The following is a 288,358-nucleotide window of genomic DNA, read 5'->3' as shown; positions in this document are numbered from 1 at the left end:
CTTGTACTCTCAGCCCGAGGCGCACGTAAGCCAGGCAGCGACAAATCCGCCATCCTTGCCACGGCCACTCATCTAGAGCGCTCGCAGAAAATGGAAAAGAGATTTGCAGTTTTAAACAATCAAGACAAGCGGCGGGTCGGCGTTCCCGCTGCCCACTCAATTCTGCCCTGACGCCGTCACGCTGGCCGTCGCGATTGAGTCCCGGCGGGGTATTGCTATCCGAGTCACGTGGTGCGCGGCGCGCCAGCTGGTGGCTCTTAGCGGCCCGAGTGACATTCGGCGGCCCTTCGTCGTCTCCCCGCGGAGGTTTAATCTCAGGAATGTGCGGCCCCGCAGACTTCTTCGCTTTGAACGTGCGGGAGGAATCGGTGGATGAGCCGGCATCAGCCCGCCAGCTGGGACTCCGATTACAGCCGCACACCTCGTGCACGCTGACGCGGAGACGTTGGAAAACTCGAGGCGTTTCGAAAAAGATCTGCAAAGTGCGTGATTTGGCAGCGCGGAGCTTTCCGAAAACGTTATACCTAATTCGCTTTGGGGTGCAGTGGTACCGATTGCCTGGTACAGGTGTGCTCGGAGTGAATAAAACGCGTTGCATTTTGGGGGTCTAGATAACATGAACCTAGATAACATGCTGGACTTTAAAACATGAAGGTTGTGGGTTCAGAGCCCACTACTGACCCTGTGTGACCCTGAGCAAGTAACTTCACCTGCTTGTGCTCACAGTGGCGAAAACTCGACTGTCCCAAAGTTTTTAGAACAAAGAATGAAATGAAATCTGTCATTCCAACAAATGGCACATCAAAGACATTTGTTGTAATAAAATACATTGCATTTGTCATTCCAACAGATGATGCATTACAAACATTTGTAGGAGTAAAAAGTATTACATTCAACATTCCAACTGATGGTGCTTCTCAAATATTAACACTGCTTTAATGAATCTCGTATAAAATGGCCTATAACCATTCCAACAGATGGCGCATCACAAACATTTGTAGTATTAAAAAGCACTACATTCAACATTCCAACTGATGGTGCATCTCAAATATTAATACTATCCATCCATCCATCCATCCATCCATCCATCCATCCATCCATTATCCAACCCGCTGAATCCAAACACAGGGTCACGGGGGTCTGCAATATTAATACTAATACAATTAAAATAATAATAACATTAATACAGAGACATTTGCAATGCATTTGCCATTTCAACAGATGGCACATCACAAACCTTTGTATTAATAAAATACATTGCATTTTTCATTTCAACAGATGGCACATCAGGAACATTTGTAGTAAGAAAATGCATTGCATATGTCACTCCCACAGATGGTGCATTACAAACATTAATTCTCCTTTGATGAGTACTGTATCAAATGGCATATAGCAGAGACATATGCATCGCATTTGTCGTTCTAACAAATTGTATATCTCAAACATTAACACCACATTTATAAGTCCTATATCAAATGACATATAATAGACATTTGCATTGCATTGCATTTGTCCCTCCAACAGATGGTGCATCACAAATATATGTAGTAATAAAATGCATTCCCACAGATGGTGCATCACAAATTTATGTAGTAATAAAATTGATTGCATGTGTCATTCCAACAGATTGTGTGTCGCAAACATTAATACTGCCTTCATGAGTCCTCTATCAAGTGGCACATAACATTAACATATGCATTGCATTTGTCACTCCAACAGATGGCTTATCACAAACATTAACACTGCTGTTACAAAGCTCATACCAAATGGCATATAACAGAAACTTATGCTTTACAAACCTGATGTTTGGTTTCCTCCTACAGTCCAAAGACATATAAAATTCAAATAATAATAACATGAATACAGAGACTTATGCAATGTATTTTTCATTTCAACAGATGGCACATCAGGAACATTTGTAGTAAGAAAATGCATTGCATATGTCACACCAACAGACGGTGCATTACAAACATTAATTCTCCTTTTATGAGTACTGTATCAAATGGCTTATAGCAGAGACATATGCATTGCATTTGTCATTCTAACAGATGGTGTGTCTCAAACATTAACACCACATTTATGAGTCCTATATCAAATGACATATAACAGAGACATTTGCATTGCATGTATCATTCCAACAGATGGTGCATCACAAATTTATGTAGTAATAAAATTGATTGGATGTGTCATTCCCACAGATGGTGCCTTGCAATTATTAATGCTGCCTTCACGAGTCCTCCATCAAATGACATATAACATAAACATATGCATTGCATCTGTCACTCCAGCAGATGGAGCATCACAAACATTTGTATTAATAAAATGCATTTGCATTTGCCATTTCAACAGATGGTTCATCACAAACCTTAACACTGCTTTTACAAAGCTCATACCAAGTGGCATATTACAGAGATTTATGCTTTACAAACTTGATGTTCTGGTTTCTTCCCACGGAACAAAGACATGCAGGTTAGATGGATTTGAGTTGTTACATTGTCCCTGATGTATGTGTTGTGGCCTGTAGGGGGCACCACTGAACCCCAAACCCTAGACACCATTGCACAGGCAAGTCCCAGGTTCCCAGTGAACGTCTTTCTTATTTAAGTACCTTTCCACAGGCTTCCTTTCCAACCGTCCAGAACAAACAATTCCTTTCCTTTTCCTTTTCTTTGTCCGTTTCCCTTTGCTCCTCCACTCCACCCAGGCGAGTGTTGTCCTGATCTGCTCCTGACTCCATCTCTCTGGGCCAAGTGGAAGCCTCTCTGTTAACTCCTTAATCTATTGCTCCTGGGAAGCACTTCCAGGTTAGGCAGGACCACCGCTCCTTGTACAGTCAGTATTTGACAGCTGCCCCCGGCAGCCCCCACAGAACCCAATCCGTGGGACCACATACCAGAGAGGATGCTGCCACCCAGTGTACGGGGGTTGGGGGGATGCTGTGCCCATAGTAGGCAGACACCCAAGCCCAGTGTGTCTCTGTGTGGCTGAGTGTAGATGCTTATGCAGCGTCCTTCCATGTCCACGTCTTGGCACTCCCTCACTTTATCACGGTGACCTGGCCTGACGAGAGAGCAGGGTCCATCTCGGCCTGGTCACCTGTTTGTCCCTCACAGTATGTGTGTGTGTGTGTGTGTGTGCTCACCCTGTGATGGACTGCCATCCTGTCCAGGTGCTCCTCCTACCTTGTGCCCTGCTTGCCTGGTGAGACTCAAGCTGCCCTGCGCCCCTGCACTGGATCAGCAGGTTAGGAAGATGGATGGATGGCTGGCATTTACATGATGGGCACCTTCTGTTATCCAAATCAGGTTAAAATATCCAACCTTATAGGCAGTCATGCTAATGACTTTTTTAATGATATTAAAGTTTAATGACCTTAACTGCATTTAAACGTCCCCTAGGAGACCCCATTGTGAACATCTAAAGACGGCGTTCTGTGCTCTGACGTGGACTCAAGATGGCATTGAGACTAAAATACAATCCTGCATCTTATCAGAGTCTCCATCACAAGCCAGCGTATCCCAAAATAATACATTAATAAAGACCCCTCGTATACACGTGTGCTCTGTATCCCCCCTTTTCTGCTTCTCATCCCAAATGCCACTTGTTCTACAAGGATGAAACTCTAATCTTGTGAAGCTCAGACGAGGACTCCTCAGAACTCCCCTGCTTAGTGGGAGCTTCGAATTTGTTCATAAAGACAGCAGGAGGGGCTCAGAACATCTGAAGAAGAGCATAAGAGGGATTACGAAGGAGACGAGGGTCCATCGGCCGCGCCTGGTTTAAGCTCAAGGAGCTCAACTGGCACACAGGATGGGGCGGGGCAAGCAGGCTGCCCTCAGATGACCTGTCAATCACAAAGTACTCTGACCTCCAGCCAATTACAGATGAGTGGGCGGGGCAATCACAGGTGCAGTTGGTTGCCCATCACTGGACACTTCATCGAGCTTTGGTGGTGTGGAGGACTTTCAATGTGTTTCTACATGAAGACAATGCAAAGGAAAAAGCAATGCCCCTTATTTTTTAAGAAGTCCCCCCACCCCATATTAGAATGCAGTGGCAACAGCTGAGACACCAAGTGCATGTTGGGCACCTGGACGGGAAGGTCTAAGTAGGCCAAAGGCAAGGGAAGACATCACCTACTCCTTAGCACCAGGCAGCACGGCAGCTGGGAGCGGGTGGGAGTGCGCTATGGGCAGGAAGACCACCTGGGCAGACATTTGGTAACACATCAGATTTAGGATCCAATCAATTAAAATCTCGTTGTGTGGGACATGAGTGGTGCAACGTCTTGTCCTCTTTGGAATTCCGGAACACATCCTCAGTAGAAGCCCACTATTGCAGATGGCACAATCAAATACTAAAGTTGGCACAACACCAAAAGCCATTGTCCAGGCAAGTTAGTAGTCACCTTCATCAGGGCAGATGGACATGTTAGGAGGCCCACCCACAGTGGCTCAAGGTTAATCTGGGGTAACAGCTCAAGATCTTTGACCCCCCCCAGTGTCACCATAGCTGAGGGTGGGCTTGGTCCTTCGGTCAGACGTTGTCATGATGGAGCTAAGAGCATCCTGGGAAGACAGGACCGAGGAACTGAGCCAGATGGTGGAAGAACGTCACAGGTCAGGAAGGATAGCTCAGTGTCACCACATCAAAGTCACGTACAGGGGACTCAATAGCCACTCGCTCTGCAAAACACGCACTCTGCCTGGCATCACAGGGGTGGCAAGGTGCAGAGCCATCAGAGCAGCCACTGAGGCCCTCGATGAGGAGGAACAACCCACGGGCTTGTTCTGCAGGGACGCAAATCAGGGGTCCGATCAGCCCTGGCTGGGTCACCTGTGCAATGATGTCTGACGTTGAAAGACCCAAAATACCTGGTGACCCCAGGTGACATCGCTGAAGGTGCCCCCTCCCGCACCTCCACCGACCTGGCACCCCTGATGGAGACGACCCTCACAGGTCAGCGTCCTGGGTATTCCAAGCAGAGTCCGGTGGGTACAGAGGGGAGGAGACAAAGAGAAAGAGGGCACCCCGACACGACTTAAGCAAACCGCGGCAGCCTCGTCCAGCAGTTGGCACTCCATTTGTTTTTAAATTGTAGGGTAGCCGCTGACTAGGCGGGGGGTCGGGCTGAATTGGAGGTCTCGCTCAAGTGCTTGATGACATGTTGGACAGAAGTGATTACTGCGGCTTGGCGCCTGGGGCTCCGGCTATATTGGAACTGCCGCTGAACATTTGTGTTTGCCAAAAATGAGCCGCACAAGAGCTCTCGAGGGCACACTTAGCAGGTGAGCTGGTGTCAGGAGGATGGCGGTGATTGAAAAGTAATCACCACTGGGTCCCCACAGCCCATCATCAGACGGTGACAGTGACGCACAGCCAGTTGGCCAGCCAGAGCCATTAACTTCTTGTTGTCCACTCCAAGTGGCAGGACATCAGGCTTCTAACAGTGAAGGCGGCTCGGTCAGACTAGGAACATTGGCACTCACATTGGTCAAAAGTCTTATTACAGCTCAATCAGAGCAGTTAGTGGGATTTATCACTGGCACGGGCATTGTGCCAACTAGTCAATTAAAAAACAAAATAAAATGGGGGACAACATGCCAGCCTGAGCAAGAAGTGCATTTTGGGTCAATGTGTGCCCTGCCAGTACAAGGGGTGTCATGGCAGTGGGCACAACTGGAACCGGTGGGTATCATGACGGTCTGGACACAAAATACGAGCAATCAGCAATGTCAAAGTCTTATTACTCTTTAATCAGAGCAATTAGCTGGATTGGTTACTTAAATGGGCATCATGCCAATCTGTAAATAAAAGAGTTAATATAGTGGGCAACATGCCAACATGGCAGTAGTCACAGCAAATGAAATCAGTGGGCATCACACGAAAATGAGAAAGATATCACAGCACAGGGAGGGGCATCAGTGGGCATCATGACAGTGAGGACATCAATGAGCTTCATGGCCACTTGAGCCAGCCAGTGAAAGCAGCGGGCATGTGAGCTTTATGTTTAGTGGGTATTGCATCCCTATGAAGCAACAGGGAAATCTTCTGGCATCACATTGTCAAAATCCCCTAACTAATAGACATCATGTCATTAACAGAAATAAAGACTATTGTACCAGTAAAAGAGAGATTAAGGTTGATGGGCATCTCGCCAACATAAGCAGCTGGTGAAACCAATGACTTTAAGAGAGCATATCAAAAAGATCAGTGAGCTCAGGAGCAGGAATCGTGCCAACATTTGCAGAAACCAAAGTCAGCAGGCATTACGATTAAAGGAAATGAAAATAAAAATCATTGGGCATCATGCCAACCTGATCATGGAGTGAAATCAGGGGGCACTGGCCAAGTAAACAAAAACGCTGTGAGTGACGGCAGAAAGTGCCCAGTTTAACAGAGTGACAGGTTTCTTGTGGTGGGTTAAGTGCCAGTCGGTGGAGTAGTCTTCAATCTCTCCTTGTGCCATCTGTTCCTTGCCCAACTCCTCCATTTTGTTTTTGCTGTGTGTCACTAACTGAGGACGAGCCTAAGCAGCCAATAAACTGGTGACTGAAAGCCACATATGTACACCATCGGCTCCTTGGCATCATGCATTAAGAGGGCATCACAGGCAGTCCGGAGTTGAGTCCATTGCCATTCAAGGTAACTGGTATACAGAGCAGAGTGAAGACAAGTGAAAGTGGCATCGGTGGAACTCAATCAATCTTTCACTGGCTGGCACTCTGTAGCTCTGTCTGCTAATTCTGTGTCACCACTGACTAACTTGGTGATATGTGCAACATAATGGAAATGGCCTGGCACCTACGCTGGCATTGCACACCTCACTGAATGTAAACCAAATCTCTGGACTGCAGTGAAGGAGATGGCAAGTAACTGAGACAGGGATGCCCTTCCTCTGGCACTGCCCTGGCACATATTAACTGATCCTCCTGGTCTGTGCCAGGCTCATGAGGATGGTGTCTTCTTAGTGCCCAGCACTCCCATTTACTAGTGAAGAGTGGCATTTTTTGGGCACACAGATCTTATTCCTTCCTAATTCCTGCCCTTCCAGTGCCCATCACCCCAGATCATCTGCCAAGTATAATTTTTTTAGCAGCATGGCATTCTCATTCTATCCTGGAGTGACCCTAGTAAGTCCTCAGTGGAGCATCGTCCAAAAAACTGGAGAGGGATTGCTGTGTAGTGGGGGTTATGACGCCTCCTATTGGCAGCTGCTGACGCTGACCTGATGGCTGTAGCACTGAAGTTCAAAGTCCGAACTGAAACTTCTGCCCAATTTATACCAGCCACTGACCCCTAGACCAGTAATGTCATGCAGGGGGCCACAGGAGGCCGCAACCCGCTTACCTACATGACTGCAGGACCCCGGAATGGGTGCCAGCTCAGCCATAGGCCACACTTTTTTACACTCATGAGGACACGGGGAGAACATGCAATCTCTGCAGACGTGGGATTTGACCGTGAGGGTGGGGGGAAAGTGAAGAAGGGGCTACAGGGTGGGAGAAAGCTATAGTGGATCGAGAAAGGCACTATATAAAGGGATCAGAGGGAGAAAGAGAGAGAGCTGGAGTGGCTGAGATGGGACTGTGAAAGGCACTATATGAAAGCTCATTCTCAACAAAGAGAGAGCTGCTGACGATTTGAACCAGTGGCCGGGGGTTACCTAACACATCAGCCCAATGCTGACTGTTGTACTTCATGAAAACCCAGCAGAGAGCTGGACGGGATCTGCGGTGCTCTCACTAGGGGGCGCTGTGCGTCATTGGGCCTTCAAACCCAGGAAGTTCCCCTCAGTGTGCTAACGCGGGTGCCATGTGTTGCCAGGGTCCTCGTTTGCTTTTCAATTTCATTTTATGAGGGGCACACACAGACACACAAATATTTGCCATTCGCCTTATCACATATTTACGTCTTCCTCATCGCCGCCCGGTGGCCACTGCAGGAAGTGCCATAAATGACTCACTTGATGGTTATCTCGCTTAATTGTCTATGGAGGAGGACATCGGCCAGTGAGAGGGCAACTTCTCCAGCCCGACTGCCCAGTTGTACAGACCACATGCAGCTCTTCCAGGAATGGCGTGACCTCAGGCCGCCCATCCATCAGACCCCGGATTAATGCCCACTGAGCACGTGGCCCTCACGTCAGCCTGTCTGCCACAATGAAGACAGAAGGGCTGATTAGCCGGGCAGCAGATGAGCAGCTGGCCTTTCGCTTGCTCTGCTATTGACGTTCTCATCTTCCAAATTAATGTCCATCGTGGTGATCTTTGAACCGTCACTTGCTGCCTGGCATGAGTCACGTGTAGGATGTTGGCAGGTCATGTGCCAGCCATCAGTCTGTTGAATAGCAGTCTAGTGCTGTCATATAGTGCCTCCCATAGTGATCATCACCCAATGCCAGGTCACTATGACACAGAAGGGCATTTGGGGGCGCTGTGGGTACCCTCACCAGCCCTACACAAAGTCTTCTTCTTCTGCTGCTGTTGCTCTGACCCAAGTAGTGGACACTTAGTGGTCACTCGCTGGAAAATAAATATGGGGTCACAAAGAGAGAAAGCGATAGAGAGGGAGATGTGACTGAGGAAGGCGCTATATACAAACTCATTCTAAACCCTCTTTGTTGGGTGAATGCCTCTTAGTGGTCTGGTGACTTGATTTGATTATAGTGCCTTTCACACTGCCTGTCATCCTTGACATTTAAATATTTAAATGATGCCTGGCACCCCTATGGGTCCTGTGACTCGCTTAGTGAAGGTGATGGCTGACAAGTCAACCTACTGCATTACAGTGCAGTTGCTTTGCCACTAGGGGGCCACACTGCTTCGGACAGCGCACCAAATTCCTGGTGGGGTCCATCACTGTGGCCACCTGGCCACAAAAGGGCTGATAAATTCTGAGCTGGGTGCCCACTGAATGTTTTCAGCCGAAGCCACTGAGATTACGTGCCACGCGATGACCTAGCAAGTCAGTGGGTGTAAATTGGATTCAAGGACAAGTCCATAGGAAGGCCTGAGGACGGACCCTCGATTTCACACTCTGGGGGAGAGCAGTGAGGGGTGCCCAGAATTGAAAGACATACAGCAATACATTGCATGGAACCTGGTGCTCACTGTGGATGGCACTGTAAAATATTAAGACTGGGTAATTGTGCCCACGGTTGGCTGCATAGGCTGCAACGTGGATGAAGGTGAAGGGCGTTGGGACCCTGCTGCCTCCACCCTGCACTGCAGCCCCTCTGGTGACATTCCACACAGGACCCTTTTAGAGGGGCCCCTGATACTCAGGACTGCTAGTTCTTCACCGTCTCTGATCCTTCTAAGCAGGTAACTGAGCCCCAGTTCTTCTCATTCATACCAACTGCCAGTGGGAATGTGGATATAGCGCCTTTCACAACGAATGTCAGTACAACACAAGCAGCTCCCATTCTGTTTCTGTAATAGCAGAAAGGCACATGCGGCATCACCCTCACCAGCACATCTGTGGCAGCAGACCTGGAAGTCACATTTGTGTGTGTCAGGTGACACGTCCTGACATCAATGAGCAGGCCTGTCCTAAAGCAGCAGGATCAGCGTTAGGAGAAATGGAAAACAAACCTGAACCTGAACCTGAACCTGAGCTCAGCTGAGAATAAGTGGCCTTCTAACAGCTGTTAATGATCTGAAGGGTGCAGAAAGAAAGAAAGAAAGAAAGAAAGAAAGAAAGAAAGAAAGAAAGAAAGAAAGAAAGAAAGAAAGAAAGAAAGAAAGAAAGAGAGCTGTGCCTGCCTGTGAGTGACCTCTGAGGGTCCACTACTTGAGCCAGAGCAACAGCAGAAGAAGAATTTAGATGCTGGTGAGAGCCAGAATGCCCCCAAATGGCCTTCTGTGCCATGACCACCTGGCATCGGGCATCAGCTTGTGAGAGCAGCCACAGCACCTCCAAATGGCCTCCAGCAGCATAGCTGCCTCGCCTCATTGTCCAAATTATTAAACGAGGATCACCTTCATGATTCCAATTTTAATTTTATTTATTTAACCGATGTGCTACCTGATGAGCCGCCTGACATCCTCATCCATTCTGGGGTCTTTGTGGCCCCTCGGCAGCATTGGCCACAGAATGGGGACCAGAAGTGGATGGGGCTAAGCAGTTCACTAATGCCGAGTGAGTCTGGGGCTCTTTGAGCCCACTGATCTCTAGGGTGGGCTTCATTGCCCCTTCTGTGTGAAATCTGAATGCTCTCCTTGTGTTGTGCATGAATGGTCAGTGCATTGACCTCATCACATATTTAATTTATGAGATTAACGTTAACGGTATGGCGGTCTGGCATTGGTTAGCCTTGCTGTCTCTCTGGACCTGGGTTCAATTCCAGCTCAGGTGATTGGGCAGCCCTAAATCGACGTTATATGAGTGAGTGTGCCCTGGGATGGGCTGACATCCTGGCCAGGGTTTGTGCCAGTGTTATCCCTCACATCTTATTATCTTTCCTAGACAGTGGACGATTGGACAGATGAATGACCACTTGAGTCTGGAATTTCGTGAATTGACAGAATTTCAACAGGCTGGAGTTGCCCATTTGTTGGCAGACTTGGCCTCAGTCCCTGTTTGGGGTGGCAGATGTATGGCAGACTTGCTGATCATCTTGTTTTTATTCCCCTCTGGTTTTGCATTCTGTATTGCGCCTTTCATAATTGGTAAGAACTCTACATTCCAGGGCTGTCTTGGGATTGTGTTTCTTTGATGGTCCACCTGACAGGGTGCTATAGGTGTGGTGGATTCAGCATTCCGGATTACACAGGAGGGCAGAGGTGGCACCAGGGCATAGGGCACAGCATCTTCATATATGGAAGAAGACTGTGAGGCGGCCAGGTTAAGAACAAAGGGGGGCGGTGGAGGTGCCATGGCAGCAGATAGCGTGGGCACACCAGGGCTATCAACCTGGACTTCAACAATGTAAGTCTGGACCTTTATAGCACCTTGTAGCAGCACATGGAGACCAGGGATGGCAGAATGAGTCGGAAATAGGGTGAGTTACTAAAAACTCATGCCTACTTTAAACTGGCATACATGATAAGTGCTGAAAGCTCCTTGTGCCCAGCTAGAATGTGAAGGCAGACACAATGGCTGGCAGTGCCACCCCCTTTCTTGTCTTTCCAGCACTAATAGCGCTTCATGTTTGGGTGTCTTTAACTTTAGCCTCAAGGGGGCGCTGCAGCCTTGCATTATATTACACTTGGATTCTTGAGGCCTCTTTGCGTCCCTCTAGCTCCTCCCATTTTCAACTGTAAAACCACAAGAACCAATAAGCACCGCCTACTGCTGGAGATGCTTGAGATTGGATTGGCTGAGCTCAAATGCTCCACCCCTTTCTTGTTTCCCCTTTACAATTTTTAATCAATTAGCAAGTTGTGGGTGCAGCTGAAGAAAATCCTCTAGAGGGCGCTGTCTAAAATTAGAGCTCAACGGTAGACACCACTGAAGCCCCTCCAGGGGAGCGGAGGGAAGGAGACCAAAGACGCAGGTAAGAAGAGGGGACACTGTTGTGTTCACTCGGGGCACAGGTGGTCTCCTTGGGCTCCTCCCTCCCTGTGCAATGTCCTGCTGAGGACGATGACTGTGATGTCTCTGAGGGTGCGCCCTCAGGTGGAGGCCTTTGCAAAGCGCCCATGATGCTGACAAAGAGGGGGAGCAGAAGTTACACCCTGTGCCGTCACCCTTTGATCATCCCTCCTGACCAGTAAATAAGCTGCTGACCGGCTGGTGGGCACCACTGTTATATATCACTGAGCTGAGGTGACGTTACTGCTTGTGGCTGGCAGAGTCTCGGGTGCCCCGCTACCCCATTCTTCCGTCTCCTGCCCCCTGCTTCTCCTGCACCGTCTGGCGGAGAGTGAAAATAGAAAGAAATCGATGAAGCCTTTGAGAATTAGCCAAGATCTTCCTGTGGCCTTGTGGGAAGTGCCCTCTCGTTGGTCTTTGATCGTCACCAAGCGGCGCTGGCTATTAGCTAATGAAGTCCTTCCGCCCTCATTTGCACATGAAAGGGGGATTAGGAGGATGCGGTGCTGCGCTCGCTCGTGGGGACCGTCGCCGTTCTCTGCCTTTGAGGCGCCGGGGATTCCCTCCACTTGTCACCCTCTGGGCCACCGTAGTGGCTTCCCTTTTGTCACACAGTAAGTTGACGGTGTAGCCAGATTTGAGATAGGACTGGGAAGGGAAAGGCGCTATAAAATGTGAAGATGCCAGCACAGGTAAGCGGTTCATATAGTGCCTTTCACGTGAGGCCACGTGGACACTGTCAGGGGCTTTAGTGGTGGGGGGGGGCAACCAAGAATGAAAACCGAACCACGGGGTCGCTGCTCTTCGGAGGGTGGTCAGTCGCGGGACTCGATTGCATCTTAATGGCAGAGGGAGATAAGTGCAGAGCCGGAGGACACCGTCGGACTTTCAAACAGCTCGTCCCGCCCCACCGATTACAGCACTTAGTCGGCTCTCTTAGCCCCCCGAAGATTGCGGACCGTCGGCTGCTGCCTGCCTCTCAATCATGGGGTCAAGAGAAAGGAAAAAGTACAAGCGGTAGCTTTGTGATTACAGAAAATAAGGTGGGCTGAGACGTGTGTGGGGGGGGGGGGTCAGGGGGTTAGGGGGGTGCATGCAAGGGGCCACTTCAGTTCACAGGCCGGGCTGCATGCTGATGAGGGTGCTGGTCAGGCCAGAGTCCCCACGGATCAGCAGAGCAGCGTGTCCCCCGTAGCAGCGACCCCCGATTCCTCACGGACCCCCGCAATGAGTCCCCGTTTTACAGGTTTTAGTCGTAAATGTGCAGGGTGGACTTTCACCTCCTCCCGTTCTGCAGAAATTCAGAATTCATTTTGAGGTGTCAGTAAGTTAGAGCCTGTATTAGTACCCACTGCGGCCAATCAGAGGGGTCCGTGACAGGACCACTCAGAGGCGGAGTGGACGCGAGGACGGCACAATCAAAAACGTCACTTATGATTTAACAGCAATCGGGCACAATGAGCTCAGTGAGCGCTGGCACCTATCTACCTGTTACATGACTGGCATGAGTCGGGATGAACATTCAGCAGGGGGCACATGAGGAGATCCTGAAAACTTTAGATGCCAACACACGTGCCAGGTGACAACCGTGTCCAGCTCTGCTAAAGTTAAATGATTTGTGTCTGATTGATGTCATTGTGCCCGGCAGTCGTATGGGGCACTGCTGTTAGAAGATGCCAGGCGGCTAGGGGGCTTATTTAAGGTTTTTGAAGATAACTCTGGCATCGGGTCCGTCAGGGTCACAGACGTTGTACCGGGGCAGTCCACCTTGGCATAAGGAAATAGTGTGTCCGATGCCACCCATCTAGCTCTTTCCAGGTGCCTTCAAGGGCACTCCACTCAACCTGTTTAATGCCATTTGTAGAAAGTGTCTAAAGGGGCAACTTTGGGGTTTTTGGATGAAAGTTGGCCCTGTAGTTGGCATCATCACCAGTGCCCTAAATGTGGTGCCAATCTCTGGGTTCAGATGAGGGGGGGGGTGGGGGTGGTACTTTAATGTTGAATATTTATGAGTTAATTATCATATTCATTAGTGTCACAAATGGGCCAGAGGCTGGCGCGGTGGCAAAGGGGGCTCCAAGGCCACTGCAGCGCCCCCTACTGGAGATGTTTCCTGTGACTGAGTGGTGGCCGCTGGTCTCTCTTTTTAAATGACCATCCCATCCTGGACATGCAGAAAGTGACCAACGGCCAGAAGTGCAGTCCATGCTGTCCTACAAAGCCACTTAAGTTCACCCTGCAGACAAATAGCCTTAAAACTTGAAAGACCCCAAGAAGGACCAGCAAAAGGTAACGTCAGCAACATTAGCCAGGAGACCACCGAGCATCAGCATGTCCTGGAGACTGGACACTCGCGGCTATCTGAGGTCCGAGTCCAGGTCTGAGTGGGCTTCTCTCCATGGCAGCCCGGCCTTCTTCTTCTGGTGGTTGGATTTCCTTCTTCATCCCTAAGATGGCAGTTATAATCTGATTGTGGATTTGAAAGTGACCAGGTCCAAGTGGGTGAGGGTGCCTGGCACTGGACTGGCACCTGCCTCATGGCCATTGGTGCTGAGAATAGAGATAGTGAACCCCCAGTGAGTCCATTTTGGAAAAGGTGGGCTTGGAACATAAAGAAGGAGCCGATGGATGAAAGAACAGATGAATGAATGAATGAATGAATGAATGAACAAATCAGCCTGTGAATGAATGAGTGAATGAATGAGCTAATGAATAAGTGAGAACATAAACAGATGAATGAATGAACTAATGAAAGAATGAGTGCATGGATGGATGGATGAGTGAAATGATGAATGACCGAAACTGTAAATGAACTAATGAATGAATGAACTGATTAATGAATGAACCAACCAATTAAAGAACGGATGAACTGAGAAATGAACAGATGCCTTTACTAATGAATGAATGAGTCTGTGAACTTATGAAAGAATGAATTAATGAATGAGGAAGAAACCATTGAATGAAAGAACTGAAAATGTAATTAGAATGAATGAATGAATTGATTGATTAACAGATCAACTGATGGATGAATGCATGAGCTAATGAATGAACAGGCCAATGATTTAATTAACAAATGAATGAGTGAATGAAGGAATAGAGGAACAAATCAAGTGATGAGCAGATGAACTAATAAAAGAACAAATGATCTCTAGTAGATGAATGAAATAATGAACGAATGAACAAACGATGAATACGTGAAGTAATGAGTGAACAAATGAGCCAAAGAGCTGATGAGTGAACTGATGAACCTTGCGGTGCCCGCCTGTGCCCTTGCACATCTCCATCACATCCCTTCGGTGGTCTTCCTCCTTGTCCTTTCCTTCTGTCACCCACTTTTCTCTCACGGCAGTGTCCTCTCTCTGTTGGCCCCACACCATCTGGACTTTTTCTCATGGCCTCTTCAGATCCTGCCGACTACACCTGTGCTCTTCCATAAGCAGCCTCGGAGTTGCCCGGTTTGCCATTCCTTCACACCTCAGCTTTCATCTCCACTCTGTTAAATTTGTCTGCCGACATCTTACCCACCGCCAGAAGACCTGGCTCAGTCCGCGCACCGTGGTGGTCCAACTCCAACAAATCTAAAGCCCTGCATGTCTCCTCGACTCCCACTCACAAACCACATGACCACACGCTCTACCCCCTTGTTCTGGAGGTCTCTGTGGATTTTTACTGCTATGGGTGGAGTGACGGCACTGTGCCCTGTAAGCCCGCTGTTGCCTCTGCCTCCCCAGATATTGTTTGGACCCTCTGAAGCTGCTGAGAAGCTCACAAGCCGTGGGGTCTCCTCCCTTCAGTGGACTCTATTGCTGTGTATTTTAAATCTGCTAACTTTGTGACACTACACACTATGCAAGGCACTATATCAGAGACTTGGCTGAGACCCCCGGGCTCTTTGACGTCTGCGTCGTTTGACTCAGCTTCTCAGCGGTGACATTCTCGACTCGTCACTGCCTTATTTTTACCCAGCAGAGGGCCCTTGATGTGTCAGCGCCTTCCTGATGCATCACCAGCAGCTCACTTCGAAGTCTCGACCCACCCAACATTTAAATGTTTTACAGCAGTTTAGAGAGGGGGGGGTTGGGGGGGGTTATGCATCACTATCTCACTGAAGCAGACCCCTGATTGTGAGTGATGCCAACCTTGCTGATTTCAGTGGCTGACTTCAGATGACAGGCCTGTCACTGGGACCGGGTGCTTATAGAAGAAAGTAATGGAACAGATCAAGTGACAATGATAATAACAATCATCATCATCATCATCATCATCATCTATACAGTGCTTATCTAACCTTCTTGACAGCGCCGTCCCAAGTGAATTGGAGAAAATGATGGGTCCCCCTAGTGGCACAGCGCTGTCAGCTCAAGGTGTGGCCCAGACAGGTCAGCACATCAGTTTGTGTTTCAATAAGAACAAGGACATCGTGGAAAATGAACTCTGGGCCAGCAGTGTTCACAGGAGAAAGGCACGATATCCTGAGTCAATATGTATATTATTATTATTATTATTATAATTATTATTATTATTATTATCAACATCGCATGGACATCAGGGACAGTGCCTCTGGATTGGCAGACCGGGGTGGTGGTCCCCCTCTTTAAGAAGGGGGACCGGAGGGTGTGTTCCAACTACAGAGGGATCACACTCCTCAGCCTCCCTGGAAAAGTCTATTCAGGGGTCCTGGAGAGGAGGGTCCATCGGATAGTCGAGCCTCGGATTCAGGAGGAACAGTGTGGTGTTCGTCCTGGTCGCAGAACAGTGGACCAGCTCTACACCCTTAGCAGGGTCCTGTGGGGGGTGCTCCGGGAGTATGGGGTACCGGCCCCCTTGATAAGAGCTGTTCGGTCCCTGTACGATCGGTGTCAGAGTTTGGTCCGCATTGCCGGCAGTAAGTCGAACCCGTTTCCAGTGAGAGTTGGACACCGCCAGGGCTGCCCTTTGTCACCGATTCTGTTCATAACTTTTATGGACAGAATTTCTAGGCGCAGCCAGGGCGTTGAGGGGGTCCGGTTTGGTGGACTCAGGATTGGGTCACTGCTTTTTGCAGATGATGTTGTCCTGTTTGCTTCATCAGGCCGTGATCTTCAGCTCTCTCTGGATCGGTTCGCAGCCGAGTGTGAAGGCTGGGATGAGAATCAGCACCTCCAAATCCGAGACCATGGTCCTCAGCTGGAAAAGGGTGGAGTGCCCTCTTAGGGTTGGGAGCGAGATCCTGCCCCAAGTGGAGGAGTTCAAGTATCTCAGGGTCTTGTTCACGAGTGAGGGAAGAATGGAGCGTGAGATCGACAGGCGGATCGGTGCGGCATCTACAGTAATGCGGGCTCTGCATCGGTCTGTTGTGGTGAAAAAGGAGCTGAGCCGCAAGGCGAAGCTCTCAATTTACCGGTCGATCTATGTTCCTACCCTCACCTATGGTCATGAGCTATGGGTAGTGACCGAAAGAACGAGATCGCGAATACAAGCGGCTGAAATGAGTTTCCTCCGCAGGGTGTCTGGGCTCTCCCTTAAAGATAGGGTGAGAAGCTCAGAGTAGAGCCGCTGCTCCTCTGCATCGAGAGGAGTCTGATGAGGTGGCTCGGGCATCTGATCAGGATGCCTCCTGGACGCCTCCCTGGTGAGGTGTTCCGGGCACGTCCAAACGGGAGGAGGCCCCGGGGAAGACCCAGGACACGTTGGAGGGACTATGTCTCTCGACTGGCCTGAGAACGCTTTGGGATTCTCCCGGAAGAGCTAGAAGAAGTGGCCGGGGAGAGGGAAGTCTGGGCATCTCTGCTCAAGCTGCTGCCCCCGCGACCCGACCTCGGATAAGCGGAAGAGGATGGATGGATGGCAGGATGGATGGTTTATTATTATTATTATTATTATTATTATTATTATTATTCTGAGGCCTTTATCCCGGGCCACTTAAACATTGAGATACGATTGATGGCATTAGATTTGCATTCTTGTCAACTGAAGTAGAGGCAGGTGAAGTGAGTCAGACAGGTGTCAGCAGTGGGATTTGAACACACAGCCATAGAGTCTGAAGTCTATTATATTCTATTATATAGTGCCTTTTTACATCTATCTATCTATCTATCTATCTATCTATCTATCTATCTATCTATCTATCTATCTATCTATTATATAGTGCCTTTCACATATCTATCTATCTATCTATCTATCTATCTATCTATCTATTATATAGTGCCTTTCCACTCTATCTATTGTGTAGTGCCTGTCATGTATGTCTATTATTTATATAGTGCCTTTCATATTTTATCTATTTATTATAAAGTGCCTTTCCTATTTATATACTTACAGCTTTTCAGATATAATTAGTTGCATTATGTTATTTTGTTTTTTTATTTTTTGCTCAGGGCCGCTCAGTGTCAGAAGCACAATGTGAGCCCGCAGCCCCACGCCACACTGCCTGGTTTAGGGGGCCACGACCAGCAGTGTCTACAGTTGTCCTGGCGCTGCCTCATAGAGTACCCCCCCGGGACCCCATAAGACCGGTGAGCCTGGCACAACATGCTGCCCAAGTACATTAACCTCTGGTGGTCTTCTGAATACTGGGGTGGGACAGCAGGGGGCCGACAGTTTTCTTTCTTTTTCTATTACGCTTGTGTGGGGTCTGCAGGGTCTCCGTGTCTGCTCTTCCGTTTGCTGTTCTGTGAGTCCCCTTAGTCCCCTGCCGGGATGGCGGCTGCTTTGAGCCCAGTACTAGCGGAGTTAGTAGTAATAAATTGGGTCGGGTAATGACGGGATGGATAAACGGGGCAGGAATTCACTGGTATCTGGTCGGGCTCCGTGCTCTCCTTCATTTGCCCCCACATAAGGTGCATTGAGCCAAGACGCCCTGTCCCGTCTCTGCCCCGATGTCACGGTCGGCTGTGACAAAGGCGCCATACAAACAAGCGCAACAGCGTGCCGGTTCAGGTGCATGCCGGGATACTTGCCAGTCCCCCCTAAACGTGGAAGAGGCGAACGGCAGGCAGCCTGTCCCGGCACTGTCACCTCCGTTTACGGATAATTTCCGAAGCTGAAAAGCAATTCTGTCCCCCTTACAGAACGCATAAGCGCTTGTGTCAATCACGGGGCCGCTGGAGTCCGCAGACGCGCCTCGCGTTACCGAGTGCCGTTCGCCGCCGCGTCTTCCCCTTCTTTCCATAATTCGCCACTTTATTGCTGGCAATTTGTGTAATGACACCGCGCGGCCCGCCGCCGCTCCTCTCGCGATCCCCCCGAAGTGTAAATGAGAGCTGCGGTCCCGCTTGTCATTAGCCCACTCAGTGGCAACTCGTCGCGCAACAGCCTCTAATTAAGACATCCCGCCTGTCAGGGCGTTCTGGGGGGCTGACGCACAAGCTCGCCGCTGGCGGGGGGTATCCGAAGGTTCTGTGTCGACTTGCGCTCCTTTACACCTGCTAGGAAAAGGTGCCGCTGGCAACGGCGAGAGAACACCCCGCGATCTGGCGACCCCCGTCGGGGTGGCAATGCCAGCGACTGAACTAGAAATGGAGGCGGTCGTGCCAGCCGTTCTCTTCCACTACTGGGGGGTGGGTGCGAGTGAGTGCCACCTCTGTAGATCAGAGGACCAAAATAGATTCTCAGATTTCCTTGAAAAACTGGAGGCACGCCTAATTAACGTCGGATCTGCTCCTTCCACTTCAGCTTTGATTAGAGCTTTGAGTGCGCGTCAAGCGAGCGCCATGTGAGCCGAGCGCTCAGCCACCGCCTCCGGGGATCAGTGGGGAAGAGGAGGATGAAGAACTTTGCACTTCGCTTGTATAGCGTCTTTACTCTGCTCAAAGAGAAATCATCATCATCATCATCATCATCATCATAATACATTTCATTGATAGAGCGCCTTTCCCATACTCAAAAAAGGATAATAATAATAATAATATATTGGATTTATATATCGCCTTCCCCATGCTCAAAGAGGAGTAATAATAATAATAACTGATTTTATTAATCTGCGGTGGGTTGGCACCCTGCCCGGGATTGGTTCCAGCCTTGTGCCCTGTGTTGGCTGGGATTGGCTCCAGCAGACCCCCGTGACCCTGTGTTCGGATTCAGCGGGTTGGACAATGGATGGATGGATTTTATTAATATAGAGCTTTACCCTCATGCTCAGTGAATATTAATAATAATTCATTTTATTTATATAGCGCCTTTCCCATACTCAAAAAAGAATAATAATAATAATAAAAATATATTTAATTTATATATCGCCTTCCCCATGCTCAAAGAGGAGTAATAATAATAATAACTGATTTTATTAATATAGGGCTTTACCATCATGCTCAGTGAATATTAATAATAATGCATTTTATTTATATAGCGCCTTTTCCATGCTCAGAGTTGATTAATAATAATAATTATACCTTTATTTATATAATGCTTTACCAATACTAAAAGATCATTACTAATACATTTTATTTACATAGCGCCCTTCCCATACTCAATTGATCGAAGGATTCGGAAACCGACGCCCTGGGTTATGTGGGAGTTGGGGTGCGCAGCGGGCGGCAACCCATTGAGACCCTAGCATTTAGCCCCTAACGGTCATGCCAGGATTGGGGTGATGTGCGGACCCCCCTGGAACAGCGTCGTGGCAAAAGGCGGCAAAAGGCTGGAAGGGCCAGCACTTCCTGTGAGCGCTCGAAACACCAAGTAACCCCAGCCCCCCCAATCCAATCCCCCCCACCCCTGCACTTCGCTATTATAATTTATGTTTATGAGCTCGATAAAGATATATGTTTCCCGTCAGCCCCACCCAGAAAAATAATGCTCGGACGCGCAGTTTCCAGTTAAGCCCAGGGTCGCAGAAATGTTCGAGCGCGTCCCTGTGTGCATGCGCGTGCTCGTGTACATGCGCGTCTCCGCTTCTTGACCACTGCCGAGTAAGGGTCTCGGGAACAAGAGGGACACAAAGCTAACCATTTATGGGACAGTAAGGGGGCTTCTCCGTTTCCTCTAAAGCAGGGGCTTTTGAAGGGTTTGCAGATATCAGGGTCCAACAACCCCCCAAAAAAATCAAAGAGCGGTGGTCGTCAATGAAATTTCGCGATCGTTTTACCAACGTATAAATCGAAGAACGGCGTCATATCAACGGTGGGATTGGGGATTAGGCGCAAAATGATCAGGGGCTTAAGCCTCTAAACATGCCCCCATGCCACTAATCTAAAACACTCGCAGCAGACCCAGGTGTGTTGCACCAGGCGGCATTTTGAGGGCACAGTGGACTGACTGGCATTAAGAACTTTTTTTTTTTTTTTTACTATTTTAATCAAAGACCTCCTTTTCATTTGTAACCCACACGACCACCCAAAGCCCAGCGAGACCCCATTAATGACTGGCACAGCGCAGCAGTGAAGGCTTTGGATTGTAACCCATAAAGTTTTGGGTTCAAACCCCAGTACGAATATTGCGTGATCAGTAGTGTTGGTGGGCTTTAGAGGCTCAAATCTCTGATCCATTGCCCCCCCCCCCCCAATATATATCGTTAATTCCAAGCCCCCTTCCATGCGCTATATGCCTACTATATCAACTGGCTGAAAGAAGAATATTCATAGCAGTAATCCATTTTTTGATTTAGCGCCCTTCCCGAACTCAAAGGACTCTGAAATAAGCAGACGGCGCACCCACTTTGTCTTTATAACTAGACGCTCATAAAGGGGGCTCAGGACCACTTGACCTACCTGTGCTCCAATTGGTAAAACAAAAGGAAATGCAACAGTTGAACCTCAAATGCTGAAAGTCGATTGTCTGCACTATACAAGGCGCTATATATTTTCCCCTCCCATCCATCCATTATCCAACCCGCTATATCCTAATGCAGGGTCACGGGGGTCTGCTGGAGCCAACCCAGCCAACACAGGACACAAGGCAGGAACAAATCCCGGGCAGGGCACCACACACACCGCAGATCTATCATATAGTGCCTTTCATCTATCTATCTATCTATCTATCTATCTATCTATCTATCTATCTATCTATCATATAGTGCCTTTCATCTATCTATCTATCTATCTATCTATCTATCTATAGTGCCTTTCATCTATCTATCTATCTATCTATCTATCTATCTATCTATCTATCTATAGTGCCTTTCATCTATCTATCTATCTATCTATCTATCTATCTATCTATCATATAGTGCCTTTCATCTATCTATCTATCTATCTATCTATCTATCTATAGTGCCTTTCATCTATCTATCTATCTATCTATAGTGCCTTTCATCTATCTATCTATCTATCTATCTATCTATCTATCTATTATATAGTGCCTTATCTATCTATCTATCTATTATATAGTGCCTTATCTATCTATCTATCTATCTATCTATCTATCTATCTATAGTGCCTTTCATCTATCTATCTATCTATCTATCCATCCATCCATCCATTTTCCAACCCGCTGAATCCGAACACAGGGTCACGGGGGTCTGCTGGAGCCAATCCCAGCCAACACAGGGCACAGGCAGGAACCAATCCTGGGCAGGGTGCCAAACCCACCGCAGGGACACACACACAAACACACACCAAGCACACACTAGGGCCAATTTAGAATCGCCAATCCACCTAACCTGCATGTCTTTGGACTGTGGGAGGAAACCGGAGGGCCGGAGGAAACCCACGCAGACACGGGGAGAACATGCAAACTCCACGCAGGGAGGACCCGGGAATCGAACCCAGGTCCCCAGGTGTCCCAACTGCGAGGCAGCAGCGCTACCCACTGCGCCACCGTGCCGCCCCTATCTATCTATCTATCTATCTATCATATAGTGCCTTTCCTTTCTATCTATCTATTATATAGTGCCTTATCTATCTATCTATCTATCTATCTATCTATCTATTATATAGTCAGTCAGTCAGTCATTGTCCAACCCACTATATCCTAACACAGGGTCACGGGGGGTCTGCTGGAGCCAACCCAGCCAACACAGGGCGCAAGGCAGGAAACAAACCCCTGGCAGGGCGCCAGCCCACCGCAGATATTTTTCCCTTCTCAAATGAAAATCTTAACTGGTATTAATGCATTGTAGACGTGTGGGCCCATTAATGTAAAGGGGGCTTCTGAAGTACTGGGGGGGGGGGGTAGCATGGTATGCTGTACATCCAGCGTGTCCACCCAGGGCTACAGGACAGGGTAGGACGGCGCCTTTCATCTTCACCTGTCAAGCGTATTCAGGCGTGTGGCGTTTGCGACCCCGACGTGCGACACACACAAGCAAATCCTGATAATCAAAAAGAAGAAATGAATCCGAAATCTAATTTAAAAGTCCAGCTGCTTTAGATATCATCTGTCGGCGGCAGAATAAAAGTACGAATCGATTAAAAAGAACATGAATGACGGCGCGTGTGTAATAACGTGGAGCCGCGTGCAGGTAAACGGCGCCTTCTGCTCCCCGCTGCCCTGACGAAGGTTGTGTCAAGGATTCGCAACTCGTGAACGTAACGCTGGCCGTGTGTGGGCCCCGCGGGTCGCCGGCCCCGCGGTGTTCTCCGCGGTCAGAGATCACGACCGGCCCCTCGCCCAAATCTTTTTGACAGACAAGCCCTTGACGGACGGCGCCGGCGGGGGTTTGCTTCGGGGAGGCCCGCCCTCGGCTGCGCCTCTTATTGGAGGAGAGGAGCGCCCAGCTGTCAGTCAAGACAGCAGCCCTACAAATAGGGCCAAGGGTGCGGGGGAGGGAACGGAGAGAAGAAGGGGGGCTGAACAGAGAACCGGCCACGCTGCGCTGCCAGCCTCTTTTATTGGAAGGCAGAATCCCGGAGCCGAGCGGAATCCCCGCACTCACAGGTGAGGGGCTTCAACCAGGAGACAAGCATTAGGGGGCTTGGGAGCTTCAGCGCTCCCACGCCAGGCAGGTAACCTTGGTATAGGTGAGCCTCTGTGGGTGGCACTACGGAATGCCGGGGCGAGGGCTGGCGATCTTCCTAGTGTAGTTTCCTATTGAGCTGCAAGAGTTAATTCGGATGTAGCGCATTGAACAGGAGACGATAAAGCGGGGCTTGACGACCCTGCACAAACGGGGTGCACTGGAAACCCACCAGTAAAGGGAAAAGAGGGGACATTTAGTGGGTAAGCGCCTTCTGGCATCGTCCAGGGCGCTGGATCAAAAACGGTTCAAATGAGTGACCAGTGCACCGGGCAATCTGACCAAAAAGCGGAGCCCGGCGCGCAAGTCTCCATCATCTCCAGCACCTGTTGAGCTTCGTGGTGGGCTGCAAGGAAGACCTCGCGGTGCCCCCTGAGTCAGCCGCTTCTTGGCTCTGCTAAACAGACAAATAAAACAATGCAACACACAAACACACACACACACACACGCACAGAGACACACACACACACACGCTGGGATTCAGACAGACGAGGACACAAAACTACACATCACCCGCACGCGCAACACATATGAGCACCTGCAAGCGCGCGAACGTCTCGACACGGGCTCGCGCGCGCGCGTTCACAAAGCCACCTGGAGACTCGGCGGAGACGAAGCGCGTCCGACTCGGAGGTGAAATGCCGTTTAAGAGCGCAGCTTAAGGAAACGCTCGCTTGGAGGCTTGGAGGAAGGAGTGGGGTGGGGTGGGGGGGTCCACCAATCAACTCTAGAGCGCCCCCAGAACTGAATGACTATATAAATAGGCTCCTGCTTTCTAATCATTTTGTGTTTTATGCGTATTATTACTGTCCTACCTTCAGCGGGTGTTCAAGGCAGGGGAGTAGAGCGCTGCCCCCCGCTATGCCCACTCTTAGTGTCTAAGGCGTTGGACCCTGAGCCTGTGGATTCATGTCTGTGTGACCCTGAGCAAGTCATTTCATCTGTCATTCCATTTTTAAAAACTAAAGAAACGGAATCAATTGTTTCTCAGACGTTGTAAGGCGTCAGATTGTTAGGAAAATTTGGAGAATGTGCCCGGCGGATCCACACCTTTTGTTTTTCTCTCTCCCCACAGTTGTGCCAAAGACAAGCGCCATGAAGGGCTGTACGGTCCTGGCGGTCCTGTCCTTTCTGATGCTGGTCAGGTCGTGTCACTCCAATTGTGAAGAAGTACAGGAGACCCCGAACAACGACATGCAGGTAAGAAGAGGGGCGCGAAAGGTGACCGTCCCGCTGTGGGTGTCGTGTCAGCGTCTTGTCTCAAAACACTCCATTTAAATAATAAAGTGAAACAAAATTAAAGAGACATTCCGGTTAAAATCGCACCAAATTCGCATTTTGATCCTCTTCTCGTGGAGTTTCTCAAATCATTCACACGTGTCTACGGGTTTGGTTTCTTTTCCAAAGAAGTGACAGGCGACACAAAGTTGAAGCGGATTGTCACCCGGCCACCGCTTCGCTTTGCACCGGCGCGTTTTTCATTCGCTTGTCTTTAATTAAAGCAAAAGGGTGAGTTTAAAGTAAACGAATCTCTTAGTATCGGCAAATCGAACTTGAGTTTGGACGACGGGTGGTCTTCACCGCCCTGCGATGTTCAAATCCAGTTAGAGAAAAGGCGCAGTCTCTTAGAAATGCACGACAACACCTCCACAACTACAATGGCTAAGGTCTAAAAACGATACGCATGGCTGCAGCTCCACACCGATTCACCCCACCAATGACATCACCGTTTGGGCTTGTGAAAGGCGCTATATGGAGCGGAGATGGCCTTGAGAATGTCCACGTAGTTTAACCGCGTTATGCAATTCAGTTCTGTTTATACAGCGCCTTTCACTGAGCGCCGCCTTATTAATGATGAGTTAACGGTGTGGCGAGCTGGTGAAGGAGCTGCGAGGCTGTGGGTTCAAATCTCATTACATGCGGGACCCTGAGCAAGCCGTTTCAAGTCGCCTTGGACAAAACCAAATAAGAAGAAGTAATACTAATAAATCTTACAATGTGACCAACGTGCGCCCACAGAAACAACGAAATGCGCAATCCACTGTCTAGAAAGCCCCTCATAGCAGAAGCGACACAGTCGGCTATCATCTGAGCGGTGCCATTTATGAAAGTTAAGGGGCGCGTGCCGGGGGACCCCTCAATCCTCTCGGTCTCCCAACTCTGATGATACTGAGTGGGCACCAATACGCGCTGGGAGCCGTTTATGAAAAGTAAAAGTGCGCATGCTCCGTACACCAAGGCGCGCGCGCTCCGTAAAGTCCGCGCTATTTGCAGCAATGGAGCGCGCGTGCTCCGGACACCGATGGCACGGATATCGAGGGGCGACGTGTAACCACCCCGCCTAGTGGCTCGCAGTGGGTTTGACTTTGCCTCACAGTGCCAGCCCTCTGAAATCAGACTTCATAATTTTAAATATGAAAGATGCGGAGCTGTGAAAGGCGCTATATAGAGAGGAGTCCAAGACCCCTTTGAAATGCCCAGGTGCGTCTGCCTCATCAGACTCCATTAAAGGCGCTTATCCATCAGGGTGGCGGTAAAACGACTTCGGACTTTAAATCCTGAGGCTACGGGTTGAAATCCCTCTGTGTGACCCTGAGCAGGTCCCTTCACCTGCCTGGCTCAAAATTGAAAAAGCACAAATGTAACCAATTGTATCTCAAATCGTGTAAGTCGCCTTGGATAAAGCCTAATAATAATAATAGTAATAATAATAATAACCTGCGGTGGGCTGGCGCCCTGCCCGGGGTTTGTTTCTTGCCTTGCGCCACGTGTTGGCTGGGATTGGCTCCAGCAGACACCCGTGACCCTGTAGTTAGGATATGCCGGGTTGGATAATGGATGGATGGATAATAATAATAATAATAATAATAATAATAATAATAGAGGGAGAGGGGTTAGAAGGTCATCTTCACCTGCCGGTGCTCCAATTGGATAAAAAAAATAAACTGAAATATTTGAAAGATAAAATTCACTCAGGTCGTCTCAGATAAAGTCAAATAATTAATAATAATAATAATAATAATAATAATAGAGGGAGAGGGGTTAGAAGCTATTGCTGATACAGCACATTGCCGCAACCACCACATGATAAACCAACAACAACAACAATAATAATAATAATAATAATAGTAATTAATAATAATACCCGGCAGACTTAGAAGTTGAGCAACGAAGACCCGCAGAAAAGACAAAATGCATGTCCGCTGAAAAAGAAGCAGCGCAAGTCGGGCACGCGCAAATTCTCCTGCTAGTTATTAAGACCCCGATGCGACTCAAACACCGACAATCCCTCGGCCCCTCCTACCCCCACAAACCCCCCACTGCCCTCAGTTGATCTGTGTCAGACTTCATTGCCATCAGGGTGGCATAATGGTTACGGATTTAGACTTCAGACCCTGAGGTGGTGGGTTCAGATCTGACGTCACTGTGTGACCCTGAGCAAGTCATTTCACCTGTTTGTACTCCAACTGGAAAAACTGAAGAAATGGAACATTTTAGAGATATAATTGGTTTCAGGTCGTCTTGAAAAAAACAAAATAGTAAGCAATAATAATAATAATAATAAAATATCCATCCATCATCCAACCCGCTATATCACTACAGGGTCTGCTGGAGCCAATCCCAGCTAGCACAGGGCACAAGGCAGGAAACAAACTCCGGGCAGGCCGCCAGCCCACCGCAGATTATTATTATTATTAGGCTTTATCCAAGGCGACTTACAAGATTTGAGATACAATTGGTTACATTACTTTGAGCCCAGGCAGGTGAAGAGACCTGCTCAGGGTCACACAGTGGGATTTCAACCCGTAGCCTCAGGATTTAAAGTCCAAACTCGTATACGCCACCCTGATGGATAAGCGCCTTTAATGGCGCGCACGCACACACACACAGTCTAGGGACAATTTAGGATCGCCGATGCACCTAACATGCATGTCTTTGGACTGTGGGAGGAAACCCACGCAGACACGGGGAGAACATGCAAACTCCACGCAGCGAGGACCCGGGACGCTAACGGGTCTCCTAACTGTGAGGCAGCAGCGCTACCCACTGCGCCACCCATAATAATATATCGATGGACCGAAATAGTCCCGTAGAAAAGACGACACGCACGCGCAAGATAAAAGAGGCAGCAGAAGTCGGGCACGCGCAAGCTCTCCTGCGAGCTATGAAGCCCCTCCGTGCGACCACCACCCGCTGTCAGCTGAGTGTCACACTTCAACATTATAAACATGAAAGATGGGGACCTGTGGGGGGCGCTGTGTGCCCCCCCCCCTTGAAATGCCTGGCGCTCATCCTTCAGTCTGGCGGACCGTGCGACCCCTCAGCAAGTTACCTCACCTGCCTGACTTCCATTTGGAAAAACAACACGAAATTAAAACAATTGAACCTCAGAAGTTACAAGACGCCTTCAGAGCGTCAGTCACATGATAATAATAATCCTCATAATGATCATCTTTTTTCATATTAATAGTAATAATAATAACAGCATTCAAAGGTCTATATGGAGTTCCAAGACGATCCTACCGTCCTCCCCACTGCCACCCCGCCCGGCTCATCTCTTGTATTCTCCTTTTCCCTGCAGGAAGCTTGAGGCTCAACGGCCTGCCCCGCTCCTTCTGAAGCGATACTACGACGGCCTCCTTCGATGGCTTCGTGGGCCTCATGGGAAGGAGAAACGCGGGTGGAGTACAGGAAACGTCAGCCCTAGTTTGGGGTCCATCGGAGGTCGAGCGGCTTACGCGTTGAGTGAAGAGGGCCGCGCTGTTCCAGGTCGCCGAGTTAAAACAACAACCACAGCTTTAGTTTCTGTAGCCGGCCGCCATGTAAGGATGTGCTTTGGCAGAAGACGAGTAATAAAAAAGTAAAAGGCGATTCAAGTCGAAGGAGGTCGGCCCGGCTAAGAGGCTCCCTACAGTCCCCTGTAATGACTGTGATGGCCCACCCAGCGTCACCCTCCAAAGTGACGGTGCCAACACGACCGCTCAGGGCAAAGTCCATCTAAAAAAGTCTTCTCGTTTAGATCTGCCACGGGCTTCCTCAGCAGATGATGACAGCTTGGTGCCATCCTAGTGGGCTCACAGCGCACGACCACTCGGGTCTCAGTTCGGGTTTTCTCGGTCTGTCATGTCCTGTCCGCTATACATTAACGATGTCTGTTTTGTCCACGTGTAAAGAAACCCCCCTGAAGTAAGCAGTAGAGCTCTGACGGCGAGGGGGGTCTTCAGACACCTGGAGCGCAGCGCTGCAGCGTGTCAAGGCAGTTTTACTTTGAACGTTTGTCGCCGTGTGTTTGTCAAGCAATGGACCCTCGGGGGACCCCCAGTCCAGTAAAGTGCCGTTTCACACCCCGCCTGATGTGTGTCTGCTTGGGTTCAGCACCACGGACAGCGCCGCCGAATGAAACGCACGCAGCGTCCGGGCGGCCATCGCGCCGCACATGCTGTACGGTACAGTAGGCTTGTGTTTAACACCCCGGTTTGACGATCGAGACCACCGAGAGATGAGTTTTAAATGAAAAAACACCGAGAAACGATTTTAAAATCAGGAGTACTGTATTTACACGATTACGGGATGGCTGACCGGTGAAGCCTAAATGAAGACGCCCCGCTGCGGTCCTTTGAATAGCAGACACTTTTTTTTTTACTTTGGAAAACAATTGCTTATTAATTTTAAAGACAAAAGAGAAAAACAGAGCAAGTAGACGAGACAGGTTTATTATCAAAAAGAGAATAAAGCCCCCATCCCACCAAACTATTCACTGGATGGAGAGCTGAACGTACAAATCGCACGCGCTGCTCGTCCCAAGTACGACCACATCCTCGGTTTTTAGTAAGCGCGCCTTCTTTTTCTGAAGAGGATGTTGTGGGTGAAGAAGACAAACGAAGAGGAGCTGCTCAAAGGTCTGAAAGACACGAGTGCTGACATGAAGTCCTCCATCACCGACATCATCAAGAGGACGAGGAGGTCACACCGCGCGGGCGCCCCGACCCGGTTCTCTTAGATGCGCCCACTCGGGCTCGGCTCGAGACCCCACCCCCTCCCCAGGCAGAGATCATGTCGAGCCCCTAAAACTCTCTCGGCTATACTGGTATGTGTTGCGTTTTTGAGACCCCCCCCCCCCAAAAAAAGTATTTCAGATGACCCCTTACCATTTTGGTCAGCGTAGAGCCGGAGGTGTACCCACTTTCTACCATGACCGAGGTCCTCGCCTTTAATTTAATAGTTTCAGTCCATAACCCCCCCCTAAACAGGTCGATCGGCAGGTCCGAGTCCTATTGTCGCCACCAGGACCTCCTCGAAATCCGCAGTTTCCCCCTCCAGACAAAGGAGATGATATAAAGAGGAAGGGCTCGGAGATGAAGAACACGACGGAACTCAATGTATTACTTTAAATCGGGGTACTGATAGGGGGCTTAGTCCCAGCCCTCTGAACCCCGAGGTAGGGCTCGTCTTTGAAGGTCCACTGCTGTCCGCGTCTGCAGGGTTGCCCCCCACTTGGTGTTTTCATGCTGTCAGTAGCCAAACAGTTAACGTGAGCAAACTGGGCTAATAGGAGATCGGGGCTACTGGCATACGTGTATTCATTTTTCTCAAAGATCAAAGGGTTTAAGTCTGGAATCGGGGCTGAAGCCCCAAACCCCTCTAAATGACGTCAATGGTGTAAACTAATAAATAATCAAATAAATAAATCCGTCTTCATTAAAAGTGTCTGTGTGTCCACCCTTTCCAACAGATGGTGCATCACAGCCATTTTTAGTAAATGCATTGCATTTGTCATTCCAACAGATGGCACATAACAAACATTATCCATCCATCCATTTTCCAACCCACTGAATCCAAATACAGGGTTACGGGGTCTGCTGGATACTTCTTTTATGAATCCAATATCAAATGGCACAAAACCGAGATATATGCATTGCCTTTGTCAGTCGAACAGGTGGCACATCTAAAATATTTGTAGTGATAAAATGTATTACATGTATCATTCCAACAGATGGTGCATCACAAATAGTAACACTTCTTTTATGAATCCAATATCAAATGGTAGAAATCTGAGATATATGCATTGTCTTTGTCATTCCAACAGGTGGCGCATCTCAAACATTTGTAGTAATAAAATGTATTACATGTGTCATTCCAACAGATGGCGCATCTCAAACATTTTAGTAATAAAACGCATTGCATTTGTCATTCCAACAGATGTCACATCACAAACATTAACACTTCTTTTATGAATCCAATATCAAATGGCACAAAACAGAGAGACTTGTCCTCCACTCCTAAAGGTGCCATTGCAGTTTTTCAGCTCGCTGCCCCCTAGTGCCCCCCCCCCCCCCTTAAGGTTCCATGGACCTTTTCATTTCTTTAGCTCAGCAGGTCCATCAGTAGCCGCTAGCAGATGTGTGACACGCCAGGGGTCCCCAGGCTCAGTTCAGGTCCCATGACCTACCGTGTCCTGCTCTGTCGCCTAGTAGCCATTTCAGATTTGTGTTTTGCCCACCGGACGTTGTCAGTGCCCGAATGCCCCATTGAAGATACAAAAGACGCTCACAGGCTGAGGTGGTTCTTAGCCAAGCAGTGGGTCTACGAGGTGCCGTCCTGCCCAGTGACGTGATGGGCAGCATGCCTGGCTCTGATCACTTTCACAAATCCTCTAGGGGGCGCCTGTCGCTGTCCTCGGATTCCACTTGATGTTAAAAGCCGTTAAGTGCCCGCCGTCCCAGTCGTGGGGGGAATTAGGTTTGGAGGCGAAATTCCAGTCCGAGTCGCAAGGCTCCGGTGGTCTTCCTTCAGACCCTTCTCAGATCGGCCGATCGGATTTTCCCGTCGCGCGTCAATCGCCTACCTTCGCGAGTGCAAGCGCGGCGACGCGTGGGGAAGAAAAACAATCAAAAGGGCTCAGGCGCGCCCACTGGTGGCACTCAGTATAAACAGCAGGCGCCTGTAGTTACTTTAAGGGAAAGGACAGCGAGCTGGCATCCCGACCAGGAAAGAAGCAGAGGGCAGCCTTTAGTCAGACTGTGCCCTGTGCCAGGCGACAAGACAGACAGCAAGTGACACAAAAAAATGAAGCACAGGGTGGGTAGTCGAGGGCCTGAGCCAACCCTCCAGTGGTGCAGTCTGGGGGGCACATGTGGAGGTCTGCCTACCACGACACTCTCGCGCTTGTCCCTGAGGCCGATTTGCCTCACCTTTCCAATGCCATATTGTGCCCTCCTGTCACCTCGGGCTGCGGTCTTAGCCACTCTGTACTTTTCAGGTGATTAGGTGACCCCCCCCCCCAGTGTCATAGATGGTGAGCGTTCGGGCCCCTGGGTGTAAAAACGAGGGGTTCTTAAAGCGGCCCACCCACCGGATGCCAGCCAAAGAGCGAGAGGATAGCGTGTGCCACCCTGTGACCCTCTCTTATGTTTCCATTTTAGGACTTGTGGAGCCGTCACTGCCACAACAAAAAAGAAGTACAAGTGTGTGACCAGTGGGGGGTCCGCGTCCTGTGGGCATCGGCCAGTGGCACCGCTCTTTAACCTCTTGTGGCTCTTCCAGGGGACATGCACGACTTCTTTGTGGGGCTGATGGGTCGCCGAAATTTTAGATACAGGTAAGCTGGCTCCGCTGGCAGCCCAGGCGCTAAATACCCACACCCTGACCTAACCCAAGCCCCCCCCCCCCTCTACTCTCCACAGCAGAGGATCCCACCCCGCTGAAGGAGGAGGCCGCCGCCTACCCGGACTTGATGGAAATCCTCTTTCCCCGCCTCTGCAAAGGCAGGTGAGGATGTTGGCACAGCTGGTGGTCAGCCATGCGGGGCACAGCGGCCCGTTTCCAGCACCCTAACCACCCCACCTTCTTGTTTTCAGGTTTCGTCGCAGTGTGTAGGACCACCAGCGGGCACCTCCAGCGTGGGCACCTCGCTGACCAGCAGAACGGACTGCCGCGCCCCCTTCGGTAAAACCAGAATCATCGTGTTGTGTGGAACGAGCCGTTGCTCGTCACGCGGGCCTGGCACGAGGGTCACCAGAAGAGACACGACCCCCCCGTCCCACTCGCTTGCTTTTCATTTGCTCCTTTCACTCTGTGGCTTCAGATGAACGAGAAGCAACAACAAAGTTTTTTTTTTATTTAAATAAAACTGGTGGTCCTGTGTGTCCTTTCCGGGGGATTTGGGGGGCACGATGGTCCACTAGAGTGGCCTGCTTCCTGTGCCCACTCAACGAACACACGGCAGGCAGAGACGAAAAAAAAGATCAGAGCAGTGGGCAGCACACCTTTGACACAAATTACTTTAATTTCGCGCATATCATCGGTAGAACCAGATGATGGCACCCTGCGGGCACAAGATAGGGCACAGCAAAGCATCTGCTGGTTCAAAAAAAACAAAACAATGCCCTGCAGTCCTCATCGGCTCCTCCTTTTACATTCATAGTGTGCCCCGAGTGGGCTGCTGCCAGCGGCCTCCTTCAACCCCAACACCCAGGTCTGGCACCACATTGGCACCCTCTTTGGTTTAGCTGGATGTGCCAGGCTGGGGGGGCCCCGGCTCCTTTGGTCCTGTGGCTCAAGTTCACATTAGTGGAGTTTGGTTGGCATGGTCTTCCACATGCCAGCCCCCATCAGTATTTTTAACAGAGTCCCCCTCGAATACCCTCACCCATCCTGCTGCCAAGTGGAGACACAAATCAGCCAAAGAGGTCCTGGCCAGCAGATTGGCAGCCAGTGGTGTCACACTGTCTTCTCCAGATGGGCATCCAGTGAGTTGTTCTTGCCAGACTCCTGCTCTGTGTCCTTGTGGGCTGGCAGCCTGGCATAGTTCTCGGGCAGTCCGGGGTTGTAGCGGTACTGGTAGCCGTATGCCCGCAGGTGGTAGGTGTAGTACTCCAGGATGTACATGAGCTCGGCGCTCACGTAATGGAAGGAGACGGCGAGGTCAGAGCAGCACTGGGGACCCTGAAGGGACAAAGAGAAGAAGATCAAATCAAACGGGTATTTAACATGGCACCCTCAGTCATCTGGCCAGAAATGACACATGGGGCCAAGAAAGGTGCCCAAGAGCCTGAAGTCAGGTGTAAGTATTGGGGACCAGTCACGGAAAGAGCCCAGAGATGACACCTGGCATATACTGGCAGACTGCTTACTGACAGGTGGTGCCCTCGGACCTCACAGCCTCCACAACTGCCCTGCCGCAAATTGAAAGGGGCATTCAGTTGTAGTGTGCAGCGCTCACTGGCAGGTGGCAGCCTCATCCTAACATATGGCAGGCCCAGGGCCACTCGACCATTAATCGGAAAGTATGTGCCACCATGGAGGGCACCACAAAGAGGAGCCAACAGCATGCCAGAGAATTGGGATACGAAGTCCTGTCTCGTCTGTGCCGATGCACAAACCTATGTGACTGGACATGGTGACAAGAGCAGGGGCAGAGGGACAAGTTCAGCGTGGGAAGCCTGCGGGTGAGGAGTCGGTAATCATGGCGAGGTGCGGAGTGCACGAAAGACGGACATCGGACTGTCCGGGGGTGGGGGGTGCGATGTGAAAGAAGCGATAAAAAAAAAAAAAGATACGGAGACGGGAAAGGCACAACACGACAGACAGACAGACAGGGCACAATGTGACAGTAAAAAAGACCCACAGCCACGAACGGGCCTCCATGACAGTCAGACGGTGCTCAATAACGTGTACAGACAGACTGCGGTCACCAGAGGGCGCTGCGGCTCCACAAACACAAGCGCTGAGCCCAATGAGCGTCTCGAACTCTTCCAGCGCAAGCGCAGTTTCAGCCCACGGCTCTCTACGGCTCTCCATCTTCATCGTCCTCAGTCAACACCCCCCCCTAAAACCCCAGCAGTTCTAGGTGATGCTGGAGCCCAAGCTAGAAGGGTTCACAAACAGTCCCTTTCAGAGCCACCTGGGACCCCAATGGGGCCAGAGTTGGCATGATGCCCTTTGGAATGGGGTTGTGGCTGCCATCTAGGGCCTTGTGCCAGTCTGGGTAAGCTTCCTGGGCAGTATCCGTCAAACAGATGGGACAGGAGGGGGCGCTATACTGGTGGGATTCATAAACAGACAAGGCACTAAATCACAGGATTGACTGGAAAGGCACTACATGACGGGCACAATACAACAGGGCGTCACCCGCCACAGCCACTTGGCTCCTCAAAGAGCACCGACAGACACTCTAACCCCCCCAGTGGGTGTCACAGACCTGACCCCGTCACCTATTTTACCCTAATGCATATGGCACTGCCCTGTGCCACCTCTCTTCCCCCACTGCCCCCCCTAGCTCTTACAGGGTGGTCCCAAACCCCGCCCCACTCACCTCCACAACAGGGTAGTAGCAGTAGTTCCAGTACCAGAAGGACTTGGTGAACTTGCCGGTGAGGTGACTTTCGGGGACAAAGGGGTGGAAGGTCTCCCGGTGCAGAGAGTCACGTGAGTCGCCCGCCAGCACGCCCATCTTCTCCATGCACTGCCCCAGCGCCAGGTCCTCCACGGAGCTGGTGTGGGAGCAGACGTTGGTGCGGAAGCCTTCCACGAAGCGGCGCAGGGCCTCCTTGCTGAGGACGTACCCGGCGCCGCCGCTCATGTAGCCCTGCTTGGCGAAGGGCCGGAAGCGCTTGCCGAAGTAGATGGGCTCGTCGGGGGTGTAGTTGGCGAGGACCAAACGCAAGTTGTCCACCACGATGAAGGTGTCGTCGTCCGCCTTGAGGAACCAGTCGGCCTCGTTGAAGTGGTGCTGCTCCAGGTAGTGGAAGGCGCGGATGGTCTTCCAGTAGAGCTGGTCGCGCCCCTCCTTGGTGTCCAGGCCTATGGTGGGGAAGTTGGGGTCGTCGGTGGAGCTCATGAAGATCACCATGTTGCAGTGGCGGCTCCAGGTGGCCTTCACGTGGCGGGCTTTCTTCTCCAGGTTGGCCGGACCCGTCATGACCCAGCACAGAATGCGCACCTTGTTGTAGATGTCATCGGCCACACGGCTGTCCTCACCTGCCAACAGGGAGACAGACAGAATGGGCACCGTTTGCAAACAGGGGGGTTAAGCCGGGCTGCCATCGCCAGCCAAGTCGTGCCTACCTTTCAGGTGAGGGTGCTCCAGGTTGATCAGGGCCGGCCCGTCGACCCTCCAGTTCAGGTTCTCGTTTTCCACCACGGCCTTGTTCTTGGAGGTGACTGGCAGGTTCATCTTGTGGAAGAAGTTCTTGTTAAGGGGCACCTGCGTCAGGAAGAAATACAAAGTGCAGGTGCCCACCATGAAGCCCAGGAAGAAAGAGCGCCTGGAGCTCATCATGGCCATCCTTCCTTCTCAGGTGCAGTTCACTTTCATACCTGCAGGGATAAAAATGGCAGAGGTGGGTCAAGAGGGGGCACCGCCGGAGAGTACAGATACCTGTGACCCCAAAAACGAATGCCTCACTTCTGTCACAATGTCCTCATGTCCCTTTTCTGACCTACCAATCCCACTTGAGTGGCTCAGAAACGTCTCAGGGGTCAAACATCTCGCCCCTTCTGCAGTCTCCACCACTTGAGCATGTGTGGGATCAGCTTTGGTGGGGTGCATCTGACTGCCCGATTTCCACTTGACCGTGCGTTTCCAAATGCCAGTCGCTTTGACCACCACAGAACAGTGAAATGCCAAGTATACGTGAGACACAATGGCTGACTGCAAAACCAATGTGGAAAGTCATTGGGCACAGCTGGCACTGCCCACCAGCAGACCAGAATTTCCAAAGATTTACAAGCTAGGACTCACTTGAGTGGTCCGAGCAGGGGGCACAACTTTGTGTTTATTTGCACTGTCAATGGCCGGCGCCCTCCTCCTCATCATCAAACCTGGCATCACTCCATTCAGGCACTCTTCGGATTTGGCACATTGGAAAACCTGAAGGACATGAGCCGGAGAGAAGCGTGGCACTCGCTGTGTGAGAGCAATGCAGGTGTAAGACCTCGTAACTGATATAGCGCCTTTACCCGCTACATGGCACCATTTATGTACAAATGGACGTGTGTATGACGACTTGGGGACACACAGCCCACTCACTATGCCACTCTGCCAGCTCACAGGACCACGATGAGTCAGCGCTGGCATACAGACAGCTTTACCCAATGTGCACGTTGGTACAGAGTAAACGTCAGGCGGGCATTAAGAGAGTTCATGAAAAGGTCAAAACTGCATAGTAAACCCCAGTTCTTATATAGCACCTTTACATAGGGGGGGCTCTCATGGACCGTGGTGGTCTTCATGCATGTTAGGACAGTCGGAGGAGCCCCTCATGGACACACTGGTTAGTGAAGCTGGGAACTGAGAAGGCAGGCTGTGTGTTTCTGGGGTCCACCTGCCCACCCACAATGCCACTCTGCCAATTCATACGATGACGAGCATTCAGTACTGTGGCTGCCATACGGTGTGTGTGCCAATGCAGATCAAACGTCACTCGGGCACTGAAGAGATTTCTGAAAAGAGGTAAAGAGCGGGTGGTGGTCTGCACTGGCACGAGCTCAACAGACAAAGAGGGCACACGGGGCGGGGTGAGAGCAGCACCGTTAGCGAGACCAACTGGGCTGTTTGACGAAGGGTTCTGTTAGTGCCGTGTGGTGGGCCACCTCCAGAAATTCACGCTGGCGTGGACGTCACAGCCACAGGATTTCTTCAGCCACCGTCATCGTCACTCGAGAACACACTGAGCTGAGGTGGCGTTTCAGGACATCGGGCTGCTCGACACAGCAAGCCAGTCTGTTTAACGCGCCCTCCAGAGTGGCGCTGTCACCCTTCGCTCATAAATTTCTGCCACTTAGAACACTTGAACTGTCACCTGGTGGAGCCGAAAGAAAACTTCACCAGCGATTAGCAATAAAACCAGAGGTCCGCTTTATAACGTTATGTTGAGGTGTTGGCACCGATCATCAAGGTGGAAATGAAAGTCATCAGGAGTAAGAGGGACAACAGCACTGGGAATAAAGGGACGTTCGACACGTGTGGGGTCCGAGTGTGTGTGCTGGGGGATCCTGAGGCTACAGCGGGTTTAACGGAGAGACTGGCACTGATCACGTTTGCACGCCAATGGTACACGACTGGTCCTAGTGTCCTTTACGACTCTCCATGGGTCAAAATTAAGACGCCGCTGGAACGGGAGAAGAAAAGGAACAAAAAAGGAAAGGAAGAGACGCAAGCAAAATCAAAAGAGCAGATATATTAGAAATAACAGGGACCCCCACACTGCCCCCCACTCTTGACGTCACCCAATTCTGATAAAACATTGCCCTCTTCTTTGTGTCTGATCCAATTCTTCACCCACGCCCTGCACTGCCACTTTTTTGTTTGATGCCCACCCCTCGGGTGGCACCTCATCAAATGCTCTCTGACAGTCCTGATCAAGATCATCATCTGCTCCCCTCTGGTCGTCTCCTTGGGTGTCCTCCTCATAGAATTCAAGCCGATTAGTAAAACACGAGCCCCTCGTCTGATCCCACGCCAACTGTCCTGTCCTTGCCAGGTGTTGCTCAATCTTCTCCTTAATTCCTTCCATTCATTCTCCTGCGATGTTTCATGTTAATCTTACTGTCCTCTAGTTGCTCTGATCTGCCCCGTCACCCTTGTCATATAACAGGATGATATTTGCTATTTCCCAGTCCCTTTGGGAGTCTCTCCAGTGCCCAGTGACTTCCTAATAATACACGTCAAGGGTTTCTATCTTGTGGGCACTAGAGGTCACTGTTGCCCCTTTAAACCCAACAGACAGACCATCAGGGCACCAGGTAAAATCTTCCTGTTCTTCTTTATCCTCTTCTTCTTCTTCATCATCTTCTTTATCCTCTTCATCTTCCTCTCTCCTTTATCTTCTTCATCTTCTTTATTCTCTTCATCTTCCTCTCTCCATCATCTTCCTCTTCATCTTTCTCTCTCCTTTATCTTCTTCAACTTCTTTATCCACTTGTTCTTCTTTATCCTTTTCGTCTCATCTTCATCTTCCTCTCTCCTTTATCCTCTTCTTCATCTTCCTCTCTCCTTTATCCTCTTCTTCATCTTCCTCTCTCCTTTATCCTCTTCATCTCTCCATCTTCTTTATCCTCTTCTTCTTCATCATCTTACTCTCTCCTTCTTTATCTTCCTCTCTCCAAGCACCACAGCCACAATTTAACAGACAAGTAAATCACAAGCGCAGTTCTCCTCTCTCTATCTCCGGCTCGCTGGCTGGAGTTCACAGCACTCCTGTTTTTATAGCGCCCGACCCCAAGAATGCTTCTGCTCTTCTGTCCATGCGACTGGCTCGGTGGAAAACTTGAGTTTTAATTTTACTTCATCCCGGATGTCCGTCCTCTTGACTCACAAGGATGTCTGGGCTACAAGGGAGGTACGACTCCCCAGGTCCATTCACAGCACCCCCTGGGGGGCACCCAACAGGGATTGAGATACCGAACTCCAAGTCCCAGGATGCCCCATGGGACACTACACTCCAGGGGAGCTGCCATCTAGCGACTTGGGGGAGGCGGTGTCCAAAAGTAGCTGCCTTCTCCCATCCTGCCAGCTCAGGGGGGTCCCGGCCGTCTGTTACAATCTGTACTCGCTAGCCTTGAGGGTAAATCTGATCAGGTCCTGCTGATGTGTTGGATGTCAGCCTCTTTAATCTGCGGAGCTCTTCTCTCTCTGCAGTTTCTCCCTCAGCAGCTCCTTAGTAGTCCCTGTTACTGCTCGGAGGTTCTCCACTTGTGACAAATGTGAGTTTAGAGGGTCCGCTATTTCACAGCCTGTGTCTTTTAATCCCCCTTTACTATTCCTGATGCTCTTCACCTCCTCCTCGACTGATGTTCTACTATTAAAGAATCTCTTAGGACATCAGGGAGGGTAAAGGAGATGAGTAGAAAGACGACCCTTCATAATGGCTGCCCTCCTGTTCTGCGCCCTACGATTCACTTTTCCGTTCTTAGTGTTTTACGACTCGTTTCTTTTGATCTCACTACTGGTTTTTAATGTCCCACTAATGCCAAATTCCGATACGTACCTCACACTGAAATGTCTGTCCATCTGTCCCACCGGCCCTCGACGCTCTCCTCACACTTCTGTTTTGTGTTTACTCCAATTGTCCGACGCCCACTGCATGCCCAACATCAAGGTGGGACGGGTACAGTATAGTGTGTGGATAGGGTGGGGTGCCACTCTCTGACTTGCCTTTTCACAGGATATCTTCCATGGGGGGGCCGCCGTTAAAGCCCACTCAGACATTTCTTGTGAATACGTCGTTGCTGTTGCTGTCTTTTCAATTTTTGTTAAATACATCAAATGCCACTCAGTTATTATTTGGTCAAAATCAGCTGTAGAGTTAATCGATGAAGCGCTTGATGGATTAATCGTTGATAAAATAAATGATCCGCAGCAACTCGAAGGTGACGCCAATATAGCTGTGCGCCAATTCACAGCCAACAGAGTTCAGTCGGCTGGTATTCTCTCTCAGCCGAGGGTCACGGGAAAACAAAAAGGGTAAGAATGTTCTAGAAACGGACAGGATCCACAGGGTCTCCTGACTCTCCGAGGGTCCTTTAGGGTTTGTTTGAATTCGAGTCCATCGCCCAACACCAGCACTTCTCAGCTTTAATGCCCCCCCCCCCCCCCACTCCACTTTTTAAATTCCCCGACGACCCACCAGCAGCAACTGCAAACGGCCCCCTTAAAACGCTGGCAAGCAAACACAAACCATGCAGCACGGGCAACCGCTTAGGCGACCCACCAAAGGTCCACTCACGAACTGACAAACGTGGCCCACAACCCATCAGTGGCACAGGTGACCCACTCACAAACTGACAATGGCAGCCTGGGTCATGACCCCAATACTGAGAGAGAGAGACTGGCACAGGCGACCCACCGTGACCACTCACGAATGAACGATGGCAGCAGGTGACATTTTCAATAACAAAAGCTGCTCGCTACTCACTGGGCCTACGTATCACTTATTAAATGAGACCTAAAACGATTTCTAAAAATCCTAATAATTCATAATATTTATATCGCGCTGGTCTCACTACTCAAAGCACTTTACAGAGTGAGTGGGCAGCCACTTCACCCACCACTAATGGGCAGGACCCATCTGGAGGAGGGGGCGGCAGCCATTTCTGCACCTGAACGCTCCGCACACACGAGCTGTTGAAGGGGTGAAGGAGAGGACAGGGGATGATTAGAGGACACCCCCTACTCATTATAAAGGATGCCCAGGGGTCTTTAGTGACCACAGAGAGGGGTCAGGACCTTGGGTTACATCTCACCATTTTTATAGGACAGTGTCCCGTCCGCATCCCCCCCAAGCTTGTTTCTACTTGGTCTCCCATCCAAGTCCTGGCCAGCTCTGGGTGACCAATCCTGAAGTCACCTGGTAAATGAAGACATCTGTCACAGCACAGTCACCCGGTGACCCTCGGGGTAACTGAAATCACGTGTGTGGAAACCCAAACGACATTCTCGACCCACATAGGACAAGTCAGGACAGAACAACTGTGAGGGGTGACGGTGGCCATCAGGTAAACCGTGGAAGAGGTGGGCAGCCCCGTCACCCGCGTGGCTTTGAAATGCCAGTGTAGTGGGCGAACTCGAGTTGGCACATCCTTTACGAGCCCGTCACACCTCTGGCATCGTGCTATTGCACTACAGCTCCTTCATGGTGGTGTGGCCTGTCACCTTCTTTTCCATTTTTCTCGTGGCGCGCTGTGCTGTGTAGATTAACGTGAGCGAGACCACTAACCCCAAGCTGCTGTGTGTAGGTGGGGTGCCTGGACATGACGTGGGCACCGGAGACCCACGTTTAATGTTGGGGTAAACTGAATCCACTTAAATGACTTACAGGCTCAAATGGGCTGTAAAGGGGGGGTCTTTAAGAACATAGCAGCAGGTCACATGTCACATATCGGCCAATACTGACCAAGTGGTCTACCCCTGCTGTGCCTCGAGGTTTAGCGATTTCATAATTATCCTGCTGTTTTATCATCAGCGCTTACAGTCCCCCATGGAGTTTTATTGGGGTCTCTCTAAATGAGAGCCTCTGTGCTATGCCAGCAGGCCCACTCACACAACCACGGACCCTCAGGACTGTGTCTGCAGTGCTAAAGTAGAAAAACACTGGCATAGAATCCTTTACCAGCACATTCTTGGAAAAGCCGAGGAGCATCCGGGCAGGTGGTCCTCACATGGACCTCATTCCACAACTCTTATGGACAGATGTTTCTGAGGTGCTGCCAAAAGGTTCAGGGGGTCCGGTCCTGGCAAGATCAGGATGGCATCGCGGCTTTCTTTGCAAGTGATTGTGGTCCTATTGGTGTCATCAGCTGGAGACCACTGGTGACAGTTCACAGCCGAGTGGGACGAGTCCAGGAGAGGGGGGTCAGCACCTCTAACTCGGATTGGGAATGTGGGGCTTTAAGTATCTCGGGGGAAGAGGGGAGTGGGAGATCGAGAAGCCGATCAGAGCAGCCATGGGGGGCACTCGGCAGGAGGACGTCATGAAGCCAAACTCTTGTTGTGCTGGTCAATCAACATCCGTACACTCACCGCAAGCTTTGGATACGAGGGTCCTTCACAGGGGGGTCTGACCTCAGCCTTAAGGCGGCTACAAACATCTGGCTGCAGATGGTGTATCTGTACATCGTTCTACAATTCAGCACATCTGTATGGCAGGGTGATGAGACAGAAGCCCTTTCTCCACTCACACCACAGAGTCGCTTGTTGTATGCCAATGCTCATGTAGACAAGCCACATTCATTTTGGGAACAAAGTGCTTTGGACTGATGAGACACAAATGGAGTTATTTGGTCAAAACAAAAAGCGCTTTGCATGGCAGAAGAACACCGCTGCATTCCAAGAAAAACACCTGCTACCTACTGTCACATTTGGTGGAGGTTCCATCAGGCTGTGGGGCTGTGTGGCCAGTTCAGGGACTGGGGCCCTTGTTAAAGTCGAGGGTCTGATGAATTCAGCCCAATATCAACCAATTCTTCAGGATAATGTTCAAGCATCAGTCACAAAGTTGAAGTTACGCAGGGGTTGGATATTCCAACAAGACAATGACCTAAAACACAGTTGGAAATCTACAAAGGCATTCATGCAGAGGGAGAAGTACAATGTTCTGGAATGGCCGTCACAGTCCCCTGACTTGAATATCATCGAAAATCTATGGGATGATTTGAAGCAGGCTGTCCATCAAATTGAAGTGAACTGGAGAGATTTGGTATGAAGAATGGTGAACAAGACCTCCATCCAGAATCAGACACTAATCAGAGGCTATAGGAGGACAGCGTCTAGAGGCCAAAAGGAGGCTCCACTAAGTATTGATGTCATATCTCTGTTGGGGGGCCCACATTTATGCACCTGCCTAATTTTGTTATGATGCATATTGCATATTTTCCATTAATCCAATAAACTTCATGTCACTGCTGAAATCCTACTGTGTCCATAAGGCATGTCAGACATTAAAAGGAAGTTCAGCCAACGAGAAACAAAAATCTAAAGAATTAAGAGGGGGTCCCAAACTGTTTCATATGACTGTATGTGTGAGACGACTTACAGCTGTTCACCATCATGTGGCACATAAACTGTATAGCGGTACCATTAGTGTTGACGTGATTCTGACTCCCCCTCCATTATTATTATTACCAGTAACCCCGCGATTCTCGAAAGAATCGCAATCACTTTCTGTTCCCTCCGATACTTGCAGGGATAAAATATCAAGGAGGGTGACTGCGTCCGGGGAAAATTTAATTTAATTAAATAAACCTATTTGTACTAAAGCAGTGTCTTTGTGTGGGCGCCTTCGTTCATTGTTTTTATCCATACGGGCTTGTGTTTGTATTACTAATCATTGAGCTCCTTCCATTTGGAGCTGTGACTCCTTTGCCTCTGCTGTATCAGAAGGGCATTGTGGGCGCCTTCGTTCATTGTGTTTATCCATGCGGGCTCGTTTTGTATTTGTTAGTTGAGCTCTTTCATTTGTGGAGCCGTGACGTCTTTGCTTCTGGTGTGTGTGAAGTGCGTTGTAGGAGCCTCCATGTATTGTTTTTATCATCGCGGTCTCGTCTTTGTTGTGCTGTGGCCGTGTCGTTAGGTAGAAGTCGTTTACTGTTAGGAAGTATAATCCAACTTACATTTAATACTGAAGTACCGTTATGTGATTCTAATATGCCACACCGACAGCTGGCATAGAGGATTAGAGCAAGTGTAGTTTACAGGTTGTGGTGCTTGGGCACCACCTACTGACTCTGGGAAGCCACTGCGTTTGACTCTGGGGCGCCGTGGTGCAGTGCGCATGCGCCTCATGTGTCCTGCGTCCACCGTCTGTGCGTAAATTAAACTGTCGTTTAGTAATATAGATTATTATTGCGTTGCCCGATTGCAGAATTCCCACCTTTGTTACCTGAAAAATCTCAGAAGGCACTCAGGGGCACTGGGACGGAACAAAGAGGCTTTCATCCACGACACGCAGGACGTTGGTCTTTGTTTTCATTCATGACGAGAGCGGGCCGGGCTGGCACACTGGGGCGAACAAAAGCGTGTGGCAACACAGGAGCAAAGCTGGTGGAATTTAACCTAATGGGGGCTTAAAAAATAACACAAAAATGTGCCCCCCCCCCCCCATGTGTTCAGATGTTTCATTTGTGTGCCCGCTTGTTTTTATTTTTAGTCTTCCTCCTCCCAAACCCGAGGCTGTCCTATTCAGTTTTGACCCAACGGCGACATTTTTATTTGTTTTCTTTGGCAGATAAGATGGCGCTGGGAGTGGCACTGCACAGTCAGTTCTGGGGAATTGTCTTTTCTCTCTTAATGTTTGTCCAAGCATTGTTTTGATGCATTATGTTTTATTATTTTTATAGAAAATTATGTACTGCCAGTAAAGTGGTTAAAAATAAACAATTTACGAGAGGCTTCTGCATCAGTCTGTCCAGTTTCATAACCCATGTATCCTCAGGAGGGGCACAGAGGAAGCTGGAGACCACCATGCCAGGGCAAACATACACACACACACACACGGGGGGGGGGGGGGTAAATAGATCACTGCCAGTCCACCTGCCCTGTGAGAGGACAAGGACAAAGGGGGGTGGGGAAACATGCAGACTCCACACAGGGAGCGCCCAGAACTCCACCAGGACACCCAGGTCACCCACCACAATTCAAGTGATGTTTCAGTGTGTGCCACACATACACGGCGGTGCAGTCACCGAGGAAAAGAAAAAAAATAAAATAAGCTTCTGACAGTCGGACTACAGAGCGCAGAGAAAGAGCAACGCGATGCCAGCTTTAGTGTGTGCCACCCCTCAGAGCAGAGCTTTGACAGGATTAGGACTTTATGGTATTGTAAATCACGGCGCCCACCCTCCTCTCGCTCAGTACACTTGAAATAAGGGCACTTTTGGTATTGGGGCTCAAGGTGAAAGGTGTGCCCATGGGGGGGCATCTGATGATCCAGCACGGAGAAACACCAGTGGCACCACTAGGTGGAGGGGCTTTGAGAGCCAACAGAACTATAAGAGATCTTGAGAGAACTCAGCCCTCTGCCATCTTGATCTTCCCATCCTGCCCTCTGACAGCGTCGGTCAACTACACGGGGGGGCACCTCTCTGCATTTTTGAGTGTATATATATATATATATATATATATATATATATATTGTATTATACACACACACACACCAATCATATGGTGTGACATCATCTGCTGTTAACTTTTGCTCTGTACTTGTAATATTTTTATACTGTATTGAGGGTGACTTCTCTGTATTTTATTTTATTACATTGACCCCCCCCCCCTTCTCTTTGATGTCCACTGCACACCCAGCTTACCTGGAAAGGGGTCTCTTTTTGAACTGCCTTTCCTGAGGTTTCTTCCATTTTTCCCTACAATGGTTTTTTTTGGGGGGGGGTTGCACGGTGGCACAGTGGGTAGTGCTGGTTCGCTTCCCAGGTCCTCCCTGTGTGGAGTTTGCATGTTCTCCCCATGTCTGCGTGGGTTTCCTCCCACAGTCCAAAGACATGCAGGTTAGGTGCATAGGCAATCCTACATTGTCCGTGTGAGCTGGCACCCTGCCCGGGGTTTGTTTCCTGCCTTGTGCCCTGTGCTGGCTGGGATTGGCTCCAGCAGACCCCCCGTGACCCTGTAGTTAGGATATAGCGGGTTGGATGATGGATGGATGTTTTATTGGGAGTTTTTCTTGTTGTCTTAGAGAGTCAAGGCTGGGGGGTTGGGGGGGGTGGGCTGTCAAGAGGCTGGTCCTGTTAAAGCCCACCGCAGCCCTCCTTGTGTGATTTTGGGCTCTACAAAAATAAATTGAATTGTATTGTATATTATATACAGTTGGGGCCTAACGTTCATCTCTGCCACTCATCCACCGTGGAGACACTATGCCCATACTACATGTTGGCAGCTCTAATTTGATTTCTCTGTGCCCGTCCTGCCCCACTTTGTTCTGTGCGTATAGTCATGGCCAGACATTTTGAGAATGACCCCAGTGTTGGTGTTCACAAAGTCTGCAGCTTCAGTGTTTATAGATCTTTGCATCAGATGAGATACTGAAGGAGAATGACGAGCAGCTCAGAAGTTTCAAAGGCTTTGATTGACAATGACATGAAGTTGATGCACAGAGTGTCCATATCTGCAGTGTTGGCCCTTCTTTCTTTTCCAAGACCTCTGTGATTCGCCCTGGCAGGCTGTCAATCAACTTCTGGGCCCAATCCTGACTGATGGCCGCCGCGCATTCTTGCAGAATCAGAACTGGTGGCTTTTTGTTTGTCCATCCTCATCTTGCATGGCCATCTTAACAGCATTATAGGCCCCCAAACCCCCAACCGGGCAAAGTAGTACACTGGGCCCCCTACCTACACAACCGCTCAGCAAGTTACAACATTCATAGGTTGGCATGGGACCCCCGGGCAACTGCCCAGCATGCCCATGCGTTAAGACAGCCCTGGCCTCTTGAGGATTTGACCCCGAGTTCTCAATGGGGAGTTTCCTGGCTGTGAACGCCAGCTGTGCCACCCGTCTAAGATGGGTGAAACCTTAGTAAGCAACATGGACCTCAGCGTTAACATTTGAAGTGCACCATTGGTTGGAATGTATTTTGTAACAGACGTAGTAATGGAATGCATTGCATTTGTCATTCCAGCAGGTGGCACATCACAAACACTTGTAACAAATTCAATACAACAAATGTCTAAACCACCATCTGTTGGAATAACGCATGCAATGTATAGGTCTCTGCTAAATGCACTTTGGGCTGGGATTTGTAAAAGCAGTGCTAATGTCTGTGATGCACCGTCTGTTGGAATGGCAAATACAATACACTATTGCTAAAAATGTTTGATGCACCATCTGTTAGAATTTATAAGCAATTTCTGCTGGGATTCATAAAATCAGTGCTAACGTCTGTGATGCAGCATCTGCTTGGAATGACAAATGCAATATATTTTATTACAAACACTTAGGATGCACCATCAGTTGGAATGGCAAATGCAATACACTTTATTACTAAAAATGTTTGATGCGCCATCTGTTGGAATTTATGAGGGCTTCATAAAGGCAGTGCTAATGTCTGTGATGCAACACCTGCTTGGAATGACAAATGCAATACATTTTATTGCAAATGTGTATGATGCGCCATCTGTTGGAATGACAAATGCGTCTCTGCTATATGTGGTTTAGGGTGGGATTCGTAAAAGCAGTGCTAATGTTTGTGATGCACCACCTGTTGGATAGCAGAGACACAGCTACTAGACCGACACACACACACTTGTCCTTTTTTTAAGGTGCCCCCTGTGTGTGCAGTACAAGTCAAGTGAGGTGACACTTCAGCTAATAGGGCACCTTGAGTTCTGTCTAGAGTTTTGACCTACAATGACATAGCAGAGGAAGTCCAGAGGAGAGGGACTAGGTGGATTCTGGGGGTCTGAACTGTGAGCTGAACCTTTCAAGTGACCGACACTGTCAGGTGCCCTGACTGAAGTGTGTAGAATCGTGAAGGGAATCTGCACATCGAGTCATCGAGTGTCACTTTAAAGTAAAAGCTTCAACACAAACAGGACACGGGGACAACACTGGAAACTGTTAATGCCAGATTTCACACAAATGTTAGAAGCTTTTCCTTCATGTAAAGAACCAGACTCACACATGCAGTTACTGACCAAGAATTGTGGACAGTAGGACTTCAGGGACCTTCAGATTTTGACTTGACAGCACTGGCGAGCTTGTTGTGCCGAATGGCCTGTCCTCGTCAGGACTGCTCTAGAGGCAGAACACCTCATTCAGCCCAATAAATGGCCGAGCGGAGATGGCCACGTGTGACACATTAGCTCAGCTGGTGACACTCCTCGAGAACTCTTTACTCCTTTCTAGAGTCTCTGACTTGGCTGCACTTTGAGGGGCTGCTCAGCACACCCAAGCAACAAAGCCAGTCATGTGACAGGCCAGGTACCACCAGGGATGGGCATTTCACTGGAAACAACAGCCTCACCACACAACAAGGAAACAAACAAACAAAAGGACTTGCTGAACGTCCCTCCTTGTCACAGTCGGGTTAATGGCTCACAATCTGGTGGGGAGGGACGACCAATGAGTGCGGCCAGCCACTCGCCTCATCTGCGGAGCTCGGCTTCACACTCTGAGCTATCAGCTCATGTAAGTTGTCACACATCCTCCCCCCACGGCACGCTCAGGGTGGGCATCTTCTGAGGAAGTGACGATGACACAATGGCGGGTTGTGCACGTCTGTGTAATCCTGAAACTTGCAGACGGCTCGGTCATTCGGAGATTTCTACAAGATAAGGAGGACAGGCATGGATCGGTTATTGAGGAGTCTGTGCAATGTTGTGATCGCTCCTCTTAATGAACAAATTTAGATTTTTATCAAAAAAAAAAAAAAGATACGGTTTTAGATCAGTGGCGCTTTCCTCCTTCCATGGTCTCGAATTAAAGGAGAGACAGGGCAGAGACAAATATCTGGGGACAATCCTTCATACAAGGACAAGTATCTGTGCGTCTGTCTAGTTGTTGTGTCTCAATCACTCCAAGAGATGGTGCAGCACAAACATTTGTAGTAATGCACTTCATCACTGCTTTTATGAATCCCATACCAAATAGCACATCACAGAGACATATTGCATTTGTCATTTCCAACAGACTGTGCAGCACAGACATTTGTAGTAATGCACTTCATCACTGTTTTTATGAATCCCATACCAAATAGCACATCACAGAGACATATTGCATTTGTCATTTCCAACAGACGGTGCAGCACAGACATTTGTAGTAATGCACTTCATCACTGCTTTTATGAATCCCATACCAAATAGCACATCACAGAGACATATTGCATTTGTCATTTCCAACAGACGGTGCAGCACAGACATTTGTAGTAATGCACTTCATCACTGTTTTTATGAATCCCATACCAAATAGCACATCACAGAGACATATTGCATTTGTCATTTCCAACAGACGGTGCAGCACAGACATTTGTAGTAATGCACTTCATCACTGTTTTTATGAATCCCATACCAAATAGCACATCACAGAGACATATTGCATTTGTCATTTCCAACAGACGGTGCAGCACAGACATTTGTAGTAATGCACTTCATCACTGTTTTTATGAATCCCACACCAAAAGGCACATCACAGAGACATATGTATTGCATTTGTCATTTCCAACAGACGGTGCAGCACAGATATTTGTAGTAATTTACTTCATCACTGCTTTTATGAATCCCACACCAAAAGGCACATCACAGAGACATATGTATTGCATTTGTCATTTCCAACAGACGGTGCAGCACAAACATTATTAGTAATGCATTCTGTTACTACAAATGTATCTGATGTGCCATTTGTTGGACAGACAAATGCAATGCATTTTATTGCTACAGGATTTACAAAATACATTCCAACAGATGGTGGTGCACTGCAAATGTTAACACTGCAGCCTAAACCGATTACTTAGATAGGTACCACAGCTAGTAAAAGGATAAGTGTCTGTGTATCTGTCTGTCCCTCAGGTTGCTATGTCTGTTATTCCAATAAGTGGTGCAGCATACATATTTCCAGTAACATAATACACTGCATGTCATTCCAACAGATGGAGCACCAAAAATATTAACACAACTCTTACAAATCCAGTACCAAAGGGCATATAACAGACTGATATGCATAGTAATGCACTTAATTACTACAAAGGTTTGTGATGTGCCATCTGATGGAATGACAAATGCAATGCATTCATCATTACACACATTACAGTATACATTCCAACAGATGGTGCAAGCAAATGTTAATGAAGAGGTTTACATTGATTACATAAATTTCAACCAGTTTGAGATGGGTAGCATAGCTAGTAAAAAAAAGTGTTCATCAGGTTGTTACGTCCATCAATCCAACAGATGCAGTAATAAAACAGATTGCATTTGTCATTTCAGCAGAAGGTGCATCACAAACATTTGTAGTAATGTTACAGCATGCATTCCAACAGATGGCGCACGGTAAACGGTAATACTGAGGCCTATGTGGATCACTCTGACTTTAACACGCCTTAGATGTGTTGTGAGGCTTCAGAGGCTTAACACTGAATGAATCTGTAAGAAAGGGCGGACCTGGCGTTACTTTCTCAGGAAACTCAAATCCATCAAGGTGTTTTCCATGAATCGGTCTTCACATTGGCTTACATTTGTTGATTTGGCAATCAAGGCATTCAAATTATCAGCCCTCTTAAGAAGATTATAAAAACTAGCAGTAACAGGATTAGTTCACAGCAGGCTGCTGTCACCGAGCCGTGTGACAATCAGGTCAGAAAGGCGTCAGACTCGCTTCTGTCAGACAGACGCCGACCTGTGTGGGGCAGATGGGTGGCACAGCTAGTAAAAAGGAGAAGTGTCTGTGCAATGGGGTGTCCATGCAGTCCAACAGATGGTGCAGCACAAACCCTTCTACCAATCAAATAGTGTCTGTCACTCCAACAGATGGTGCAGCACAAACACTTCTACCAATCAAATACACAGTGTGTCACTCCAACAGATGGTACAGCACAAACACTTCTACCAATCAAATACACAGTGTGTCACTCCAACAGATGGTACAGCACAAACACTTCTACTAATCAAATACACAGTGTGTCACTCCAACAGATGGTACAGCACAAACACTTCTACTAATCAAATACACAGTGTGTCACTCCAACAGATGGTACAGCACAAACACTTCTACTAATCAAATAGTGTCATTCACTCCAACAGATGGTGCAGCACAAACACTTCTACCAATCAAATACACAGTGTGTCACTCCAACAGATGGTACAGCACAAACACTTCTACTAATCAAATAGTGTCATTCACTCCAACAGATGGTGCAGCACAAACACTTCTAATCAAATCCACTGCGTCTGTCACTCTGTATGACCCAAGTGAATGTGGTAGTAATGCAGTGGCAAAGGTTCCTCTAAATAACCAACTAGCATTAACACAGGACTATTGAAGGAGGAGAAGCTCAGTGAGGTGACCAGCAGGACGCTGAAGGAATGGCTGCTAAAAATGGGGCTTTGCCGTCCTATGGGAATAGTAAATTAAAAATCAGTCATTTCAGGCGGTAATCGCCATTACACACACACACTAGGAACGCCTTGGCTGTGTTTTTAAATCAATATAATGGCATCTCGATAACAAAATGGATCCGTTTCTATCAACATCATCATGACGACATATTTGGGGGACCTCACACTCTTGAGGTGGTGTACGCTTGGCAGACATGACTTTCAGCTTATCAGTTGTAACAAATGCTGCTATTCCAGCGCTCAGCCTGGCACAGACAGACGTTGATTTTATATATTTTATATTAGTAAACCTTCAAACTAATGTGCAGTTAAAGTCTCCGCTGCATTTCTGGAGCTTAGTAGAGCCTGATAACGAGAAGAATCTGAAAATGTCCGCTTTGTTTGGGTCTCCATACCTCTGTGAGTCTGACATGAATGTCATGAAGTCAAAGTTGAGAACACGACTGACAGACGGACATTTAAATGACTCCATCAGAGTGAACCTCAGTGGCTCCACTCCACCATACACCTCAGTGCCAGTCACCTGACTAACTAAACAACACGTCACACATAAAGTGACACAGTGACATGTGACAAAATGACAAATGAGTAAGTCAGATCTGTGTATCTGGAATTGCATTGTTTTGACAGTTTTAATCCAATGGTGTGAGATGCACACAAACATACAAAATGTACTTGCAGGTGAACTCAATATTTTTTTGTGATGTTTTAATACAAAACGTGAGTTGTGGACACCAACATTTTGTAAATGTTCAGGCAACACAAGCGTATTCAGTTTGGTTGGGTTGAAATAAGCGATGAGAAGAAACGTTAGAAAACATGAGGAGCTCTTGGCCATTTTCATTGTGTAAAAGGTTGGAGACCCCGGAGTTAGAAGAATGAAGTGGACAGGACTGGCAAGCTCTGGTGGGCTGAATGGTCCATTCTTGTCCAGATTGTCTGCCCAGCGGTAAGCGGTCTGTTTGACCAGCTCGTGTGACAACACCTTGGATGAAAGTGACATGCAGGACAAGCCTGGTCTGGCCACGGCCCTTCCTGCTCCTTTTGTATTCACCTACCGAGATGTGCTGTGCAAATATTTCCTCACTGAGCGTGACGGGACTCCTGCTGTTTGCATGGGCTGTGGCGCGGCGCGGAGGAGTGGCACACAATTCACTTCACCTCGTGTCCGCCTGCCCACCCCAGGAAGTCGGCTTTTCACTATCTATGCGGATATCTGGAAGGGAGTGGCAAGGGGCTAAGCTTAGTGCTCAGCGTGCAGGGTGGCATCAGTTAGACGTGCCATTAAATGAAATGGCATGAAGAAAACCTTCTTAATATGTTTGTGTGACATTCACCCTTCACAAGTGTCCAGCTGTGTCCCCGTGTTCTTGATGACCTCATTTTAAAGTCACTGTCTGACCCACTGCACTGATTCCCTTCCTCATTTTAAACCCGTCAGTCAGGTCTCCTCTTCATCACTGTGAAGGCTCAGCTCTTTTAATCTTCATCACTCACCCCCTGTAGTCCTCAATCAGCCTCGTTGCTCTTCTCTGGACCTTCTCTAGTGCTGCTGTGTCTTTATGGAGTCATAAACTGACCACAGGACTCCAGATGAGGCCTCACCAGTGTGTTATAAACCTCCTGGGACATCAAGGCGCTATATAACCTGACACTCTGTTAGCCTTCTTAATGGCTTGTCTGGAAGTCGATAGCTTAGAGTCCTAACTCCTTGTTATGAGGTGGACTCTCGATTTCCAGACCTCCATTGTGTATTCACACCTCACATTTTTCCTTCCTATCTGTAATTCTTTACATTTACTGACATTAAATTTTATCGTCCACAAGTCTGTCCAAAGCCAGTCTGCTGTTCAAGTCCCTCTGTGATGGCTCAACAGATTTGAGATTATGTGCCAATTCACCCAGCTTGTTATTTCTGTTCCTATCCATTTCATTTATATTTTAGTAGCTGTGCCCCGCGGCTCCTCCTGTGTAATCATGAAACAGGACAAACTTTAAAATTAATCAATTAAAAAGGAAATGCATTGTGAAGAATTGATATTGATAGCCTCTGTATCAGAGAACCTCTTCAAATACAATGCAATTTATTTGTGTATAGAAGGCCAAAAATCACACAAGAAGTGCCACAATGGGCTTTAACAGGCCCTGCCACTTGACAGCCCCCCAGCTTTGACTCTCCAAGAAGATGAGAAAAACTCCCAAAAACCCCTTGTAGAGAAAAAAAAAAAAAAAAATAGAAGAAACGTCAGGAAAGGCAGGCTGGGTGGGCAGTGGGTGTCAAAAAGAAGGGGGGTCAATAAAACAATACAATCCACAGAACAAACCCTCAATACGCTATAAAAATTGTACAAGTACAGAGCAGAATTTAACAGTAGATGATATCACATTATAGAGAGAGAGGGAGAAATTATATATATATATATATATATATATTAGACAAAGAGCCCGTTTAGACAACGTAAGATGAAACGGGTACAAGTTTGTGTCAGCAGTGTATGAAGAACAAATGATAAGTAACGAAGAAGTTGTTTTGTAATGATTGTAGTCCGCTTCACTCATTACTGTATGGGCTTGTACTGTTAGTTGATGAATTTTCCAGGCCTATAGTATAATATTGAATGAGGAATGGGCAGCACGGTGGCGCAGTGGGTAGCGCTGCTGCCTCGCAGTTCAGAGACCTGGAGATCTGAGGTTCGCTTCCCAGGTCCTCCCTGTGTGGAGTTTGCATGTTCTCCCCGTGTCTCCGTGGGTTTCCTCCCACAGTCCAAAGACATGCAGGTTAGGTGGATTGGTGATTCTAAATTGGCCCTGGTGTGTGTGTGTGTCCTGCAGTGGGTTGGCACCCTGCCTGGGATTGGTTCCTACCTTGTGCCCTGTGTTGGCTGGGATTGGCTCCAGCAGACTCCCCGTGACCCTGTGTTCGGATTCAGCGGGTTGGAAAATGGATGGATGGATGAATGTTCCAGTACAATACGGCATAGTAATAAGTATAAGCACCACAAACCTGATATAGGTGTATTGAATGAATGCGTAATTAGGCCTCGAGCTGTAGTCGAAATCGCCTTTCAGGCCTCTAGAGGTTTAATCGAAGTCGCCTTTCTCTCTGCATTTTTGCAGCCATAAATCCGCCGCCTGCCACGATGTCGGTCTCGTAAGGTTTTTTGGGCAGCTGCGCAGAAGGTGACTGCGCATTCGGCTTCGGACGGACGTGAGTGAGTGAGGAGGCTGGCGAATTATGTATTAAGATATATATATTATATATATATATAGATGTCTGTGTGTATATGGAAGAGAAGGTCTGTGATACGGTTTGCATATTTTCAGCTGGAGATCCACAAAGGAAGATGATGAATCAGGTATCATAAAGTGATTTTGTATTCCTGAGCTTTCAGCCCCTACCAGGGGCCTTCATCAGAGGATGATGCTTAGACTTACAAGAATCAAAGGCAACATACAGTGGAACCTCGGCTCACGACTGTAATTCGTTCCAAAATTCTGGTCATAACCTGAAGTACTGTATATACTTGAATATATGCTGAGTATTTCAGCACCCAAAATGTCACCCTCACCTTATATTCAAGTCAGGTCCTGCAGCGAGCGAGCGAGCGAGAGAGAGAGAGAGACCAGACCAGACACACACGTGCTGCGGGGGGGAATCGGAGGGTTGAGAGACAGACAGATGTGCGCTGCAGGGGGCGGGGGGTACAGAGAGAGACAGACAGACGTGTGCTGCGGGACAGACAGACAGACAGAGAGAGAGTGCTGGTCACATAAGGCAGTTAAAGAATGCACCAGGCTTGTTTTTAAAGATTTAAATTAATCTACAGTAATTTTATTGGTATTTATTTTGATTATTGAAACTTATCAGTAGCTGCTGCATTTCCCGTCCTAGGCTTATACTCGAGTCAATAAGTTTTTCCACTTTTTGTACAGTAGGTAAAATTAGGTACCTCAGCTTATATTCGGGTCGGCTTATACTCTAGTATATATGGTAATTTCCACCATAGGATTGTATGTAGATACAATTAATCCGTTCCAGACTGTACAAACTGTATGGAAATATATATTTTTAAAGAATTTTAAGCACAAAAATAGTTAATTATACCATAGAGTGTGCAGTTTAATAGTAAAGTAAATGTAAAAACACCGAGAACACCATGAACAGAGAAAGCTAACATTGCAGGAGATCACACTATCAGCCTTACGAGCCGCTTGCTGTAAAGACATTTTTAATAAGTTTTAAGCACAGGGGGAAAAAAATGAACATTTGAAAAAATCTGTCATTTATACAAAAACTGACCATAAATAAACAAGAAACCGAACCTTACATAAGTCAAGTTGTGGCACAAAGGACATGAGGAGGTTACAGTGTGGAGGGAGAGTCCCTCGGCGTGATGCCCATCTGACTGAGAACAGCGCACTTGTACAGGGAGAGACTGAAGACGTGTGCGCAAATCACCGGCGCGTACGAACCAAAAGGGAAGGGAAACTGGCTTGTTCATCACCTGAGTGTGTGCTTGTGAACAGATGCAAAAGTTTGGGGAACTTCTTGGTTGTAACAGTAATCCCTCGCTATATCGCGCTTTGACTTTCACGGCTTCACTCCATCGCAGATTTTAAATGTAAGCATATTTAAATATATATCACGGATTTTTTTTTGAGTTGGCAGATTTCTCCGGACAATAGGTCTTTTCATTTCTGGTCCATGCTTCCTCAGTTGGTTTGCCCAGTTGATTTCATACAAGGGATGCTATTGACAAGATGGCTGAGAAGCTACCCAATCAGAGTGCGTATTATGTATTAAATAAAACCCCTCAGTGATATCCGACATGCTTCCCACGCCGTGCTTCACATACTTTCATTGTTTGCTTTCCTCTGACGGAGGGGCTGTTCACACACTGGCCTGGAGGATAATGGGACACTCCTCTAAACAATGCTGACAGACTACCTTCACGTCGCTCCCTTCCTTACGGCTGCTTTGTACCGGCGGTGCTTCACACACTTAAAAGTCAAACGGCACCTCTTGATTTTTCATTGCCTCTCCTTTTCTGACATTCTCTCTCTCTCTGACGCGCACTCCTTTGAAGACGAAGATCTCTTTTGCATTCTTTTAATTGTGAGACAGGACTGTCATCTCTGTCTTGTCATGGAGCACAGTTTAAACTTTTCAAAAAGAGACAAAATGTTTGTTTGCAGTGTTTGAATAACGTTCATGTCTCTCTACACGGCTGTTATTTCAAGTCTAGAGGGCTCCAATAATGTTAAAAAAAACATACTTAGAAGGTCGTAAACAGGCTTTCTACGCTCTAACTGCGAAAATATTTGATTTATAAATAAAGAATCCTACTTCACGGAAATCCATTTATCGCAGTAGACTCTGGAACGGATTAACCGTGATAAACAAGGGCCGACTGTAACCCGATTTGTACGTGTTCAGAGACGTTCATGAACCGAGGGTCCACTGTACACCAAATTAGTGGGAGCCGCGTCAGTGTGTTCAGGACTTGGGGGGAATCAGTTGTAAAGTTTTGAAGTGAAAAGATGGAAAAGATGGCGTCTCGTTCATTTTTGTCTCCCTCGTATTACAACGGGTGTGGACTCTTTTTGAACAGACAGCTCCATTGATGAGATACCAGGTGGTTGCTGGTGGAGTGTAATATCTCATCTATTATATAGACGGTAGACACTTGTGGGCAGGGTGGCATCGTTACTTCTTTCAGTGGAGATGTCCAGGAAGTTGATGTGTTGGTTTTCTTTTCTTTTTCCATTGTGAATTGAATTGCAGGGAATGTTGTGTTGATGTGGTTGTAGAACTCGTTCAGCGGGTCATTTATTTAGTATGACGAATACTAAATTAATTCTATGTTAATTAATGTTGTCTTATTTTAATTTCTTTGTCTTTTATTTTTCTTTTCTTCATTATGTAAAGCACTTTGAGCTACTTTTTGTATGAAAATGTGCTATAGAAATAAATGTTGTTGTTGTTGTTGTTGAATGTGTCGTCTACATAGCGCATCCAAATTTTGGGTGAACTGGCATAGAGACGCGTTTTCAAATCACTGCATTACCAGTTCTGCTAGAAGTCCTGAGAACGGCAATCCCATTGGCATGCCTTCGACAGATAGATAAATATTTAATTTATGTGCAATAACGCAATACTGCAATAGCTATTTATTTTTTTTCCAGTATTTAAATAAATGTGCAATATCTCAATTTAGTTATTATTCTTTCCATTTGTATATATTGGCACAGAAGTTTTTTTTGCAACTTTTTGCACCATTTGTTTATTTACTTGTGGTGTTCTACATATACGTCTGCACTGAAGGAGCTGCTTTTAATCTCAATGTACATGTGACAAGAAAGAAAGGCATTCTGGTCTACTGTACACATGCAGCATATACAGTATATGTACATTTATACTGCAACCACTAGGGGGAGCCAGAGAGCACCAAACCACACATCCAGCATGATAGATAGATAGATAGTTCTACCTACCTACCTATCAGTTATATAGTGCCTTTCATATCTATCTAACAGATAGAAGGTACTATATAACTGATAGATAGAGATTAATAGAGATAGATAGATAGAAAGGCACTATATGATAGATAGATAGATAGTTCTACCTACCTACCTATCAGTTATATAGTGCCTTTCATATCTATCTAACAGATAGAAGGTACTATATAACTGATAGATAGAGATAAATAGAGATAGATAGATAGAAAGGCACTATCTGATAGATAGATAGATAGATAGAATAGATAGATCGATAGATAGATAGATAGATAGATATGAAAGGCACTATATGATAGATAGATAGATAGATAGATATGAAAGGCACTATATGATAGATAGATAGATAGATAGATATGAAAGGCACTATATGATAGATAGATAGATAGATAGATAGATATGAAAGGCACTATATGATAGATAGATAGATAGATAGATAGATAGATAGATAGATAGATATGAAAGGCACTATATGATAGATAGATAGATAGATAGATAGATATGAAAGGCACTATATGATAGATAGATAGATAGATATGAAAGGCACTATATGATAGATAGATAGATAGATAGATAGATATGAAAGGCACTATATGATAGATAGATAGATAGATATGAAAGGCACTATATGATAGATAGATAGATAGATATGAAAGGCACTATATGATAGATAGATAGATAGATATGAAAGGCACTATATGATAGATAGATATGAAAGGCACTATATGATAGATAGATATGAAAGGCACTATATGATAGATAGATAGATAGATAGATGTGAAAGGCACTATATGATAGATAGATAGATAGATAGATAGATATGAAAGGCACTATATGATAGATAGATAGATATGAAAGGCACTATATGATAGATAGATAGAGATATGAAAGGCACTATATGATAGATAGATAGATAGATAGATAGATATGAAAGGCACTATATGATAGATAGATAGATATGAAAGGCACTATATGATAGATAGATAGAGATATGAAAGGCACTATATGATAGATAGATAGATAGATAGATAGATAGATAGATAGATAGATAGATAGATAGATATGAAAGGCACTATATGATAGATAGATAGATAGATAGATATGAAAGGCACTATATGATAGATAGATAGATATGAAAGGCACTATATGATAGATAGATAGATAGATAGATATGAAAGGCACTATATGATAGATAGATAGATAGATAGATAGATAGATAGATAGATAGATAGATATGAAAGGCACTATATGATAGATAGATAGATAGATAGAGATACTTTATTAATCCCAATGGGAAATTCACATTCAGTTTAAGTTTAAGATAAGTCGGTTTTTCAAACTCAGCCGTGTAGCAGATTAGTTTAGCAGGATGTAATAATCTGAGATGAATGTGCGCCCTCGCGCTGAGTGAAAACACAATGTATATTGAGTCTACAAAACACGATCAGCAAGTCTTTGATAGGCTGCAACAAAATGATGAAAGAACGGGCACATTTTTTTCACACAAGCAGAGTGGGTTGGTGTTAGTTAGTTAATTAGTTACTCAAAGGATTTCAAGATTTAATATACACAAGCAGTAACACTGCAAAAACAGCCCAAACCAGAAAAGATGGCTGGCAAATTAAACGTGTGTACATTGTACTTACTGAAAGCAGTGTTACGGATTTTGCAAATGTTTATTTTTTTCCCTCTGCTTAAAAAACATTAAAAAAGCAGCGTGATTATGCGGTTGGTATGCAGCGTGTAAAACAGTTTGTCGCAGATAATTTGCCTTTCACTTTAACACGAAGACAATTTCCTGTTAGATTTGCTTTTGTGATGACAATTAATAAATAAGGCACAGGGCCAAACTTTCAAAAATCACACGCTGGCACTGATTACGTCCCTGCCCTTTGTACACCCCCCCCCCCCCCCCCCCCCTCGGTACGACCATACTCAGGGTGACTTGGTGGATTATATATAGAAAAGCAGACAAAACCACAAACAACAATGAAAAGTCGACGTGACTCACAGGTGCAAAGAGGAAAAGGACTCAGGTGACGAGTTGGGGTGGGCACATGAAATGTTACTTTTCTTGGCAATTTTATTACATTTCCGATTTTTCAAATGTTAATTTTCTCCCTGTGCTTAAAAATCATTAAAAAAGCGGCCTGATTATGCGGCATGCAGGTTGGCTAGTGATTTATATTTCTGAAAGCATTCTTTGTTTACAGCATTTTTTCACACCTGCCTAAAACTTTTGTACAATACTATATATATATATATATATTATATATATTCACGACATTTGTAGTCTGTGTCACAATCTGATTGTATGGGTGGTTACCTACCAGGTAACGCTTGTGGTTGGCCAGCAATCTGCTAACATCCGCCACGGTGCCCTCAGTTTATATACACACACATATCTATGCGTCTCACAGAACTGAATATCAAAGTCCACTGCTAACCTATAAAAGCCTTCAATGGCCACACGACAGACGTTAGCCAAAGGGGGGACTCCAGAAGACCACCGTGTGTGTGTGTAAACGTGGATTACTAACAAGTCACTAAACTATGTGAGGATAAACACAACGTGGGGACGGAGACTCTCTGAAGGACTCACTCACTCACACCCGGTCCTGTCAGGGCAGCAGAACTCGTAGGACGAGTCAAAGCCGCAGAGGTGATGGCGTTTAAACAGCTCAACGAGTTTCCCAATTAAGGAAAAAAATGAGAAATTGGGACTGCAACCACGTCGGGGTATGGGGATGTGGGTCCTCACTTGTGGCACCGACTGGGAAAGAGGATTTAGTCAGACGAACGGGAACAAAAATAAATAAATAAAAAAAAAAACCAAACTGCCGAAGTCGGCGAGATGTTTGGAAAACTTGATGAGAACAAAAGTCTCAAATCTGGACAGAGTGTTCATGTTCAGTGAGATTACAAAACTCGGGGAGGAAAACCGGAAAGGTCAGAAGAGAAACTCCGTTTAGTAGAGAACAGAAATAAACTTTATTAAAAATAAATAAATAAAAATAAAATAGTGCAGCTAATTTTTCAATATGGGACATTAAATATGCAATACAGTAAATCATCGTGTGTGTATTATTTACACTGCATACAGAATATATATTATATACGGCTAATCCTGGCGCTCAAGAATTGTTAATTTTTTAAAAATTTGACGCATTTATTTATTTTTTTTTGTGCGTCTGTGTGGCCCCCACGGACAGGCCACTTTGAGGGGAGCCGCCAGAATGGAGACCCTCATCGAGCGTTACTGTGTATAATAAAGTATTTATCTATCTATCTATCTAAAACTGACGGCTCTTTGCATTTCTCTCTCACGTCTTCGCCCGCAGCGTTTTTCTCGTAGACGTTCACTCGTTTTTTTTTTTGGATCATATTCACGGAGGACCAGCGGCCATCAAACACCCAGACTTGTCACTTTTTGCTTTCCTGAAGCCCTCCTTCCGGCCCCCCCCCCCCCCGTTTTAACTATCATGTTTGTTCAACGAGGCGAGGATTTTTCCTTCACACTGTTCACTTATAAAACATTTTTAAATAAATGTCAGTTAGTAAGTAATTTCTTTCAGGTTGTACCGTGTTAGCCATTATGAATGTAGAGACAAGCCAAGCACAATGACACCTTTTATTGGCTAACTAAAAAGATTCCAATATGCAAGCTTTCGAGGCAACTCAGGCCCCTTCTTCAGGCGAGATGTACAGTAATGTGATTACTGAGTTGCCTCGAAAGCTTGCATATTGGAATCTTTTTAGTTAGCCAATAAAGGGGTCATTGTGCTTGGCTTTTCGGGACTAATAAAGTTTTCTGATTCTGATTCTCTGTGCCTCTTGGCCCAACCTGAAGAAGATCGAAATAAAAAAAAGGACCAAAGCTCTAAATCCCCTTAAAAGAAAAGACAACGGAAAGCCGAGCGCTCCAACCTCACACAACGCCCCAAACCCTGGGGTCCTCAGCGTCTCGCTCCTGGACTGGCCAAGTGTCACCATGTGCCACCAACTCCTCGATGACGGGGACACTTGGTGTTTAACTCGGTGGCTCGTTACTCCTTTCGGTCTTCCAGGTTTATGCAAACGCTTGTTGGATTGGGACACATTTGCACTTCTTTCTCCCTCTCATTACTTTCAGCACAGGACAGACTCTTAAGGTAAACCTCCATTTCTAAAGGAGTACTCGGGGTGCCCTGGGCCGGTATGAACGGGTAAACGGAGTGTTAAATGTCTGCACAATCAAAGTCACACGGAGACCACAGACGAACAAACAAAAGTCCACAACAGTGGTGGCCGCCCCGGGTAACAACGGCACACAACTGTGCCAGCCGTCGCCATTCTCAGATAAGAAGGTTTCACGGGCGCAGGCAGCACGAGTGGTCCACAAGACTGGCCACTCTAGTTCAGCTGACAGAATACGAGGCGACCCCCGTGACGTCTCAAAGTTTCTATAGCGCCTTTAAAAAAAGGGAACGGCGTCTGCTTAAAGTGCTGCTAATCCGCGGGCTGACATTTAACTACGTACCGTCAACTGAGCACATTTCACGAAAAGTTAGCCATCCCTCACACAGACGGTGCGCCGCTTCGTCCCGCTCGTTCATTCGGTGCGGTAAAAAACAAAAACCTCCCCGTCTGCTGTGCTCGTAAACGCGGCCTGCCCCACACGAGAAGCAGCCATCGATGGCCTCTCTGTTTGTAATGACCCCGGCACGGTGGGCTTCTTTTTTTTAATCGCGCTTACCTCTGGTCACGAAGAGCCGCGTTCGATTCACTTTTCTTAGCCGACAGCCTGCTTGCTCCTTCCGCTTCACCACTCCGCCGTATTGACACTTTTTTTCCGTTGCGAGACGCCGTCAACCCCTGTTCGCTCCCTCCGTCTTGTCCCGGTTAATCCTAAACGCGACTTTCATTGGTGTAGAGTGAAGTCAATCACAGCTCAGAGCCCCATCCCCATCCACCCCCGCTTTTCAATCTCGCACGCTGATTGGCTTCAGGATCTGCCTCCGCTATCAAATAACGGGCTTTCCAGGGTGCCGCATGCGCACTCGCTGGATACCTGGAGTTCTGTGAGCTCTGCTGCAGTTAAGCGGAATCAGTGCGGCAGTCGTAGCGCTCGTGACGGTTTGATTTGCAGCTTGAAGGAGGGAGCGCTTAAAAAAACATAACTTTGGAACGTTTGTTGTCATCTGAACCGGTAAATCTATTAGGCGACATCGACACCTCAAGGGCGCCGGGTTTTTTTTTTGGTAATGGAAGGGGCGTGTCTACATTTTAATTTATATTGACTCCGGGCGACGAAAATGACATCAGATTCGGAGGGACACGTCCAGTGGCGGTTTTAGACGGGGGCCACCTGTAGACCTGGCTGTGGTCCCTGTGCTGAAGAGATACAATTTTAATTAATTACTTACGGTGATATGCGCGTTTTAGTAATTTAGGGGTGCTAAGCATTGAATCCAGAAGAGCCAAGGCATTGAACCTTAATGCATTTGTGGACCGTTTTGCAAGAAATCACAAACGCAGAATACTGTTATTATTATAATGTTACAGGCTAGAGGATGAGAGATACTGAACAGAAAATGTGAGTGTACATTTAAGTTTCATGCTGTACAAAAGTCACTTTAGAACAAAATAAATACATACCTACATAAAAAGAAAAATATACTGCATGCAAAAAAGAGAAATGTCACTGTACAAAAAGTAAAATTTGTTTAAAGGTTGATTGTGCATATGTACAGTATGTGAGATCTTTTGTATGTTTTATCGTTAAATGTTCGATTCATATTGTTTGTGCTCCAAATAAATTCACTTAATATATTAAACAATTAAATATTGCCCTTTTTTTTGTTCTGTGCCCCCATGAAAAAACATTGCCCCCCCCCCTAATAAATTTGGTCTGGAACCCCCAGTGGACACGTAGATTGCAGAGATTACATTCGTCCTTCCTGCACCACTTTGGTCAACTCAAGTCTGACTAAACTCTGTCACCTATTGACTAAGTGACGACCGGACGGGAAATGCGCTTGCGTCACAGAGGGGGTGACCAGAGGGCTCCATATGGGCGCTGGTTGTTCTCCTACTAAACATCTGTTGTACTTACTGTACATGTGTGTAGGCGCGCCGAGTTTGCACCCCGCCAAGAACTTTCAGTTTGTGTGAAGTTGTGAGCAGGACGCGAGGTGTGGCAGACGGACCTGCCAGTCGGATTAAATTGGATTAGCGCTTGACGGACAGCCGAGAGCCACCCAGGTGACGACACGTGGCGCAGCCAGCGGCGATCGACCAGTCAGTGGGAGTGTCGTGGGAGTCGCCAGCTGTCCCCGACTTCATCTTAGACCTCCGCTCAGACTCTTTTATAAAAAGTGAATTACGACGTTGATAGATGGCGTTTTCAAATGTAACGCGTCGATTTCTCGTAAACAGTTTAACGGCGTTAATAAAGCAATTCCGTATTCGATAATCTATAGTGCCTATCAATCTCTCTAGAACCCCAATATTTCACAATGCTTCACAAATTGCTTTGTAATTTCAACTCCATGACTTCCTCAGCTTTTATTGGGGAGACGCGACCTCAAACCCTCAAATAGCACAAGTCGGACAATTTGTAGAGTTAGATGATTCCCACTTCAGTCAAATCGAAAGTCATTTCTCGAATTAAAAAAAAAAATGGGCTCACTTGCGATGATTTTCGGACATTCGAGCAATCTGGAGGAGAACAGGCTAGGCAGCCCACCAAGAGCTCGCCAGTCCTGCCCACTTAACTCCTCGAAGATAACATCAAGTCGAGGTTTGAAGGCCCCTAAAGTCCTCCTGTTCACCACACTACTTGGTCACTTACTCCACGTGTCTGTGCTTCCCTGCGTGAAGGAAAACATCCTGACTTCCAGTTTGTACCTTTTGTGATGAAGACATTGAAACAACGGATCATCCGTTTTATGAATGCAAATGTATGGACATCTTTAGGAGTGACGACAGTAAAGGCCTTGTGTTTACACAAATTTCAAAGCCCAGACTCCATCTTGCCAGGGTCTTGGAGTCAGTACAACAAAAACCTTGACTCAGTTTTTTGGTACCAGCAAGTCAGACTCCTCTATTTGTAATTCTTCTTCTTCCACTCCTCTCCCTCTTCTCTGTGTGGGTTGATGTACCTGACCACCCTTCTCTAAACAGATCGGTTATGAACCTCCTCCCCAGTCATTGTCATTCTAACAGATTGGCGCATCACACACACACCTGCAGTAATAAAATGCATTGCTTTTACTATCCCAAAGTTTTTCATTTCAACAAGATGGCACATTGCAATCATTAGCACTGATTTTATGAATCCCATACCAAACAGCAAATAACAGAGGACACGGTAACAGAATGGACATACGGACATTTGTCCTTTTATTAAGACAGATATTATGATTTCTGCCTGTCTGATAGCACTGCCTTTTGAATGTATTCAGAGTTAATTTGTAAAGCAGAGTTAATGTTTGTGATGTGCCATCTGTTAGAATGACAAATGCAATGCATATGTCTCTGCCATATGCTGTTTGTTATGGGGTTCATAAAAACAGTGTTAATGTTTGTCATGTACCACCTGTTAGAATGACAAATGCAATACATGTGTCACTGTCATATGCTGTTTGTTATGGGATTCATAAAAGCAGTGTTAATGTTTGTGATGTGCCATCTGTTGGAATGACAAATGCAATGCATATGTCTCTGTGATATGCCGTTTGTTATGGGGTTCATAAAAGCAGTGTTAATGTTTGTGATGTGCCATCTGTTGGAATGACAAATGCAATGCATATGTGTCTGTCATATGCTGTTTGTTATGGGGTTCATACAATGGAGAATCCGATGACACTTTCACTTGTGGCTTTGTAAAATTGAATGAATTGAATTAGGGGGGTTCTGCTGTTCACACACACCTTGTGTCAGTTTTTGTTTTCTTGAGTCAGACCCCCAAAATCATCAAGTGGTTTAGCTGACATCTGACAGAACGAAGCAAACAAGCAGGCGGGTTTAAGAGGGAAGGGTTCATTGTTTTTATCTTGCTGTTCATTGTTTATCTGTTCAATAAGCTAATAAGATGGACGGTAAAGTAACTCTCAGTGCTGGCTGTTGATATTATTTTAGTTATTGACCAAGTTAATGTCCACGTGATTTGAGACGTTTGCTAATCAGCACACAAGTGGCTAAACTGGCAGCCCTTTAGCACTCAGGGCCAGTTACACCCATGTCTGCTCTGCTGATTGCTAATTGCCAGCATTCAAGAACAGTTAAGAGAGAGAAAGAAAAAACAAAAAGAAAATGCAAAACAGAGATAAGAGAAGAAGAAACACTGCGGTATTTCATTTAAGTGTAAATCTTACTCTTAAAAATAAAAGGGCTAAAGGGGTCCTACAGAGTGTTGCCACCGGAGAGTCAAGAAAGAAATCCCTAACAAGCTCCAAAAATAACCCTGAAGGGATGATAACAGATTAAGAACATAAAAAAGGGTGATGAACGAGAGGAGACCCCTCAGCTAACGTGCACTCGTTTGTTCAGCTAATAGCTCAGCTGTCCCGCTGTCTCATCAGGAGACCCCCTTAAAGGTTCTGAGGCTTCTGCTTCAACTCCAGGGCTCAGTAGTTCGTTCTTTCAGCTAACCCCGCCCACTCCACAGCCACTCAAGCATTTAGACACACCCAGTCTGCTGTCACTCAAGCACCTGGCCCCACCCAGTCGACAGACTCAAGGGCTTAGTCCCACTCAGAAAGGTGTCAGTCTAGGGCTTAGCCCCGCCCAGCCTGCTGCTACACAAAATCATAAGAACACAAGAAATGTGACACATGGGAGGAGGCCACTCAATCCACTTGTCACTCGTTTGTTAAGCTGATACCTCAGCAGTCCCGCTGTTTTATCAGGACCCCCCTAAAATGTTGTGAAGGTTTCTGCTTCAATTCCACGGTTCAGTAGTTTGATCATTCAGGTAACCCCGCCCACTCCAAAGCCACTCAAGTGTTTAGTCCCACCCAGCCTGATGTCACTCAAGCACCTAGCCCCGCCCAGTTGACATAGACTCAAGGGTTTAGTCCCACCCAGCCTGCTGTCACTCAAGCATCTAGCCCCGCCCAGTTGACATAGACTCAAGGGTTTAGCCGCCCAGCCAGCTGCTACACAAAATCATAAGAACACAAGAAATGTGACACATGGGAGGAGGCCACTCAATCCACTTGTCACTCATTTATTAAGCTGATACCTCAGCTATCCCACTGTCTCATCAAGACCCCCCTAAAATGTTGTGAAGGTTTGTGGTTCAACTCCACGGTTCAGAAGTTTGTTCATTCAGGTAACCCCGCCCACTCCACAACCACTCAAGCATTTAGACACACCAAGCCTGCTGTCACTCAAGCACCTAGCCCCGCCCAGTTGCCACAGACTCGGGCTTAGCCCCGCCCAGCCTACTGCTACACAAAATCATAAGAACACAAGAAATGTGACACATGGGAGGAGGCCACTCAATCCGCGTTCACCCGGCTTGTTGACCTCGTGGCACACAAATGAGACTTAACAATTGTTTAATGGTGGACACACACACACACCTCAAAGTATGCCATTTCTTCGTTAGGTCAAGCAGAGGGTCAAACGATGGGATCGCTCAACGATGTGGCCAAGAAAACCAAACGCATGGAGTTATCAGCTGATAAGCCCCCTTCAGCTCTTCGCTGCTCCTTCTTGGGCTTTCATTCTCAGAGCCATGGAAGTCACTGCTGGGAAAAAAACATCCGGCTGCTTCCAGGCTTGGCGCGGGTCAGTTCAGATCTGGAGTGGGGGGGCTCACTGGCCACGCGATTTCCTGAAGAGAAGCGTCAACCACTCTCCACTCGGGGGGGGCCAATGCTTCATCAATCATCCTGAAAGACACCTCCATCATCATCTTCATCAAACAATGGAATGACAAACACATGAAGAGTTTCAGTACCTCACCGTGCCCGCCCCTCTACCCCGACCTGTAACCCTCCTGATCCTAAACGAGCGGCGACGTCTGCTCGTCTTCTTCAGAGGTGCCTTTAGAACGGCGGCAAAGCAAATCGTGTGTCTCCTCACCGAAGCCCTCGCCACCCCACGACTGCATCTCGGGTCCCCACCGTGTTCCTCGCTTTCTTCTGTTCAGGTCTCAGTGCCGCTTTTCGTTGGCACACCGTCCCATTCTTAACGTTCGCTCACAGACGCCCACGCCCGTCTTTCTAGCATTTGTTGTGCCTTTTGTAAACGTCGAGGCGCAGCGCTTTGACGTCTTCCTTTTGGTAACCGTAATGAGAATGACAAAAAAAAAAGAACAATAAGGTGACCCCCCTCGGGTTAAAAAAAGAGGACAGTAAGGTTAACGGGCATCACAGGCAAATGAATGGAAGGAATTATTAAGGAGAAGATTGAGCAACACCTGGCAAGGACAGGACAGTCAGCGTGGGGTCAGACGAGGGGGTCGTGTTTTACTAACAGGCTGGAATTCTATGAGGAGAAAACAAAAGGATACGACCAGAGAGGAGCAGAGGAGATGATTGATCAGGACTGTCAGAGAGCATTTGATGAGGTGCCACATGAGAGGTGGGCATCAAACTAACAGAAGTGGGAGTGCAGGGTGTGATGTGCAGAAGCGACTCAGACACATGAAGCAGAGGGTGATGTTTTGTCAGAATTGGGTGACATTAAGAGTGGTGACCAGCAGGAGGCAGTGTGGGGGCCGCTGCTATTTTTAATATCTATAAATGATTTAGATAGGAATATAAGTAACAAGATGGTTAAGTTTGCAGATGATACCAAGATAGGTGGATTAGCAGATAATTTGGAATCCGTTATATCATCACAGAAGGACTTGGACAGCAGACAGGCTTGGGCAGATGACATGTAATATCAGTAAATGTAAAGAATTACACATAGGAAGTCAAAATGTGAGGTTTGAATACACAACGGGCGGTCAGAAAATCGAGAGTCCACCTTATGAGGATTTAGGAGTCGTAGTGGACTCTAAGCTATCACCTCCCAGACAAGGCATTAAGAAGGCTATCAGAATGTCAGGTTATATAGCGCCTTGATGTCACAGGAGGTTTAAAACACACTGGTGAGGCCTCATCTGGAGTCCTGTGGTCAGTTTATGACTCCATAAAGACACAGCAGCACTGGAGGAAGTCCAGAGAAGAGCGACGAGGCTGATTGAGGGCTACAGGGGGCGAGTTATGAAGATTAAAAGAGCTGAGCCCAACATTTCCATTAAGTTTAGGTGTGAATACACAATGGGGGGGTCTGACAATCGATAGTCTACCTTATGAAGAGGATTTAGGAGTCGTAGTGGACTTGACACTATCAATGTCCAGACAGTGTGCAGAAGCCATTAAGAAGGCTAACAGAATGTCAGGTTATATAGCGCCTTGATGGCACAGGAGGTTTAAACACACTGGTGAGGCCTCATCTGGAGTCCTGTGGTCAGTTTACGACTCCATAAAGACACAGCAGCACCGGAGAAAGTCCGGAGAAGAGCGACGAGGCTGATTGAGGGCTACAGGGGGGGAGTTATGAAGAGTACAAGAGCTGAGCCTTCACAGTGATGAGGAGGAGACCTGAGTGACGTGTTTAACATTATGAAGAAAATTAGTGCAGTGGATCAGACGGTGACTTTAAAGTGAGGTCATCAAGAACACGGGGACACAGTTGGAAACTTGTGAAGGGTGAATGTCACACAAACATCAGGAAGGTTTTCTTTACACGAAGGACACTTAGAATAAGCGACCAAGTAGTGTGGTGGACAGTAAGACTTCAGGGTCTTTCAAAACTCGACTTGATGTTTGTTTGGAAGAAATAAGTGGAGAGGACTGGCGAGCTTTGGTGAGCTGAATGGCCTGATCTCGTCCAGAGTGTTCCAATCACAACATGGCCTCCTGTCATTAGGAGTAACTGCCTGTCAATGAAAAGGCAACGACTGAACATTTTTCAAATTCCTCCTCTCCTTCTCCATTGTTTGATTCCTTTTGTTTTCTTTGCCACTATTCCTGCTTGGTTGTTAAAAGGGTTCTGGGGAGTTTAAAATGGGGGCCTGCCAGTGAGGGGACTCGGAGCTAAACTCAGTAATGGCCATGCAGTGGGTGTGCTTTTATGGTCGCAGAGGGCACTGGACTTGGGGGGTCTGCTCTGGGTGGGAGACTGGCTCTTTAAATATGTCAGAAGAACGAGGCCCGCCCTGCTGTCATGAAGTTTTGGCTTTCCCTATCTGGCCCATTTTTGGAATAACCTGACCAAGTGAGTCACATCCACGCTCAAAGTCTTAAATGTCACCATTGTAACTGAAGTGTCACCAAACAATGGAGATGTCATGTCAACAGAGTGTTGAGCAGTAAGGAAGTATTTGGCTCTTGAAAGGGAACTCAGCTGTACAAATTTAGAATGACACATAGGGGACGTCAAGTGACATCAGGTGACACGTGTCCTTCCTACTCCACAGTCAAAAACTGGGTGGCTCGATTTAGGATGGGACACTTCAGCATAGAAGATGAAGAGCATCCCGGGAGACCAAGTGAAGGGACGATAACCAGAAAACGTGGATGTCACTCTCTCCGTGATTGTCTACTAAAGAGAGACCCGTTCATGTATCTCCACAGACAGGAGGAACCTCTCAGCCGGACGGGTTTCCCAAATGCCTCACTTGATCATTCTGGACCCTTGCAGGAAGGAGCGGTTAGTTACTACGGGTGACACTTGGGTCCATTATGTACGAGAGCAAAGACCAACCTGAAGAATGGAGACACGGTGGCCAACTAACCCGAACGTCCACAGACATCAGAAGCCATCACCTCGCCTGCTTATCGGAATTCATTGTGTTGGACGACCTGGAAATGAGTGCAACCATCGCTACGAGGACCACTTCTGGACTCACTGACTCAGGAGCTGCTCTCCCACCATGGAGGAGAGTGATCACAGGGCGACTTGAGGACAACGCCGCTCGCCCCACGGCTCTACTGACCGGTCCCGACTCCCCCCACACCCCACTACCCCCTTCTGATGATCACCTCTTCAAAAAAGACACCTGAGGAGGGTAAAATGAATTCAAGCAGCTGCCGATGAGTAGTTCACAGCTCTGCTTTGACGGGTTGAAGAAGTTGGAGTGACAAACTAAAAAGTGTGGTGAGCTTAGGGTGGGGTTCAAGGACGATGTCAAGTGAAGGCCAAAGACGGCTCAGGTGCCCACAGTACCTGTCGGGGCACATTCTGTCAAAAACGGACCCCACGTCCACGGCGTCACGCCTTACTGTACGGACTGGTCATCTGACCCATGCGGTTTCTGTCCGAGTGACCTGACGGTGACGCACCTTCTGGGTGGCACGTTTTCGATTATCTCACCCCGCCCGCGTCTCTTCCTCTATTCATTTTTTTTTTTAAATTTTGTTTCATCCACTTCAGGGTCATGGGGGACCACCGACTGTAACGGAAGAATTCCAACCCCCACCGAGGTGCCAGTCCATTGCATAAGGCCACCACTGCTATAAAGAGGGTAAGTTAAGAGATGCCAGTCAAACCACCCACAACCCTTGGATGACAAAAAGGCCCAAGGAGATACTAAGGTGCCCCAAACCCGACACTGATAAACTGACAAGTGTAATTTCAATGAAAATCTGAACCTGGTTATTACATAAATAAAAACTGAGGACGCCTGCAGACTAGAAGGGCGGCATGTGACCCATTTAATCAGTGCCAAGGCCTCGCCATCATTTATTCCACACAACACTTTTTTTTTTTTTTTGCTGAAGAGGGTTTCTATGTGAAAGAGCTTCACTTAGCGGGAAAGTCTGAAAGCGGTGCCACCGCCCTCGCCAAGTGTGCCAACGCTGCTTCTTTTTGGGGGTAAGCCCAAGTCCAGGCGGCACCTCAGCCCAAACTGTGCACTGAAGAAGACGGGGACAAATATTAGAGACGCCCTCCCCGTCATCTCTGTTTAAATAACAAATTTATGACTCGGTTAGCACACAGGCTACTGGCGAGAGGAAGAGGAGGCAGAAGTGTCCATCCTGGCATGGTGGTATACGTACACAAGTCCACGGCGCCGCACAAACATTCACAAACCTTTACAGAGCGGCAACGGGGATCCTTCACCACGAGCAGAAGAGTTTCAAGAGTTGGCTCAGATGCCAGTCGACCACAGCAGCCAAAGGGTATCCGATGACTGAGGCCACGGGCTGAGTGATTGGCATGGCAGGTCTGCCCGCTCGGGCAAATCAATTCATCACAGACAACTGTGTTCTCCAAGAGGCTGCTTCCTAAATTTCTCCTTAAATTTCTGCCGCTGGCCCCCCTCCGGAAATCACAACAAGTGCAAATATTGTCGACATTCGGTTCACGTGGCGGTGGCTCGGCGTCGTCTGCTCACGTCTCCAGTGTAAGACCTCCTCGGGAGCTGGAAGGCGGCCGCAGATTGGCAGCAGGCCTCTTCCGCAGACGCATCTGAAACGTTTATTTTAAAAAAAGAGGAAAAAAACCAAACAAAAAAAATACAAAAGCGCACCGCCGCACCAGCTCGGGGTCTCAGAAGTCCACGTCATCGGGGTCCGTGCTACTCGGCGCTCCCGTCGTCGCCTCCTCCTGCGCCTTCTCTCCCCACACGAACTGGTAGTTGTTCTCCAGCTCCTGCTGCCTCTGCTGCTCTTTGTAAACCTCCTCTGTGCCACTCGTCTGCCAAGAAGAAAAGAAAGAAAAACACAAAAAAGTCACAAGAATGAGCAGACGGCCGCTAAGAGCGAGGAGGAGGAACGGACAGTGAAATATCTGAGCCACGTCGGACGGTGAAACCTCACGACACGACATTTATATAGTGCCTTTCTAATACTCAAGGCGCTTATTCCTTTCTAAAATGGAATATTTTTTTTTTTGTGCATAATGTTGGTGACAAAAGGTCATTTGTGTGACAAACCACTCTGCACAAGACCAACGGGCACACTGCATTACGCGAAACGGGGCTTAGTACTGTGTGTGTGTGTGTGTGTGGGGGTGAAGTATGTGATCCCCTTCTGAATTTGTCTCGAGTTTAGACGGTCATTTCATTTTAACGGAGAGACAGAATATCAACTGGGAATCCAGAAAAAAAACACATGACCATACCATACCATACCATTTTTATTTGTTAAGCGCTTAACAACACAGCATTACAACTGACCGAAGCGCTGTACAGTTAAAACAAGCAAGACTAAAAGCAAAATATAAAAACAAACATTAAGAGAGAATTAAAACAGAGACATTAAAAAACAGGTCAGGGGACCCAATAAAACAGAGAAATAGCAAAAAGCAAGTGGGAATAAGACAGGTAAGAATTAAAAGCCAATGTGAAGAAGTGCGTTTTTAGGTGTGATTTGAATGTGGTGACTGAAGTGGCTTGCCTAACCACTAAAGGTAAGGAGTTCCAGAGTTGAGGTGCACAGACGGAAAAAGCCCTTTCACCACGAGCTTTAAAACGTACCTTGGGAACGGTTAGGAGCAGCTGATCTGCGGATCTAAGAACACGAGGGGGATTGTGACGATGGAGCAAGACACTCAAGTAGGCAGGGGCTAGACCATTTAGTGCCTTACAGGTTAAGAGGAGTATCTTATAATCAATTCTGAAGCTAACCGGCAGCCAGTGTAGGGTTTTTAAATCGGTGTAATGTGTTGGCTTCTGCTGCTTCCAGTTAAAAAGCCTTGCAGCCGCATTTTGAACCAATTGGAGTCTCGAAAGAGTGGCTTTACTAATACCATATAGGCAGGAATTAGAATAGTCGAGCCGGGACGTAATGAATGCATGGATTACTGATTCCAGGAGGTGGTAAGGCAGAATTGGTTTGAGTTTGGCAATTCGCCTGAGATGGAAAAAGCAGGATTTTACTGTGCTGTTGACTTGAACATCCATTTTCAGGACCGTATCCATTTTGATTCCAAGATTGGAAACAGACGAAGTTACTGGAATGGGAAGAAAGTCGAGGCCAAGGGGTAGGGTGTGTTTGTGGTCAGGACTAAAAACAATGACCTCGGTTTTTGAATCGTTCAGGTGAAGGAAGTTTACAGCCAGCCAGTCCTTAATGTCAGATAAGCAGTCGAGAAGAGGTTTAGTGGAGTCAGCTGACTTGAGGGAGAAATAAATTTGGCAGTCATCAGCATATAGGTGATACGAGATTGCATGTTTTCTAAAAATTGCACCTAAAGGCAGGATGTAAATTGAAAAAAGTAGTGGACCCAAAATGGAACCCTGGGGGACACCACATGGGAGTGGGACTGATTCAGATGAAAAATCGTCTAGCATGACTCTAAGAGTCCTGTTGCAGAAATATGACCTGAACCAGTCGAGGGCTAAGCCAGATACACCAGCCCAGGATTCGAGTCGGGAGATCATGATGTCGTGGTCGATTGTGTCGAAGGCAGCAGATAATCGAGAAGAACCATAATCACGTAGAGTCCTGAGTCCAATGCCAAAAGGACATCATTTAGGACACGTAAATGCGCGGTTTCTGTGCTGTGTTGGGGCCTAAAGCCTGACTGAAAAAGGTCCATTACCTGATGGTCCTGTAGGTGATGAATTAATTACTCATAAACTACTTTTTCGAGTAATTTTGACAGGAAAGGTAGTTTGGAAATTGGACGAAGATTGGAGAAAACGGCAGGGTCAAGATCAGGTTTTTTCATGATTGGATGTACAACTGCGTGTTTGAAAGCACGAGGAACTATAGCCAAAGATAGACTACTAGTTATGATCTTTAAGACATCATATCGAATCACAGAAAAGACATCTTTCAGTTCTCAATTGACTTGCATGTCATCGAGTGGAATCAGGATTCAATCAGCTACAACCCGGCCAGAATCACTGCCTCCCACAGCCTGGCCACACAGATTACAACCAACCAACCAATCAATCACAGATACCCCTCATCTCAACTCTTTATGTGTATAAAGCACTCCTGTCCACAGAATCCATTTCTTGAGAGCTACCAAAGGACATCAGGGACAAGGCTGGAATGGGCTACAAGACCACCAGCAAGAAGCTCGATGAGAAGGTCACGACTGCTGCTGCGATTACTCGGAAATGGAAGAAATAGAAAATGACCATCAGTCGCCCCTCGGTCTGGAGCTCCATGCAAGATCTCGCCTCATGGGGTGGTGAGGATGATTGTGAGAAAGGTGAGGGATCAGCCCAAAACTACACGGGAGGAGATTGTTAATGATCTGAAGGCAGTTGGGACCACCACAGTCACCACTGGCAACAACACACTACGCTGCTCAAGAAGGCACACACACTGCACAGGCCCGTCTTAAGTTTGCTGGTGAACATCTAAATGATTCAGAGAAGGCGAGAGAGAAAGTGCTGTGGTCAGATGAAACCAAAATCAAGCATCAACTTGACCCAACGTGTTTGGAGGAAGAGAAATGCCGAGTGGGACCCAAAGAACGCCATCCCCACAGTCAAGCAGCCAAAGAATGTTTAATAATCTCTCCCCACCCTGGCAAAACCCCAAACCAAGAGTCTAAACTCCTCTGGCAAAGCCACAAACACCACACAAACCGGTCTGTCTGACCGTGACAGTCACCAACAGTCACAAAGAATGAAATGCTGCTTGGAAAGCAAGAGGAAGGCACACACCCGTCATCGATATATCAGTGTTTTTGGTATCAGGGAACCCTAAAATGCTGAGATCCATCGAAAACCGGAGATTGACATTTTAGACCCCCCCAATAGGCAATAGGTAATAATGGGGTGGGGGGCGCAAAGCAAAAAGCTGTGCACAGATCTCAGACTTCCCTTGGATTCCCTGCTTTACATTTGACTGTTGGTCAAGTTTCACATTCTGATCTCTGCCACCACCTTAAAATATTAAAGCAAATAACAAAGAAGGAACCTGAAGAATTTGTAATTAAACTCCATTGAAAACCCCAAATCTTGGCTACCCATCAAGAATGTAAACTCCTCTGACACACCTTAACCTTAAACTAACGACCGGTCTCACTGTGACAATCACCAAGAGTGTGATTTATAGCAGATTGCACTCCCTTCACTGCTGTGCAAATAAAAGCATAGCATTTGTGAACAATTGGGATGATTTTTGGGAAAGGCCTGGGTTTTTCAGAAGAGATGGTCTTCATCCTAACTGGAGGGGATCTTATGTATTATCCCAAAATATGGCAGCAAAACTGCCTGGTTGACTGATTAGAGCACCATCCAGGCCGCAGTCATGTGATCTTAAATCACAGGCTGTTGTTTTATCCCACCTGTTACTTTCCTGAAGCTGTTACCCATAATCCCTGTCTTGGGGCATCCAGTAAATTTAGTCTTGATACAAACCTTAAATTAATTGATAACCAAAAAATAAGGTGTATAATTAGACCAAGGGATAAAACCAGACCCTCCACCAGGGGCATCTGTAATAGAAATTTACTACAAATTAAAACAAAAAGTATATCACCAATTCAGAAAGAAGCATACAGTTTTAAATGCTGCTTATTGAACATTCGCTCTCTTGGCACTAAAGCTGTTTTGGTAAATGATATTATATTAAGTACAAAATCTGATCTGTGTCTTCTCACCGAAAACCTGGCTTAGTAAATGTGACACTGTCCCCCTAGCTGAGGCGTCACCAGATGGCTACTCGTTCTTTCATAAGTCTAGAGATTCAGGTCGAGGAGGAGGCCTTGGAATAATTCATTGTAACAAAATGCAAATCACTTCTAAAAATTTAGGCAACTTTCCATCCTTTGAAGCATTCATTTTAAATACTAGCAAAATACCCGCGCTTTGCAGCGGAGAAGTAGTGTGTTAAAGAGGTTATGAAAAAGTAAAGGAAACATTTTAAAAATAACGTAACATGATTGTCAATGTAATTGTGTTGTCATTGTTATGAGTGTTGCTGTCATATATATATACATATACACATATACACACACATATACACACATATACAGATATATTATATATACATATACACATATTTTTTATATATATATTTTATATATATCTATATGTACACATACATACATACATACATATACACACATAGATGCACTTACAATAACATAGAAATCAATATAAACAACAATAACATCATTATCATATGAGAATATGAAGTAATATATAAGAAGCACATTTCATATAAATATAAATTATTAAACAGTAAAATCTTCTTCTATAATTTGCTACCGTGGCTTTTCGTTGGTCTGTCCAGGATTTTAAATCACCTGTAGCTTGCAAACCGTTTCACCTATTGACTTGAAATCTGGTACACATATAATACGTCACGTCTGCTATCAGCTTTATGGGTGATGATTGTTTTACTCTTTTTATGTTTATTTTATTTTATAATCAACTCCTATCTGCGCACACCAGGGCGGCCGTGGGCAGATGCGTATGGTGTATTCACTCCATGTTATCGTGCATGGCGCTGTCACTGGTATTTTGATAAAAGAATTTGAACAACATATAAGAAGCGTATAAATTAATTAAACAGTAAAACATTAACATTTAAGAAGTAAAGTTACATTAAGTACTACTGCAGTGCCTTCAGGTATACCTCATTTTTTGTTTGCCATTACATGCTTAAATGTATAAATTTTTTGGTGTACCTACCCGAGAACACGCGACATATAACCGAGCGTGGAGAAGCATGGATTTTAAACACGCGTTGAGTTCATCTGCTGGTCTCCCTCGTGGAATAACTGGTAATGTTTGAGTAAAATCTACAGCGAGTAAAACGACATTACCTCCTTTTTTTTTTTTTTTACGATCTCTGAGATCTTGCTTTTTTCGGTTCAAGGCTTTATAAGCTCTTTTATGTGCCATGGTGTACTTAATAAGTACTAATTATCCAAACCATCATCTTTGAATGTTGCAAGACTTTCGCCTTGTATGTAGATCGGGGGTAATTACATTCATTGCATTCCTAGTCTGAATCACAATCTGATTGTATGGGTGGTTACCTGGCACTGTAGGGTTGCCACCCGTCCTTTAAAATACGGAATCGTGCCGTGTTTGAGAATGAAATTGCGCGTCCCATTTTGAATCAATACTGGACGGGATTTATCCCGTATTTTTTTTTATCATTTTTTTTTTAAAGCAGCGTCTCATGCAAATCATCCCACACGCATTTTATGAAGATGCCTCCTTTCCTACTTTTGATTGGGTAATACTTGATGTTATCGTTAGTTTGATTGGTGTTTTTAACTGTCCACTGAGGAGGGCGTGTCTTTTAAGTACAGTCTGCAAAGTGTTGGCACTGAGATGTGGCATCAGCGCCATAGTTGAAGCCCCTAACGTTGCGGTCAGCAAGTCGGCTAACATCCGCCATGTGCCGTCTTTCAGTTGCGAGAAGCAGATCATAGAATGGTTGAAACTGTTGCCCCTAACGTTGCGCCACGGCGTGTGGTTCGTTTATACCTCGTGTCTTCTCATTAAACTTTTTATCTCGCGAATATGTTATTGCAATCCGCAGCGGGAGCGTTTCTATAAACTTAATTTAAACTTACGTTTTACACCGTGCTTTGTTTCCCTTATGAACATGCTTGTATGCTTAACTCGCTCCGTTCTCAATTGTTTAATTAATTTTTTGCTCTTCGCTGTTTGCGGCTGTTCCTCCATTTCCCCCTACTTTGTTCTTTTATCTCGCGAATATGTTATTGCAATCCTTAACGGGAGCATTTCAATAAACTGATTGAAATAGTTTTGCATTTACCTTTTTAGTAAAAGGCGAGCTTTTAAGCCTGAGAAATCACCCCATAAATGCACACGTTTAATTGGACATGTGTTAATATGTATGGTTACACAGTATTAAAAGACAGTGAACAACGTCAGTTACCTTTGTTCCCGCGTTTGATAAAAGGTGAGCTTTTAAGCCTGAGAAATCACCCGTAAATGCACACGTTTAATTGCACATGTGTTAATATGTATGCTTACACAGTATTAAAAGACAGTCAAAAATTAACGTCATCTACCTTCGTTCCCGCGTGTGACTCGTGCTGTAAATCTCTTCCTTGTTTTTAGTTCACGTGATTACGTAGGAGGCGTGATGACGCGATACGTGACTCCGCCTCCTCCATTACAGTGTATGACAAAAAATATGTTCCAGTTATGACCATTACGCTTTGAATTTCGAAATGAAAACCTGCCTAACTTTTGTAAGTAAGCTGTAAGGAATGAGCCTGCCAATTTCAGCCTTCCACCTACACGGGAAGTTGGAGAATAGTGATGAGTGAGTCAGTGAGTCAGTCAGTCAGTCAGTGAGGGCTTTGCCTTTTATTATTATAGATTAAAACAGATTCCAACACAATTATAGTGCTAGTTTGCAGACCACCAGGGCCGTACTCATTGTTCATGACTGAATTTAGCAACATTCTATCTGATTTGGCTATAAATTATGATCACGTAGTACTGATGGGGGATTTTAATGTACACACTGATGTGGAAACATCACACTTTTAGCAAATGTTTTACTTATTTGTTAAATTCAGCAGGATTTTGTCAGATTGTCAAAGGTGCAACTCATAATCATAACCACACATTAGATTTAATTATAACTTACAAAGTTGAAATTCAAAATTTAAATATCACTCCATTAAATGAAGTTATTTCCGATCACTACTTAATTACATTTGATTTAGTCCTACGACATCTAGATTGTAATTGTGCTTCAAAATGTATGGATACTTTGAGTAAGTCGAGTGTAATTGTAAAACAATTTAGATCAGCTAACATCACATTATAATGTGACCTTGAGAGATGCTCTGGACGCAGTGGCTGCCCTTAAAACAAAAGTGATCAAATCACATAGAAACTCTCCCTGGTTTAATGAAAACACTCAAGCTCTTAGAGTGTCAAAAACTGGAGCGCAGATGGAGAACAACAAAGCTACATGTCTTTCAAATTACATGGACAGAGAGTGTTAATAAATATAAAAAAGCTCTCTTTAAAGCTTGCCCAGAATACTATTCTACAATAATAGATAGCAATAATAAAAATCCTCGGGTACTGTTTAGAACAGTGGCTAAATTAACAAATGGGAATTCAGATCAACAGATATTAGCAGGACAGACTTTATGAACTTCTTCAATGAGAAGATTAAAAATATAAGATCCCAGATCTCAGCATCACAGTCCAAACCAAATACTAGCTGAGCAGACCCTGCCTCACATTGCATTCAGCACTTTAGTCATTTTAATCCTGTAACTGAGCAGGAAATCTTAAGTTTAATTTCTAAAATGAAGCCCACTACTTGTTCCCTGATCCAGTGCCAACTAAACTAGTAAAACGTGCAATGGATGTTCTTGCAGCGCCTGTTCTAAACATTATCAGTAGTTCATTATTGCATGGCACAGTACCTGATGCACTAAAAGTGTCAGTCATTAAACCATCACTTAAAAAGTCAGACCTTGACCCACACATACTAAATAATTATAGGCCTATTTCAAATCGACCGTTTCTCTCTAAAATACCAGAAAAAGTAGTCGCCAGTCATCTTCAGTCACACCTTACGCATTACAATTTATTTGAGAAATTCCAGTCTGGTTTCCGCACTGGTCATAGTACAGAAACGGCACTAACACGGGTTGTAAACGACATTCTGATATCCTCTGATGAAGGAAACTCCACTGTAATTCTGTTGTTAGACTCAAGTATAGCGTTTGACACCATCGACCATTCTGTTACTGCACAGGCTAGAAAATGACGTTGGGCTCACAGGCACTGTGCTCGCTTGGTTTAGTTCTTATTTATCAAATCGATTCCAATACGTACAGAAATGTGCTGACAGGACTCCAGCATTACACACAGAAGTGAGATATGGTGTCCCGCAGGGCTCAGTACTGGGACCTTCACTGTTTTCACTTTACATGCTGGGATCTCTCATTAGATGTTAATGTTCACTCGTACGCAGATGACACCCAGTTATACCTCTCATTTAAATCAAATGAAGTTTCTCAGATGTTGATTTAATTAGTTGTGTTAGCGAATTAAAGGAGTGGATGGATGAGAACGACTTGTCTTTAAAAACAGAGATGTTAATTGTTGGCGGGAGTGAAGCTGATCATAACGATATTTTGTCATCATTTAACTCAGTTGGAATCCCCATTAATTTCACTGAATCAGCCCATAATCTCGTTGTTATCTTTGACTCTAGCAGGTCACTTAAAGCACACATTACAAAGTTGTCCAAATCAGGCTCCTTCCATCTTAAAAATGTTGGGAAATTAAGGTGCTTTCTAAATAAACAGGATTCTGAGAAATTAATTCCTGCATTTATCTCTAGTAGGACTGACTACTGCAATGCGGTGTTCACTAGATGTTCAAACTGTTCTTTATACAGCCGCCAGTTAATCCAAAATGCTGCTGCAAGAACAAGAAAATACGAACACATCACTCCAGTTCGTAAATCCTTATACTCGCTCATGGTTAAGTTTAGGGCAGATTTCAAAATCCTCCTTTTAACATATAAAGCATTAAATGGCCGAGGTCTGGCTTACGTGTCTGAACTTATCATGACTTACAAACCTGAGCGCACATTAAGATCTCAAGATGTCAGTCTGCTTAGGATTCCAAGGGTTAATAAAATAACAGTGGGAGGTCGAGCTTTTAGTTACAGGACCCCCCTAAACTGTGGAGTGGTCTGCCTGCTACTATAAGAGATGCCCCTTCAGTCTCAGCTTTCAAAGACTCACGACTTCAGCTTAGCACACCCTGACTAGAGCTGCTGATTAACTGTACAGACTGCATCTCTGCTGTTAGTCATTAGGACTAAAACATAAGCAACATGATAGTTAGAATTGGATACTAACCCTCACCTCTTCTGTTTCTCTTCTCAGTACTCAAATGTGCCACGGCCCACCTGCCAGGTTGTTTTGCCTGCCTAAAGTAAAGTCATCTCTGATGGAGGATCACAGGAATCGTGGGGTAGAGGGGTCCTTTCATCGGATTGGCTGGCCCAGCACTGTTTCAACCGTGGAATGGCCAAATGGGCGAGGCAGCTTGATGGAGGAGGTCTCCAGGACTCTGAACAAATTCAAATCTTATTATGGGATATCATCTACTGTTAAATTCTGCTCCGTACTTCTAAAATTTTTATCTTTATACTGTATTGAGGATTTATTCTGTTCTGTGTATTGTATTGACCCCCCTTCTTTATGACACCCACTGCACGCCCAACCTACCTGGACAGGGGTCTCTCTTTGAACTGCCTTTCCCGAGGTTTCTCCCATTTTCCCCTACAAGGTTTTTTTGGGAGTTTTTCCTTGTCTTCCTAGAGAGTCAAGGGGCTGGTGGGCTGTCAAGTGGCAGGGCCTGTTAAAGCCCATTGTGGCACTTCTTGTGTGATTTTGGGCTATACAACAAATAAATTGTATTGTATTGATTTACAAAGAATGAAATGCTGCTTGGACAGCAAAAGGAATGCGCAAATCAAAGAGCTGAACTCCAACGTGTCAGCAAGCGGGTGGTTGACGAGGCGAGTGAGGACAGACACCAACCCGTCACACGGGTGTCACGGGGAACATTCAGTCCTTCAGATTACAGAACAGAAAATGCAGCAAAACAAAACGACTGAACAGATAAAAAGACGAAGGGCTGATCCAAGTACCTTATACCGTAAGTCGGATCTTGAAACCCGAAAAATCGATCATAAAAATCGGACCTCCACTTATACGCCCGTTCAAAGACACGACCCTTACATTTATTTATTTTTTCATCTTCTCGCCTCCTCCAATTTCACATCAGTTCCTCAGACGCAATTTTGAATTTTGTCGCAGCAGCACAGTTACCAATTTCTTTCGTCACTTCAATGACTTTTAATTTTAAACCAGCTTCCTATTTTCTTCTGATCTTAGATATGGGATGCTCTTACAATAAAGGTGTATGAGGGGGTGAGATACCAAAACACACAAAACAGTGCAACCGTTGCTTCAGAATAGTTCGGGTATTAATTACCGTGTAGTCACAATACATAGAAAATAAAGGCTGTGTGCTCAGTGGGTACTCTCTCAGGCGGGCGTTAGCATATCGTAATCTCTTGGACCAATAGCGGGAGTTTTCCACATTCGACTTATATGACCGACATTATAAAATACCGGAAATTATACAGTAAAATCAAGCCCTGACTTATCCGAGGGAGAACTTAAACTCAAGTATATATAGTAACTAAAAGGTCAGTAAGGTGAACAAGCATCACGAGGGAAATGATGAAAAACAACAACTATGGAAAAGAGCAACCATCACACGTCCAGCACAGAATTTGGGGTGAACAGTCCGGTTTAGATGGAGAGACTGTGCCCGATGAGTGTGATGGAACTGACAAATGCAGATGATCTGAGATGTGCGTACATCGGTGGTCCGGATTTTCAGAAAGCCTTTGATCGAGTCTCACATGAGGGGCTACAGAAATCGAGAAGTCAGGGTGCGGCGTGTGGTGCAGCACTGGGAAGCTAAGGGTTATAGGGAGAGGCGGGCGACGAGCCGAGTGGAGTCTGTGAGGGGTCAGTCGCGGGGACTCTGCTATTGTGAACCCAAGCCAAACTCTGTTAGAACAATTTTATTTTGGAGCTGGCCAATTTCCTATATAATTAATGTAAAAAAAAAAAATAAAGACAAAATGAATTCCGTTACAACACAAGAAAGGGTATACTGTACAGAACAGGTTTTTTTTCACTGTGTTTTAAAAATGAGGTGGTGGCCATCATTAGCGACACACTCTTCGAGATGATTTCTGAACGCTCGCGTGACTCGTTTGGCCATTTCGTGGCGAATAGCGTCCTTAACACTAGAATTACCAGAGCCTACGAAAAAACTCGTAGATCTGTCCCACCTTAAATCGCTTCTTAAATCCGTTCGCACCTCTCCGCTAGCATCTTTTGTCCTCTAAATGTGCTGATAAAGACAAGCAGCCAGCAGCCAGCTATTCCATCTCCCCAACGACTTAGAACGTGCATGAACTTCTCCCAGCTCATGCCTTGATTGATTATCTGGGAGTGAAGTGGAGTTTATAAAGTGGAAATAATAAATCGTTATTTGGAACACACGCATTTAATGTGTGTTGTGTTTCTACAATAATCTGTGTAAACACATTGTTAAAACAGAAACGTTTTTCATATTCTAGTAGTAAATGACAAAATGTAGGCATAAACTATAGAATGTATGAAGCCTGAAGTCCAAATATCAAAGAAACACTTTCAGAAAAGGTACAATTATAACAGAACAAGTGATATAGATAGATAGATAGATACATAGATAATAAATAATAATATTTTTTGCATTTATATAGCGCTTTTCTCACTACTCAAAGCGCTTAGCAATTGCAGGTTAAGGGCCTTGCTTAAGGGCCGTTCAGAGCAGAGTCCATATTGGCATTTACGGGATTCGAACCGGCAACCTTCCGATTGCCAGCGCAGATCCCTAGCCTCAGAGCCACCACTCCGCCCTAGATAGATAGATAGATAGATAGATATGAAAGGCACTATTTGATAGATAGATAAATAGATATGAAAGGCACTATATGGTAGATAGATAGATATGAAAGGCACTATATGATAGATAGATAGATAGATAGATAGATATGGAAGGCACTATATGATAGATAGATAGATAGATAGATAGATAGATAGATAGATAGATAGATAGATAGATAGATAGATAGATAGATAGATAGATAGATACTTTATTAATCCCAAGGGGAAATTCACAAAAAAAGTGCGCTTTTATTCAAAAATATAACTGCAGAAAAAAAGCCGCCATAGTGTGCGACATTGACACACATTTACTGTGATTGCTGCCGTGGCACAACAGTATCAGTTGCTGACTGGGAATCAGAAGGTCACGAGTTCGATCCTGCATGACTCCCTTTTGAGCAGTGAACTGCTCTTATTTTTACTATTTTAGAATAAAAAGATACATTTGATTTCAGTCTGTAACTGCCGGTGTAATTTATAATACTTGTTAGCTTTGTTTTTGTTTATTCACTTTTCATTCTCTCAGTCGCATTCATGATCCTTCCCTACCCCACCTGACACTGCTGTTTTTACATAAAGACGTGCTATAGCTCTGCAGTGTATCACGATACATACTACCGCCCCCCCCAGGAATCTGACACACAAACGCTGGTGAATCTGCCTTCTTCGTATCTCACCGTCACTTGATTTTCTTTTTATTCAGTTTTATTGAGTGTTCCTGCTCACACTGAATTAGTATGCACCTTATGGTCCATGATGTCAAAAAAAAAAACAAAACCAGAGACATAGGTATATCTGATATTTGGAATTATTCATTTTATGACCTGTATAGTACATTTCGAAAAACTTTATGGCACTGATGCAACATATGCATCCTATTATTCATATTCATATAACATCTGGAGTGACCGCGTGTTTTTTTTTCCCCCAGTATTGCCAGTCCCCACGTGTTGCTGTATGCGGTTTCTTTTGTACTCCAGGACATGCAGAGGAAAGCATAGTACAGAGCAGTAAGTTCAGCGCTATATGCAATCATCAGATGCTCCCCATCTGATGCTGTTTTCACATAAAGACGCGCTATAGCTCTGCAGTGTACTTGTGACTGCATTCTCGTACCAATGCTTGCGAACTGAAGTGTCTGCATGCACTTTCCGGTGGCATTACACGTGTATTTTTTGAGCATGCCCGTGTTGCTCAAACACAGGAACATATGTTGATGTAAAAGTAGAACAAAACAAGTGCACTTTTATTCAAGACTATAACCAAAGAAAAAAGAAAGCAAGTTACAGTAGGTGGTTGATATGACAGCTTGCGTGGTAGAATGCTAAGAATTGCTGATTTCTGTTCTGTGCTATATAAAATCATCACATTCACGTTAACAGTTCCCACACACCCAAGGAGCACCCTTCCTATATTTACATGTGTACGTGTTGCAGTGTACACACCTCTCTGTGCTATGGTTCCTATTACACCGAACAAGCACCTGTAATTTCCAGCTCTATTCATTATCTCAAAACGCCGCGCACATTTACAGTAATTCCCAGTTATGTCCACCACTCACACCCATGCCCACAACCATACAGAACTGACTCAACATCAGAGAATTTCCACTTCCAGCATAAATTCACACCCGATCTGACGCTGTTCATTTTCAAATAATATTGCATTAGTGCGATGATGTTTTCACATTGTGGAATATGGCCGGCCGTTCATCCCGGCCAATACCCCCAAGCCGCCAGGTGGAGCTCTCCCTGCAGCATGGAGGTGCCCCAAAGGCCAGCAGGGAATCCTGGACAATGGGGTTTTTATCCACAGCCCTGCTGGATACCATGGGGGTCGCTAGAGGACGCTGCAGGGAGGCCCAAGGATTATTACATGCCCTACGCCCCGGAAGTATGTCTTAGTCACAGCGACAGGAGGAATGACGTGCTTCCGGGATGCTTTTTGTCTGACCTGGAAGTGATGGAAAGTCACATGGACTGGGGGGTTGTAAACACTTCCGGGTCAGGGACTATAAAAGGACCATGGGAAATCCCAGATGGGGAGCTGAGCTGGGTGGAAGGGTGACAACGCGTCTGGGAGAGGAGGAATGTGATTATTGTATGGATTAGTGATTTATTGCATATGAGTATAGTGGAGTGGAGGGTGCTTGGTGCACATTATTATTATAAAATACATAATAATTGGACTTTTATCTGGTGTCTGACGTTTGGTTTGAGGGTTCAAGGGGTCGACAGTGCCTCTATTGTCACAACATATATTGTCTTTCTTTCAGGTGTGTAATAGAAACCACAGCACAGAGAGAAGCGTGTACATTGTAACAGGTACACACGTTGTAAATGTAAGAAAGACAAATCCTTGCGTATGTGTGAACTGTTAACATTTGAATCTGATGATTACACATAGCGCTGTCTTACTCAGTGCGCACAGGAACATGCAGGTGGCCAGTTGCTGTGTGCTACAACATGCTGGCGGTGATCAACGCACATTTTAAAAAAAGAAAGAGACAAATATATGTGACGTTTTGAAGAAATCATTTTATGACGCGAACAGTATCAATCAGAAAACATCGTTGAAGTAACGCAATATTATTTGAAAACGAACAGCGTTAGATTGGGTGTGATTTATACTGGCGCTGTTAAGAGTCGGATCAGGAGCTGAATAAGCTCCTGTTCTGACTCTAAATAACAAGCATGAATTAGTCAACAGAAATGACCGCGATTGACATTTTAAACTTAACGATTTACAGTGCATACCAAATGTATAAATTTTATGTCCGTTTGAGGTTACAAAGAAAAAAAAAAAGAAAAAAACACTTCCTCCCCAGCAGGGAATCGAACTCGGGTCTCTAAGGAACGGCAGGGCTGCTGTGCTCCGAGTCAGCAAATCTCAGCGTTACGCCACGGAAGGTGTTGTGTCATCCTTGAACCTTTTGTGGAAGTGTTTATTTGATGTTTGGCCATCAGGCTTCACACATTCTATAGTTTATGCCTACATTTTGTAACATTTATTACTAAAATATGAAAACGTTTCTGTTTTAACAATGTGTTTACACAGATTACTGTAGAAACGGAGCACACATGAAATGCATGTGTTCCAAATAACGATCTATTATTTCCATTCTAAAACTCCAGCAGTTCCGTCACTCCCAGATAATCGAACAAGGCATGAGCTGGGAGAACTTAGTGAATGTTCAGCGACGGTGATGGATGGAATAGCCGGCTGCTTGCTGCTCGTCTTAATCGGCTCATTTAGAAGACAAAAGAGAGGTGAGAATGGTTTTAAGGTGGGCCGGATCTACGAGTTTTGTTGTAGACTCTGGTAATTCTAGTGTTAAGGGTTTCAAGGTTTTGAGGTCGGTGTGTGTAGATCTTCAACTTGAGAAAAGTGAGGTACCAGAAATTATACTGTAAAATCAAGTCCCGACTTATAGAACTTAAACGCGAGTAGATACGGTAGGTGAATAGGAACAGCAGGCTTTGTTGGGCTCGTCGAGATTATTTTAATGTCCTCAGATTTATAAAGAATGCAGAAAACAAGTGAACTTTAGGATCTACTGGCTTGTTGAGCTGCACGACGTGTTGTTGTCAAAACTGCGCAAAAACGAATTTCCCAACGAATGAAAGACGAGGCAGAAGAGTTGAACACGAGTGCTGGACACTCACAGCTCTCCACCTTCACTGCCTCACATTTCGTTTTGTTGTGGCCTTGTGCTAAATTCATTTCAGTTCAATTTTTACCACACCAAGGAACACTCAATACCTGAGAATGACAAAGCAAAAACAGGATTTTAGAGGTTTTTGAAAATGTCAGTCAGTCAGTCATTATCCAACCCGCTATATCCTAACACAGGGTCACGGGGGTCTGCTGGAGCCAATCCCAGCAAGCACAGGGCGCAAGGCAGGAAACAAACCCCGGGCAGGGCGCCAGCCCACCGCAGGGTACACACACACACCCCAAGCACACAATAGGGACAATAAATCAAACCATGAACTACAGACAGGGAGGCAGAGATGTTACTGCCATGGAATTAAATGTGCTGTGAGACAGGACTGGAAAAAAAAAAAAAAAAACGCAAATGTCCCATTGCAACATGTATTCAGCTTGGCTCATTCTGTTGATCATCACGGAGATGTCTGCAGTCAACTTGTGGTCAATTCAGTGATCTGGACCAGTTAAGGCAAGACACACACACACCTGTCTATAGAAGGTCCCACAGTTGAGCTAAAACCACACCATGAGGTCCAAGGAATTGCCTGCAGAAGTTAGAAACGGGATCGGCGAGGCACAGACCTGGGAGAGAATCGCAGAGTCTAATGTAGGGGTGTCAAACTCATTTTAGTTCAGGGGCCACATACAACCTAATTAGATGTCAAGTGGGCCAGAGCAGTACATTCATAACATAATTACCTATAAATAATAATAAGTCCATGTTTTTTCCCTTTGTTTTCGTGGAAAGAAGTACAAGTACATTAGAAAATCTTCATATCCTCTTTAATAAAACCCCTGTGTGTGTCTTCTGGTGAAGTGCGCATGCGCGGGGCGAGTGCCGATTGTGTAGTCGCGGCCAAGGCGGAAGTACAGGGAAGGGCGGAATGAGTGGCAGAGTCACCGGCCTCTAGCAGACGCTTCAAAGGCCGCCTGACGCGTCACACAAGACAGAGAGGGCGGGACCTATAAAATATCGCGCGGCAGATCCGATCGGATTTCGGTAAATGAGGTAAGCAACATCTCCTGGAAGAACGGTCAGCTCAGCAAGTAGACATCAACAAAGGAAGAGAGGAAGGCAAAGAAAAATACGAGCAAATAGATCGATTTACAAAAAAGAAAATGAACGTCACAAAAACGCTTAAAGAGAGACTCAGAAGAGCAAATAGATCTATAGAAGAACAGGAAAATGAGCGTAACAAAAATTCTCAAAGAGAAAGACAAAGAGGAGCAAATAGATCTATTGAAGAAGAGGAAAATGAGCATCAGAAAAATGCCAAAACACACTGAGCTAAAGCTAAAATAAAGAGAGGCAGGATAAGAGATCTTCAAACAGACACAACAATCAACAGCCACAGAGGAGCGGATAAATGTAATATTAATTACACTTACTGTATTGTCATATAGTTTCTATTTTTACCTACTAATGTTTATGTACTACTGTTCTATTGTAACAGGCTTAATGTCTAGTTTAATAATAATAATAATAACTCATTACATTTATATAGCGCTTTTCTCAGTATTCAAAGTGCTATTATCCACACAGGGAGGAACAGGGAAGCGAACCGACAGTTTTCCACAGTCTCCTTACTGCATTAATGAAATATCCTTTTACAAAACATAACAACAACCTCAGATTTCTTAAGACAAGTGTTTGCACAAATACAAACAAAACTTTAAGTCAAAGGTATTTGGAACTGAAAAATATAGTACTGCACTTTAAAATGTATGGCATTGCATGAACAATAAGATTCCACCAAACCAAACTCTTTTGTAGTGAAGCTGTTGACTTACATTATAACTACACTGCCTGGCCAAAAAAAAAGTCGCCACCTGGATTTAACTAAGCAAACAGGTACGAGCCTCCTATTGGATAATTACTGCATGGGTGATTATCTTTCAGCTGGTAACAAGTTATTTAACCCCAACTGGTGCAATGAGCTGCGGTGGGTTGGCACCCTGCCCGGGATTGGTTCCTGCCTTGTGCCCTGTGTTGGCTGGGATTGGCTCCAGCAGACCCCCGTGACCCTGTGTTCGGATTCAGCAGGTTGGAAAATGGATGGATGGTGCAATGAGTTGCTTCTCATTTCTTAAACAACCATGTTGAAGACACATCTCATGGTCGTGGAAAAGATGTTAGTCTGTTTGAGAAGGGTCATTTCATTGGCATGCATCAAGCAGAGAAAACATCTAAGGAGATTGCAGAAACTACTAAAATTGGGTCAAGAACTGTCCAACGCATTATTAAAAACTGGAAGGATAGTGGGGACCCATCGTCTTCGAGGAAGAAATGTGGCTGGAAAAAAATCCTGAAGGATCGTGATCGGCGATCACTTAAACGTTTGGTGAAATCAAATCGAAGAAAAACAACAGTAGAACTCAGGTCTATGTTTAATAGTGAAAGTAAGAGCATTTCCACACGCACAATGTGAAGGGAACTCAAGGGATTGGGACTGAACAGCTGTGTAGTCGTAAGAAAACCACTAATCAGTGAGGCAATCCAGAAAAAAAGGCTTCAATTTGTTAGGGAGCATAAAGATTGGACTCTGGAGCAATGGAAGAAGGTCATGTGGTCTGACGAGTCCAGATTTACCCTGTTCCAGAGTGATCTGCGCATCAGGGTAAGAAGAGAGGCAGATGAAGTGATGCACTCATCATGCCTAGTGCCTACTGTACAAGCCTGTGGGGCATTGCTATAATCTGGGGTTGCTGCAGTTGGTCAGGTTTAGGTTCAGTAACAGTATGTGCTCCAAGAATGAGGTCAGCTGACTACCTGAATATACTGAATGACCAGGTTATTCCATCAATGGATTTCTTCTTCCCTGATGGAACGGGCATATTCCAAGATGACAATGCCTGGATTCATCAGGCTCAAATTGTGAAAGAGTGGTTCAGGGAGCATGAGACACCATTTTCACACATGGATTGGCCACCACAGAGTCCTGACCTTAACCCCATTGAGAATCTTTGGGATGTGCTGGAGAAGGCTTTGCGCAGCGGTCAGACTCTACCATCATCAATGCATGATCTTGGTGAAAACGTAATGCAACACTGGATGGAACTAAATCTTGTGACATTGCAGAAGCTTATTGAAACAATGCCACAGCGAATGCGTGCCGTAATCAAAGCTAAAGGCGGTCCAACGAAATATTAGAGTGTGTGACCTTTTTTTTTTGGCCAGGCAGCATATTTCTACAGCAAGAATTCTATTTTCACAGAACTATATTCTTTAAGTGCAATTGGTGCCTGAAGCAACTTTTTAAAGGAGTTAGTCACGCCTAGACTACTTTGTTTGTCGCCACTAAAATACAAGGTGTCACGTACTGACTAGCAGCCAGTCTCAGAATGTCATCTAACTGCTTGTGTGTGAGCCTTGAGCGCAGTTTTGTTTTATTGATGTTCATTACTGAAGAAACTTGTTCACAAAGGTAGGTTATCCCAAACATGCACAACATTTTTGCAGCTAGGGCTGTTAATTTGGGGTACCCTGGGCAAGAGATATTGATAAAATGTGTCCAAGCCCACTGAGGCAAACTTGTCCTTCAAATCTGCATGACATTGCAAATCAATTATCTCTAGTTGGATGTCGACAGGCACATCAGAAGCTTTGACTGTGAAGGGTGAGCGAAAAACTGCAAATTCTGTCTCGAGTTCACCAAAGATCTGAAACCGCACAGCAATCCTGCAATCTTGTCTTGATACTGTTTCATGTCAGAATTAATGCCTGTTGCACATACCTTTCTTAGGCAGGGGACATGTGCAGGGTCACCACTTGACAGCTGTGTCTCCCACAAAGTCAGCTTCAACTTGAATGCACGTACAGTTAGGTCCATCAATATTTGGACAGACACAACTTTTTTCTCATTTTGGTTCTGTACATTACCACAATGAATTTTAAATGAAACAACTCCGATGCAGTTGAAGTGCAGACTTTCAGCTTTAACTCAGTGGGGTGAACAAAACGATTTCATAAAAATGTACAGCAACTAAAGCATTTTCTGAACACAATCCCTTCATTTCAGGGGCTCAAAAGTAATTGGACAAATTAAATAACTGGAAATCAAATGTTCATTTCTAATACTTGGTTGAAAACCCTTTGCTGGCAATGACAGCCTGAAGTCTTGAACTCCTGGACATCACCAGATGTTGGGTTTCCTCCTTTTTAATGCTCTGCCAGGCCTTTACTGCAGCGGCTTTCAGTTGCTATTTGTTTGTGGGCCTTTCTGTCTGAAGTTTAGTCTTCAACAAGTGAAATGCCTGCTCAGTTGGGTTAAGATCAGGTGACTGACTTGGCCATTCAAGACTTTTCCACTTCTTTGCTTTAATAAACTCCTGGGTTGCTTTGGCTGTATGTTTTGGGTCATTGTCCATCTGTATCATGAAACATCGCCCAATCAATTTGACGTCATTTAGCTGGATTTGAGCAGACAGTATGTCTCTGAACACCTCAGAATTCATTCGCCTGCTTCTGTCCTGTGTCACATCATCAATAAACACGAGTGTCCCAGTGCCACTGGCAGCCATCACACTGCCTCCCTCCACCATGTTTTACAGATGATGTGCTATGCTTTGGATAATGAGCTGTTCCACGCCTTCTCCATACTTTGTTCTTGCCATCATTCTGGTAGAGGTTGATCTTGGTTTCATCTGTCCAAAGAATGTTTTTCCAGAACTGTGCTGGCTTTTTTAGATGTTCTTTAGCAAAGTCCAATCTAGCCTTTCTATTCTTGAGGCTTATGAGTGGCTTGCACCTTGCAGTGCACCCTCTGTATTTACTTTCATGCAGTCTTCTCTTTATGGTAGACTTGGATATCGATACACCCGCCTACCCCCTGGAGAGTGTTGTTCAGTTGCTTGGCTGTTGTGAAGGGGTTTCTCTTCACCATGGAAATGATTCTGCGATCATCCACCACTGTTGTCTTCCGTGGACGTTCAGGTCTTTTTGCGTTGCTGAGTTCACCAGTGCTTGCTTTCTTTCTCAGGATGTACCAAACTGAAGATTTTGATACTCGTAATATTGTAGTAATTTCTCCGATGGGTTTTTTCTGTTTTCGCAGCTTAAGGATGGCTTCTGTCACCGGCGTGGAGAGCTCCTTTGACCGCATGTTGTCTGTTCACAGCAAAATCTTCCACATGCAAGCACCAGACCTCAAATCAACTCCAGGCCTTTTATCTGCTTAATTGATAAGGACATAACAACGGACTTGAACACACCTGCCCATGAAACAGCCAAAGAGTCAATTGTCCAATTTCTTTTGAGCCCCTGAAATGAAGGGATTGTGTTCACAAAATGCTTTAGTTGCCTCACATTTTTATGTAATCGTTTTGTTCACCTCACTGAATTAAAGCTGAAAGTCTGCAGTTCAACTGCATCTGAGTTGTTTCATTTAAAATTCATTGTGGTGATGTACAGAACCAAAATTAGGAAAAAGTCGTCTCTGTCCAAATATTTATGGACCTAACTGTATGCTGTCATAAAACTGTGTGACTTTTTTGCGGCCTTGCAACATTTTGTTCAGAATATTCAAGTGCTCTGTAATATCTATCTATCTATCTATCTATCTATCTATCTATCTATCTACCAGAAGTGTAAGGTCCTGCAGCCATTCCTGACATTGTAATTCCATCACTGGATTTCTTTTTATTCAGCGTGATTTGTCCGATTTCCTCGTGTAGATCAAAGAAAACGCCTCAGCACAGCACCTCTGCTTAGCCATCTTACTTCAGTGTGGTATGGCAGGGTATCAGTAACGTGAATGTCACTGAGAAGGCAGTCAAACGGATGATGATTCAGGTCTCTGGCTCGGGTTGAAATTAACAGTTCGGACAACCACCTCCATGACGTGATCCATTTTTAACGACTCGTAACACAATGCTTCCTGGAGCAGAATACAGTGAAATGTCCAGAAACCATCTCCTCCATTAGCGACTTGTACTTTCTCTCTGAATTTTGTCACACCACCTGCTTTTCTTCCGATCATTGATGGCGCGCCATCTGTAGCCAGGCTGATGGCGAGGGACCAGTGCACCCCAACTCTGTCCAGCACGCCAACCACAGAGCCGAAAATGTCCTCAGCTGTTGTGGTGTCACTCATAGGCACCAACTCAAGGAACTCGTCAGTGACGATCAATGTCTCATCAACTCCACGAATAAATGTGGCCAGTTGAGCAACGTCTGTAATGTCAGTGCTCTCATCAAGTGCAACAGAAAATGACTTGACCTTGTGTTTCAACTGCCTGTCTAAATCAGCCAATAGTTCCGATATCCTCTCTGCCATAGGATTTCCCGTCAGACTAATGTTGGCAAATGCTTGTCGCTTCTCAGGACACACGAGTTCTGTAGCCTTCATCATGCATCTTTTAACGAACTCGCCGTCGGAATACGGCTTTAATGCTAATGCTGTTTTGTTAGAAATTAATGTAGGCGGCTTTTACTGCTGCTTCACTGACCTCTCGGCTCCGAGTGAAAATTGACTGCTGTTTCCTCAGACCCACCAGCAATTCATTTATCTTCTCTCTCCTCAGTCGTCCTTGAAAGATGTCGTATTTTCCACCATGATGAGTCTCATAGTGGCACCGAATATTATATTCCTTGAGCACCGACACTTGTTGATTACACACCAAGCACACAGGTTTCCCATTTATCTGTGAATAAATAGGAAGCGGTCTGTTTCTCTTGGAAAACCCTACACTGGGTATCCACTTTTCTCCTTTTTGACTAAGACATTTTGGCTAATGAGGGTCTCAAGGTGAGTAGAAAATAAGGGAAGCTTACACCATAATTAGCAGAGGGCACAACTGCTACCATCTGCTGTTCAGACTGACTGGCAGAGTTGCTGCTTTTTTTACTCTAAATAAAACAGTGCACCCCTCCCCTTTGAATAACACCCTAACAGACGATTTAGGAATTGCATTTTATTACGAATTTCGAGTTCGTGTCATTTATGATTTTTTTTTTACTTTCAAAATTCATCCAGTGGGCCGGATTGAACCTCCTAGCAGGCCGGTTTTGGCCAGCGGGCCGTATGTTTCACACTTCTGGTCTAATGGTTCCCAACAGCACATAAGTCTTAAGTGGAAGAACAACCACGACTAGACCAACGGCTGACCTGACTAAATTAAACTCGGGCAGAAGGGCCCTGGCAAGAGAGGTGACCAAGAACCCAAGGGTCACTCTGACTGAGCTCCAGAGACCCAGTTTGGGAATGGGAGAGACGACCATCACTGCAACACTCCACCGATCCACTGAGTCAGACTCCTCTGTAAGAGACGCGCAGAAGGCCGCTTGGAGTTTGCAAAAGAAAAGGTACCTCTGTCTATTATATAGTGCCTTTCACATATCTATCTATCTATTATATAGTGCCTTTCACATATCTATCTATTACATAGTGCCTTACACATATCTATCTATCTATTATATGGTGCCTTACACATATCTATCTATCTATCTATCTACTATATAGTGCCTTTCACATATCTATCTAAAGGACTCTCAGAATGTGAGAAAGAAGATTCTGCGGCCTTGATGAAACCAACACTGAACTGTCTGGCTTCAATTCTGAGTGTCATGTCTGTAAGAAATGAGTCACCACTTGTCACCTGCACAATGCCAGTCCCATGGTGAAGCATGGAGGAGGCAGAATTAGGCCGGGTTTACGTCTGCTTGTACCCTTTAACTCTTTCAGGGCTGATGTCGACTTTCACCGAAATTCAATGGTAGAGGAGAGTAAGCAGCTGTAAACGGTGACAACACTCACCCTCCTCATGTTTTAGTTCCACTCTCTTTGCTAGAAGGAAAGTTAACCTTTGTTGACTTGACCTCGACTTCCTGCGTGTGCATCAGTAGCGAAGAGCCGACAACCTCTAAAATGGCATCGACATCGGCCGAGAGTCCGACGCAAATGCGCAAAGCATGGGCGACATTTTATAGTACTGTATTATCGCTGAACTGGACTCTGACTTGTCAGACTCCGAGTTTGATGCAAGAGATTTGGAGATGGATAGTGAAAACGAAAAGTGAGGTGCCCGCATCAGCTGGCTGTGGTGTTGAACATGTTTTTGTGATAGGACCATCACGGATGACGAGAACAGGTACAAACCAGATAGGGCTGCACTGCGACCACATCCGCCACTCACCTGCTGTGAGATGACAGCCGGGCAGACGGCCCGGCCCACGGTGCATTCCTGCTGCAGCCGCCTCCCCCCACTCCTGCCAGTGATGCCGAACAGCCACAGCACGCTGGTTTATGTTGATTTATATATGAAACTATTGCTTTGAATTTTTTTGGAAAAAATATTCAGCTCTCAAAGAGTTAAACTTGCGGGCGTACTCGATGTAAATCTGGAAGATTCCACCAGGTGGCAGTGCGAGGTGTCATCATGGCGAGAAAACATTCAACTTTGCTGTGTTGTGAATTACCTGAAACGTCCATTAAATTCCGAGGGCACCCAACCTGCAGGGAAAAACTTGGGGGTTGGTGGCAGAATTGGAACTCCAGCCACCATAAAAAAAACCTCCCACTGGTTCCACTCCACCTGAACTGGTGTGGTGCTGAAGTGTCACCCGTTGCATGGCTGCACTCGGGTCTTAATCTGGGATCCAGAGTTGGTTTGTCGAGTGGTGGGTATGGCAATGTGCTATATCAGCGTGTGCTCTTGGCACAATACCCCTGAAAAGGAAGGATGTTTAATGATTACAGCCATCAATCCGGGGAGGCGCCCATTCCAGCAAGCATTGGGCACGAGGGAGAAACGAGACACGAGGGATCAGCTCATCATAAGGTGAACACAAGCACGCACACACGCAGACACAGGCGTCATTTTAGCATCACTAAATCACCAAACCTCCATGTCTTTGGAAGGAAACCCACCAGGGAAAAACGCAAACTCCAGGCAGGGAACACAAAGGACGTGACTCCCTAATACCACTCGCCCCCACATGTGTAATTATTATCAGTATTCATTATTTAAATGACGTTAACAATTTATCTGTAAAATGTAACATACATATTTTTAATGCATTTCATCATGAAAGTGATAAAGTATAAATCTAAGGATTGTAAACGTGCAGAGAGCTGGAATGTCATAAACGTGATGTGTTCTGTGTGGCGATCACTGCCTGCCGCTGCTGTCAGCTCAGGAGGAAGCCCCAGCAGCTCGTAGCGATTAACAAAAGGGTCGGTTTTAAGATGACGTTTACGACGGCCTGCTTTAATGATAAAGTAAACTACGAGGTTAAAGTGGACATTTCGAGATTAAAGTCAAAATTTCCACTTTAATCACAAAATAGATCTTTTCATCACGCCCTTCTTTTTTTTCTCTGTGGCTCAAATACGCCGCCGTACATTCACTTTATTCTTCTTTAACCATTCTTTGGTAGAACGACTTGTGTGCTTAGGGTCGTTGTCTTGTTGCATGACCCACCTTCTCTTGAGATTCAGTTCATGGACAGATGTCCTGACATTTTCCTTTTGAATTCTCTGATATCATTCAGAATTCATTGTCCCATCAATGAAGGCAAGCCACCCTGGGCCAGATGCAGCAAAACAGGCCCAAGTCATGATACTACTACCACCACCATGTTTCACAGATGGGATAAGGTTCATAAGCTGGAATGAAGTGTTTTCCTTTCTCCAAACATAACGCTTTTCATTTAAACCAGAAAGTTCTATTTTGGTCTCATCCGTCCACAAAACCTTCTTCCAATAGCCTTCTGGTGTGTCCACGTGATCTTTAGCAAACTGCATATCATTTGTTTAACTGGTTTCTCCTTATCTACTTTTAGGACTTGAGTGACAATCTGATGATGTTTTAGGTCATATTTATGCAGAAATCTAGAAAATTCTAAAGGGTTCACAAACTTTCAAGCACAACTGTATAGTTAGCTTAAAGACAGGTGTATACTATTTTGTCCTCTGTTAACAGTCAGCACAAAATCTTCTTTCCATGTTTGGAAATGGACTATTTACCTCAGTAAGGGCCTGCACATGGAGAAGACAGTGTAAAAAGACTTGGACAGCAGCCAAACACTTTGAAGCCAATGGACGGATGGATGATATCGTCATCTGTCCTAAAAAGCCTTCCAGACCATACAGATCAAGATCCCACCTTGGTATTATCTTCCTATGACTTCCTGTCCATAATGCCGCGTAAATCGTCAGTAAAGAAAGCCAAGTTATTTTCTCTTATGTGATTTTTACTGCTGTATCACTATGGGAGGGGTATCGCCTTTTAATATCATATCTACATAGTGTTCGGTTACATAAAACGCCACAATTACAAAAGAACTTATTCCAACTAGGGAGCTACTGCCCCCTACAGGAACACACGGTGTTCTTAGAAAAAAAAAAACAGAAAAATCAAATGGTTTTGGAAATGTCTGCTGCGGCAGAATGAGAGCAGCAACAAGCCATGGAATTAAATAATGAGTTTAATTAACAGCAAGAATCGGCTTCTCATTAAGAAACTGGTTGGAGTGAAATTGGCTGCAGTTTGACATTCCAGTTTAGCTGGTCATCTGTTGGCTCGTCTCACGTCTCATTTCTGTTTGGCTGTCACTTAATGAAGAAACAAATCAATTCAGAGGACTGAATCCTTAGAAACAGGGCTATGAAAATGAAGGGAAAAGGAGTGAATTAGCAGTGAAAACTAATCACTGATTAGGAAAAGGGTTAGAATGAAAACCTGTAGCCACTGAGGCCCACCAGGGCTGGAGTTTGACATCCCTGCTTTGGTGAATTGGTCCAAATGGTGACAGTCGCGCTCATTTGTCAGAGCAGTCACCAACCACAAATCCACTCCCCAATATAAGCAATGGCAACACAGAAACCGTGACTCGCCTCCCAGTGGCTGAGAAACAGGATCTGCAGAGGTAGAAAATCCCCAAATCCATGTGTGCCAAGCTCGCCATGTGACACCCAAGACAACCTCAGGCTGCAAGTGCTGTCACAACTAACTACGGAGCGCTGGCCAGATAGACAGACAGACAGACAGACAGACAGATAGATACTTTATTAATCCCAAGGGGAAATCCACATACTCCAGCAGCAGCAGCATATTGATACAAAAAACAATATTAAATTAAAGATTGATAATAATGCAGGTAAAAAAACAGACAATAACTTTATATAATGTTAATGTTTACCCCCCCGGGTGGAATTGAAGAGTCACATAGTGTGGTGGAGGAACGATCTCCTCAGTCTGTCAGTGAGCAGGACGGTGACAGCAGTCTGTCACTGAAGCTGCTCCTCTGTCTGGAGATGATCCTGTTCAGTGGATGCAGTGGATTCTCCATAATTGACAGGAGTCTGCTCAGCGCCCGTCGCTCTGCCACAGATGTCAGACTGTCCAGCTCCATGCCTACAATAGAGCCTGCCTTCCTCACCAGTTTGTCCAGGTGTGAGGCGTCTTTCTTCTTAATGCTGCCACTATGTCATTTATGGGATAGTTGAGGTTTTAGTAAACTCGCAGAAAGTTTTTTTTTTTGGCTTGATATCACATACTTAGGAACTGACAATCACAGTGGCATTTAGCTCGTCAGAAGGCATACAACTCCTTTAGTCTCTTTCTAAGACAGCATTCAAGAAGGGACAGTAAGAATGTCATTTGCCTGACCTTCTTCCTGTGCTATGAAGTCACCACCCCATGACGTGTGCGTCAACGTCTGGAACAATTTACTCCAATTGAGCAGTTGGTATTAAAAAGCACCTACAGGATGTCTCTAAAGTGTCACCACAAATGCAGGGACAAGGGCGTGGGGGGGATGTCCTGAGCGATCTGAGGAGATGCCACCACTCCGGCCTACAGTGAGAAGTGACGCTAAGGTGTAGGCCACGTGGTGGACATGAGACTCTTACCAGTTTGTTCACAATTAAAGTCGCAATCACCTGGTGAGGCAGTCCTGTAACGACACGCACAAACAACACGCCCTGTTCCTGGAGTCACCGACACCTCCCAGCCACCCTTTGTCCCATGAGTCCTCATTTTAACTAAAAGGATGAGACCGAGTCATCAGCACGTCATACGTCTATTGTTGGAGGAAGACTCTCAAAAATCTCTATAAAGGTTTTTGTCCATGTGCCAAGAGCTTCTCCCCAAATTGATTGGACTGCTGCTGCTAAAAGATGCACAGTCACTCCTTCGTCATCATCATCCTCGCCCAAACACTCCCTCTGTGAACACCAAAACTCCACAGTGTCTGCTTTCTCCTACACACCGATTGATTCACTCCGCTGACGAAGCCCCACTGAACTCTCCCCAGTGCTGCGCCCGCTTTCATTCACACACACGCCTACCTCCACATGAATGGTTGCCCTTTCCTTCACCCTATGGAGTCGGGTGTTTCATCTCACCTGCATACCCACCCAGCATGAGTAGGCAGCAGCTGCTGCTCTTCCGGAATGCCACATTTGTCTCTTAACCCGTGTTTTACGTCACACCTTTCTATTTTCAAAGATGACGGCGCAGATGTTTCACGGTGGTGAAGTACACACAGTCGGAGATGTATCTGATCCTCTGCTGACCTACCAAGAAATGAAGAGTCTCTCTAATGTTTATAGTAGCTTCATTTTAAATGCAGAGAGACGGAATGTCAACCAAAATTCCACAAAATAAATACGTGACATCAGAGTTATCGATTGATTTGCCTGTCATTGACTGAAATCAGGGTGGCACGGTGGCGCAGTGGGTAGCACTGCTGCCTCGCAGTTAGGAGACCAGGGTTACATGGATTTTGCATGTTCTCCCCGTGTCTGCGTTGGTTTCCTCCCACAGTCCAAAGACATGCAGGTTAGGTGCATAGGCGATTCTAAATTGTCCCTATTGTGTGTGCGTGTGTGTCCTGCGGTGGGTTGGCGCCCTGCCTAGGATTGACCCTGTGTTCGGATTCAGCCATTCAGAAAATCGATGGATGGATGGATGACTTAAATGCGGATTTGATCTCCTACAACTCAGCCAGAATTCTGGCTCCCACAGACTGGCGATTACAATCAATCAATTGATCGATCAATTCCAGATCCTCCTGATCTCAACTCATGATGTGTAGAAAGCCCCCCTGTCCACAGAATCCATTTCTTCCATTCCAACCTCTCCACCACCATACTGCGGTGACCATTACAAATATATTTGCTGAGAAACACGTTGATGCGTTCAATACATATTTTCCCCGCTTAACTCTTTCAGGGCGGGTGTCGACTTCTTTCGATACTTTGGGTTGAGGTGGATGTCGACTCTGGGGGTAGACGGTGGACATCATCATATATCTTATCACACCACTGCCGTATCCAGGTAAGAGCGGCGTCATCAGCATCCTTAAGATCTTCATCGGTACATGTAGGGCTTTGGGAACATTCACGGAGAATGTGGTCCATTGTTTGGGTGGGCTCACCACAGGGAAATTCAGCACTTGTTGTGCGGTCCCATCTAAATAGGTTGTCCCGTGTTTCGCTCGGTTAGGTATGACCCAGTCTTTTCTAGAGAGGGATGTTCCATTGGGTAGCTTGAAGTGTAGGAAGAACTTCATTGGGAGGGCTACGGTCAGTCTCTCAAGCCTAGATTTTGTGGACTGCTTTGGATTAAGGGGTTCCACTGTGGCGAAACTCAGACGAGAAGGTAGTCAGCGATTTACCTCCTGGTGATGGTGAAGTCGGGGTCCATCAGTTGCTTAAACCTTTCTCGTTGTATATGAGGAGGTGTGATCCCAGCTAGCCTGTATAAAGCAATGTGCCGGGCATGATTCGGCATGCACTATTTAACTCAGGGTCAACCTTGTTGACATGGGTTCACCTAGCCCACACCGGGGCACAATACTCTGCTGTTGAATAACAGAGTGCCATGGTCTTAGGGTCTGCTCCCCAGGATGTGTAGATGGAGGTTATCAGCTGTAAATGTCCACAAATCCCACTGTTATATATTGGAGTTCCACTCTCTTTGGCAGCAGTATGACGCTTGCAGAATGGTGCCGCTGTTTCAGACTTCTGTTACTGCATACTGTGACTGCTGCCACCGGCCAAAACGAAATGTATCTGTATGTTGTCGGCATTTTGCTTCACCACATTGAACCACTCATCAAACATCGACACACGCACATTGATCCTGTAGGGTCACCAAAGTGGCTTTCTGTCACATGTCCATAGTAAACAGAGACTCTGACGTCACGTCCTGACTTGATCACACTGTGCCGCACGACTTTTTGCTGGTACTGCAACTCGTGCACGCGTTGCATTCATTTCTGAGGACGTGTCATAGAAACGCGTGGCAGCCATGATGCGTGTGTGTCAGCGTTCGGAGAGTGAAGTATAAACGAGCCCTTAGAGACTGGGAGACAAGACGGGGTTGACCGAATGGAGCAAACTCCAGAGATATCCTGAATGAAAAACCTGTTTGAGTGCCCCGGACCTCAGACTGGATGACCCAAGGTTCCCCTCACAACAAGACAACACCTTTAGGGTTAGGGTTAGGGACAACTCCCTGAACTTTGAGTGGACTTGAACTCAAATGAACAAACATGCAGAGACAGAAAACAGACGCCCACCGATGGGGTCCAACTACCATATCTATTAGCGTTTAAGTTCTCCCGCGGATATGATTTTATCGTATAATTTGTGGTATTTTACAATGTCGGTCATGTAAGTCGAATGTGGAAAACTCCCGCTATTAGTCTAAGGGCTAATGATATGCTAACGCCCGCCTGAGCACGGAGCACATGGCCTTTATTTTTCTAAGTGTTGTGCCTATGTGACCACACAGTAATACCCGCACTATTCCGAAGCGACGTTTGCACCGTTTTGTGTTTTTGTATTTCACACCCTCATACACCTTAAAATAAGAGTTAATGATAAGCCGGATTGAGAAGTCAGCTTGCAGGGGGAGATACCGAAAGCGTGGATACGTTTAAACATCTAAGATTGGAGGCAGACCAAGATGGAGAATTAGATCCAATAGTAACCCAGAGTGTGGTGTGGATGGACAAACTGGAAGAAGGAATCAGGAATGTTGTGTGATCGAAGAATTAAGGCGATGAGTTAAAGTGAAGATTTGTTTTTTTTTTATCTTTTAATTGTACTGATTTTATTGTAATCATTCCATACAAATAGATCAATTTTTGCAAAAATAGGATTGAAAACAAATCAACCCCCAACACCTGAGAAAGAGAGCATGGCCAACAGAGTAAAACTTAAAGCTAGTAAAAATAAGTAAATCGATAAGCGGATAAAGATAAATGGAGAAGAAAAAGAAATGGGCAGAGAATCGACTTCCTCGGTGCTTTAAGAGCTTATTCTAAAATGTTATCGATGAGATCCTGCCAGGTTTGGAAAAAGTTCTGCACAGATCCTCGAAGTGAGAATTTGATTTTTTCCAGTTTCAAGTAGTAAATAATGTCAGTTAACCCGCTGACTTAAAAGAGGAGAGTTAGGATTCTTCCAGTTGAGCAAGATAAGTCTACGTGCCAAAAGTGTAGTGACTGCAATCACAGTTTGTTTGTCCTTCTCCACTTTAAGCCCCCCTGTGAGCCCACCAGACACAGCTGTTAGTGGGTTAGGAGGGATTGTGACACCAAGGCTGTCTGAAAGGCATTTAAAGATTTTGGTCCAAAATGATGTTCATTTGGTGCACGTGGCCCAGAACATGTGACCCAGTGAGGCTGGAGCTCAACTGCAGCGTTCGCAGGTTGGCTCTCGCCCTGGAAACATTTTGGACAATTTGAAATGAGACAGATGAGCTCAATATACAGTGGTGTGAAAAACTATTTGCCCCCTTCCTGATTTCTTATTCTTTTGCATGTTTGTCCCACAAAATGTTTCTGATCATCAAACACATTTAACCATTAGTCAAATATAACACAAGTAAACACAAAATGCAGTTTTTAAATGATGGTGTTTATTATTTAGGGAGAAAAAAAATCCAAACCTACATGGCCCTGTGTGAAAAAGTAATTGCCCCCTTGTTAAAAAATAACCTAACTGTGGTGTATCACACCTGAGTTCAATTTCCGTAGCCACCCCCAGGCCTGATTACTGCCACACCTGTTTCAATCAAGAAATCACTTAAATAGGAGCTGCCTGACACAGAGAAGTAGACCAAAAGCACCTCAAAAGCTAGACATCATGCCAAGATCCAAAGAAATTCAGGAACAAATGAGAACAGAAGTAATTGAGATCTATCAGTCTGGTAAAGGTTATAAAGCCATTTCTAAAGCTTTGGGACTCCAGCGAACCACAGTGAGAGCCATTATCCACAAATGGCAAAAACATGGAACAGTGGTGAACTTTCCCAGGAGTGGCCGGCCGACCAAAATTACCCCAAGAGCGCAGAGACGACTCATCCGAGAGGTCACAAAAGACCTCAGGACAACGTTTAAAGAACTGCAGGCCTCACTTGCCTCAATTAAGGTCAGTGTTCACGACTCCACCATAAGAAAGAGACTGGGCACAAACGGCCTGCATGGCAGATTTCCAAGACGCAAACCACTGTTAAGCAAAAAGAACATTAGGGCTCGTCTCAATTTTGCTAAGAAACATCTCAATGATTGCCAAGACTTTTGGGAAAATACCTTGTGGACTGATGAGTCAAAAGTTGAACTTTTTGGAAGGCAAATGTCCCGTTATATCTGGCGTAAAAGGAACACAGCATTTCAGAAAAAGAACATCATACCAACAGTAAAATATGGTGGTGGTAGTGTGATGGTCTGGGGTTGTTTTGCTGCTTCAGGACCTGGAAGGCTTGCTGTAATAGATGGAACCATGAATTCTACTGTATACCAAAAAATCCTGAAGGAGAATGTCCGGCCATCTGTTCGTCAACTCAAGCTGAAGCGATCTTGGGTGCTGCAACAGGACAATGACCCAAAACACACCAGCAAATCCACCTCTGAATGGCTGAAGAAAAACAAAATGAAGACTTTGGAGTGGCCTAGTCAAAGTCCTGACCTGAATCCAATTGAGATGCTATGGCATGACCTTAAAAAGGCGGTTCATGCTAGAAAACCCTCAAATAAAGCTGAATTACAACAATTTTGCAAAGATGAGTGGGCCAAAATTCCTCCAGAGCGCTGTAAAAGACTCATTGCAAGTTATCGCAAACGCTTGATTGCAGTTATTGCTGCTAAGGGTGGCCCAACCAGTTATTAGGTTCAGGGGGCAATTACTTTTTCACACAGGGCCATATAGGTTTGGATTTTTTTTTCTCCCTAAATAATTAAAACCACCATTTACAAACTGCATTTTGTGTTTACTTGTGTTATATTTGACTAATGGTTAAATGTGTTTGATGATCAGAAACATTTTGTGTGACAAACATGCAAAAGAATAAGAAATCAGGAAGGGGGCAAATAGTTTTTCACACCACTGTATCATTTGGAGCTGAATAATTGTAAGCTTTGCGCATACGGAGCTCGAATGGACTCTCTGCATTGCTACCTTCCATTCCTTTTCTGACATGTTGAGTGAGAGATCCTTTTCCCATTGTCCTCTGGGATCTGTGAAAGGGAGGGACTGTAAAATGGTTTTATATACACTGGAACCTTGGTTTGCGAGTAACTTGGTTTACGAGTGTTTTGTAAGACAAGCTAAAATTTTTAATAAATTTTGATTTAATAAAGGAGCGAGGTCTTGCAGTACAAGTAGTACGTATACACTTTGTCTGCTGAGAGTCATGTGATCACAACTGAGCTGATGGTTCTCCTCTCTCTCGCTGCGGGATTGTGGGCAATCGTCTCCAATTCTCCGTCTGAGTCGGCGTGCCTCACTCATATAGTCAACATCCGTACGAGCGTATAGTGTTTACTACAGCATTGTGACTGTGTGTGTGTGTGTGTGTGCTGTGATGTTTGAGTTCCTGTCTTGTACCCCAAAACATGAAGCTGAGTCTCAGTACTTTAGCAACACCAGCTTTACTCAGCTTGAAACAGCAACAGCACGGTTATTTATTGTAGCGGGATCTGCCGCTCTCCTATACACAGACACAGCAGTCAGGGAGGGTCGTGGCCAAGTAATCCTGTGCCCTGCACATTTATAATGTTCCTTGTATCACCCATCGACGGCAGGCGCTTATAGCACGTCTGCGATCTTTTCAGATTCGCTTTTACGGTGAACTGCTACAGTGCTGGGAGACTGCGATTGCTTTGGGACGCTCTTTCGCGTGTCGTCCCGTCGGGTGGAATCCCACAAGAGTTTAGAAACTCACTCACACCAGCCATGATTCTTTTCAAAGGTAAAGTGCAGGTTAATTTGTTTGATGTATTTTTACTTTATATTTTGTATTAATCATTTTTATATGAATAGTTTTGGGTTGTGGAACGAATCATCCGAGTTTCCATTATTTCTTATGGGGAAATTCACTTTGATATACGAGTGCTTTGGACTGCGAGCACATTTCCAGAACGAATTATGCTCGCAAACTGAGGTTCCACTTTATTACAGAAATGCTGCCTGAGTCGTTGAGACTCAGCAATATTAGAGTTGGGTGGGAAGTGAGGAAAATTGGGCAGGTTCTGTTTAACAAAGTTTCTAATTTGAAGGTAGTGAAAGAAATGTGTTGCTGGAAAGTTCAATTTGGAGTGCAGTTGTTCGTAGGATGTGAAAATAGATAGACAGAGACAGATAGATAGATAGACTATATAATTCATGTACAGATACAAAAGGTGCTGATTTGATTAGTAGATAGAAAATGTGCTATATGATAGATAGATAGATAGATAGATAGATAGATAGATAGATAGATAGATAGATAGATAGATAGATGTAGGTTTTAATTGAATGAACGGTGTGACCAGCACTATAATTTATGTTTATATTTATTTATGTTTCTAGACTTCTCTAGCGCCTTCAACACCATCCAACCTCTGCTCCTTAGGGACAAGCTGACAGAGATGGGATTAGATTCATACCTAGTGGCATGGATCGTGGACTATCTTAAAGACAGACCTCAGTATGTGTGTCTTGGGAACTGCACGTCTGACATTGTGGTCAGCAACACAGGAGCGCCACAGGGGACTGTACTTTCTCCAGTCCTGTTCAGCCTATATACATCGGACTTCCAATACAACTCGGAGTCCTGCCATGTGCAAAAGTTCGCTGATGACACTGCTATCGTGGGCTGCATCAGGAATGGGCTGGAGGAGGAGTATAGGGACCTAATCAATGACTTTGTTAAATGGTGCGACTCAAACCACCTACACCTGAACACCAGCAAAACCAAAGAGCTGGTGGTGGATTTTAGGAGGCCCAGACCCCTCATGGACCCCGTGATCATCAAAGGTGACTGTGTGCAGATGGTACAGACCTATAAATATCTGGGAGTGCAGCTGGATGATAAATTAGACTGGACTGCCAATACTGATGCGCTGTGCAAGAAAGGACAGAGCCGGTTATACTACCTTAGAAGGCTGGCGTCCTTCAACATCTGCAATAAGATGCTGCAGATGTTCTATCAGACAGTTGTGGCGAGCGCCCTCTTCTACGCAGTGGTGTGCTGGGGAGGCAGCATTAAGAGGAAAGACGCCTCACGTCTGGACAAACTGGTGAGGAAGGCAGGCTCTATTGTTGGCATGGAGCTGGACAGTTTAACATCTGTGGCAGAGCGAAGGGCACTCAGCAGGCTCCTATCAATTATGGAGAATCCACTGCATCCACTTAATAGTATCATCTCCAGACAGAAGAGCAGCTTCAGTGACAGACTGCTGTCACTGTCCTGCTCCACTGACAGATTGAGGAGATCGTTTCTCCCCCAAACTATGCGACTCTTTAATTCCACCCAGAGGGGTAAACGTTAACATTCAACATTATACATAGTTATTGTCTGTTTTTCACCTGCATTGTTATCATTCTTTAATTTAATATTATTTATTGTATCAGTATGCTGCTGCTGAAGAATGTGAATTTCCCATTGGGATTAATAAAGTATCTATCTATCTATCTATCTATCTATCTATCTATCTATCTATCTATCTATCTATAACTAAGACCAGCATTGCTTTTAATTGAAAGTATTTGCAGCCACCTGACAGCCAGTGCTGTGTTCCATTTGAACCATTAAGTTAAGAGTTCCCAGTTCCTAATTTTTCAACTGGAATGACCAGACCAAGTTGGGCTTTTTTTACTCAAACTCTGGGCTGGTCTGTCAAGTCCAAGTTTATCCAGCGTCAGTGTAAATTTGTGACGTGCACCGTGAGAGCTGTAGTAGCATTTCGCACGTCTGTCTATTTGTTTAAATCAGTCACACACACACCCACACACGGTGATATGTCCAACGTCTATCCATGGACATGCTTCTACTATGGCGTTTGGATACACAAAATACCACGTAAGGCGTTGTACAGTAATTGTCTGCATTCTGAAAGATTAAAAGCATCAGATGAATTCCCTGAGGCATTAATATAATTTCTCACAATGTTTAACTCGGGAATGACTGCATTCCCAGCTCCAACGTGCAACTTCAGAGTTAACCTTGTCACTGACAGACAGGCAATTACTGATGACATATTAAAATCACGGTTGAGTGGAGAAGCTGAATGAAGGCAAGAATTTGAAAGGGTACTGTGAAAGGTGAAAGTTTTGGGAGACATTATAGGCCAAGTCTGAGGCCACTTCAAAAAATGGGTCCACTAGATCGTTTTTTTCTTCTGAATCCACCACCTAAACAAACAGACGGGGATCCACCGTGTGTTTTAACAGAGTACTGAATTCCGGGTTATGCAAATGAGGAAAGTATTTTGGGAAGTATATGCAAATTTTAAACAAAACATTAAGAATAAGTGCTATTGTCTATTAGAATGTTTTATGTTGAAGCGCAGATCAACTAACCAGTGTGTGTATATATAGACCCCAAGAGCTAAAGGGCCAAGGCTAAGCTCTCAGTCGTCCAGCTTTGACTAATCTCAATTACAAGAAATATCAAACAACTCACGGTACACAATAAAGCACAGCATATGAGAGAAGCAGAAGGGAGTCAGATTACACAACGGCTTTTAAAATGGACAATTGGTCAAACGACAGGAGACCATCAAGCCCCTTTTTTTAGCCAATAGTTAAGCTGTCCCTGGTATCTCCTCCACATTCTTCATAAAAGATTGTCAGGGTTTGAACTTCAACTCCATGTCTCAGTAATTTGGTTCAAAGTCCCACAAGTCTTGTGCTTCCTGGCTTCAGATATAAATACTCTTGCCCTTCATTTCCACTGATGTTCTTGAGTTCGCGATTCACCCTTAACCTGAAAGAATGCTGCTGGATCTACTAGGATTTGAAATACCTCACAGTCCCCTCTGCTCAGACTAAACTGGTCTGTCACACTATGACACATCCTTAAGTCCCATAATGCACTTGATTGCTCTCCTCTGTGAGCCCTCGACTTGAATTCAGCAGTTTTTATGATATAACCTGGAGTACTAGGGTGCTGTACCGTGTTAGCCATTATGAGTGTTGTGAGAAGTTGAGCAAAATGACACCTTTGAGTGGCTAACTGATAAGATTACAATATGCAAGCTTTTGAGGCGACTCAGGCTCCTTCTTCAGACAAGATGTCATATTGAAACTGGAGTTCCCTGTGTTTAGATAGAGACCAGGACAGAGACGGCATTGGAAAACCTTTAAGTGAGACATCTTAGATGTCAAAAAAACTAATAGACCTCTTCAGGCTACGATTCATTTAGCAAGAGAGGAGAACAACATATGGTCAAGATCTTTGGATAAGATGACTGTCCAACAAAGTCTTTGGAAGTTTCTGATGAGTTTTTCCATACAATATGGGTTTGTAGACAGGCTGTCACTCTGAGAGATGCAAATAATCCTCATATCTGACCATAAAACCCATGTCTCTATTTACACCATGTTGTAATGTGTTCAGTTTTAGCATTTAGCATCTTGCTGTGTTTTGAAGTTGCCCATAAGCCCTATGACTTTAAAGTCCCCCTCACAGTGTCCATGGCTGTTGAAGTGGGCTGCTACAGGAACATCTGTGTTGCCATACTTCATGTGGCACCTGTGGAAATTCATTCTTTGGCCAAGTGCATACAGAGAATTAGGGAGACCACATTAGAAGATCTGCAGGAAATTGACCCCTTTATGCGATGTTCTAGTCGTCAGTGTGGTATAACTACACAATCTGTATCATAAATGTAAGCTGTGGTGGGCGGCTGGAATGCCCAGTGTGTGGAAGGACTGGGGGAGAGGACATATTAACAGCAGTACCTCCCCATGGCCAACAGTGGGCAGCCCCCCTGGTTTCCAGTGGGGCCACGGGTCACTACCAGGGGGCACATCAACCATTCCAGGGCCTTATTTGGTCATACTTCCGCCACACCCTGAATTGTGGCTGGAAGAAGCTCGTTAGGCACCTGGAGTCCTTCTGGGTGCCCAATAAAAAAGGGGCCAGTCCCACCATTTGATGGCCAGTGTCGGGAGGAAGAGGACAAAGCCTGAGAAGGAGTGGAGGCGGAAGGAAAGGATTGAACTGTTTATTGGGAGTCGGGTGATTGGTGCACTGTGCTGTGGGGAGCAGGGTGAAACACTCCCCAATTCTAAATAAACGGGTGCTGTATGGCAAAAACAGGGCACTCTGCTCCTTACAAAGGATGCCCAAGGATTTTTTATGACCAGAGAGAGTCGGGACCTTGGGATTTACATCTCACCATTTGTACAGCACAGTGTGGCATTGGGATCCAAACACAGACACCACAGGCTAAGCGCCCCCTGCTGGCCTCACCAGCACCTCTTCCAGTAGTGACCCAAGCTTTTCTTAGATGGTCTCCCATTCAAGTACTGGCTGGGCCTGAACAGGCTTAGCGTCAGGTGAAAGACCTCCTCTGAAGCGCAGGTGATATGGCTGCTGGCTGGTTTATAACCTGGGACTGGGAAATAAGCACAGATGCCACAGAACCCAGTTTTAATTAATTTATATCCTGGGAACAGATGGGATGCCGCAGGGCTGGGCATTTAAATATGAGTTTACAGCTTGAGAAAGGAAGGAGTAGAGGGGGGTGAACTTAAAAGATCAAACACTGTGATCATTTGTCATCCGGACAAGACAGCCAATCAAATGTGTGCAATGTCACATTTCCCAAAACCCCACATGTATGAATTTTAACATAAATATGGCTCATCTGATGGACCAAAGAGGAAGAACAGAAGACAACGACAGAAGGGCGACATAGGAAGTGACATCAGATACCAAGAGACAAGTGACCATCTGATTTGGATGTCAGAAAACATAGCCTATGAATAACACGATGGCTAAACCAAAAGCCACCCAGGACAACATTCCACCCTTTGACACTTCTGATTTTTTGTAAGCTTTTTCAAAGACTTTGCTATCCATTTTATTTTCTATTTTGTCTTCTTTGGTATTGTTATACGTAAATAAATACCATGTGTCACACATGTGCGAGTAAGAGGATGTTGTATGGACCAAGTGAAGGTAATTCCACTCTAGGCCAGGGGGTGGCAGGGTGTGCTAAACCTTCTTCTGTTGTCTCTGCAGACCAGACATGGGGAACCTGTCTGACTCATCACTGAAGATGTCACTTCCGGTTCTGGTGCCTGAAAGAATGTCACTTCCGGTTATGATGTCAGAAGAAGGTCACTTCCGGTTACCATATATCACGTCCGGTCTTGGCAATTAAAACCACCATTTTAACAACTTGTCATCATTTCTTATTTGGACTCCATCAAAAACACATCAGTCTTACTTTCAAAACCCATTGCAGTCAGGGATAATACACAGGGGGGCTACCCCAAACCTTTTTGAGTGTGTCCAGTCTGATCATTTCACACACGTTATTTTATACTTTCTATACTTTGTCTTTTATCTAGAGTGACTGAAATAATAAACGGGCACCAAGTGCGAGTTCAAAGGCTACTGTCTCATTCACAGGGTTTATTAAGGCTACTGAGGTTGTGCCCCAATCATAAGAACAACTGAGGTAAAAGTAAGAGTTTGGTTACTAAGTGGCAAATAATCAAAAGCGTTGGCCTTTTGTGTGTGTCACAAGGACACCTGCACCTGGCGATAGTCAGTCAGTCTGTCATTTCAGTCCTGAACAGGATCGTGGGGGAGCTGGAGCCTATCCCAGTCAGCATAGGGTGCAAGGCAGAAACAAACCCTGGACAGGGTGCTGCTGGTGACAGTGAATCCCTATATAAAGAATCTTATGTAGAATATGACAGAGTGATGAGCTTTAGTGTGTGTCACGATGATACCAGCATGTTCGTTAGAGCTGGCAACAGTGAATCTTGGGTAAAATATCACTTGGCGTCACTCGAGACGTTGTCTGGTTTGGATCGCTATGTATTTGTGTGTGCGTGTGAGTGTGTTAATCTTCAGGGGCGAGAGTAGATGAACCTGATAATACAATACTTAAAAAAAAAAATAAAGATGACACAAAAGAAGGAAAATACACTTAAGCCAGGGCGTGGAATCCTGATTTAAACATAACTTGGCAGGAAAGTTAAGGAAATGAAAATAAATGTGTGAAGTTATTGCTACAGACCAGCTTAACATTCCTCCTACTCACTTTTCAAAAGTGCCTGCCCGACACCACAGGGTCCCAAGCAGCATCAGGCTCATCACGGGGTACATGGAGGCACTTGGGCCACTGTTGTGAGGTACAAAATCCGTAAATGTTGTTCTGTATTTTCATTATATTTTGCTTAAGCCAAACGAGATGAATTTAAACACAGGACACGTCAAAGCATATCATCTTTCCAATTGAACCTAACGTTTTAAAACAGCTGTTCAAGCAAATTGCTAAATTGGTTTACAGCCTGGGAAAGGAAGACATGCCAGTAGGTACTTAGGCAACATTAAAAAACTATTACTTGGGGAAAAAGATAAATAATAATAATAATAACAATAATAATACATTTAATTTATTTGTATGCGCCTTTCTAAACACTCAAGGACACTGAACAATAGATAAAACACAGATTATAAATAAAGAGCAGTTGTAATCAAAGAGAAAAAGCAGTCTTAAACAAATGAGTTTTAAGTTTAGATCTGAGAAGTGAGAATGATTCAATATTTCTAAGCTCAGATGGTAATGAGTTCCAGAACTGGGGAGCAGAGCGACTGAATGGTGGTAAGAAGGACGAAGGGGACAGTCAAGTGGATGGAGGAAGAGGATCTAAGGGTACTGGAGGGAATGGCAACATGCAGGAGGTCAGACAGACATGGAGGGGCGAGGTTGTGGAGAGCCTTAAAAGTTAACAGAAGAATTTTGAATTGAATTCGGAACTGAACTGGAAACCAGTGAAGCTGCTGCATAACGGGAGTGATATGGTGAGTAGACGGGGTTGTAGTAATGATGAGGGCGGGCAGCTGAATTCTTGACCAGTTGAAGCTTATAAAGAGATTTGCGAGAAAACCCAAAGAAAAGGGAATTGCAATAATCGAGACGAGAAGTGAGAAGGCTATGAACAAGGATAGCAGTGGTGTGGGGCGAATACGATTAAGGTGATGCAAGTGGACATACGCAGATCGGGAGATGTTACTGATGTGGGACTGAAAGGATAAAGTACTGTCAAGGATGACACCTGTGGGGAAGAGGAGACTGAGGAATTATCAATAACGAATGAAAAATGATCCGTGTTGGATAATGTTGATTTTGTACCAATGAGGAGAACCTCAGTTTTGTCACTTGTTATTTAATTTAAGAAAATTTGAAGAAAACCAGGGTTTGATTTCTGCTATGCAATCAATAAGTGAGGCGGGTGGAAAGGAAGCAGTAGGATCGCTAGTGAGATAGAGCTGGGGGTCATCAGCATAACAGAGGAAGTTAATGTTATATTTACAAAAGGGGAAGGAGGTCAATAATGAAAAGGAGGGTCCCCAGGACAGAGCCCACCTGAAGTAAGAGCGGTGGGTTGGGATGTGAAAGTTTTAAACTGAACAAACTGAGTGCGGCCTGAGAGGTAGGATCTGGTCCAATCTAGTGGAGTGCGGGTAATGCCAATCAAAGATAATCTACTGAGAAGAGTCGTGTGACAAATAGTGTCAAAGGGCGCACTCAGATCAAGGAGGATGAGAATAGGAATTAAAGCAGAATCGTCTGCCATAAGGAGGCCATTAGTCATTTTTATAAGTGCCGTTTCTGTACTGTGGAGGGGATGAAAACCAGACTGGAACTGTTCGTACAGATTATTGTGAGATAAATGAGAATGAAGTTGAATAGCCACGATTTTTTCAAGAACTTTGGAAATGAAGGGTAGATTAGAAATACGACGAAAATCACTGAAATTAGTCGGATCGGCACCAGGTTTTTTCAGTATTGGGGTTATTGCAGCAGTTTTAAAAGATGAAGGAACAGTACCAGTAGTGAGAGAAGAGTGGATTATAGCAGAGATAAGATAGATTAAAGAGGTTGAGCAAAATTCATCCATCATATGGACTGCCAGCCAATCAGGTGTATGCAACAATCAACGTGTCGTGAAACCCCCGGCATGAAATTTTATAATAAATGTGCCTCGTCTGAAATGCGACATTAGAGATGAAGACGTCAGGAGGGAAGAAGAGAACGGAGTGACGTTAACATGTGGGCCGTTTCCGTCTGATCATCAGAAAAGCATCTCACGAACAACTACGAGTGCGAGATCACAAGCTGCCTGCGACATTCATCCTCGTCATCTTTAACTTTTCGTAAGCTTTTTCCTAAAAACTATATATATATATCCAGACTTTACTATCAGTCCTATTTTCTATTATTCTTTGCTCCACTGGTATTATTATTCCTGTAATAAATACCAGGCTGCTTTTAACTTTCTATGCTTTGTCTTAATGTCTAGAGTGATTGAAGTAATAAGGTAGATTTCTTTGAGCACCTGGTGCAGCCGGAGGTTTGCCTTACGCTCTGTGCTGCGAGGTTTATTTAGGCTGAGGGTGTGAGCTCCACTCAATAATAGAGAACAGGACTTCAAGTAAGGCATTCTTGGCTGAAAAATGGCCTATAGTTAAGGATGCTGAGCCTTTGTGTGTTTGAATATATTCTTGGAGACCAAAAGTAATATCTAGGTCAGAGATATCTTTAAAACATCATGATGTTGTTTGTGCCAATAATAAGCAAGTCTCCTGAAGTGCTGCGAGAGTGACAGGCTGTGTTATTCCTATGGTACTTGTGTGATTTAAAGTGCTAGAGGTTAAGCAGCTGTGTGTGCGTCATTCCAAGGGCACTGCTGAGTTTCTGTGTGTATGTGTATATCTAGGTATGCGTGTGTTAATCTTAAGGTGCGACAGTAGACCAACCCAGTAACAAATCTGAGGAGTACACGTACCCCTAGGTAAATACCACGATAAGACAGCCACGTCCATTTGGAAAGGTCCAGCTAATCTTGGGATGTGGGTCCTAAATTTAGGCCGTGACGGGGCCGGGCTTTGACAGATTAAACGCCCTGCTAAAACAGTGCTGCAGTAAACATGCATCACATACCCGGTCATGTCAAGCTAAAACATACACAATTACTTTATTATTTGTCAGATAAAGAATCAACAGTCAGCAATTTACATTTGACAGCAATGAACATTTTGCCCCACTGCAGGGTGTGAGCATCAAGCTAAACATTTCGACAGCTGAGGGCACAACTCAAACCCCCATGTGTGTGTGTGTGTGTGTGTGTTGGGGATGGGAGGGCTTATTAGACCTGATAGCCTTTAGAAATGTTTACATTTGCATATCTCCCAGAATCCCACTGACCAACACTAACCTCAGATGATAAACGTAAAAGAGCGAGGAGGAGAACAAGCCAAGACAGTAGGCAAGAAAATGAGAGGAGTAACCACTGTAAAGGAAACAGTATTGCACTCAACACATAAAGGCACCAATCATAGGCCATAATAAATAAAAATAAATTACATTAAACATTAGTCCTGAATAAAAACCTTTTTGGGAGACAAGAGCTTCTGCTATTCAGATGAGCAAAATTACATTGTACTTAACGTCATGAAAAGAGCTGGGAGGCCAGTCGATAGCCTAGCCTTCCATGTTCACATTTGACGTTGTGTGCCAGTAGAATTAATGAAGTAATCCCAGCACATTCAAGTCCAACCGGTGTGATGGCTTTTCTTAAACAAATACTGTATACAAAGCCAGCAAGATACACATAACACGCAAAGGATGTGACTCAAAAACAAGAACAAACTATAAATAATAGGTATTCATTACAGCTCAGTGTCAAAGGAATGAGGTTTGATAAGAACATGTAACGTACAACCCCGGGCTCTTGGAGGGATTTCAAAAAAAAAAAAAAAACAAATCACAGATACAGCAGAGGAAAATAAGTAGTGAACGCGTCAACGTTTTTATTTCTAATGGGGCTATTGACATGAAATTTATGCCAGACGTCAGCAGCAACCCAAGTAATCCACACATGCAAAGAAATAAGTCCAGAAATGAAGTGATGTGTAATAAAATGGAATGACTCGGGGAATAAAGTATGGAACAGATAAAGAAAAGGAGGTGCAGAAAGGCCTGGAAAGCAAAGAAAGCAACTGACATCTGCCAATCCTGACAGCCCCTAAGCAGTGCAAATGAATATCAGCTCCTTTAGTCCGAATTGATGGCCTGTCATTCCCAAAGTGTCGCACAAGAAGCATTGCATGATGAGTAAAAGCACAGAGCTCTCTCCAGACCTTGACAAACACACTGATGGCATTGGTGACAGACGTCTTTCTAAACTTCTGAATGTTCTTGTGAGCACCGGAAGTTTAACACTAGAATTACCAGAGCCTACGAAAAAACTCGTAGATCCATCCATCCATCCTCTTCCGCTTATCCGAGGTCGGGTCGCAGGGGCAGCAGCTTGAGCAGAGATGCCCAGACTTCCCTCTCCACGGCCACTTCTTCTAACTCTTCCGGGAGAATCCCGAGGCGTTCCCAGGCCAGCCGGGAGACATAGTCCCTCCAGCGTGTCCTGGGTCTTCCCCAGGGCCTCCTCCCGATGCCCGAGCCACCTCATCTGACTCCTCTCGATGCGGAGGAGCAGCGGCTCTACTCTGAGCCCCTCCCGGATGACTGAGCTTCTCACCCTATCTTTAAGGGAAAGCCCAGACACCCTGCGGAGGAAACTCATTTCAGCCGCTTGTAGTTGCGATCTCGTTCTTTCGGTCACTGACCGTAGACTCGTAGATCCGTCCCACCTTAAATCGCTTCGCACCTCTCCATAAGCGTCTTTTGTCCTGTAAATGTGTCGATAAGCAGCAAGCAGCCTACTATCACATCCCCCACCGCCGCACAGTTTTCTCAACTCAAGTCTGTTTACGCGGGACCTTTATTACACATCACTCCATTTATGGACTTCTTGGTTTTGATTTCTTTGTATGTGTGGATTACTTGGGTTGTTACAGAAAATTTCACGTCAATAGCCCTGTTAGAAATAGATTTACTGAGAAACACGTTGACACGTTCAATACTTATTTTCCCCGCTGTATGACACAAAACTACTTTATTTAACAGCTGAACATTCTACCATTGTAAAACATACCCTCAAAAAATGAAATGAAATTATTGTAATTAATGGCACATTTTTTGTTTGGATCAAGTAGTGGATTGGAGTCCAAGAGTGTTGGGGAGCTTACGATGATAGACCCGCTAGATTTTAAACGTAAGTCTAAACAGGCCAAGCGAGAGCTTGCAGACCTGAATGACAGGTGTGCCAGACGGCTGGGGACCCTACCCAGCCGGGACGCCTGAACGGTCCACGAGAGGGTCGATACCTACCCTGGGCCACGAGAGGGCAGCCGCCCGGGTCTGCTTAGGGGCCACTGGAACAGAGCTGGGAAGCTCATCCCTATGGGAGGACATGGCCACTGCCAGGGGGCGCCCAGACAGTTATGGAACCCCGGATGGCAGCACTTCCGCCACACCAGGAAATGCTGCCGGAAGAAATCCCAGGGATACCTGGAGTGCTTCCAGGTGCTCTCCTGACACTTCTGCCACACCAAGAAGTGTCGTCAGACGGAGCACCTGGAGCTCATCCAGGTCATTATAAAAGGGGCCGCCTCCCTCCAGTAGACGAGCTGGAGTTGGGAGGAAGGAGACGGAGCTTGTGAGGAGGTCCAAGAAAGAGACAGAGAAAGAAAGAAAGAAAGAGTTGTTGGGATAAGGCATTGTGGTGCTGTAAAGAGCATAAAGGAGTGTGCTTTTGGACGTTCTGCTGTCTGTCTGTGTCCGGGGGCTGGCTTTCCACACAGGACACACAACCCCAGCAAGACAGCGGTCAGTTGAAACAACGGAAGGATCATAAAACTCCTTCAGGAGGGTCACTCAACACCGAGTGTGGCAGAAGGTATCAGTTGTTCCCAGTCAGCTGCATCTAAAATTTGGAGCAAGTACAAACAAAATGGGAAAGATGGATAAAGGGAAACATATGGGTAAGGCCAAGGAAGATGTCAAGGTGCCGGGACAGACGACTCAAAGTAACAGGTCTGGAAAATAGAAAAGGCCCAACAAAAGAAATGGAAAAAACCAAATACACGAGTCAGCATTTGTGAGCCAACTGTAAGAAATCCGCAGAAGGAAACGGGATTTACAAACAGAAAAGCCAAACGGAAACCAACATGAACACCTAAACCGAAGAAAACGAGGTTAAAGCGTGCTGTGGCGTGACATTTTGTATAGAAGTTGATAAATATTTTGTACAAACCCCCACAGGATGGCCATACGCTACCTAGCTGGCAAGCTTCAGCTCAACAAATGGTCTTGAAAAGGCACTGTGCCCAACCCCATTGGTCTAAAGCAGGGGTGGGCAAAGTCATTCCTGGAGGGGTTTTTGTTCCAACCCAATTGCTTAATAAGAAGCACTTATTGCTCTAGAAACACTTCTGCTTCATTTTAGTTCTCTCCCTCATTAAGATTTTGAACCCTTATTGCTTATTTAAGTCTTAAACAGCTGCATTCTCCTTATTAGCAATAAGATGCAAATGACAAAAGAAACCAGCAGTTATCCATTTTGCTTGTTACCCTTTACACCTGTGTGTGTATTTATCGTGCACTATTGGGTTTAATTAAATACTTGGAAGGAAAGTGAAGAGAGAAAAGTGAAGGATTGAGAATTACCCATCCGTTTTACACTTCAAAGTATTTGGAAGATATCCTTAGAATGGAAAAAAAAATCTAGGATATGAGAATGAGCTGACATAGCAGAGTTAAAGCACTGACAAGCCATGAAAAGTAATTATTAGCAAGGATTGTTTTCTAATTAAGCAACTGGGTTGGAACAAAAACCTGCGGCCACTGCGGCCCTCCAGGACTGACTTTGCCCACCCCTAGTCTAAAGTCATGGCTGTTTGGGACTGGTTTTGAATCAGAGGACATGAAGAATTTGGTGTAAGAATGTATACATTTGGTCTCTTTACCCCTCTCTCTCACACACACCATGGCCATGAAGAGAAGAACACAAGCAGAACACACAACATGGCAGCCATATTGAGATAGGCAGGCGGCCTGTCCCGGAAAGGGGGGTTTAGGAGTACACACTGATAAAGCGCGTTGCCGCACCCACCACATGATAGATAGATAGATAGATAGATAGATAGATAGATACTTTATTAATCTCAATGGGAAATTCACATTCTCCAGCAGCAGCATACTGATACAATAAATAATATTAAATTAAAGACTGATGATAATGCAGGTGAAAAACAGACAATAACTTTGTATAATGTTAAATGTTAACGTTTACCCCCCAGGGTGGAATTGAAGAGTCGCATAGTTTGGGGGAGGAACGATCTCCTCAGTCTGTCAGTGGAGCAGGACGGTGACAGCAGTCTGTCACTAAAGCTGCTCTTCTGTCTGGAGATGACATTATTTAGTGGATGCAGTGGATTCTCCATAATTGATAGGAGCCTGCTGAGTGCCCTTTGCTCTGCCACAGATGTTAAACTGTCCAGCTCCATGCCAACAATAGAGCCTGCCTTCCTCACCAGTTTGTCCAGGCGTGAGGCGTCTTTCCTCTTAATGCTGCCTCCCCAGCACACCACTGCGTAGAAGAGGGCGCTCGCCACAACTGTTTGATAGAACATCTGCAGCATCTTATTGCAGATGTTGAAGGAAGCCAGCCTTCTAAGGAAGTATAACCGGCTTTGTCCTTTCTTGCACAGCGCATCAGTATTGGCAGTCCAGTCTAATTTATCATCCAGCTGCACTCCCAGATATTTATAGGTCTGCACCATCTGCACACAGTCACCTTTGATGATCACTGGGTCTATGAGGGGTCTGGGCCTCCTAAAATCCACCACCAGCTCCTTGGTTTTGCTGGTGTTCAGGTGTAGGTGGTTTGAGTCGGACCATTTAACAAAGTCATTGATTAGGTCCCTATACTCCTCCTCCAGCCCATTCCTGATGCAGCCCACGATAGCAGTGTCATCAGCGAACTTTTGCACATGGCAGGACTCCGAGTTGTATTGGAAGTCCGATGTATATAGGCTGAACAGGACAAACCTTCAGGATTCCAGATTAGGACCCGAGGATCAGAGAAAGCCGACTAGAAATGGATGATAAACCAGAGACAATTAAGGTCTGTGTGCCGCCTGAAACTACACATTGTGAGATATGGCCGGCCATTCATCCTGGCCAATACCCCCAGGCCGCCAGATGGAGCCGTCCTTGCAGCATGGAGGTGCCCCAAATGCCAGCAGGGAATCATGGACAATGGAGTTTTAATGCACAGCCCTGCTGGATACCACGGGGGCCGCCAGGAGTCGCTGCAGGGAGGCCCAGGGACTGTTATTTGCCCTATAACCCGGAAGAATGTCTTAGTCACAGCGACAGAGGAAATGACGTACTTCCGGGATAAAGAAGAAGAGTTTTCATCGGATCCGGAAGTGCTGGGTAATCACATGGACTGAAAGATCAGAAGCACTTCCGGGTCATGGACTATAAAAGACTCTGGGAAATCCCAGACGGGCGAGCCGAGTCGGGAGGAAGGGTGGCAATGCGTCTGGGAGTGGAGGATTGGTTATCGTTTATTGAGAATTGTACTGTTTATGAGTATTGTGGAGTGGAGGGTGTTTGGTGCACTGTATTGTCCAAATAAAAACAATTATTGGACTTTTATCTGGTGTCTGACGTGGTGTCTGAGGGTTCAAGGGGACGACAGGGTCCCCTATCTGTCACAACATCTAGTGTTTATCAGGTTGTATGGTTGCCAATATTCACAAATACTTTACTTATTGTCAATAATACATCTCTCTATTATAAAAAAAAATCTTGGAAGGAGACGAGATGTGATTTTCTCAGAGACACCTTAACGTCCCATGAGACAAGACAGTGAGACAAAAGGACAGCTGCTGTACAGGCTTTTAAATGTTTGAAGCAATGTGAGTGGCAGAGATGTGAAGTGGCTGGCGCGTATCGCACCCCTTAGGGGGTGGGCAAGTGAAGCAAGCAGGGGGGCAAAGCCCCCTAGTTATTTAAAATTGTAACTTAACTTCTGCTGGTCTTTTACTCGATGTAATTGCCTGAGGTTACAGATGTGGAAGGGAAGGTGGGGTGACGTACTCAAGTACAACACCTTAGAAACAGTGCTAAGTCAAAGGGATCTGAGGCCTTCTGACACACATTCAAGAATACAAAAGGGGAAAGCACAGCAATGTAGAACTCTGCCAGGACAAAACACTTGGCGCAATCGGCAGGATTTTGGGGTAACCAAGTTTTGCACCCTGTTTGTAAATTCCATTTTGGTGTGTGTGTGTGTGAATTTTACGGCACCCAGTGTACAAATTCGGGGGAAGTAAAATGTGGATTGATAAATGGCATGTGACCAAAAAAAAAAGTGTTGAGACTTCACGTGGGTCACAAGGACACCTGCATGTTTGTTAGTGTGGGTGTCACTGAGTCCCTAACTGGAGTACTGTGGGGGGGTGACAGGCTGTGCAAGCATCACCCACATGTACCTGAATGTATGGAAACTTAATGAGGTCTACGCAAAGTACTGATGAATGACTGGCAGGGTAGGCATCAATCATAGAAAGTGCTTGTGCGGATGGGGACGGTGTGTGTGTGTGTTAGTTTACAGGGGCAAAAGTGTTGCCAACCCATAATGAAGTTGAGTAGCATTGTAGAGTCAGAGATGCCATCATCTTCTTCTATAATACACTAGCGTCGCTGTCCGTTTGTCTGTCCAGGATTTTAAATCACCTGTCGCTCACAAACTGTTTCAACTATTGATCCTGAAATTTGGTACACACATACTACGCGACGTCTATTATCTGCTTTCGGGGTGATGATTGACCTCCAAGGTTATTCCTCTTTTTATTTTTATTTTATTGTAGAAACAACTCGTGGCAATGCGGCGCATGCATACGGGCACCGTTCTCATCCCTACCACCTTCGCCATCACTTCCCCTACTTCTTCATATCTTAAATCATTCTTGAGGCAGATTGAAGACTTGAGTGCCAGCTTAAGTGAAAAATTAAGAAAAACGTACTAAGGAATTGCAACACAAACACTGACTTAATCGGTTTTAACGTAAAAAGATGAGAAGAAGCGGGCCGCTAAGGTGGAGAACAGGAGAGCTGCTCAGGAAGCAGCAAGAGCATCAACCTCCGAGCAAACGAATGATAAACATACAGAGAAAGAAAGAGTATGTAGTGTTTTGTCTTGGTAGAGAAATATATTCCTGTCCTTTCCCCATTTGTATTATTAATAAGTAGCCTTTGTCAGAAGGCTTCAAATCTCCCAGACTTACCACTGTTTATAAGGTACTGTCCCATAGAACTTCTCACCACCTTCCCTTCTACATTTATAACCTCAGGCGATTAGGTGTAGTAAAAGACAAGCAGGAGTTAAGTTACACTTTAAATAATGTATTATTGATAATATTCATAAATAATAACAATATGTAAAGTACAAGTGAACACTGGCAACCATACAACCTGATAAATGCTGATGTATAGTTTCAGGCGGCACACAGACTTGTCAGTTACAATCAATCAATCAAATAGCCTTTTATTGTCAATTCACTACATGTGCAGAACACACAGGAGAATCGAAATACTGTTTCTCTCTCATCTTCATAGTACAATGAAATATAAAAAGTATAAAAGTATAACATCTATATATATAATTTACTAAGCTGACAGAACAAGCAAGACAACCATGGGATATGCATGGCATAGCCACGCCCGCCAACTATTCACTAAGCAGCCGACCATGGCACATGCCTGACAACAATTCAAGCGAGAGCGAAAGCATTTGCCAAGAATGTTTTCATTAATCCAGAACGAAAGTCGGAGGTTCGAAGACGGTCACATACTGTCGTAGTTCCAACCATAAACGATGCCGACAGGCGATAGGCGGCCAACCTGGTAACCAAAGTCTTTGGATTCCGGTGGGGAGTATAGTTGCAAAGATGAAACTTAAAAGAGTTGACGGAAGGGCACCACCAGGGGCCTCATGTATAAACGGTGCGTGCGCACAGAAATGTTGCGTAAGAACATTTTCACGCTCAAATCGCGATGTATAAAACCTAAACTTGGCGTAAAGCCACGCACATTTCCACGGTAACTCATACCTTGGCGTACGCAATTTCTCCGCTCGGTTTTGCAGACTGGCGGCACCCAGCGTCAAAGCAGTGCTACTGTTCCTGTGTGGTCACCCTTTCTTTCTTAGCTCCACATTCCTGACGCGGCTTTATAAATACACTGAAACTAACTGCATATTGTTTATTAGTGTAATGCATCTGATTGTAATTAACCTGCAGCAATATAATGGTCCAGGGAATAGCCATAATATTCCAAATACCATAACTGCTTTAGCGTTGTTATTCTCACTGCATCTTCTTCTTCTTTCAGCTGCTCCCGTTAAGGGTTGCCACAGCAGATCATCTTTTTCCATATTACTCTCACTGCACCACTCGGAGTATTTATATCACTGTATCTGAGTGGGGAATCACAGCAGCAGCTGATCGGAAAGAGAATTATCGGTATACAGCATGAAGCAGACGCTGCCTGAGCCACGGCAAAACGCTTTAGAGACTTCCCTGTACGGACTTCGCGGTTTAGAAACAGTTTCATCCCAAGAACTATAAACACACTAAATCAGTCCATCAAGTGCTCCTTGTAGAACTGTCTGTACTTATAAGTACAATCACCTCACTGTAAACTTGCACTACAGTTATAATATTGCACAACCTGCGCCACTTTATAAAGCGCGTATTTACATATGATGATGGTATTCATTTTTAAGATGAAATGCAGCAAAATATGTTGATTATATTATACAGATAAAACTTTAACTTCATTTAAATAATCTGTATTGTTAATAATTAAACATATGAGGACACGGTGCCGCAGCGTTAGCTAGTTCAGGGATTGTTCCTGCATTGCGTTGTATTCTTGCTGGTGCTGACGCGACACTGGAAGGATAGACGGATAGAATAATTAAACATGTACTACGAAGATATTTCAATGTTCCTTAAAAGTTTTGAAGAATCGGCGTTCTAAGCTTACAGATGGCTTCACGTCTATTACAGAGCTGATTGTGTGGCGATTGGATATTTGGAGAAAGAAAAGTAAGGACAGGAATTGGAGGTTAGTACGTTTGAAAGAGACAGTACTTCTGTAGTAAATTATTTCATTGAAGGTCGCGCATGGTGCCACAAGCCTCTTGCGTGAGACATGAACAAGCACTGCGCCACTGTGTTCCCATGTTTAATAACATGCTTTAACTCCTATCATCATGAAAAAGATATCACGTATACATCTCAGTATTTTAATTATTCAGAGAGCTGAAATATCACGAATGTAATGGATTCTGTGTCCTGTCGGAGAAGGAGAAAGCCCGTTTAAGAAGCAGGTAGTGATTCACACATGTAGAGCACATAGAAGATCAAATACAGAACAAAGCATTTAATGTGCCACTTTAGTTACGATGGGATTTGAGAAACTAGTAAATTAAACGATTTTAAGATGAAGTTTATGATGTTCTACTTTAATGGCAAAATAAACTACGTGATTAAAGTGGAAATTTTGAGATTAAAGTTGAAATTTCGTGCTTTTTTCCCCACTGTGTGCCTATTTTTTTTGTCTGTACCCTAATAAGCTTTCATATGACACTCAGACGGTGGGCTACGACTTGCCTTTTCATGGCGACTTTGATATGTGACTTCTTTTTTATTTCGGGCACTGTGCGACTTTGTGAACCCGATCTTTCGAGTTTCTCCGACACTCTGTCACTCGATCAACTTTCTTTTGTTGATTATACCACTGTTTAAACCAACAAATAGTACGTCTTTCCTTTGCCTCCACTTGGTATTCGCTGAAATTCTTATGTTTTCCCCTGTGCTTTTCCCATTGTCTTTTCACAGAAGGCTATTTATATTGATTTGCATATTCAAAGAGGCGTAATTCTGGGACGAGTTGGGGCGGGACAGAAGGCGCGTGCACGTGCGTTACTTTTCACACTGATCAGGATTTATGTAGTGGAAGAACGTGAAAGTTTGTGTGCGTACAGATTCCTGCATCTGGATTTTTCTGTGCGTACGCACATTCCCGCTTTTGTGCTTACGCCATGTTATAGTGTGAGTTCTACACACAGCGTTATACATGAGGCCCCAGGTGTGGAGCCTTTTGCTTAATTTGACTCAACATGGGAAACCTCACCCGGTCCAGACACGGAGAGGATTGACAGATTGATAGCTCTTTCTCGATTCTGTGGGTGGTGGTGGTGCATGGCCGTTCTTAGTTGGTGGAGCGATTTGTCTGGTTAATTCAGAAAACGAACGAGACTACCGCCTGCTAAATAGTTACGCGACCCAACAGCGGTTAGCATCCAACTTCTTAGAGGGACAAGTGGCTTTCAGCCACGTGAGATTGAGCATTAACAGGTCTGTGATGCCCTTGGATGTCCGGTACTGCACGCACGCTACACTGAATGGATCAACGTGTGTCTACCCGGCGCCGAGACATGGGTAAGCCGTTGAACCTCATTCGTGCTGGAGACCGGGGCTTGCAATTGTTCCCCACGAACGAGGAATTCCCAGTAAGTGCGGGTCATACCCTCGCACTGATTACGTCCCTGCCCTTTGTACACACCCTGCCCCTCGCTACTACCATGGTTGGGTGACTTGGTGGATTATATATAGAAAAGCAGCCGGAACCGTAAAGAACAATGAAAAGACAATGTGGCTCAGAGGTGCATGTGGACTGTAGCAGAGACAAAAGCGACTCAGGTGAGGAGTTGGCGGCGGGCACATGAGCAGGCAGTGCGTACTGAACGATGATTGTATTTTGGTTCATAGCGTGCATTGTTGCAACGTTAGTTTTCTTACGCCGCGGGTTGGTTAGTATAAGATAAATAACATTAGAACTTGTAAAGCAGACCTGTGTACAATGTGCAATAGTGTGCAAAAGCCACTTACAGTAAAAAAAGAGAAGGTGCATTCTAGAGTAGCTTATGAGATGTACGTAAAGACACAGTTAGCAGCAGATGTAATATGGAGTCCTTATATAATACCAGCTGAGGTAGGGTGCTTGTAAATAGTGACTCTTGTTACGGTCCAGGGGCAGGGGGCAAGGGGGTAAGGTAGTGGACAGGGTTCAGCATCCTGACAGCTTGGCGGATGAAGCTGTGTGACAGTCTTGTGGAGTGGGCCCAGAGGCTCCGGTACCTTTTCCCTGAGGGGAGGAGGCTAAAAAGGGAGTGAAAGGGGTGGGCGGAGTCACCAGCAATACTGATGGTGCGACGGGTGTGGAAAATGTCCTTGAGGGAGGGCAGTGGGGCACCAATGATCTTACTGGCCGCATCCACTATGCGTTGCAGGGACTTCCTACAGGAGTAGTGGGAGACATAGTGGGAAGCATGGAGCGAGATACCACTTCGTCACATATGGATATTAAAGAACTCTCGTCAACAAAATCAAATCAAATTAATAATATACTGAACAATAATTAGAAAAGTAAAGCTGAATAAATCAGACTCTGCAGCTGCACAAATTAAAGGTAAAGCACCACTTCCGGTTAGCGGAAATAACCCAAAAAAGTTGATAGAAATCGACGTTTTGTACCAAATACTTGTATGCAAAATTTGGTTGACCGAAGTGAATGCATACTCAAGTTATCGTGCTTACACGCACATCATTCCAAAAATGGTGTTTTCGGACTTGGGGAGGTCTAAAAATCTCGACATGGAATCTTTGGACGATCCCAGCACATTTTCGCTATACTCCTTATATCTTTCACTTGGCTCTTAGAAGTTGGTTGCATTGAGTAAACACAGCTGGTGAAAATAGTTTGTGTGTCTTCATTTCAGGCTGCAAAGCAACGAAATGTGAATATTTTAAAATTTTGGTTTGTTTCTATTTGCACCGCGTCGACTCTGCCATCTTTTTATGTGTCGTTGGTATCGTATTTCTCACATTAGTCTGCGTGAAGACGTGCCATTAAGATTTTTGGCATCCCGTGGACACACAGGACAATAACCCCCAAGATTCAACGTTAAGTGCTGTCAAAGCTAACTACGTGATACAGGAAGGTGATAATCACAGCTTATGTACACTTCGGGAAAACACCTGACCTGAGGAGCGGATCTCGATTATTAGAGGGGACATCAGGGTCACATCTAGTTCAACTGTGTCTCGGGTCTGTGTAGAAATGTAGACCAACTGGTTTGAGTTTGTTTTCCTTTTCCTCTTAATGGTCCTCACCCACATGTTTTTTTTTTACGATAACAATAATGATTTTGATGTATATCTCATTGACACGCATTTCAGAATCAGCCTGGCAGGAAAAGGAACAACCTACTGAACACCGCAGTCCTCCCAGCTACCCGCTGTGCCAGTCACGTGTGCGACTATACAATACAAGCTTCCCAGTGGGGATTCCCACCTACAGCGCCCTCCATAACTTTTTTTTTTTTTTGTACATTTTTTCCTCTGCTCCACCATTTAAAATGACAAGTCAAACAATTCAGAAATCGCAATTAAAGTGCGCAAGGCAGACTTTCACTTAAGGGTCTTTGCAGACAGTTTGGTCACACGACACTTTTTTTTTTTTAACATGGGTCCCCCCCCCCATTTCAGGGCACGTTAACTAAACACCGGTGTAGAGTACCAATCCACAGCTGGCATGTCATTACATCTTGTGATCAGTGACGTGCGGTGAGCTTCATGGCTGGTGACTCCTTCAGAGTGAGAATTACAAATCTACGAACCCCAAAGAGTCTCTTATTGACTATTCAGTTGGCACATTGCCTACTGGTTATGTTTCATATCACATCATCTCATTCTTTACACACACACACAGGTGTGGCGCATATTTGGCTAAGAAAGAACTTTATGTTAATCGCGGCGAGAGAGAGCGGAGAGAGCGCATTTGCTACTCAACCTCCAAGTGCTCTAAATTTGCTGACTCACAATTCAAACTCATTCAATACAAATGAAAGTATAAAGAGGTGTACAAAAAAAATGAATTTCAATTTAATTGAAATAATTACTTGTTTTTAAAAGCTTTTAATTCTGATGCTTTAATCAATTTTAATGCTGACTGTTCAACAAAAGGATATAGCAAGAAAAACAAAAGAATATTTTATTTAAGGTCAAAATGTAGTTTTTAAATATTGGACTGTTTTTTTTTCTTAGTCTGATCCCATTTCTTTATAAAATTGAAAACCGTTTATGGTCTTACCTTTATTTGTAAATGAAGTCCATGCGCCTATCCTTCTCCATGAAAATTTACGTCAACTTCTTGTAAAAGTCCTCCTTATTTCCCTTTAGTTTTAAAAATCTTAAATCTTCCATTTTGGCAAATTAAAAATAAACGGCCCGCTGCAGTGCCCTTGACTTTCTGATGTCGCTAACTGATTGGCACCTCTGCGGAGAAGAACAGCAGCAACGAGCACCTGTTAGGCTCACATGCGCCCCCTTTGGTGCGGCACGGTACTGTCTGCCTCACTCGTCTAGTGCCTTTTCACTGCGGTTTTATGTCCAATCAACAAGACTAAATATGTCACACACATTTGTTAAAGCTCGCTAACACGAACAGGCCCGTGAGACCCCCCACATCGCCGCAAGACTCCAGCCTGAGGCTCTCCGAGGATGACGTGAGGAAGACTTTTTCCCCAACTTAGCATCCACAAAGCACCCGGCCCAGATGGAGTCTCTTTTAAAAACATGTTGTGACCAGCTAGCTGCTGTCTTTACGGATATTTTTAACACATCTCTGAGAGTTTCACCTGTCCTCACCCGCTTCAAGCACACAGCCATCATCCCTGTCCTAAAGAAAAATAAAGTAGACTGCCCTAATGATTACCGCCCAGTAGCCATGAAGTGCTTTGAGAGGCTGGTGCTAGACCACATCAAGGACATCATTGCTGACAGTCTGGACCCCCTCCATTTTGCCTACCGTTGCAACAGGTCCACTGAGGATGCCATCTCCGTAACACTTCACACCACCCTGTCTCATCTGGAGAACAAGAACTGTTATGCCAGGCTGCTGTTTGTGGTCTACAGCTCTGCCTTTAACACCGTCATTCCATCCCAGCTCATCGCTAAACTCCTGGATCTGGGGCTTAGCTCTTCACTGTGCAACTGGGTACTGGACTTCCTCACCGGCAGACCTCAGAAAATGCATATTGGTGGAAAAACCTCCATCAACACCTTCAACACTGGCACCTCGCAGGGCAGCATGCTGAGCCCCCTGCTTTACTCTCTCTACACCCATGACTGCGTAGCTAAGTACAGCTCTAACACCATCCTCAAGTTTGCTGATGATATCGCTGTAATAGGTCTGAACAGCGAGGACGATGAGATGGCCTACAGGGAGGAGGTCAGACTCCTGGCAGAATGGTGTCAGGACAACAACCTCACCCTCAACGTTAGTAAAACTAAGGAGATGATTGTGGATTTCCGCAAACAGGCAACAGAGCACAGCCCCATCTACATCGGAGGTGAGGCTGTGGAGCAGGTCAGCAGCTTTAGGTTCCTTGGAGTCACCCTCACTGATGACCTTAAATGGTCAAGTCACACTGTGGCAGTAGTCAAGAAAGCCCAACAACGCTTCTACTTCCACAGGAGACTGAGTAAGGCCCGGATGTCCCCCACACCCAGTGCAGTTTCTACAGGTGTACTGCGGAGTCCATCCTGACAGGATGAATCACATCCTGGTAGATCAACTGCTCAGTTCAGGACTGCAAGAGCTCTACAGCGTGTGGTGATCACGGGCACACAGCGATCCATGACATCCACACTACACACTGTCTCAGGAAAGTGAGCCGTATCATGCAGGACCCCAGCCACCCTGCACTGTCACTTTTCACCCTCCTCCCACCTGGGAAGCGACTAAAGTCCATTCAGACACACACCTCCAGGTTCAGGAACAGCTTCTACCCAACTGCAATCGGTAACCTTGTGTCACCTCCACTGCTACCTGTACATATATGTCTGCCACTGTCTTGACTTATTCCTAGGATTCTGGTTTTATTTATTTACTTATTATATTCATTTATTTATTGTGTGTGGGTTTTTTTTTTTTTTTGGTCTGTGTTCACTGGCTGCGGGGGCACATGCAAGCAAGCAATTCATTGTACATGGTACTTGTACTTATGACAATAAAGAATTGAATTGAGTATTAGCCACACTGTGGAAGGTCAGGGTGTGTAATAAACGTGTCTGCAAACCTTACAGTGGGTACGGAAAGTATTCAGACCCCCTTCAATTTTTCACTCTTTGTCATATTGCAGCCATTTGCTAAAATCATTTAAATTAATTTTTTCCCTCATTAATGTACACACAGCACCCCATATTAACAGACAAAAAAAAGAATTTTTGAAATTGTTGCAGATTTATTAAAAAAGAAAAACTGAAATATCACATGGTCCTAAGTATTCCGACCCTTTGCTCAGTATTTAGTAGAAGCACCCTTTTGAGCTAATACAGCCAGGAGTCTTCTTGGGAAAGATGCAACAAGCTTTTCACACCTGGATTTGGGGATCCTCTGCCATTCCTCCTTGCAGATCCTCTCCAGTTCTGTCAGGTTGGATGGTAAACGTTGGTGGACAGCCATTTTTAGGTCTCTCCAGATATGCTCAATTGGGTTTAAGTCAGGGCTCTGGCTGGGCCATTCAAGAACAGTCACAGAGTTGTTGTGAAGCCACTCCTTCGTTATTTTAGCTGTGTGCTTAGGGTCATTGTCTTGTTGGAAGGTAAACCTTCGGCCCAGTCCGAGGTCCTTAGCACTCTGGAGAAGGTTTTTGTCCAGGATATCCCTGTACTTGGCTGCATTCATCTGTTCCTCGATTGCAACCAGTCGTCCTGTCCCTGAAGCTGAAAAACACCCCCACAGCATGATGCTGCCACCGCCATGCTTCACTGTGGGGACTGTATTGGACAAATGATGTGCAGTGCCTGGTTGTCTCCACACATACCGCTTAGAATTAAGGCCAAAAAGTTCTATCTTGGTCTCATCAGACCAGAGAATCTTATTTCTCACCATCTCAGAGTCCTTCAGGTGTCTTTTAGCAAACTCCATGCAGGCTGTCATGTGTCTTGCACTGAGGAGAGGCTTCCGACAGGCCACTCTGCCATAAAGCCCTGACTGGTGGAGGGCTGCAGTGATGGTTGACTTTCTACAACTTTCTCCCATCACCTGACTGCATCTCTGGAGCTCAGCCAAAGTGATCTTTGGGTTCTTCTTTACCTCTCTCACCAAGGCTCTTCTCCCCCGGTAGCTCAGCTTGGCTGGACAGCCAGCTCTAGGAAGGGTTCTGGTCGTCCCAAACGTCTTCCATTTAAGGATTATGGAGGCCACTGTGCTCTTGGGAACCTTAAGTGCAGCAGAAATTTTTTTGTAACCTTGGCCAGATCTGTGCCTTGCCACAATTCTGTCTCTTGAGCTCTTCAGGCAGTTCCTCATTTGCTCTGACATGCATTGTGAGCTGTAAGGTCTTCTATAGACAGGTGTGTGGCTTTCCTAATCAAGTCCAATCAGTATCATCAAACACAGCTGGACTCAAATGAAGGTGATCTCAAGGATGATCAGAAGAAATGGAAAGCACCTGAGTTAAATATATGAGTGTCACAGCAGAGGGTCTGAATACTTAGGACCATGTGATATTTCAGTTTTTCTTTTTTAATAAATCTGCAACAATTTCAAAAATTCTTTTTCTTGTCTGTCAATATGGGGTGCTGTGTGTACACTAATGAGGAAAAAAATAAATTTAAATGATTTTAGCAAATGGCTGCAATATAACAGAGTGAAAAACTGAAGGGGGTCTGAATACTTTCCGTACCCACTGTATATTGGCGACATACAGAGAGACAGCAATGGGCACGCGCATCAACCCCGTTAGTGTGTGAGGAGAGCGCAGTCCGAGGAGAGGGGAGACTCGTCGCTGCTGTACCTCCTCGCGTTTCTCTGCTGTATTTGAACAGGGAATATTCCAATTCAGAGATTTTGACTACATAAATGATAAAATTATTGGAATCATACACATTTATTTTATGTTATCATTACTTTTTTTTTTTTTTACTTTTCATGATGACCCTGAATTGGATTTCAGGGGGTTTGAGAAGGGTTAGGTAAATCTCGTCTGACTTGTTATTTAAGGGGAGAGCACAGATAATCTCATTTAGGCGTAACTAACCTCACAGGGTGGCCAGAGGTGGCAGTGGAGAGTACAACACTAAAGCTATCTGGTGTGTCACAGCGGGTACAAAAAAAAAAAAAAAAACACCAGCACCCAAGGGGGCAAACTACAAGTGTCTCAGGGGGCCTCAAAAACAAAACTGTTTGGGACATTTACATCAATTATAAACACATTTTCTGGTGTCATAAATCAGACAAGATGAAATGGAGCTTCAGAAGATGATCACTGCTGGCCTGGATTGTGACAGGGTGACGTACAGTAAATGACGTTTCATCACGCCCAACTCTGTTCTGAAATGAAGAAAACATTCCTGGTTGTAAATGTGGGATTTATTTTCTGTCAAGCGTCATCTTCACTATGCATATGTGTCGTAAAAAATGGCCAGTCTGTGTGATGGTGGTCAGAGGCACAAGGCGGCATGACCTTAACTTACACAGATTGTGTACCCGTGTGCCGTTCACTTTTTCATACACAAGCCTCTCATGCAGCCATCTTTATCTCCTGTTTGTTTGGGGTAGGGGGGGGGCTTGTCCCCTTAAGTGTTCTATTCATACTCAACTGGACTTAAATTGGGTGACCGCCTTGGTCATTCCAGAATGTTCCATTTTTAAGTTTTGATAAACTCCTGTGTGGCCTCAGCAGTCTGTTTGGCTCCTTAACTTGTTGTAGGATGAAGTGCCGTCCAGTGAGTTTGGAGTCATGTGCTGGAACTTAAGAAGATCAGATGTTTCTACACACCTCAGAATTCATTGTGCTGTCAGCAGTTCGATCACTAATGAAGAGAAGAACGCCAGGACCTGTGGCGGCCATATATACCCAGGCCATATCACCCCCAGGACCGCCATGTTTAACAGATGAGGTGGTCTGCTTTGGGCAGTTCCTTTTGGTCTCCACACTTTGCTCTCGCCATCACTCTGATGAGGTTCATCTTTGTCTCGTCTGTCCACAACACCTTTCCCCAGAATTCTGCATTCTTTCCGAAGTCCTTTTTCTCAAACTGTAATCTGCCATCTTGTTTGTGTGGTGTGCACCTTGCAGTGGGTCCTCTGTGTTTGAGTTCATGAAATCTTCTGCTGATAGTCATCTCTGACACACACATCGGCCCCCTGAAGACCATCTCTGATCTGTCAGACAGGTGTTTGGGGCTTTTTCTTGACCAAAGTGAGGATTCTTCTGTCCTCAGCAGTGGGGGGTCTTCCTTGGCCCATCAGACCCTTTATGATCTGTGCCTTCTTTCTTCTTCATGACATTCCAGACAGTTGATTTTGCTCATCCTAAGGTGTCACTGATGTCTCCAGTGATTTGATTCTTGTTTATCAGCCTCATGATGGCTATCATTGTCACAGCTCTTGTCCTCATGTGGAACAATGGCAATCCCAGACTCCAAAGGGTAGAAGCAAGCTGAGGTATCTTAGAAAGCCATGAAATCCACCCGAGGAATCACAAACACCTGTGATGCCAACTGTCCAAACATTATGGTGCCCTGAAATGGGGGACAACATAGAAAAGTGTGGTGTGACCCTCAGTGAAAGTCTGCAGTGTGCACTTTAATAACGGCATCACAATTGTTTGATTTGTCATTTTAAACTGTGGAGCACATGGGGGACATCACAGAGAAATGGGTCTTTGTCCTAGTGCTGGGCGGTATACCGGTTCATACTGAAAACCGTTTTTTATTTTTTTTATGATAACCGCAACACCGGTTTAAATTGCCTAAACGATGTTTGGAACGTGGCGCAGCGGGAAACTGTTCAAGTGGGGACCTTATTCACTGCTACACCGCTAAACAAAGATTTGTTGCACTAGGGCTCTTTTTCACTGCTACACCACCAAATAGTGGGCGGTAGCATAGGTATGCCACGCGGTGAAAATGGACAGAGAGCCGAAAAAAAGCAGTCACATCTGTCGCCTGGAGATGCTTTAGTTTTAAAAGGTCAGATGTGTAAATACTGTTTCTATACTACTGGATAACACTGCAAGCCAAGTTGTACTTGTTTTTGTACGTGCTAGTGTATGTTTTGCTTGTATTGATCCTGCGATGTGGTGGTGACTCGTTCAGAGATGGGCGCAACTCTGAATGGATGGCATAATTAAACATGTATAACGAAGATATTTTTAAAGTTCTGAACACTCCGTCGGCTAAGTTAATAACTAGTTTTAATTTCACAAAGACGTTTATCTGTGCAGTGATTGCTGCAGGCGCCTGCTCTTAGTGTGGAGGAAGTCAGTTTAAGAAGTGTAGTGATTAAGGACTGGGTCGGGGAACACTTAACACAAAGTATTTGATGTGCTGCATTAACTTGTGACGGGGTTTGAGAAAATCTAGTAAATTAAACATTGATTTTAGGATGAAGTTTAGTTTACAACATTCTACTTTAATTATAAAATAAACTATGAGAATAAAGTGGAAATGTCGACTTTAATCTTGACATAGTCAACATGTCGAATTTATTCTCGACATATAGTTTGTTTTTTTCTTCCGTGTCCATATTTTTTTTTCTTCACAGTGGCCCTTATGGGCTTCCATAGGGCTATACCACAAACAGCATTATAAATGCAAGTTGCAGTTTTTATTATTTATGTATATAGCTTAGCTTGAAGCAAGGTCCATATTAATGCAGTTTGCCTAAATGATGGTACAGTTGGTAAGATGTCATCACCAAGTTGCACTTGTTTTATTTTATTTTAATTTGGTGAATACTGTGTAATGCACCTGGGCTTGAAGCCTTGAAGTAATAGTGCAACTATCAGTAATACTACTATTATTTATTTTATTGTTATTATTTATTAGTTTAAATATTATGCAGTTTAACGATGGTAAAATTATTTAAAAAGTCACTTTAACGTGACAGTGGACAGAGATTGTTAACATTAACAGAAAGTGTAGTTGGTTTACAAAAAATATTTACTATTTATTCCTTTTCTAAGACGTGTTCAGTGCAATCCAACTTTTGACAAACACCTCTGGATATTTTACTAAGTCTAAATGCCTCTTTGGATGGTTGAAAATATGTTGTCAAAATCATAGTTTAAGCTTTTGCAAAATTTGTTCAATTAAAGGTTCTATATTTTGACTGCATCTGTCATGCAATGTGATTCCTTCTCTTTAGTGCCACCCCCTTGAAAACTTTATGGGGCCATGCAAACCTGGATTAATACTTGTGTGCACATTAAAATGTCTTTTTGTACGATGTACAATTCTCATAACAGTCTAATAGGTTATTCTTAGCCAGTCTACTGCAGTAATTGCAGTGGAAAATGTGGTTAATATCCACTTGTGCATGGGGAAAAAAATACCGTCGAATACCGTGAAACCGGCAGAATTTAGAAAAATACCGTGATATAGAATTTTGGTGATACCGCCTACCTCTACTTTGTCCCAAACATTATGGAGGCTTGCACTGTCGGTGGGAATTCCCATTGCATTCACGTAGCACATGATCACCACAGGCGGGAAGACGGGATTTGTGTCCTTCAGCAGGTTGTTCCCTTTCTTGTGGTGCACAGCCACACTAAACATTAAAACCAACTTCTCTCTAAACCTGGCATACAGCACATCAGATGCACACCACCACCACCAACAGCAGCAGCAGCAGCAGCGGTTATGGTAAAAAGTACGCATGGGCAAGGGTGAATTAAAAAAGGAGGGAGAGGCTGTTGATTTATTTAATGTTACTTATTTAGATCTATAAATATTTACTGTATACCCCCTTCAGGTATTTCTTGCTCCAGTAAAGTGGATTCAGCTCTAAAAAGAGTTGGAAAAAGTGGCCGTATGTTGCTTTTTCGGAAAGAGGCAGTAATGAAAGTAATGCAATGAGCAACATTAACTAATTGCTTTTGATACCAAGTCATAAGTAAGGATAGATAGATAGATAGATAGATAGATAGATAGATAGATAGATAGATAGATAGATAGATAGATAGATAGATAGATAGATGTGAAATGCACTATATAATAGATAGATAGACAGACAGACAGACAGACAGACAGACAGACAGACAGACAGACAGACAGACAGACAGACAGACACTTTATTAATCCCAAGGGGAAATTCACTTAAATAATCTTTAAAGGAGAATTTTTAAGAATAAGGGGGATGTGGCAGAGCTGCAGTAACTACAGGGGGGAAAAATTGATGAGCCACAGCATGAAGTTATGGGAAAGAGTAGTGGAAGCTCAGATAAGAAGTGAGGTGATGATTAGTGAGCAGCAGGATGGTTTCATGCCAAGAATGAGCACCACAGATGCGATGTTTGCTCTGAGGATGTTGATGGAGAAGTTTAGAGAGAAGGTCAGAAGGAGTTGCATTGCATCTTTGTGGACCTGGAGACAGCAGATGACAGGGTGACTGAGAGGAGCTGTGGTATTGCATGAGGAAGTCGGGAGTGGCAGAGAAGTACGTAAGACTGGTACAGGATATGAAGTGTGACAGTGGTGAGGTCTGCAGTAGGAGTGACGGCGGTGGGATAACATCAGGGATCGGCTCTGAGCCCTTTCTTATTTGCAATGGTGATGGAAAGCTTGACAGATGAGATTAGACAGGAGTCACCGTGGACTGTGATGTTTGCTGATGACATTGTGATCTGTAGTGAGAGTAGGGAGCAGGTGGAGATATGAGAGGAGAGGAATGAAGGTCAGTAGGACCAACAAGACAGAATACATGTGTGTGAATGAGAGAGAGGTCAGTGGAATGGTGAGGATGAGGAGAGTAGAGTTGGTGGCGGAATTTAAATACTTGGGATCAACAGTACAGAGTAATGGGGATTGTGGAAGAGAAGTGAAGAAGAGAGTGCAGGCAGGGTGGAATGGGAGGAGAAGAGTGACAGGAGTGATTGGTGACAGACGGGTATCAGCAAAAGTGAAAGGGAAGGTCTACAGGACGGCAGTGAGACCAGCTATGTTATATGGGCTGGAGACGGTGGCACAGGAGACAGAGCTGGAGGTGGCAGAGTTAAAGATGCGAAGATTTGGATTTGGATGGATAGGATTAGAAATGAGGACATTAGAGGGTCAGCTCAGGTGGGACGGTTGGGAGACAAAGTCAGAGGGGTGAGATTGCATTGGTTTGGAGAGATGCTGGGTATACTGGGAGAAGGGTGCTAAGGATAGAGCTGTCAGGCAAGAGGAAAAGAGGAAGGCCTAAGAGAAGGTTTATGGATATGGTGAGAGAGAACATGCAAGTGATGGGTGTAACAGAACAAGATGACGAGGACAGGAAGATAAGGAAGAAGATGATCCGCTGTGGCAACCCCTAACAGGAGCAGCCAAAAGAAGAAGAAGAAAGGAGTAAGAAATAACTTACTACACTCTCTAACTAATTTGCCAGAAACCAACAAAAAAAAAAAAAAAAAAAAAAAGAAACTAACTTTGTGTTAATTAAATAAAAACCGTACAGAACAAAACTAATAAAATAATTGATAAAAAAGAACATAAAAAGTAATATTTGAAAAATAACAAAAAAGTGAACACTTTAGCCAATAGGCGGACCCTGGCTGAGCCGAGCCAACAGCACAATCTGCACAGCCGCTCTCATTGGCAATTACATGTGGACTGGAGACTCAAGGTGTCACTGCTGTGCTGGTGGTGACGGTCATTGGTGCCAGACTTGTCTGTGCTGGTGAAGAGAGAGCTGAAATTGAAAAGCCCTCCATTTAGTGGCCATTCCGCATTCCACCAAGCTTTGAGAATCAACTGGAGGAACTCCATCGCAGATACAAGCACTAAAGCAGGCTTAACCTTAAGAGACTGGCAGAGGAGCACAGACATTCCAAAATAGCAGGTTGAGGTAGTTTGGGCATTTCCTGTATGTCTTTCCTAGCAGGTGTTTTGGGCATTTCAAACCAGGAGGAGACCTCTGGGCAGACTTGAGACATGCTAGAGATTGCACATTGGCATCTCACCAGAGGTGTTGAAGGAGATGCATGGAGCAATTCCTCTCCCTGCAGTGCCAAGAAACTGCACAGTGAGGGCACCTATGCCCCCAGCCCTTACGGTCCCACGAGAACAAAGCCACCGGACTCGCAGAAGGAGGTGTCATTTTCGAGAGGAACCTGCCGGTAGTCAGACCTCCCTAAAGAGTGACTATCAAGTTCTGAGGCTTTTGTTTATTTCTTTAGTCCAAAGCTTGGACACAGTCACGCTATGACAGGCGACATCATAATTTTTGAGTTTTCATTAAACAGGACGACCTGGTTGGTGGCCCAAATTACCCTGAGATTTTCCTGTACTCAGCCAAACTTCACGTGAGCCGTGTCACTTGGCTCTGCCTGGAAGACAGTGGGCCTACCGCAAGATAAAGACGGTGTAATGGAGTACTTCTCTGTATACATTATTTCTAGGTTCTAGACCCCCATAAAACCAACAAGGGTTAATATTATTGGTAGGCAGCGTGGTGTACTTAGTTAAGGCGTTGGACTTCGGACCCCAATACTGACACTGTGTGTGTTCCTGAGCAAGTTGCTTCACCTGCCTGTGCTCCAAACATCAGAAGTCTCCTTGGATGAATGATGACGGACAGGGCTTGTGTGAGTGGCAGCGCCACTGGCAAGTACTTTAATTGTGTGTCTGTGCTGAGGAGGGGTGAGAAGCTATCATCACAACTTAATGCTTGCTTGTGCCAGTCATGACTGGGGACATTTCCTACATGACTGTCACTCAATTCCGGGGTCAATTAAGACCCCGTTCAGAACAGTTTAGTTAGCGCGGTGTATTTTCTGCGTGTGTCCATTTCTCAGACTTTGCTAAATCAGCTCAGCCTGTTCACAGGTTTTGATGCCATCACAGTTTAGGTTTCGGAATTTAGCTTCCTGCTAGCAACTGTCATGCTGCCCCATCCTGACAGGAGGAGGAGGAGGTTAGGAGCAGGCGCTGATACAGCGCATTGCTGCACCCACCCCATGACAAATCAACTCAGGGTCCCAGATTAGGGCCCGAGTGCAGCCATGCATATCCTGAGGGGCTGATTTAAATTCAGGGGTGGTCAAAGTGCGACTCTGACCTGTCACTTTATTACTTAGTGTGACAGCAAGAAACTTTCTAGTTAATCATCCATCCATTATCCAACCCTCTACAGGCGCTGGTCATAAAATTAGAATATCATGACAAAGTTGATTTATTTCAGTAATTCCATTCAAAAAGTGAAACTTGTATATTAGATTCATTCATTAAACACAGACTGATGTATTTCAAATGTTTATTTCTTTTAATATTGATGATTATAACTGACAACTAATGAAAGTCCCAAATTCAGTATCTCGGAAAATTAGAATATCAATTAAGACCAATGCAAAAAAAGGATTTTTAGAAATGTTGGCCAACTGAAAGGTATGAACATGAAAAGTATGAGCATGTACAGCACTCAATATTTAGTTGGAGCTCCTTTGGCCCGGATTACTGCAGCAATGTGGCGTGGCATGGAGTCGATCAGTCTGTGGCACTGCTCAGGTGTTATGAGAGCCCATGTTGCTCTGATAGTGGCCTTCAGCTCTTCTGAATTGTTGGGTCTGGCGTATTGCATCTTCCTCTTCACAATACCCCATAGATTTTCTATGGGGTTATGGTCAGGTGAGTTTGCTGGCCAATCAAGAACAGGGATACTATGGTCCTTAAACCAGGTACTGGTAGCTTTGGCACTGTGTGCAGGTGCCAGGTCCTGTTGGAAAATGAAATCTGCATCTCCATAAAGTTCGTCAGCAGCAGGAAGCATGAAGTGCTCTAAAACTTCCTGGTAGACGGCTGCATTGACCTTGGACCTCAGAAAACACAATGGACCAACACCAGCAGATGACATGGCATCCCAAACCATCACTGACTGTGGAAACTTTACACTGGACCTCACACAACGTGGATTCTGTGCTTATCCTCTCTTCCTCCAGACTCTGGGACCTTGATTTCCAAAGGAAATGCAAACTTCAGTCCAGTCCTTTTTGTCTTTAGCCCAGGCGAGACACTTCTGACGCTGTCTCTTGTTCAAGAGTGGCTTGACACAAGGAATGCGACAGCTGACACCCATGTCTCGCATACGTCTGTGTGTGGTGGTTCTTGAAGCACTGACTCCAGCTGCAGTCCACTCTTTGTGAATCTCCCCCACATTTTTGAATGGGTTTTGTTTCACAATCCTCTCCAGGGTGCGGTTATCCCTATTGCTTGTCCACTTTTTTCTACCACATCTTGTCCTTCCCTTCGCCTCTCTATTAATGTGCTTGAACACAGAGCTCTGTGAACAGCCAGCCTCTTTAGCAATGACCTTTTGTGTCTTGCCCTCCTTGTGCAAGGTGTCAGTGGTGATCTTTTGGACAACTGTCAAGTCAGCAGTCTTCCCCATGATTGTGTAGCCTACAGAACTCGACTGAGAGACCATTTAAAGGCTTTTGAGTTAATTAGCTGATTAGAGTGTGGCACCAGGTGTCTTCAATGTTGAACCTTTTCACAATATTCTAATTTTCCGAGATACTGAATTTGGGACTTTCATTAGTTGTCAGTTATAATCATCAACATTAACAGAAATAAACATTTGAAATACATCAGTCTGTGTGTAATGAATGAATCTAATATACAAGTTTCTCTTTTTGAATGGAATTACTGAAATAAATCAACTTTGTCATGATATTCTAATTTTATGACCAGCACCTGTATATTCTAACTGCAGTGTCACGGGGGTCTGCTGGAGCCAATCCCAGCCAACACAGGGCGCAAGGCAGGAAACAAACCCCGGGCAGGGCGCCAGCCCACTGCAGTCTAGTAAATCGGTGTCGTAAAATTTCCCAAGATGCTTTACAAAAGCAGTAGAAACCTTGTCAAGTGGACTTCACCCTAAGCCAGACACTCAATGTCCTACTATTCACGGTCAAATTAGTGCTGGTTTGCATGGTTTGGTGACACTTTTGACAATGTAACACAGTAAATGTCCATTCTGAAGCGTGATTCACACCAAGGACGGTGTGACAGTTGGCAACTTAATGTACGCCACCTTGTCTAACCATGGAAAAAAAAAAAAAAAAGAAAAACTTGGCACCGCGTCCAAGATGTCTCATCATTTCACAAATGGCGTCTCACATTTCCTCGACATACCACACCCTCCTAGCAGGCCTGAATGTCATTGTCTCTTCCAAGGTTTTTGGATCCACTGTTCTCTTTCTGTCCTCCTCACTTTATCTCGTCCTTCATTCCAGATTTTTTCTCCTGAACTCTCCACACGTTATGTTCACATTACGGCCGATTTCATCTCCAGGTTGACTACCCCCCTCAATCCTCAGGTTCTCGTCTACTCCGTTATTATTTCTGCCAATTCCACCTACGCTGCAGGCTTATCTCTTGTAAGGCTCATCTCTGCCGTTTCCTCTTCTAACTTACAAACCACAATCATCTACCAGCTGTTGCTTCATAATCTCCCTGTAAACTTTCCTTCTCTTAACTGCAGAGAAAAGCATCTTAAAAGCATTTTTAGATTTCACTGCCTCAGGCTCATTCCTTTCCAGGTGCTAAAAGAACTTAAAGTAACGCACCAAGTAAACGTGGTATTTTTTTATGTGAAGGGGGTTTCATAAAGTACGCAGTTCTTAAAAATGCAATAAATCAGCCAAAATTGAAGCAAGATTCAAAATTTTTATTTAATTTCATTCAACATATACTTCGATTTAATAATGAAAAATGATATCGAGCATATGTCCACCCATCCTTCTGCTGACACCAGCATAGGTGAGAGTTTCCCCCCACCCACAATTACAGCAGCCCAGGTAAGCAGAGAGCTGAGGAGACTTCGTGCTAGCAAAGCAGCGGGTCCAGATGGAGTATTGCCACGACTGCTGAAGGCCTGTGCGCTGGAGCTGGGGGGTCCTCTACAGCGCATCTTCAACCTGAGCCTGGAACAGGGAAGAGTCCCGAGGCTTTGGAAAACATCTTGTATCACCCCAGTCCCAAAGGCATCACGTCCTAGTGAGCTGAATGATTTCAGCCTGTCGCTCTGACGTCACATGTGATGAAGACCATGGAGAGGCTGCTGCTTCACCACCTGAGGCCACAGGTTCGCCACGCCCTCGACCCTCTGCAGTTCGCATACCAGGAGAAGGTGGGAGCGGAGGATACCATCATCTACATGCTACACTGATCCCTCTCCCACTTGGACAGAGGCAGTGGTGCTGTAAGAATTATGTTTCTGGACTTCTCTAGTGCCTCCAACCTCTGCTCCTTAGGGACAAGCTGACAGTGATGAGAGTAGACTCATACCTGGTGGCATGGATCGTGGACTATCTTACAGACAGACCTCAGTATGTGCGTCTCGGGAACTGCAGGTCTGACATTGTGGTCAGCAGCACAGGAGCGCCACAGGGGACTGTACTTTCTCCGGTCCTGTTCAGCCATCGGACTTCAAATACAACTCGGAGTCCTGCCACGTGCAAAAGTTCACTGACGACACTGCTATGGTGGGCTTCATCAGGAGTGGGCAGGAGGAGGAGTATAGGGACCTAATCAAGGACTTTGTTAGATGGTGCGACTCAAACCACCTACACCTGAACATCAGCAAAACCAAGGAGCTGGTGGTGGATTTTAGGAGGCCCAGACCCCTCATGGACCCCGTGATCATCAGAGGTGACTGTGTGCAGATGGTGCAGACCTATAAACACCTGGGAGTGCAGCTGGATGATAAACTGGACTGGACGGCCAATACTGATGATCTGTGTAATAGAGGACAGAGCCGACTATACTTCCTTACAAGGCTGGCATCCTTCAACATCTGCAATAAGATGCTGCAGATGTTCTATCAGACGGTTGTAGTGAGCGCCCTCTTCTACGCGGTGGTGTGCTCAGGAGGCAGCATAAAGAAGAGGGACGCCTCACACCTGAACAAACTGGTGAGGAAGGCAGGCTCTATTGTAGGCACGGAGCTGGACAGTCTAACATCTGTGGCAGAGCGACGGGCGCTGAGCAGACTCCTGTCAATCATGGAGAATCCACTGCATCCACTGAACAGGATCATCTCCAGACAGAGGAGCAGCTTCAGCGACAGACTGCTGTCACCGTCCTGCTCCACTGACAGACTGAGGAGATTGTTCCTCCACCACACTATGCGACTCTTCAATTCCACCCAGGGGGGTAAACATTAACATTATACAAAGTTATTGTCTGTTATACCTGCATTGTTATCACTCTTTAATTTAATATTGTTATTATCAGTATGCTGCTGCAGGAGTATGGGAATTTAATAAAGTATCTATCTATCTATCTATCATATGTCCACCTCCACTTTCTCTGCAGGCAGTCATCTAATCGTTGAAATTAACGATAACTCTTTCGCAGATGTCTCTGTCGAATTTGCCGATTACCCGTTGAATTTCCCTCTTCACATATCCCCATAAAAAAAGAAGTCACAAGGTGTGAGGTCACATGACTTTGGAGGCCATTCTTAGTCGCCGCCGTGAGGTGAGATTATACGCTCAGGGATCACAAAGCAAGGTGATCGTCTCCCGGGTTGTATGGCAGGTAGCCCCGTCCTGCTGAAAGCACATTTCATCAGTTGCCATTTACAGTAACTGAATTTCCACCATCATCTTCAAAAAAGAAGGGGCCAATGACGCCTGCTGCCCAAAAACCACACCAAACCGTGGCTCGTAGGGGATGCATTTCATGCTCTTGGATCACTTGAGGGTTTTCGTCACCCCAAATGCGGCAATTTTGTTTGCTGACATACCCTGAGAGAGGGAAATGTGCCTCGTCACTGAAGATTATTCTTTATGAACAATTGTCGTCCTCTTGTTCCAAAATCCAAATCGGCGAATCTTTGCCGTTTTGCATGATCTGCTGGTTTCTGCTCTTGTGTCAACTGAATCTTGTAGAGGTGCATATGAAGATCTTTTTTCAGTATTCCATACACCGAAGATGGTGACATACCCAGCTGTTGTGAACAATGGCGAAGCGACTTCACGGGGCTTACATTCACACTTGTCTTGCACTACTGCAATGTTTTGTTTGCGTTCGAACATTACGGTTTCGACCGGGCGATTTTCTGACACAGATTCTTTGAATTTCTGTACCAACCTTGAAACTGTTGTTGCGGGAGGGGCATTATCATGTCCAAAGATCGCGCGAAGTTTACCGACAGTCTCTGCGTAGCACTCCTTGTTTTTGTAATGAGTTTTCACAATAAGAATGCGTTGCTTGATACGGAACCGCTCCATGGCTACTAAATGGAAAAACGACAAATGGTCTTCTAATCGGAGTGATAATGGATAACGAAAACGATAGAACAGTGCTGACAACCTTCAAACAAAAAGATCCCACGCAATTCAAAAACTGCGTACTTTATGAAACACCCTCTGTCTTACTCCATGTACTTTGTAGTGACGACTGAGAAAATCTTTTTGTTTTCAGGCAGAATGGAGATCAAGTTTCTATCAGAACAGGCACCAATCCATGGGGAAAAAAATCTCACGTAACTCGTGTCGCACAGACCGCATGTCAAATCATCCTGTCGTATACTCATGCGTATTTTTACTAAGACAGCGTTTCTCAACCTTTAAGTATCTGCGACCCGAGTTTTCATAACAGTTTTAATCGCGCCCCCCTAACGTTTTTTTGGAAACCCTAATAAAATTTATTCCTATATTTTTTGCTGCCGGTACACCACTACAAGTTTAAAATTTCCCTACGGATAGCAAAATTATGCCACATATGGCAACATTCGCGCCCCACAGTTTGAGAACTGCTGTCATAGCGTATGGTCCTGAATTGTGTAAATCTACGTTTTGAGCATTGAATGATGCGATCGTGAAAAATGTTTTTTGTAGACTTGGATATTTTGCCTGTAGTGTTTGTTGATTTCACTTTCACCAAAAACCAAATCTTTTAATTCTCGCGGATGCGCCTCTTCATTGGGAGGCAACACTACTTTTCCCTGATTGGCCACACAAATTAAACGATCTACAAGTCTCCAATTTAAACTTTAAAGCTGAACAAGATCTCCATACTTCTGTCATATCACCCATGTCCATATATTTAATCTCTTTTTGCCGTTCTGTTATTTCACTGAGTAATAATTTCCGTTTGTTTGTAATAGTGTGATCTTTACTTTCTTTGTTTTTTTTTTGGTACTTTCGAATTCCACCGCTTTCCTGATGTCTAACCTGTGTGTATCACGCCAACGTTTTTGAACGTCTTTATGAAGTCTTTTATTTCTGACCCCGATTGGACCTACGAGGTTTTCAGTTCCACTTGGTCCGGACTGATTATTACTTTTCCTTATTTTCAGAATTTGCACTTCAATTATTTTTGTTCTTTTTTGCCTTCTTTTCTCTCCAACGCTTTTGGGTCTCTTTTCGAGGCGCTGCTCTTTCTTCTTCTAGAAAGTATAACATTTTTAGGAGCTGAGAGCACATGTCCAACAACTGAGAGGTTAGATGTCCGTGACCTTGTTTTAAATTGGTTGTAAGTAAGGCGTGATGTGCAAAAGTCACCGTCTCACGGGTCTTGCTTCCAAAGGTTGTAAAGTCTAGTCTCGCGGGACGTCAAAGTGTCTTTCTGAGAAGATCACATCTTGACCCAAGATTTTTTTTATTATAATAGAGAGATGTAAATCTGCAGCCGTTCTGAGAGCTTGTTTAGGTACAGAAGACAACCAAACAAGAGAACACTGCCATCCTATGGCATATGCCATCTAAACTGGGGACAATGACAGCTGACATGCTGGGGCACAAAAGAAAATTATTTTAAGGCTGTGCATCATAATTTGTCTTAGTTATGTACTGTAAAATACAATTCAATATCCAAGAGAAATCCCATAAGCCCTGATTTTTTTCTTGTGTTTTACTGAGTTGATATTGGTGTCAGTCAGTCATTATCCAACCCGCTACAGTAATCCCTAGGTTCCAAGGCCGACCGCGATAACTGAATTTCCGCAAAGTAGGGACACTTTATTTAATTATTTAACGTGTATTTGGACGTTTTTAAATCCTCCCTGTATTGTTTACAACCCACCATTTACTCTATTAAAAACAGGGACAACTGCTAAGCAATATGAAATCGGTAGATAAGTTTACACTTACTGTATAGAGAAGTACACGTAGCAGCTTGTAGGCGGTCATGATGTCGTCGACCTTGTTGCAAAGATTCCTAAAGCAGATTCCATCCAGACTACTGTCTTATCACGTCCACTTGCAACTCGTTTTGCACCCTGGTTAAAGGACACTGCGGCCGTAGATCTTATATGCTTTTCCTCCTTTTTAAATAAAAAGAATCAATGTCCTGCAGTGGTGTAGCTGTTCCCTACCTTCAACATATCCAAAACGTTTACCTTTTCTGCAATCATTTGCATCTTCTGTTGGTGCTTGGACACGGCCCCTGAAGCATTAGCACGTTAATGATGAATGAGTGAGATGAGACTTCCTGGTTAATGCAACACTCCGTCGCTGAGCCAATCAGCAGCACACAGGAACTTAACTGCGTGCTCTGATTGGGTAGCTTCTCAGCCATCCGCCAATAGCATCTCTTGTATGAAATCAACTGGGCAAACCAACTGAGGAAGCAAGTACCAGAAGTAAAAAGACCCATTGTCCGCAGAAACCCGCGAAGCAGCGAAAAATCCGCGTTATGTATTTAGATATGCTTACATATAAAATCCGCGAAGTAGTGAATCCGTGAAAAGTGAACCGCGAAGTAGCGATGGATTACTGTATATCCTAACACAGGGTCACGGGGGTCTGCTGGAGCCAATCCCAGCCAGCACAGGGCGCAAGGCAGGAACAAACCCGGGCAGGGCGCCAGCCCACCACAGGGTACACACACACACACACCCCAAGCACACAATAGGGACAATAAATCAAACCATGAACTACAGACAGGGAGGCAGAGATGATACTGCCATGGATTAAAATGTGCTATAAGACAGGACTGGTGTCACTAAATTAACTTGCATTGTAACAAAGATGCAGAAGAATAATTCAAAATATAAATGTTATGTAAGGACGGAGTGGTGGCTCTGAGGGTTAGGGATATGCACTGACAATCAGAAGGTTGCTGGTTCGAATCCCGTAAATGCCAATAGGGACTCTGCTCTGTTAGGCACTTCAGCAACAGCCCTTAACCTGCAATTGCTGAGCACTTTGAGTAGTGAGAAAAGCGCTATATAAATGCAAAGAATTATTATTATTATTATTAAAATAATATATTGTACAGACAAGAAAATTGATAAGATTTAAACAGGGCTGGACTCTGTAGTAGCAACATCAGTGACTTTATAGAAAGACTGCACTAGCTCTGTGGAATGATTTATTGCAGGGATCAGACACACACAAAATATCAATGTTGGGTAGGATATTAAAAATTGTGCAGTCAGAGGAGAGAGGGGAGTGGACAATGAGCTCGTAGAAAGAGACAGAAAGAAGCATGAAATCACAATGGTGTGCACAGACATTTTTTAAATCATGTAAATCTAAGTGCGGAGTGTTGCACTCACTGCTCTTCAGCCACTTGCAGCTCCTTTATTACATAAGCAAAATAATAGCCGTTCAATTTTTGCGCACGTGATTTAGGCCCAGTAATGCCAATGGGTTAAAGTCTCGGCCTGAAAGAGCTGCCCTTGGTTCAGCATGTATATTAAAACACAAGTTAACAACTGAGCGCGCTCACAAATCACGTCATGTTTTATGACAGGCACCGGTAAGAAGAGGCCTTTCCAGCAAGGTACTGCCCGCCATAACTAGAGAAGCTCTTTGAGACACTAAACCTGACGTCTGAATCAAATCAAACACGACAGAGACGCTTTGCCTCACGTAAGCCGAATATTTGGCTCAAATAACCAAGAACATCCAACAAACATAAAACAAAATGTCCCCGAGCAAAATACCAAGATGCCTTTTGACTCGCTGCCATGTCAAATATGTCGGTCACCTAAAAATACTCGCTCTATTCCAGAGAACGTTTATTTTTTTTTTTTTTAATTATATTGCTTGTGCCAAGTCTGGCAGACACCAAATGATGCCTTCAGGGTGCTGTGATTGTCATTGTCACCATTCTGTCATGCAGTGTTAGCCCAGCACATGGAGGTGTTCCACAGGTAAGTTAACTCCATCTTAAACCCCACCCCCTCCCCAAATTCCCATATTTCCCGAAACCAACAGGAAAGCCTCTCACCAGCAGATTGATGAGTAGCTCCCGAAATGACTTTGTGTCTTCCTCGGTCAGCCAGTGCACATCGTCATCATCTGCACCTCCTCGGCTCAGGATTTTCACCTCGATTTTACCTGAAATGAGCGACACATCATTGAAAAGCGGACCCCCCTGTCCCCTCAGAATCACTTTTAGCTCCCTGGAAGATGAGTGGGGCTTTGGGCCAGAAGAGCAGGAGGCTCCCAGGTTAGAATTACGAGGGCCTGGAGTGACAGTCACTCTTGTAAGCGGTGGATGTGATTTTCCAACTTGCATAGCCAGCCCTGCTGCTGAATCCCATCAGCCCCCCCCACCGACATCACTCAGTAGACAGAAACAAAGATCAGCAATGAAAGACATGGAAGAGGGAGGCATAAACACACATCTCGGGCATTGCCGGGACACCTGCTGTCACAGAGTGCTCTGGTGGACCCCTACCTTCCGCCTTCAGGCCGGCTTTCTCTAGCTGCCCTTTCACCACGTCTCGGATTTGCTGTATCCGGGGGTCAGCATCGCTCATCTCCTGCACCTTCACATCTTTCAAAGCTGAGCTGCTGCCTGGTTTAAATTTAGTAATTCTGATTTTTATTTGGCCTTCCTCCTCCTCCTCCTCCTGCTGCTGCTGCTGCTGCTCAACAGCATCATCTGGGACAACAAACAAAACAAAACAAAACAGCATGCTCACAACTTAACAACAGACTCATGGGCATGGGAATGGGCATGAAATGACGCCAATGAAGACAACAGATGACTTTGCACAAAAATGGATATCCATCTTACCAGGCTGTCGAGGTGCCTGACTGGCACTGGCCCTGCTCACGTCTACAGCATCTTCTTCATGCTGTTCATCACCGGTGCCCTCCACCTTGTCTGCCGGGGTATTCAGGGTCTTGCTGGCCTGCTTCCGATCAAACTCTCCCTTCAGTCCTTCAGCTTCCTGCATGGAAAAGGAAAGTGAAGTTGCAAAAGGAAAGTGAAGTTGCAAAGGAGTAAATACCCTCACATTCAAGCCCCACACCGCCAATTTGGAGCAGCTCAGCGACGTGTAGAGGGTCATGCTTGTCTTATCGTTCTTTGTGTAAAGAAAAACTTCTTAATGTTTGTGCAGTGAGAAGTCAAGCAAAATGACCCCTTTTATTGGCTAACTAATAAGATTACAATATGCAAGCTTTGGGGGCAACTCAGGCTCTGAGTTGGCAAAGATGCCATACAGAAACTGGAGTTCCCTGTGTTTATATGAACACCAGGACAGACCTTTAAGTGAGACATCTTAAATGTAAAAAATGAACAGACCTCTTCAGGCTAAGAGTGAAGAACAATGTATGGTCAAGATCTTTGGATAAGATGACTGCCCAACAAAGTCTTTGGAAGTTTCTGATGAGTTTTTCCATACAGTGTGGGTCTGTAGTCAGGTGGTCTGGGTCAGTGATAGAAACAATCCTCATACCTGGCCATAAAATTCCCTGTCTCTATTCAAACCATGTTGTAATGAATCCCCTGGCCGAAGATGACGGAGCGGCGGTTACTGAGGCGCATGCGTCGCAGCTGCGTGCTTGTTTGTAAGTCGTAGGTCGGATGTCCGTAACCTGGGGACTATTTTCTTCTACTGGCATTTCATTTTAATAAGAACCACGTTGCTTTTAAATCTCTATATTTTGTTTTAACTGACTTAAGTAACAGAGCAAAATACAGGGCACCTGGGATAGGGGAGTGCCCTGTCGTGGAGAATCTTCCATTTTTCAGCTGCAAACTGTATTAGATGTTCATTATTTTGCTCAAATGAACCAGGATGAATTGAACTTACAGGACTTACTGGCCTTGCAAGCATCCTTGTATCAGTACTTTATGCATTTGTCCCACTCAGTTTCTTTTTCAATTGCTTTATTATGCAGTGCCTACTTTATAAAAAGCAATGTAACGATCGGCCGGGACACCCCTGCTGTATATGTTCTGGGGGAGCAGTCATGGGCTCCTCAGTACCTCCCCTGGACGCTTGGTGACAGCCTCCCTGGCTGACAAGAGTGCCTCAGTTTCCCGCAGGGCTCCATGGGAGATAGAGTTCTCCACAACCCTGTGGGGATCTGGGGTGGCCGCCAGGGGGTGCTACATGGATCCCGGAGCCAGCCCGGACACCTCTACAGCCCCGCCCGGAAGTGCAATTAGCACCGGGTGGGCTATAAAAAAAAAAAAAGGTTCAGCATCCACCACTCAGGAGCCAGAATCGGGAGGAAGAGGACGAGGTTGCCTGGGAGGAGTGGTGGTGGTGCCAGAGGAAGGATTGGTTTTGTTGTGTGTTTACTGAAGTGCTTTGGGACGGTGTTGGGCCAGTGGGACACGGGGAAGACGTGCCCCACTGCTGAAGAGAAAAATAAGAATAAAATTTTACACCTGTATAGCGCCCTATTTCACACACACAACACAGAATTGGGTTTAATTAATTTATTAGTTTAAATATGACTCATCTGATGGACCAAAAAATTAGGAGCAAAAGAAAAGGAAATAAAACAATGAGAGAAGGGCAACATCAGAGACCAAGAAGCCATCGGGACGTAAGAAAATGTAATCTATGAACAACGCCGATTGCTAAACCAAAAGCCGCCCGCAACGTCCAGTCCTTGACGCTTCTGATTCTCAGTATGCTTTTCTAAGACTGTTTAGTTCCAGACTTTTGATATTTTATATTCTATTACTAGGGTGCTCTGCCCCCTGCTTGCTTCACTCGCCAACCCCCGGGCGGGCACTACGCGCTAGCCACTTCATGGCTCTGCCGCTCGCGTATCGGGAAGCGGATGTACAATTTAAACAGATTGTTATTTTCATGGGAATTGTTACATAAGCATAATAGAACTATTTTACATTACAGAGTAAAACGTAATAAATTGAAAGAAAATGATGTTTCATGTTGCATTCGAGGTGTTCGTTGCGTCATACGTTTTTGTTCTGTTTGGCTTTAAAATTAACATAAAACTTCAATAAAAACAACATTTGGAATTACCCTTTCTTCAATATCGCATTGAATTTTGATTCTGTGTTTGGAGTTTCATTGTTACAACGCAACATATAACTGCCCGTGAGTGAACATTAAATTATAAATGACTTTTCTGAACGTTTGTCCCTGTGATTTGTTAATTGTCATAGCAAAAGCTATTCTAACAGGAAACTGTAAACATTTTAATACGACTGGCATATCGAGATCTCCTTTGGTGTCTCTGGCTCACTCGCTGGGTTTTCAGCAGTCCTTCCTCTTACGTGACTTGCCACACTTCCAGTCAGATGGAGAATTCAAGTCCTTTAATCAACCCAGAAGTACTTCGAGGATTCTGTCTTCATGACTTTCTAGTACTTGTGGGCTATAAGGGAAGCATTACTCCACAGGTCCTTCCACAGCACCCCCTGGTGGCACCCATCAGGGCTGAGATACCAAACTCCAAGTCCCAGGATGCCCTGTGGGAATCCAGGGCACCGCTACACTCCAGGGGAGATGCCATCTAGCTTCTTGGGGGGAGGCAGAGTCCAAATGTTTTCTCAGGGTGTCCCGGCCAGGCTGAGCTGCCAGCTGTCTCTTACACACTCATCCCACAATAATACGGAAGACACATTTATAGACTGCGTATTAAATGGGTGTTACTCTAACACGGAGTGGCCTGACCCTTTTTCAAATAAAAGCCAATCAGTATTTCACTTTTACTTCTATGAAGAACTAGCTGAAATACCCAGCACTGCCCGGGAGGAAAATACTACGGATTTTACACAATAAAACTGACAGTTGCTTTTATGGAGCACACCAGAAACGTTCTGAGCATCAACTGCATGATAACACATACAAGACCATAAGATTGTGACAGTCTGATTTATATACAGTCATATGAAAAAGTCTGTGACCCCCTCTCAGCCTGCATAATAATTGACTCTCCTTTCAACAATAAAGATAACAGTGGTCTGTCTTTCATTTCCTAGGAGTGCTGCGGTGTTTTCCGAACAAAGATTTTTAGTGACGCAGTATTTAGTTGTATGAAATGAAATCAAATGTGAAAAACTGGCTGTGCACAAATGTGGGTCCCCTTATCATTGTGCTGATTTGAATGCCTGTCACTGCTCAGTGCTGATTACTTGGTGTGATGAGCTATTAACCCTTCATAGACAGGTGTGTCCCATCATGAGATATAAAGGTATTTAAGGTGGACAACTACAAGTTGTGCTTCCTTCCCTTTGACTCTCCTCTGAAGAGTGACAGCATGGGATCCTCAAAGCAACTCTCCAAAGATCAGAAAACAAAGATTGTTGAGTCTCCTGGTTTAGGGGAAGGCTACAAAAAGCCATCTCAGAGGTTTAAACTCTCAATTTCGATTGTAAGGAATGAAATCAGGAAATGGAAGGCCACAGGCACAGTTGCTGTTAAACCCAGCAGGTCTGGCAGGCCAAGAAAAATACAGGAGTGGCATATGAGCAGGATTGTGAGAATGGTGACAGACAATCCACAGATCACCTCCAAAGACCTGCAAGAACATCTGGCTGCAGGTGGTGTATCTGGACATCGTTCTACAATTCAAACATCTGTATGGCAGAGTGATGAGAAAGAAGCCCTTTCTGCACTCACGTCACAAACAAGAGTCGCTTGTTGTATGCCAATGCTCATTTAGACAAGCCAGATTCATTTTGGGACAAAGTGCTTTGGACTGATGAGACACAAATGGAGTTATTTGGTCAGAACAAAAAGCGCTTTGCATGGTGGAAGAAGAACACCACATTCCAAGAAAAACACCTACTACCTACTGTCAAATGTGGTGGAGGTTCCATCATGCTGTGGGGGTGTGTGGCCAGTTCAGGGACTGGGGCCCTTGTTAAAGTCGAGAGTTGCATGAATTCAACCCAATATCAGCAAATTCATCAGGATAGTGTTCAAGCATCAGTCACAAAGTTGAAGTTACGCAGGGGTTGGATATTCCAACGAGACGATGACCCAAAACACAGTTGGAAATCTACAAAGGCATTCATGCAGAGGGAGAAGTACAATGTTCTGGAATGGCCATCACAGTCCTCTGACTTGAATATCATGGAAAATCTATGGGATGATTTAAAGCAGGCTGTCCATCAAATTGAACTGAACTGGAGAGATTTTGTATGAAGAATGGTGAACAAGACCTCCATCCAGAATCAGACACTCATCAAAGGCTATATGAGGACAGTGTCTAGAGGCTCCACTAAGTATTGATGTCATATCTCTGTTGGGGTGCCCACATTTATGCACCTGTCTAATTTTCTTATGATGCATATTGCATGTTTTCTGTTAATCCAGTAAACTTAACGTCACTGCTGAAATGCTACTGTTTCCATAAGGCATGTCAGATATTAAAAGGAAGTTCAGCCAATGAGAAACAAAAATCCAAAGAATTAAAAGGGGCTCCCAAACTTTTTCATATGACTGTATAAGATTGTAGCTAATTGTTGGAGACATGTTCACTGGAAGGTGCTTTGTGGAATAAAAACTCTTTATTGTATTTATATTCTTATATTGTGGACTGTATTGCTGTGTCTGGGGATCTCTGACGCCCCCTTGTGGTTAATAAGCGTGAACTGGATGATAACATACATACAAGACCGCAAGATTGTTGTTGTTCTTCCTCTTTTGGCTGCTCCCATTAGGGATCGCCACAGCGGATCGTCTTCTTCCATATCTTTCTGTCCTCATCATCTTGTTCGGTCACCCCATCACCTTGCATGTCCTCTCTCACCACACCCATAAACCTTCTCTTAGGCCTTCCTCTTTTCCTCTTACCTGGCAGCTCTATCCTTAGCACCCTTCTCCCAATATACTTAGCATCTCTCCTCTGCACATGTCCAAACCAACGCAATCTTACCTCTCTGACTTTGTCTCCCACTTGAGCTGACCCTCTAATGTCCTCATTTCTAATCCTGTCCATCCTCGTCACACCCAATGCAAATCTTCGCATCTTAAACTCTGCCAACTTCAGCTCTGTCTCCTGTGCCACCGTCTCCAGCCCATATAACATAGCTGGTCTCACTACCGTCCTGTAGACCTTCCGTTTCACTCTTGCGGATATCTGTCTGTCACAAATCACTCCTGACAAGACCCCAAGATTGTGACAGTCTACATTATAAATAAGAATTTCACGGAGAGAAGCACGAGAACATGTGCACCCACCTCTTTCTGACTGCTGTCTAATGCTCTCCGCACATCTTCCTTTAGATCTCCTTCATGCTGTACTCCATTCAAGGAGTCCTCTGATCCATCTTTCCCATTAACATCATTCTCAGATGTTTCTTCTGTGATGTCTTCCCTTTTCCCATCCTCTGGCGGTGAACTTGCGTCTCCTTCCGAATTCTCCACTGTCAGCTGAAAAGTGAGCAGAAACAAAATATTCAGTGCCCAGACTGGAGTAAAACCAGAACACTAAACCCCTCCATCCTGAACCAGCATAAAACAGGATTGCTCACCTTGTTTGCAGTCTTCTTCAACTGTTGTATGAGCTTCATTAGATCAGTGGGATTCTTTATAATTTTAAATTTAAACCGGTGATTCTCAAATCCTATCAAAAAACATGCACAAAAATGAAAACTTGTATTAATTTACGTGTAATAGTGGAGCACCTCAGGGAACTGTCCCGTCTCCCTTCCTATTCACTCTTCACACAATGGACTTCCAGCACAATGCCATCGCTTGCCATCTACAGATATTTTCAGGTGACTCGTTCATCATAGGCTGCTTTATTAACCCTTAAACTGCCACATATTTGGGGGGGGGGGACACCAAATACTTTTTTGCTGCACTTTTTAAGGAAATGTCACAATTCATGAAGAAAAAGTAAGATTTTAATGGAGCACATATATTTCTTTCATGCAAAGAGCATCACAATTACTGCAACCATCCATTCTCTTCCGCTTATCCGAGGTCGGGTCGCGGGGGTAGCAGCTTGAGCAGAGATGCCCAGACTTCCCTCTCCCTGGCCACATCTTCTAGCTCTTCTGGGAGAATCCCGAGGTGTTCCCAGGCCAGCCGGGAGACATAGTCCCTCCACTGCAACACTGATCATTTTACATGCTGCCAATAAACTGTAAAAAATATAAAAAACTACTGCAACAGTCTATTGTGATATGTACAAGGTGCAACTGATGCCATTGATGGAATTCAGTAAATCAACTGCACTTGAACTGGCCGCACACAGAGCCCAACAAGGATGCTTGCAGGCTAGTCTGAATCCCAGGGACAGCTAGGGGGCGCCAGTGGTCAAGAGCTGGCTGCTCAGCTCCGGCGTGCTGGAAAATTGTACTGGGAACCGACTATAGCCGGTTGCGGCGGTTTAAGGGTTAATGGAGACGAGTCAGAGTACAGGAAAGTCACTGAGGATTTCGTCTTGTGGTGCGCAGGCACAACAACCTACAACTCGACATCAGCAAGACGAACAGAGCTGGCGGTGGGCTTCAGCTGTGCCAAGGGGCATCTGAGACGAGTCACCTTTCAGGTGAAGGATATGCAAGTGGTGAAGAGCTTCAAGTACCTGGGGGTTCACATAAACAACCAACCAGACTGGGATGACAGGATGACAACAGACTGGATGTCCTGTAGAGACTCGGGGCTTTGGATGTGTAGAGCACAGTCCATAGTAGCCAGTGTGGTGTTACAATTTACAATACAATTTATTTTTTTTGTATAGCCGAAAATCACACAAGAACTGCCGCAATGGGCTTTAACAGGCCCTGTTTTTTGACAGCCCCCCCACACAGCCTTCACTCAAGGAAAAACCCTTGTTGATACAAAAAATGGAAGAAACCTCAGGGAAGGGAGTTCAAAGTGAGACCCCTTTCCAGGTAGGTGGAGTGGTAGCTCTGAGGCTAGGGATCTGCATTGGCAATCGGAAGGTTGCCAGTTCGAATCCTGAAAATGCCAATAGGGACTCTGCTTTGTTGGGCCCTTGAGCAAGGCCCTGAACTGGAGCGCTTTGAGTAGTGAGAAAAGCACTATATAAATGGAAAGAATTATTATTATTAGGTTGGGCATGCAGTGGGTGTCAAAAAAAAAAGGGGGGGGGTAAATACAAAACAATACACAGAACAGAACACAAGTCATCCTCAACACAAGACAATAGTGCAATACAAATATTATAAGAACAGAGCAGAATTCAACAGGAGATGATATCACGTAAGAGGATTTGCATTTGTTCAGAGTCCTGGAGACCTCGGCCAACAAGCCACACCCCTTATTGGCCATTTCATTGCTGAGTCAGCGCTGGGCCAGCCAATCTGATGAAAGGAGCCCTCACCCCTTAAGGCAGGCAAAGTAACTTGGCAGTAGGTGCCACTGGTGTTCTTCGCAGTGCTCTCCTGGGGAAACAACCTCAGCCCGAAAGAAGCACAATTGCCACACCAAACTTATCAGGTAAGTCTGCTCCGTCACTGGGCGAACACTGGTGTGAAAAAGAGGATGGTGGCAAAATTGGATGAAAAGAAAAAAATCCCCTACAGGAGGCGCTCTCTTGGAATGCTTTAAAAATCCACAGGTTCCCTCCATCACAGTGTGCTAAGAAGCTTTTCTGCCCACTGCTATCAGACAATTCAAAGCTTTGCACCCACTGTACTCATTAAGTTTACTTTTATTTATGCATTTATTTATCAATTTACTTATTTTGTGATTGATTTGATTGATTGATTGATTGATTGACTGGCTACACTCTCTGTCCCGTATTCTTGTTTTTTTTATGCTTCTGCTGCCGTATGCATTTGAATTTCCCCAAGGGGATTAATAAAGTTGATCTAACCTAGGGTCTTTAATAAGCGGCTGCAGGTCCCCAGGTTTTGGCTGTACTGTTTAAGAAGCTGAGCAGCATGAAGCTGAATGCACCCAACCACATTAGTCCCGTGATTTGTAATCAGGCTGGGAGTGCACTCGTTACGGGGACTTCACATGACGTTAATTACCATGATTTCTACATACAAGTACACAGGGTGCCACCCCACAAGCCCTCACTCACCAAATCTACTCACCCTGATCCACAAAGTCCTCCTCCTCTTCTATGGCTTCTGCTTCAGACACAGAAGGCTCTTCCTGTAGCACAAGTACAGAAATATGGAGCACTCAGCAGAAAATTCAGTGATCTCCCAGTAATATAAACTGCTCCCTCGGAGGCAGAATGTTTAACCTCTCTAAACGGAGAGGCAGGCTCTGGAGTGGGGCATGATGGGACACCATAGCAAACAGTGCTCTTGGAAACGTTTATCACAAAGCACTGAATTTAACCCTACCAATGAAAACCCTCATCTTACCTCCTGTTCACTTCCATCCAATTCCAGGCTGTCGGCTCTATTAATCTGGTCCCAGAACTCACTGGACGAGTCCTCTGGCTGGTCTGAAGAAGGAGTGAAAGAAACAAAGAAGGTAAATAACCAAGTACAGCAGCTCGGCCTTTCTCATTATCCCCCTCTTAGAAGTCACCTGTGCCCATTATGTGGGGCGCCTCTCCATCCTCCATGGTGCGCAAGGCTTCCTCCATATCCTCATCCACTACCACCTCCTCCTCTTCCTCCTGCTGCTGCTCCTCCTTACCATTTACGTCTTTGCTTAGGATCTCATCTAAGTTTTCAAGTTCCTTGGAGATGCGCTCCACTTTTCGTTTCGTGTCGGCTGTAGAAACAAGAAAGGGGTTTCCAGAGGAAGGTGATAGCCATCATGCCAACCGCGGAGAAATGGAAGGATACAAACTGCACGCTGGCTCATAAAATTTAAAAGGATGTTGAGCGGCATCCATGCAGAAGACGGCTGCAACTCCACCATCATCTGACAGCAAGCCTGACAACTCCTGAAGGCCAAGCACACCACTGAAGCAGCCAAGTTCACAAATTAAAAAAAAAAAAACAAAAAACTACAAAATACTGCACTATCAAATGCCACGTAATAAAAAAAAAAATGAATTAAATAGATGAGAACAGACCTCGGGCCTCACGTATAAATGGTGCGTACGCACAAAAATGTCGCACATGCCCATTTCCACGCTCACATCGCAGTGTATAAAAACTAAACTTGGCGTAAAGCCACGCACATTCTCACGCCAGCTCAATCCCTGGCGTACACAAGTTTTCCACTTGACTTTGCAAACTGGTGGCACCCAACGTCTAAGCAGTGCTACTCTTCCTGTGTGGTTTCCCTTTATTTTTTAGATCCACATCCCTGACACGGCTTTATTGAATACACTGAAATTAACTGCAAATCATTTATTAGTTTAAGGCATCTGACTGTAATGAACCCATAACCATATAATGGTGCACCGAATGGCCATACTATTCCAAACACCATAGCTGCTTTAGCGTTGTTACTCTCACTGCACCACTCAAAGAGTATTTTAACTCACTGTATCAGAGTGTAGAATCACAGCTCTACAGCAGCTGATCGGATTATCGGTATACAGCATCAGGCACACGCTGCCTCAGCCATGCGCACAGTTTATTTGAACTTCTCCCATACGGCAAACACTTTGGAGCCTTTCCTTTAGGGACCTCGTGCTTCAGAAACAGTTTCATCTCAAGAGCTCTAAACGCACTCAGTCAGTCCATCAAGTGATCCTGGTAGAAATGTTTATACTTATAAGTACAATCACCTCACTGTAAACTTGCGATACAGTTATAATATCACACAACCTGCGCTGCTTTATAAAGCACGTATTCACTTATGATGATGACTGGCTTCTAAGTCGATTTAGATTTCCAAGCGCTATCTTCTTGAAGCTCTTGATATCATTTTTAAGATGAAATGCAGTAAAGTACGTTTATTACATTATACAGGCACATTTTAACTTCATTAAAATAATGTATATATTGTTAATAATTAAACATGTGAGGACACAGTGTCACAGCGCTAGTGACGAGCTGGCGCCCCGTTCTGGGATTGTTCCTGCCTCGCGCTGTATTCTTGCTGGTGCTGGCGTGACATTAGAAGGACAGATGGAGAGAAAAATTAAACACATACTATGAAGCTATTTCAATGTTCCATGTAAGTTTTGAAGAATCGGCATTCTCATCTTACAGATGGCTTAACATTTATCACAGAGCTGATTGTGTTGCGATTGGTTACTTGGAGAAAGAAAAGGAAGGACAGGAATTGGGGGTTAGTATGTCTGAGGGAGACAGTACTGCTGTAATAAAGTATTTCATTGAAGGTCACACACGGCGCAGCAAGCATCTTGCAGGAGGCAGGAACAATCTCTGGACAGGGCGCCAGCTCGTCACTAATACTGTGCCACCGTGTCCCCATGTTTAATAACATGCTTTAATTACGATCATTAAGAAAATGATATCAAGTATACATCTTAATATTTAAATTGTTCAGAGAGCTGTAATATCACGAATGTCATGGATTCTGTGTCCTGTCGGCGGAAGAGAAAGCCCGGTTAAGAAGCACGTAGTGATTCACACACATAGAGCACATAGAAGATCAAATACAAAACAAAGCATTTAACGTGCTACTTTAGTTACAATGGGATTTGAGAAACTAGTAAACGATTTTAAGATGACGTTTAAGACATTGCACTTTAATGACAAAATAAACTACGTGATTAAAGTGGAAATTTCAAGATTAAAGTTGACATTTGGACATTTTTTTGCGGCCCTATTTTGTTTTTCTTTCTCTGTGCCCTAATAGGCATCCAGACGGTGGGCTACAACTCACCTTTTCACCACGACTTTGGTATATGACCACTCCTTATTTATTTCGGGGACTGTGTGACTTTCAGAACTTGAATTTTCAAATTTCTCCGCTACTCTGTCACTCCTTTTGTTGTTTATATTCACTGCTTAAACCAACAAATAGTACATTTTTCTTGCCTCTACTTGGTATTCACTGAAATTCGTTATCCCCGGGCTTTTGCCATTGTCTTGTCACAGAATGCAAAACATAAGGAACTATTTATTGTTACGCAGGCACGTATGGGGAGCCGCGGAAAGACCAGATGAGTAGCGTAATACATCGTGCCAGGGGAGTAAGGCGGGGTACTTACCTATCTTTCTCTTCTTCCCACAGAAAGACAGAAACAACGCAGCAGTAACTTCCCCTAAAACACGCACTGCCACTTCCGCATTCCATCCCTTCCTCTGGTCCCCCCTTGATGACGTCACGGCTCCCATACTACACTTTGGTTCCTCCCAGCATTCCTGTCACCAGTTTCTGGTCCCTCCTTATTTAAGTTCCCTCCAGACACTAGGAAGATGTCTGTAGTGATGATTAGATATCATAACTTTGACCGTACTTTTTTGTTCAAAAAATATTTCTGTACAGTATACGGGGCCGGAAACCCCAAACCTTTTTTGACGTTTCTCACTCTTTATTACATTATACTGATTTGCATATTCAAAGAGACATAATTCTTCATTTACGGACGTATTTGTTTTGATTTCTTTGTATGTGTGGATTACTTAAGGTTGTTACCGACGTCTGGTGAAAACTTCATGTCAGTAGCCCCATTAGAAATTAGGGAAACGTTGACGCGTTCACTACTTATTTTCCCCGCTGTATCAATAAAGTCCTTAGATGGAGCTCTCAATTTAACAGTCTATCTACTCTACGAGTCCTAAGCTTTCAGACGTGATCAAAGTACTAGGGGGTTGTACCGTGTTAGCCATTATGAATGGAGTGAGAAGTCAAGCAAAATGACCCCTTTGATTGGCTAACTGAGCAGATTACGATGTGCACGCTTTTGAGGCAACTCAGGCACACCTTGCATATTGTAATCATTCTAATTAGCCAATCAAAGGGGTCCTTTTGCTTGACTTCTCACTACAGAAGGGATCAAACTAACCTGAACCCTTGGTGCAATAAACCACAATGAGGCTCCTCCATAGGGTTGTGGAGCTTACTGACTTTGAGGAGGCGAGGGGCTTGACAGAGCAAAAAACTCAACTCAATTCTGTTTATTTTTTGCACAGTGTGCTTAACCGCAGAACGCCGTGACGAGTTCTCCAGAAAAGGTGTTGTTCTCTACCAAGTGGAACTGGTCGAGCTGGTTCGAGAATTTTGCTTCCTTAAAGGATATCGACATGGTACAATTACCAAAAAACATTACCTGCTTTGCGATGTGCTTTGCTTTTCCAAGAAACTGCTCTGTTACTATTTTGCATGAGGAACAGGCTACTATAACAGAAAGAGCTGGAGGGCATACTGTACATTGTGTGTCCTTTTAGGCATGGTGCCAAAAAATAAAAAAAAATGCATTCTTTGTGACAAACCATAATGGGCACCACAAGCATGCGGAGGCAAATATTTACAAAGCTCAGAAAACAGGTGGCTCCCCTAGGCCAGTTTGGTGCAAGCCAAAATTAGAGCTCCGTCTCAAGACTCATGGCCACTCTTTCACATCTGCTCCACTTCCGTGCAATCGAGGCAGCCATTTTATGTGTATATATATATATATATATATATATATATATATATATATATATATATATATATTTATATTCATTGCATTCGTAGTCTGAGTCTCGACGACCTGAATTGTGTGGGTGGTTACCTACCAGGTAACGCTTGTGGTTGGTCTGCCATTTGGCAAACATTCACCATGGTGCCCTCTTCAGTTGCGAGAAGCAGATCATGGAATGTTGCATAGTTTTACCGTCAAATTACGCAAAGAGTACGGAACACATGTTTCACGCTCATTTGGGCTCATCAGGCGTACACACTCTACTGCTCCCCTCCCGGGGATCGAACCTCGGACGAATACGCTGCGCCACGGCGTGTGGTTCGTTTATTTGACAGCCTGTAGGTCCGGAGTAATTACATTCATTGCATTCGCAGTCTGAGTCCCAACCTGAATTGTGTGGGTGGTTACTTACCACAAGCGTTACCTGGTAGGTAACCACCTACACAATTCAGGTCATCGAGACTTAGACTACAAATGCAATGAATGTAATTACTCCGGACCTACAGGCTGTCAAATAAATGAACCACACGCCATGGCACAGAGTAAAAGGGCTTCATCTCTGATGCTGATGTCCGAAGTTCGATTCCCCGAGAGGGGAGCAGTAGAGTGTGTACGCCTGATGAGCCCAAATGAGGGTGAAACGCATGTCGCGTACTCTTTTCTTTGCATTATTTGACAATAAAATTATGCAACATATATATATAAAAAAAAAAAAAAAACATACCCCAACCACCCCCCTAAATTGATACCTTACTGCCGTCTATCCACAATGGGCTTAACCCAGCACACAGTAGGGCCGACAGATCAAAGGTCAATATTCCAAGCGAATTTAGAATACCTTCAAATGAGTCTTACTCGCTGCGGTGGGCTGGTGCCCTGCCCGGGGTTTGTTTAAAGGCCTTGGTGCCCTGTGTTGGCTGGGATTGGCTCCAGCAGACCTCCATTTTTGTTTTCACTTTTATTCTCTCAGTCACGATCACCATACATTCACCGCCCTAGGGATCTGATGCTGTTAGTTTTTATTTGAAACTGGGAGTAACTGGAGATGCGAGTGGTGTTTTGAGGCAATGGAACTGGACATTCTCTGATCTGACAAACGCTGGCGAATCTGCCTTCTTCGTATCTCACCATCACTTGATTTTTTTTTTTTTTTATTCAGTTTTATTGAGTGTTCCTGCTCACGCCTTCTGGTGCACGATGTCGACGCAGCATGGAGAAAAAAAAGAAAGAGGCAAATATATGCCATATTGGGTATAAAATTAATCAGAAAACATCATCGCACTAATGCAATGTCCCATATACAGTGGAACCTCGGTTTGCGAGTGTCTTGCAAGACGAGCTAAAATTTTTTAATAAATTTTGACTTGATAAACGAGCGACGTCTTGCAATACGAGTAGTACGTATACGCTTTGTCTGCTGAGCATCATGTGATCACAACTGAGCTGATGGTTCTTCTGTCTCTCTCTCTCTCGCTGCGGGATTGTGGGTAATCATCTCCTATTCTCTGTCTGAGTCAGTGTGCCTCACTCATATACTCAACATCTGTGCGAGCGTATACTGTTTACTACAGCATTGTGACTGTGTGTGTGTGTGTGTGTGTGTGCTGTGACGTGCGAGTCCCCGTCTTGCACCACCAGCTTTATTCAGCTTGAAACAGCAACAGCGTGGTTATTTATTGTAGCGGGATCTGCTGCTCTCCTATACACAGACACAGCAGTCTGGCAGGGTCGTGGCCAAGTAGTACTGTGCCCTGAACATTTATAATGTTCCTTGTTCCTTGTATCACCCATCGACGGAGGCTCTTATAGCATGTACGCAATCTTTTCGGGTTCGCTTTTACGGCGAACTGCTACAGCACTGGGAGACTGCGATTGCTTCGGGATGCTCTTCCGCGTGTCGTCCCGTCGGGTGGAATCCCACAAGTGTTTAGAAACTCACTCACACCAGCCATGATTCAAAAGAGCTATATAAATGCAAAGAATTATTATTATTATTATTACTCTTTACAAAGGTAAAGTGCGTGTTAATTTGTTTTATGTATTTTTACTTTCATACTTTCACTATCATTTTTATATGAATAGTTTTGGGTTGTGGAACAAATCATCTGAGTTTTCGTTATTTCTTATGGAGAAATTCACTTTGATATACGAGTGCTTTGGACTGCGAGCATGTTTCCGGAACGAATTATGCTCACAAACTGAGGTTCCACTGTATTTGCCTTTCTTTTTTTCCCCTCTGTGCTGCGTCGACATCGTGCACCAGAAGGCGTGATCTTATTCAGTGCAGCAGGAACACTCAATAAAACTGAATAAACACAAAATCAAGTGACGGTGAGATACAAAGAAGGCAGATTCGCCAGCGTGTTTGTGTGTCAGCTTTTATCCCTCCAGATCAGAGAATGTCCAGTTCCATTGCCTCAAAACACCACTCACATCTCCAGTTACTCCCAGTTTCAAATAAAAACTAACAGAGTCAGATCCCTAGGGCGGTGAATGTATGGTGATCGTGACTGAGAGAATAAAAGTGAAAACGGCCAAAACTGAGTTTTTTTGGGGAGTTTTTTTTCTTGTCTTCTTAGACAGTCAAGGCTGGGGGGCTATCATAAGGCAGAGCCTGTTAAAAAGCCCATTGCAGCACTTCTTGTGTGATTTTGGGCTATACAAAAATAAATTGTATTGTATTAAGTTGACGTCACTTTGTGGGAACAAACCTTTTATTTTAATGGGGACTTGTGCCTGTGAGGTTGTCTGGGGCAGGGGTCCCCAACTCTGGTCCTGGAGGACCACCGTGGCTGCAGGTTTTCATTCTAACCCCTTTCTTAATTAGTGGCCTGGTTTTGCTGCTAATTAACTTCTTTTGAATTCATTTTAATTGACTTGTTCTTGAAGACTCAGACCCCTTAAATTGTTTCTTTTTCCTTAATTAGCCATCAAACAATGAGATATAAAATGAACCAAAACATGACCAGCACACGGTGTCCATCACACAGTATCTGGGAATAAAGAAAGATGATGGTCTCAGGAATGCTGATCTGCTCAGGTCCACAAGACATTTTAACAGAGCTCTTAGAAAAGAGAAAATTAACAATTTCAGAAACGTCTGCTGTTGCACCATGCGAGCTGCAACAAGCCATGGAATTAAAGAACGAGTTTAATTAACAAGAATTGGCACCTGATTAAGCAACTGGTTGGAGTGAAATTATTTGGAGTTTGACGCTCTGACTTACTTGGCCTTCTGTTGGCTCACTCACTTCATGTTTCATTTCTGTTTGGGTGCCATTTAAGGAAAGAAGTGAAGCAGTTCAGAGGAACGATGAAGACATTTAGAGGAAAAAAATCTTTAAACAAGTCAACTAAAATGAATCCATAAGAAGTTAAGTAGCAGCAAAAACTAGTCACTAATTAAGAAAAGGGTTAGAATGAAATCCTGCAGCCACGGTGGTCCTCTAGGACTGGAGCTGGCAACCCCTGGTCTGGGGGTGCTGCAACTCCCCCTAGTGGTCACGCCACATTATTTAAGCTATCATTTGCTAATAACACTCGAGTGGATAAGAATGAAGCAGCTGCTGTCCTTTAGCATTCAGCCCGAATTTCTCCCGTGTCTGTGTTGCTGTTCATTCATCATCAGTATTGAGGTAGAAATAAGAGCAAACACCATAAAAATATGTGAGCAAAAACAGAGTTAAGTATTTAAAGTAATGTGAACAACATCATATTTTCTTATACAGGTATATTTGGCACTACTACACTTTTTGGAATAAATTTCCTCTAAATAGAGACACCATTTAAAGGTAAAATTGACCTGCCGGGTGCAACGTTCAATGGTATGAAATCACGTAGCCTAAAACAGACACACAAGACTGAAGATGAAAATCTCTGAGCTATGTAGTTCCACATTTAAAGATCATTATGATGCAAGTCTTCTTTTATAAAAACACGAGACAAGGTGCCCGACATCTTAGGGCCTCTATCAACACAGGCAGCATAAAAACTGTCAATTAATGTCAATTATGTGAACTAACAAGAGAAGAAGAAAGAATAAAATGTGCGCTGCTCCAGTCTGCCTTTAACTATAGTACAGTATGTGGCTTTGTGCCAGCAAAGGATTACATTCTCATGAAGGGCACGCGTTTCAAGTGTTATTTCAAAATGCCATGCAACGCAGCTTCTAATTATAGGGCATGTCAGACTAGCCAACTGTACTTGCGGATCTCGTTGCTGGACCACGTCAATAGCCCAACTGCATGGCGACTTTCCAGCTTTCCCCGTTTTCTGATAGGCAATGGTGTGTTGCCTGATAGAGCTGATGCTCTTTGAAAAATTGTAACGAATCCTGGCACGCTGAAACAGGCCGATCGCTACCGCAATCCTTTTAAAATCCTCCTTTTAACATATAAAGCATTAAATGGCCAAGGTCCGGCTTACTTGTCTGAACTTATCATGACTTACAAACCTGAGCGCACATTAAGATCTCAAGGTGCCAGTCTGCTTAGGATTCCAAGGATTAATAAATTAACAGTGGGAGGTCGAGCTTTTAGTTACAGGACGACCCCTAAACTGTGGAGTGGTCTGCCTGCTACTATAAGAGATGCCCCTTCAGTCTCAGCTTTTAAATCCTAGCTGAAGACTCACGACTTCAGTTTAGCACACCCTGACTAGAGCTGCTGATTAACTGTACAGACTGCATCTCTGTTGTCAGTCATTAGCACTAAAACAGAAGTAACATGATAGTTAGAATTTGTTACTAACCCTCACCTATTCTGTTTCTCTTCTCGGTACTCAAATGTGCCACGGCCCACCTGCTAAGTTGTTTTGCCTGCCTAAGGTAAAGTCATCCCTGATGGAGGACTGCAGGAATCGTGGGGTAGAGCAGACCTTTCATCTGATTGGCTGGCTCAGAGCTGGCCAAATGGGGGAGGCAGCTTGATGGCTGAGGTCTCCAGGACTCTAAGCAAATCCAAATCGTATTATGTGATATCATCTACTGTTAAATTCTGCTCCATACTTGGTAAAATTTGTATTTTCATACTGTATTGAGGATTTGTTCTGTTCTGTGTATTGTATTGTATTGGCCCCCTTCTTTTTGACACCCACTGTATGCCCAACATACCTGGACAGGGGTCTCTCTTTGAACTGCCTTTCCCGAGGTTTCTTTCATTTTTTTCACTACAAGTTTTTTTTTTTTTTGAGAGTTTTTGCTCATCTTCTTAGAGAGTCAAGGCTGGGTGGGGGGGGCTGTCAAGAGGCAGGGCCTGTTGAAGCCCATTGAAGCACTTCTTGTGTAATTTTGGGCTACACAAAAATAAATTGTATTGTACTGTATTGTACCGCTCACCTTCCTTCCTTTAGGGCGGCTGATAAACAGGATAGGCCAACAGCGCACCCTGCAGCACACCGCCGTACATGAAATATGTGCAGTTATAAAAAAACAAAACAAAATAGCTATAAGGCAACATCCGTAAGTAATGACAAACATACTAAAAAAGAAGGTCAAAAAAATGAAAACCAGCCCCTCTCCTTCCCCCCCTATAAACACAAATACAATGGGTATAGAAAAGAATCCCCCCCTTCAAAATATTCCCATTTTTTTCCTTTACAGCCTTAACACACAAACTAATATTTTTTTCCATCTTTACTTACTCAATGCAATCTCTAACATCTAAGTGAAAGATATCACAGCTACAGTTCAGAAGAATTATAAAATATCAAAAACAACAAATACTAAGATGAATAAAGGACCCCCCCCCCCCCCCCCTCCTAAACTCAGTCAGGTGTCAGTGCCCACCATTTCCATTGCGGTTACTGGCTGTGCTCAGTTGTAATGAGTGTGATTAGTGAAGCTGTTCCTGGTCCATTCATATCCTTCCTTGGCAGTGCCACTGACAGCCAACATCTGACTATGGGTGGCAGGTCACTTTGAAAAGGGATAGAGTTGTGGACGGACATAAGACAGGAGATGGAGACACAAAAAATCTCAAAGGCTTTATCAATCCCAAGGAGCACAGTAAAGTCCATCATAAAGAAGTGTTTGGTACGACTAGGACCCTCCAAACTGGACGGAAGAGCAAGGAGGAAACTGGTAAGAGAGGCTAACAAGAGGCCAATGGCCACTTTGAAGGAGTTACAGGATTTGATGGCACAGAGTGGTCATTAATGGTGTGAATGTGACAACAATTTCACAAGCGCTCCACAATTGCGGCTTGTTCCAGAGGGTCGCACTTCTGAAGAAAGGCCACATTAAGGCTCGTTTGAGCTTTCCCATAATGCACCTTGAAGATTCGGATGCCAAGTGGAAAAAGGTCTTCTGGTCAGATGAGCCCAAAATCAAACTATTTGGCCTGAACACCAAATGGTACACCAATGCAGCTCACCATCCACAACACACCATACCTACAGTAAAGCATGGAGGGGGCAGCATCCTGTTGTGGGGGCCCTGGGGCTCTCGTTAGGGTAGAAGGAAAAATGGATGGGGCAAAATATCATCAAATTCTGGAGGAAAACCTGCTACCCTCTGCCAGAAAGTAGAAGATGGTCAGGATGTTCATCTGTCAACACGACAACAACCCAAAGCACACAGCAAAACTGACCACACAGTGGCTGAAGGAGAAAAAAGTGAATGTCCTGGTGTGGCCAGTGAGAGCCCAGACCTCAAACAGTGAAAATCAGACTTGTAGATAGCAGACCACCAACACTCACCATTCAATGTGACCGAACTTGAACAGTTCAACTGTAAAGAAGAGTGGGGGGCAAATATTGAGTGGGCGCAATCAAGGTGTGCAAAGCTGATAGAGAAGAATCAAGACTCAAGGCTGTAATTAAAGCAAAATGGGGGTCAACAAAATGACATTGACATGGGGGGGGGTCCTTTATTAATGTCAGTATTTCTTGTTTTTGATTTTTTATCATTTTTCTGAACTGTAGCTGTGATATCTTTCACTTGGATGTTAGAAGTGGCATTGAGTAAGTAAAGATGGGAAGAAATATTAGCTTGTGTGTTTTCATTTAAGGCTGTAAAGCAACAAAAAAAGGGAATATTTCGAAGGGGGGGATTCTTTTCTATACCCACTGTATAGCCCATATACATGCAAATACAGGATGAACCAAAAAGTATTACCACATTTCAAACGTTTATTCTACCAAAATGTTACAAGATAAAAGAAATTTCATTACAACACAAGAACGGATATACAAAATAGATTTTTAAGTCATATTGGAAAAACAATGATGCCTTCAAGGTGGTGGCCATCATTAGAAATCCACTTTTTGAGATGATTTCTGAACACTCACGTAACTCGTTCGGCCACTTCAAGGGGAATAGGGGCGATTTCGTGGTGAATAGTGTCTTTGAGGGCTTTAAAGTTTTGAGGTCGGTGTGTGTAGAGCTTTGACTTGAGATAAGAAATTGCACAGAGTGAGATCAGACGAACATGAAGGCGACATTGCCATGCAGGGAGATCAGCTTCTCCTGCAAAACTAGCATGGATCTCCGCGCAGGCAGCATGAGCCGTTGCTCCAGGCGTCCACCACATTCATTTCTTCCAGTTCTCTAGCATTTCAATGTCACGTTCTGAAGTGACAGTGACTGTTGCTCCCCCTTAAGGACCTACAATGCCAAATTCTGCAATGGCGCACCCAACTGTAACACGTGTGCTCACTGTGCAGGGGTCTCTGAGGAAGTTCACGAGGGTTGGTTTCAGCCCAATAGTAATTATTCAGCAACCATTCAAATGGAAGTGTGCCTCGTCACTAATGTCGCATGATGATGGCATCAACAAACGGTTTACAGAATATTGGCGCACAACTCTCTACGGCTCTCCCAGTGAGTTCCTGCACTGTCATCATTTTGTATTGATGGAAATGAAGGTGTTGGACATGCCTGAGGCAGAAGCGCGCTGAACATCAAAGAGACTGCAAAATGGACGCCCTCACAGCTTGGATGTTTTTAGCCATTTGTATAGTCAGAGGACAGCCTGAAGATTTTCTATTCAATGTTGGACCTGTCTGTCTAAATTTAGAATTGTTATCTGATTTGGGACGTCACCGCCAGGAGGAATGCTGAAGTGCGTTCAGAAGGCACGTTACGTAGCGATGATGGATTCGTTGTTTTTGAAGAACGCTCGACAGCGAAAGCAATGGTGTGCACCGGACCAAGGCATGTGGCCGACTGAAAACTACAAGGGATCGCCTATCAAAGAACCCCACACCCACTTCGGTGTCTCTACCTCCTGCAATGACCTGGAGAAATGGGGGACTTCATTTTGGCTCACCCTGTATAAAAACACAGTCATATGAAACAGTTCGGGACCCCCTCTTTAATTCTTTGGATTTTTGTTTCTCATTGGCTGAACTTCCTTTTAATATACGACATGCCTTATAGAAACAGTAGGATTTCAGCAGTGACATGAAGTTTATTGGATTAACAGAAAACATGCAATATGCATCATAACAAAATTAGACAGGTGCATAAATGTGGGCACCTCAACAGAGATATGACATCAATACTTAGTTGAGCCTCCTTTTGTCCTCTAGACGCCGTCCTCCTATAGCCTTTGAGGAGTGTCTGATTCTGGATGGAGGTATTTCTGACCATTCTTCATACAAAATCTCTCCAGTTCAGTTCAATTTGATGGACAGCCTGCTTCAAATCATCCCATAGATTTTCGATGATATTCAACTCAGGGGGACTGTGACGGCCATTCCAGAACATTGTACTTCTCCCTCTGCATGAATGCCTTTGTAGATTTCCAACTGTGTTTTGGCTCATTGTCTTGTTGGAATATCCAACCCCTGCTTAAGTAACTTCAACTTTGTGACTGATGCTTGAACATTATCCTGAAGAATTTGCTGATATTGGTTTGAAATCATCCGACCCTCGACTTTAACAAGGGCGCCAGTCCCAGAACTGGCCACACAGCCCACAGCATGATGGAACTTCCACCAAATTTGACAGTAGGTAGCAGGTGTTTTTCTTGGAATGCGGTGTTCTTTTTCCACCATGCAAAGCACTTTATGTTTTGACTAAATAACTCCATTTGTGTCTCATCAGTCCAAAGCACTTTGTTCCAAAATGAATCTGGCTTGTCTAAATGAGCATTGGCATACAACAAGCGACTCTGTTTGTGGCGTGAGTGCAGAAAGGGCTTCTTTCTCATCACCCTGCCATACAGATGTTTGAATTGTAGAATGATGTACAGATACACCATCTGCAGCCAGATGTTCTTGCAGGTCTTTGGAGGTGATCTGTGGGTTGTCTGTCACCATTCTCACAATCCTGCTCATGTGCCGCTCCTGTATTTTTCTTGGCCTGCCAGACCTGCTGGTTTAACAGCAACTGTGCCTGTGGCCTTCCATTTCCTGATGACATTCCTTACAGTTGAAACTGACAGTTTAAACCTCTGAGATGGCTTTTTGTAGCCTTCACCTAAACCAGGAGACTCAACAATCTTTGTTTTCAGATCTTTGGAGAGTTGCTTTGAGGATCCCATGCTGTCACTCTTCAGAGGAGAGTCAAAGGGAAGGAAGCACAACTTGTAATTGACCAATTTAAATATCTTTATATCTCATGATGGGACACATCGGTCTATGAAGTTCAAGGCGTAACGAGCTCATCAACCAAGTAATCAGCATTGAGCAGTGACAGCCATTCAAATCAGCACGATGACAAGGGGACCCACATTTGTGCACAGCCAGTTTTTCATGTTTGATTTCATTTCATACAACTAAATACTGCGTCACGAAAAATCTTTGTTCAGAAAACACAGCAGTACTCAGATGTTCATTGAAATGAAAGACATACCACTGTTATCTTTATTGTTGGAAGGAGAGTCAATTATTATGCAGACTGAGAGGGGCTCCCAAACTTTTTCATATGACTGTATATACAGCGGGGAAAAATGCCCAGGCCCTTTTCAAAGTTCACACGCAAGCCTAACGTTCCAGCCAACTGTTAACAGCAGGTGAATCAAGTGTAGAATGGTGAATGACCCCAAACAGTCGAAGTCTTAACTGTACAATGTTTTACAGTCAGTCTGCGCCAGTGTAAAAGGTCTTCATGAGCTCACCGAGTGACAACAGAAGGCCAATTTTGCACTCCAGCAGTGAATCGCTGTCGTCCTCCTCCTAACAGACGGGACTTCTGGAGCTGCAGAACCTTGGCCAATGGTCCGGGGAGATGCTGATCTGTTTAGTTAGATCTTTCCCCTTTCCCATTGACCCTTTGAAAAATGGTGCAGTTTATGCAAATTTTACCAGAAAAAAGAAACCAGATGTCCTGCCTTCTGGGGGCACCACTGTCAATCACAGGCTATCCTAATACCCACACAAGCAAACCAGACAGAGAGCAGAAAATACAGAACAGTGTAGTGCCAGCGCTACAAAAGGTTAATAAGTATGGCGCGTTCTGCCACAATCTCAACCCTTTTTCTTTTTTCCTATTTCTTTAAGTACCACGACACAGGTTTGTGGGGTTCAAAACACTTACTATTATTCCTCCCTGCAGTATTATTATGCATTGTACTTCCAAATGAGAGTTGATTGGTTGTCGGCTCTCATGCACGCCGAGCCCAGCCATACAATTTACGACACACTCAAACCTGACTAGCTGGAGTGAGTCGCGGGAAATGTCAGACTAGACAACTGCCCTTCATGGCAGTGCGCCTCCGACTACCTTGTGTGGGAGTCCTTAGCACTTCATGTTTTGCAAATACACTTCTTCTTTCGGCTGTTCCCGTTAGGAGTTGCCACAGCAGATCATCTTTTTCCATATCTTTCTGTCCTCGTCATCTTGCTCTGTCACACCCATCACCTGCATGTCCCCTCTCACCACATCCATAAACCTCCTCTTAGGCCTTCCTCTTCTCCTCTTCCCTGGCAGCTCTATCCTTAGCACCCTTCGCTCATTATACCCAGCATCTCTCCTCTGCACATGTCCAAACCAACGCAATCTCGCCTCTCTGAATTGTCTCCCAACTCTCTCCCCTTACCAGTCATACTGTCAACATTCAAAGTTCCTACCGTCAGTTCCACTCTCTTTATCTTCTTCCTCTCCTCCTGCCTCCGGACACGTCTCCCCCCTCGTCTTTGGCGAACAGTAGCCCAATTTCTGCCAGCACCATGTTGACCAACAGTACTGGTGGCAGTCGTTGTTAACCCGGGGCTCGACCGACCCGGTATGGAAATTTGTATTGTCCGCATATTCATTTGGTAAAATTTTACACCAGATGCCCTTCCTGATGTAACCCTCCCCATTTATCTGGGCTTGGGACCGGTACAAAGAAACACACTGGTTTGCGCATCCCCTGTGGCTGGGTTCTGCAGGCAAAAAAAAAGGAACCACCCATCTACTGATAAATCTTCCAGCTTATCCAGAACAGAGCTGCAAAGAATGCAATACAAAAAATACATAAAACCCGCACATGCGGTACAAACATACAAGTACGCACCCAGAATTCAACAACCAAGGCTTGACTACAGCATATTGACTGACATTAATATCTGGTATTGTCTCTAGTGTGTGCTTAGTGTGTGTGTGTGCCCTGCTTGGCGCCTTGTGTTGGCTGGGATTGGCTCCAGCAGACCCCCCGTGACCCTGTGTTAGGATATAGCGGGTTGGATAATGGATGGATGGAAAGGGTTATTCAGATCTGAACTTCTGTGACAGACCTGGCATACACAAACACATAAAGACACTAAAGCGGGCATGAGGAACTGAGCTTGGGGGAGACAGTGGGTGAAATCGATTTCTAACTGTTGTCTCTGCTTCGTCTGGTAAGGGCACAGCTCTGCATCTCTGCTGTCCAGGCAAGTGTTACGCTTACACGGAGAATGATGGGGAGGAGAGATGGTGACAGTTTTTAAAGGGTGTAATGCAGTATGAAGATAAAAGATGACAACGTGACAAAATACATCCTGTGTAAGGTGCCGCAATCCAAATTGGCAGAAGCTGGAGTGGTGGGCTCTGAGGCTAAGGATCTGTGCTGGTATCCCGAAGGTTGCCGGTTTGAATCTCCGTCACTGCCAAAAGAGATCCTACTCTGCTGGGCCCTTGAGCAAGACCCTTAACCTTCAATTGCTCTAGGGGTGCTGTACTATGGCGGACCCTGTGCTCTGACCCCAAGGGGTATGCGAAAACTAACAAATTCCTAATACAAGAAACTGTATAAGGTGAAATAAAGAACAAAAAAAAGAAATAAATAAAAAATAACAGATCAGCGGTAACGAGCCACTACGATGAATTGGGTGCTTCCCTGGTGTACAGACATTGGACAAATGACAATGCCACTCTTACTACTTACAGTCACTATGAGTTACAGCGGAGGAAATCACAAATGAAGGCCTGCAGTATGTGGAGAGCCACGTTCCATCATTGCATGGGCACTTGCCACTTGTTCTTGATACGGGCAAAACCGTACAAAAATGAGAGTTCTGGGAAACCCGTCTGCATAATATCAGCTACTGCGAAGGTTGACCTAATATTCCACACGCACAAATTTGCACAGTGCTACTTACAGACATGGGCCTTGACATACTCCACATAGTGTTCCGGGCTCAAGGCAGGCTGACAGGTAATATGCTGCGGCTTGATGGAAGACGGTGGCCGCAGGAACGGATGGTGGCAAGTCCGTGTTGTGTGAATGGTCAAGACATAGCTGCAGGACTGGGGCTCATCCACGCGAGCAATGTAGTCACCTGAACCTTCTTCACAAAGAAACTGGAGAGGAAAAACAAGAATAAAAAAAAAAAACATTATTTTGACAAAACAAGACATTCAGTCCTATATGGCTCATCAGTCACTACTCGTGCAACTACTGCAAAATATCACCCAGCTGGCAAATCTGTGACCGAAGAAGGTTCTACAGTTTCAGCTCTTAGGCCGTCAAGACTAAACACAAAATCACACTGCACATCATCACAAACACACCATCCCCACTGTGAAGCTCCGTGATGGCAGCAACATCAGACTTTTGGAGATGCTTCTCTGCAGAAGGCCCTGGAAGGCTTGTGAAGATTAAACTAATGCAGTAAAATACTTCCTGGGACCTCTTCTGTTCTCCTTGTACCTGCTGCCACTCGGCGCTATTTTTCGGAAACACGGTATTTCCTTTCATCTTTATGCAGATGACTGTCAGGTGTATTTCCCACTGAAGCGCCAAGGTCCATGTTCTGTCCAGCCCCTGCTTGATTGCCTTATTGACATAAGGAGTTGGATGGCACTAAATTTTCTAAATTTTAATGAGAACAAAACAGAAGTCATGCTATTTAGGCCCAATAGCACCAGCGGGACCCCCTGCATCGACCTTTCCACTGTGGCTCAATTTGAGAAATCTTTGATCACAAATTTAGGTGTAAAAATGGACTCCACTTTAAAACTTGAAAGCTATGTGAACGCAGTGGTAAAATCTTGCTTTTTCCAGTTGAGGCGGCTGTCAAAAATCAAGCCTGTGTTGTCTAAGCGCAACCTTGAAACAGTGATACATGCTTTTATAACATCTCGTCTAGATTACTGCAATGCACTTCTTTTTGGAATTAGCCAGGCCTCCATGGCTTGCCTACAAATGGTGCAAAACGCTGCTGCTCGATTTTTAACTGGCACAAGAAAGTATGAGCATGTTACCCCGATTTTGGCTTCCCTCCACTGGCTTCCAATTTGTTTTCGAATCCATTTTAAGATCCTTGTATTTGTTTTTAAATCTCTTAATGGGTGTGCCCCTTTTTACTTGTCAGAACTGCTGCACCCTTACGTACCATCTCGCTCCCTCAGGTCAGCAGACCAGATGCTTTTACGCGTTCCCAGGGCACGATGCAAACTCTGAGGTGAGCGAGCTTTTTCAGTTGCAGCCCCAAAACTCTGGAACGATTTGCCGTTGCACGTTAGGCAGGCTCCTTCGCTAGCTGCCTTTAAATCCTATTTAAAAACACATTTTTACTCTCTGGCTTTTAACCCTGTATAATATGTTGGCTATTTGTATACTTTTTATACTTTCTATTAAGAATGTCTTCAGCTCTTATGTGTTTATGTGTTGTTTTTCTTTGTACAGCACTTTGGTCAGCCTTGAGGTTGTTTTTAAAGTGCTTTATAAATAAATTAAATAAATAAATAAAATAAAATAAAATACGGGAGTTTGAATCTGATGTGGTGCACAATAAACCTGAACCTTGTGAGAAGAAAATGAGAAAACAAGTGCAAGCAAAAAGCCAAAGCTACAGAGGAATGGCTTCAGAACAGCAACATTAAATGTCCAGGGGCCTCAGGCATAGCACTGTGCGTAGAATTCACACTATAAGATGACGTAAGCACAAAAGCGGAAATGTGCTTACGCACAAAAAAATCCAGATACATAAATCTGTGTGAACACCAACTTCCACGTTCTTCCGCTCCATAAATCCCGGTCAGCGTGAAAAGTAAGGCACATGCAGGCGCCTGCTGTCCCGCCCCAACTCCTCCCAGAATTACGCCTCTTTGAATATGCAAATCAATATAAATAGCCCTTAAACTCAGCCTTCTGTGAAAAGACAGGGCAAAAGCATGGGAGGAAATAGAAGAATTTCAGCGAATACCAAGGGGAGGCAAAGAAAAACGTACTATTTGTTGGTTTAAACAGTGATATAAACAACAAAAGGAAGTTGATCGAGTGACAGAGTGTCGGAGAAACTCAAAAGCTCAAGTTCACAAAGTCGCACAGTGCCCGAAATAAAAAAAGAAGTTGTCACGTATCAAAGTCGCCGTGAAAAGGAGAGTCGTAGCCCACCATCTGAGTGTCATATGAAAGCTTATTAGGGTACAGAGAAAAAAAAAAAAATAGGGACACAGTGGGGAAAAAAAGTACGAAATGTCATCTTTAATCTCGAAATTTCCACTTTAATCACGTAGTTTACTTTGTCATTAAAGTGGAACATCGTAAACTTCATCCTAAATCGTTTAATGTACTAGATTCTCAATCCCATCGTAACTAAAGTAGCACGTTAAATGCTTTGTATTGTATGTGTTCTTCTATGTGCTCTGTGTGTGTGAATCGCTACGTGCTCCTTAAACCGGCTTTCTCTTCCTCTGACAGGACGCAGAATCCATTACATTCGTAATACTACAGCTCTCTGAATAATTAAAATACTGAGATGTATATACATGTGATATTTTCATGATGATAGGAGTTAAAGCATGTTATTAAACATGGGAACACGTGGTGCAGTGATTGTTCACGTCTCACGCAAGGTGTGGCCTTCAATGAAACACTTTGAAAGAGACAATACTGCTGCAGTAAATGTACTAACCTCCAATTCCTGTCCTTACTTTCTTTCTCCAAATACCCAATCGCCACACAATCCGCTCTGTAACAGACATTAAGCCATCTGTAAGCTTAGAACGCAGATTTTTCAGAACTTTTAAGGAACATTGAAATATCTTCGTAGTACGTGTTTAATTATTCTATCCGTCTATCCTTCCAGTGTCACGCCAGCCCAAGCAAGAATACAGCGCGACGCAGAAACAATCCGTGAACGGAGCGCCAGCGGCACCGTGTAGTTAAAGTTAACATTTTATCTGTATAATATAATAAACAAATATTGCTGCATTTCATCTTAAAAATGATATCGTCATCATATGTAAATACACACATTATAAAGTGGCTCAGGTTGTGTGATATTATAACTGTAGTGAAAGTTTCCAGTGAGGTGATTGTACTTATAAGTACTAACAGTTCTACAAGGAGCACTTGATGGACTGATTGAGTGCATTTAGAGCTCTTGGGATGAAACTGTTTGTCAACCGCAAGGTCCATACAGTAAAGGCTCTGAAGCGTTGGTCGTATGAGAGCAGTTAAAATAGCGAATGGCTGAGGCAGCATGTGCTTGATGCTGTATATCGAGAATTCTGTTTATGATCAGCTGCTGTACAGCTGTGATTCACACTCAGATACAGTGATATACAGTGTGGCAAAAAAGTATTTAGTCAGCCACCAATTGTACAAGTTCTCCCACTTAAAAAGATGAGAGAGGCCTGTAATTTTCATCATAGGTATAGCTCATAACTATGAGAGACAAAATGAGAAAAAAAATCCAGAAAATCACATTGTCTGATTTTTAAAGAATTTATTTGCAAATTATGGTGGAAAATAAGTATTTGGTCACCTACAAACAAGCAAGATTTCTGGCTCTCACAGACCTGTAACTTCTTCTGTAAGAGGCTCCTCTGTCCTCCACTCGTTACCTGTATTAATGGCACCTGTTTGAACTCGTTAATAATATATAAGACACCTGTCCACAACCTCAAACAGTCACACTCCAAACTCCACTATGACCAAGACCAAAGAGCTGTCAAAGGACACCAGAAACAAAATTGTAGACCTGCACCAGGCTGGGAAGACAGAATCTGCAATAGGTAAGCAGCTTGGTGTGAAGAAATCAACTGTGGGAGCAATTATTAGAAAATGGAAGACATACAAGACCACTGATAATCTCCCTTGATCTGGGGCTCCACGCAAGATCTCACCCCGTGGGGTCAAAATGATCACAAGAACGGTGAGCAAAAATCCCAGAACCACACTGGGGGACCTAGTGAATGACCTGCAGAGAGCTGGACCAAAGTAACAAAGGCTACCATCAGTAACACACTACCCCGCCAGGGACTCAAATCCTGCAGTGCCAGACGTGTCCCCCTGCTTAAGCCAGTACATGTGCAGGCCCGTCTGAAGTTTACTAGAGAGCATTTGGATGATCCAGAAGAGGATTGGGAGAATGTCATATGGTCAGATGAAAAAAACTCTACTCGTCATGTTTGGAGGAGAAAGAATGCTGAGTTGCATCCAAAGAACACCATACCTACTGTAAAGCATGGGGGTGGAAACATCATGCTTTGGGGCTGTTTTTCTGCAAAGGGACCAGGACGACTGATCCGTGTAAAGGAAAGAATGAATGGGGCCATGTATCGTCAGATTTTGAGTGAAAACCTCCTTCCATCAGCAAGGGCATTGAAGATGAAACGTGGCTGGGTCTTTCAGCATGACAATGATCCCAAACACACCGCCTGGGTAACGAAGGAGTGGCTTCGTAAGAAGCATTTCAAGGTCCTGGAGTGGCCTAGCCAGTCTCCACATCTCAACCCCATAGAAAATCTTTGGAGGGAGTTGAAAGTCCGTGTTGTCCAGCGACAGCCCCAAAACATCACTGCTCTAGAGGAGATCTGCATGGAGGAATGGGCCAAAATACCAGCAACAGTGTGTGAAAACCTTGTGAAGACTTACAGAAAACCTCTGTCATTGCCAACAAAGGGTATATAACAAAGTATTGAGATGAACTTTTGTTATTGACCAAATATTTTTTTTCCACCATAATTTGCAAATAAATTCTTTAAAAATCAGACAATGTGATTTTCTGGATTTTTTTTTCTCATTTTGTCTCTCATAGTTGAGGTATACCTATGATGGAAATTACAGGCCTCTCTCATCTTTTTAAGTGGGAGAACTTGCACAATTGGTGGCTGACTAAATACTTTTTTGCCCCACTGTATTAAAGCTATAAGAATGTACTTTCTTTGCAACTAAAGTACTGAACTAGAAGAAACTGCTTTAAAATGGTCTTGTGTGCATGAGCTGATAAAGGCTTACTTGTAGGAATGTGAGTGCCCTGATGACTCTAAGTTGGTAATAAACTCCGTACATTCCTGTATGTAATAAATTAGGATGTAACCGAAACTTACAGCAATCTATGTATGACCTCAAAATGAACTGCCATATTTTTTTCTCTTTGGCTAATGAATAAGCTGGGTGATATAAAGAGGACTTTTTTTCTATTACTAACCAGTCAGTGGCACTGAGCTGGGGTTTGGCTCCAGTCTCTTCGGAGGCATAATGGGGGGCTGCAGTCTCTTTAACTCACCAAGAATAAAGAAATTGCTTTTTATTACAAATTGGTGTTTTTGTATCCTGTTGTTTTCGACTTCAGCGTCCACACTTCACTTCTCTTCCACAATCCCTGTTACTCTGTACTGTTGATCCCAATACATATCACAGTGTCATCAGTAAACATCACAGTCCATAGGGACTCCTGTCTAATCTCATCTGTCAACCTGTCTGTCACCATTGCAAATAAGAAAGGGCTCAGAGCTGATCCCTGATGTAATCCCACCTCCATCACTCCTACCGCAGACCTCACCATGGTCACACTTCCCTCGTACATATCCTGTACCACTCTTACGTACTTCTCTGCCACTCCTGACTTCCTCATACAATACCACAGCTCCTCTTGAGACACCTTGTCATATTCTTTCTCCAGGTCCACAAAGACGCAATGCAACTCCTTCTGGCCTTCTCTCTACTTCTCCATCAACACCCTCCGAGCAAACATCACATCTGTGGTGCTCTTTCTTGGCATGAAACCATCCTGCTGCTCACTAATTATCACCTCCTTTCTTATCTGAGCTTTCACTACTCTTTCCCATAACTTCATGCTGCAGCTCATCAATTTTACCCCCCTGTAGTTACTACAGTCCTGCACATCCCCCTTTAGTCAGGTATGGATTGCCCGGCCTTCTCTGGAAAGAAATTAAACCTCTTTGGTTACAGGAGGCTGCAAAGGAACCTCATCCAAACTTTCAAAATTCTCAAAAAGGCACAGAGTCGACAAAACTGCTCCATCTAAAACACTAAGTTCATCGAAGACGGAAACTAGAAAGTTTATTATAAAAGAAAAAAAAAAAGAAGTGGAAGGAGATGAGACGTGTTTTTCTTGGAGACACTTTAATGTACTGTGAGACAAAAGGACAGCTGCTGTACAGGCTTTTAAATGTTTGAAGCGCCATAGATCATCCCATAGATTTTCGATGATATTCAAGTCAGGGGACTGTGACGGCCATTCCAGAACATTGTACTTCTCCCTCTGCATGAATGCCTTTGTAGATTTCAAACTGTGTTTTGGCTCATTGTCTTGTTGGAATATCCAACCCCTGCTTAAGTAACTTCAACTTTGTGACTGATGCTTGAACATTATCCTGAAGAATTTGTTGATATTGGGTTGAATTCATGCGACCCTCAACTTTAACAAGGGCCCCAGTCTCTGAACTGGCCACACAGCCCCACAGCATGATGGAACCTCCACCAAATGTGACAGTAGGTAGCAGGTGTTTTTCTTGGAATGCGGTGTTCTTCTTCCGCCATGCAAAGGACTTTTTGTTCTGACTAAATAACTCAATTTTTGTCTCATCAGTCCAAAGCACTTTGTTCCCAAATGAATCTGGCTTGTCTAAATGAGCATTGGCATACAACAAGTGACTCTGTTTGTGGCGTGAGTGGAGAAAGGGCTTCTTTCTCATCACCCTGCCATACAGATGTTTGAATTGTAGAACGATGTACAGATACACCATCTGCAGCCAGATGTTCTTGCAAGTCTTTGGAGGTGATCTGTGGGTTGTCTGTCACCATTCTCACAATCCTGCTCATGTGCTGCTCCTGTATTTTTCTTGGCCTGCCAGACCTGCTGGTTTAACAGCAACTATGCCTGTGGCCTTCCATTTCCTGATGACATTCCTTACAGTTGAAACTGACAGTTTAAACCTCTGAGATGGGTTTTTGTAGCCTTCCCCTAAACCAGGAGACTCAACAATCTTTGTTTTCAGATCTTTGGAGAGTTGCTTTGAGGATCCCATGCTGTCACTCTTCAGAGGAGAGTCAAAGGGAAGGAAGCACAACTTGTAATTGGCCACCTTAAATACCTTTATATCTCATGATGGGACACACCGGTCTATGAAGTTCAAGGCTTAACAAGCTCATCTAACCAATCAGTACTGAGCAGTGACAGGCATTCAAATCAGCACAATGACAAGGGGACCCACATTTGTGCACAGCCAGTTTTTCACATTTGACTTAATTTCATACAACTAAATACTGCGTCACTAAAAATCTTTGTTCAGAAAACACCGCAGGACTCTGATGTTCCTAGGAAATGAGACATACCACTGTTATCTTTGTTGTTGAAAGGAGAGTCAATTATTATGCAGGCTGAGAGGGGGTCCCAAACTTTTTCATATGACTGTATGTATGTTATCATCAAGTTGACACTCAGAACGTTTCTGAGAGTTTTATCATGAAAAATCCAGAGTATTATTTGTTTGTTGTTTAATGTTTGTTTCTGCTGATTATATTTTCATCTTGCATTATTCTTATTGTAACAATGTTGTAGTAGTAATAGAATTAAATCAACCTAATAATAATATGAATTTAATTGATGTTTTTTTACGTTGTGAAAAATTCTACATGTAAAAACTTATAACTACACCATAAAGCAAAAAATCAGAAAACCTTAAAGGCTTTGCTTTTTCATTGGTTGGTTGGTACGTAGATATGTGAACAGCAGACACATAGACAGATAGACAGATGTGAAAGGCACTATATTATAGATAGATAGAAAACTTTATTAATCCCCAAGTGGAAATTCACAAGGTCTACAGTACTTTGAAAGTATTACACGATTATATTCTCATTAAAATAGGCTATTATATTACATACTAGTCATTTAGCCCGTTACAATAACGGGCCCTAGAATAGTGATAGATAGATAGATAGATACTTTATTAATCCCAATGGGAAATTCACATTATCCAGCAGCAGTATATTAAAGATTGATAATAATAATAATGCAGGTGAAAAATAAGACAATAACTTTGTATAATGTTAAATGTTAACGTTTAACCCCAGGTGTTGAAGAGTTGCATAGTTTGGGGGAGGAACGATCTCCTCAATCTGTCTGTGGAGCAGGACAGTGACAGCAGTCTGTCGCTGAAGCTGCTCTTCTGTCTGGAGATGATCCTATTTAGTGGATGCAGTGGATTCTCCATAATTGATAGGAGTCTGCTCAGCGCCCATCGCTCTGCCACAGATGTTAAACTGTCCAGCTCCATGCCAACAATAGAGTCTGCCTTCCTCACCAGTTTGTCCAGGCGTGAGGCGTCTTTCTTCTTAATGCTGCCTCCCCAGCACACCACCGCATAGAAGAGGGCGCTCACCACAACCGTCTGATAGAACATCTGCAGCATCTTATTGCAGATGTTGAAGGATGCCAGCCTTCTAAGGAAGTATAACCGGCTCTGTCCTTTCTTGCACAGAGTATCAGTATTGGCAGTCCAGTCTAATTTATCATTCAGCTGCACTCCCAGGTATTTCTAGGTCTGCACCATCTGCACACAGTCACCTCTGATGATCACGGGGTCCATGAGGGGTCTGGTCCTCCTAAAATCTACCACCAGCTCCTTGGTTTTGCTGGTGTTCAGGTGTAGGTGGTTTGAGTCGCACCATTTAACAAAGTCATTGATTAGGTCCCTATACTCCTCCTCCAGCCCATTCCTGATGCAGCCCACGATAGCAGTGTCATCAGCATATTCCTACTGCATAAACATTAGTAGGAACAGTCTATATTAAATGGCAAAGGACCGTCTATTTTCTGTTACAGTAATACTGGCTTGTATGTGTCTGTAATATGCATCACTGTATTGTGTGCCTTTAATTTTCTCTCACAGTAATACGTCTCTCCAGTAAGTATTTTAATCTGTGCTGGCGTGCAGCTGATTATTGTATGTATGGTGACTCCCCAGCAACGGATTTTATGTGCACGAAAATAAATCTACTTTTAAAAGTCATCCCATTGTAATATCATGAAAATTCGTATATTTAGGAAAACACTTTACACTTTACTGGGACAAGTTTGTTAATCGCAAATCTGACATCCTCAGAGTGAACACTTGCACAACAACACACACTAATCCCATCTCTTTGGGGAAGCTGGTCTCCGCGTCTCCGTACCCGATTGGATTTTTCGTGCGTTATGTTTTAGGTCTTACCTCATTTACCGAAATCTTTTTGGATCAGCCGCGCGATATTTTACAGGTCCCGCCCTCTCTGTCTTGTGTGATGCGTTGGGTGGCCTTTAAAGCATCGCACCGTGCCCCGCGCATGCGCACTTCACCAGAAGAGACACACACACACGGACACATGGACGCACACAGGGATTTTATTAAAGAGGATGATAAGATAAGTAAGCAATTGCATTCTTATCTACCATAAATATCCTATATTTATTTTGTGGATTCAGCGGTTTTTGTTTTTTCATTAATGAACTAAATGTCACTTAGTTTCACCACATTGTAGCTAACATGTTGCTGTTACAATTTTTTGATGAAAAACTGATAGGATTTTTTTTTTTTTTTTTTTTTTTAATATGTTCATAATCAAAAAACTAAGTTATCAAAATTGAAAAAGTATAGACCGACTATAGCTATGAAATTTATCCATCCATCCATTATCCAATCTACTATATCCTAACTACAGGGTCACGGGGGTCTGCTGGAGCCAATCCCAGCCAGCACAGGGCACAAGGCACGAAGAAATTCCCAGGCAAGGCACCAGCCCACTGCAGGACACACACACACACACCAAGCATACACACGGGACAATTTAGGATCGCCAATGCACCTAACCTGCATGTCTTTGGAATGTGGGAGGAAACCCACGCGGACACGGGGAGAACATGCAAACTCCACACTGGGAGAACCTGGGAAGCAAACCCGGGTCTCTTAACTGTGAGGCAGCGCTGCGCCACCGTGCCGCCACTATGATATTTAACTTATAAAATATATAAAATATTTACCATTTAATTGATTGTAAAAGAATTTAAATTGGAAAACACTAATTGGAGATCTGGTCTTGTATGTCTGCTATCTTCCACTTGACGCTCTGAACTTTTGCACAATCACTGAAAACTGCTGGAATCAATTAGAACACAATGTGGCACGTCCAAGGGTACGAAGTCCTAAGAACCTTTAGATATTGGACAAAGATAGTAAACCTAAAAACATTGTATATAACAAGGCACTTCAGTAAACAATACAAGCACAATAGTGAGTCTTCATTGTTCATTTATTTTTAAAGTAGTTTTTTTGTTTTAAGTTATATTATTCTCAAACAATTAAAAAAAAAAAAAAAAAACACGTTATTTTCCTCCCGGGCAATGCTGGGTAGTTCAGCTAGTGTCTTATAAATGTAAAAATCCGGCTGCTGTGCTTTCTTAATGTAGAATAAGAGAAGAGGGGAAATAATACCAGCTAATTAATTGTAATCCGTGTTTTCAGTTGTCACGGACTATGAATCTGGTTGAGGTAAAAACGTGAAGACACAGTGGGCCCCCAGGACCGACTTTGAGAACCCCTGGTTTAAACTCATCGGTCTTTACGAGTTGAAAGTCGGTTATATTATGTGGCGGTGAACTTGTCACAGAGCTCTAGGCCTGCACCATTCCAAGTGGCCGACGCCAGTGGAGACATTCGGAGCTCAGTCCCTTACGCTCATTGGCTCAGTTATGACAGATTGCCGACCTCCCACCTCATTTTGTTCCACATACTGTATGTTAGAAATGAAAAAAAAAAAAGGGCTCAGAAAAACGTTTTCATATTTGCTATGTCAGAATGACGGGTAACATCTTTAATGTTATGTTTTTCCACGGTAGAAACAAGCAGGAAGTGTTGAATTATTTTTTTTTTTCCAAACAAGGAAGAAATGTTAAGTGTAACAGAAACAGAAAAGTGTAAATACTGAAATGTCAACAGAGAGAACAGGTGGTGTCGTGCCCTTCAAGTGACACGTCACCAACATACAGCCTCATGTTGCAATTGGAACAGTAGACACGTGTTACTCTGCACACGAGAGGCTAGAATGTCACTGCCATGCCTTCGTGATTGACGCGCCCCTTGTCTTACTGCAAGATACCACAGCACAAGGCTTAGTGACTCCCGCATTTCCTCTGACACAGACAGGGTCACACCGTAGTGGCAGTGCTTGTAACCCCCCCTACTGGCAGGTACGCTCTACTAATCTGCTATCACAGCTGCAGTTGATTCTAAACTCGGCTGCAAGGGTCCTGACACGGAGCGGCAACAGCGCGCACATCACAGCCATCCTGCTTTACCTCCGCTGGTGCCCAGGGGCTTATACCATCGAGCGTAAAAATTCTATTTGTAACCTACAAAGGTTTAAAATGGCTTTGCACCGCACAACATCGGTGCCCTTCTCCATCGCTCTCCGCTCCTGTTCACCCACTAAGGTCCTTTGATTGTGGCCATCTTGTCGTGCCTGCCTGCCCACTAAGGTCCTCTGATTCGGTGGCCCACAGTAACCTGCACTCTGTGGGTGACGCCAGGGCCTTCAGCTGGTACAGCGCCCTGACTTTGGAACGACCGGCCGAAATGGAGGACATCAGCTGACTCCCTTCATTCGTTTAAAAAACAACTTCATACTCTGTGCAGGAAGGCGTCAAACGTCACCTGACATTCGGCCCCTTCTTTCAGTTTACCTCTCTGTTCAGGTGCTCAGGCTAATCTGTGTGTGTGTGTGTGTGTGTGTGTGTGTGTGATATCACAAATGGTGTGACTTGTTCAGGCTTTTCTGTTAGTATTGAATGGAGTATGTTACTCTGCTTTATTGTCTTTTATTCTGTTTAATGCCTTTGTAATAATAATAAAAATAATAATACATTTTATTGATATAGCACTTTTCCCATGCTCAAGGCGCTTAATGACTTGAACGTTCTATTCAGCCAACATCTGTATTCAGTGCTACATCTACCTGCTGTTTCTATAGGAGACTCTGTGAAGGGCCTTGAGCATGAGAAAGGCACTATTATCAATAAAATCTTTCAGTTTACCTCTCTGTTCAGATGCTCAGGGTAATCTCTGCGTGTGTGTGAGATCACAAACGGTGTGACTTGTTCAGGCTTTTCTTCCAGTATTTAGTATTATACTCTTCTTTATTGTCTTTAATTCTATTAAATGCTTTTTACATCCTGAATTTGTCCGTTTATTTGTATCCAGCGTTACATATACCCTGCTGTTCTTCCTGAGTATAGGAAAGGCACTATATAAATCTTCATTTTCTTTTGGCTGCTCTGCTCCCAACCAGGAAAAGCTGGGGTTGTGTTAAAGCAAGCAGACGCGGCAGGGGTCCCCCTCAACCCCAAAGAATGCACTCGGAGTCTCAGGACAGGCAGCAGAATTGGGTTTTAAATGTACGGAGCCCATACAGGCTGAACACAATGAGCGTCCAGCCATGCGCAACTTTTACATTTATTACAGTTCTTCTTCTTCTTTTGGCTGCTCCTGTTAGGGGTTGCTGTGGTATAGCGGGTCCACGGCTTCAAAAATAACTAAATAAAAAAGGGCCAGGTTTTAATCCGTATTGCTGTGTCGTTCTCTCGTGGGCGCGACTGCACGACCGCGGGGAGCAGCTTCAGCAACAGACTGCTGTCATCGTTCCTCCCCCACACTATGCGACTCTTCAATTCCACCGGGGGGGTAAACGTTAACATTATACAAAGGTATTGACTGTTATACCTGCATTGTTATCACTCTTTAGTTTAATATTGTTATTATCAGTATGCTGCTGCTGGAGTATGGGAATTTAATAAAGTATCTATCTATCTATCATATACAGTAATCCCTCCTCAATCGCGGGGGTTGCATTCCAGAGCCACCCGTGAAATAAGAAAATCCGCGAAGTAGAAACCATATGTTTATATGGATATTTTTATATTGTCATGCTTGGGTCACAGATTTGCACAGAAACACAGGAGGTTGTAGAGAGACATGAACGTTATTCAAACACTGCAAACAAACATTTGTCTCTTTTTCAAAAGTTTAAACTGTGCTCCATGACAAGACAGAGATGACAGTTCCGTCTCACAATTAAAAGAATGCAAACATATCTTCCTCTTCAAAGGAGTGCGTGTCAGGAGCACAGAATGTCACATAGATAGAGAAAACAATCTCTAGCAAACAAATCAATAGGGCTGTTTGGCTTAAGTATGCGAAGCACCGCGGCACAAAGCTGTTGAAGGCGGCAGCTCACACCCCCTCCGTCAAGAGCAGAGAGAGAGAGAGAGAGAGAGAGAGAGAGAGAGAGAGAGAGAGAGAGAGAGAGAGAGAGACAGAGTTTGTTTTTCAGTCAAAAATCAATACGTGCCCTTCGAGCTTTTAAGTATGTGAAGCACCGTGCAGCATGTCGTTTCAGGAAGCAGCTGCACAGAAGATAGCAACGTGAAGATAATCTTTCAGCATTTTTAGACGAGCGTCCGTATCGTCTAGGTGTGCGAACAGCCCCCCTGCTCAATCCCCCTACGTCAGGATCACAGATAGTCAGCGCAAGAGAGAGAGAAGAGGAAGCAATCTAGCTTCTCAGCCATCTGCCAATAGCGTCCCTTGTATGAAATCAACTGGGCAAACCAACTGAGGAAGCATGTACCAGAAATTAAAAGACCCATTGTCTGCAGAAATCCGCGAACCAGCAAAAAATCCGCGATATATATTTAAATATGCTTACACATAAAATCCGCGATGGAGTGAAGCCGCGAAAGGCGAAGCGCGATATAGCGAGGGATCACTGTAGTGCCTATCTATCAGTTCCGGTTCTGGCGACTCTGATGGTGTCACATCAGGCCCCGCCTCTGATGACGTCACTTCCAGCCCCGATGACATCATTTCCTACACTGGCCTTTAAAGCTGCCATCTTGACTATTTATTACAGATCTATTTTGGACTCAAGTCTTGTGAACAACTCACTATCTTTAAAAATACCTTTTTGCAGCCAAGGCACCTTATACGGGTGGCTGCCCCCAAACCTTTAGGATGTCTTATTGTCGTTCTTGTGACACAACAATTCTGCAAAGAGGAGTGGGCCAAAATTCCTCCACCACGATGTGAAAGTCTCCTTGCCAGTTCTCACCAACGCTCAACTGCAGTTGTTGCCGCTAAGGGGGGCAATGACTTTTTCACATGGAGCCATGTAGGTTTGGAAAGTTTTTTTTTTGTCCCCTTAATAAATGAAATCATCACTTAAACACTGCATTTTGTGTTTACTTGGGTTATCTTTGTCTCATATTTAAATTTGTTTGATGATCTGAAACATGAAAGTGTGACAAACATGCCAAAAAAGTAAGAAATCAGGAAGGGGGCAAATTCTTTTTCAAAGCACTGTAAGGAGTCCGATAGAGTCGTCGATCAAATTCAGGTGAATCGGACAAAGGAGGAGAACGTGAAATTTATTATATAATATGACAAAAAAAAAAACCCAAAAGTACACAGTGTCCTGTTTTCCACTTCAATGCAAGTAAATGTAAATTATGACGTAATAAAGGCTCATTTTTGTCATGTTAAACAGTGCAAACAGTACATCAATTACAATTATGCGGGGGGTCTTCAGATTTTGTGAGTGTTTTGCTGTGAAGACGGCGGTGAAAAGATCCAAACCACGTGACTTAAACACAGTCAAAGTGAGGAGGATTCAGTCGACCCGAGTGGCTATGGCTACGAAGGACAAAGCATTGTGGGAAATCCCAAGTGTAAAGCCCCGCCCACTGACCCACACTATTTGCATGTTGAGAAAACAAAAATGCAAATTCCCTGAGCAGCGGGTGGCGCCGGTGCTTATTTGCATTTTGACTTTTTATTTTTACAGCCTCATTGCTGTTCAGGCAGAAAAGGAACTTGCCAATGGCGTCATTTCATTGCATGTGTAATTTTTTGCAGCACCCTTGCTTGCGGACTTTGAAAATGAAATTGCAAAAGAGAGACTGCATTTTCATTTTGTAATTTTTAAATTTCATTTCCATTTTTTGCAGAAAAATCACCCCATATGGGTTTAAACCGCAAGTACATAGCATTCCAAGCCCAAGTCACACTCGGGGTTAACACAACACATTTACTTTAAACCCCCAAAACAAAAATACATACTTTTTATGTGATTAAAGCAAAATATCCAAAGCTCTTAAAACCTGAACGAGAAAAACAAGGTGGCACAAATAACAAGTTTGAAAATTTCTGTGGTGCATCATCACAACCAATACACCGACCATGCATGTGCAAACTGGGGGCAGGTTTTATTTATTTAACATTTTCCATGGATGGCACGGTGGCACAGTGGGTAGCACTGCTGCCTCGCAGTTAGGAGACCCGGGTTCTCCCTGCTTGGAGTTTGCATGTTCTCCCTGTGTCTGCGTGGGTTTCCTCCTACAGTCCAAAGACATGCAGGTTAGGTGCTTTGGCGATCCTAAATTGTCCCTAGTGTGTGCTTCGTGTGTGGGCTGGCGCCCTGCCTGGGGTTTGTTTCCTGCCTTGTGCCCTGTGTTGGCTGGGATTGGCTCCAGCAGACCCCTGTGACCCTGTAGTTAGGATATAGCGGGTTGGGTAATGGATGGATGGACAAATATGGTGATGTACAGTACCCCAGTTTCAAGCAGCTGTGCCCCCAGCATGCCATGGGAGCAGATTATCTTGACAGGATTATCAGTCTGCAGGAAACGCTTCAGTATGGAGTCTCTCTCTGCCTGCTCCTGAAGCAGACACTGAGCTCGCCATTCACTGCTACTAAAATAATCCATGAAAATGAGTAGAGGACTGGCTGTAGCTACACCTTATATCCAACAGGGGGTGTTAGCTCCCTGGGAATTAGTTTTTTTATAATTGTGGCGTGTTACATAACCCGAATCTATATAGATATAATATAAAAAAAGGCGATACCGCTCCCTTAGTGATATGGCGGTAAGAAATCACCTAGGAGAAATAACTTGGCTTTCTTGAATGACGGCTTACGCTGCATTACAGACGAAGGAAGCCAATGGCAAGAACCCAGTTCGGGAGTCGGGGCCCGATGTGTAGAGTCTGCCATTTTTGTCTCTGCGTTGGAAAAATTTTCTGGAGGACGTTATCTCCCATCCATCGGCTTCAAAGGGGTGCCAGGCAATGTACTCTTTCTTCACGTGCAGGCCCCCCACTTCGGTGAAACATGCCATTCCAAACAAGGCAAAAGAGAGGATACAGTTTCATGCTGACTCTGACACACAAAAACAGTAAACACTGGTCCTCAGTCTGACTGCGCGGTTCCCAGTTGTCTATCTGTCTTGCCTTATAATGCTTAGCTAGCAGTAAACCCCCGTGTTAAATCTGGCTCTGTGTCAACTGTACATGTGAGTAGAAAAAGGCAGATTTATAAAATATACTTGCACAGAGCACAGTGACATATTACACTTAGACACACGTGAAATTGCAGACACGCCGATTTATTCAAACCTACTTGGGATCAGTAAATGAACGACTGGTGTGTGAAAACATCAAACCAAAGAACGGAGCAGTACAGGCGTAAAAACCAAAACCAATCCAACAGAAACAGAAAAAATGGAGTACATTAGAACAGTTTAGACGAGAGCAGCCCACCAAAGCTCACCAGTTCTACCCACTTAACTCTTTCCAGCTAACATCAAGGCGCGTTTTAAAAGTCCCTGAAGTCCTCCTGTCCGCCACACTACTTGGTCGCTTATTCCAAGTGTCTGTGCTTCTCTTCCTAATGTTTGTGACATTCACCCTTCACAAGTTTCCAACTGTGTCTCCGTGTTCTTGATGACCTCATGTTAAAGTAACTGCACTGATTCCCTTCATCATTTTAAAACACGTCAGTCAGGTCTCCTCTTTGACTTCTTTTGTTTAACCTGTAAAGGTTCAACTCCTTTAATTTTTCCTCAAAAGCCATCCACCGAAGCCCTGGAAATTGGCTTAGTTGCTCTTTTCTGGTCAGTATAACAAAACAAATTGCATAAATGCTGGTGTGTTTCCCATGTCATAGGTCAACCTAGAACTAATATGACGACAATGGAACTTAATACATAAAAATCATGAGTGGTCTCCCCTTGACTTTCTCATATACTCAGATATGGGGATGGATATTTGAGGAGTAAACTGCAAGATAAGGATTCTATTTTTATATTATGGACATTAAAGAACCATCAACAACAAATCAAATCAAATTAATAATATACTAAACATTAGAAAAGTTGGAATACAGTGGGTACGGAAAGTATTCAGACCCCCTTCAATTTTTCACTCTTTGTTATATTGCAGCCATTTGCTAAAATAATTTAAATTAATTTTTTCCTCATTAATGTACACACAGCACCCCATATTGACAGACAGAAAGAAGAATTTTTGAAATTGTTGCAGATTTATTAAAAAAGACAAACTGAAATATCACATGGTCCTAAGTATTCAGACCCTTTGCTGTGACACTCATATATTTAACTCAGGTGCCTTCCATTTCTTCTGATCATCCTTGAGATCACCTTCATTTGAGTCCAGCTGTGTTTGATTATACTGATTGGACTCGATTACGAAAGCCACACACCTGTCTATATAAGACCTTACAGCTCACAATGCATGTCAGAGCAAATGAGGAACTGCCTGAAGAGCTGAGAGACAGAATTGTGGCAAGGCACAGATCTGGCCAAGGTTACAAAAAAAATTTCTGCTGCACTTAAGGTTCCCAAGAGCACAGGCCTCCATAATCCTTAAATGGAAGACGTTTGGGACGACCAGAACCCTTCCTAGAGCTGGCCGTCCGGCCAAGCTGAGCTACCGGGGGAGAAGAGCCTTGGTGAGAGAGGTAAAGAAGAACCCAAAGATCACTTTGGCTGAGCTCCAGAGATGCAGTCAGGAGATGGGAGAAAGTTGTAGAAAGTCAACCATCACTGCAGCCCTCCACCAGGCAGGGCTTTATGGCAGAGTGGCCTGTCGGAAGCCTCTCCTCAGTGCAAGACACATGACAGCCCGCATGGAGTTTGCTAAAAGACACCTGAAGGACTCTGAGATGGTGAGAAATAAGATTCTCTGGTCTGATGAGACCAAGATAGAACTTTTTGGACTTAATTCTAAGCGGCATGTGTGGAGACAACCAGGCACTGCTCATCACTTGTCCAATACAGTCCCCACAGTGAAGCATGGCGGTGGCAGCATCATGCTGTGGGGGTGTTTTTCAGCTGCAGGGACAGGACGACTGGTTGCAATCGAGGGAAAGATGAATGCGGCCAAGTACAGGGATATCCTGGACAAAAACCTTCTCCAGAGTGCTAAGGTCCTCAGACTGGGCCGAAGGTTTACCTTCCAACAAGACAATGACCCTAAGCACACAGCTAAAATAACGAAGGAGTGGCTTCACAACAACTCTGTGACTGTTCTTGAATGGCCCAGCCAGAGCCCTGACTTAAACCCAATTGAGCATCTCTGGAGAGACCTAAAAATGGCTGTCCACCAACGTTTACCATCCAACCTGACAGAACTGGAGAGGATCTGCAAGGAGGAATGGCAGAGGATCCCCAAATCCAGGTGTGAAAAACTTGTTGCATCTTTCCCAAGAAGACTCGTGGCTGTATTAGCTCAAAAGGGTGCTTCTACTAAATACTGAGCAAAGGGTCTGAATACTTAGGACCATGTGATATTTCAGTTTTTCTTTTTCAATAAATCTGCAACAATTTCAAAAATTCTTTTTGTCTGTCAATATGGGGTGCTGTGTGTACATTAATGAGGAAAAAAATTAATTTAAAATGATTTTAGCAAATGGCTGCAATATAACAAAGAGTGAAAAATTGAAGGGGGTCTGAATACTTTCCGTACCCACTGTAAATCAGACTCTGCAGCTGCATGAATAAAAGGTAAAGTACCAGTTCCGGTTAACGGGAATAGCTCAAAGGTTCATAGAAATCTACATTTTGTACCAAATACTTGTAAGCAAAATTAGGTTGACCGAAGTGAAAGCGTACTCAAGTTATTGTGTTTTTACACTTACACAGACATAATTCCAAAAATAGTATTTTCGGATTCAGAGGTCTAAAACATGGAGATTCATTAAAATCTTGATATCTTGATTACGATACTGTACTTCGTATACGAGAAAGTAAAAAAGCAAACACTACAAAACTTTACGATTTTCAAAGCGTGTGCGCCCTCTAGTGGCAGATCTCTTTATGGATATCAGAAGGTTCAGTAATAATAAACCAGTTTCCAATTTTCACCATGTTGCAGACTTACTGACGGTAGCATGTTGCTGTACACTTCCAGGTTTCATTACATGTGCCTCAAATTATCTACCAATTTCACACACCCCCCCCACCCCATTTCCACCAAATCCGCTTGCAAGACAATTTAGTTACCCTTACCACACAAACGAAGGCCGAGTTTCAGTATATGAGAGCAGATACTCATTTAAAGTCATCTTGTCTAACTTTAGGCTGATTATATATATGCAGAGAGACTTCCTTCTGGTCTCTCAGAAAAAAGCAAATCATAACAGCATTACGTGCACTCCAGCTTATTAATAATGTGAGGCTCAAATTCACAATGGGAGGCCTGAAAATCCAAAGTCCACCTTATGAGAAGGATTTAGGAGTCATTGTTGACTCTAAGCTATCGACTTCCTGACAGTGTTCAGAAGCCATTAAGAAGGCTAACAGAATGTCAGGTTATATAGCGCCTTGATGTGTGGAGTACAACTCACAGGAGGTTCTGCTCAAGCTTTATAACACACTGGTGAGGCCTCATCTGGAGTCCTGGGAGCAGTTGTGGTCTCCAGGTTTAGGTCTGAATACACAATGGGAGGTCTGAACATTGAGAGTCCGTCTTATGAGAAGGATTTAGGAGTCGTAGTGGACTCTAAGCTATTAACGTCCAGACAGTGTTCAGAGGCCATTAAGAAGGCTAACAGAATGTCAGGTTATATAGCGCCTTGATGTGTGCAGTACAAGTCACTGGAAGTTTATAACACACTGGTGAGGCCTCATCTGGAGTCCTGTGGTCAGTTTATGACTCCATAAAGACACAGCAGCACTGGAGAAAGTCCAGAGAAGAGTGACAGGGCTGATTGAGGGCTACAGGGGGCGAGTTATGAAGAGTAATAGAGCTTAGATGTGAATACACAATGGGGGGTCTGAAAATCGAAATCGAGAGTCCACCTTATGAGAAGAATTTAGGAGTCACAGTGGACTGACTCTAAGCTATCAACTACCAGACAGTGTTCAGAAGCCATTAAGAAGGCTAACAGAATGTCAGGTTATATAGCGTCTTGATGTGTGGAGTACAAGTCACAGGAGGTTCTGCTCAAGCTTTATAACACACTGGTGAGGCCTCATCTGGAGTCCTGTGTGCAGTTTGGGCATCCAGGCTACAAAAAGGACATAACAGTCATATGAAAATGATTGGGAACCCCTCTTGATTCTTTGGATTTTTGGTTATCAATAAATCAAGATAAGTAGCATTCGATCTGGCTTTTATATAAGTAACATATAAATGCTTCTTATGTAAAGACCATCACAAAAAAAAAATCAAAAGGAGTTTGCACGATACATCGGCGAGCTCTGTAAGCCGTGCTGTTTCTTTGAAGGACAGGTGATTGGCAGGATGACACCGGACCTCGTCCTGTATCCAAACGGTGCCACCTTTCGCCTTTACGCCCGGTGCAGCTGCGTTGTTCTTATATGTGAGTGGACGTTTTTTTTGCGGGGAGGTCTTCTGTTCTCTTTCTCCAATCTGAGTTCACCTCTGCTATAGCACGTCTTTATTTGAAAACAGCAGTGTCAGATCGGGGTGAGCGTGAACGCAACTGACAGAATAAAACTGAACAAACAAAACACTAACCTTTACAAGTACCATACACTTACACCGTCTGTTACAGACTCAAATCAAATGTATGCTTTTATTGTATAATAGTAACAATAAGAACAGCTCATTACTCAAAACGTTTATTTGGGGACACGTTAAGACTCGAACCCAGGACCTCCTGAATAGAAGTCAGCAGCTCTAACTGCGGTACGCCAACCAAGAAATCAGGATAACCAGCAACACTAACCTGATTTCTTTTTCTTCGGTTATACTCTTGAGAAAAAGCGCATTTGTTCCGTTATACTTGTATCTTTTGTGAAAGTGCTTATTTGATATTTGGACTTCCGTCTTCACACATGATACACTTCATGTCTACATTTTGTCGTTAGTACTAAAACGGGAAAAAGTTTGTCTTTCAAGTATGTGTTCAACATTTCCTGTCATCCTACACTTACACAGATCTTTGTAGACACGTGAAATGCATGTGTTCTGAATTACGATATATTTTTTTAGCCTAGGTACCCGACTCCCTGATAAACAAGGCTTCAGTTGGGAGAGGGTTTTGCAGTTTCTCCGGCGGTGGTTTGTGGTATAGAAGTGTACAAGACAAAAGACACTGAATGTAGAGGTGCGAGTGGATTTAAGGTGGGCCGGATTTACAGAGTTTTCTCATAAGCTTTGGTAATTCTAGTGTTAATTAGCTGGTCTTTTATTTTTATTACGCCCCCCAAACTAGGCATTTTCAGTTTGGTTCTTAAGTATTTGGACAGTGATACAACTGTCATGATTTGGGCTCTGTACACCACAATGGACTTGTAATAAAGCAATCAAGATGTGATTGAATTGTAGACTTGCAGTTTTAATTCAAAGGGTTTAACAAAAACATTGTATAAAAAAAGAAGACAGGCATTTTCATACATGGTCCCCTCTATTTTCAGGAGCTCAAAAGTCTTTGGACAAACTAATATAATCATAAATATTACGATCATTGTCAATATTTGGTTGAAAGTCGTTTCCAGTCGAAGTCTGAGCCCACGGCCATCTCCAAGTGATGCTTTGCCAGGCCTTCAGGATTGTTCGTTGGACTTTCTGCCTTCAGTTTTGTGTTCAGCAAGTGAACTGCATGTCCAGTTGGGTTAAGGTCAGTTGATGGACTTGGCTACTGAAGAGCATTCCACTACTCTGCGTTGTAAAGCACTTGGTTTGCTGTCCCAGTGTGTTTTAGCTTGTTGTCCATCTGTTCTGTGAAGTGTCATCCTGTCCGTTTTTGCAGCATTTGTCTGACTCTGAGCAGACTGTATAGCGCCCTCTACACTTGAGAAATCATTCTGCTACTTCATGTCAGCAGTCATATCAGCAATAAACACCAGTGAGTGACTTCCATTGGCAGCCATTCATGATCATGCCATAACACGGCCCCCACCGTGTTTCACAGATGATGTGGTATTCACCAGATCAGGAGATGTTCCTTCTCTTCTCCATACTCTTCTCTGTAAATCATCCTAGATATATTGATTTTAATTTCATTTATCCAAAGAAACTGTTCCAAAATTGGCCCTTTTTTAAAATATAATGTTTTCTGTCCAAGTCTAATCTGCCCTTCCTATGCCTGAGGTCTGTCAGTGGTTTGCACCTTGTGGTATGCCCTCTGTCTTTACTTTCGTGAAGTCTTCTCTCGATTGTACCCTTCTGGCAATGATAGACCTACCTCTCTGTGGAGAGTGGTCTTGGTTTGGCTAAATGTCGTGAAGGGGTTCTTCTTCTTCAAGGACAGATCTCTGTGATCATCCAGCACAGTCGTCTTCTGTGGTTGTCCAGGCCTGATATTGTTGAGCTCTCCTGTGTGTTCCTTGTCTTTATGAATGTGCCAGATGGTTGATTTGCCCGCTCCTGGTGTCTCTGCTGTCTCTCCAAAGGCTTTGTTTGGTTCTCTCAGCCTAATGATGGCCTGTGTTTTTTGCAGCATTTGTCCGACTCTGAGCAGATAGTGAAGCCCTGGACACTTCAGAATTCATCCTGGTACTTCCATCCCAGCAGTCACATCATCGATAAACACCAGTGAGTGACTTCCACTGGCAGCCATTCATGATTAGGCCATAACACGGCCTCCACCGTGTTTCACAGATGATGTGGTATTCACCAGATCAGGAGACGTTCCTTCTCTTCTCCATACTCTTCTCTGTCCATCATTCTGACGCATGCTGATTTTAATTTCATTTATGCAAAGAAACTGTTCCAAAATTGGCCCTTTTTTAAAATATAATGTTTTCTGTCCAAGTCTAATCTGCCCTTCCTATGCCTGAGGTCTGTCAGTGGTTTGCACCTTGTGGTAAACCCTCTGTCTTTACTTTCATGAAGTCTTCTCTCGATTATACACTTTGGCGATGATAGGCCTACCTCCCTGTGAAGAGTGGTCTTGGTTTGGCTAAATGTCGTGATGGGGTTCTTCTTCTTCTTCATCATCAAGGACAGACCTCTGTGGTCATCCAGCACAGTTGTCTTCTGTGGTTGTCCAGACCTTTTGGCGTCGCTGAGCTCTCCTGTGTCTTCCTCGTCTTTCAGAATGTGCCAGATGGTTGATTTGCCCACTCCTGGTATGTCTGCTGTCTCTCAGCCTGCCGATAGCCTCCTCTTACTTACACAGACAGCTCTTTGGACCTCATACTGATTGAGAGTTCACAATGACGGCTTCCAAATACAAATTCCACACTTGGAATCAACTGCAGACCTTCTATCTGCTGAACAGTTAATGAAATAATAAGCCCCTGGAAAAGGGGGGGGGGGGGGTTTGGGGGAGAGGTGTTGGGCACAAAAATGGCTGTCATTCCTAAATGGCTCATAAAATATTTCCATTAAACCTCACAGTTAGGAGACCTGGGTTCGCTTCCCAGGTCCTCCCTGTGTGGAGTTTGCATGCAGGTTAGGTGCATTGGCAAATCTATATTGTCCCTAGTGTGTGCCCTGCGGTGGGCTGGCACCCTGCCTGGGATTTGTTCCTGCCTTGCGCCCTGTGTTGGATGGGATTGGCTCCAGCAGACCCCCCCCCATGACCCTGTGTTAGCGGGTTGGAGGATAACTGACTGACCTTTGAATTAAAGCTGAAAGTCGGCACTTCCATCATGCAATATTTTCTTCATTTCAAATCCACTGTGGTGATGTACAGAGCCAAAATTTTGAAAAGTGTGTCACTGTCCAAATACTGATGGACCCGAGTGTATAAATGTGCAATGGTGTGAGATTTAGCATTAGAATTTAGAAACATTTATAATTATGAAATAGCACTTAACTCTTGTCATTTTCCTATTAATTCTTAATTCCTGCTTTGTCGATTATATCCTAATAATACCAAATAATGATCACCAAAGCACACGAGGGATGCTGCTTCTTCAGTGTCAGACTCACTAATGTGGTCATTACTACATAACGGCTTAAATAGCCAGAACTACTAGTAAAGTGTAGAAAAACCTTCAAAGTGAAGATAATCACACATTCAGTTATTTCCACGTGGCACACGTAAACACTTGCTACGTTCCTATAAAATGTAGAAAACCCACTTTTGTCATTTCTGCATTGCCACCAGACACCGAAACTGGGCAAAAGCTGCTGGTTTGATTAAGGTAGAAGTCCAATGAAAAGAAAAAGTTGCTTGGGATGAAAACCTGCGGCATGAGAGGTCCACCAGGGCAGAACTTGAGTGGCACGACTCGACCGCAGAGGAGACCCTGAGCATGTGGGCAAAGAATGGGCATTTTGTAAGATTTTGTATAATCCATATTACTAACCAAGAATGGTAAACTGGATATGGACGCAGGAGACAGTGCGCAGGCGCCACACAAAGCCCCCCTTCCCCAGAGTGAAACAGGAGAGGCTACGAACCGTCTGACATACCCGCAAGCAGGATAAAGCGAGGTCAGAAATAAAAGACAGAGTAGGAAACAAAGTAAAACATCATAAAGAAGTTAAAGAACGGGGCCAAACACATGGAGAGCGGGTTACAGATGATGAAAACTGGAATGCAACAGCTTCAAAAAAACCTAGGCACGAAACACATGCACAGCGAGATACAGAATATAAAAGCAGAAAAAACGACAGTTAAACGTCCACACCACACAGCGGAGGGAGACCCGGAAGGTACAGGCGCCTACATCGCGTGTCGGAAGGCGCGGGAAAGTACAAAAGGCAAAGGCGCCTACACAGCATGGTAAAACCCAACATAATATGGAAGGCGCAGGTGTTGCCGCCATATTGTGAGTGGCACTACTGCGGAGTGAAGTTAGGAATAACGTGCTGCTTGGGATCGTACAAAACGCCGAACGCAACCCACCGTCTGAAACTGCGGAGGCAAAGCAGGCAAGGGTTCAAACTGAACGAGCTCGACTGACGGATATACGCCTACAACGCGTGTCTCAAACCGCAGAAGCAGGGCAAGCACGGGTTCAAAACAACGCAAGCTCCTACAACGCGCGTCTGAAACTACGGCTGCCCAGCGGGCACCGGTTCAAAATGCCAGGGGTGGGCGGAGCCCCCTTGTCCTTGGTAGAACGCACACAAGTTTACTCTGTGCACAATGGCTTCCTTCCATATTCCATGGGCTGCCAGTTTGTCTGTCGTAATGGCTGTAACATATGTGATATCGGAGACGCTCGAAATCTTTAAAATAATATTTAGGTTTTACTGTATATAAACTGTGTTTACATACATAATTTCAATGAATCTTACCTAATATCTAAGAGAATACAAAGGGTTTATGTTGTATAATTGTGCGTGAAATGTTTATAATAGTGTGGGAGAGTTTATCAGGGCTTAAAATATATAAAAAGAACCATATAAACATATGGTTTCTACTTCACGGATTTTCTTATTTCGCGGGTGGCTCTGGAACGCAACCCCGTGATGGAGGAGGGATTACTGTATAGAGAATAAAATAGGACCCAAAATGGATGCCTGAGGAACACCACATTTAAGAGGAGCAGTAGATGAAAAAGAGGAATTTAAAGTCACTGTCTACCAGTTAGATATGACCTGAACCAGTTAAGAGCGGCCCCTTTAAGCCGAACGAGATGTTCAAGCCGCAGCAGCAATATCTCATGGTCAATAGTGTCAAAGGCAGCGGACGGGTCAAGGTGGAGAAGGACTGCCGCATCACCTGAGTCAGTAATAATAGGGATGTCATTAAATACTTTCAGGAGGGCCGTCTCAACTTCATGATAACGCCTAAAGCCAAATTGGTAGATCTCAAAAAAATTATTGGAGTTAAGGTGTGAAAATGTTTAAGAAGTGAAATGTTTGTAATGTCTGTATGTTGTCTTTAATGTCTGCACGTTAAGCCTGGAGAAACGCAATTTCATTCAGCTATGCATCTGTTGTTGTACTGTTGTATGGTATGAATGACAATAAAGTTCACTTACTTACTCAATTGATTATAAATAATTCTTTCTAATATTTTAGCCAGAAATGGCCATTGGGAAATCGGGCGAAAATTGGCCAAAACTCCAGGATCTAATTCTGCCGTTTTTAGACAGGGACGCACCGCAGCATGTTTAAAAAATGAGGGAACAACCCCCTCACTAATAGAACCGTTGATAATGGTGAGTAAAGGTGGATCCAAAACGTCAAAGGCTTCCACTAAGAGGCGTGGTGGTACAACATCAAGAGGACTGAGAGCTGGTTAAGGGTGTCAAAGGTACTTTTTACCAAGACAATGCCATGATTAACAGTAGGATGTGAGGTAGCAGGTCTGTGTCACGTGCATTTTAAATAAATAGATAATGCGCTCGCACTTTCAGGAGGGGCGTAGGTAACATGGCAGATGTAGGGTGTGGGCGATTTTGTACCAATGTGCGGACTCACCTGTTCCCTCATTAGTGCCAGAGCCATGACTGCCACACCAGCATCCCACAGGGATGTGAAAAAGAGAAACAGCAGAACTGTGAGTGGGTGCCTGAGCCCAGTTTGAGAAGAAGAGGGAGAGCGCGGTTGGTAGCCCCTCAAAGAAGCGAGTTATTTAATGAAGGAGTGAGTACGATGGTGGTGGTGCCCTTTACCCAGGGATCCCAAAAATGCTAGGAGAGTGTGGGGGAAAGACAGGAGGACAGCTGGCTCTGAGTGGTGTGGCAGCTGTCGACAGGAGTCACAAGTGAGGACCGCAGCTGCTGGGGTCTCCGCCGGGATGGGAAATCTGTTAGGTGAGCTACGCAGATAGGAGGGTAGAGGATGCACTGGGCTCAGGAGAAAGAAGAATAAGGCCCCGATGGCTATCTGATGTTATTCCAGTTTTGACATGGGATTATTTATTTATTTAATTTATTTATTTTTAACTCAGACTGTCAGACATTGATGGATTTATTAAAGATCTTTGCACTTAACTTCTGGACACTACTTTATTGTATTAAATAAAAGCACTTAAACAATTCACACCAAGCCCTTGCCGACTGTATGTGCCCGCATTTGCCCAGCTCATCCTCTGATACGTTATTGGCATTTCTGGATTCAAGAGGCTCCCAGAAGCAACCAGGGAGTGTGGAGCCAATGCAGACTGTCATAAAGATGTACACAACCACTGCAACAAAAATGACTGCACCAAACTCAGGCAACAGACATTTACAGTGCATACAGTACAGGGTGGTCCAGATCTAACTATGCAATTTTTAATGCAATGCAATGACTGCATAGTTAGATCTGGACCACCCTGTATATGAGTGGATAAGGCAGGTGTGGGCTCGGGCCTCAGCAGAAATATGTAGGTTTATGAGGAACAGACCCGTGCAAAGCCCCAATAAAGAAACACACAAATATACCAAGTTTAGTATGAATGGTTTTGGGACAATGCATAGAACAGGGGTCGCCAAGTCCGGTCCTGGAGGACCACCGTGGCTGCAGGTTTTCATTCTAACCCCCTTTTTTTTTTAAATGAGTGTCCAGTTTGTCCTGCTAATTAACTTCTTGTGAATTCACTTAAATTGAATTGCTTTCTTAAGATTTCTTCATCATTATTCTAAATTGCTTTGTTTCTTTCCTTAAATGGCACCCAAACAGAAATGAAATGTGAAGTGAGGGAGCCAAGAGAAGACCAACTAAGTCAGGGCCTCAAACTCCAACCAATTTCACTCCAACCAGCTGCTTAATGAGGTGACAATTCTTGTTGTTAATTAAACTTTTTCTTTAATTTCGTGGCATGTTGCTGCACTCATGGTGCATTAGCAGACATTTCTGAAATTGTTGATTTTCTCTAAGAGCTCTGGTGAAATGTTTTGGAGACCTGAGTGGACCAACATTCCCTAGACCTTCACCTTTCTTTATTTTCAGATATTGTATGATGAACACCAGTTGTTTTGGCTCATTTTGTATCTCGTTATTGTTTGGCTGCTAATTAAAGGAAAAAGAAACAATTAAGGGGGCTGAGTCTTCAAGAGCAGGTCAATTAAAATGAGTTCAAAAGTAAACAGGTCACTCATTAAGAAAAGGGTTAGAATGAAAACCAGCAGCCACAGTGGTCCTCCAGGACCGGAGTTGGCAACCCCTGGCATAGAATAAAGTGTTGCGTAACACCTCAGAGCAATGCTGTATAAATGTAATGTAACGTTAGGTACTTACTCTCACTTCAGTCTCCCTTGGCTTTCCATTCAGGTCGCACTTTGATCCGTTGACATAGGTTTGGCTATGATAGCGCTTGAGTCGGTGTTGCTTGGAGGCCTTAAACAGATACCACAAGACAGAGGTCAGCAGAGCAAACTCGGGTGTGAAGCACAACATCAACAGGTTTACAGTTCTGCCCACTAATGCTGTGTTATAGGCAGGTGAATGGTGCCCTCCAGTGCCTTTGTGCCCTCTAATCTGAGCTTCAAGAAATGAAGGTTAGACCGCCTTCACATTTCAGTGACTAAAAAACTATTGTTCTAGTGGACAACAATAACACGGCTTAAACGCACTCATACTGCATAATCAAGACAGGTTCAATTTCAGGGGTCCCCAAAAGCAAGTCTAAGAATAGCATGGGATAGGCAGAATATGTAGTCCACCTGCTCACACTGGGCTATGGAACAGCTTTTGAGCCCCTGGAAATGGTGGGGTGGTTTGGGCTATGCAGAAAAATGGCCGTCATTTCTAAATGGCTCAGAAAATATTTGTTAAACCCTTTGAATTAAAGCTGAAAGTCGACACTTCACTCACGCAATATTTCTTCACTTCAGATCCACTGTGGTGGTTAACAGAGCCAAAATTATGAAAACAAAAGTGTGTCACTGTCCAAATACTTATGGACCTAAGTACATAAAATGTGCCATGGTGTGAGATTTAGCATTAGATTTTAGGAACATTTGAAATTTTAAAGTTACAATTCTGGGGTACTTCAGTTTAGCACACCCTGACTAGAGCTGCTGATTAACTATACTGACTACATCTCTGTTGTTCGTCATTAGCACTAAAACAGAAGTAACACGATCGTTACAATTTGTTATAACCCTCACCTATTCCGTTTCTCTTCTCGGTACTCAAATGTGGCACTTGGTGCCACGGCCCACCTGCCTGCCTAAGGTAAAGTCATCCCTGATGGAGGATCGCAGAAATTGTCGGGTAGAGGGGTCCTTTCATCGGATTGGCTGGCTCAGCTGTGTGTTGGCCAATAGGGGGAGGCAGCTTGATGGCGGAGGTCTCCAGGACTCTAAACAAACTGTTCAATTCTGGTTCGTACTTGTAAAAAAGTTTTGTTTTTATACTGTATTGAGGATTTGTTCTGTTCTGTGTATTGTATTGTATTGTATTGACCCCCTTCTTTTTGACACCCACTGCACGCCCAACCTACCTGGAAAGGTGTCTCTCTCTGAACTGCCTTTCCCGAGGTTTCTTCCATTTTTATCCCTACAAGGGTTTTTTTGGGAGTTTTTCCTTGTCTTCTTAGAGAGTCAAGGCTGGGGGGGGCTGTCAAGAGGCAGGGCCTGTTAAAGCCCGTTACGGCACTTCTTGTGTGATTTTGGGCTATACAGAAATAAACTGCATTGTATTGTATTGTTCCCAAAAACAAACCTAAGAATAGCATGGGATATACAGAATGTGCAGTCCACCATTCTGACACTGAGCACCTCTGCCACATACACTGTACGGCTGTCCACCCACCTCTTTCACACCTTCCACCATCTTCTTGGGCTTTCCTGCATTTACCTTGAGGACTTCAGCTTCTAAATTTGCTTTCTTTTTCAGTATTTTAATATTTTCTGCTTCGATTTTTAACATCAGTATGAGTTTATCAGCATACAAGAGCTCGTGTACCAGTCCTTCACACACTTCTCAGTGAACTCGGAACTGAACCCTAGTGCGGCCCTACACATTCACCTTCAAACTTTCACTGTGTCTCATCTGCTGTCCTGACCACCGTTTGCCCACATTACCACACACATTAACCGTTCATCCATAGCTAACCTTCTCAATGTACCACCTCTCATATGAGGAACGCCCTGTCAAATGCCCTCTCCAGATCCACAGATTCATCAGGCAGCTTCTGTCCTTTCATTTGATACTTTTCTTGTGTTTACCAGACAACAAAAATCACATCTGCTGCTTCCTTCTCAGTCATGAAACCAAAGTGTATTTGTTAAACTTTCACTTGCTTGTAGATTCTTCTCCCAGGCACTCTCTCAGCCACCTTCCAAAGCCTGACCACAGTCCAGCATTTGCCCTTTGCTCTGTACAATGAGGACATTCCCACTACAGTCTTCAGGGGTCCTCACAACACATTAGGGCTGTCACAGTACCAACATTACTCCTATACGATAAGTGTTAAAGTTCCATACCATTTTTGATAACCAATGTAGTATAAAATGTAACTCAATAAAAATGTTTTAAATAATTTGCAATTAATCTTAACATTGATGGGAACAAACAATAGAAATACAGGGTGAGCCAAAATGAAGTAGCACATTTCACAAGATCATTGCACGAGGTAGTGGGGGGGTCCTTTGATAGGCAGACCCCTTGTAGTTTTCACTCGGCCACATGCCTTGGTCCGGTGTGCACTGTTGCTTTGGCTGTCAAAGCGTTCTACAAAAACAATGAATCCATCATTACTACGCCACACACCTTCCGAACGCACTTCAGCATTCCTCCTAACGGTGATGCCCCAAATCAGAAAACAATTCTAAAACTGAGACAGACGAGTGTACATCATTGAACAGATAATCTCTAGGCTGTCCTTGGGCTGTACGAATGAATGCCTGGAAACATCCAAGCTGTGAGGGCGTCCATTTTGCAGGCTCCTAGACATTCAGCACGCTTCTGCCTCAGGCATGTCCAGCACGTCTTTGAGGAGGACCTTCATTTCCATCCATACAAAATGATGGCAGTGCAGGAACTCACTGAGAGAGACTGGAAGAGCCGTCGATAGTTGTGCGCCAACATACTGCAAACTGTTCATCGAGATGCCATCGTCATGTGACATCAGCAACAAGGCACATTTCCATTTTAATGGTTGTGTAAATAAGCAAAACTTTCACTACTGGGCTGAAACCCACCCTTGTGAACTTCATCAGAGACCCCTACATACAGGGGTATATATACAGTCACTGAAGAAAAAGAAATCGATTTAGGGTGCAACGTGGATATGACCCGGATACTATCTCTTGGGTGGCACAGTGGTAAGAACTGCCAACTCATAATCAAGAGGTCCTGGGATCGAATCCGGGCGCCCTCCAGAATTACCATTTTGAGTCGGAGCTGCTCTTGTTACTATTGTACAATAAAAACATGCATTTGATTTGAGTCTGTAACAGTCGCTGTAAATGTGTGGTACTTGTAAAGGTTAGCGTTTTTTTTTATTCAGTTTTATTCTCTCAGTCGCGTTCATGTTCCTGATTTGACACTGTTGTTTTCAAATAAAGACGTGCTATAACAGAGGTGAACTCAGATGAGGATGAGGGTTCTACATCGGAGAAATCAATTATTACTAAAACATGAAAAATGTTTCTGTTTTAACGATGTGTTTACATAGTGTGGCAAGCGGCTGGGGGTGGCACCCAGCCGGGACTCCCAGAAGGACCGGAGGAGGGCTTATACCTCCTCCAGACCACAAGGTGGCGACCGCCCTGGTGGCTTTGGGGACCATGGAACAGAGCTTAGAAGCTCAACCCTATAGGGGCCCGTGGTCACCGCCAGGGGGCGCCCAGATGCCTGAGGAGCCCTGGCCCTCAGCACTTCCGCCAAACCCGGAAGTGCTGGGGGGAAGACGACCAGGGACAAGTGCTTCCGGGTGCATAGCCAGCACTTCCGCCACACCAGGGAGTGCAGGCAGTTGCTCATTGGGAGGCACCTGGAGCACGTCCGGGTGGGTTTAAAAGGGGCCGCCTCCCTCCATTCGATGGCTGGAGTCGGGTGGAAGAAGGATGGAGCTCAGAGGAGTGGAGGTGGTCAGAAAAGAGAGGCATTGTGTGAAGAGCCTGGATTGAGGGCGATTGGTGCTGCGGCACTGGGGTGTGTGTGTGTGTGTGTTCCACTATAAATATAAATTATGAATAAACGTGTGTTGGTTGGTGAACCATTGGTGTCCGCCTGTCTGTGTCCAGGCTGTTCCCCACAACAGATTGTTATAAACACAGAACACACATTAAATGCGTGTATTCCAAATGACGATCTATTATTTACCCTCTACAACTCCAGGCAACTCACACAAAGGTAAACAGACTTGAGCTGAGAGAACTTTCTGCCCTTTCTGCGTTGGTGTGGGGATGGGATAGCAGGCTGCTTGTGCTGATCGACACATTTACAACACAAAAGACGCTGATGGAGAGGTGCGAATGGATTTAAGGTGGGCCAGGGTTACGAGTTTTTTCGTAGGCGTAGGTAATTCTAGTGTTAAAAAATGTACATAATAAAATAAAACACATTATGGGGCCCTGAACCGGAAGGACACCATTTACAAAAAGCGTCACTTCTACATGCATGATGCACTGCAAACATTAACCCCTTAACCGCCCTCTGCCGGATATATCCGGCATCGTAGCTTTATTGCTGACGCCTTACTGCCGGAATTATCCGGCACATTTGCCTGTGGTTATGTGAATGCCTGGCGCGTACTATAACTGACAGTTTGGCGTGGGTATTATTACTACGTTGTATTTCGACAACTCTGCGCTTGTATTGGCCGATCACGTGATGTGATTCGAAAGTGAAAGCTATGAATATGGCGAAACGTAAACTGACTTCAAGTGAGGTTTTGCAGGCGATTTTGGACAATAATTCTGATCATGATTGTAGCAGTTCTGAAGAAGATTTTAGCGACAATGATGATCAGCAACGTGCGCTGCATGATACTGTGAATGACGACGCATCGGATGATGGCGATGAGTGGGTGTATCCCCAGCATCTCAACTGGACTGCTGCCCGTTATCTGAGCCAGATATGAAAGATCCAAACCGTGACCGCTTGTTCAAGCTACGTCCTTTGATTGACCATTTATTTGAAACATTTCAGCAGGTAAATACTGCTTGAATAAATGTAAAGTAAAAAAACGAAAATTGTTCAGATTTCTCCTGGCATGGGGAATATTTAGGGAGTTGGCGGTTAAAAGGTTAACACGGTGGTCGACGATGATTATTTAAATTTCAACCTGTCTGAGACGGGCAACACAATTAGTTCAACAATAAAATTAATAAGACAAGTGTTGGGTTCCATTTATGTTAAGTTTGGAGCTGTTGTGTTTTACTGAGTGTTTAAATTAACCTGTACCTTTATATGTGCACATTAAACTATAATTGAATTTTACCTGTGAATTTATTATCATGCTAAGAAAAAACAGAACTGAGATGAACTGAATGGTACAGGGGAAAGGAGTAGAAATATGGAAGGGAAAATGTCCGGCCTAAGGAAGCACATCTAGCAAACACTACTCACCTTTGCTGTTTCATTGTTCCAGTCAAACTCTGACCCGTAATAGCCGAGGTAGATGATATCCCCTTTAATTTCTGAATCTGCAAAATAAAAAGACACATCACTTAAACGGCTGCACTATGACCACTGCCCAGAATAAGAGAAGGTTTTAAAAAGTGATAATGACTCACTGAGTGTGAAACTGGACACAGGGGTCCCCAGGGCTGGGCTTAGTATTCACTGTATTATTGTAATTTGCAACCAGAGAAGAGAAAAACTACTTACTGATGGATCATTTATGTCAAAAAAGGGAATGTGATAGAATACATACAGAATATTACATTTAATACACACATATTTTGCAGGGATGTGTAATTTAGTTGCAACCCCAAAAATGGGTCTACAGGCTGGCCAAAATAGAGGATTTCACGTTCACTGCACTAACACCATCAAACATACAGATGGAGTTACAGACGTGGATGAATTTGTCGGTAGGCTACCCCTCCACGATAAAAGAAGAAAACAATTCTCTGAAATAACTTCAAACTGACAAAAGTTACTGTCATGTTTAGTGTAAATGCAGATATAAGTAAATTGTCATCATGCAGATTATCGACAAGAAAAATAGTACCAAACAATTTTTCCTTGCAGAGATTAGTTTAAGTCATTCATGGCTGGCTTTATATTTAATGAAAGACTGGCTTGTATGTGTATAGCAGCATCGACCAGGACCACTTTCAGATCAACATTGCGTGCTTACAATGGAGGCATTTAATGACCGCGGTAAAGGAAAAGAAAAAAGTACTCGCTATGCTATGTGGCGGACCCCAGCCGGGACGCCTCTTCTGTATATAATCCGGAGGAACAGACATGGACTGCATAATACCTCCCCCGGGTCGCTAGATGGCAGCTCCCCTGGGTGGCAGTGGTGCCTCAGATTCCCACAGGGCTCCATGGGAGATGGAGTTCTCCACAGCCCTGTGGGGACCCGGGGTGGGTTCCTGAGCCCGACTGGACAGTTCTTCAGCCACACCCAGAAGTGCAACCGGAAATGGGTGATCAAGCATCTGGAGCACTTGTGAGTGGACTATAAAAGGTGTCAACAGCCACCACTCTGGAAGCCAGAGTCGAGAGGAAGAGGGACAAAGCTGCCTGGGAGGAGTGGACGATCTCGGAGAGAGACGAAGGAGTTTATTGTGTGTGGTTTGTGCTTAGTGCTGGAACTGTGTTGTGCCTGAGGGACATGGGGAAGACGTGGCCCCGGGTGAAGAAAAATACAAAAAATTATTTTAAGTGTGCCTTATGGTGTCCGTCTCTGTTGGGTCAGCACTTGTATAGCGACTTTTTCCACAGCTAGGACATTGTGACTTCATCTTTACCTGCACATTTTATATCAGGAAATTAGACCGTATCTAACATTTAACTTTGTGCTGTGATGACAGATTACATATATGAGGTCTTATTCAGTAAAGCAGATGTTTAGACAGGACTTTTAATGACTATGTTGGGATCTTTGGATGTTATTTAATGGCAGGGGGTATTGTTGGAATGTACCTTTTATCTGCTTGTTCATTGGCGGGACTGAAATGTTGACCAGCTGCTATAAGTGAATGTCCCTGGGTGACATCAGGAGCCACTGGCTCTCTGACAACTAATCAGACTTGCTATGGAGAGCCTTGCTGCTCACATACTGAACGTCCACCAGTGGGTGGAATTAAAGGAAGTCTTTGGATTTCATTTATAGTGACGACTCAAGATTTTTGTTATGTATTAAGTATTTTTTCACAACACCTCGATTAACTCTTTGAGGGCTGAACATTTTTTCCAAATAACAGTTTCTTAAAAGCAATGGTTTCACACAGAAATCAACATAAAACGTCTGTTGCTGCATGCTGTGGCTGCCAGCTTGCCAAGAATGTACAGCAGGCTTGCTGCCAGGCTGTCTTTGCACAGCTGGGGCAAAGTCGCAGTGCACTGCAATCTGGTTTCTACCTCTTATCATTGTTAAGTGGAAGTCCTCCCTGGCACATTGTCAGTACAACAGTTAGCCGGGGACCAGTCAGCTGAAGCAGGAACCTCACATTCATTTTCAATCATTTGTATCAAAATCTGAGTCCGACAAGTCATAGTCCAGTTCAGAGATAATAATAGGCAAAACGTTGCCCACGGAGTATTTTGCTTTACGCATTCGCTTTGATCACTCACCAGATGTCAGTGTTATTTCTGCCGTTGTTTCACACGAGCGCAGGAAATCTCGGTCAAACCAATGAATCTAACTTTCCTTCTAGCAACGAGAGTCCAACTAAAACATAACAGTTGGTTTTGTCACAGTTTGCAGTCGATTACCATCGTCAACCTTCTTTCAACAAAAGTTGACATCAACCCTGAAAGAGTTAATAACCCTAAAACGTGATCTGGCGATAATACCGGAAGAATGACTAGTCAGTTACAGCCTCTCGACATGTCTACTTACGAGCTGTTCAAAGACGGCATTCACAAAACACGGTGAAATGAAGGCGACCACGCTCTGATGCCGAGTGGCAAATGAAATGGGCATCAGCATCAAGAACTGTGGAGTGCATTTCAAAAGATTGGAAAGACCTTCTGGAATCTTGAAGATTAATGATGTCACGGTGGGTAGGCGTATTTCACAAGGTTTACTTTCATATTTACATTTACTTATTTGGCTGATGCATTTATCCAAGGCGACTTACAACATTTATGATACAACTGGTTCCATTTATTTAGGTTTTCCAATTGCAGCCCAGGCATGTCAAGTGACCTGCTCAGAATCACACTGTGGTGTCAGTAGGAAGATTTGAACCCACAACCTCAGGGTTTGAAGTTCAAAGCCTTAACCACTACACCACCCTGCCTGCTTATATACAACAAACATTTTTATTCAGCTAAGATTCACATCGTCCAAAGACAGTGATTTGCTTATTTTAGTACAGTGAACCCAGGAACACACCCAGCCTTGACCTGGCACTCACACGCTAAGCGGCTCAATGAATCGATCAATAATGAAGTATATAATAATCAAATAAATAGAAAAACTCCATATTAAACAAAAACACATACGCAACAGCCTTCCACAGTTCCCTAACAACGATATTTACATACACTTCATACATGAAAGACAATATTCAGCAAACAATTAATGCTCACGATAAAGTCCAAACACAGTCCAGTGCAGCAGGGGCAGATGACGATGGTGTGCGGAATGAAAAACCCTGTGAACTGCAATCTGAATGAAATGTAAACTTTTGTCCTACCATGTTCCAATTGAAATGTGAAGATTTGGCATGATTAGGAGACAAAGATGAAATCACGCAGACAATCAAGCACAGGACAGCACATATATCCAGATAGAAACCATAATCCACATTGGTTGTAATCCAATAGTGTGTGTCTGATGGATGACTGCAATCCCTCCCAGCATCTTTTTGGCTCCTTTTTAAAACAAGTGCTTAATTATCCTTCTTCTTAGCAACCCCTGTGCCTTCTGAACCTGCCCAATGGTGTAGCATTGCTGGGGCTGCTGGGAGATGTAGGCAATTGGAGGCTACTACAATGTGAAAATCCCACAACCAGTGGACCCCATACACACTGGAATGGCCCAGCTGCTCATCTTCTGCTAAATTGTGTAACTTTGGACTTGCAGCTCTCCAGAACATTCCACCTTCAAACTTCTGCACAGCATCTGCAGCAATAAAAACAGTAGCGTAGCAACTAAAGCACCTGAGCTAACTGCTGCGTTCACCTCGGGTCACCAGACAGAGCCCATTTGAGGATTTGTATGCTGCAAGGCTCTTTATTACAAACGGAGTATCTGTGGCATGGCTGACTTCTGTTGTTGCTGTTATTTTGTTACTGTTGTTGGCAACACTGTACGCAGATCAACTTTTCCACTGTGCGATTCCCAGCACTGAACTTGGTCTACTTGAGGAACTAGCGGCCCCTGCTGGACACAAAGTTCATCGACAGCAGCAGAGTTCTTACTACTTCTGAAGTGCCAGCCATGCCAAGTACCACCATAAATCTGCTGCAAAAGGCAACAGAAGTAAGGCCCTATGATTTCCGTGATGCGGAAAACAAGGACGGAATCAGGAAATTAACGCATAAAAACAGATTTTAGATTTAAAAATGGAAATGTGCTGAATTTTGAGACTGAAGGGGTGACTGTTACAAAACTTCCCAAAAAATCAAACGAGTGAATAATCTATAGTTCTACCCTTCAGATACTATTTTCTAGTTTGTTGTTTTTCAAGCGAACACAATTCTTCGCAGAAATTCAGCTGTGTATCTATCTGTTTGTGCGCGTTTCCTGTATGTTTTCTCGTTAAAGACTCACGAATTAGCTGGCTACACAAGGCAGACATGTCAAAGCGAGCAGTATCAGATACCCCAACAATGTAGAAAAAATTAAAACTCAAGCTTAAGTGCAAAATTGAGAGAACAACAATATCCCAGCGACTTTTACGAACCTGGACAATACGTTTCTACTGGACACGAAAAGATACTTGCAATGACCACGTCAAATCTAAAACCCATTTCAAGAACAAGGAGAGATTAAGATCAAAAAGCATTCCCAATAGAGGAAACAACAAAATCGTCAGATGCAAGACTCCAGTTTGCGGAGGACTTTGTAGACATGCAAGTCAGACGTACCGCTAGAAAAAAATGACAAAGATGCGTCCTTACTTTGTTAAGTGCTGTAAACAATGGAGGCGCGCTGCCAGAAAATGAGAGCAGTCTTCGTTAAACTCATTTGCCCCGTGTCTTTGAATAACACATGGATGCCTTTCTTTGAAAGATTCGTGGCAATAAAATTTATGCTGTAGTTGATGAAATCACTGATGGCCACGACCACAGTGTTCTCAACATAGTGATAGATGAGTTAACATTTGGCTGTATGGTAATTCTTTTACGTATGTAGGCAGTTCTAATTGTACATGAAATTATATTTAACCGGCATTAATAGACTTTACTGTATGAAAATGTTATTACTGAACAACCCTGGTGGTTAACGGGTTCCCTTTTAAAAGTTAACAACAATGTTTCTGGATTTAATAAACATTTGGCCTCGCGGTGACAAGGCAGACAAGGTCCACATTTGACTCTTCTGTTATAAACTCGGCCCCTCCAAACCCGGGCAGATTAGCAGGCATCTCCTCAGATGTAACGAGCCCTTAAAAGCAGGTCACGCTTTCATTATTCTGTTAAATTCCGGGATTTAGCGTCTTTCAAATTAGTTCGCTTCTGCTTTGTAATTAATTATTTTAAGATATGCAGTACATGAAGCTACAGATGTAATGATGCATGTTTTAAATCTGTAAACATTTAAGGATTAAGAATCATTAGAAATAAATTTACATAATTACAATTACAGGTACTGCAGTCCAGGGGCCTCATGCATAACGCCGTACGTAGAATACACACTAAAACATGGCGTAAGGACAAAAGCGGAAATGTTGGTACGCACAAAAAAATCCAGATGCATAAATCTGTGCGTTCGCCAACTTCCACGTTCTTCAGCTCCATAAATCCCAGTCAGTGTGAAAAGTAACGCACGTGCATGCACTGCCACTCCCCAAACTCCTCCCAGAATGATGTCTCTTTGAATATGCAAATCAATATAAATAGCCATTAAGCTCAGCATTCTGTGAATAGACAATGGCAAAAGCACGGGGGAAAATAGAATTTCAGCGAATAGTGGAGGCAAAGAAAAATGTACTATTTGTTGGTTTAAACAGTGATATAAACAACAAAAGGAAGTTGATTGAGTGACATAGCGTGTTGGAGAAACTGAAAAGCTCAAGTTCACAAAGTCACACAGTGCCTGAAATAAAAAAGTTGTCAGATATCCAAGTCGCCGTGAAAAGGCGAGTCGTAGCCCACCGTCTGAGTGTCATATGGAAGCTTATTAGGGTACAGAGAAAAGAAAAAAAAAAAATAGGCACACAGTGGGGAAAAAAGCACGAAATGTCAACTTTAATCTCAAAATTTCCACTTTAATCACGTACTTAATTTTGTCATTAAAGTAGAACATCATAAACTTCATCTTAAAATTGTTTAATATACTACTTTCTCAATCCCATCGTAACTAAAGTAGCACGTTAAATGCATTGTTTTGTATTTGATCTTCTATGTGTGCATGTTATTAAACATGGGGGGGGGACACACGGAGCTGGCGCCCCGTCCACAGATTGTTCCTACCTCACGTAAGATGCTTGCCATGTGCGACCTTCGATGAAATAATTTATTGCAGCAGTACTGTCTCTCTCAAACGTACTAACCTCCAATTCCTGTCCTTACTTTTCTTTCTCCAAGTCACCAATCGCCACACAATCATCTCTGTAATAGACGTTAAGCCATCTGTAAGCTTAGAACGCCGATTCTTCAAAACTTTTAAGGAACATTGAAATATCTTCGTAGTACGTGTTTAATTATTCTATCCATCTATCCTTCCAGTGTCGCGCCAGTGCCAGCAAGCATACAGCGCGAGGCAGGAACAATCCATGAACGGAGCGCCAGCGACTCGCTACCGCTGTCCACCGTGTCCTCACGGTGTTTAATTACTAAAATTAAATTACGCAGAGAACTTGCATACGCCAGGGTATGAGCTACCGTGGAAATGTGCGTGGCTTTACGCCAAGTTTAGGTTTTATACATCGCAATTTGAGCATGGAAACGGGAGTACGCAACATTTATGTACATACGCACCGTTTATACATGAGGCCCCAGGACTTTTTGGCAGATGTTATCTTTATGGAGAGCTGTGACTTGTCCACCTTTCCACAGGCAGCAGCACTTCAGTCCCTTCACAAACAACCAGCCAAGTCTTAATGACATTTTAGTAGTCGTTACAGACAATGCAGCAGACCAGGACGTTTTAAAAGGGGTTAGGCCTAATGGTGTACATTCAACCTGCTTGTGTCATATCATCAGTTTGGTGGGACAGACCTGGCAGCACTAGAAATACCTTAGTGAGGCTGCATCACTAGGGATGTGGGTAAAGTCTGCCTTCTTCAAGAAGCCTGCCAGGGATCCCCAAGGCAGGAAACACTGGGTGGAATAGCTGCTTGGAATCAGTAGAGTACCTTGCTGAACATATTCACCTCTACAAAAAGTTCTTTCTGGCTGAGAACACATCAGCTCAGGCTGTAACAAATATCCTAGACCCTAAAAGTGAAGTTCACCTTCATCTCAGGGATGCATCAAACTAGTAACAGCTCTTACAATTCTGGAGGGCACTCACTTGTCCTACTGCAGTCTTACCATACATACAGCATCATGGAGGATCTGGGCTCCTACCCGATGGATGTAACTGCAAAATAAGGTTCACTTGTGCTAGTGTGTCGTGTCATTAAAAGGAATGTGCCATTTAGTTATTGTGTGTTTTGTTGTAGCTGTTGCTACTTACAGAAAAAAAGAAAACCCAAATCAAGGAAAAAATCTTCTTCTTTCGGCTGCTCTCGTTAGGGGTTGCCAGAGTAGATCATCTTCTTCCATATCTTTCTGTCCTCTGCATCTTGCTCTGTTACACCCATCACCTACATGCCCTCTCTCACCACATCCACAGACCTCCTCTTAGGCCTTTCTCTTTTTTCTCTTGCCTGGCAGCTCTATCCTTAGCATCCTTCTCCCAATATACTCAGCAACTCTCCTCTGCGCATGGCCAAACGAACACAATCTCACCTCTCTGACTTTGTCTCCCAACCGTCCAACCTGAGCTGACCCTCTAATGTCCTGATTTCTTATCCTGTACATCCTCGTCACACCCAATGCCAATCTTCACATCTTTAAGTCTGCCACCTCCAGCTCTGTCTCCTGCTTTCTGGTCAGTGCCACCGTCTCCAGCCCATATACCACAGCTGGTCTCACTACAGTCCTGTAGACCTTCCCTTTCACTCTTGCTGATACCCATCTGTCATAAATCAGTCGTGACACCCTTCTCCACCCATTGCACTCTCTTCACTTCTCTTCCACAATCCCCATTACTCTGTACTGTTAAAATCAAGTATTTAAACTCATCCACCTTCACCAACTCTACACCCAGCATCCTCACCATTCCACTGACCTCCCTCTCATTCACACACACATGTATTGTGTCTTGTTCCTACTGACCTTCATTCCTCTCCTCTCATATCTCCAGGGTCTCCTCCACCTGCTCCCTACAGATCACAATGTCATCAGAAACATCACAGTCCACGGGGACTCCTGTCTAATCTCGTCTGTCAACCTGTCCATCACCATTGCAAATAAGAAAGGGCTCAGAACCGATCCCTGATGTAATCCCACCTCCATCACACCTTCCGCAGAACTCACCCCAGTCACACTTCCCTCATTCATATCCTGTACCACTCTTACATACTTCTCTGCCACTCCCGACTTCCTCATACGATACCACAGCTCCTCTCGAGGAAAACTAAATTTCAAAAAAAATAAAACTGATTCCATAGGGCCCTACAGAAGGTAACATGAATCAGCTCTCTAGTTCACCCACCCTAACAAAAGGTTACCACGCACGTCAAACACATTACCTTGCATGTGATACTGTCTGATGAACTGTCCATAGCAGAACTCATATGTCCACCAATCTTTGGTCTAAAAGAAAAAAAAAAATTTAAACTGTTAAAATTTACATGAGGCAGAGAGATCTACACATTCATACCAGTGACTTATGGACCATCTTGTTAAGAAAAGTTTTTAAAAAGTTTAAAATTGTTGCTGTAAAGAATCTCAGTGCTAACTGGCTCATGTGACCTTAATGATGTCCGATTTTGATAGTACAGAAAGAAACCCATTTTTCAATTATGGAAACAAAAACATCAAATGTATACATTTTCGGCAGTACATGCACTGCTAAGACAGAATAAGTTTACAGCTGAGACCAAGATAGGTGGATTGGCAGAGAGTCGAGAATCCATTGAATCATCACAGAGGGTACTGGACAGGAGACAGGCTTGGGCACATGAAATTTAATGGAAGTAAATGTCAAGTATTACATGTAGGAAGTAACACTAGGGTGCTGCACCGTGTTAGCCATTATGGATGTGGTGAGAAGTCAAGAAAAACAACACCTTTTATCGGCTAACTAAAAAGCTTTTGATGACTGAAGAAGGGGTCTGAGGTGCCCTGAAAGCTTGCGTATTGTAGTCTGCCATCTTGCGTGCTGTTTGCAGGACTTGCATATTGTAATTTTTTTTAGTTAGCCAATAGAAGGTGTTGTTTTGCTTGACTTCTCACTACATGTAGGAAGTAAAAATGTGAGGTTTGAATACACAAAGGGAGGCCTGAAAATCAAGTCCACCTTATGAGCAGGATTTAGGAGTTGTAGTGGACTCGACACGATCAACTGCCAGTCAGTGTTCACTATTAAGAAGGCTCTGCTTATACAGGTGCTGGTCATAAAATTAGAATATCATGACAAAGTTGATTTATTTCAGTAATTCCATTCAAAAAGAGAAACTTGTATATTAGATTCATTCCTTACACACAGACTGATGTATTTCAAATGTTTATTTCTTTTAATGTTGATGATTATAACTGACAACTAATGAAAGTCCCAAATTCAGTATCTCGGAAAATTAGAATATTGTGAAAAGGTTCAATATTGAAGACACCTGGTGCCACACTCTAATCAGCTAATTAACTCAAAAGCCTTTAAATGGTCTCTCAGTCGAGTTCTGTAGGCTACACAATCATGGGGAAGACTGCTGACTTGACAGTTGTCCAAAAGACGACCATTGACACCTTGCACAAGGAGGGCAAGACACAAAAGGTCATTGCTAAAGAGGCTGGCTGTTCACAGAGCTCTGTGTCCAAGCACATTAATAGAGAGGCGAAGGGAAGGACAAGATGTGGTAGAAAAAAAGTGGACAAGCAATAGGGATAACCGCACCCTGGAGAGGATTGTGAAACAAAACCCATTCAAAAATGTGGGGGAGATTCACAAAGAGTGGACTGCAGCTGGAGTCAGTGCTTCAAGAACCACCACACACAGACGTATGCAAGACATGGGTTTCAGCTGTCGCATTCCTTGTGTCAAACCATTCTTGAACAAGAGACAGCGTCAGAAGTGTCTCGCCTGGGCTAAAGACAAAAAGGACTGGACTGAAGTTTGCATTTCCTTTGGAAATCAAGGTCCCAGAGTCTGGAGGAAGAGAGGATAAGCACAGAATCCACGTTGCGTGAGGTCCAGTGTAAAATTTCCACAGTCAGTGATGGTTTGGGGTGCCATGTCATCTGCTGGTGTTGGTCCATTGTGTTTTCTGAGGTCCAAGGTCAACGCAGCCGTCTAACAGGAAGTTTTAGAGCACTTCATGCTTCCTTCTGCGGACGAACTTTATGGAGATGCAGATTTCATTTTCCAACAGGACCTGGCACCTGCACACAGTGCCAAAGCTACCAGTACCTGGTTTAAGGACCATGGTATCCCTGTTCTTGATTGGCCAGCAAACTCACCTGACCTTAACCCCATAGAAAATCTATGGGGCATTGTGAAGAGGAAGATGCAATACGCCAGACCCAACAATTCAGAAGAGCTGAAGGCCACTATCAGAGCAACATGCGCTCTCATACCACCTGAGCAGTGCCACAGACTGATCGACTCCATGCCACGCCGCATTGCTGCAGTAATCCAGGCCAAAGGAGCCCCAACTAAAATATTGAGTGCTGTACATGCTCATACTTTTCATGTTCATACCTTTCAATTGGCCAACATTTCTAAAAATCCTTTTTTTGCATTGGTCTTAATTGATATTCTAATTTTCCGATACACTGAATTTGGGATTAGTTGTCAGTTATAATCATCAACATTAAAAAAAATAAACATTTGAAATACATCAGTCTGTGTGTAATGAATGAATCTAATATACAAGTTTCACTTTTTTAATGGAATTACTGAAATAAATCAACTTTGTCATGATATTCTAATTTTATGACCAGCACCTGTATATATTATATATATATATATATATATATATATATATATATATATATAAAATCCATTTTCTGCCTGCCTACCTGGCTGGCTGGCTGTCTGTCTGTCTGCTTTTCATGAGAGAATTACTTAATGGATTTAGATCGAGTTTTTTATTTTCTAGAATTTGCTTGAACATTCCAGTTGATTTTGCGACTTCTCTCATCATGCTAAGAATCATAGTTCACTTGCGGTACCAATTTGTTTGCACTAATCCGAGTGAGAGACTGCGGGCCGATGGGAGGGGGAAGCGTGACGTCAGGAGTAGGGAGCCAAGCAGGGTCCTCCTCGCTGTCCTGTTTCACTTCTGTGTGGGTGAAGCAACAGGGGATGGCTAGTAAATACTGAAATAAATCAAATCAAAATCAACCACATGGCGTGACAAGGTTACTTCAACTTTGGTCTTTTGAGAGGAAACCACGCCTCGCCTAGGAGTGTAAGGTTGTTGCGCAGGAAGACTAAGAGGTGAGCTACCTTTTAAAATGGCTAAATCTGATAATATTGGTATTTTTTGTTCAAAAATAAAACATTTAACACATTTTATATTGTGTGTGTAATCACAAGGTGCAGCTCAATAATCGACAACTGTCTTGGCTTGAAAAACTGACATGTTTGGTAAGTTTTTAAGCTATCCAGCTGTGCCCAATACCCTACCATGTAACGCACCAGTGTGGGCAAGATCATTTTTTTTCTTCCATTTATAGAAAGTGCTTAACTTTGGAACACATTTTGCAGAGTAAATACATACATGCCATGTTTGTGAAGAAATAACTTTTGACTCGAAAAATAAGAAACGTATCCTTTAAGAGGTGACATGCATGACTGAAGCATTTAAAATTACGAAGGACATTAGTGTAGCAGATCGAGACGGTGACTTTAAAATGAGTTTATCAAGAACACGGGGAAACTTGTTATGGGTAAATTTCAGAGAAATGTATGTAGGTTTTCTCTCACACAGGGAAACACGGATACATGGAACACGTGACCAAATAGTGTGGGAGACAGTAGGAAATTAGGGACCGTCAAAACTCGACTTGATGTTATTTTGGAAGAATTAACTCTTTGACGACTGAATATCTCTTTCCAAAAAACTTAGTTTTCTGAAAAGCACACAATGCACAGGTATCACACATAAACCACATAAAACGTCTGTCGCTATGTGCTGTGGCTGCTGTTGGTGCCTGTTCGGCATCTCTGGCAGTAGTGGCTGTGCAGGGACAGCTCGATGACCAGCGGGAATGCAAGGCTGGCCAGTTACCTCTCTTTCATCGCACAGCAGGTGGGCGATAGTGGCAGTCGCTGTGTGATGCAATATGGTTTGTACCTCTTGTCATCGTAAGCAGTGGTCCTCCTAGGCGAACGCTGCTGTAAGCATATCAGCTACACGAACGTGTTCAGCACCACAATCAACTGGTGACCAATAGGCTGATGCTGGTACCTCAATTTTGTTTTTTGATCTCCATCTCCAGATCACTTGCATTAAAGTCAGAGTCTGAAAAGTCAGAGTCCGATTCAGTGATAATACAGAAAACATCCATGGAGTATCTTGCTTTGCACATTTGCTTTAGTCTCACCAGACATTGATGCCATTTTTGAGGCTGTTTGCTCTTTACTACTTCTGCACATTCAGGGAATTGAGGTCAAATCAACAAAGCTATGTAACTTTCCTTAAAGCAAAAAGACAGTCAAACTAAAAAGGGCGAGTTTTGTCTCAGTTTAAAGCCGATTACCGTCCTCTACCCCTGATTTTGACAAAAGTCAACATCAGCCCTGAAAGAGTTAAACTGATTGGACTGGCAGACTTCTTGGGCCGAGTGGCCAGTTCACGGCTACATTTTTCTAATGTACATGGAATAATCTCACTCTTTATAAAATCCTTGCTGAGGTCACCTTAGGTCTATGGGAAAGGTGCTATATAAATAATATGTATTATTATTCTTCCTCCTTCTTTTGGCTGCTCCCGTTATGATCCGCTGTGCCAAACCCTCTTTTTCCATCTCTTCCTGTCCTCTGCATCTTGCTCTGTATTATTATTATTATGAAATCCACCATTTGATGTCATATGGGAGGCAGACACCCCATCAGAACCAAAGTCCACGCCTCAATTTACACGTCTCTATTGATTACTTTTGGTTAATCTGTTAGTATGGTTAAACGGTAACACTATAGCAAATTAAAAAATAAATACATTTTAAAACACAAGTGCCCACTTTTCCAATTCTTTTGCTGGAATTTGCAGCATCCTTCTCATCTTTTTAATAGAAGTGCTGTGTATCAGCCTATGCTGCCGACATGTTAAAAGTCCCACTGGTATGTCCCAACACAATCCTAAAACACTTTACTGTTCTTGTGCAATTATGCTGAAATGGCACAGCAATCCCATATAAAAATCTGGAGTGGTCTCCCCTCGACTTTCTCGTATACTCTGATATGGGGATGGATATTTGAGGAGTACACTGCAAGACCATGATTATGTACATTAAAGAACCATCAAAAACAAATCAAACCAAATCAATAATATATTGAACAATTATAAAAACTCGGACTCTGCAGCTGCATGAATAAAAAGTAAAAACCACAGGTGGCGCAGTGGTAGTGCTGCTGCTTTGCAGTAAGGAGACTGTGGAAGATTGAGGGTTCGCATCCCGGTTCCTCCCTGTGTGGATAGCGCTTTGAGTACTGAGAAAAGCGCTATATAAATGTAATGAATTATTATTATTATTAATGGAAATAACCCAAAAGGTGATAGAAATCTACGTTTTGTACCAAATACTTGTATGCAGAATTTGTTTGAAAGCGTACTCAAGTCATCATGTTAACACACACACACACACACACCCACACCCACACAAGCAGACATAATTCCAAAAATGGTATTGTTGGACTCGGGGGGGGTCTAAAACGTCGAGATTGATCAAAATCTCAATGTCGAATTTTTGGAATATTCCAATACTTTCCCTATATTTTATATACGAGAAAGTCAAAAATCAAGTTGGCCAGCTTGTATTTGGGGAGGTCATGCCATGCTTTTGCATGAAGTCAAAGCATCACCCAGCTAACTTCAATTTTAAAAGCACCTTCACTGATGTCATCTGCTGATATTTACAATTAGCAGCATGGCTCTTCTAACTGCACTAATGATACCAGATACTGTCACTACTGTACACTAGGATGGAAGGCAGAAAAAGTGAGCAGTTAACACACGCCAAGTATAACAGGAAATTTCTTTGAGCAGAAGCTATTGGTGGGAGACCTTAAACAGACAGGGTGCGCCATCCATGGGCTTCAGTAGCTCGGATATCTCCAGGCCCGTGTAGCCATCGGAGTCCTCCTCTGTAGACGAGTCCTGCTGAAACTTCTTTGCCTGGGCAGGCAGCTTGCATTCATACAGCTGCTTGTACTTTGAGGACACAACCAACACATCTTCAGACAGCGCCTGTGAAGAGATACAAACAAGAAGGCGATCAGACGTATGCAGGCAGGAAGGAAGGAAGAGCTCAGTGTCACCGGGCACAGCGTTCAGCAGGGGGCAGCGTCTGAAACACATGCAAAAACAACAAAAATGCAAACTCATCTCCTGTGTTGCTGTCCACTTTGCTGAACGTTGCCACTTATCCAGCGGAGACTCCAGACGCCAGTATTAGGCAATTTAGTCCCAATTCCACAGCCTCTGATTTGCCCAATTCAATTATCAGAAATGCTAACGCTTCCTTTATCAGAGAATGTTTACTCTTTGGGGGGAAAACTTCAAATCTTTGCACTGATGCAATCCCACGGGACATTGATAAGCGTTCTGGGCAGGACATCCTGCCCTGGACAAAGATTATTTACAATAAATGTCACTAGCATGAAATTCGTGTGAATTTCCCCTTGGAATTCAATAAAGTATCTATCTATCTGGCCTCATCCCAGACCCTGGAAAAAACCTTAAATGTGACAAGACAGCATTATCTACTGTCATATCTGACCAAGTTAAAGACATTGAGGATGTGCGGGGCTAACTACAATGGAGTCACAGTTAAACATCAGGGGCACACCTCATGTCTCGGACAGACAATCGCTTTAGACATACAAGGGGCCCAGCATTGTTGTAAACATGTTTTAGGCTGGACACCTCCACGGTCTCTTCTGCCAAGGAATTTGCTCTGCGATTACAATGCTCAAAGCTGCACATGAACCAGAGGGTCTTCAGATTACAGAAAAATGGGCGCAACTCATGGAGCTAAAGACAGACAACCGCTAGCTCTGCGGAGGAGATATGTTTCAGTCAGGTTTTAGAAACAGCACTGCTTCAGGTGATAAATGACTTGTGGGTTAATGCTGACAGAGGAAACAGATCTGATCTAGTTCTACTGGACCCGCCACCGTGGGCCACAGTATTGTACTAAATCACCTTAGTCAAAGGGTGGCAGTGTCTTAAGTTGGCTTCGGTCTTCTTTAACAGGCAGGTAATTCCTTGTTAGTTGTGCTGACTGTAGTTTGGAGGTACTTGTAGTGTTGCTGGTCCACAGCTCCCAACAGGAAGGCCAGTTTTAAAAAAATAATCGCCACGCTTGCAGCTTAGCGAGGGGGCGTAGTGATTGTGTGGCCAAAGCGGTTCCTGAGGAGTTCATGATGTGGGCGTTTCTCACCTAAGTGCACAGGTGAGAAACGGCCCGCATCCGTAATTGTTGCCAGGAACTGCTGATTGCTACAGCTGTCACATCCTCTTCATAAATAGAAGCGCGAGCTGGCTAAGGGGAGCAAAAAAAAAAAAAAAAAAAAAAAAGGAAAGTAAAAGAAAAGAAAGACGGAGGGAGAAAGAAGTAAGCAGTGTGGAGAGAGCCAGTGCGGGCGGGCAGGCAGGCAAGCAAGCGAAGGCTCAGAGGCAGGCAGCTGGACAGTGAGCCCTAGCAGGGGTGTTTGGCCGACATTCGCTGGGGCAGAAGGAAGCGGTTGCTCCAGCTGAGCGATCAAAGAGCTGGAGTGACCAGAAGAAGGATGGCTGGCCATGTAAGGCCAAGAAGGCAGTGGGAGTCGGGAGGCTTGGGAGATGGATTCCCCAGTATGGGAACCTAAGTCTTGGTCTGGGTAGAGTGCTGAACCGAAGCCAGGGATCGGGAAGCCTCCAGACCAGAAGGAAGAAGGAAGGACACCTGTTGTGAAGCCTGGATAGGGAGAAGCAGGGGGGTCACCAGTTAAAAGAATGCACCGGGCTTGTTTTTAAGAGACTGCTTCATGCCATTGTTTTAACCTCGTTTTAAGGATTATTGTGTTTTTTCTATTTATTGGTTTTAACCTCCACTTCAGCACTTGTTTTATGGGATTATTTATTTAATGACTTTCGGAGAGCACTGCACTTTATTTATTTGTTTGGACATTTGTTTTGTTGTTTTTAATAAAAGCACTTTTTTTTTTTTTTTTTTTTACACCATCCCCTTGCTCCATTGTTATGCCTCACTGCCAAGCTCATTGGTAACATTACCAATGGTGACGGGTTCAAGAGCTCCCAAAAAGCAAGACGGAGCGTGGAGAACCCGCATCATCGCAGTACTTTGATATGGTGTGTGGCGTACCATGAGGATCTGTTCTGGCCTCACTGATATTTTATATCTATACTAGCCACCCCCCGCGACCCTGCCCACGTAGTAGTGAAACAGGACAGCGCGGAGGGCCCTACCCGGCTCCCCACTCCTGACGTCACGCTTCCCCCTCACCTCGCGACGCAGCCTCTGTCTCACATTAGCGAGATTAAAATCACTCCTGCAAGAGAACTCTGATTCTTAGCGCAATGAGAGAAGTTGCAAAGTCAACTGGAATTCTAGAATTCTAGAAAGAAAGAAAAAAAAAAAAAAGATCTAAATCTGTGAAGTACTTCTCTCGTTCGCTAAATGGAGGTAAGGAACGCCCAGAGTCTGGCACATGAGTGAGGAGGGCCCCGCTGCGTCTCTCCCTCTCTGAGCCAGGCAAATAAAATCGGTACCACAAGTGAACTCTGATAATTAGTGCGATGACAGAAGTCGCAAAATCAACCGGGATATTCAAGAAAATTATAGGAAAAAAAAACCCAATCTAAATCCGCTAAGTAGTTCTCTCATTCTCTAGCTAAGCGGAGGTAAGGTACGCACCCTGAGGCAGACGTGTGACTGAGAGGGGCCCCGCCACCCTCCGTGTCTCTCGGATTCGTGCAAATAAAATCGGTACCGCAAGCTAACTATGATACATACAATGAGAGAAGTCGCAAAAATCAACCGGAATGTTCAAGCAAATTAAAGATCTACATCAGTTAACCCTTAAACCGCCAGAACCGGCTACAGTCGGTTCCCAATGCAATTTGCCAGCACACCGGAGTAGAGTATATTCGGCAAAGTGCATTCGTTGAACGCCGCAACCGGGTAGAGTCGGTTTCCAGTGCCATTTGTAAGCACACCGGAGCCGATTATATTCGGCGAAATACATTTATTGAACGCCACAACCAGCTATACTCGCTTCCCAGAGCAATTTGCCAGAACACCGGAGCTGATTAGTCCGTGCCGTATATTCATGGAGCAGCCAGCTCATAAGCACTGCTGGCCCCGGCATAACTTCAGTACCACTGTCCCTGGCATTCAGTCGCTGCACTAGACTAGCCTGCCAGCGTCAGCGCTTACCTCTGTGTGCCTGCGTGCAGCCAGTTTAAGCACAGTTGGCTCGGTGATTTACTGAATTTCATCAATGGCATCAGCTGCACCTTGTACATATAACAACAGATTATTGCAGTAGCTTTTTTATATATATATATATATATATATAGTTTTTACAGTTCATTAGCAGGGTGTAAAATGATCAGTGTTGCAGTAATTGTGATTCTCTTTGCATGAAAAAAATGTGTTCCATGAAAATTTCACATTTTCTTTGTGAACTGTGATGTTTACTTAAAAAGTGCAGCAAAAGAGTATTTGGCATCCTGGGGTGCATTAACCCCCCAAGTATATGGCGGTTTAAGGGTTAATTAGTTCTCTCATGAAAGGCGGGCAGACATACAGACAGACAGGTAATAATAATAATTCATTACATTTATATAGCACTTTTCTCAGTACTCAAAGCGCTATCCACACGGAGGAACCAGGAAGCGAACCCACAATCTTCCACAGTCTCCTTACATATTGTGAGATGTTCACGTGAGGTCAGATCATTTCAGCACACAAGGTGAACTACCACAGCTGTGACAGATGGCATGCAGCTTTACAGAACTACAGCACCTGATGACCCTGATGCTCTGGGCTCTCAGACTCAATGCCTGTCTTATGTTTCTGAATTGATGAGTAGTAATTTCCTCATGATAAATTGGGACTGGGTGAATACTGAAATCTTAGTCATTAGTGAAAATAGAAATAATTGAGGGTATTATACAAGGGACGTTCAAAAAGTTTACGTCCTTTTTTTTTTTTTTTTTTTTTAAACTCTATTAAGAATTTCAAAAACAAAATGACATCACTTTTCTATATAGTCACCTTTGTTTGCGATGCAATTTTCCCAGTCACATGACACTCTCAGACTACTCTTTCTGCCTTCACCGTTTCCAATGAAAATATAAACGTGTGGGAACTTTTTGAATGTTGCCAGTTTGAATCCCATAAATGCCAAAAGGGACACTACTTCGTTGGGCCCTCGAGCAAGGCCCTTAACCTGCAATTGCTCCGTCCTGGGTATGACGTTAATATTATAGATAGCATATTAGCATAAATAGCCATAAAAGTAATTAAAAGCTTCTGAAACATTAGATTTAAGCATAAATTAGAATGTTAAGCAAATAAGATAGGGCAAGCAAATGGTTAACTAAAAAAATCAGTCATATTGCATTATTTTTTAAGCTTGAAGGAAAGTTACCAGCATTAAGAGAGCAAGAATAGAATAGGTCAAGAATGACGCACAGAAACTACCCGAGGACAGAAGGGGAGACCAGGACACCGGTGTTCGAAAGTCAGAAAGCTGAGAAACGATATCAGTAAAAAAAACAGGCCCTGGTAGGCACGTAAGAAGCCAGCTGGGACAGTGAGTCAGCAGAAACAGCAAAAGGAAGATGATGTAATGTATGAAAAGTAAAATTAGTGTATTCCTGTATTAGCATAAATTAATATAGACAAATATATAAGCATTAACCTTACTGTAGATATTAATGCAAGTCAGGCATACCAAGCAAATAATTAAAGAAAGGCACATGCCATATTTCTTTTTAACTAAAGTTTAGCTTTGACCACCAAATAGACTAGGAAGGGAAAATGACGAGAGGAAACCCATATATGGAAGAAAGGCCTTGGCCAATAAGCAAAAACAGAAACTAGAAATGAACAATAGACAGTGAAAATACCAGGGGTACCAGCTGCAGGGTGAAGTCAGGAGGTAATAACGGTTCCCATGGGAACTCAAGGTATCGGCTGGACAGGAGCAGAGGGGAGTCAGAAGAAAAATGAGCTAATTTGAGCGAGGTTGGAGTGGTAAGAAATGACTATACAAGTTTTGAGTCCGGAACTGTTCGGTGCTCAGCTCAATTTGGCCGTACTGGGTTGAGTCCGTGTTATTATTATGGTTATTTTATTGCAATAAAAAACTGTAGACTCTGTTTGCCTATCCCGAGACTCCTAATAGCCTTCATTTCAGGTAAAAAGCCTTCTGGTGACAATTTTTCGCCACGACAATATGCATCCAGCCCTGCATGTAGGCCTTCAGACATGCAAGGGAAAAACCTGGGGGGTGGGGGGGTGGGGTTTGGTATTAGAATTGGCACTCCAGCCACCATGAAAAACCTCCCAGTGTTCCATTCCATCTGAACTGGTGTGTTGCCTTGGTGTCACCTGTTGCATGGCTGTACTCGGGTCCTAATGTGGATCCCGAGTTGGTTTGTCAAAAAAAAAAAAAAAAAAAAGTATATATATATATATATATATATATATATATATATATATATATATATTATATATATATATATATATATACACTGTATATATTTCCATCCATCCATTTTCCAACCCACTGAATCCGAACACAGGGTCACGGGGGTCTGCTGGAGCCAATCCCAGCCAACACAGGGCACAAGGCAGGAACCAATCCCAGGCAGGGTACCAACCCACCGCAGGACACACACAAACACACCAGGGCCAATTTAGAATTGTCAATGCACCTAACCTGCATGTCTTTGGACTGTGGGAGGAAACCGGAGTACACAGAGGAAACCCACGCAGACACGGGGAGAACATGCAAACCCACGCAGGGAGGACCCAGGAAGCGGTCCCGAGTCTCCTAACTGCGAGGCAGCAGCGCTTCCACTGCGCCACCATGCCGCCCAAAACATATATATTTTTTTGGAAAGTGCCTACCCCCCCCCCCCCCCCCCCACATTATGATCTTAGCTCTTCTAATAGCGGTCTGCTTGTTATTCCAAGAGCCAAGCATAAAAGTGGTGCATAACAGCAGAAGGCCGTCTCACCAAACACCTGCAATACGTGACCAATAAAGATATACCAAGTGTAGCGGACGGCCGGGACATCCTTTTGACACTGGGTCCGGGGGGGTTACAGCCATGGGTTGCACACTACGTCCCCCCCGGAACGCGTGGTGGCAGCCCTCCTGGGTTAAATCAGGGCCACAGGTGTGAGACTTCAGGGCTCAGACCTGTTGGGCTCCGTGGCCACCACCAGGAGGAGCTGCACGGCTTAACGAGCCTCTGTGGGCTGGAATGCAGCCACACCAGAAGTGCAACATGAATTAGGTTCATTATCACCTGAAGCACTCCTGGGTGGGCTAAAGAACAGCCTTGCAGCCACTACTCGAAGCGCCAGAGTCGGGTGGAGGAAGAAGAGAGTAATTTTTTGGGTGTTTTCTTTTCTGTGTGTGGCCTGTGGGAAACACGGGGAAGACATGCCTCACAGCTGAAGAAAAATACATTTTTTTGTTATCCTTTTGACGTATCTCCGATGAGAGTCTGTGTCGGGTCAGTGCTGTTATAGCGCCTTATTCCACACAGGCTAACACTGTGGATCATTTTAAGAAACTCCTAAAAACTCAACTTTTCTTTTAATTAGGCCTTCTTGTAACTACAATTTAGCCCTACCATTAAATCTAGGTATGCACAGAATTATCATACTCTTCAATGAATTTGAAGTCTTTAATCATCTGTTATCTATTTCCCCCCCACCCCAGTTCATCTTTGGTGGTGTTTATATTTATTTATGAAGCACCTTTCACAAACACAGTTACAAAGCACTGTACACCATAGAAAACAATTAAAACACACAGTTACAAAGAATAAAAAATAAAATTAAACTAACATGTCAACTAATGAACATAAAAAACAACAGCCATACGCTAGGCCTAAAAAGGTGCAACTTTTTTTTTTTTTTTTTTTATAAATGCGCCGAGTGTATTAGCAGCCCATAAAGCACAAGGAAGGAAATTCCACCATTTTGGTGATTCTCACGAGTCTTTAGCCGAGTATGTGGACCAATAAGGCGGCCCTGGTTAGATGACCCAAGTGGGCTACTGGCAGTATAACATTGTCAAAAATCTGAAATATATCGTGGTGTTTGACCATGCAGAGCTCTAGAGGTAATTAGTACAATTTTAAAAGAGATTCTAAATTTCATTGGATGCCAATAAAGCGAAAATAAATTAGAGTAATGGGAGACCACTTACTGGAGAGAGGGTTAACAATCTAACAGCAGCTCTCTGAATAGACTGAAGCCACAGCAGCGATGTCTTGTTTAAACATGTAAATAATGCATGCTTTGATTTTTCCATGTCTTGATTATTGTGATTCTTTAATGCAGGGGTCCCCAACTCCAGTCCTGGAGGGCCCTAGTGGCAGCAGGTTTTCATTCTAACCCTTTTCTTAATTAGTGACCTGTTTTGGTCACTTGTTTCGAATTAATTTTAATTGAATTGTTTTTAAGCTTTGTTCCTCTGAATTGCTTCATTTCCTTCCTTAAATGGAACCCAAACAGCAATGAAGCAGAAGACCAACTAAGTCAGGGCCTCAAACTCCAACCAATTGCTTAATTCGGCGCCGAGTCTCATTGTTAATTAAACCCATTCTTTAATTGAATGACTTGTTGCTGCTCTCATTGTGCAATAGCAGACATTTCCAAAATTACTGATTTTCTCTTGTCTAAGAGCAGATCAGCATTCCTGAGACCTTCATCTTCCTTTATTTTCAGATATTGTATGACGGTCATAGTTTGCTGGTCATGTTTTGGCTCATTTTGTATCTCATTATTGTTTGGCTGCTAATTAAGGAAAAAGAAACAATTAAGGGGTCTGAGTCTTCAAGTTAAATAAGATTAATTCAAAAGAAGTTAATCAGGAGCAAAAACAGTGCCTGACCTCACAAATGCTCTCCTGAGGCCTCATGTATAAACGGTGCATGTGCACAAAAATGTTGAGTACTCCCGTTTCCACACTCAAATTGTGATGTATAAAACTTAAACTTTTCATTATAGCTCCAACCCTGGTGTACGCAAGTTCTCTGCTCGATTTTGCAAACTGGCGGTAGCCAGCGTCAAAGCAGTGCTGCTGTTCCTGGGTGTTTTCCCTTTCTTTTTTATATCCACAAGGCCGGCTTTATCAAATAAACAATATGCGGTTAATTTCAGTGTATTAGTTTAAGACATTTGATTGTAATTAACCTGTAACAATATAATGGTCCACGGAATGGCCAAAGTATTCTAAATACCATAGCTGCTTTAACGTCGTTACTCTCACTGCATCTTCTTTTTTCAGCTGCTCCTGTTAGGTGTTGCCACAGCGGATCATCTTTTTCCATATTACTCTCACTGCACCACTTGGAGAAGCTGATCGGAAAGAGAATTAATCAGTATACAGCATCAAGCACATGCTGCTTCGGCCATGCTGTCTATTTGAACTGCTCTCATACGACAAACGCTTCAGAGCCTTTCCTGTACAGACCTCGCGGTTCACAAACAGTTTCATCCCAAGAACTATAAACGCACTCAATCAGTCCATCAAGTGCTCCTTGTAGAACTGTTAGTACTTAAGTACAATCACCTCACTGGAAACTTGCACTACAGTTATAATATTGCACAACCTGAGCCACTTTATAAAGGGCGTATTTACATATGACGACGATATCATTTTTAAGATGAAATGCAGCAAAATATGTTTATTACATTATACAGAAAAAATGTTAACGTCATTTAAATAATCTATATTGTTAATAATTAAACATGTGAGGACATGGTGGCATAGCGCTAGCAAGGAGCTGGCACTCTGTTCACGGATTGTTCCCGCCTCGCGCTGTATTCTTGCTGGGCTGGCGCCATACTGGAAGGATAGATGGATACAATAATTAAATACGTACTACGAAGATATTTTAATGTTTCTTAAAAGTTTTGAAGAATCGGCGTTCTAAGCTTACAGATGGCTTAACGTCTATTACAGAGCTGATTGTGTGGCGATTGGTGACTTGGAGAAAGAGAAGGAAGGACAGGAATTGGAGGTTAGTACGTTTGAAAGAGACAGTACTGCTGCAGTAAATTACTTCATTGAAGGTTGTGCACGGCGCAGCAAGCATCTTGAGTGAGGCAGGAACAATCTGTGGACGGAGGCGCCAGCTCATCACTATCACTGCGCCACTGTGCCCCCATTTTTAATAACATGCTTTAACTCCTATCATCATGAAAATGATATCAAGTATACATCTCAGTATTTTAATTATTCAGAGAGCTGTAACATCATGAATGTAATGTATTCTGTGTCCTGTCGGAGAAAGAGAAAGCCCGAAAGCACGTAATGATTCACACACACAGAGCACACAGAAGAACAAATACTCGTACAAAACAAAACATTTAACGTGCTACTTTAATTACGATGTGATTTGAGAAACTAGTAAATTAAACGATTTAAAGTTTATAATGTTCTGCTTTAATGACAAAATAAACTATGTGATTAAAGTGGAAATTTCGAAATTAAAGTTGACATTTCGTGCTTTTCTCCCCACTGTGTCCCTATTTTTTTTTTTCTCAGTATCCTAATAAACTTTCATATGACACTCGGACGGTGGGCTGCGACTTGCCTTTTCATGGCGACTTTGATATCTGACATCTGGCACTGTGCGACTTTGTGAACTTGAACTTTCGAGTTTCTTCAACACACTACGTCACTCAATCAACTTCCTTTTGTTGTTTATATTCACTGTTTAAACCAACAAATAGTACGCTTTTCTTTGCCTCCACGTGGTATTCACTGAAATTCTTTTTTCCCCTCATGCTTTTGCCATTGTCTTTTCACAGAATGCTGAGCTTAAGGGCTATTTACATTGATTTGCATATTCAAAGAGGCGTAATTCTGGGAGGAGTTGAGGCGGGACAGCAGGCGCGTGCACGTGTGTTACTTTTCACGCTGATCGGGATTTATGTAGCGGAAGAACGTGGAAGCTGGCGTTTACACAGAGTTATGCATCTGGATTTTTTTTGTGCATACGAACATTTCCGCTTTTGTCCGTACGCCATGTTATGGTGTGGATTCTACACATGGTGTTATACATGAGGCCCCTGGTCACAAACTCCCATAAACACCTTGTGGAAAGCCTTCCCAGAAGAACTGAAGCTGTTAGAGCTGCAAAGGTTGGGCTGACTCCACATTAAAGCCTATGGGATGTCATTAAAGTTCATGTGTGTGTATAAAGGCATTATGAAAGGCAGCTGGACAAGCCACATTACCAATGAGGACGTTCTGTGAAGCTCTGGGCACAGAAACAGAGTTGCTGCTGATAAGCAGAAAGAGGCAGCTGGATGTTTCACGGCAACATCGTGAGAAAAGAAGGTATGGAAAAATCTGGTAGTTACAGAAAAAGCAGAAGGAAGAAGAGAGAGATTGTGGCAGACTGAGACGACCTTTCTGATTGGATGAGAATGGCCAATTTGAAGATTGTGTGGGCCTCACCGAACAGGTTCACATACTGCTAGGCAGCCCGACAACATGTTGTATATAAATGTTTCGTCATTGTACACATATACAGTGCCCTCCATAATGTTTGGGACAAAGATCCACAATGTCATTTAGCCTTCTGCTCCACCGTTTAAAAATACAAATCAAACAAATTCAGACATCGTGATTACAGACCACATTGCAGACATTCATGTAAGGGATAGATATGCGCACATTTCAGTCACTTAACGCTTTGTCTCCACAGTCCTCCCATTTCAGGGCACCATAATGTCTGGACACAGCAGTGGCAGGTCAATTAAAGCCGCTGTCTCATTTAGTTCTTTGTTGTGTATCCCAGCATGAAATGGCTTCTTGAAGTCTGCGATTCATTGACATCACCAGATGACTAAGAGAATAAAACTGAATAAAAAAAATCAAAGCTAACCTTTCCAAGTATCATAAATTTACACCGGCTGTTACAGACTGAAATCAAATGTATGTTTTTATTCTAAGATAGTAAGAATAAGAGCAGCTCATTTCTCAAAACAGACTCGTCCGGGAGTCGAACCCGTGAAGTTTTGATTACCAGTCAGCAGTTGATACCGTTGCGCCACTGAAGCGGTCGTAGCAAATGCGTGTCAATGTCGCACCCTAACGTGGGTTCTTTTTCTGCAGTTATATTCTTGAATAGAAGCACACCTGTTCTGTTATATTTGTACCTTTTGTGAAAGTGCTTATTTGATACTAGACAAAGAGCCCGTTTCAACGACGTAAGATGAAATGGGCATGAGTGGAATAGTATAATATATAAGTATAAGAACCAAAAAACTTGTTATAGGTGTATTGAATAAATGCGTAATTAGGCCTCGAGCTGTAGTCAAAATCACCTTTCAGGCCTCTAGAGCTTTAATCGAAGTCGCCTTTCTCTTTGAAATTTTGCGGCCGTAAATCCGCCGCCTGCCGCAATGTCGGTCTCGTAAGGTTTTTCAGGCAGCTGCGCAGAAGGAGACTGCGCATTCAGCTTTGGACGTGCGCAGAAGGCGACTGCGCATTCTGCACCACAAAACCTGATATAGGTGTATTGAATAATAATAATAATTCATTACGTTGAATGAATGCGTAATTAGGCCTCGAGCTGTAGTCGAAATCGCCTTTCAGGCCTCTAGAGCTTTAATCGAAGTCGCCTTTCTCTTTGAATTTTCGCGGCCGTAAATCCGCCGCCTGCGGCAATACCGGTCTCGTAAAGTTTTTCGGGCAGCTGCGCAGAAGGCAACTGCGCATTCGGCTTCGGACGGACGTGAGTGAGTGAGGAGACTGGCAAATTATGTATTAAGATTTGGACTTCAGGCTTTACACAATTATACAATTCATGTCTACATTTTGTCAATTATTACTAAAACATGAAAAACATTTGTTTTAACGATGTATTTACATAAACATGAAATGTGTAGCGCTTTCTTTATCTTTTAGCCATAGGATAGCGCCCTAAGTTCGTAAACTCTATTTCCCTTAACTAATACCTACTCCCCAGTGATAAGCTACCAGCTGTTTCACAATTAGTAATTTGTAACACAATTCACAATACAAATATATTCCCAAAATAACAAAATGTATTGACTAAATTGAAAAAATCTCAAAAAAAATAAATAAATAAATAAAACCATTTATAGTTAAGTCCAATCAAAATTCCCATAAATCATAGATTACAGAAATTAGAAACTCACACAAATTGCTGTATATTTACCCTTCACAACAAATACCTATAGGTTCAGGCAGTGCACTTAAACCTTACCAATGTACTCTAACTGTTTGATTTTACCCGCACTTAAAACATCCCACTGTTAAAGACGAACACAATAACAAAATCTATAATATAAGCAAACTTAATCACTAAAACCTCACTCTAACTTAACAACTTTAGGGGCCCACAGAGACTCGCACACACAAGCCAGCGGCCACCAAATAAAATATTAACACAAACCCCCCTCGTTGCAGGCCTGGTCGACACTCGTGAACGTGGTGGCCAAAAACGTTAAGGCCCATTCGCTCTAACGAGCCAACATAAAAGGTAACAGTACTCACTAATATGCGGAGCGAATATCAGTGTCCATTGTCCAAAAACAGAACTTCCACGCTGTGGAAAAATGGAGTTGCCCTGCTGGCAAGCTGGCGCACAGCAAAACGATGCAAGCGCTGCAAGCGAAATGGAGCTAGTCCGTTCCAATGAGGTAAAACTTGTTGTTTTTCCTCCTTGCCCGAGGAGCTGCCAGGCTTTCCTTTTGTCATCTGGAGCGCTATTCCAAGTATCTGGTGCTTCTTCGCAGGCTCCCTCCGCTCCTTCGTCTCTCTCGCACTCTTCACCACCACCACTTTTTTTTTTCCCCCCTTCACGTCCAACACCTTCTCGCGTGAACACCACCCGGAGCTCTAAAGCCTCCGAAAACCATGGAAAAAAAAAACAAAACCACCAGTAAACATTATTAAGGGGAATATTATATTATATGAGCATAGGGCTACACCTGTGTTCCAAATAACGATATAGTATTTATAAAAGGTGTCATTTTGCTTGACTTCTCACTCTATACAACTCTAAGCAACTAACGTGCAGGTAAACAGACTTGAGCTGAGACAACTGTGTGGCGGCGGGAGGATGTGATAGCAGGCTGCTTATCGACACATTTACAGGACAAAAGACGCTGATGGAAAGGTGCAAAGCGATTTAAGATGGGACGGATCTACAAGTTTTTTCGTAGGCTTTGGTAATTCTAGTGTTAAGGTATGTGACCGCCGATTTTTTAAGCACTGGCACAATAGTGGAGGATTTGAGGCAGACAGGGACCATTGCAAGTTGTAGAGAAAGGTTGAAAACATCCAGAAAGACACCTGCCAATTGATCAGCACATATATTTTCAGTGTCTTAACTGACACCTTATCCGGTCCTGCAGCTCTGTTGGTGTTGATCCTCCTCAGGGTGTCGATATACAAATACTGTCACTATGTATCAATACGTGTCACTCAGGAAGAACATATTACACCGAGGTCATGAACTTCACATGTGACAGACACACTCTGGCTCAAAAAATTCAGAAAAAAAAAATGTAAAACTAGCCGACACGCTGACAGACATCCCAGCCTCACAAGGACACAGTTTTTGGCACTACTGTGGTGAGGTGTCTCACCCTCACAAACACAATCCGAGAGGCCGGTCTCAGGTGGGCACGTCTCACGGACGCCACGGCTGCAGCTGAACGTTTCTCAAGCACAGTGGCGTCTCAGTTTCTGTTAAGCGGACCTCCACGATGCCCGTTATACCGTCTACTTGGTGGCCCTGAAAGTCAGCCCCCACGAGAGGTCGTCTGTCATAAACTCTCAGAGTCCACTGTTGTCAGAAAGCTCGTCTCAGAGTCCCCCCTCGGGGTCCTATAAAGACTCACACAAACGATAGCAGAGCTGTGCATAGCAGACGTACGCGTGACACTTTAAAGTTGAAGTTGGACAATCAGCTCACCTACACAAAGTGGAGTCACATCTATTTACAGGTGCATCTCAATAACTTAAAATATCATCAAAAAGTTCATTTATTTCAGTAATTCAATTCAAAAAGTGAAACTCCTGTATTCTATTGATTCATTACACACACAGTGATATATTTCAAGCGTTTATTTCTTTTCATTTTGCCAATTATGACCTACAGGTAATGAAAATCAAAATTCAGTGTCTCAGAAAATTAGAATACTGTGACAAAGTTCCATATTGTAGACTCCTGGTGTCCCACTCCACTCACCTACAAAGGGGTCCTGAGCCTTGAAGTGGTCTCTCAGTCTGCTTCAGTAGGCCACACAATCAGACTGCTGACTTGGCGGTTGTCCAGAAGACAGTCACTGAGACCCTCACTCCACAAGGAAGGGACGCCACAAAAGGTCACTGCTAAAGAAGCTGGCTGTTCACAGAGTGACGTATCCTAGCAGATTAATGGAAAGTGGAGTGGAAAGCAAAATGTGACACAAGCAATGGGGATAAGAGCAGCCTTGAAACGGATTGTGAAGAATTTGGGAAGGATTGACAAGGAGTGGACTGCGGCTGGAGTCAGTGCTTCAAGAGCCAACACACACAGACGTCTGTATCGGGGATGTGGGCTACAACTGTCACAGCATTCCTGGTGTCAACCAGAGACAACGTCAGAAGTGTCTAACCTGGGCTAAGGTGGAAAACGTACTGGACTGTTAACAGCTCGGTGGTCCAAAGTCCTCTTTTCAGATTTCATTTAGAACTCAAGGTCCCACAGTGTGGAGGAAGAGTGCAGAGGCACAGAATCCAAGTTACTTGAGGTCCGGTGTGAAGTTTCCACAGTCAGTGATGATGATTTGTGGAGCCATGTCATCTGCTGGTGTTGGTCCGCTGTGTTATATTTATCAAGTCCAAAGTCAGCACAGCCAGCCATCTACCAGGACATCTGAGAGCACTTCATGTGCACCTCTCCTGACGAGCTTTATGGAGATGCTGATTTCACTTTCCAGCAGGACTTGGCACCGGCCCACACTGCCAAAAGTACCAACACCTGGTTTAATAACCATGGTGTGCATCACTGGGCTTGATTGGCCAGCAAACTCGCCTGACCTAAACCCCTTCATAGAGAACCTGTGAGGAAGAGGAAGATGAGAGACAGCAGAGCCAACAATGCAGATGAGCTGAAGGCCGCGATCAAAGCATCCTGGGCTTCCAGAACACCTCAGCAGTGCCACAGGCTGATCGCCTCCATGCCAGTCATTCATGTCAAAGGAGCCCTGACCAAGTATTGAGTGCCTACATGGACATACTCTTCAGCAGGCCAACATTTCTGTCTTAAAAAATCATTTTTTTTATTGGTCTTATGTAATATTCTAATTTTCTGAGATACTGAATTTTGAGTTTTCATTACCTGTAGGCCGTAATCAGCAAAATGAAAAGAAAAAAACGCTTGAAATATAATCACTCTGTGTGTGTAGTGACTCTATAGAATATAAGAGTTTCACTTTCTGAATTGGGCGACACGGTGGCGCAGTGGTAGCGCTGCTGCCTCGCAGTAAGGAGACCCGGGTTCGCTTTCCAAGTCCTCCCTGCGTGGAGTTTGCATGTTCTCCCCGTGTCTGCGTGGGTTTCCTCCCACAGTCCAAAGACATGCAGGTTAGGGGCATTGGCGATCCTAAATTGTCCCGTGGGTGTGTGTCCTGCGGTCGGCTGGCAGCCTTCCCGGGATTTGTTCCTGCCTTGTGCGCTGTGTTGGCTGGGATTGGCTCCAGCAGACCCCTGTGACCCTGTGTTAGGATATAGCGGATTGGACAATGACTGACTGACTGACTGACTGACTTATTGAATTGAATTACTGAAATAAACTTTTCAATGATATTCTAATTTATTGAGATGCCCCTGTATATTGTACTTTTATAATAACTAAAAGTTGACCAAAGCGCTTAACAACGACATAATCAGCAATAGATAAGAAAAAGGAGTAAAAAAACATAACACTCAGGCTAAGAGCAATGCCCGACAATGAACAGCCATAAAAATACATCAATAGAGCTAAAACTACAAAGTTTAAGTTAGACCGACAAAGTAAATTAAGTGAAGAAGAGTATGCTTTTAACTGTCACTTAAAATAAATCAACTGTGGGATAAGAGGGCCAGGGTGCTCCATAGCTGAGGACCCACTACAGCGACAGCAACTTCATGTGTGGAACAGACAGTAATAATCGATCAGAGGATCTGAGAGGCCTGGTGGAGGAGTAAGGATGGAGGAGGTGAGCAAGACAGGCAGGGAACAAAACAAGAGAAGCTAACACGGCTGAAATGTGCCAGGACTCTAACAGCAACACTCTGAATTAGTTTTGGTCGGGTGCGAGGGACCAACTGGCGTCCCGGCTGAGGTGGATCCTGCTCCCTTGCTTGACCAGGAGACCATGGGAAAGGAAGGAGAGCAGCCCGATTGTCAGGACACAGACACAGGAAGATGCTACGGTAGCAGCTACACCAGGGCTGACGTCCCAGCAACCTTTGGAAGGACTCTATGATTGGACTTGGCGTGATGGTGCAGGTTAGTTCCACACTTCCTCGTACCTTCTAGGAAGCCTCTTGAACCTGTAAACATCGTTGAGCCGGGCAAATGAGGACACACTTATGTGGTGCAAGGGGTAGGTGCAAAAAGGGAACAGGGCTTTTATTAAATCTATCAGAAACTAAGTGTATAATAAGTGTAGTGCATCAGAACGTCCATCTAATAAACAATCCACAAAAACTGTTAAATAGTGGAAGTTAAAACCAAGTCAATAAATTATCTGTTAAAATGAGGTTAAAAAACACAGGCAGGAATCTGCCGTTAAAAACTCAGCCCCCGATCAACCTCTTTAGAACTGACGTCTCCTCTGCTTATCCCAAATGGGTCCTTGCAGCAGAGGAGATACCTAACTGACAGTCACAGCACCTTCTCTGCCAGGTTCATGTCCCGAATGCCCATGGCTCCCACAGCACGGCACCTCGGCAAGCCTACCTTTAGTCCTGCAGCTCCCTCCAATCCCTGAGCCGCTAAGCCAGAGTGACCCTCAGCAGCCCTGAGCGATGGTCTCAGGCTCCTCAAGGGGCTCTCCTCCCAGCTGCCTGCCCCCTCTCGGTTTCTCCCCCATTCCTGTCGTCTTCTCCCATCCTTGAACCTCCATTTCTCCATCTATTCATTCTTTCTACGGATCTTCCCCTCTCTGCCACGCAGGCTCCTAATTCTTCTTTAATAGGGCACGGGTGTGAGACGCCGGTCAAATTCAGATTATTAATTTAAAATATTCCCAACACTACAGACCACTCAATCAATCACACTTGCGTAACCTGGAACGACGGGACAGTGGGCGACTGCCTGCTATGGGCAGAACGTTCATCCCCTCCCATAAAATGGCCGGCAGCATCCCATCTGGCAAACTGTAGTATAGACGCCCACAGGGCAGCATGGCAGTTGTGGTCTCTGGGCAGCCGTCAAACTGTTGGGGTCCTGCCTGGGCATCCCGGGGGCAACTGATTAAGCACAGGAAGTACCCCCCTGGTCTGGAGATAAGTGAGAGTTCCCCACTCGAATCAGCAGAAGCTGGAATCTGATGTGTGGGAGGGAGAGATAGGGGGTCTAGAAAAAGAAAAGAAGGAGTTGTGTTTCAACTAAAAGCACTTGAATTGAACTGGGACTGCTCTGGCACAACTATGTCAGGGGGTTTGGGGCCACACGGGAGAGAAATGAGGGGCAAACACCAGTATAGTGGAATGACAGGAGTCTGCAAAAGGATGACACAAAAGCACAAACGAGAGAGAAATGGTATAACCTTAGTGATGGCGCCACACTGAAATAAAGGCCACTTCCGAGCATAGAATTTATGAAATCCGAGTCAAAGATAACACCAATGTTTCTAACGTAAGTCCTGATGTGTGGAGTTAGTGGACCAAGACTGTGGTTTGATACTACTGACAAAGGATGAAAGGCCAAAAAGAATAACCTCCGTCTAGCTGAAGAAGATCTGATGCCATCCAGCACGTGATACCCTCAGGGCACCTAAAGGGAGTAGTGATCACCCTAATTATTGGGTTCCAGAAGCAGGGAGATTTGGGAATCATCTGCATAACCGTGAAAAAGGGGGGGGTGTCACACTTATTAACCCTTAAACTGCCACATACAGTGGGGCAAAAAAGTATTTAGTCAGCCACCAATTGTGCAAGTTCTCCCACTTAAAAAGATGAGAGAGGCCTGTAATTTTCATCATAGGTATATCTCAACTATGAGAGACAAAATGAGAAAAAAAATCCAGAAAATCACATTGCAAATAAATTCTCTAAAAAATCAGACAAATTATGGTGGAAAATAAGTATTTGGTCACCTACAAACAAGCAAGATTTCTGGCTCTCACCGCCCTGTAACTTCTTCTGTAACAGGCTCCTCTGTCCTCCACTCGTTACCTGTATTAATGGCACCTGTTTGAACTCGTTATCAATATAAAAGACACCTGTCCACAACCTCAAACAGTCACACTCCAAACTCCACTATGGCCAAGACCAAAGAGCTGTCAAAGGACACCAGAAACAAAATTGTAGACCTGCACCAGGCTGGGAAGACAGAATCTGCAATAGGTAAGCAGCTTGGTGTGAAGAAATCAACTGTGGGAGCAATTATTAGAAAATGGAAGACATACAAGACCACTGATAATCTCCCTCGATCTGGGGCTCCACGCAAGATCTCACCCCGTGGGGTCAAAATGATCACAGGAACGGTGAGCAAAAATCCCAGAACCACACGGGGGTACCTAGTGAATGACCTGCAGAGAGCTGGGACCAAAGTAACAAAGGCTACCATCAGTAACACACTACGCCACCAGGGACTCAAATCCTGCAGTGCCAGACGTGTCCCCCCGCTTAAGCCAGTACATGTGCAGGCCCGTCTGAAGTTTGCTAGAGAGCATTTGGATGATCCAGAAGAGGATTGGGAGAATGTCATATGGTCAGATGAACAAAACTCTACTCGTCGTGTTTGGAGGAGAAAGAATGCTGAGTTGCATCCAAAGAACACCATACCTACTGTAAAGCATGGGGGTGGACACATCATGCTTTGGGGCTGTTTTTCTGCAAAGGGACCAGGACGACTGATCCGTGTAAAGGAAAGAATGAATGGGGCCATGTATCATCAGATTTTGAGTGAAAACCTCCTTCCATCAGCAAGGGCATTGAAGATGAAACGTGGCTGGGTCTTTCAGCATGACAATGATCCCAAACACACTGCCCGGGTAACGAAGGAGTGGCTTCGTAAGAAGCATTTCAAGGTCCTGGAGTGGCCTAGCCAGTCTCCACATCTCAACCCCATAGAAAATCTTTGGAGGGAGTTGAAAGTCCGTGTTGCCCAGCGACAGCCCCAAAACATCACTGCTCTAGAGGAGATCTGCATGGAGGAATGGGCCAAAATACCAGCAACAGTGTGTGAAAACCTTGTGAAGACTTACAGAAAACCTCTGTCAATGCCAACAAAGGGTATAAAGTATTGAGATGAACTTTTGTTATTGACCAAATACTTTTTTTCCACCATAATTTGCAAATAAATTCTTTAAAAATCAGACAATGTGATTTTCTGGATTTTTTTTCCTCATTTTGTCTCTCATTGTTGAGGTAAACCTATGATGGAAATTACAGGCCTCTCTCATCTTTTTAAGTGGGAGAACTTGCACAATTGGTGGCTGACTAAATACTTTTTTGCCCCACTGTACTTGGAGGGGGACCATGGGGGGTTAATGCACCCCTGGGCGCCAAATATCTTTTGCTGCACTTTTTAAGGAAACATCACAATTCACCAAGAAAAAGTGACATTTTAATGGAACACATGTATTTCTTTCATGCAAAGAGCATCACAATTACTGCAATACTGATCTTTTTACACACTACCAATGAACTGTTAAAACTTTAAAAATAAACTGCTGGAACAATCTATTATTACAGTATCTCACAAAAGTGAGTACACCCCTCACATTTTTGTAAATATTTGATGATATCTTTTCATGGGACAACACTGAAGATCTGACACTTTGACCCAATGTAAAGTAGTCCGTGTACAGCTTGTATAACCGTGGAAATCTGCTGTCCCCTCAAAATAACTCGACACACTGCTATAATAATAATTATAATAATAATTCTTTGCATTTATATAGCGCTTTTCTCACTACTCAAAATGCTCAACAATTGCAGGTTAAGGGTCTTGCTCAAGGGCCCAACAGAGCAGAGTCCCTATTGCCATTTTATGGGATTCGAACCGGCAAGAATGTCTAAACCGCTGGCAACAAAAGTGAGTGCACTCCTAAGTGAAAAATGTCCAAGTTGTGCCCAATCAGCCATTTTTCCCTCCCCAGTGTTATGTGACTCGCTCGTGTTACAAGGTCTCAGGTGTGTTAAATTTGGTGTTCTCGCTCTCACACTCTCTCATACTGGTCACTGGAAGTTCAACATGGCACCTCATGGCAAAGAACTCTCTGAGGATCTGAAAACAAGAATTGTTGCTCTACATAAAGATGACGTAGGCTATAAGAAGATTGGCAACACCCTGAAACTGAGCTGCAGCACGGTGGCCAAGCGGTTTAACAGGACAGGTTCCACTCAGAACAGGCCTCGCCATGGTGGATCAAAGAAGTTGAGTGGACGTGTTCAGCGTCATATCCAGAGGTTGTCTTTTGAAAGCAGATGTACGAGTGCTGTCAGCATTGCTACAGAGGTCAGCCTGTCAGTGCTGAGACCATACGCCCGCCGCACACTGCATCAAATTGGTCTGCATGGCTGTCATCCCAGAAGGAAGCCTCTTCTAAAGATGATGCACAAGAAAGCCCACAAACAGTTTGCTGAACACAAGCAGACTAAGGACATGGACTACTTGAACCATGTCCTGTGGTCTGAGGAGACCAAGATAAACTTATTTGGTTCAGATGGTGTCAAGCGTGTGTGAGGAGTACAAAGACAAGTGTGTCTTGCCTACAGTCAAGCATGGTGGTAGGAGTGTCATGGTTTGAGGCTGCATGAGTGCTGGCGGCACTGGGGAGCTACAGTTCATTGAGGGCACCATGAATGCCAACATGTACTGAGACATACTGAAGCAGAGCATGAGTGAATTTCCCATTGGGATTAATAAAGTATCTATCTATCCCCTCCCTTCAGAAACTGAACATGATAACGACCCCAAACACACCTCCAAGACGACCACTGCCTTGCTAAAGAAACTGAGGGTAAAGGTGCTGGACTGGCCAAGCATGTCTCCAGACCTAAACCCTATTGAGCATCTGTGGGGAAGGTGGAGGAGCGCAAGATCTCTAACATCACCAGCATCGTGATGTCGTCACGGAGGAGTGGCAACCTGTGAAGCGCGTGTGAACTCCATGCCCAAGACAGTTAATGGTGGCCACACAAAATATTGACACTTTGGGCACAATGTGGACATTTTTCACTTAGGGGTGTACTCACTTTTGTTGCCAGCGGTTTAGACATTAATGGCTGTGTGCGGAGTTATTTTGAGGAGACCGCAAATTTACACTGTTATACAAGTTGTACACGGACTACTTTACATTGTATCAAAGTGTCATATCTTCAGTGTTGTCCCATGAAAAGATATCATAAAATATTTACAAAAATGTGAGGGGTGTACTCACTTTTGTGAGATACTGTATAATACAGCAGATAAACCAGAAAATGTCCTGCCTGATGTTGATTAGACCTTCTAAGTACCTACATTGTGTTAAAGAGAGTTGCATCTTCACAGGGACAAAATCATCACATGACGTGAGTGCGCATCTGTCCATCATTACAAGCCACAGCAGAACAAAACCATTGAAAAGACAGAACAGTAGAGGCAACGTAGGAGGATAAGCAGAACAGAGCTGGACACGGGTTGGGGGTGGAGCTTGGGGCATTGCCTGGGTGGTCAAAACTCCACCCACTATGGAGGCAATCATAAAAAAGTATTATCATAAAACAATGACTTGTGGTTTTCTTTCATTATTATGAGGCATCCTTGAGATAATGTAAGACAAATTTTCTTAAGTTGAAAACTTGGCTGCTTCAAAGTGGATGCTTTCTGTAAATTGAAAAGGCTGGATCCCTGACCCATGACTTTCAACTTTAAACACAAGAACAGGCTGCTTCTTCTTCTTCTTGGATTTTATTAAAATCAAATAACATTCAATACATATAACTTCAGTTTTACAAAGCTAGGTTTGAAACAAATCAACCGCCACACATGAGAAAGAGAGCTAGGCCAGCAGAGTAAAACGTTAAACTAGTAAAAATAAGTAAATAGATGAATTATATATTACTAGCCAACCCGCAGCATAGCATACGGCGCATAATTATGTACTGATGGGTGAACACTCTCTGAAAGACATAGTTGTCCAAATGGGGTTGGCTTTGAGGGTACGACTGTAGGTGAATGAAAAGATGTACAGTGCATCCAGAAAGTATTCCCAGCGTATCACTTTTCCCACATTTTGTTATGTTACAGCCTTATTCCACAATGGATTAAATTCATTTTTTTCCTCAGAATTCTACACACAACACCCCATAATGACAACGTGAAAAAAAGTTTACTTGTGGTTTTTGCAAATTTATTAAAAATAAAAACACTGAGAAATCCCATGTCCATAAGTATTCACAGCCTTTGCTCAATACTTTGTCGATGCCCCTTTGGCAGCAATTCCAGCCTCAAGTCTTTTTGAATATGATGCCACACGCTTGGCACACCTATCCTTGGCCAGTTTGGCCCATTCCTCTTTGCAGCACCTCTCAAGCTCCATCAGGTTGGATGGGAAGCGTCGGTGCACAGCCATTTTAAGATCTCTCCAGAGATGTTCAATCGCATTTAAGTCTGGGCTCTGGCTGGGCCACTCAAGGACATTCACAGAGTTGTCCTGAAGCCACTCCTTTGATATCTTGGCTGTGTGCTTAGGGTCGTTGTCCTGCTGAAAGATGAACCGTCGCCCCAGTCTGAGGTCAAGAGCGCTCTGGAGCAGGTTTTCATCCAGGATGTCTCTGTACATTGCTGCAGTCATCTTTCCCTTTATCCTGACTAGTCTCCCAGTCCCCACGACATGATGCTGCCACCACCATGCTTCACTGTTCTCCCAGTCCCCACGGCATGATGCTGCCACCACCATGCTTCACTGTAGGGATGGTATTGGCCTGGTGATGAGCAGTGCCTGGTTTCCTCCAAACATGACGCCTGGCATTCAGACCAAAGAGTTCAATCTTTGTCTCATCAGACCAGAGAATTTTCTTTCTCATGGTCTGAGAGTCCTTCAGGTGCCTTTTGGCAAACTCCAGGTGGGCTGCCATGTGCCTTTTACTAAGGAGTGGCTTCCGTCTGGCCACTCTACCATTCAGGCCTGATTGGTGGATTGCTGCAGATATGGTTGTCCTTCTGGAAGGTTCTCCTCTCTCCACAGAGGACCTTTGGAGCTCTGACAGAGTGACCATCGGGATCTTGGTCACCTCCCTGACTAAGGCCCTTCTCCCCCGATCGCTCAGTTTAGATGGCCGGCCAGCTCTAGGAAGAGTCCTGGTGGTTTCGAAATTTCTTCCACTTACGGATGATGGAGGCCACTGTGCTCATTGGGACCTTCAAAGCAGCAGAAATTTTTCTGTAACCTTCCCCAGATTTGTGCCTCGAGACAATCCTGTCTCGGAGGTCTACAGACAATTCCTTTGACTTCATGCTTGGTTTGTGCTCTGACATGAACTGTCAACTGTAGGACCTTCTATAGACAGGTGTGTGCCTTTCCAAATCAGGTCCAGTCAACTGAATTTACCACAGGTGGACTCCAATGAAGCTGCAGAAACATCTCAAGGATGATCGGGGAAACAGGATGCACCGGAGCTCAATTTTGAGCTTCATTGCAAAGGCTGTGAATACTTATGTACATGTGCTTTCTCAATTTTTTTATTTTTAATAAATTTGCAAAAATCTCAAGTAAACTTTTTTCATGTTGTCATTATGGGGTGTTGTGTGTAGAATTCTGAGGAAAAAAATGAATTTAATCCATTTTTGAATAAGGCTGTGACATAACAAAATGTGGAAAAAGTGATGTGTTGTGAATGCTTTCTGGATACACTAACTCTGGAGAGGGCAACATACAATACAGCGTTTTACACGCTGCATACAGCGATTCACATCCACGACAAATAGGATTCTTCTTAGATGGTGCTGTCGCATCCATCCTCGCTCTCGAAGCATACACACTGCTTGGTCATGTGCCCGCTCGCAAGAGCAACTAACAGAGACCCGCCCACCAACTGTAAGACCATGTGATACCCCTCGCAAACTGTTCTACACGCCGCATACAGCGATTCACATCCGCGACAAACATGCTTCTTCAGAGGTGCATGTGGAGTGTAGCACAGACAAATGCGAATGACGCCCTGCTCTGTGAGTTGCTGCGTCCGAGATGGTGGGCGTGGCTCTGCGAGTTGTCATCATATCCAATGGTCTTAGAGTTGGTGGGCGTGGCTCCGTCCTGCGTGCTTCCATGGGTGTCTTGCTTGCGCTGGCGGCAGCTTAGTGAATTATATAGATTATTTTTAACCATTAAAAAAAAAAACTATTTTATGTGGAAAATTAATTCTGTGACCAGCTTGACATTAACTACTTGAATAAATTACACTCTTGCAGGTACAGTGGAACCTTGGATTGTGAGTAACTTGGTCTGCGAGTGTTTTGCAAGACAAGCTAAAAAATTAATAAATTTTTCTGGACAACCGAGCGAGGTCTTGCAATACGAGTAGTCCGTATACGCTTTGTCTGCCGAGCGTCACGTGATCACAACTGAGCCGATGGTTCTTTTCTCTCTCTCGCTGTCGGATTGTGGGTAATCGTCTTCTATGCTAGTTCTCAGTCAGTGTGCCTCACTCATACAGTCAACATCCGTACGAGCGTATACTGTTTACTATATCATGCTGACCACGTGTGTGTGTGTGTTGTAACGTGCGAGTCCCCGTCTTGCACCCCAAAACACGAAGCCGAGTCTCAGTACTTTAGCGACACCAGCTTTATTCAGCTTGAAACAGGAACAGCACGGTTATTTATTGTAGTGGGAGTCTGCCACTCTCCTATAAACAGACACAGCAGTCAGGCAGGGTCAGTGGGGGCAGGTTAATGGGCAAGTAGTACTGTGCCCTGCGCATTTATAACGTGCCCTGTTTCACCCATCCACGGCAGGCGCTTATAGCATGTCCGCGATCTTTTCGGATTCGCTTTTATGCCGAACTGCTACTGCACTGGGAGACTGCGATTGCTTTGGGACGTTCTTCCGCGTGTCGTCCCGTTGTGGACGAATCCCAAAAGAGTTTAGAAACCTTACAGTGCGTAAAGCATTTTTTTAAATTTTGTGTCCAAGTGTAGTGACACTTCAGGCAAAAGCAACCATCACTGGAGAGGCTCCTTGTTAAAGTCGCAAAAAAAGAAGAAGATTCCAGTGAGCCAACAGATTGCAGGGATAGTTAGAGTGAAAGTCAACCACACAATAACCTTCCTCCTCCTCCTCCTCCTCTCTCACACCAGCCACGATTCTTTTCAAAGGTAAAGTGCAAGTTAATTTGTTTTACGTATTTTACTTTCTATTAATCATTTTTATATGAATATTTTTGGGTTGTAGAACAAATCATCTGAGTTTCTATTATTTCTTATAAGGAAATTCACTTTGATATATGAGTGCTTTGGATTACAAGCACGTTTCCGGAACAAATTATGCTTGCAAACCGAGGCACCACTGTAAATGAGAAAGAAAATAACAATAATTCTTTACATTTATATAATACTTTAAAGAATACTGAGAAAACAGTGAGTGGGGAGCCACTTCCACCACCACTAATGTGTAGCATCCACCTGGATGATGCAATGGCAGCCATTTTTGCACCACCACATATTAGCTGTTAGGTGATGACGGGGTGAGTGAGAGACAGTTCGCCAATTAGAGACAGGGGAGGATTAGGGGGCCCGAGATTATTTTTGTGCCACTTTGGTATAAATGCATCTTTTTTCTAAAGATTCTTCATAATAGCCAGGGTTTGGTGGGATATCCCCCTCTCATAGCTGGCTGTTGTGGTAGGCGATTGGGATACACCCTACTGCTTTCAAAAGATACCCAGGGATCTTTAATGACCACAGAGAGTGAGGACTTCAGTTTGACATCTTATCCAAAGGACACCATGTTGTACCCGTCACTGCACTAGGGCATTGGGATCCACACACAGACCACAAGGTAAGTGCTCCCTTCAGGCCTCACCAATCCCTCATACAGCAACAACCCAAGCTTTTCCTAGGTGGTCTTCCAGCCAAATACTGGCCAGACCTGATCATGCTTAGCGTCAGGTGGATGATCTGTGGTCAAGTGCATGTGGTATGAAATGCTTTTGAAATGATCAAATATATGGACAACTTAATGAAAATTAGTCAAACAGTATGATCATCTGACAAAGAATAGAGAAACAGTAATGTATTTAAAAAAAAAAAGAAAAAGAAAGAAAACAGACGATTTGTTAAAATATTTACAGTCTAAAGGACTTACAGCCCCTGGTAGTTTTTCATATGTCACTGACTTTGTATGACAATTGGAACTGCAGTTATCCTCACAGGTGGCACAGTGGTAGTGCTGCTGCTTTGCAGTAAGGAGACTGTGGAAGATTGTGGGTTCACTTCCTGGTTCCTCCCTGTGTGGATAGAGCTTTGAGTACTGAGAAAAGCGCTACATAAATATTAATAATAATAATTCATTACGTCAGGTGTCCATGCTTATCTTATTGGGTCACTTAGTGTCCCGTGTAGAGTACAGTGAAATTCACACCGTGCATCGCAACAAGGGGACCAAGGTTCATGTCCCTACTGGGAGTTTCAATGTATTCCCAGTGTTTAGTGGGTTCCCTCCCACAGTCCAAAGATGTGCACATCAGGTGGACTGGTATTGTTCAAATTGGCCCTAATGTATGTGTGAGAGTGTGTGTGTGTGTGTGTGTGTGTGTGCTCTCCTTGAGACAGACTGTCACCCCATCCAGGTATTATTCGTGCCTTGTGCCCAGTGATTGCTGGGATAGGCTCCAGCTGCCCCACGATCCTGCCCTAGATAAGCATGTTAACAAGACGGATTGTGCTAAACAACACACAACATGATGGCGCTCTGTAAAGCTGCAACCTCAGTGCCAGAGAGAGATCTACCCAAGCCAGCTCCCCGTTCAGCACTGCAACCTGGCATTGGGAATACTTCAATTTTACATACACCAATTAAAATGGCATAAGGCTACCGTCCATTACAAGTGGGTTACTTCTAAGAACATTTTAGGCTACAATTCCAACCAACATCTTGCCCACCCTGGTACCAACTGCTCTGGTTTTACTCTCCTACTGACTGATCTCCTAGTCTATCGCCACCACTTTATGCTGGGCTGTTGCACTTTCTCGATTTATGACCTATAACAATTACTTTTCTATTTCACATGACATTAGAAAGTCTACTGGGCTGTCACATCTCCCATTACTGTAAGTCACCGACTCCCAACCTGGGGGTCCCGACCCCTGCCAGGGGTTGCCAAAGCCTCACAGTGGGTCACAAGGGTTCTATTCAATAAGGGCGTGCACAAAAAGGCGAGCTTCAAAAGGGCGAACTCAATTGGGCGCGGCGAATAAAGGCAAATGCAACAAAATTATTACAGAAAATTTATTACATAAAGGCAATGATTGAATGTATAAAAAGGCGAAAGCAATTGAGGTCGCCCTTTTGAAGCTTGCCTTAATTTACGCGCGCCTTTATTCGCTGCGCCCAATTGAGGTCGCCCTTTTGTGGCGTGCCCTTATTGAAGGATACCGATCATGAGAGACCTCTCTATTTTAAGGGGTGCAAAATTTATTTATTTAAATATTTGTTTATTTAATGTGTCTAGGCATTTAATTAATGTTTGTGTAACATAAACAACTAAATTTGTAGAAGTTTGTATTATTTTTTTATAAAAAAAAAATAAACATCACGATAGTAGACAAGAGTAGAAGGAGATAAGGCACAAAGTGAAGACAGAGGTGTCGAAAGCTAAAGAAAAGGCGTATGATGAGTTGTATGAGAGGCTGGACACTAAGGAGGGAGAAAAGGACCAGTGGGCTACAGAGAGAGGGGCCGAGCTGGGAAAGATGAGCAGCAGGTTAGGGTGATAAAGGATTAAGATGGAAACGTACTCACAAGAGAGGAGAGTGTGACGAGCAGATGGAAAGAGTACTTTGAGAGGCTGATGAATGAAGAGAACGAGACAGAGAAGAGGCTGGATGATGTGGAGATAGTGAATCAGGAAGTGCAACGGATTAGCAAGGAGGAAGTAAGGACAGCGATGAAGAGGATGAAGAATGGAAAGGCCGTTGGTCCAGATGACATACCTGTGGAAGCATGGAGGTGTTTAGGAGAGATGGCAGTGGAGTTTTTAACCAGATTGCTTAATGGAATCTTGGAAAGTGAGAGGAGGCCTGAGAAGTGGAGAAGAAGTGGACTGGTGGGCCGATATTTAAGACTAAGGGGGATGTGCAAGACTGCAGTAACTACAGGGGGATAAAATCGATGAGCCACGGCATGAAGTTATGGGAATGAGTAGTGGAAGGTCAGATAAGAAGTGAGGTGATGATTAGTGAGCAGCAGGATGGCTTAATGCCAAGAAAGAGCACCACTGTTGATGGAGAAGTTTAGAGAAGAACAAAAGGAGTTGCATTGCATCTTTGTGGACCTGAAGAAAGCATATGACAGGGTGACAAGAGAAGAGCTGTGGTATTGTATGAGGAAGTCGGGAGTGGCAGAGAAGTACATAAGACTGGTACAGGATATGTATGAGGGAAGTGTGACCATGGTGAGGTCTGCAGTAGGAGTGACGGAGGTGGGATTACATCAGGGATCAGCTATGAGCCCTTTCTTATTAGCAATGGTGATGGACAGGTTGACAGACGAGATTAGACAGGACTCCCCGTGGACTGTGATGTTTGCTGATGACATTGTGATCTGCAGGGTGAGGAGACCCTGGAGAGGTGGAGATATGAGAGGAGAGGAATGAAGGTCAGTAGGACCACCAAGACAGAATACATGTGTGTGAATGAGAGGGAGGTCAGTGGATTGGTGAGGATGCAGGGAGTAGAGTTGGCGAAGGTGGATGAGTTTAAATACTTGGGATCAACAGTACACAGTAATGGGAATTGTGGAAGTGAAGAAGAGAGTGCAGGCAGGGTGGAGTAGGTGGAGAAGAGTGTCAGAAGTGATTTGTGACAGACAGGTATCAGCAAGAGTGAAAGGGAAGGTCTACAGGACGATAGTGAGACCAGCTATGTTATATGGGCTGGAGACGGTGGCACAAGAGACAGAGCTGGAGGTGGCAGAGATAAAGATGCTAAGATTTGCATTGAGTGTGACGAGGATGGACAGGATTAGAAATGAGGACATTAGAGGGTCAGCTCAAGTTGGACGGTTGGGAGACAAAGTCAGAGAGGCGAGATTGCATTGGTTTGGAGATGTGCAGAGGAGAGATGAGGGGTATATTGGGAGAAGGGTGCTAAGGATATGGCTGCCAGGGAAGAGAAAAAGAGGAAGGCCTAAGTGAAGGTTTATGGATGTGCTGAGAGAGAACATGCAGGTGATGGGAGTAACAGAACAAGATGATGAGGACAGAAAGATATGGAAGAAGATGCTCTGCTGAGGCAACCCCTAACGGGAGCAGCCGAAAGAAGAAGACGATCGGCAATGACAAGGACACTATTTGCATCATACGATTAGTATTCACAGAGCGGAGCTAGCATGCAAGCTAATCTAACCACAGAATTACGAGGTAAAACAGTTAAAGGGCTTTTTGAAAAATTGCCAAGTGTCAGGGAGAAGACAGTACTGATTGTCTCAGAAATTAAAAAAGGACTTATGAAGACAGTTATTTGGAGTTTGGTTTCATTTGCGGCGAGAAACTGGCGAATGAAAATATGAAACCCTGCAAACTGAAGCGACACCAGACTACCAAACACCCGGACACGGTGGGTAAACCCAGGGAGTTTTTTTTCTCCGAAAAAAAGAAACTGTGATAACTAACAGGCCCCAGAATATTAGGGGAAAAAGTGTTGCCAGGGCTGGAAGTGACCAAAAGCAGGCAACTATTGCATCGTTTGAGTGCTCTCTCGTTATTGCACAAGCCAGAAAGCCACATAACATTGCAGAGACACTTACTAAACCGGCTTGCATTAAAATGGCAGAAATAATGTGTGGACCTCAGGTCGCTAGCAAATTTAAGACTGTACCACTATCCACCAACACAGTGAAAGACAGAAATGATAGAATGGTGGGAAACGTTGAGAACACACTGATAGAAAATCTCAGAACAGGCCTGTTTTCCATCCAGCTCGATGAGAGAGAGGAGGCAATACTGATTATATATATATATATATATATATATACACACACACAGTAATCCCTCGCTATATCGCACTTCGTCTTTCGCGGCTTCATTCTATCGTGGATTTTATATGTAAGCATATCTAAATATATAACGCAGATTTTTCGCTGCTTCGTGGGTTTCTACGGACAATGGGTCTTTTTACTTCTGGTACTTACTTCCTCAGTTGGTTTGCCCAGTTGATTTCATACAAGAGATGCTATTGGCGGATGGCTGAAAAGCTACCCAATCAGAGCACGCAGTTAAGTTCCTGTGTGCTGCTGATTGGCTCAGCGACGGAGTGCTGCATTAACCAGGAAGTCTCATCTCACTCATTCAGCATTAACGTGACCCTGCTACTGCTTCAGGAGCCGTGTCCAAGAGCCAACAGTAGATGCAAATGATTGCAGAAAAGGTAAAAGTTTTGGATATGTTGAAGGAAGGAAACAGCTACACCGCTGCAGGACACCATTACGGCATCAATGAGTCCACGATTCTTTTTATTTAAAAAGGAGGAAAAGCATATAAGATCTACGGCCGCAGTGTCCTTTAACCAGGGCGCAAAACAAGTTGCAAGTGGACGTGATAAGGCAGTAGTCTGGATGGAATCTGCTTTAGGGATTTGGATTGAAGAGTGCTGGAAGAAGAACAACGGCGGTGCTACACAGTCACTTGAAGAGGCTCCTTTAGAAGAGCTGTGACGCGTTCCTTTGTTGTGCAGTAAAATTAAACTCATCGTTATCGGACAAGTCGTCATGTCATTGTTGGTGAGTAACCATGATAAATTTTCTACGTACTTAGTACATGTATGTACGTTTAGTGTCACTGTACACACATTTTACTGTATACAATTTTTCTTGCATTGTACGTATTTATTGCTGGTGGCCTGTCTGTCGTAATGGCTGTAACATATGTGATATTGGAGACGCTCGATATCTTTAAAATAATGTTTAGGTTTTACTGTATATAAACTGTGTTTACATACATAATTTCAACGAATCTTATCCAATATCTAAGAGAATACAAAGGGTTTATGCTGTATAATTGTGCGTGAAATGTTTATAATAGTGTGGGAGAGTTTATAAGGGCTTAAAATATATAAAAATAACCATATAAACATATGGTTTCTGCTTCGCAGATGTTCTTATTTCGCGGGTGGCTCTGGAACGCAACCCCCACGATGGAGGAAGGATTACTGTGCATGTGTATATTATATATATATATATATATATATATATATATATACACACACATACATACACATATACACAGTATATCGACAAAACCGAACTGAAACAAGACATTCTTATGTCTGTCAATCTAACAAACCACCACACAAGGAGAAGATATGTTCTGTGTTGTTGACACATACTTCACAAAACACAATCTTCCCGATAATAATTTAGTTGCATGCTGCACAGATGGAGCTGCCTCTATGATGGGAAAGAATAAAGGCTTCAACAGTCGTTTGAAAGAGAAAGCGCCCCCCTGCACGATACACAGACAAGCTCTGGCCAGCAAACACCTCTGTGAGGAACCAAATGAAACCTCAAAGACCGTCGTAAAAATTGTGAACTTTACTAAAGCTCGTCCAGTCAACAAACAAATCATTGCACAGCTGTGTGAGGACGAGACCCACCAGACACTCCTCCTCCATACTCAGGTGCGCTGGTTGTCCCGGGGCAAAATGCTGGAGCGTTTCATTGATCTTCAAAATCCGATAAGAGACTTCCTGATCCTCCATAACCAGAAACTACTGGAGGAAATGACAGCCGAGTTTCTAATCAATTAATTAATTTCTTCAATTCCACCCGGGGGGGTAAACGTTAACATTATATAAAGTTATTGTCTGTTTTTACCTGCATTACTATCACTCTTTAATTTAATATTGTTTTTTGTATCAGTATGCTGCTGCTAGAGTATGTGAATTTCCCCTTGGGATTAATAAAGTATCTATCTATCTAATTAAGACATCATACCTGGCGGAGATATTCGGTCTCCATAATAATGAAACAAACAAACGCATGCAGGGCGCAGAGACCAGTACTAATGGTGTGGAAGGAAGCAGTGGATGCATTTTTGCGTAAAGTGGAGTACAGAAAGAACAAACTGGTGAAGAGGGATCTACAGCCCTTCTCTTTAAATAAACAAGCAGGGGGGGAAAATTATCCAATTCCTTGATCCGCCAGTTCACCCACCACATGGAGCCGCTTCAGGAGGAGATGAAATCCCGGTTTTCAGACATAAATGAACACGTCGCAAAAGACGCATGGGTGATGGACCCCTTTCTCGCGAAAGAGGAGGATGTGGAATATCTTCAGGCTGAGGATGAGCTCATGGATATTACGTCAAATTCTCTCTTGAAGAAATTCTATGATGAATAAGGATACATGCGGTTTTGGCTTGTGAAAGGACCTGGCATCGCTCCAAGACTTGTGCTTTACACAACCACCAAATTCATCTTGCCGCTCGCAGCGACATACCTATCAGAGCCTGCTTTCAGCACTCTTGTCACCATCAAATCAAAGGCACGCAACAAGCTTGACGTGCACTGTGACTTTCGTTTGGCTGTCACCAAAATCACACCTGACATCCCATCACTGGCCCAAGAGTTACAAGCCCAAAGCTCACATTAAATGCCATTCTGTTTGTAGCCTTGAAAGGGAACAAGTTAATGTGTCACAAGTTCATGTAAACATAGGAAAGACTGGCTGATATATTGCAGTATTCACAGAAAATAATCTGTTCAGAAAAGTAATACACAATGTTAAGCGCGTTATTGCACATTATGCTCACTGTTTGGCTTCAATTTACATGTAGCCTATTATTGATACTGTTATGCAATGAATATAAAAGATTAAAACAATTCAAAAGTGCTAGGGCTATTTTATTTTTTCTTGGTAATAGTGTTTGTCCGGGATGGGAGAAGGTGGGGGGTCGTCAAAATAGTCACTGGGGTCCCTTGGGGGGAAAAAAGTTGGGAACCACTGCTGCATTTACACAAGTGAAACTGGCCGAAAGTGACTGCACGACAAGAGTGGAGCAGCAGTCGGGATGTTTGACCAGAGGGCTCCCTGGCAGCTCTTGCCAATGCAGATGCTTAAATGGCAGACTAATGCCTGATGGACGACCGGTGCCCTCGACACCTGCACTCTCCCCATTCTGACGGCACTTGAATCCCTAACCACCGACTCGCATGTCAGCAGTCGTTGACACACTGAAAGCACAGCAGACATCAATGGACACACCTGACGGCTCTGATGGGGACACGAACATCGCCCTCACAATCACGCGGAGAGCGGGCGCCCGGTCATTCTGGGCTCATACCTGTCACTTGTTCCCAGATGGACTCCTCTTAAGACTCAAAGACGCGACTTTTTAGGCTCGCCGCAAGTGCGCACGCCTCGGACTCGACATGCACCGACTGTCTTTACGGGCCCACACGCTCCGGTGTTCAGAGATAAACGTTTACTCTGTCTGCCAGGTCACAGGCGGTCCCTTTCCAGACACGCTCGACTCTCACAGATACTTTGGACGCCTTGCTCGCTGTCCTTTTCTCACAAGCTTGCGGCGTAACAAACACTCAACAAGACTCACCTGGCCTCGGATAACAGGGTCCGGTAGGATCTCGATGCCGTATTTCATCTCATTTAGCTCCTCTAAGTTGAGCAGCGCGACAGCCGACAAGAAGAAGAAGGAGATAAAAGTCCAAAAGCTCCACAGCTCCGCTCCCCGCGACATGGCGGAAGCCATCTTCCGCGCTCACCACTCCGTCTCCTTGTTTCACGTGCCACCTACGCGTCCCTCATTGGCTGGAACTCACGCTAGTCGTAGTTGTCCCGCTTTCATTGGTGCACTGCTGCATAAAGCTCCGCCCTCCACAGCTTCCTCTATTTATTTTGTTTTGCCTTTCAAGCCCTGGGAAAGATTGGCAGACGATAGACCAATAGAAAGACGAGATTTGCCGAGAAAGCCCGGTCTCATGGGGAGTCTGGGCAAAAGGATAAACCCGGCAGCCAATGACCGCTTCCGTGAGGTGCAGGAGGAAGGGATAAGTGAAATCAGTGAAATTTGATTGGTAGGCGCTAGGAAAGCAGGGCGGGAACCCCGGAAAAAAGACAACTTTTATTTTTATAGCAAGTTTATTCTTAACCCTGCTGTGCTACCCGTAAAACGGATTGAAATCTAAGCATTCAATGTAGACCAAAGTGTTAACATTCTCAGTGCACCATCTATTGGAATGTACTATTTATCGCATGTAGGTATAAATGCATTGCATTTGCCATTCCAGTGATGGGCCATCTGTTGGAATGGCGATGCATTTTATTACTACAAACGTTTGTGATGCAACATCTATTAGAATGACAAATGTAATAAATATTTTTCTGTTATTTGCCATTTGGTATTGCACTCATAAAAGCAGTGTTGATGTTTCTGATAGATAGATAGATAGATAGATAGATAGATAGATAGATAGATAGATAGATCAAGTTCACGCAAGCACTTTATTGTCAATGTGTAACACAACAAAATTACTTTTTGTGACAGCCCCAAGGTGCATTTAAAGAAAAGTCAAATAATTCCAAATATATTGTATACAGTGTTAAGTGATCAAGTAACCAGAGCAAATTATTATTGCTCAAAGTACAGCAGCATAAATTGTTATTGCACCTGTTAATGAATAGTACATTACATATTATGTATTGTATTACATTAGTATATTGCACATTACCAATATAGCTTATTGCACATGTTCAATTAAAAATGATCTCAGACTGAGGACATTCAGAGTTCAGAAAGTTTATGGCAGATGGGAACAAGCTATTTTTTAGTCTGTTTGTGCATACATGGATTGACCTAAAGTGTCTGCCTGACGGGAAGAGCTCAAACAAAGAATTTCCTGGGTGAGTTTTGTCCTTGAGAATGTTTTTGGCCCTTCTCACACAGCGAGTCTTATACAAGAGTTTGAGTGATGGCAGTTCAGTCCCAGTAATGGCCTCAGCTGTTTTTACAACCTGCTGCAGGGTTTCTTTAGCAGCCTTGGTGCAGCTGTTGGATAGATAGATAGATAGATAGATAGATAGATAGATAGATAGATAGATAGATAGATAGATAGATAGATAGATAGATAGATAGATGAAATACACTATAAAATAGAAAGCGATAGAGGGATGAAAGGCACTATAATGTTAATGTTTCTGATGTGCCATCTGTTGGAATGACAAATGCAATGCATTTTATTGCTACATACTAGGGGGCTTCGCCCCCTGCTCGCTTCGCTCGCCAACCCCTGGCGCTGGGGCATGACAAAGAGTGAGATGTATGATTTAGATATAGTACAGTGTGCAGGTTTGGATGATGCGTATATAAATAAAAAATAGAGTGTTTGGCATAGAGTAATGTTTTATTGGAATATTTCTTTGTATACAACATTAGTAGTAAAGATGGTGTCTTGTCCTTGAATGAGTCTTCCTTGGCATGGATCATTTATAATTTTAACTTTAACGTCAGATGAACGTCGAACACGTGAGAAGGCAACATAAAGTTGTCCATGTCCAAAAACGGGTTCAGAGAGGTAGATGCCAACCTTGTCCATGGTTTGTCCTTGTGATTTGTTGATGGTCATTGCAAATGCAGGTTTAATGGGGAACTGTCGGCGTTTCAATGTAAAAGGTAATTCTAGGTCAGAACTCGTAAGGTCAATTCTAGGAATGAGAACAGTATCGTTAGCATGTGATCCTCTAAGAACTGTTGCTTGAATGACATTGTGTGTCATGGTGTTGACGACTAACCGTGTGCCATTGCATAAACCCTGTTTAGTGTTAAGGTTTCTTAATAGCATGATTATTGTTCCGTTTTTAAGGGTAAGGTTGTGTTGTGGTAATCCGGCCGGGTTAGTCTTGGATCTTGTTCTTTGTCCTTTATCAAGACCAAAGCAATTGTAGTTGCCGCTATACCTTCTGCATTTGCTTTTGTATTGGCCTCCTTTTCAACTTCATGTAGCATTTTTATAGACTTAGCTAATGGGTGATTGTTTATGACATGAGAGACGTTTCTCATTATAAGCTCTGTGCATTGTTTGTTTTCAGGAAGGTTCATTCGTTGATAGATTGCCTCATCTGGATCTAGGATGTAGATTTGTGCATATTTGCGTTGTTGATTTGTTTCAGGACAACGTGTAAATTCATTATTTGTACTGCCAGTTGTTTCTTCTGGGAAGTTAAGTGAATGACAATGATTGCAAATGACATTCATTAATACCAATGAATTTTCCTCAATAGTGGATTCATTATTGAAGGCGTTTTCAGCCATTTGGCTTAAGCGTTTAATATGTGTCTGGCGTTGATGTCCGCTACGTGCATGTTTTGCTTTTGGCGTTTGAGTGCCGCGTTGTTGCATGTCCAGTATTTGGGACGCGCTATTTTTTTCTTTTAATTTATTCGCCTCCGCTTTGCGCAAAGTCCATTTCAGTCTACGTCTTGCATTGTTTGTATCGAGCCTTGTCCGTTTTTGTATGTCGGTCATTTGAGCTTTCTCCTTTTGGAGTCTTGCTTTCTTTTTTTCTGGCAGTTCATTTGCGCTTTGTACACGTCTGCGTTCATTTATTTTTTCTCTTCGCTCCCTTTTTTGTATGTCTGAGACGCGAGCTCTTTCGTTTTGAAATCGTGCTTGTTTCGATGCAGCACTTTGAGACGCACGCTGTATGCCCCTACATTCATTGTGTCTGTCCATTTGGGCACGTCTCTTTAACGGTGTTACTTGTGCTTTGCGTTTTTTGATCCGCGACATTTTTTCTCTCTGAGTTTTAGAAGCGTGTTTTATGCTCCGCCGTCTATTTTGTTGTTTCTTTCGTGTTCGTGTGTTTGTTCCTGTTATCCTTTCCGAATCGTTTTGTACCCGTGATCGTGTATTCATGACTTGTTTCTTTCTCAGCATGCGAAATATGGATAAGTAATAAGGAGGATCGCACTCACTGTTAATATGTTTCCTTTTCTGCAGTTGACTGGTTAATAGTGCTTTATTGTAAGGAGATCCACCTATGCTGACACCTATGCTGTCTAGTGTGAAGGTGTTGATGTTCACTTTAGAATATGTGGCTTTGGGTGTCACTTCTTATGGATGTGGGGGGGGGTGAGGATTGTTGTTGCGCGAGCGTCTTCTTTCTTTTTGTGTTCCTGTGTCTTGTTGAATCCCCCTCTTTGTGTGTGTCCCGTCCCTTGCTTGTAGGGTCTGTGGGGTGGTTTTGTGTTCTTTTTTTTTGTGTTCCATGGGCTTGTTGAATCCCCCTCTTGGTGTGTGTCCCGTCCGGTGCCTGTGGGGGGGGGGGGTGCCTTGCTGTTGTGCGCGAGCCTCTTTTTTTTTTTTTTTGGATCTAGTTTCGTGTGCAATGTGGTTTGTGCTTTGCCTGCGTTTGACTACTTTTTTATGTGCCTTTTCCTTTTTTCGGTGCTCGTTGCGCCTCATTTCTTTGACTACTTTTTTCTCTTTTTTCTGTGCTCACTCCTTTTTTCTGTGGTCTTGTCCCCCTCTCGCGGCTCCTCATCCGCCTCTCGCGGCCTCTTTTGTCCGCCTCTCGCGGCTCCTCAGCCGCCCCTCGCGGACTCTTTTTGCACCTGCGCAGTACGTGTTTTTGCGGCTACGGCCCATGGCCGGATGTCCCTGCGTCCATCCGGTTTAGCATTCTCGGTTAGTAATATGGATATTTGTGATGCACCATCTGTTGGAATGATAGAAAGATATGACAACTGAACAGTCAAACAGATACATAGACACACAGACACTTAACCTTTTATTAAGGTGGAAAGTAATAATCGATACAAATGAAAAAGATGAAAGATTATAAATAATAGATGTGAAAGGCACTATATAATAGATATTGATAGATGGGTGAAAGACACTATGTAATGGATAGATAGATAGATGGTAGATATGATAGATAGATAGATAGATAGATAGATAGATAGATAGATAGATAGATAGATAGATAGATAGATAGATAGATAGATAGATGTGAAAGGCGCTATATGATAGATAGATAGATAGATAGATAGATAGATAGATAGATAGATAGATAGATAGATAGATAGATAGATAGATAGATAGATGTGAAAGGCGCTATATGATAGATAGATAGATAGATAGATAGATAGATAGATAGATAGATAGATAGATAGATAGATAGATAGATAGATAGATAGATGTGAAAGGCACTATAATGTTAATGTTTCTGTTGTGTCATCTTTTGGAGTGACAAATGCAATGCATTTTATCACTACACATATTTGTGATGCACCATCTGTTGGAATGACAGAAAGATATGACAACTGGACAGTCAAACAGATATACTGACATGCAGACACTTAACCTTTTTTATTAAAGTGGATAGTAATCTATATACTGTATATAAAATTCTTTTCATGTTTGACATGGAAATTACGTATGACCACAGAAAATATTATAATACAGGAACTAATCACTTCGTTTGTGGACGCCATTTTTATATCGTCTTTACGAATTGTTATTATTTGTGTGAGAGTTATTTTACTGATATTGAAAAGAAGTAAACACAAACACGCCGATCTGTCCCATAGAAGTGCTCCCTGCGTCGCCCTCTCCCAGCCCTCCTCTCTGGACTACAGCGCTGAGCTGTCCGCCACCAGGCGCGTTCTGACAGAAAGGTTTTATTTATTTGTCCACGTGACTGTCGCAGAAACTGCCACATTGTAACTTTTTTTTAGTTGTCAGTACTTGATAGTAGAAGAGATGAGGAAAACAGATTGCGTCTTTCTACTTTTTAACTGCGCCAAGCTGTAAACAATGTGAAGATGAGACCGCCTTCAGCGGCGTGGGGTCGTGAGAACAAAGTGGACGCTGGGAGGCGCGGAATGTCAGGTTGCTCCGCCAGGTCGAGAGCTTCGCAGTTTCGGGCGGCGTCCTCTCTTCTCGCACTGTTTGTGACACTTCAAGTGCCCCGTCGGCTCCTGGGAGAGTGGAAATCTTTGCAAATGAGTGTAATCGGCGCCATCGAAGCAGGACTCTGTTTGTAAATTGCCCTGCACAATTACTTACTGTCCCTTAAGGTGAGTTTGGGTCACTAAAACCCAGCAACATTCAAGGTTGCTTTTGTGACCAATTATTTTAAAAAGATGGAGAGTTTACATCTAAGAAGATGTACAGACCTCTTCATGTAAAGTGTTGGACTTGGGAATTGTTTGGACCTTTTGCCCGTTAAGCACAGAAGAGCAGCGTCCACATTTATCAGAATTATTTTTCTCTTAAATCTCAGGCACATAGTGCAAGATTGTCAGGCAGAAATTTGGACGATCACATAGAAAATGTAATTTTTATACCACAGCGGTCGTGTAGCGCCTTTCACAAGGGATTTACTACAGAGAGATGATCCACATACATTTTAGCTGCTGTTAGTACTAGTTAACCTGTTGTGTTATAGCGCCTTTAAAATGTAGTTTACCCCAAACCACTCCAGTAGTGCTCAATGTATCTTTACTTCTTAATATCTTTGTGAATTTCCCATTGGGATTAATAAAGTATCTATCTATCTATCTATCTATCTATCTATCTATCTATCTATCTATCTATCTATCTATCTATCTATCTATCTATCTATCTATCTATCTATCTAATATGTTAATGTTTTACTGTTTAATAACTTACAGACTACATTTTATTTTTTTCCCTTGCACTCAGTGAGTGAACCCACTGGGTAATCAGCTAGTAATTAATACAAATGGAAAAAAGATGAAACATTATAAATAATAGATGTGAAAGGCACTATATAATAGATAGATAGATAGTGTAGGAAATAAAATATGACAACCAGTCAAATAAAGGTTTTGGGGAACTGCCCCATATAATGTCCAATGGACAGGTCAAAATAATGCTGAAACAAAACAGGTTCAACAAAGCATTTGACAAACTCATAAAGTGAAACAGGGGTATTTATACAAAAACACAGAATGGATACAGGAAATTAAAGGGGGGAAGTGACATTTTGTTTCAGACTTCTTTGTGACATGATCAACGAGGGCCGGAAATACATCCATCCATCCATCCATCCATCCATTTTCCAACCCGCTGAATCCGAACACAGGGTCACGGGGGTCTGCTGGAGCCAATCCCAGCCAACACAGGGCACAAGGCAGGAAACAATCCTGGGCAGGGTGCCAACCCACCGCAGGACACACCCACACACCAAGCACACACCAGGGCCAATGTAGAATCGCCAATCCACCTAACCTGCATGTCTTTGGACTGTGGGAGGAAACCGAAGCGCCTGGAGGAAACCCATGCAGACACGGGGAGAACATGCAAACTCCACGCAGGGAGGACGCGGGAATCGAACCCAGGTCCCCAGATCTCCCAACTGCGAGGCAGCAGTGCTACCCACTGCACCACCGTGCCGCCGGCCGGAAATACACTTTGGCCATTTTGGCTCTGCGACACGTCGGTTTATTTTTCTTCTTTGCTTCTGCGGAGAAAGAAAGAGAAAGGTCAGTACCCTTTTTTAACCCTTTGACTTTCGACCGTCTACTCGCCGTGGGTTTTGTCGACTGTCTCCTAATTGCGTGTGCATGACAATAGATAGATAGATAGATAGATAGATAGATAGATAGATAGATAGATAGATAGATAGATAGATAGATAGATAGATGGGTGGAAGGAAGAGGCAGGTCCAAGAGGGCAGATGACAGAATTGATGTCAGTGGTGGAACAGCTGTCAATCTTCTGTTCTGCAGAGGGAGGAAGAAGAGAGAAGGCATTTGGTTACAGTGCCACCCCCTGGTTCAGCGTGTAATTACCTTCACTATAGCCCTGCAGCTGTGTCCCATGTCCACAACTGTGACAATACATTACAGATTATTAAAAGATTAAAAAGATTATAGAGGAAAAATTAAAGACTAAACAGTTAATAGATAAGAAGTACAAACATACTGCAGAACACCACGGCCTTATTAATCTCTATAACAAACTGTGTTAATTTAGCACTTTTTTAATAAAATAATGTTTAGATAACAAATGTATTGTTTCTGCTGCCTTGTCAGTTTTTTTATATTTTTGAGAGATGATGCAAATGACTTGACAGTTGTGGTGGTTGAGGTAAGAAGGGTGAACAAACAGAGGCGTGACCACGGGGGGGCTGGGGTGAGCACTGCCCCCCCAGAGATAAGCCGTGCCCCCCCAGCGAAATGCTCTGTCTGTCCAATGAAAACTCTGGAGAAGAATAACATTTGATTTTCAAAACTCAGTTGCATTCCAATCGGCCCGTTTGAATTTGCGGCGTATCCGTCAGTGTCTCCTCCACTAGACAGGCACCCTGCTGCACACAGTTCACTTCGCCGCACATTTTGCAGCACGTTTTGAACCTGTTGACCGCATTCTTTAATTAAAACAGCGTATACGTTCCATTCTTCTTTTATTTTCTGGTTGGTAACACCAAAGGCTATGCATAGGCGGCTTATTAAAAAAGCAGACATCTTCAACCTCTGTCCCTCTGCAAGCGACTGGCTCCATGGTTGAGCCCAGCACCGCTGCTACCAACACAGAGCACAGCGCACCACATCGGGAACCGAAACTCCAAAAGATATAGATAAGCCTACACAATCCTCCAGCTCTGCGCCCGTGTCGGGTACTCCAAACCTCTGCCTTCAACAAAATATACAGTCCGGTCTGCCTGACTTAAATATGGATAGCCCATCCCAGCCCATTTTAATTAATTATCCCAAGCGCGCATTCGGAAAGACACTCAAATTTTTTAGTGCAAGCTGTTATCAGGCTCAACCATGGCTTGAATATTCTGTTGTCTGTGATGGCAGCTTTTGCTTTGCCTGCCACAAATTTAGTGTTTTCAATTAAGACCGCGAGGACATATTCACCAAACACGGCTACACTAATTGGAAAAAAGCTCTAGAATAAGACGGTGGCGGCTTCCACAAACACGCGTCTAGTGTCCCGCACGTCAGAGCCATGTCTGCATCACAGCACTCATCATTGGTGTTTCTTCAGCTGCATGTGAAAGCTCTTTCTCTACTTTGAACCGCATTCTCACTCCACTCTGCCGAACAATGCTGCATTCAAGGAAGAGAAATTTAGTCCTTCTGGCACATGAGAACAACATCACAGAAAATCTAGACATGAATGAATTTATTTCAGAATTTGCCAAGAGTAACCGCAGACTGGTCCTGTAGATAATATCCAGGTTAAACACTGGAAACTGATGTCCTATAGCCTCCCATGACTACAATAAGCCACGTTTCTGTTCTTGCTCTCATATGTTGTATACATTTGACTGTATTGATATTTACCTTGTAGATGTAGTTCTATATTTGTTCACAAAAAATAATAATACAAGTTCCATTGCCTCTGTTAATTTTATTGAACAATAGGTTATAATTTATGCCACAATTTTTGCTTTTATATGTTATATAAAACTATGTTGTTATTATTATTTGACCCCCCTACAAAAATGGGGATGGATGGATGGATTGATATTTTTTGCCCCCCCCAGACAAGCCAAATGCCCACCCACACATGATGTTCTGGTCACACCTCTGTGAACAAACAAAGCACAGTTTGGGGTGCCAACACAGCCCTCCCTGTCTGGTAACGTTGCTTTCAAACAAAACAACTCACAATGGTGTAAAATAAGAACAAAAGCAGATGTGACGTAACAAAGTGGCCTCGATTGTCAGTTTCTGCCGGTGATGCACGTTCTCGTAAAGGAGGTTCTCTCGTTTTCTCTGTCTCTGGATCGTCTCCTTTGTCAAAGTTGCCTCCATTAGGGCGTTCGTCCTTTTAAAGCCCCAGGACCATAAGTGGTGGGGCCAACTGCCCTCACTGGGTGTTTTCTCTGGGCTGTGGATGATGAATGTGACAAGGCCGTTAGTGGCAGTGCCCCCCTGTTGGCCCTGGGTGGTAGTACACACCTGGGAAGATCTTGAGTGGTGATCCTCAGCCACACATACGTGACAAGGTCCTCAATTATTAAGCTATCATTTGGAATTGCATTACTAAATTTACTAAGTTACAAAATGTCAAATTGTGAATAAAGGAATATGAAGAGATTTACAACGTTGTTACATTCTTTGTTAATTTTTGTATAACAGAACAGGATATCGGCCTGCTCCATATTTACTGTAGTGTTCATTTTATCTTCCCAAACTTGTGATTTTTAAAAAAAAAATTATTTATTTTGTCACGTGTGTGCGCTTGGGGGACACGGGGGGACAGCTGATGGGCTCTGGTGACTGTAATTCTACCGCCACTCCAGGGGTTGGCGCCGTTTCCTAATGCCTTTCTCTCTTCCTCTGCAGACCAGATGATTGACAGCTCTAACACCTCTGATGTCACTTCCCATGCCCGCCCACTTGGACTCGCCTCTTCCTGATTAACCGGAGGCTCCACCAGACTTTGCCAGTTCAGTCCTGAACGTGCATAGACATGTATAGATAGATGCCGCATTCACTGTGTTGCCCAGTCAACACGATACATCAGCGCGTATGCCATATTGCAAGTGGCAAAAGTGCCATTTAAACTAATACAGGTAAACGTGAAAACTGGGTTTTCTGATGAAAAAACAATAACGTTTAAAACAGTATAATTTACATACAACAGATTTTGGTTTAAATGCAATTATTTATATCCATGTATACACTAATAATGACAATTATTGAATAATAATAATTATTATTATTATTAAATAATTCCACCCATATAAGTAACATTTCTCAGACTGCCTTCTTCCATCTCCACAACATTTCTAGACTTTGTCCTGTTCTTACGCAACACAGTACTGAAGTATTGGTTAATGACTGAGTCACCTCACGTGTAGATTACTGTAATGCTATTCTATCTGGCATCCCACAAAAACTTATTCATCGCTTACAACTTCTTCAAAATTCTGCTGCCACGATAATAACCTGCTGTTCTAAATCCACTGAACATATTACACCTATTCTCTCTCAACGTCACTGGCTCCCTGTTAACTACCGATTACAGTACTAAATACCGCTCTTAACATTTAAAGCTCTCCACAACCTCACTGAGCTCCTACAGACTTACACTCCTCTCGCTCACTCAGATCCTCATCTGCAGCTCGACTTTCTGTACCGCACATCAAACTCAATGTTCTGGGAGCTCGAGCTTCTCTCGTTGTGCTCCTCAACTCGGGAATTCTCTTCCCTCTCATATCCGTCACCTTGATTCAATTAACACATTTTAAAACTGCCCTCAAAACTTATCTTTTCAAACTGGCATACCAATTGTGAATTTTGTACTGTTACTGCCAGTTATCTTTCTTTGTCTTTCTTTTAACAGTGCAATGATACACTCAATGACAAAAATAAACAATTGTATTGTTTATTTTTGTTTATTAATTGGCTTAATAATTTCTGAAAACATTTCACTCATTCCTCTCTCAATCAGACTCAATGTGGTTACTTCAGTATATACAGGATAGGATCTCAAATCCTTGAAACAGAACTGTCTTCCATATCTTTTTCCGTGTGTTGCCACTCTGTACTTTGAGAGTATTCAGTCTGTCAATATGGAGCAGCCTTAGTTTGTGGAAGACAGAAACAACTAAAGACATGAGCATAAAATGACGGTTGTCAATTTCAAACTGTGTTTCCTCATCATCTGAACCAATCTCAGCCCGAACAAACTGATTGATCACAGATCCACTGACAGCTTGCCCTAATGTCGACTGTTGGATAACACGCTCAGCTACTTTGACCACCTTGACTGGACCCTCAGATGGAATCATCAGACCTCCTTTACAGTGGCGGCTTGCGTATAGGCACTGTGGAACTGCAGCACCCCCTAATTCCACTTGATATTATCGATAACATCTTAATACATAATTCACCAGCCTCCTCACTCACTCACTCTGAAGCCGAATGCGCAGTCGCCTTCTGCGTCGCTGCCCGAACAACCTTACGAGACCGAAATCCAAACCCAACATCGCGGCAGGAGGCGGATTTAGCCTACGCATTATACAACTATCTTCAACAGGTACATTCATGACTTAAACATTTTAAAGTTTGTCTCACTTCCAACTTATACAAATGCCTCTAAAGAGAAAATTTGCTTCATCGTAGCAGGTGGCGGATTTAGCCTATGCATTTCGGGATTATTATTCTGAAATCCCAAATCCTTCCGCCCAGGCGTAGGATATTAGCCCCGATCACAGCCAACCCTCACACTCAAAATAATACGTAAGAACATATTATTATTAAGTACTTTCAGCAGACAAGTGATGTGAAGGTGCAAGTTAAAGATGGGCCACATCAAGGGAAATTACTACCAAACAGTGAGAGGGTCTTCACAAAGATGTAGTCTACAGAGAGATTTTACAACTTTAGTTGCATACTGACAGGCCTCCAGTATACAAACAAAAAATGTTGTCATAGATAGCATGTCTTTTTTAAGTGTACAGTAGCCGTGATAAAGTCATACATATCCCAAACCTCTTAGTTAATTATCATTACTTACATCACTTTCTTATTTATTTCTTACTCATCATTTGTTCTTCATACACTACTGACACAAACTCGTGCCCGTTTCATCTTACGTTGTCGGAACGGGCTTTTTGTCTAGTTTAATATAATGAGTCCTTTTTTCTTTAATTCTTTCTTGATACTTGTACAATATATAATCCTTAAGCTTAACGTCAGTAGCCATCCCCCAGTTTATGAAAAAGATACAAAAATCTTTGTGTGGAAGTGTGCACTTCACAGTTCCAGCGGCGTGGTGTTTGGCTGTTGTGCGCATGCTGCACGCGAGGCTGCGAGGGAGAGATAGAGAGCACCGTCGCTCCCGCAGTGCTGACCCCTGCTTTCAATGGAGAAAAATTTCCTCAGTTGTCATCCAGAGATCAAGGAGAAAATTATTGATCTTTTCGCGCAAATTAAAACAAGAAGAATGGATTTCATTTTTAAATGAATAGATCAAGCTTGAACTGTAACAATTTAGGTTATACAGTAATCCCTCGCTACTTCGCGGTTCACTTTTCGCGGATTTACGACTTCGCGGATTTTATATGTAAGCATATCTAAATATATAACGCGAATTTTTCGCTGCTTCGCGGGTTTCTACGTACAATGGGTCTTTTTACTTCTGGTATTTGCTTCCTCAGTTGGTTTGCCCAGTTGATTTCATACAAGAGATGCTATTGGCGGATGGCTGAGAAGCTACCCAATCAGAGCACGCAGTTAAGTTCCTGTGTGCTGCCGATTGGCTCAGTGACGGAGTGCTGCATTAACCAGGAAGTCTCATCTCACTCATTCAGCATTAACGTGCTCTTGCTACTGCATTCAGGGGATTATCACCTTCATCGTCATCATTTTTACTGCGCAGCATATTCATCACCATCATCACGTCATATATAGCTACGTGTACTTCACTATACAGTAAGTGTAAACTTATCTACCGATTTCATATTGCTTAGCAGTTGTCCCTGTTATTAATAGAGTAAAGGGTGGGTTGTAAACAATACAGGGAGGGTTTAAAAACGTCCAAATACACATTAAATAATTAAATAAATATGGTGTCCCTACTTCGCGGAAATTCAGTTATCGCGGTCAGCCTTGGAACCTATCTCCCGCGATAAGTGAGGGATTACTGTAGTTAGTAAAAAATGTTTGATTTTGTTCTTTTAGGATTTTATCAAGTTTCTGAATACATTTTCTTTTTATACATGTTTGTTTCCTTTTACACAATTTTAAAACAAAGGCTAAAAATTTTCTGGAGCAGCACCCCCACTAATTTTAGCTACAAGCCGCCACTGCTCCTTTGTTTTTTAATGTGAGCGAGTGGTCGCTTTGATCATATGATGGCAGTACAGCATCTGTTACCAAACTATCATGGCACACATCACAGGACTGCTTTCTCGAAATCCCGTCTAAGGGCTACCTGACCTCCCACTGCTTCCTGAGGTGGATTTCTTTGGGAAACTTTCAAAGTTTGAGAAATGTTAACAGCTAACAACAATCTACACAGTTAGTGACTAAATACGTTTAGCCAAAACGTCGTTTGGAGGCTCACTTGAGCACATAAATGCATAGCTTTGCTATCATAGCCTGGCGTAGCTAAAGTTAAGATTATAAAACGGGATTTTCTAATGGCCAAATATAACCGAAACAATTGTTCAGCCTTACCCATGAAATGTAATCTCTGTGATCTGGTTTGGAGCGTACAGCGGTTTGTACAATCCCAAGCAGCACATGTGTGAGGCATCTTTATCCATTACTTCACTCCACAGCAGTGCCACTCGCAATATGGCGGCGACGTTGACGTACGATGCTGCTGGTCATGAGGCGTCTAGTAATTCTATGTCTGTGTGAACGTGCGTCTATGAGGACGTCTTTGCATTTTTATGGGGTGACAGGTACCCTAAATTCTTTATCACTGTCCTTATGTTCTCTTACCATGTGTATTTGTTCCCAATAAACACTGTAACAATAAAGATCACAAGACACTGTGAAGGTTTGGGGCAGCCACCCGTATAATTGTTCCCGGCTGCAAAACTTCTTAATAATCAGATCCATGTTCACATAACTGAGTCCAAAACAGAACTCACTTAGTATACACAAGATGGCGGCTTTAAAGGCCAGTAGGGGAAGTGATGTCATCAGGACCGGAACCGGAAGTGACGTCGTTGGCTGCCCCAGAGCCGGGCGGGATTTCCCTAGAATGGTCTGTACGAGATCGAGAGGGAGAATTACTGCACTTCGCTACCCCCTGGTCCGGCGTGGCATTACATGTATTCGAGCCCTTTAGTTACCTCCTAAACACACGTGTGTGACAATACATTACAGAAATAATGGTAGAATATGACATTCAGACGTACGTTTAAGTAAAACAAAATGACAAGATTTAAAAAGTCGGTTCAGTCCGAACTACAAATGAGCCCTTTAGTCACTAAAACAATTTAAATATTTAATCATTAAGCACGCTATGAAACTTTTTTTTTTGACCAAAGTCCTTCATTAAAGGAATATGTAAATTTCCAGGGCGTATTCTCCAGTACGTATGCTCAATACATTCATTATTTTCACCACAAAGGCTGCAATAGTTTAGCATTTTTGGAGTAACTTTCCAAGAAGACTCCTTTTGTTCCATCAGCCGCAGTGGCGAGAAGCCCAGGCACATGCCAGGCGTCTTCAAGTTCGGTCTCAGGGGGGTGCATTGGCAGCAGATTTTCCATCCGCCACAAAGTCTTAGTTAGAAGCCAAGCCCTCGTCAAGAGCAGAACTGCATGGCTATCATTCTGAGGTCAAGTCCAGTGCTTTTCTTGTCGTATTGCAGCATACAGTGGCACGATGTAACGTTCCTCAGGACCTCGCAGTGCAGCAAACACAACATTTGACAGGCAGGTTAAATCAAAACAACCAAAAAAACACCGGAGCACACTATACTATAATGCCGGCGCCATGTGCTGGAATGCATACTCTTGGTCTTAATGTGGCTGAAGAACTGCTAACCTTTCCTGCATGGGACAGAGTTCTGTTTGCGACTTTGCCGGTTTGATTTTTTATAGGCATCCCTGCTGCTGGTGACCAAATGCCAGCTCATACTATAGCTGATGCAACTTGTCAATACCGTTACGGTGCCAAGAGGAGGAAGAGAAGGTTGGGAGCATATGCTGATTACAGCACGTCACCGTACCCACAACACAACAGACCACCTGGATTGGGACCCGAGTGCAGCCGTGCAATGGGTAACACCTCATAAGTCAATAAATAATTGGTATTGAATAGACAGTAATAAATTCAAATAAGTTAGTGATGACAACAACTGATATGGGCAGCAGTCGTAAATGAGGTCCTGTATGCAGATCATCTACTAAGAGCAGAACTGAGGTGAGCAGGGCAGCACAGAGTCCGGACCACCAAGGAGTAGAAAAGCTGACGTCCCCCTGACGCCTCTCCTCTGTCTTCCCCTCTTATCAGTACACCCCCGTAAGTGCAGAGTCACCTGAGGATTTCTACAAGTGACATGACCTGCTGTTATGGACCTTCCAGAAGACAAAGAGACCATGGTGAAGGGTGGCATAGGTCATGCACATTACAGATGGAATTCTTAATAATGGAGGGCACAGAGGACCCAATGTCCTATTCTGGTGTGTGCACTGTTTTTTCGTCGTAGGACCTTGCGGTCAGAGACACTGCAGTGCCTAAACCGGATGGTTTGGACCGCTCTCTGCTACTCTAGGGGGTCATTCCATGAGTCATGCTGATGAAATGGAGACTTAGCTGAAAACATCTGAGCTGATGGCTGAGCAGAGACTTACGGTCAGTTGATGGCCTGATTAGGCTACACCTGAAGGCCCTAAACACCTAATTACAAATCATACTGCAGTGACAATGACTTTCATATCAGCTGGGAAATAACATTGGAGCTGCGTCATCAGTACAAGCTGGCAGCTCACATTCAAATGACCAGCTGCAGGGGAGCCCATAAAAACACCCAGCCTGCTACTGGTCTCCATTCTAGTGTGGCTAAGTGAGCTGTTAAGGGTGGCAAGTGACTTAAAATAACAAAGAAAGGAACACAATCTATTCGGTCTGTGCTTCCATACCATATATATACTGCATATGACTCTTGTCATGTGTGTGTGTGTGCCTGGGGACCACCCAACTGGCTGTGATGAGGTAAACGATTCCTCTCTGGGACGAGAGGTGGGCAGTGGTGCTAACTGTGTGTTCTCTTTCCATTGCAGTTCTGACAAGAAGACCAATGAGGATGTTTAACTCCGCCCACATCACTCAGTGCTGGCCTCTCCCCTTCTGCCTCAGATGATAAAGTAATGAGTGTCCCCAGAAGACAGCATTTATTTGAACCCGAGGCTTTAATGAGGTCTGAGGACCTTTTAAGTTTTTTAACAAGGCTGAACTGAGCCGCCTTCCTCGTGGTGTCCTCAGTCTGTTCCTTGGTCACACCACATATTCAGTCAATCAGCACCCAGAAAAAAAACCCACACTGACATTGGGAGAACACGCAAACTCCATGCAGGGGGGACCCAGGACACGAATCCAGGTCTCCTTACTACAAGGCGGCAGTGCTACCACTGTGCCACCCACACCCCGTATTATATAATGCTTTTCTTATCTATCTATAAATCTGTCTATTTTAACAGAAAACACAGACAAGCATAAAGGCTTGGGGCACCCACAGGCAAACCCCATATAAGTAAAAATACACTTGAGTTATGAACATGTTGAAAAAGGCAAAAAAAAATAAATGTGAGTTTCAAAGTTACTGTCCAAGACAGCCACACCTCCGGTTAAGTACTGGCCGGGCAGGAAGAGGTGGGTCCAAGGGGGATGACCCCAGAAATGAGGTCAGAGGTGGTCAAGTTGTCAATCATCAGGTCTGTAGAGGGGGGAAGAGAAGAGGCGTTAACAAACAGTGCCATCTTGTGGACTGGCAAGAAATTACCACCACCAGAGCATTTAAGCTGTCCCCATGGCACACAAATGTGTGACAGAAACAAACCCTCCTTAGCACAGACCTGTCAGGTTGGGAGGCCTGACCTGTGAGGTCGTGAACCTGAGACACACCATCATCTATCTATCTATCTATCTATCTATCTATCTATCTATCTATCTATCTATCTATCTATCTATCTATTATATAGTGCCTTTCATATCTATCTATCTATCTATCTATCTATCTATCTATCTATCTATCTATCTATCTATCTATCTATCTATCTATCTATTATATAGTGCCTTTCATATCTATCTATCTATCTATCTATCTATCTATCTATCTATCTATCTATCTATCTATCTATCTATCTATCTATTATATAGTGCCTTACACATATCTATCTATCTATCTATCTATCTATCTATCTATCTATCTATCTATCTATCTATCTATCTATCTATCTATCTATCTATCTATCTATCTATCTATCCCTGATCCTAACCCACAAGCGATTCCTGGTGCTCTCCATGAGATGTCTGCACCTGTCCACAGGTCGTCCAAAGCAAACTGCTCCAGCCGTGTCAGGTGTAAAGGGGGTCTTCTCCAGATGGCATCGTTCAGTTCTTTCAATAGATGTTTGGTGGGATTTGAATCAGGGATCATAGGAGGCCACCTCAGAATAGTCCAATGTGTTGTTCTCAGCCATTCTTGGGTGCTTTTCGCTGTGTGTTTTGTAGTAGTAACTTTTTATTTATTTCTATTTCCACCTTATACAGTCAGCACAACACACAGTGAAATGAAACAACGTCCCTCCGGGACCACAATGCCACACAGAACACGGGATGGCAGAAAAGCCATGCATTTTAATATAAAGTTCATGTGTCCATGTGTGAACTGGACAGTGGTTTGCCCCTTGTGGTAAGCCTTCCGCCTTTACTTTCATGAAGTCTTCTCTCAATTGTAGACTTTGGTGGCATTGATGGGCCTACCCCCCGGAGAGTGGTCTTGGTTTGGTTGCATGTCGTGAATTGTTTCTTTGTCACCAAGGACAGATCCCTGTGATCATCCAGCACAGTTGTCTTCTGTGATCATCCAGACCTTCTGGCGTTGCTGAGCTCTCCTGTGTGTTCCTTGTCTTTATGAATGTGCCAGATGGTTGATTTGCCCACTTCTGGTGTCTCTGCTGTCTTTCTAAAGGCTTTGTTTGGTTCTCTCAGCCTCTTAATGGCCTCCTCTACTTACACCGACAGCTCTTTGGACCTCATATTGAGAATTCCAGTCTGGATTTTTATGTGGAGACCTCCTGGGTCTTCTTCTACCTGCTTAATGATTAATGAGATAATGAGGGGCCTGCTCCCACCTGGCTATGGAAGAGCATGTCAGCCACATGTTCAAATTTGTTTGAGCCCCTGGAAATGGGGGTTCTATGCAGAAAAACGGCTGTCATTTCCCAAATGGCCCACATGATATTTTTTGTAAACCCCTTGAATTAAAGCTGAAGGCCTCCACTTCAATCACATCCTGATTGCCATCCGTCCATCCATCACCCAACCCACTATATCCTAACTACAGGGTCACGGGGGTCTGCTAGAGCCAATCCCAGCCAACACAGGGTGCAAGGCAGGAAACAAACCCCGGGCAGGGTGCCAACATCCTGATTGCTTTGTTTCAAATGCGTTGTGGTGGCGCACTGAGCCAAAATCATGTAAACTGTGTCACTGTCCAAATACTTGTGTACCCAACTTTACTTATAATCTTTTCTAGGGGTCCCAACAGACATGTCCAGGCCACTTTAGAAGACTGTGGTAGAATACCACACTTGGTTTGTCACACTTGGTTTGCTCACCAACATCCAGATCTCCTCTTCTGCTTCTTTGAAACCAGCTGTGCTACCCGTCAAATACAGACGTCGGTGTTTACAGTTCACCTTCTATTTGAATGTATTGTGTAATGCATGGAGGAAGAGTAAGAAAATGCATTGCATTTGTCATTCCAACAGGTGGCGCATTTTACTTATTTATTTTTTATGGTTTCCCTTCCATTGAGGGGCATTGAAGATATTTTGAACTTTATGAACTGAATTTTTTTGGGCCCGGTCAGTAGTGTGGGGGCTGGCTGGATTGTAGTGACGCTAGTCTGGACAGGCCGTCCTGCTCTAGTGGCTGATGGAAGGTCTCTTGTATGTGACGCCCCAGGAGGCAGGGCCACCAAATTGTGCAGCACGTGTTGTGATTACTCACATGAAATGGCCAAAGTGGCTTGAGTCCTCCAGAGATAAGCTGGAATGCCCTTTGGTCTGCCAAGAAAAGGGGCACACAGAGGCAGCCAAAGCTCCCACTATATTGACTGGCTTTGGGCCTACACTGGCCCAAAATGCATTTCAGCTTCTAGAATTTCAAGAATTCAAAGGGGAAAAAAAAACAAACTTGAGTACAAAGCAGTCGACAGGAATCCTCCTAAACAGACGTTTGTAGTTATGCATCCCATTCTTCCTTTTTGGGCTTCATTGAGGTGGCCACTCAACAACTTGTCCTGCCTTCATTGTGAGCCTCTTCATTGTTGTTCGAGTAGATTGTCCTGTTGACAAATGAACTTCCTCCCCAGCTGAAGCTTTCTGACCGAGGGTAGCAGGTTTCCTCTCTTGGTTTTTGTTGTGTCAGCAAGTCGACGGGTTTTAACTGGAGGAAAAGACAAAAGACAGAAAAAAAACAAAAAACAAAGAGTCAAAGCCAAAAAGAGAAGCAAAAATCAGAGAGTTAGGACAAAACCAAGAAAAAACGAAGATTCTTTAAAAAGGCCTGAAGTCAGCTGAGGACACCGAGAAATCAGGCAACGTTTTTAAACAACAGGAGGCAACGCGGCAGTCAGAAACTCAACCAAACGCTGAACATACGACGGTGTGCAAAAGTCTGGGCCCCCCTGTCTGAAAGAAGAAGATGAAGATGCAGATGAGCTGATCAGCACAAGGCATCAAGTTCAAGATGATGCTTCAGCATTTGATGTGAGATTAGTGTTTGGGTTTTGTTTTCTACAAATGCACTGTGGAAAAAAAAAGAAAGAGCACCGTGCAAAAGTTTGGGCACCCCGAGATATCTGAGCTCAAGGTGGTCTCAGACTTTCATTAGCTCGTCAGGACTAGGGCTTTGTTCACAGTCACCGGTGATGCAAATGTCAATGCTGTTTAAATTCTCGGACCCCTCAAACCTTGAAACCACAATCAGCAGCCAGGGGCTCCTCTAAGCAGCTGCCATTCAAAGAATTGACGGCTCACAAAGCAGGAGAATGCGACAAGAAGACAGCAAAGTGTTTTCAGGGGGCCGTTTCCTCATTTTGTGATGTTATTAAGAAATGGCAGCTTGACAGTGGAGGGCAAGTTGAGGTCTGGAAAACCAAAAAGACTTTCTGACAGAACGGCTCGCTGGATTGCTAGAACGACTCCAAAAGACCTCCAGGAAGATGCAGGAGACTCTGGAGTGGTGGTCCGCTGGTCTACAAATGTGACCTTCATGATGGAGTCAGCAGAAGAAAACCTCTCCTGCATCCTCACCACAAAATTCCCAAATGAACATCTCAACAAGCCTGAGGCGTTCAGGAAACGAGTCCTATGGACCACTGGAGTCCAAATAGAACTTTGTAGGCCACAAACTGCAAAGGTGGGTTTGGAGATCAAAGGGAGTCCGAACTCCAGGAAAAGAAAAACGACTCCAACTATGAAACATGGAGGTGGACCAATCAGGCTGTGGGCTTGGGTGGCAGTCAGTGGCACAGGGGACATTTCATCGGTGGAGGGAGGGATGGAGTGAATAGAAATGTTCTGGAAGCAAACATGACACCATCTGTTAGAAAGTTGAAGTTAAAAAGAGGACAAGATAACAATTTGAAGCACACCTCAAATCTACAATGGGATACCTCTAGAGACGCAAGCTGACTGTTTTGCCACGGCCCCTCACAGCCCCCCAACCTGAACATCACTGAAGATCTGTGGAGTGCGGGCAAGATGTCCCAAGAATCTTACAGAGTTAGAAGACTTTTGGAAGGACGAGTGGGTGACAAGACCCCAAGTGAGAACTGAAAGCGGGCTACAAAAAAGTGTTTACAAGCTCGATAAAGGGGGTCTTACTAAGTACTGAGCATGTCAGGGGGCCCAAACATTTGCTTCAGGCCCTTTTCATTTTTTTTCGTATTTTGTACCTGTGAGTGAAATAAAACTGTAATCTGTCTTCAAATATTCATCTTGAACTTGATGCTGTTTTGGTGATCAGCTCATCTTCCACTCACTTCACTGCTGACAGTGACGGACATTTTAAGCCAGGGGTTCCACAATTTTGCATGCCACTGTAATTACCTGGATGTGGTCCTTGGCTCAGACTAAGCGGGTTTAATTCTCCGAGTCACAGCAGGACATGTCCTTAGCTCCCATGATGCACCTGTGCACAACTTCAAGTGCTGCTCTCTGTCTGTCTTGTAGCGTGGTGACCAGAACTGCACAGAGGACTCCAGGGGCGCCATGACTAGTGTGGCACTAGAGGCAACACACAGCAACTAGAGGCCAGTAAGCTTAACGTGCATCAGAGCAAAATGAATGGAAGGAATTATTAATGAGAAGATGGAGCAACACCTGGCAAGAACAGGGCAGTCAGCGTGGAGTCAGAAGAGGGAAGTCGTGTATTACTAACAGGCTGGAATTCTATGAGGAGGAAACAAAAGGATACGACCAGAGAGGAGCAGATGATGTGATTGATCAGGACTGTCAGAAAGCATTTGATAAGGTGCCACATGAGAGGTGGGCATCAAACTACAAGAAGTGGCAGTGCAGGGTGTGGTGTGCAGAATTGGCTCAGACACAGAAAGCAGAGAGTGATGGTGAGAGGAACCTCACCAAGAATTGGGTGACGTTAAAAGTGGTGACCAGCAGGGGGCAGTGTGGGGGTCACTGCTATTCTTAATACATATAAATGATTTAGATGGTCCTGCGGTGGGTTGGCACCCTGCACAGGATTGGTACCTGCCTTGTGCCCTGTGTTGGCTGGGATTGGCTCCAGCAGACCCCCGTGACCCTGTAGTTAGGAATATAGCGGATTGGAAAATGGATGGATGGATGATTTAGATGGGAATATAAAGAAGAAGCTGGTGAAAATGGCAGATGATACCAAGATAGGGGGATTGGCAGATAATCGAGAATCCACTGAATGATCACAGAGGGACTTGGACAGCAGACAGGCTTGGGCAGATTTGTGGATAATGAAATTTAATGTCAGTAAATGTAAAGAATTACAGATAGGAAGTAAAAATGTGAGGTGTGAATACACAATGGGGGGTCTGAAAATCGAGAGTCCACCTTATGAGAAGGAGTTAGGAGTTGTAGTGGACTCTAAGCTTTCAACTTCCAGACAAGCCATTAGGAAGGCTAACAGAATGTCAGGTTATATAGTGCCTTGATGTCACAGGAGGTTTATAACACACTGGTGAGGCCTCATCTGGAGTCCTGTGGTCAGTTTATGACTGGACTTGTCACTCTCATCTGCCAGATGGAGTTCAGAAGCCATGAAGAAGGCTAACAGAATGTCAGGTTATATAGCGCCTTGACGTGTGGAGTACAAGTCACAGAAGGTTCTGTTCAAGCTTTATAACACACTGGTGAGGCCTCATCTGGAGTCCTGTGGTCAGTTTATGACTCCATAAAGACACAGCAGCACTGGAGGAAGTCCAGAGAAGAACGACGAGGCTGATCGAGGGCTACAGGGGGCGAGTTATGAAGATTCAAAGAGCTGAGCCCAACGCTTCCATTAAGTTTAGATGTGAATACACAATGGGCAGTCTGAAAATGGAGAGTCCACCTTATGAGAAGGATTTAGGAGTCATAGTGGACTCTAAGCTATCAACTACCAGTCAGTGTTCAGAAGCCATTAAGAAGGTTAACAGAATGTCAGGTTATATAGCGCCTTGATGTCACAGGAGGTTTATAACACACTGGTGAGGCCTCATCTGGAGTCCTGTGGTCAGTTTATGACTCCATAAAGACACAGCAGCACTGGAGGAAGTCCAGAGAAGAGTGACGAGGCTGATTGAGGGGAGTGAATTATGAAGATTAAAAGAGCTGAGCCTTCACAGAGATGAAGAGGAGACCTGACTGAAGTGTTTAAAATGATGAACAGAATAAGCGTAGTTGGTTTGCTTCGGGCACAACTTGTAATCACATTTTTTTCTCAGTATGTATGATAATTACTTTACTGGATAATGATTTCTGCCCCTTATCTATTTATATTTTATTTATTTGTTATAGGATGTGCGTTTTTCATATTATGTTTGTCATTGTCGTAGCTTTTGCAATTTCATTGTACTGCTAGAATGACAATAATGGCCTTCTAATTTCTCATTTTTGAGAAGGTGTGTGTCAGGCTGAGCCGCAGGCCACATGGGTGCCGGTGTACTCCACACAGAACTTTAACTCCGTCTCAGTAACGCTACCTGTCATAGCAGCGCTGTACCCCAGTGGTCTCACCTGTCGACAGGCTTAGTTATTCACTCATCTGACATTCAAAGAGAACCTGTGTGTTTGTAAAATCCAGTATATCAGAATCGTATTGGAGTCGTGGAAGTGTCGTAACCTGTTAATAAGCAGCCCTAAAACTTCTCCATGTGGGCCCTTCTAAGCGGGTGGTCGGCTCGGGTGTATTAAAATGCTGGTCAGATGGCTGAATGACAAAATCTGTCAAAGAAGTCAGGCTGGACGTACTTCTGCTTTTGTAGGGAGAACAGACACCGTGTGCGCATTCACGAGAACCTGGTGAGGTTAGATTACGGGGGTACCTGCAGGGTCCCATCTATATATATAATTCACAAAGTCGATGCCAGAAGGGGAAGACACCCATGAAAGCACGCAGGAAGAGGCGTGGATTCACTAAGCCGCCGACAAGTAGGAAAGAGCCTCGCCCACCAACTCTATGACCATTGGATACGACGACAACTCGCAGAGCCACGCCCACTAACTGGGACGCGACGCCTCGGAAAAAACGGCGTCATTTCTGTTCATCTGTTGTACGCTACACATGGACTTCTGAGCCACCTTGAGTTGGGGGCAGCAAGTCTTTGATAGGCTGCAACAAAATGATGAAAGTACGGCCGCATTTTTTTACACAAGCTGTGTGTGTGTGGGTGGGTGTTACTTAATTTGTTACTCGAAGGATTTCAAGATTTAATATGCACAGGCGGAAATACTGCAAATGCAGCCCAAACGAACCAAAAATCTTCAACAGTCTCCTTACTGTAAAGCAGCAACACTACCACTGCGCTATAAGACAGAGAATGCAGTTACATAATGCACCAGGCTCGATTTTACTTTCACTTCTGTTTGGACAACTGTGTCGTTCAGAAAGTGTTCACCCATCAATACATAATTATGCGACATATGATACGCCGTGAGTTGGCAAGAGCCACGAGTGTTCAGCGGTGTTTCCCAAACTCGGTCCTGCTGAACCCCTGTGGCTGAAGTGTTTTGTTCCAACCAGATTCCTAATCATTAATGCCGGTGAAACTCATCAGGGATAAATCGGTTTTTCAAACGCAGTCGTGTAGCAGATTAGCTGGATGTAATAATCCGAGATGAATGCGCACCTCCGCGCTGAGTGAAAACACAATGTATATTGCTGCAACAAAATGATGAAAGAGCGGGCGCATTTTTTTCACACAAGCTGAGTGGGTGGGAGTGTGTTAGTTAATTAGTTACTCAAAAGAATTCAAGATTTAATATGCACAAGCGGTAACACTGCAAAAACAGCCCAAACCAGGAAAGACAGCTGGCAAAAAGTCACCAACAAACTAAACGCGTGTACATTGTACTTACTGAAAGCAGCGTTACGGATTTTACAAATGTTCATTTTTTCCCCTTTGCTTAAAAAACATTGAAAAAGCGGCATATACTACGCCTCGGGTTGTTTGCAGCGTGTGAAACAGTTTGTTTGTCGCGGATAATTTGCTATCCACACAAGGAGGAACCAGGAAGCGAACCCACAATCTTCCACTGTCTCCTTACTGCAAAGCAGCCGTACTATGTAGCTGCGAAAAAATAAAAGCAATACGAGTTTTAACAGACGTCATTGAAGTGTATCATAAGTTTCTGTAACGTTAATAAAAATGGCCAGGAGGTGTCACTACAGAGGTGAGTGTTAAATGCTTCGAAGCTTCGATACGATTTCCGACACAATTACTTCAAACGTGTTGATGCTTCGTGAGGCTTCGGCGTCCTTCCCCTCTCCTCCGGATTTTTCAAATGTTATTTTTTTCCCTGTGCTTAAAAATCATTAAAAACCCAGCCTGATTATGCGGCGTATGGTACGCCGCGGGTTGGCTAGTTTTGGTAAAACACCGGTTATTACGCCGGACTCCCCTAAGAAACAGGCACAGTTACTCGAGATTAGCCTCAGGTATGGTTTATTTATTTATAACTATGTGTGTTTGTGTGGGCGAATTCCCGCCTAGCGGGTGGCGCTCAGCTCCTCCTCACCCTCAGAAATACACCAATGCGTCGGCAAAGCTCCGCCCACCATAACGCTGAGTTAACTACGTCACGCTGTATGTGCGGCGCGCACAAGCTGACAGCTGATCGTGGTGTGTCGGTTTGCTAACGTCGGTGCGCACAGACTTGCAGTTCATTTACTACAAGCGGCGCGAGACGTCCAGAGGTCTGCCGCAAGGTGTTTTAAAACAAATTGATTAAAGACTTTTTTTTTAAAGAAATACGACGCCAATTTTATATGATTTATATATCATTTCAATAATTTCCCATTGGGATTAATAAAGTATCTATCTATCTATCTATCTATCTGAAAACGGACGGCAAGGACGGCTACTACCTTTAGGGACCTATAGGTAACTATGCGCCACCTCCACTAACTTTAAGGTTAGTATTTGTGGTTGGGGTAGGTCAGTAAATTTTTAGACCCCAGTTTGCATGTCTCCGCTTGTTTAAACTTTGTATACTATAATTGTAATCAATTAATACAAATATTTATTTCAATAATAAACACATCATGTTTATTCGTGCGCACCCTGCTCTGTAATTATTCCAATGGACTCGTCATACTGTCGAGCACATCGAGTGTCCCTATTTATCCCCCACTACTCTGCGGCTGAATTTGATCACGCATAATAATAATAATAAGAAGAAGAATTCTTTACATTTCTTACTATTATTTTTCTTTTATTGTTTTGTAAATCAATCAAAAATTAAAACCTTTTTGTCAGATCGGCAAAAAATCGAATGTATTTTTGGTGTGCCGCAGAACTGTAGTAATGAGTTTATGTGTGTCATGAGATCGCTGCTGTAGAGCAACTAACACAAGTGGCCTTTCCAGTCTGCACTCCACTGCTGCCGTTGCAGGCTCTCTGAAGTGATTGACAGTTGTTTCCACCAACCAGCATCCGTCTTTCGTTGTGCCTCTGTACCCGCCTTTTCCGTAAACTCAATCCCATCTAATTTCGCGCGCTGCAGCACTTTGAATTTCCTGACACCCCCCCTTATTTGGCAGGCGTCACTTGGGTTGACTTTATTGACACCCCTCTAATTTTGTCAAAGTCTCATTTGCTGGTTGACCTCACTTAAAACACCATCTCCCCACCTGTTTAGATTTATTGACACCCCTTGTATTTTGTGCACCCCACCTCTCGTAACTTATTTTACATGCGTCACATCTTATTATGTGTGGGGTAGTTGTTTGAATTTATTGACACCCCTTTTATACATTTCATGTCTTTTGTTGTTTTTTGTGTTGTACTTGTTTGAATTTATTGACACCCCTTGGCTTACAAGTCCACCATACAAAATAAGGGCTCCTAAAACAAACGAGGGAGCAGGCAAGGATCCTACCCAGTCTGCCCAGAAGAGGCTCACTTGATTTCAGCCCGACCCCAAAGGCTACCTACTGGCTGAAAAATGTGGAATTGGGAGAAGAACTACAAATATCCCAAAAATATAACAAAAATCCTAAAATGGGGAGGGATAACTATAAACCCTCAGCTAGTATTAAAGAGCAGGCAAGCACTCCTTTATAAGAATTTATTTTTCAATGCAAAAAGAAAGTTCAAAAGAGCTAAAAGGCGATCCTAACCAAACGAGTCCCAAAACATAATCCAAAAACTCAATACTCACAGAAACTCCCATGTGTGTGAATGATTCCTCACTCATGAGCCTTCTCAGCCCATTGAAAGAGCCTGAGGGAGGTGCTCAGGAGCAGTGATGCCACGGTGGCCCCGCCTCCTGGGGCTCCTCCCACAAAATACAAGGAGCATAAGCACATTTATAGGGACGGTACAGCATCACAAAATCATGTATGAATTCTACAAGAGAGATATGAAAAATAATAACTCAGAATGAACAAAGACAACAGTCAGTCAGTCAGTCAGTCAGTCATTACTCAACCCGCTATATCCTAAGTACAGGGTCACGGTGGTCTGCTGGAGCCAATCCCAGCCAGCACAGGGCACAAGGCAGGAAACAAACCCCCGGGCAGGGCGCCAGCCCACCGCAGACAAAGACAACAATCTCTATTTATTTACATACATAAAATACTAAGGTCTATCTGTCTGTCTGTCTACTGGGGCTAGAACCTCAATCTTGGGTGGTCTTGATCAAAAGCTTATGACCCAATACATTCTGGAAACTGAAAAAAATTTAAGGTAGCTGCCACCTTGGCAAACTGACCTGCGTTTGGGGGTTTATTAAAGCAAATGAAATGACATGGAGGAAAGAAACAGAAGACCAGCGACATCTGCTGAGCGTCAAGCAGGCTGATGACATGGCAAAGAACACTTAATAGGAGGAAGACGAAGAGTAGTGCCATCTACTGGTGTCCAGTGCCAGATTCGGAATACCAGAACGACAAAGATGGGATAATGCATGCGACTACTAAAACCTACAATGCACAGAACTTTGAACAGACACATCATTGTATGTCTTTATCATTTATTTAATTATTTTTGAACTTAGTGAGGTCTGTTCAGAGCCTTTCTGGTCCTGTTAGGGGTTTGAGTGTATGCAGAATTTGCTTTTGACATTTCGTTTTATCAACTTGATTTATTTGACATGTGGCATGTTTGTTCACTGTGCTGTCATTTTTGTTTCACCCATTCTGGTGTTGTCATCCACTTGCTGTGATCCACGACGTTATCCAACTTCTTGTTTAAGAACGGCAGCGTGTTGCTACGCTGATTCAAGATGGTGAGTTGGTGTTTTAAGTGAGGTGGACCAGGAAATGACATTTAATCAAAAATAACACACAGGAGTCGTATCCAGAGAAGAAACCAAAAAGTAAAGTAAAAGTAAACCCAGAATTGTAGTCAAAAAACAAAGCCAGGAAGTTGAATTGACTTTGAGATAATAATACATATAATAATAATAATGCATATAATAATAATAATACATACATACAATAATAATAATAATAATAGAGCAGGCGCAAAGTCTTCAGGGGATGGCTTTGGCAGTGCACAGGCCGGTGACTCCAACAATGTCACAATTCTGGAAACTTCCAATGTATTTGCTCTGAAATGATGGCGCCCTTAATAAAACAGAGTGGCATAACGCTAATAAATTCCAAATTTTTCAAAATGCCATGCAACAAAAAATCTTATTTTCAGAATCTTTGGCTTCTCCTAAAGCGATGCATATTTTAGGATTTAGCATTCAGGGAAATTCATAAAAACAAAAGAGCGAAAGCTGCTGGTCGTAGCACTGGTATGGCTGTGGATTTTCCCCGCATTCAAGCTCTCTTGCTGTCCATTAGCTACTTTTTCATGTAGGGGTCTTTGTTTTGTTTTGTTTAATTTTATTCCATTTTTTGTCCCCCCACTCTTGCCCTTTGCTTCTTTTGGTTCTCTTCATCCCTGACCTCACAGCTTCATCACCAGGTGAGCCATTTTGCCCACAATAATTGACAGCTTTTTGGGTTCCATAACACATTTGATAGATAGATAGATAGATAGATAGATAGATAGATAGATAGATAGATAGATAGATAGATAGATAGATAGATAGATAGATAGATAGATAGATAGATAGATAGACAAGAAAGGCGCTATATGATAGATAGATAGATAGATAGATAGATAGATAGATAGATAGATAGATAGATAGATAGATAGATAGATAGATAGATAGACAAGAAAGGCGCTATATGATAGATAGATAGATAGATAGATAGATAGATAGATAGATAGATAGATAGATAGATAGATAGATAGATAGATAGATAGATAGATAGATAGATAGATACTTTATTAAATTCCCATACTCCAGCAGCAGCATATTGATAATAACAATATTAAATTAAAGAGTGATGACAATGCAGGTATACAGACAGACAATAACTTTATATAATGTTAACGTTTACCCCCCGATGGAATTGAAGAGTCGCATAGTGTGGTGGAGGACCGATCTCCTCAGTCTGTCAGTGAGCAGGACGGTGACAGCAGTCTGTCGCTGAAGCTGCTCTTCTGTCTGGAGATGATCCTGTTCAGTGGATGCAGTGGATTCTCCATGATTGACAGGAGTCTGCTCAGCGCCCTTTGCTCTGCCACAGATGTTAAACTGTCCAGCTCCATGCCAACAATAGAGCCTGCCTTCCTCACCAGTTTGTCCAGGCGTGAGGCGTCCTTCTTCTTTATGCTGCCTCCCCAGCACACCACCGCATAGAAGAGGACACTCGCCACAACTGTCTGATAGAACATCTACAGCATCTTATTGCAGATGTTGAAGGACGCCAGCCTTCTAAGGTAGTATAACCGGCTCTGTCCTTTCTTGCACAGATCATCAGTATTGGCAGTCCAGTCCAGTTTATCATCCAGCTGCACTCCCAGGTATTTTTAGGTCTCCACCCTCTGCACACAGTCACCTCTGATGATCATGGGGTCCATGAGGGGCCTGGTCCTCCTATAATCCACCACCAGCTCCTTGGTTTTGCTGGTGTTCAGTTGTAGGTGGTTTGAGTCGCACCATTTAACAAAGTCCTTGATGAGGTTCCTATACTCCTCCTCCTGCCCACTCCTGATGCAGCCCATGATAGCAGTGTCATCAGCGAACTTTTGCACATGGCAGGACTCCGAGTTGTATTGGAAGTCCGATGGCTGAACAGGACCGGAGAAAGTACAGTTCCCTGCGGCACTCCTGTGTTGCTGACCACAATGTCAGACGTGCAGTTCCCAAGACGCACATACTGAAGTCTGTCTGTAAGATAGTCCACGATCCATGGCACCAGGTATGAGTCTAATCCCATCTCTGTCAGCTTGTCCCTAAGGAGCAGAGGTTGGATGGTGATGAAGGCGCTAGAGAAGTCTAGAAACATAATTCTTACAGCACCACTGCCTCTGTCCAAGTGAGAGAGGGATCGGTATAGCATATAGATGATGGCATCCTCCGCTCCCACCTTCTCCTGGTATGCGAACTGCAGAGGGTCGAGGGCGTGGCGGACCTGTGGCCTCAGGTGGTGAAGCAGCAGCCGCTCCATGGTCTTCATCACATGTGACGTCAGAGCGACAGGCTGAAGTCGTTCAGCTCACTAGGACGTGATACCTTTGGGACTGGGGTGATGCAAGATGTTTTCCAAAGCCTCTGAACTCTCCCCTGTTCCAGGCTCAGGTTGAAGATGCGCTGTAGAGGACCCCCCAGCTCCAATGCACAGGCCTTCAGCAGTCATGGCGATACTTCATCTGGACCTGCTGCTTTGCTGGCACGAAGTCTCCTCAGCTCTCTGCTCACTTGCGCTGTTGTAATTATGGGTGGGGAGGTCTCTCCTATGCTGGTATCAGCAGAAGGATGTGTGGAGGGTGCAGTACTCCGAGGTGAGAGTGGGTTAGGGTGGTCAAACCTGTTAAAGAAGTTGTTCATTTGGTTTGCTCTCTTCACGTCTCTCTCAATGGTGGCACCCCACTTCGAGCTGCAGCCAGTGATGATCTTCATCCCATCCCACACTTCCTTCATGCTGTTATTCTGTAACTTCTGCTCCAGCTTTCTCCTGTACTGCTCCTTCGCCGCCCTGAGCTGGACTCGGAGTTCCTTCTGCACGCGCTTGAGCTCATGCTGATCACCGCCTTTAAAAGCCCTTTTCTTCTGGTTCAAAAGGCCCTTGATGTCACTTATAATCCATGGCTTGTTGTTAGCATAGCAGCGTACTGTTCTTACTGGAACTACAATGTCCACACAGAAGTTGATGTAGTCAGTAGTGCAGTCAACAACCTCCTCAATGTTCTCACTATGTGACCCCTGCAGGATATCCCAGTCTGTAGTTCCAGTCTCTCAGAGCCTGCTCTGCCTCAGAGGACCACCTCCTGAATGAGCACGTGGTTGTAGGTAGGACCCTCACTCTTGGTGTGTAGTGAGGCTGAAGCAGAACCAGGTTATGATCTGCTTTCCCAAGCGCAGGCAGCGGGGTGGCTCTGTATGTGTCTTTAACGTTTGCATACAGTAAATCAATAGTCTTATTTCCCTGGGTGTTACAGTCCACATACTGGGAGAAGGCCGGTAATGTTTTGTCCAGCGTCACATGGTTGAAGTGTCCAGCGATTAGCACAAGCACCTCAGGGTGCTGCGTTTGTAACTTAGCAACAGCAGAGTGGATGACGTCACACTGTGCAGGCCAGAAGCCTGCCATTTGAGTCGGGGCTAGGCTGCTTAGGGTGAGTCCACACCGGCAAAGAGTGAAGGCACATCCTGCTTTTCAGGACTCACATTTTCTGACCGCATTCATCTTAGCCATTAATGTTAAGCCAAACTGGCGCTGCCACAGTACCAGCTGTGTCACCTGGCTGACGTGTCATTGCAGATTCATGCCACACACACACACACCTGCTTTGTCTCCAGGTCTTCAACATCCTCAGAAGCAATGATGAAGAAAATCCAGCGGCATTCTTTCAACTTAATTTCACGATGGATCACAGGTTGAGGACACCAGTGGAGAGCATTTAGGACTGAAGCCTGGAAGAACTTCATTATGCAAAGAACAAACTAACGAGTCGTGGAAATGAAGCGTAAACCTCGACCGCCTTTA

The 288,358-nt window shown here is 44.4% G+C and overlaps 2 protein-coding genes across 3 annotated transcripts; both read right to left on the bottom strand.

Annotated features, from left to right (window-relative positions):
- Positions 1–32,677: 32,677 nt before the first annotated feature.
- Positions 32,678–62,463, bottom strand: c1galt1lb (core 1 synthase, glycoprotein-N-acetylgalactosamine 3-beta-galactosyltransferase 1, like b). Its single transcript, XM_028798672.2, has 4 exons — positions 62,211–62,463; positions 35,477–35,728; positions 34,725–35,389; positions 32,678–33,355 (listed from the first exon to the last, which is right to left on the bottom strand). Exons 2-4 carry the CDS (start codon positions 35,694–35,696, stop codon positions 33,131–33,133), a joined length of 1,110 nt encoding a protein of 369 aa, XP_028654505.1. The 5' UTR covers positions 35,697–35,728; positions 62,211–62,463; the 3' UTR covers positions 32,678–33,130.
- An 8,686-nt stretch (positions 62,464–71,149) lies between these two features.
- os9 (OS9 endoplasmic reticulum lectin) lies at positions 71,150–256,669 on the bottom strand. 2 transcript variants are annotated; one of them, XM_028798671.2, is made up of 15 exons: positions 256,467–256,666; positions 222,277–222,459; positions 216,583–216,646; positions 208,061–208,137; positions 202,778–202,876; positions 174,253–174,454; positions 157,776–157,964; positions 157,607–157,689; positions 157,328–157,388; positions 154,784–154,875; positions 154,491–154,682; positions 149,108–149,264; positions 148,766–148,972; positions 148,313–148,422; positions 71,150–72,160 (listed from the first exon to the last, which is right to left on the bottom strand). In XM_028798671.2, exons 1-15 carry the CDS (start codon positions 256,620–256,622, stop codon positions 72,014–72,016), a joined length of 2,019 nt encoding a protein of 672 aa, XP_028654504.1. In that variant the 5' UTR covers positions 256,623–256,666; the 3' UTR covers positions 71,150–72,013. The 2 variants fall into 2 exon arrangements, with proteins under 2 accessions (XP_028654504.1, XP_051781337.1); XM_051925377.1 differs by lacking the exon at positions 148,766–148,972 and having other exon boundaries at positions 256,467–256,669.
- Positions 256,670–288,358: the final 31,689 nt, after the last annotated feature.

The sequence above is a fragment of the Erpetoichthys calabaricus genome, chromosome 3, assembly GCF_900747795.2.
Source record: "Erpetoichthys calabaricus chromosome 3, fErpCal1.3, whole genome shotgun sequence".
NCBI lineage: Eukaryota > Metazoa > Chordata > Cladistia > Polypteriformes > Polypteridae > Erpetoichthys > Erpetoichthys calabaricus.
Note: the sequence above shows the minus strand (reverse complement) of the source record. Positions and strands in the feature narration are given on the sequence as shown.

Excerpts from the sequence above, each read along its gene's own strand:
- c1galt1lb (XM_028798672.2), bottom strand. The coding sequence starts at position 35,696 with ATGGCCATGATGAGCTCCAGGCGCTCTTTCTTCCTGGGCTTCATGGTG. Across the intron at positions 35,390-35,476 it reads GGAGCACCCTCACCTGAAAG|GTGAGGACAGCCGTGTGGCC; the intron begins GTAGGCACGACT and ends CCCTGTTGGCAG. Across the intron at positions 33,356-34,724 it reads GCTACTACCCTGTTGTGGAG|GGTCCCCAGTGCTGCTCTGA; the intron begins GTGAGTGGGGCG and ends TTGTCCCTTCAG.
- os9 (XM_028798671.2), bottom strand. The coding sequence starts at position 256,622 with ATGGCTTCCGCCATGTCGCGGGGAGCGGAGCTGTGGAGCTTTTGGACT. Across the intron at positions 202,877-208,060 it reads GGAACAATGAAACAGCAAAG|GCCTCCAAGCAACACCGACT; the intron begins GTGAGTAGTGTT and ends TATCTGTTTAAG. Across the intron at positions 154,876-157,327 it reads GGAGGACTTTGTGGATCAGG|GATTTGAGAATCACCGGTTT; the intron begins GTGAGTAGATTT and ends GTTTTTTGATAG.